General features: G+C 48.6%; 13 protein-coding genes, 2 long non-coding RNA genes, 19 other non-coding genes and 3 pseudogenes across 67 annotated transcripts; 19 read left to right on the plus strand and 18 right to left on the minus strand.

Moving 5' to 3' along the window:
• Window positions 1–1529: 1529 nt before the first annotated feature.
• Window positions 1530–18650, plus strand: CTC1 (CST telomere replication complex component 1). Of its 5 annotated transcripts, none has more exons than XM_074342234.1 (23): window positions 1530–1653; window positions 3972–4135; window positions 6576–6813; window positions 6974–7182; window positions 7527–7671; window positions 10645–10929; window positions 11029–11157; window positions 11734–11966; window positions 12092–12269; window positions 12371–12571; window positions 13164–13290; window positions 13903–14017; window positions 14174–14501; window positions 14579–14668; window positions 14904–15100; window positions 15916–15977; window positions 16070–16244; window positions 16549–16626; window positions 17059–17203; window positions 17277–17359; window positions 17599–17764; window positions 17879–18005; window positions 18156–18650. In XM_074342234.1, the coding sequence occupies exons 1-23, from the start codon at window positions 1621–1623 to the stop codon at window positions 18287–18289; spliced, it is 3642 nt and encodes a 1213-aa protein (XP_074198335.1). In that variant the 5' UTR covers window positions 1530–1620; the 3' UTR covers window positions 18290–18650. The 5 variants fall into 5 exon arrangements, with proteins under 5 accessions (XP_074198335.1, XP_074198337.1, XP_074198336.1 ...); XM_074342236.1 differs by having other exon boundaries at window positions 17295–17359; XM_074342235.1 differs by having other exon boundaries at window positions 14907–15100.
• A 559-nt stretch (window positions 18651–19209) lies between these two features.
• On the plus strand, window positions 19210–19283 carry TRNAI-AAU (transfer RNA isoleucine (anticodon AAU)). Its single transcript has one exon. It is a non-coding gene; the product is annotated as a tRNA-Ile (tRNA).
• Window positions 19284–19712: 429 nt separating this feature from the next.
• TRNAS-AGA (transfer RNA serine (anticodon AGA)) lies at window positions 19713–19794 on the plus strand. Its single transcript has one exon. It is a non-coding gene; the product is annotated as a tRNA-Ser (tRNA).
• Window positions 19795–20089: 295 nt separating this feature from the next.
• TRNAT-AGU (transfer RNA threonine (anticodon AGU)) lies at window positions 20090–20163 on the plus strand. Its single transcript has one exon. It is a non-coding gene; the product is annotated as a tRNA-Thr (tRNA).
• Window positions 20164–23130: 2967 nt separating this feature from the next.
• TRNAP-CGG (transfer RNA proline (anticodon CGG)) lies at window positions 23131–23202 on the plus strand. Its single transcript has one exon. It is a non-coding gene; the product is annotated as a tRNA-Pro (tRNA).
• A 618-nt stretch (window positions 23203–23820) lies between these two features.
• Window positions 23821–23892, plus strand: TRNAD-GUC (transfer RNA aspartic acid (anticodon GUC)). Its single transcript has one exon. It is a non-coding gene; the product is annotated as a tRNA-Asp (tRNA).
• A 592-nt stretch (window positions 23893–24484) lies between these two features.
• Window positions 24485–24556, minus strand: TRNAG-UCC (transfer RNA glycine (anticodon UCC)). The gene has a single exon. It is a non-coding gene; the product is annotated as a tRNA-Gly (tRNA).
• A 629-nt stretch (window positions 24557–25185) lies between these two features.
• On the plus strand, window positions 25186–25257 carry TRNAW-CCA (transfer RNA tryptophan (anticodon CCA)). Its single transcript has one exon. It is a non-coding gene; the product is annotated as a tRNA-Trp (tRNA).
• A 9055-nt stretch (window positions 25258–34312) lies between these two features.
• AURKB (aurora kinase B) lies at window positions 34313–38919 on the plus strand. 4 transcript variants are annotated; one of them, XM_010965951.3, is made up of 9 exons: window positions 34313–34395; window positions 34705–34776; window positions 36300–36402; window positions 36511–36565; window positions 36811–37002; window positions 37301–37439; window positions 37549–37697; window positions 38265–38439; window positions 38610–38919. In XM_010965951.3, exons 2-9 carry the CDS (start codon window positions 34729–34731, stop codon window positions 38781–38783), a joined length of 1035 nt encoding a protein of 344 aa, XP_010964253.1. In that variant the 5' UTR covers window positions 34313–34395; window positions 34705–34728; the 3' UTR covers window positions 38784–38919. The 4 variants fall into 4 exon arrangements, with proteins under 4 accessions (XP_010964253.1, XP_010964254.1, XP_045380801.1 ...); XM_045524845.2 differs by lacking the exon at window positions 34313–34395 and adding an exon at window positions 34408–34616; XM_010965952.3 differs by lacking the exon at window positions 34705–34776 and having other exon boundaries at window positions 34366–34395.
• A 7759-nt stretch (window positions 38920–46678) lies between these two features.
• Window positions 46679–48525, plus strand: BORCS6 (BLOC-1 related complex subunit 6). The gene has a single exon (XM_074342238.1). The coding sequence runs from the start codon at window positions 46762–46764 to the stop codon at window positions 47824–47826; it is 1065 nt and encodes a 354-aa protein (XP_074198339.1). The 5' UTR covers window positions 46679–46761; the 3' UTR covers window positions 47827–48525.
• Window positions 48526–49203: 678 nt separating this feature from the next.
• TRNAI-AAU (transfer RNA isoleucine (anticodon AAU)) lies at window positions 49204–49277 on the minus strand. The gene has a single exon. It is a non-coding gene; the product is annotated as a tRNA-Ile (tRNA).
• A 389-nt stretch (window positions 49278–49666) lies between these two features.
• Window positions 49667–49740, minus strand: TRNAT-AGU (transfer RNA threonine (anticodon AGU)). Its single transcript has one exon. It is a non-coding gene; the product is annotated as a tRNA-Thr (tRNA).
• A 250-nt stretch (window positions 49741–49990) lies between these two features.
• On the minus strand, window positions 49991–50072 carry TRNAS-GCU (transfer RNA serine (anticodon GCU)). Its single transcript has one exon. It is a non-coding gene; the product is annotated as a tRNA-Ser (tRNA).
• A 441-nt stretch (window positions 50073–50513) lies between these two features.
• On the minus strand, window positions 50514–50585 carry TRNAW-CCA (transfer RNA tryptophan (anticodon CCA)). The gene has a single exon. It is a non-coding gene; the product is annotated as a tRNA-Trp (tRNA).
• Window positions 50586–53868: 3283 nt separating this feature from the next.
• On the plus strand, window positions 53869–57866 carry TMEM107 (transmembrane protein 107). The gene is made up of 5 exons (XM_010965950.3): window positions 53869–54119; window positions 54278–54345; window positions 54448–54548; window positions 55289–55385; window positions 55610–57866. The coding sequence occupies exons 1-5, from the start codon at window positions 54033–54035 to the stop codon at window positions 55677–55679; spliced, it is 423 nt and encodes a 140-aa protein (XP_010964252.1). The 5' UTR covers window positions 53869–54032; the 3' UTR covers window positions 55680–57866.
• LOC123619938 (U8 small nucleolar RNA) lies at window positions 56288–56423 on the plus strand. The gene has a single exon (XR_006728643.1). It is a non-coding gene; the product is annotated as a U8 small nucleolar RNA (small nucleolar RNA).
• Window positions 57867–62334: 4468 nt separating the features above from the next.
• LOC123619933 (NADH dehydrogenase [ubiquinone] 1 beta subcomplex subunit 1-like) lies at window positions 62335–62535 on the minus strand (annotated as a pseudogene).
• Window positions 62536–67728: 5193 nt separating this feature from the next.
• Window positions 67729–71595, plus strand: VAMP2 (vesicle associated membrane protein 2). Its single transcript, XM_074342248.1, has 5 exons — window positions 67729–67885; window positions 68395–68515; window positions 68986–69144; window positions 69240–69291; window positions 69904–71595. Coding segments are annotated over exons 1-5 (351 nt in total). The 5' UTR covers window positions 67729–67883; the 3' UTR covers window positions 69921–71595.
• Window positions 71596–73437: 1842 nt separating this feature from the next.
• Window positions 73438–89180, plus strand: PER1 (period circadian regulator 1). Of its 7 annotated transcripts, none has more exons than XM_010965942.3 (23): window positions 73438–73567; window positions 78846–79265; window positions 79386–79484; window positions 79573–79727; window positions 79814–79935; window positions 80026–80227; window positions 80381–80432; window positions 80514–80656; window positions 81038–81116; window positions 81194–81300; window positions 81476–81629; window positions 81715–81823; window positions 81910–82041; window positions 82265–82370; window positions 82458–82629; window positions 82717–82847; window positions 83047–83223; window positions 83843–84076; window positions 84867–85477; window positions 85926–86112; window positions 86309–86498; window positions 86833–86983; window positions 87393–89180. In XM_010965942.3, exons 2-23 carry the CDS (start codon window positions 78991–78993, stop codon window positions 87654–87656), a joined length of 3852 nt encoding a protein of 1283 aa, XP_010964244.2. In that variant the 5' UTR covers window positions 73438–73567; window positions 78846–78990; the 3' UTR covers window positions 87657–89180. The 7 variants fall into 7 exon arrangements, with proteins under 7 accessions (XP_010964244.2, XP_010964249.2, XP_010964250.2 ...); XM_010965947.3 differs by having other exon boundaries at window positions 82464–82629; XM_010965944.3 differs by lacking the exon at window positions 73438–73567 and adding an exon at window positions 73619–73880.
• LOC123619930 (uncharacterized) lies at window positions 86866–92818 on the minus strand. The gene is made up of 3 exons (XR_006728636.2): window positions 92383–92818; window positions 89083–89389; window positions 86866–87003 (listed from the first exon to the last, which is right to left on the minus strand). It is a non-coding gene; the product is annotated as an uncharacterized LOC123619930 (long non-coding RNA).
• On the plus strand, window positions 88879–88952 carry TRNAT-AGU (transfer RNA threonine (anticodon AGU)). The gene has a single exon. It is a non-coding gene; the product is annotated as a tRNA-Thr (tRNA).
• Window positions 89389–89470, plus strand: TRNAS-CGA (transfer RNA serine (anticodon CGA)). The gene has a single exon. It is a non-coding gene; the product is annotated as a tRNA-Ser (tRNA).
• A 2293-nt stretch (window positions 92819–95111) lies between the features above and the next one.
• On the plus strand, window positions 95112–101569 carry HES7 (hes family bHLH transcription factor 7). 4 transcript variants are annotated; one of them, XM_074342244.1, is made up of 5 exons: window positions 95112–96134; window positions 97044–97110; window positions 99076–99171; window positions 99740–99827; window positions 100148–101569. In XM_074342244.1, the coding sequence occupies exons 1-5, from the start codon at window positions 95683–95685 to the stop codon at window positions 100588–100590; spliced, it is 1146 nt and encodes a 381-aa protein (XP_074198345.1). In that variant the 5' UTR covers window positions 95112–95682; the 3' UTR covers window positions 100591–101569. The 4 variants fall into 4 exon arrangements, with proteins under 4 accessions (XP_074198345.1, XP_074198346.1, XP_074198348.1 ...); XM_074342245.1 differs by having other exon boundaries at window positions 95992–96676; XM_074342247.1 differs by lacking the exons at window positions 95112–96134; window positions 97044–97110 and adding an exon at window positions 97118–98182.
• On the minus strand, window positions 96366–96436 carry TRNAG-GCC (transfer RNA glycine (anticodon GCC)). The gene has a single exon. It is a non-coding gene; the product is annotated as a tRNA-Gly (tRNA).
• Window positions 101148–101234, minus strand: TRNAR-UCU (transfer RNA arginine (anticodon UCU)). The gene is given in 2 exon segments: window positions 101148–101183; window positions 101198–101234. It is a non-coding gene; the product is annotated as a tRNA-Arg (tRNA).
• A 169-nt stretch (window positions 101570–101738) lies between the features above and the next one.
• TRNAL-UAG (transfer RNA leucine (anticodon UAG)) lies at window positions 101739–101820 on the plus strand. Its single transcript has one exon. It is a non-coding gene; the product is annotated as a tRNA-Leu (tRNA).
• A 416-nt stretch (window positions 101821–102236) lies between these two features.
• TRNAQ-CUG (transfer RNA glutamine (anticodon CUG)) lies at window positions 102237–102308 on the minus strand. The gene has a single exon. It is a non-coding gene; the product is annotated as a tRNA-Gln (tRNA).
• A 573-nt stretch (window positions 102309–102881) lies between these two features.
• On the minus strand, window positions 102882–102954 carry TRNAK-UUU (transfer RNA lysine (anticodon UUU)). The gene has a single exon. It is a non-coding gene; the product is annotated as a tRNA-Lys (tRNA).
• Window positions 102955–103915: 961 nt separating this feature from the next.
• ALOXE3 (arachidonate epidermal lipoxygenase 3) lies at window positions 103916–123958 on the plus strand. 4 transcript variants are annotated; one of them, XM_074342240.1, is made up of 15 exons: window positions 103916–104296; window positions 104929–105133; window positions 106233–106314; window positions 106855–106974; window positions 107266–107391; window positions 109872–109975; window positions 110516–110688; window positions 111395–111538; window positions 111643–111846; window positions 111939–112025; window positions 112481–112650; window positions 113205–113326; window positions 117270–117370; window positions 117945–118115; window positions 123045–123958. In XM_074342240.1, the coding sequence occupies exons 1-15, from the start codon at window positions 104150–104152 to the stop codon at window positions 123222–123224; spliced, it is 2136 nt and encodes a 711-aa protein (XP_074198341.1). In that variant the 5' UTR covers window positions 103916–104149; the 3' UTR covers window positions 123225–123958. The 4 variants fall into 4 exon arrangements, with proteins under 4 accessions (XP_074198341.1, XP_074198342.1, XP_074198343.1 ...); XM_074342241.1 differs by having other exon boundaries at window positions 107269–107391; XM_074342242.1 differs by lacking the exon at window positions 111939–112025.
• A 5831-nt stretch (window positions 123959–129789) lies between these two features.
• On the plus strand, window positions 129790–142256 carry ALOX12B (arachidonate 12-lipoxygenase, 12R type). The gene is made up of 15 exons (XM_010965939.3): window positions 129790–130331; window positions 131390–131594; window positions 134970–135051; window positions 135166–135252; window positions 135366–135488; window positions 135815–135918; window positions 136237–136409; window positions 136644–136787; window positions 137963–138166; window positions 138415–138501; window positions 138823–138992; window positions 139437–139558; window positions 141356–141456; window positions 141660–141830; window positions 142010–142256. The coding sequence occupies exons 1-15, from the start codon at window positions 130185–130187 to the stop codon at window positions 142187–142189; spliced, it is 2100 nt and encodes a 699-aa protein (XP_010964241.2). The 5' UTR covers window positions 129790–130184; the 3' UTR covers window positions 142190–142256.
• LOC105077587 (polyunsaturated fatty acid lipoxygenase ALOX15B-like) lies at window positions 141759–153529 on the minus strand. Of its 12 annotated transcripts, none has more exons than XR_012499376.1 (7): window positions 153391–153529; window positions 150300–150940; window positions 149842–150037; window positions 148688–148793; window positions 145293–145379; window positions 145008–145177; window positions 141759–141892 (listed from the first exon to the last, which is right to left on the minus strand). XR_012499376.1 is itself a non-coding variant. In XM_074342249.1 (6 exons), exons 2-6 carry the CDS (start codon window positions 150312–150314, stop codon window positions 145126–145128), a joined length of 456 nt encoding a protein of 151 aa, XP_074198350.1. In that variant the 5' UTR covers window positions 150315–150940; window positions 153391–153529; the 3' UTR covers window positions 142264–145125. The 12 variants fall into 12 exon arrangements, 4 of the variants coding, with proteins under 4 accessions (XP_074198350.1, XP_074198352.1, XP_074198351.1 ...); XR_012499375.1 differs by lacking the exon at window positions 141759–141892 and adding an exon at window positions 142264–142609; XR_012499374.1 differs by lacking the exon at window positions 141759–141892 and adding an exon at window positions 142264–143162.
• Window positions 153193–165255, minus strand: ALOX15B (arachidonate 15-lipoxygenase type B). Its single transcript, XM_010965938.3, has 15 exons — window positions 163381–165255; window positions 163105–163294; window positions 162722–162803; window positions 160095–160217; window positions 159725–159828; window positions 158298–158470; window positions 157929–158075; window positions 157625–157828; window positions 156490–156576; window positions 156177–156346; window positions 155866–155987; window positions 155669–155769; window positions 155421–155591; window positions 154837–155040; window positions 153193–154078 (listed from the first exon to the last, which is right to left on the minus strand). The coding sequence occupies exons 1-14, from the start codon at window positions 163531–163533 to the stop codon at window positions 154861–154863; spliced, it is 2007 nt and encodes a 668-aa protein (XP_010964240.2). The 5' UTR covers window positions 163534–165255; the 3' UTR covers window positions 153193–154078; window positions 154837–154860.
• Window positions 165256–175884: 10629 nt separating this feature from the next.
• GUCY2D (guanylate cyclase 2D, retinal) lies at window positions 175885–192613 on the minus strand. Of its 4 annotated transcripts, none has more exons than XM_074342253.1 (20): window positions 192479–192613; window positions 190895–191639; window positions 190506–190810; window positions 188010–188361; window positions 187562–187646; window positions 187181–187283; window positions 186699–186800; window positions 185091–185171; window positions 183566–183772; window positions 183311–183467; window positions 182649–182798; window positions 181881–182029; window positions 181167–181330; window positions 180881–181073; window positions 180447–180621; window positions 180081–180179; window positions 179898–179992; window positions 179680–179765; window positions 179389–179499; window positions 175885–178842 (listed from the first exon to the last, which is right to left on the minus strand). In XM_074342253.1, the coding sequence occupies exons 1-19, from the start codon at window positions 192527–192529 to the stop codon at window positions 179406–179408; spliced, it is 3393 nt and encodes a 1130-aa protein (XP_074198354.1). In that variant the 5' UTR covers window positions 192530–192613; the 3' UTR covers window positions 175885–178842; window positions 179389–179405. The 4 variants fall into 4 exon arrangements, 2 of the variants coding, with proteins under 2 accessions (XP_074198354.1, XP_074198355.1); XM_074342254.1 differs by having other exon boundaries at window positions 191978–192537; XR_012499381.1 differs by having other exon boundaries at window positions 178826–178842; window positions 179625–179765.
• A 17827-nt stretch (window positions 192614–210440) lies between these two features.
• Window positions 210441–251457, minus strand: LOC105077527 (uncharacterized). The gene is given in 14 exon segments (XM_074341887.1): window positions 210441–216247; window positions 217173–217220; window positions 219550–220341; window positions 220887–221200; window positions 222479–222604; window positions 225285–225403; window positions 232510–232561; window positions 232564–232580; window positions 233079–233150; window positions 236885–236965; window positions 239324–239395; window positions 245595–245666; window positions 247984–248510; window positions 248752–251457. Coding segments are annotated over 12 exon segments (4371 nt in total). The 3' UTR covers window positions 210441–216247; window positions 217173–217220; window positions 219550–220128.
• A 235-nt stretch (window positions 251458–251692) lies between these two features.
• On the minus strand, window positions 251693–260933 carry LOC123619916 (RAD52 motif-containing protein 1-like; annotated as a pseudogene).
• A 7664-nt stretch (window positions 260934–268597) lies between these two features.
• On the minus strand, window positions 268598–270815 carry LOC141573561 (uncharacterized). Its single transcript, XR_012499382.1, has 2 exons — window positions 269298–270815; window positions 268598–268951 (listed from the first exon to the last, which is right to left on the minus strand). It is a non-coding gene; the product is annotated as an uncharacterized LOC141573561 (long non-coding RNA).
• Window positions 270816–270909: 94 nt separating this feature from the next.
• LOC105077583 (endoplasmic reticulum protein SC65-like) lies at window positions 270910–274725 on the minus strand (annotated as a pseudogene).
• Between the last annotated feature and the right edge of the window lie 1165 nt (window positions 274726–275890).

Raw genomic sequence — 275890 nt, forward strand, 5'->3', positions numbered from 1 at the left:
GATTCATCAGTTTGGCCCTGATCTTTCTCCTGACTTTCGTCACTTACTCCAGCTGCCCCCTGAACAAGCACAGCCTATTCAAAATCACTGGATCTGAGACAGCTCCCAATCGTCCGTACTTCCCTCCCTCTGTGACAGAACTTGTGGCCCTCTCATTTGGCCCTACACGCTGCCACCAGATTAAGCTGTGAATCTGACATTTAGTCACACCAGGTGGTGGTGGGTCCAGTTCAACTTTCTCTGATCACTGGAGCCTAAACTCAACTCTCCCTCCTACAAACTATCAAAAGTAAATCCCAGGACACAGGGCACATCTTCATGGACTTGGTAAATGGAGGGGGGGGTCTTCTAGAGTTGAGAAATATTGAATGTAAAAGGAATCATTAGGTTTGGGAGTTTGACTAGGCTCAGACTGGTGTTCTAATAAGGGAGCCAGTGTGACTGGAGTGGAATGAGAGAGGTTTCAGCTTCTCTGGGGGATCTCTTGTTTGCTGTTGCTTTGGTGAAAAGGGAAGGAACACATCTCTGATGTAATAATGGGAAATGATTGCAAACAAAGATTTGCCTTATAAATAAATTGGCACCACAGTACTTAACTAGCTCCTGTAAGGAACAGAGACCTTGCATCAAGTGAAGTTGAATTAGGGATATCATAACTTGTAGAATTAGTCTTGATTTTCCTATTATGACTCGAGCATTCTTATTATCTAAAATGTTTATCCTTATTATATTATAATCCATATTTATTCTATCTTGCTCCAAAAATGATTTGAGGCTGCTATAAATGTACTAAATGTACAATGGCCTTAAATGCTCCTCTTTCACTTTATCTCTTTAATTTCCACTCCTTCCCTCAAGCCTCATCAACTTCTTGCATTTGTTCCCACCACCGGGCCTCTGTATTTGTTGTTTCACCTGTCCATTCTTTCTCTTTGATTCCCATCATATGTGTCCTTCATCTCTTTCAATTCTAGCCTAGCCTAGAACAGTGCCTGACACATAGTTGCATGAATTCTGTGCACTCACTGCCTATTAAGCCATGGATTGATTGGCTGCTTGACTAAATTAGGAAGAGCAAAGGCTTTCATTAGTAGATCCATAAATATATATCAGGTTCTTATTTAACGACAAGCACTGTTCTAGGCATCAAAGTACAAAGAAAAATAGGATAGGACAAAGCGTCTAGGTATTCACAGTCAAGTAGGGGACACAGATAATTACAGCGTTGAGTTAAGGCCATAACCCAAGTATGAAGGATGTGCTTTGGCTGCATTCAGGAGGAAAAGCTTCTCTCTGCTTGGCAGGATCAGGAAGATGGAAAGATGGTTAGGAGTTACCAGCCAGGCCGGCTGTGTTTGAGCTCCTGAGGCCCCCGCCCCCCGCCCCCCGCCCCCCCCCCCCCCCCCCCCGGTCTCAGAGATGCCAGACAGGATGTACTAGATAAGGGGTTTGGAGTGCCAGTCGCGGGGACAGAGGTGGGAGTGGAGGAAGGAGGTCTAAACATACTGAATGGGGTGGGGGGAGTTGGAGGTGGAGCCAGGGCGGCCCGCCGGTGACGTCAGCGACCCGCGCTCCCCCGAGCTCTCGGCGCGCTTTCCAGGGGCGGAGTCTCCGTGCGTCATGGCTGCCTCCCGTGCTGAGGCTCTTGCCACAGTGAGTGCTGTTCTCCGTCCCTCCTCCTTTTTTTCTTGTCTGTCTCAGATTTTCTTCTCCTGTAACGTCCACCTTGCCTCTTTGCCTCCCTGACTTTGCAGGCCGCGCCCGGGCGAGAGGGGAGCTGTGAGGCTGTCTGTCCCACCCTTCTCACTGGTTCTGCTAATATATTTTTTCCATCATGCCTGTGGCGCCGGCTGTAAGCCTTAAACACGTCTTCATCCGCTTTGTAGGCTTCAAGCCCATTGGGAAGCCAGGAGCAAACTAATGGCGAACTGTGGGGCTGTGGGTTCCTGGGGGAGATCGGTGACGCAGGTGTAACATATAATCGGGAAAAGCTTCTGAGACCCGAAGTGCGTGCAGGAGTTAGCAAGGGGTGGGGGGAGGGGGGAGAAAGCGCTAAAAGAAGCTTCAAGGTGGAGGCAAAAACATGTTCAAAGGCAAGAGATAGAGCAAGTGTCTTTGAAAAACTCAAAAAGTTCAGTTGGTCGATGGTGGAGGGGTCAGAGCTGACAGTCTGGCAAATGTTGCTACGCAGTGGCTTCAACCTGAGGATTATTGGGAATTAGTGAAGAGTTTTAAGCGGAAGAGTAATTCAATGAGATTTGTTGTCATTTCCAGAAGTAACATTACAGAGAGGAGACAGAGGGTATGAGTTTGAAAGCTGTGGTTGAAACGTAGTGAGAGATGATTGTGACCCCGACCATGGCAGCAATGTTGACGTTCAGCAATGAGGACAGGACAGAGTAGAAACATTAAGGAGATAGAATCTAAACTAAGTAAGCTCCCCAGGTTAATACTGATACAGGCTGAAGTTTGAGGACACTATACACTTTCTCCTCAGCCTTGTCCACTGGATGGCTTTAATAGCCAGCAATAAATGCTGATTTTTCCTAAATCTCTACTTAAGCTGAGATCTCTCTCCTGAGCTCTAGTTGTATCCATCTGCTTTGCAGAGTCTCCACCTGGCCAACCTACAGGCACCACACATGCCAAACACTGAGCTTTTCACAGAAACCCTCTTGCAGTGTTCACCAACTTAGCAAATAGCACCCTCAACCAAGTAGTTCTACCCTGAAATGTGAATGACTTTTTAAACCTCTTCCTATCTGTACACAAGACCCAAGTTCAATACACACTCTGGCACCAACTTCCACCCCAGCTCCCTTTACCCTGGGATTGCATTGGAGGAACAGGGATAGAGCTGTAATGGTTTAAAATTATTACTGGGTATCAAGAAGGATAAAGGTCCTACCCCTAAGTATTGTTGAACTGTTGGAATTTTAAAATAAAGCTACATAGCACAGGGAGTAGGCCAAACTGGTCCTCTTCCCTAGAATTATCTATATAGAGAAGCAACTATGTGCTTAGAATCTGCACATATACAAAGATGGTTCATGTCCTCCTTAGGAAGCCCACGTCCTAGCTACAGAGACAGAACAGGAAACAATTCCAGTGGGACTGTATCTTATATATATTTAGCTTACAGGAACTCAGATGTATACCCTTCACTAAAAAAAGAGGGAGGATGATTAAAAATTATACTCTGCCTATGTCATTTTTATGTAATGTCTATTATTAGGCACATTTACTTTACACTTCCAAATACATATTACTATATTGTATTATGTACTGTTCTTTATGAGCAATGTAAAGGATTCTTTTTAAAGAGTGATTTTGGCCAGTCTTGTTTTTCAAATTGCTGGTTTTGGACTCAGACCCCATATAAGATGGTATACCATTGTATCTGGTGATCATTGCTCTTTTTTTTTTTTTCCCCCAATTTGGTTGGAGTTTGCCATTTAAATTTATTTCACACAGTATAAGCATTATGTCCTTCATAATGAGTTTTAAATTGTCTCTTAGCTATTCCAGATTGAACCACTTTCTAAAACTACTTTATGTTTACTGAATGGGAAAACATTGATGGTTGCTGTTTACATTTCCCTGTTTCTTTCCCAGTAACAAAATTTTAATTCTTCAACACTGCTCTTAATAGAGGTGTGTGCAAGGTACTGTGGGAGCGCCAGTAAGGGAGCAGCATTCTGCCTGAGATGGTCAGAGAAGGGTTCACAAGATATATTTATTCTGAGTGCTTTAAGGGTTGGTACAGATTTGTTAAAGAAAGAGACAAGGCCAAAGCTGGATGGCCAGTTGTCTAAGTTGATTGGCTGGCTGGACTAAGACTTCTGAGGTTTCTTCAAGCTCTAAACTTTATTTAAGTTACCTCTTTAAAAAATATTCCTTTATTCTTCCCCAAATCTCCGTGGTGGGCAGGATGATCAGGAAGGTGTTTGAACTGGCTTCACTTTCCTCAGGAACAAGCCTGGCTTGAGGCTGCCCAGGCTTTCATCCAAGAGACCCTGTGTGCGCCTGCCAAGGAGCGTGATGTCCAGTTGACTGAGTTGGTAATCGACTGTGTGAAGACTGTCTGCTTGTCTCAGGGAAGGAACCAGGGTTTTACACTACCTCTCAGCTACAGGTAAGGAGAGGTGGGGCTCAGGGGAAAGTTAAATTTGGGATTGAAAAGAAAGGGCCTATAGTTTAAAAGGGGGGAAGTGAGATGAGTGAGGGGAAACTTGCTAAGAGGAGAAAGAGGTGGTCTAAACAAAACCCACTTCTGCCCGTCTTTCCTGTTCTCCATCGAGCTGCTTTCTTTTTCCTATAGATCTCCTTAATTGGCTCAAGTCAAGTTTAGAGACAAGGAGGGAGAAGGTGAGAAGACAGAAAGAAAATCTGGAAAAATAACTCAAAGTGGAGGGGAGAGGCTGATATTATTTCATTTTGTGAATTAGGAAACTAAGATACAGACAGTGACTTCTCCAAGTGCATCTGAGTTTGAGGTCTTCTGAAAGTGTTTTTGTTTATTTTTCACACGACACTACCATTTCCTAAACTGTTCTAGGCAATGTTAATAAAGTACTACAAGTAAAGGTTTTCATGACCAAGTAAGTTTGAGAGACTTTGGATATGATAACCTTCTCTAGCAGAGTCATGGGGCTTGTTAACATGTTAAATAAAGTCTGTGAAGAGTCCTGCAGAAAGAAACCTGTTTACCTTCTCGTAGAAGTAACCACTATATGGAATATGTGGTGTATCATTCTTGTGAATAGCTTTATGTTTTTTTCTATACACACATCTATCCCTAAGCAATATATAGTAGTTTTGCAGATCCTTAGACTTTGTATAAATGGTACCATACCTCATATAGTGTCTGCAGTTTGCTTTTCGTGCTTCTGAGATTTATTCACATTGATAATTCTAGCTCATTTATTTGAACTACTCTATGGTATTCTATTATATGAGTATACATATCACTTTATCCTTTAAAGAATAAAAAAGGTAGAAATCTGTTCAGCTTTGTTTAATTTGTTATTTCCCAATAATAATGGAAAATTGAAAAGAATAATTGAAAAGTGAAAAGTTAGTAACTTTTAGGAAACTTGGAACCTTTTTGTTTCTTGTTATTCTTCAAGATAAATATAAAATTGATAACACAATGTTTTAGAAGTGAAGTGTCCATAAAGATGGTGGTGAGGATAAAGTAGAAATTATTTGACAGATATAAATATTTTATTCATTCATTCTTCCATTTCCCTTCATTGAATGCCTGCTGTGTGCCAGGCACCATGGTGGGCCTTGACAGCTGGAGGGCAATGACCAATGCAAAAGATTTGAGGTTATCACTTTCAGGTTCTGAACCCAGACCCTGAAGAGTCTGAGAAAAGTGACCCCTGTCCTTACTGTTTTCTGTTTTGTTGGTGCCTGGGGTAAATGAACAGTTTTCTCCAGTTGCTTTTTCCTGGGCTTTTGGGGAAGTAGGGAAAGACAGAAAGAACATGGACTTTTGTGTGAGACACACCTGGCTTTGCCAGCTACACCACCATGTACCTGAACCTCTCTGAATTTCCTCATTGGTGGTGTTTACATGTTTCTTTTTTAGTGATGATTCCATGCAGTATTGAGCATGAATGGACCCAATATAGTATGTGCATGGCAGGCACTCAATGCAGGTTAGTTTCAGTCTTTGCTTTCTATCTGCTCTGAAACCATCGTGAAAGAATGAAGCAGATGCAGAAGGGGAGTGGGCCATCAGAATGGCATTCCTGATTTTAATACTCATACGTGGATTATGTTCATGAGTACAACAAGGGGGATAAATTGTGATGGTTCATAACCTTATCTTGCTTCTTTTCCACTGAAAAAATCATGGGAATGTAAGTAAGTGGAATAATGGCATTACAAAAATGCAAATATATCACAGCTTTGATTAGTTAACTGTCACATCACAGTGTCTGTGATATACCCCACAATTGTTAGTGACTCAGCAGTGTTATAGCACTTTGCTTAAGAGTGGCTGATCTCAAGCATCTCTTGAGATTTGGGAACTCTTGAGCCAACTCCCACCTCAGTCTCGGATTCCCAGCCCGTCTCTAGTAATGTAATGTTCTAGCCTAGGGAGGAAGCCTGGCTGGGGCCAGTGAGGTGGAGGCATTAGCAGATGCCTTAGTGCCCCCATGGGAATTCTCTGTGGAGCTAAAAGCTGAGATGCTGTCAGAGGAGCACTTTGTTATCTCTGAAAGCTTCTCCCCACAAGCTCATCTCCTCAGGCCCCTCTGACACTCCTACTTCATTTCTCTGGGTCCTCTCTGTGGCACTGTCTTTTGTTCAAGATACCATTCAGCACAGACCTTCTTCCTGCCTTCCCTAGGTACTACCCTGACTTTGGACCCAGACCTTGTCCCTATTTTCTTGGACCCTCATTCCCAACTTTTTCCTTGTTAATCAATCAGATTTCTCTCTTAGTCCATGTCCCCATTGACCTTTCCTTGGGATCTTGGGGGATTTGTTGGGGTTGAGGATAAACTTCTAGGCCTTACAGAACCTGGCTTTACAGAACCTCTGTTCCCTTCACTCTGCAGCTTTGTCTCAGTAAAGGACCTCAGGACCCAACAGCATCTCCCGTGCTGCAGTCACTTGTCCTGGAGCAGCACTGCATACCAGGATTGGGCCCAGGAAGCTGGACCACGTGGAGTCCTCCTACCCCAGGAGCAGCTGTTACTTGCAGGGACACTGACAGACCGATCAGGGGACTTGGAACATGAGTGCAGGAATGGAAGCCTCTACATAAGAGATAACACTGGTACCCTGGGCTGTGAGGTGAGTAGGAAGAGGGCCTATTCCCTGAGTAAGATGCCTCGGATCCTAATAAGAATGGTGTCTGGGGAGCAAGGCAGTTAAGTCCCTGAGGGAGCAAAGATGGAATGGGGCGGATTGGATCTGAGGGTCCTGATTAACCCTTGCCCTTGGTCTTTTCTAGCTCATAGATCTGGACCTTTCTTGGTTGGGCCACCTCTTCCTGTTCCCCAGTTGGAGTTACCTCCCTCCTACAATAAAGTCCTCCGGAGAAGGGCACTTGGAGCTCTGGGGTGCTCCGGTGCCAGTGTTTCCCTTGACCATCAGTCCTGGCCCTCTCACTCCCATTCCTGTTCTCTACCCAGAGACTGCTTCTCGCCTGCTCAGGCACAGGTAATTCTTCCATCTAGGGGAGGACAGAGCACCGTGATACTGGGAGGATGGTGGTGGGTCAGTGGAAGGAGGGAAAGAAAGGTATTGAGAGTAATAGAGATGGAATATTTCCAAACGAGGGGAACGAGGGGGCCTCTCAGAAAGTTAAGAGCAGGATTCTTTGAGAGAAATGTGCCTTATCTGAGGGCAAGTAGAGTTTGAAGGAGGTTTTTAGAATAACAGCTTTGGGTTGGGAAATTTTACATCAGTGTCGCTGCTAGATTATAGTGGAAGAGAAGGCATTTGTAGAGAAAAAGAAGAGAAATAAAAATGACTTATTTCTCTCTTCCCTCTACCTTTTTTAGAAGCAAGTGCAGAGATGTGCAGCCAAACCTTGCTGGGACGCTGGTTCGATTGAGCGCTCTGGTGAAAAGTCAAAAGAGAGCCTACTTCGTCCTGTCTCTCGGTGGCTCGTCCCCAGCTGGCAGCCATGTGTCTGTCATTGTGCAGGTGAGGATTAGGGTCAACTCAGGGGTGTGGAGATGTGGAAGGGGTGTACGCACTCTTAATAGGAAAGATAACACCATAGGAGGACCCGTGTAGGAAAGGAGGGCAATTGGGGAGACCTGTTTCTGGCACAGTGCTGTTGAGGGAAGAGGCCAGGTGGCAGCCTCCCTGTGTGCAGGAGGAAGGAAGTAGACGTCCCTACTGTGCAGTTCATTCGAGTAGACAACTTTCGTATTGTGTGTCCCATTTTGAAAAACTGCCAGCGTCATTTGTTTTTCCCCTGCATTAGAAGAATGACCAAGGAAAGTGTTTATCTTAACACCATTAAAACATAGAATACATGTACTTAAAAAAAAAACAAACCTGGTACTCGTTGAGTCTTTTTACATCAACTGGTAGGATTTTAAAGTCATTCGTTTTTACACTGATTATTGTTCGGTGACTTATACAAAATTATCTGCATAGTGTTTTAGAAGCATTTAAAACAAAAGATGAAAAGGCTCTCAGATGTGCATAGCAAAAAAGGAAACTATGAAATTTATTAGCACTATAACAATTCTTACCTGTGTCTATGTGTGTCATGAGCTGGAATAACAGTGATTAGAATGTAAAGAAACTAAAAATGCTTAGAAATCACCCAAATGTCCCATCTTGTTTTTTCTTCCTGGGTTAAATTGGAGCTTATGTATATTGTTTACATTAGAATGTTTTAAGTCATCTGGAGCATTTAAAAATTATGTGCATGGTAGGGTTGACTCATTCATGTTCTATGTCAAGGGAGAAGTCTCTGAAATGCACTTGAATTCCTACAGGGCAGCTAAAGTAGTGAAAGCCTTTTGGGTAGTTTATAATCTTATCGTAATTTCTATATCGTTTTGATTCATAAAATAAGTAGAATAATACAAAGCAGTGTGTAAGTTCCAAGATGGTACAGTTGTAACTGCTATAGCAGGTTAGCTAGAATTTATTATGTGGACAGAAGCCTTATGAGGGAGTTCAGACTTGATCTGGTTCTTGAAGGATGGATAGGATTTGAATGACTGGAAGAGAAGGAAAGGTATCTGGGACTAGAGATTCACCTGTCCCAGGATTCAGCCTTTACTGAGTATGTGCTATATGCCAGGCACTTTGGTCAGTTCAGAGGCACAAAACTGAATAAGATAATGGCTCTTGTCCTGCAGAAGCTCTCAACCAGTTGAGTGAGTCAGTAATTACTGTTCAGGATCATAGTGCTGTGGTAGATAAAAGTATGTGCTCAAGGCACTGTGAGGGTGCAGAGGTGGGCTTTGGAATAAGCTTGGTCAGGGGAGGAGAGATCTTGCTATGTTTATAGGCTGTGGAAGAGACACATTGGAGACGTACTGTCACCTTAGATGACCCCAGTGAATCTCTTCTGTGATAGAGGAGTGTGGTCATCTCTTGAAAGACTGGACTCTGAAAAGAGGAGTAAAGGTTCAGGGTAACTGCTGTGCTAGGCGTTGAGGATGAGAGGTCACTAAGCAGTGCCAGAGGCCCAGTTGAAGTTTAGCATCAATGTTTGGCCCTGGGGCGTCACAGAGTGTCTTCTAAGGCAAGAATCCTTCCTCAGTAGGGTTTTTGCATTAGGAGAAGAGTTGAGAAAACAGGGCTGTGATGCAGTAGACTCGAGGTGAAGGGTGGGTAAAAAATGGCAGGATTTAGGGGATAGGTGTTTAGAGACTAGCATTTGGATGGAGGAAGGGAAGGACCTCAATGTCTGAATAAAGGAGAAGCAACTGCAATATTGGGAGGTCCTAGTGAGAGGTTAGAGAAAGTCTAGTGAGCGTAGGGGGAGCAGGGGGGAACAGAAGCACCAGTGTTCATTCATTCATGTGTTCGGTCAGACCATTATTAACTGGTTTTAGAATAGAAATGGGAATCTGTGAAGCTGAGCCCAGGGACTATGAAGTTCAAGCATCCTGAATCTCGGTGTGTTTTGAAGCCCCTAAGAAGGGCAGCAGCGCTCTGTTACCCGTTAGAGGAGCATGCGGTAGGAGATTGTTACATTTACTAACAGTGCCATCCATGTAGCTTTTTCCCTTCTGCTTAAATTTCTTCAACAACCACCCTTCTCCAGTCCATATGATATCCTCTGCTGTTAGTTATTTATTTTTATTTTCCCACTTGGATGTTTCTTATTTTCTGACACATTAAAAGTCTTCGGCATGTTATTTCTGGGTTTTTCCCCCCGACATCTTGGCTTTTCCATCTGGTCTCCTGCAACTCCCAAGAACATTCCCCCTCCATCCTGGCCAAGGTTTTCACTCCCTTGCTTATTCTGAGTTCTGAATAGTTCTGTGTGGTTGCCTCCTGCTTAAATCACCCTTCTGTCTCCTCTCCACTTCAGCAAACCAGAGATGGCTTTCAGGACCCTGGCAAGTTCCACTTCTTTCACTCGGCGTTCCTGATCATTCTAACCCATCCCAACCATCTCTTTCTTTCTCTAAAACCTTCCCAAATGTGTATTGTTTTTGCCACTTGTTTATATGTGTCTCCATGTTATTACTTGGGTTTGTGTCTGTGTTTCCCAGTGGTTTGAAATAAGTTGGAGTAGAGAGAACTGTCTATTATATTTCCCTTAACTGGATACGTACCTAATGGTGTACTTATTGATTAAATAAGTGAAAGTTGTTTGTATGTTATGGAGTAGGATGGGGAAATGCAAAAAGGGCAAAATTTTCTGAATGTAGTATTTATATATTTTGGAGGAAGTTTTAGGGATGCTTTGTATCTTGGGGGAGGGATTAGGAAACATTTGCCATCTCCTATGAGAGGGGAGAGATCCTGAAAATTCTATGGCTTAAGACTTAATTGGCAAACAAGGAAGATGAAGAGTCAAGGAAAGGCTCTTGAGGAGCAGGTCCCTGAGGTCACATCATGATGGGCAGGGGCTCTGGCAGAGGGGCAGCATCATGGGGGCATCTCACGTGTCATGTTTCCCGCCTCCGCACAAGCCAGGTCCCTGCCCAGCTGGTGTGGCATCGAGCCCTTTGGCCTGGTAGGGCCTATGTGCTGACAGAGCTGCGAGTGTCCAAGCTCCGTGGTCACCGTTACTGGATTTGGATGACCGGTCCCTCCTCCCAGCTGTTGCCGTTGAAACCAGAATGTGTTCAAGAGCTGGAACTGGAGCTGGATGGGCCCCTCTTAGAGGCTGACCCCTCACCACCACCCATACCATGCAACCCCCAAGACAAGAAGGGTCCAGAAGGTCTTGTTCGGGACTCCAGACTCTTATCATACACGGTGAGCATAAGGGAGAGATCCTTGAGCTGAAGGAGCAAGAAATGTGGGTTCTTCAAAGAGGAGGAATAGGGATCAACTGGCCCTTTGATTTCTTTGCAGGGAACAATCACTGACGTGCTGAATCGTCCTGCGGGCCTCTATGAGCTGGACGGGCAGCTGGGGCTCTGCCTTGCCTACCAGCATCTCCATGGCCTCAGGCGAGTAGTGCGACCAGGTGTCCGTCTGGAGGTATGTGAGGGGTCACATCTGGTGACAAAAAGAGACCCTTTTAGTAGCTTCACTTAACCTTTGTGGTCTGGCCTTTTTTTGCAGCAGGTTGATACCTCTACAGCAGAATTATAAAAATAATAAATGTGTGTTGGAGTAGGGTGGTGCTTTTGTTAGGAATGATTTGGATGAGAGTTCAGATCAGAAAGGAGTAGAGACTGGTGCTCTGGGAGGAGCAGTTGGGTCCAGAGCATCTCCTTTCCAGAGGACCTTAACCGGAGGAGGAGCTGCAGGAACTGAAGCACAGGTTTAGAGCCAGGACCGTTTCAGGCAGCCTGATGAACAGCCAAGGCCACACTGGCCAGGAGTCCCCTGGCCTCCACAAAGACTGAGTGGAGCTCCTGGGAGATGAAGCCTTTACTGCAGGGTAGTGGGTTGTGATGGAAGGTGAAACATAGAGGCTGGAGGGAAATAACCTGTAAAGGAGAAATTATATTTCTCCTGGAACCCAGGCAGTGGAAAACTGCATTTAACTCTGCCTGGGGTCATTGAGCTGGGGGCTTCACCTTTGCTTTTTCACTTTTTCTGCCTCCCCAGCTCCAGGATGTTCACCTCCTGCAGTCAGTGGGCGGAGGGACAGGAAGGCCTGTGCTGGCCTCCTGCCTCCGTGGCGCCGTTCTGCTTCGGGGCTTCTCTCGTCAGATGCCTGAGACTCAGTCTTCCCACCGAGCCCAGGGGGCCTCCCTGTATGAGCAGCTGGTGTGGGAACATCAGTTAGGACTTCCCCTCTACCTGTGGGCCACCAGGGCCCTGGAGGAGCTGGCCAGCAAGTGAGGAGGACGAGGGTCTGTGCTGTGGGGGTGGTGGGAGTGGGACACTTCCTCAGTAAGGGAAGCCGGATTCTGGAAGAGACAGGGTCTTTGGGGAAGTGACTCAGCTGTTTTCCCTGGCCAAGGCTGTGTCCCCACATGCTGAGACACCACCAGTTCCTGCAGCATTCCTCTCCCGGGAGCCCCAGCCTGGGACTACAGATCCTTGCCCCTACCTTGGAGGTTCTCATTCCACCCTGCTGCCCTAGTCGGAATCCACAAAACGAGATCCTTGAAGAGCCACATCACTGTCCACTCCAGAAGGTAGGAGGATGTGGCAGAAAGAGGGCAGCAGAGGTAATGCCCTGGGGGGACACCCAGGGCACAGGGGAAGTGTAACCTGATCTCTCTTCTCTCTCTGACAGTATGCTCGGCTGCAGACCCCCTGCTCTTTCCCTACTCTGGCCGCCCTGAAAAAGGAAGGGGAGTGCAGGGCCTGGGACTCCTTTGACCCTAAGACCCTTCTGCCCCTCCCAGAGGCTTCTCATCTGCCCAGCTGCGAACTCAATCAGCGCCTGGCCTGGTCCTGGCTCTGTCTGCTGCCCTCTGCCTTCCACCCAGCCCCGGTAAGTGGGGTTCCAACAGGGCTCAGGGGGCTTTTTTTGTTCCATTTTCACTGTCACTACCATAGTCCTTTCTTGTCATTTTGACAGCACTAACCTTCTAACTAGACCACTCCATCTATTCTTGGCCCCTTCCAATCCATTATCCCTGCAGCAACTAGAAAGGGATCAAGTGAAATGTTCAGTTGGATTACAAAATTCTTAATTTCAATCCTTCTCTTGCACCAAGTAGAAAATAAACTCCAAGCAGCCATCAAAAATAAATTAAATCAATCAATCAATTAATCATTCCATCCTTCTCTTATTTCTCCCAGTGCATATAAAACCAGAACTCCTTATTGTGTCCTATGAGGGCTTACATGGTTTCCTGCCTCTAACCTCCATTTGTATACTTTCTCTCCAGCTAGTAAATGTGTGGATGCACGTGTGTTTTTTTTCACATCTGTCTTTCTCACTTGAATATAAATTCTTTGAGGTCAGAGACCATGTTTTTTTGGTTCAATTTGTAACTAACAGTTAACACAGTGCCTGGCATGTAGATGATCAGTATATTTGTTTAATAAAACTTGACGCCTCTGCCTTCATCTCCTTGCAGGTTCTACTTGGTGTTCTGGCACCTTCTTCTCGTAAAGGTTGTCTGAAACTTCAGGACCAAAGTGGTTCCCTCTTATGCCTCCTCCTGGCCGACCCCTCGCAACCCCTCACTGACCCCAGGCTCATAGGTTTGGAGTTCAGAGGTTGAGGGAAGGTGGTGGTGGGGTAGAGGTTCCCAGGATGGAGGGGCTTGGGAGATAGCGCCTGCTGGGATTTCCTAGAGATGCTGGAGTGAGTCAGCAAGTTTGGGGAGAGGTTTAGGAGGCCAGTATTGGTAGGCAGTGAAAAGGAGCAAGGGGTTCCCTAGCCAGAACTACAATTCCCAACATTAAGTTCTCCCTCTGTAGCTCCTAAAATGCACCAGGGTGACAACTTCCATTTCTTACATTCTTAGTTTGGAAGAGTCATGGTCGTATTTGGGCTCATTGAGGTTTGGAGGCAGGGAAACCCTGGAGAGGAAAGTTTCTCAGATCTAGGAACAGGCATTTTAGGGATTTATGAGAAAGTAGAATCAAGGCCTCTCAGCACAGGAAGCCAGAGGCAGGACTAGACATGCAGATAGAATGGTTTCTCCCTTGGAGTATTGCTCCTTCAAGGTGGGAGTCAGGCCTGGGCCTTCACATTGTGTTAGGGGAGCAGCTCTGGCCTGTGTTGGACAGTAAGACCTGCAGGGTGGTCTGCTTCACTGCCCTTCCCACAATCCTCTCCTCTTGCCAAAATAGAAAACTTTCTTCCTCCAGGCTGCCTGGTGCGGGCAGAGAGGTTCCAGTTGGTCATAGAAAGGACTGTCAGAAGCAACTTCCCTTCCTGGAAGGAGCTGAGCATGACAGGCTTCATCCAGAAACAGCAGGCCAGGTTGGTCCTCAGGGAGGTGGCTGTGCTTTTAGTCTCTGAGGGCGAGGGCAAGGGCAAGGGCAAGGGCAAGGGCCCGGTGCAGGTGGTGGAACACTGGTGCCCATGGCACCCAATGCGTGCGTCACTAAGAAACCTATTCCTTGTCTCTCCCAACAGAGTCTATGTCCAGTTCTTTCTGGCCGATGCCCTGATCCTGTCTGTGCCCAGACCTTTCTTTCACTCAGCCAGCTCCTCAACACCTCCTCAGACAGAGCCCTCCCTCCCAGAGGGTCCCCACGGAGGACATAGCCGGCTGTTCTTGCTATCCCACAAGGAGGCACTGATGAAGAGGAACTTTTGTGTCCCCCCAAGAGCCAGTTCGGAGGTGCCCAAGCCTACCCTCAGTTTCCATGTTTCAGGGAACTGGCTTAGGGGCACTCAGAGGAAGGAGGGAACTGGGTGGGGCCCACCAGAGCCCATGGAAGATGAAAACGTGGATCAGAAGGTAAACTGGGACCTGGGACCAAGAACCTGAGCTCCTGTGCCCTGGCTCCTGTCTAAGGACCTTGCTCTCCCCATCAGGTTCTCCTTATCTTCCTTGGCTCCTCAGTCCGCTGGTTTGAGTTCTTGCATCCAGGGCAAGTATACCGACTCGTGGCTCCTGGCCCTCTCGTGAGTGTCCTGTTTCACTATGCCCCTCCCCAGAAAGCTTTTTGTGGCTTGGGGTCTGGGGAGGAAGTTCTAGGCCTCCTAGAAGAAGGGTGGATCTAGGTCAAATAGAAGGTCTATCTGTGTGTACATCACTTCCTTCAGGCTCTAGAGAGAAAACAAAACTGGGTCATAGTATATTATGAACCTCTCTCTGGACCAGGACAGACTCAGAGACAATCGTCTTCCCATTTCCCAGCAGACACCAATGTTGTTGGAGGAGGGTGGCTCATCCTGCATATCGCAGCGTCCTCTGGAGCTGGCTGGCTGTGCGTCCTGCCTCACTGTCCAGGATGAGTGGCGCCTGGAACTGGAGAGCCCCCAGGACATCCCAGAGGTGCTGGGTATTAACAGGGCACTGCCTGAAACCTCGTTGACTGACCTGCTCAGTGGCAAGTAAATGTCCACCAGCGTCTCCAGCTAGTTTCACTGCTCTCTCTCCCTCTGGCGTGGTTGGGTTGGATGAAGAGTCCATGCTCTGCTACAGTGGGTGTTCCTTAAATGTGATTTAGCTCCTAGAGGAATGATGTCAGTGTCAGATGGAAATTGTGTTTCATACCTGATTTTTCCCAGCATGTTACTGTTTTGAAATGATTGTAATCAGGCTTTCTCACAATTCAGGAAAAGCCTTAGCAATAAAAGGAATTGAAACCTAAAAAAACCCATAAGGACAAAAGCTGAAAATCTATAGAGAAGGGCCTTCCTTTATTGCAAGAAATGGCTGACTTATGGCTTCAGGAACAACTATATTTTCCTCATATAAACTTTTCCAGGGAGGCTGCAGTGCAGATGAAGACACTGCAGAGATACTTCCCCCCGTGTAAGCAAACAAACACCGTACTAGGTTATATGTGTAATTTTTAAGAAACTGGTTTCTTTTAGAAGTGGAAGTTTTCAAGGACCTATGATTTGAAGGGGAGGGCATGGGCCCCAGCATATAACGCTGTGAATGATGGACTGACTGGGATTCTAGGTATAAATGTAAGTGGAGATTTACCTTTCCTGAGGTACTTCTTGGGATACAAAGTCATGTAGATTTTGAGTGATCCGCTACAATCCTGTTTTTCCCATAAGACCTGTTACTTTTAGTGTGTGTTTTGACACAATGCAAGGCTTTCCAGGACCTTACAGACAATTTTCCAGCAGATACTTTAACTCCTTACTGCCCTTGGATCTGACTTCATTTTCACTGTATTTCTCTGACCTTCTAGCTCCACAGATTCCTTAGTGTCTTTCTCAGCTGAGATTTTGTCACATCTCCGGATGATGCCTGGTAATGACACCTTTGGGGGAAGGTGTGAAGGAGAGTGGTGGGACCTTGTGGTCCTGAAAGATACCACTGACCCCTCCCCTTCCCTTCTGTAGGGAGCACTGGGGCCATCAAGCGGTGTGTGAAGCTCACCGTAGCTCTGGAGACTGCTGACTGTGAATTCCCTCTGCACTTGGACATATATATTGAGGACCCACACTTGCCTCCCCCACTAGGACTTCTTCCAGGAGCCCGAGTCTACTTTAGCCAGCTAGAGAAAAGGGTTTCCAGGTAAAGATCTGTGTGGCTGGCCTCGCCTCCTCTCTGTACTGATGTGGTTCTCTTGAAGGCTCGCCCCTACATGTGCTGCAGTGACACCTCTTTGGTTTTACATTTGATGTGTTTCTCTGGTGTTTATGCCCTCTATCCTCACGAGATGTTCCAGACCAACCCTTCCCTTACTCTTCTCTCTGCTCTGGTAGAGCCACGGTCAGGGTGTGTCCCTTAGGGGGAGTAGCCTGGCCTGTGAGATGGTCCCAGCTCCTCCCTCAGGTGAACTTCTTTCTCCTCATCACTCTTCCTCTTCTGCTTGCAGATCCCACAATGTTTACTGTTGCTTCCGGTCGTCTACTTATGTGCAGGTCCTGAGTTTTCCCCCAGATACCACAATCAGGTCAGTGACCCAGGCCCTAATCCCCAAATGTCATGGCCTCACCTCTGCATCCCACACATATTCGTGGCTCTGCAATTTTTGCCATAACTGCAGTCTTCTCCAATCCTAGCAAAACGTGTTGAGTCAGAAGGGTTTCCTCTGCTTTAAATAAAAAATGTCCAGTACCTATCATTTTACCCAGAAAGATTTATGTTCTGGGGTCTTCAAGGGTTTTCAGTGCAAAGTACAGATATCTTTCTTGGCTAACATCTTAGTCATTCAAGCCTGAGAAATAATTAATGATGATTGAGATCAGGAATCAAAATGTGGGACCACGGGGCTTCCAGGAGAGCACACAAGCCACTACTGTCCCCATCCCTACACCTGCTGAGGCCTTCCAGACACGCCCTGCTTCCAGAACCCTGTTGGCTGTTTCTTGACCTCTTTCTTTAGTGCTCCCCTGCCCCACATCTACCTGGCTGAACTTCTGCAAGGTCGCCGGGCCCCGTTCCGGGCCACTGCTTCTTGCCATGTGGTTTCTGTCTTCAGCCTTCAGCTCTCCTGGGTGTGCGCTCATTGTACCAGCCTCTGCCCCCAGGTATGAGAGGGGTCAGGCTGAGCTGGGTGCAGGGTGCCAGAGGATTGTGATGTGATCAAGAGGATTTTCCCAGTTGCTTTCTCTATTTCAGGGAAGGTGTACTTGTCAGAGCCCCTCTTGCCCCACTCAGACGTCTATAAGCCAGGCCAGCATCAGGTGAGAGCAGAGCACAAGCCCATCGCGCCATTTACTTCCCTATCACCTGACTTTGTGTGTCTGCCATCTCTATGTTAGCATAATTCCTGGCTTGTGGCAGTTGCTTAATAAACATTTTTGAATGAATGAGGGTGAAGTGAGCTAACCACTGGAAAAGGTGGGGGGGAGTCATGTTGGGTCTGGGTGACTGGACACCTGGGTTTGCTGTGGGGGTTTCTAATTCCTACCCCCGCCCCCAGGCTCCTGGTGGAGGATGGGACTGCTGAAGCTGTGGTGACCTGTAGGAATCATCAAGTGGCAGCAGCACTAGGGCTGCGTCCTAGTGAGTGGACCTCCCTCCTAGAGTTTGTCCGAGGGCCAGGGAGAGTGGCCTTGCAATTTATAGGACCTGGAGCCCAACTTGAGGTGAGATGTGGCTGGGAGGGGTGAGGGGGCTCAGTTACCCAAATTCCTTGGGGGGGGTTGGTAGAGGGGGTTTAGAAGTTTGAGTTCTGATTAATCTTGAGTTTCCCTTTCTAGTCCTCAGCCAAGATGGATGAGCCCTTGACCCGTTTCCTCCAGACACTCTGTATCAGTTTCTCTGTCCTCCGCCCTATTGTGCTTTCTTTTGAGCTTAAGAGGAAACCCTCCAAGATAATCTCGTTAGGTAAGGGTGGAAGGGTGGGGGTGTAGAGGAGTCCCAGGAGGAAGAGGGATGAGGGATTGATAGGGGATTTCTGGAGCTGGGGAGGGGAATGGTGGTTGGGGACTAAAAACTACATGCATAGAACATGTGTTTCCTTTCTTCCCATCTCAGAACCTCCTCGGTTACAGCGATTCCAGTGTGGGGAGTTCCCTTTCCTAACTCGTGTGAATCCCAGGATCCAACTGTCGTGCCTCTCTATCCAGGAGCACCCCAGTGCCCTGAGGGCCTTAGATCCCTACTGCTAACCTGAGCTGCAGTGGCCTGAAAGTTCTTCCTACCCTGCTGGAAACCTTGAGGCCTGGGATCCAGCTCATCCCCCTTGTTGAGGCCCTTACCTTCTCTGTGATTGAACCAGGACCCGAGGTCCCTGGATTCACAGACTGCCACCCTGTTATTTCCCCAGTATTCTGATGCCCACCTTTCTTGAGGAAACTGTGGAAACAGGCAAATCATGGCACTGTTGCTATTTCCTCTAGTTGGTGTCAAGGCACCTGTACTCATAGGCGGCCCTGAGCACCTAGGTTCTGTCTTTGTGTCAGGGGCTTGCCCCTTGTGCTGGTTCTCCAGACAGACCCCTTGGTCTGTAATAAAGCTCTGTTGATGTTCCTTACTTGTGTTCATCTGGGTCCCAGGCCTCATGACCTCCTGGCAGCTGGCCCGTCGTTTACCATCATTTCCACCCTTGTTTGCCACAAGTACCAAAACTGGTTTGGAGAAGAGCTGGTCCAGCAAATTCAGGCCCTAAAGGGAGCAAATTGGGGAGTGGGGTGCAAAGTGGACAACATCACCATGATGGTCTCAGTCAGCAAGGTTGGGCCCAGGAAGAAGTCAGGCCTGGAGTTGTTGGAAAGTACAAGGTGGTTATGGGGAGAGGGGAGCACCAAGCACCAGGAGGGATTTGTGAGGAACCTTTGCTGTGAAACCCCAGTCAAGCAGTCAGTGCTGTAGGTTTCCCCTGGGTCAAACCTAAGGCAGATCCTTAATCAACAGTATGAGACTGGCAGGAGTTCCTAGCCAGAAGCTACAGAATTAGAGGTTGCAGGGTCAATGACTTGGGGATGCTTGTGCATTTGGTGGTGGTTTGCCATTACTTCTTGGGAAGTCTTGGCTTTAGTATAGTGATACATACACATGTGAAGACTCGAAGGATTAGCATTTGACAGCTGGCCGGTTAGCTCAGTTGGTTAGAGCGTGGTGCTAATAACGCCAAGGTCGCGGGTTCGATCCCCGTACGGGCCAAGAAGTTTTGTTCTGTTTTTCCCTTACCCCACCTCCATACCCGCTGTACATGGAAGTTTTCTGCCACAGCCAGTTAACTTTCCAATCGCAAACGTTGACGGATTCACTTTTTAAAACTTCACTCCTTCACACCAAGGTTTGGAAGGGCATTCCAGGGGCTTGGGCTGCGGGAGAGTTCCCCGGCGGCTGCCGCGTCAACCCTTCCGTGGGAGCGCGTTGTTGGAGGTGGGTGGGAGAATGGGGGGAAGAGGATCCCAGTAAAGTGGAGCGTGTGTAGGGCGGCGCCACAAGCGGGACGTGGGTTACAAGTCTGTCCTTTGCTGTCCTTGCCTAGCCCAAAGCCCCAAAATACGGAATCTTAAGAGGGAAGTGTTTTCGGGGCATGGAGAACTATGAAAGGCTCGGGACAAAATGTCTTACCGCGGTTGTGTAGTCGTGGCCGAGTGGTTAAGGCGATGGACTAGAAATCCATTGGGGTCTCCCCGCGCAGGTTCGAATCCTGCCGACTACGAAAGCTTTTTCTTCTCCATCTTGCATTCACATCCCTTCCCTCCAAGATCAGAGAGTGAGGCTGATTGATCCGGTTGGCCCCCCCCCGGCTCGGAATCAGAGTCCCAAGCGTGCTCATCTGGGTAGGATTAAGGTGTTTGATTTACTTATTTCAATACTGGGGAGAGCTCACAGGTGGATGTTTGACGCCAAACTCAGAGATTTGTCAAAATTACTTTCAGAAAAATTGAAGTTGTGACCAGGTTCCTGGAGGTGTAGTCGTGTACCACCCCTCCAGAAAGACGTGTCACGGCTTTGGCGCCGTGGCTTAGTTGGTTAAAGCGCCTGTCTAGTAAACAGGAGATCCTGGGTTCGAATCCCAGCGGTGCCTTAGTTCAACCTCGGGAGAGAATGTCTTTTCGTTTTGTTGTTGAATCTCTATATACTAAAGAACTCATCAATACCTTTTATACTGGAGGATGCAAGGGTTCCAGTTCTGTGCTCAGAGCACCGAGGTTTCCTGCTGAGATGAGCTCCCAGTTCCATGAGACTGCTCCAAAGCTTGTGCCGCGACCTGGGTGGGAACCCTGAGCAGGCCTGCACCTTGCTTTACTCAGCTGATGCCACACTCTACTGGTGCTGGTGGGCTAGCCCTGGCAGTCCCAACGACTTGGCATCTTCCCCCACTCCAGGACGTCCCTTAGAACCTGAGTCAATTTGTTTTGTTTGGTTTTTCATTATAGTTCTTTTGGTTTGGGGCCTCAGAATTATATATGTATATATATATTAAATAATTATTCCTATTTTTAAAAAATTGAGGGGACGGGGTGTGTATTCTATGTGCAGTTTCCGTGCCAGGCCCTTCACATATAGTTATCTTCATTTGTCTTCACAAGCTGGCAGTCAGGGTTAAGAATTAGCAGGAGATATGCCTGGCATGGCGACATCTGGTTTCCTGCAAGAGGGTGCAGAAGAGCTGGGACCCTGTGGACAGGATGAGAGTAGAAGTGAGCACAATGTGGGTGGGGTCTACTGAAAGCCTGGTGTGGCAGGGCAGGGTACATTTCTGAATCCAGGCTGGTGAGAGTAGAAGTAAATGCTGCAGAGAAGCAGGCAAGAAGCAGGATCCATGGGCCGTTGGCGGGGCCTAAACTTCCTTGGAAGATAGGCAGAAAGGTCTAGACACCATCCTTTGGCCCAGGAACCACTGCAAGATGTCTGAGCACAAGTGTTTGCTTAAAGGAACTGCTAAATCAAAGTGACAGGTCAGTAAGTGACGCAGCACCACCTAGACCAGATTTGTGCCAAGCACTGGCCTGCACGCTGTACATAACCAAATGAATAAGGCACAAACCCTTTTCTCAAAGGACTCATAGAAAGGCAGACACAGTCACAACACAGTGCACCAAGGGCAGGGACAGGGTGCTGTGAGAACATGGAGAAGTGGTATCTCATTGGGCCTGAGAGTGGAGAATGATCAGGGGAGGCTTTCTGGAGGAGGTGAGCTAAACTTTAAAGATCATGTGGAAATTTGCTGTATGTTCTGTTAAACAACTACGTACTCTATAACAACTGTTGTTCTAGGCCCTGGGAACACGGGAGCGAACAATAAACACAACAAAAATGTTTTAAAATTAAATTATGTAATATGCTAGATACATAAATGCTATATAGAGAGTATGGGGTGGGGGTGAGTGGGAACTTCAGAAAAAGATGTTGGTTATAGAAATGTCAAAGGCTTGCACCAGGGCGGCTGTAGGAGAGATGGAAAGGAATGGATGAATTACAGACACGTTTAGTATAAAAAACACAATAGGACTCAGTATGTGACAGGTTATGAAGTCCAAAGAAGAGGGAGAAGAAATTCAGGATGTTGCCAGGGTTCCATTTTAGGGAAATGCTGAGGGGGAGGAGTTACTACCTTCTCAAATTCACCAAGAATATCTTTTCACCCTTTCCCACACAATCCCTTTCAAACAACTGTGACTGCCCAAAGTTATACCTTAGAACTCAATTTTCCCTCTAAAGCTTTGACTCCTGTTAAAATGTAAAATACTAGCACCAAAGTTGAAACAACATTAGTTGTTTACACCTTAGTTCTTGGATTCTAAAAGTGGGGTCCATAGATATTGCATGGATTTTCCTAGAAAAAGGGACCACAGCTTTCATCATGTTTTATAAGGGATTTAGGCTTCCACCTCTGTGCAGATGAAGTGCATGAGACCAGATAAGAGAGAGGTAGCTAGAAACTTAAGGGAAAGCTGGCTGGAGACAGGAAATGGAAAAGGGTAGAGGGACGGAGATGTCAGAAAACCGACCTGAGCACTTTTCACCTACCTGAAAGTCTAGAGGCTCTGACAGGAAAGGATAGGGTGTTCTCTGCTGCCCTCCCCTGCTGTCTGACTAGGGACACCTGGGAAAGAAAAAGCAAAGCGCCGGACCCTTCATTGAAGCCCCCTTCACCAAAGTATCTGCGGGTAGGGAATTAAGAAGGGACTGGCCCCACAAATCACAGGACTGGGCTGTGGAACAAGATGGTTCAGCCCAGAAATGCTACCAGGAGGTGGAGTGCAGGGGCAGAACAGAACCCCACAGGGAAGATTCCAGAGCAGGAACCGAGCTGAGGGAAGACAGAACACGGTGGCTGGCAGCTGACCCCACTAGGTCCTGCCAGCACTCTTGGCAGCTTCCAGGTGGGAGCATGGCGAATGTATTAAAAGCTTAGAAGCTCACGCAGTTTGGAAAGCCGACCCCCCGCCCCACCTCGCCAGCCACTCATTTCAATGACACGTCCTCCATGGGTCTTCTTGGCCCCAGGAATTATTCCCTCGCCGGGGCACTACCACGCGGTCTGGGGAGACCGTGGACTATCGAAGTGCCGGTCTCTCCAAAAGGATGAACAGGTGCAAGGACAGGAAGAGGGGCTGGTGTTCACAGATTTCAGGACTCGTTAATTGTCCCCAACCAGGCAACTGCATCGCGTGTCTTCAAAGCTCTGCGCCAGGGACCGGGTTTGAGGGCCGCTGGCTGAGCCAGGAAGAGTCCAGACCCCAGATTACGGAATGGCCCCAAGACAGTGACCTTAGGGAGAGGGAACACGGGTGCTTCAGGCAGTCCTGGAGGGCTGCTTGTGGGGAGAGGCCGAAACCACTCCTTTCCACTTCCCAGACGTTACTTCCTGGGAGGAGTCGAAGCTCGCGACTCGCGAGCGGATATAGATTCTTGCTCTGGAGTAGTTCGCGTCGGGGCAGGTGGTCCCTGAGTGCACGCCAAGACCAGGCCATCATGAATCATGGCCCTAGGACTTCACAAAGCCTGTAACGACCTCTAAAGGCGTCCATGGTCGCTTCAACACGTCGGCTCGTTGGTCTAGGGGTATGATTCTCGCTTCGGGTGCGAGAGGTCCCGGGTTCAAATCCCGGACGAGCCCGGCCTTTCTGTTTTGCGGAAATCAGAGAGGCCCCAAGCCGCTGGTTACGCGGAAAGGCACTGAGGAGGCTGCGCTGGAAGTTGATCAGAGTGAACTGCGCCCTTTCAAGAGCGCTTGCTAGGAGCTCTTTTGTTCGGAGTGGACACCTGGTGGCAGGAAGAGGCTCACAGCGTGTTTTCCTTCTCGTCGTGCCAAGAAGAGCGCAGGCATCTCCGGAGTTGGGCGAGACACCGGCTTTCTTCTCCCCTCCTTCCAGTTTGGTACCGCTCTTCGACAGCCAGAGCCTGGTTTTGGTTTGATTGATAGCCGTCAGTCGACAGCACTGGATAACAGATAGTGAAATGGGTTGGGACCTATTCAGGGGTGTCTCTGGGAGAGCCCAGGGACTGTCAGAACTCAGGTCTTTGCAGCCTTGGAGGTCGCCTGTCTTTCGGTCACTCCTGCTGGTTTTTGCCTTTCTGGGGACTCGCGCTCGGTTGTGATCTAGAAGGTGCATGGGTTTCGGTCAGCATTTCGTAGTGGACAGAAGGACCGAATACCCAGCAACCTCGCCATTAGCAAGCTGAGCTTGGTAAAGATATCAGATCAGGGATTTGGAGAAACATTTCATCAGCTCGTTCCTCGTTAGTATAGTGGTAAGTATCCCCGCCTGTCACGCGGGAGACCGGGGTTCGATTCCCCGACGGGGAGAGATGCAGTGTTTTGTTTCTTTTCTCCCCACATTTTACATCCATTAAAACCTACCTACTTAGGAAGTACCTGTCCTGAGCCCTAGGATGCAGATAAAAAGAAGAGTGGAAGAAAAAGGTGGAAGGAGAGGAATAGTGTATCCTGACTCTCAAACTCACATTCTAAATTTCAAATTTATGTTTTATTTCAGATAACTTGAATTTTAAATGTGGCTAAATTAGCCATTTTTCTCTCTACTCAAAAGGATGTTTAGCCGTTATTCTCAACTTTCTGTATGCTTATTAGATGATTTCATTGATGATCATTTAAAAAACACAGGTGGGCAAACATAAAACTGTCACCCGCGTAATCCCTCCTCCAGACAACCTCCTGCACGGTGCTCTTTCCCTGACATAAATGCGCGTTTCCAATGCCAGCTTGAGATTGAGCAAATCCAGTCCGTGTGTGTATATTCGTCTGTGTGTGTATTGGCATGGCGATACCCGAGCGCTGAGAGGAGCGTGAGTGAGGGTCCCAGAAAAGCGGTCCCTTACTCGTGTTTAAAGGATAATGCGGCTAGGGTAGGTAAACGCCTGAGAAAAAGGTTAAAGCTTGCGTTGGCCGGGAATCGAACCCGGGTCAACTGCTTGGAAGGCAGCTATGCTCACCACTATACCACCAACGCCTCGTGAAAAACTGCTTTCCGTAGTTATCTAAGAAGTAGGACAACAAGACCGTGGCTTGAGTGACGTGACTCTGGAACTGCACCAGAGCCCAGGCGAAGGACAGATACAAGCGACGCCAAAATAAAGACTTCGGTTTTCGAGGCACGCACATGTGAACGGCGCTTGGCTCCCGGCACCGCCAGTGCGCTCCAGTCACCCTGCGAGAGGCTGTGATTATACACTGTCTACAGATAAAGAAACCAAGGTCAGAGAAGCTAAATAAAGGGGTTTTCTGAGTCACTGGAAGACCGAAATTAAATCTAAAGATTTATCTACGGCTGCAGATGTGCATCGACACTGTGATAGCTTTATTAACTCCACAAATAAATCCCCCAAATGTGAAATCATTTCTGTTGAGTGGGCTCAAAGTGTCCCGAGGTCCAAGAATTGGGCTCCAAACCAAGTGAGCCTAAACACAGTTTGTCCAGAGGAGGATGGTTAATTCCTCAGTGAGCGCGGGTCTTGCCCCTGGCGACTCAAAGAATCTCTGTGACAAAAACCCTAGGGGCGGGGCCTGAGAACAAAACTCCACCCCTTATTGCTGATGATGTATCTGTTCACGGGATCCGTCAAACCGCGGCTTCGGGAAGGCCTCGTGGCGCAACGGTAGCGCGTCTGACTCCAGATCAGAAGGTTGCGTGTTCAAATCACGTCGGGGTCAAGTGCAGTTACTCCTTTTGGACAGTTGTGCAGAGCGATTTTTTGGGGAAACAGAAAAAAGAACTTCGTATTATTAAAAAAAATACAAACCTGAGTGTTTCTGTGATTTTTTTCCCTAAAGTATCTTACTTTTCTCCCAAAATAAAAATTTTGAAACTTTTATTTTCACCTTAACTGTTTCCGTCAAACCAATCAATTAAAATTGTAATATCTTTAATCTCACAGATATTTTAGGTATCCTGACACAGAAATTGTTCGTAAACAATCACCAGCTCTTGTTCAGAAAATGTATTTTGGAGCAATAAATGTTCTTTATTGGAAAAATTGCAGCAATAATGAGTAATTTTAAAGTAATACTGGTAAATTATAATCCTTCTCCACTGTTTTAATTTTTGGCTATTTAACTTCTACTTGCCAGTGGTGTCCATAATCTTGTACTCCATTATTTTCACTTATAATTGTAATAGGAAATATGATTCTACAGTCTTTATAATTATAATTTTAATGACCATCTGAATTTGAGAATAACGCTGTTACAGTTCTTCTACAGTTAGACATATTGGTTGTCTGGTTATCTGTACATTTTTTCTTATTATTTAAAATGTCACCATAAGTAAGATTGCATGTGTGTATTTATTTATTTATTTTTGCCTCCACTGAGTATGGTCTATGACATAGATTCTAAAAAGTCCAGTTCTGGGGTTCAAGGCTCTGCTTAGCTGTACAGTTAACTGTACTGCTGTCCAAAAGGCTGTTGCTTTTCCAACTTGATCTTTTTTTTATTATTTTGTTTTCTCTCTCTTTTAAAAAACCAATTATGTTTCCATTATTGTATTTTTATATTCAGAATTTCAGTCCAAAAAAGTTTTTATGGTTTTAATCATCTCTCTTGACTGAACAAAAAATGCACAACCTAGAAGTTGAGAATTATGTTTTATTCAGCATATGTTCTGAGGACTTAAGCCGGGGAGGCAGCCTCTTGGATAGTTCTTTTTTTGTTTGTTTTTGGGTTTTATATATATATAGTATATATATATTTAATTGAAGTATAGTCAGTTTACAAGGTTGTGTCAATTTCTGGTGTACAGCACAATGCTTCAGTCATATGAGAACTACATATATTTGTTTTCATATTCTTTTTCACCGTAAGTTCCTACAAGATATTGAATATAGTTCCCTATGCTATACAGTATGAACTTGTTTATCTATTTTATACATATTAGTTCTTATCTGCAAATCTCGAACTTCCAATTTATCCCTTCCCAGCCACTTCCCCCCCTGTAACTGTAAGTTTGTTTTCCATGTCTATGAGTCTGTTTCTGTTTTGTAAATAAGTTCGTTTGTCTTTTTTTTTTTTTTTTTATGATTCCCCGTGTATGTGATATCATATGGCATTTTTCTTTCTATTTCTGGCTTACTTCACTTAGAATGAACTTGTATCTTTTTGAATTAAGTTTCCCTCTGGATATATGCCCAGGAGTGGGATTGCTGGAACATATGGTAAGTCTATTTTTAGTTTTTTGAGGACTCTCCGTACTGTTTTCCATAACAGCTGCACCAAACTACATTCTCACCAGCGGTGTAGGAGGGTTCCCTTTTCTCCACACCCTCTCCAGCGTTTATCGTTCGTGGACTTTTTAATGATGGCCATTCTGACAGGTGTGAGGTGGTACTTCATTGTAGTTTTAATGTGCATTTCTCTGATAATTAGCGATATTGAGCATTTTTTCACGTGTCTATTGGCGACTTGTACGTCTTCATTGGAGAATTGCTTGTTTAGATCTTCTGCCCATTTTTGGATTGGGTCTTTTTTTTAATTATTATTAAGTTGTATAAGCTGTTTATATATTCTGGAAATTAAGCCTTTGTTAGTCTTATCTTTTGCAAATATATTCTCTAATTCGGTACTCTCAGCTCTGAAGAGGTAAGGGAAGAGCCAGGATGAACAGGAGTTTTGCAACAAAAATCAGGTAGCTGGAACATCAAAAGATTACTGCTTATTAAAAAAAGAGAGAGATATCTAAAGTTAATGAATTTTTCTATGTATAGGAAGATGTAAGAGTCTGGGCTCAGTGAAATCATTCCTTTGACATGCGTGTTAACCCTCTAGGGCCAGTATCCTGGCCTTTTCCATCCTGGTTCCCCTCAGGGTGAATAGTGGGGGCAGCTGCAGTGGCCGATAGCTTGATGGCCTCAACATCCTTTGTTTACTGATATGGCAGGCGATGTTCTTCATCCACATCTCCATGAAGTAGAACACAATGGTATCAAATACAAATTTTTGTATTTAATCTTTGTTAAATACAAATATTCTCCAAACTTCCCTGCAGTCACTAGAAGCCCAGAGCCATGTGCATTTTTGCTGCTTCTAGTATACTGAAAAAGAAAGAAAGAGAGAGAGAAAGAAAGGAAGGAAGGAAGGAAGAAAAAGAAATCCAAGCCTTCCACTCCACAAGCCTTGTCTCTCCCAGTGGGGAATTTCTTCCTTGACATCTCTTTCTGTAACTAACAGTGCCTTTGTTAGTGTGGTAGGCTTAGGTGGCAGGAGAGGAATTTGGGCCGTCTTGCCACCATGCACAAAGCAGACACACACCCAGGCTGAAATTTATTCCTTGCGCTCACCTGTACTCACTCCAGCCTGTCTGCCTTCTGCCAAAGTGGTCACTGTGTCACGTATGCCAAGATGGAGGCAGACAATCAACCAGCCTTTGCTGCAGAAGCCAAGTGTTTTTGATTCAAGAACTGCTGAGGACTTGGCAAAGTGACAGTCCAAGAGCTCTGGCAGCCTAAGGGGAAAGGCGGGTGAGGTTGGCAGTGGGCCCTCCTGGTGCCCATCCGAACCAGGGCACCTTAAGGAGATACAAAACGGTCGTTTTTAAAATTCTTTCCTCTAGGTTTATTAGCGGACATTAGTTCACAAAGGAAATCTTACTCTCATGCACTGAGGCTAGGTGACTTATTAATCATAATAATAGTTAACATTAAGAGGTCACTGTGAGCCAGGCACCGCGCTGAGGGCTTTAGCGACCTTATTTCATTTATTCCGACAGCACCCCCACAAAGCAGTGTAAGGATGCCCGTCTGTCTTCGAGCTGACATGCGGAAGGGTATTTCCAAGCAACACAGATGGCAAGTGGCAGGCCCAGAGGCAAACCTGTAACCCCCAAGCCCATGGCCTTTTTCCTACATCCCGCTACATGGAGCTTCCTAAAAGGCCACCCAATGATTGACTAGGCAAGGTTGGTGGCCCTGTAGAGGAAAGAATGGCTCTAAAGTATGGTTTCTGGTCCAGAGAGCTCTGGGCATGTTAAGGATGGAATATTGCTAGTCCACAGACCAAATCCAGCACACACACTTGTTTGGTGATTTATTTGACAACATTCACAACTCAGCAAATTTCACACGTGTATCTAGATTTTCTCGCTGCTGTTTAAAAATGGGAAGTTTGTCCCTATTTAGGTTTCACTTTTACAGAGTAAAAATCAAGTAGAACTGAGTGTTGCCTGGCACATTCAGCCATGTCCTCGCCCTTTGCCGCACTCCCCACCCACCACTCCCTAATACTGAAGCATGCTTAGTAGAAAAGGTCTGGATTTGCGATAGAGACAGCATAGTAAGTTCCCGCTCTGGCCCTTTTTGCTTCAAATACATAGCACTGACATATAAAGTTTAAAAATAGTGAATGAAAGGGCCATCAACCAGGCTTAGAAACAAATCATTCAGTACCACAAATGCAAAGCCAGGAACGGGTCTGTACAGGGTTCAGGGCTGCAAGCGGGCAACAATAGTGGGGTGTTAAGGTCCTACTGGGAAACAGGGACTGATTAGGCACAGGGAGCTGGAGCCAGAGCTGCAGTGACATCCCTGTATCAAAAAAAAAAAAAAGGAACTGTAAAATCTGCCAGCTCCCTGCCTGGAGCTCCAGACCCAAAAAGGCAGAAGGACTCAGATGTAGCCTCAAGGCCAGAAACAGAACCCACTTGCCCTCAGTGACTTCCTTTGAGATACTCCCAATATTGTAGCGGGGCGGGAACTCCGAAAGACCGTGGTGAGACCTGATTCTTAACTGGGTGCAAGGAGGCAAGGTAACAGCTATGGTCTAACTGTAGGTCAGGGAGGGGTGAACACAAAGCAAGAGAGAGAAAACAAAATAAGAACAAAAAGATCTCTCACCCAAGCTGACGTTACAAACCCAAATCCCAAAACATATGAAGAAATGTCATGATTAGAGCACAATCATGGGGACAAGGGCTCACTCTAGATGAAAGGAAGTTTATGGAGCCGTCTGACAAAGAACTTAAAGTAGGTGTGATTAGGATATGTAAAAAGATGAGTGAAGGAGTACTTTCACTTAAAAAAAATCAAATCATGAAACAAAAGTGGAAATTAAATAAAATCGTATGGATTGACAAATGACCAATTGGAAATCTTACATATGAGTGATAGATGTAATAATATAAGTCTATCTTACATTAGCTGGGCACACTCTGAGAGCAGACTCGCTATTTCAAAAATAGAATTCAAGACTTCACTCAAAACAGAGAACAGAGAAATTTGAAAAATATGAAAATGCAAGCCAAAAGCTGTGGAGGATTAAATTAGAAGCCCTGCTATACATCTAAAAGGAGCGTCAGAAAAAAGGCAATAGGGGAAATGATAGAGAAAGTGTATATATAGACTAATTCTTAAATTGTTATACTGAGGCTTCACCTGTGTGTCTTTTATTTCATTAAAAAAATCAGAAGCAAGTATAGCAAAACATGTTAACATTTGAATAACTGAATAATAGTTACACAAGTGCTGAAATGGTACATGAGAACCAGCCAGTGGTCGCTTCTGGTGATGGGAGTAGAAGACGAGGCAATTTGGGTTGGTAGAGAGACTTACTTTAAAAAAAAAAAAAGTTGTATTTCCCCACTCCACCTTGACAGACTGACTTTTAACTAACCCATGTAAATGTTATCATGTTCATGTATGTTTAAAAATCCATACAGCCACAGAATGGGTAAGTCTCACAAACATAATGTTAAATAAGAAAAGTCAGACATCAAAGAATATATATCATAAGGTGCCATTTGCATAAAGTTCAAAACAGGCAGAACTGCTGTATAAGTTAGAAGTTGGGATAGTGGGGACACTAGGGAAAGGGGTGACTTGAAAAGAAGGTTGGGGGGTCCTCCTGGGGTGCCAGAAGTGGTCTGTTTCTTGATCTCAGTGCTGGTTACCCAGGGGATTCAGTTTGTGAATATTTATCCAGCTGTACATTTTCTGTACGTATACTTCAGTAAAATATTTTACCATGTGTCAGAAGTGCAGTGTAGGAGCTTGTTGTCCAGTCACGTGTGGGGGGCCCTGTTTCTGCTGATCCAATTTGTGAGGATGCATACAGGGACCTGGACAGGGCCTCAGGCCTCAGTCACAGTGGCAGGGACTGTTGTGTATACCAAAGACAAACACTTGGGCTCTAATAGCCAAGAGCAAACCCCAGTGATGATGTTTGACCTGGGGATGCTCAAGGGGCATCTGGATGGAGGTAGGCAGCCAGGTCTTGACGCACCTACTTAGCTCAGCAGCACTGCCTCAGATTTACCTTAAGGAGGACAAGTGAGTGGGGAGACATGGGGTGTACTGGCTAGGCTCCTCTAACAAGTCCCTTCTGAGCCTGCTACTCCTCATTCCTGGAAGGGGTTTATTGGCTGATGATGAGAATCCATGCCTTGACATTTCTTTTGGGGGATATTCCATTATCAGAAGTAAAAGGACTGACATATGTGCCTCACAACCATCACAGCATCCCAGCCACCCTGCCTGACCTTGGAACATGATACATCCCGACCCTTCCCAGTCACATGAAAATTCAGCTCTGGGAATAGAATAGTGACCATTGCCCCTCAAAGAGCCCTCTCAAAGTTCCTTGGCCAGTAGCCAGAATCACAACATGAACTAGGAGGCAAAAAGCAAAGCAAGTGGAAAGAAGAAAAGAGTCACCCTCAGAGGAAACTGTTCCCCTGCCTCACTATAAACCTGGGAAATCCCTGCAGGTCAGTGGACGTTGAGAGAACAGAACACAGTTTTGGGTGGGACTGTTTTTGTTGCTGTGGGGGTGGATTGCTGGTACTCAGTGTGGTCCACAGAACTGGTGCCACTTCATGAATGGTTTCTTTCAGGTCTGGGATATGTGTAGAAGTTGAGAGTGAAGTATTTAAAAACTCTTACAGCATTTGTCAAATTACTTTTATAAATATTGATTGTAACAAAAAAAAGTCAGCTTGTAATTTTTATATTTTTTAGATTTCATTTTTCAAGGAATTAATTTCTACTGCATTTTTATAAATTATCAATCTGGGATAGATGGAAAATAACTGAGATGGGTTGTTCCCTACAGATCGTTTGAGAAGCATTGGGGTAAATAACAGAGATTTTGTTCACTAACTTTAGCAGGCAGCTGATAGTTGCCTAGTTGCTAGAACAGATAGGTTTTGTTTAGCTTTGTTTTATGAATAATGCAAATCTTGGTTTTATGCTGGCCCATCAAATATTCCTGAAAGGACAACTGTCTTCTGACATAATGTGCAAGTAAGAATTTAAAGACTCCAGGAGACAGAAATACCGTATGTGAGCTATCAGGCATAGCCCTCCTGTGCACTACATCCCCTAAGAGTTTCCAGAATTTTCTGTCTTCCTTCACTAGGTTATGAGGAATAAAATATACTGCAAGTGATAGGATTTTTATAAAGCTCTTCATTGGCTAGTCACTCTATGCTAAATATTTTGATAAAGGCACTGACATTGAAATGGGCTCCCTGATCTTGGGAGGTGGGGCTGGGCTGACCCTAAGTGAAAACAGTGTAAGGGGGGTGGGGGTACAGCTCAGTGGCAGAGTGTGAGCACAGCATGCATGAGGTCCTGTGTTCAATCCCCAGTACCTCTACTTAAAAAATAAATAACCCTAATTACCTCCCCCTACCCCCAACCCCAAAACAGCCAGTGCAGGTCATGCCAAAAAAAAAAAAAAAAAAGTGTACCTCCAAAAGCAAAATGTTTTTTCGTAGATGGCAGCAGGGTGGCCATGATTATCAAATCTCTGAAGATACTTCATGATGCACAGATCTCTGACTTTTTAAACTAATCATGGGCTCCCCAGCATGAAATTGTAAGCAACTGTAGCACACACCTATTTCTACCACCACAACCCCTTGCTGCTATAACTGTAGCGGCTGGAACTGATACTCACTTGGCCAGACTCTTTTGCAGTATGCATGTGACACACACAGTTCTAGCCAAGGAAAAATTGGGAACTTTTTGAAAGGCTTCTACTTTTCCTGATAAAAGAGACAGAGACAATTGGCAGCCGTCTTGCAGTCATAAGAGAAATGTTAAGAGAATCACAGAGAGGCTAAGCCAGACCTCTGAAATTGTTCAGGTCCTGAGCCAACTACTACTTTCTGATTTCTTGTTATGTAAGAGGAAACAGGTGTCAATTTTTTATGCCATTGTTAAATGAGTTTTCTGTTACTTAGAGGCAAAAGCATTGTAAACTGATCTAGAAATCCATTAAGACTTATTTCATTTACATTTGGTTGAATCATATGAAGTTGATATTTTTGGTAGGTTAAAATGATTGACTATCAGTAGTTTTGCATCATTTAAGGTAAATAACTAAGAACCTTGTAGGGCTGTGGATGTGTGTCAGTTAGTATGCTTTTGACAGCAATTAACATAACTCTTGACTATGCATTAGGGAAGGAGACCTATTGGCTCATGTAAGGAATTGGCTGAAATAGGCATCTGGAGGCTCAACATTGTCATCAAGTTCCTGGGTTCTTTCCAGACCTCTCTTTCGCCATCTGCAGTATCAGCTTCATTCTCAGGGTGTCCCCTTCAGAAGCACCACCACCAACAACAATGCAGGCTGTTTGCTTCTTTGTCCAGTTCTAGAAGAGAAAAGCAGTTTCTGTCCAGCATTCTGAGCAAGAATCCTAAAATTCCTAGTAACTGGCCCACTTAGGTTACATGCTTATCCCTGAACCAGTGACCATGATCCCAGAATAAAAGGTGTTGACTGGTGTCAATCAGTCAGGGTCCACTCCTGAGCCTGGGATGGGGTCAGCTTCCCTGTCAGACCCACAAAACTCTAGTTGCTTTCAGGAAGTGGGAATCGCTGGGAGTATGGATGCTGCCTAGATAACCACAATGTCCAATACAACAGGTCTCCATCCAATTAGGGATTTGGGGTTGGCAGCAACAGATACCAACAACACAGAATGGGGAGACTGGTGGTTCCCTAAAGCCAAGTTAGGGTGTTATTATTAGAAGAAAGAGGAAGGGTGCTGGCCAGGCTGCACTAGTTATTTCATAGAAGGTCCCCAAATGTATTTATTTAACCCAACAATGAAATTTGGCTTCGGAAAGAGCAAAAAAGTGTGGCAAGGAAAAAAGTGAAAGTAGGTCCAAACAATTCGATCTTGGTCAGCGAGCCCGCAGAGAAAGGTCCTCTGGTGGAAAATTCCTACTCTGATTGTGAGTGAAACACTTTATAGAACAAAATAGTAATGACACAAGAATACACATGCAAACGGACGAACAATGTAACAGAATAGAGAACTCAAAAATAGATTCAAGTAAAAAATAAAAATAAATAAGTAAGTAATTAAATAAATAATAAAATTAAAAAAACAAACAAACGAAAGAAAAACCAAAAATAGATCCAAGTATCTATGGTGACTAATACATCAAGGGGAGCATTTAAATTCCGTTGGGAACGGTGTAGTTTAACAAATGATGCTGGCATAAATGGCTCTCCATCTGGTAGAAAACAAAGTTAGACCTTAGTTCACATACAAGGATAAATTCCAGACATACTGAGTATTTTAAAAAAAATTTTAAGGCGAATTTTGGGGGAATGAGGGTAACTTTCCTAAGCCGGAACCCAAGCGCACCGCGGCTCGCATTCCGCCTCTTCCATTGGGCCCCGCGGGCTACGTCATGGGACACCTAGCCAATGAGGATTGGGCATGGGCGGTGCTCTCAGCCAATGGGGCCAGGGCGGGAGATTTGAAAGGGCCCCGGCGGAGGTGCGGCCGGGCAGGTTCAGTTGTTTCCCAGCGGCCAGGGAGGGTGACCGTGCCACGGGTTCCAGGTGAGCTGTTCTCCTTTCGCGGGCCTTACGCCGGGAGAAGGCAGGTGATCAGGCAGGTTGGGGGTCCGTTGGACGGGCCTTAGCGCACTCCGCGCTCCTGCTGGGCGCTCAAGGATGAAAAGGGGTCCTAGAAAGGGGTGGGGCCGGTAGCAGCGAGGCGAGCGCCAGGATGCGCCTAGAGGCGGCCAGCGTTTGGACCTGCTCCGTTTCACCAGCCCCAGGCAAGCGCTTCCGGCTAGATCGGTCTGACCCCTCCCTCTCTCGCTCCCTTTTTTCTGCTTCTCACAGCTGTTTCTTTTCTCTGCCCAGTTCCCTCCCCTTTTCCCTCTAAGGATGGCCCAGAAGGAGAACACCTACCCCTGGCCCTACGGCCGGCAGACGGTAAGGGCTAGCCCACTTCCCCTCCCCCCACCAACATGGCGAGTTCCTGCTTGCAAATTTGAGGTCCTGCAGAGGGCGATCCTCCTAGCATTTTCTTCACAGTTATGCGCCAACGTATGGGTCCCAAGAGTTTTCTGGTGGAACCCAGTTTGGTCATTTGCAGCCACATTGTTGTCAAGTGCTGCCAACTTGAATTTGACCAGCTTGTGAAGACCTCTGCAGAGTTCAGGCTACTTGTCACAAACAAGTGAAATCTGGGGCTCAGCAAGCAGGATCTGGCCTTCAAGCCATGATTCCCAACACTTGTCCTGAAAAAATAGGCTAGGCAAGAAATAGAAATAGACTCTGGAAGGATTTAGGTAAGTTTAAGTTTAAAAGGTCCAACACAAGTCTAATTTAAGAATTTGGAATTTATTTTAATGACTGGTGTGAAGTAAGCATCTAAATGGCTTTATTTTCCTGGTGTCCCAATACCATTCATTGAAGAGTCTACCCTCTGATTTGAAATGCTACCTTTAATATATATATTAAATTCCCACATACATATGGATATATTTCTGGACTCTATTTTGTTCAACTTAGTTATTTGTAAATTTTGTACTGATATCACTGTTTGGGAACAGATCTGTAGGGGCACTGAGGTTCCTTCCTTGGCTAAAGGAAAAAGGAGGAGCCCTGCATGGGCTTTGCTCCCTGTTGGTGGGGCTTGGGTATCCTGGAGGGTCCGTCTGTCCCCTTGTCCACCAGCTCCCCACTGGTGAAGCTCTGAATGAGGCTGTCAATAGTGGAGGCTAGAAGAGAAACCGTTGTCATGTCTGCATTGGTCACTCCCAAAAGAATGTCATGTATATTACTCAGAAGCTGAAAGTCAGACGTGGTCCAGGGCCATCAGGGTAGCCCTCAGTGTCCCTAAAGCCAGTTGTTGCAAAGGGGTAAATACTGAGATCTACTGAACATTCAAGGCCCCAAGACTGAACTTTTTAGGGGACCATGAGAACACCTCTGTGCTAAGACTCTTATTCTTCTTTTTTTTTGGAGAGGGAAGTAATTAGGTTTATGTATTTATTTAGTGAAGGTACTGGGGATTGAACCCAGGATCTCATGCATGCTAGGCATGCACTCTACCACTGAGCTCTACCCTCCCCCAAGACTCTTTGAATTGTGGGTTTTCATTACCCCAGCCTCTACTGCTCCCTGGGGTGGGGGAACTGGCTGAATGACTGGTGTTATGGGCAGGACTATGGGCCAGGGCCAAAGAGATGAGATATTAGATGTTGGTGTAAGTCCTTTGCTCCTTATCTTGGCCGACTTAGGTTGTTTATTAATAACTCACTTTATTATGGGGCTCTGAGCAGAGTCTTGGGGCTGAGTAGCAAAATTGTGGTCTCAGTGTTCCTCTTTGTGCTAGGGGTGGGTGGGTGGGCGGGAAGCTTTACAGCAAGTCCTGAAATGCTGCTTGCAGCGCATTCCAACCCGGTCACTGGGATAAAGGCACCTCAGAGTTCCCCCCTGCTCCTTCTCAGGCTCAGTCTGGCCTGAACACCCTGCCACAGAGAGTCCTCCGGAAGGAACCTGTCACCCCATCTGCACTTGTCCTCATGAGCCGCTCCAATGCCCAGCCCATAGGTAACTGGGAAAAGGGGGAGGGGATCGACCTGAAGGATCTAGGGTTTGGGGAGTGTGCAGGGATGAAAATGTCTAAGGATAGCCTCAACTTCCCTGTTCTTTCCTTAGGTGCCCCTGGCCAGAAGGTGATGGAGAACAGCAGTGGGACCCCCAACATCTCAATGTAAGCACCCCAAGTCTTGGGATGGCAAGAGATGGAATGGGACAATGAACAGGTAGGAAATGGGGGAGGTAGAAGCTAAGGGTAGGAGGAGCAGGGATGCAGGCAGGAAAGCCTGATCCATCCATCCTCAACTCCCCTGGAAGAGAAACGGGGCTGAGGGCAGGATGGACTGAGGTGCAGGGAGAAGGCAAACACCTCAGGACCAAGGAACCTGTGCTCAGCTGCCCTCTCCTCACTCTAACCAGGCGTTCCTTCACAATTGATGACTTTGAGATTGGGCGTCCTCTGGGCAAAGGCAAGTTTGGAAATGTGTACTTGGCTCGGGAGAAGAAAAGCCGTTTCATCGTGGCGCTCAAGGTCCTCTTCAAGTCTCAGATAGAGAAGGAGGGCGTGGAGCACCAGCTTCGCAGGGAGATCGAAATCCAGGCCCATCTACAGTACGGATCAACGCCCTCTGAGCCAGAGTCCCCCTGCTGCCTTATCCCCAGCTCCTCTTCCAACCCCACCACATCCAGACTGTCTTCTCGGCAGCTGTGGCCACTTAGTCCCAATAAGCCCTCAATCCCCACCAGTGCCTTGACTGCAGAGATCCGCCTCTAATTCCCGCTTAGCACTGCCAGCCTCTTGTCCCCTGCCTGGCCCAAGCCTGACTCAGTTTGCCCCGTGGGACCTATCATCTTTCTCATGTCTTTATGCCAGTATGCAGCCTGATGCCCTCTCTGTCTCTTCTCCCAGGCATCCCAACATCTTGCGTCTCTACAACTATTTCTATGACCGGCGAAGGATTTACTTGATTCTGGAGTATGCACCTCGGGGGGAGCTCTACAAGGAACTGCAGAAAAGCCGCACTTTTGATGAGCAGCGAACAGCCACGGTCGGGGCGGGTGGGCACCTGGGGTACCGGCGGGGGCTGGAGGCTGGGGGTATGGCTGCTTGCCCTGGAGGTCGGTCCTTGTCTAATTACTTGTCGTTGGCCCTCCCAGATCATGGAGGAGCTGGCAGATGCTCTGATATACTGCCACGGGAAGAAGGTGATTCACAGAGACATAAAGCCAGAGAATCTGCTCTTGGGGCTTCAGGGAGAGCTGAAGATTGCTGACTTTGGCTGGTCTGTGCACGCGCCCTCCTTGAGGTACGGTGGGCTAGGAGGCCAGCCCTGGGTGCGAGGCTGGGGCATTCAAAATAAAACCACTCTAGATCTTGTTACCCAGAGACATTTGGGTTTGTCCTCATGCAAATACATAGATACAGCAATATCGTTACAAAAACAGGAGACTCAGTTTTGTTACCCAGATTTCTTAATTGACACATTGGAACCTTCTTGTCTTATATGTGATAAACCTTCCACATTATTTGTAATGGCTTCATAACATCGCGTAGTAGAGATGTAACCTGATTTATATAAGTAGGACGTGCTTGATGGACATTCGAGACTTTTCCTTTAATTCTAAGGTTGAGCACTGCTCTCATAGCTGGTTATTTTAGGATACGGCTCATGGTGTGGAAATGAAGAGGCAGTGTGTAAGCCCACCCCTGGGGCTTTAGAGTCTTCGCCTGGCTCCTACACCAGAGGCCCTGTTGGAGCCTGGTTGGAACACGCCCCTGGTGCAGCCTGGGGTCTCTGGGCTCCCTGTCAGGCTGCAGGGAAAGGAGAGACAGTCTGGATCTGGGATCCCTGCTCATTCACCTCCCCCACCAGGAGGAAGACTATGTGTGGGACCCTGGACTACCTGCCCCCAGAGATGATTGAGGGGCGCACACACAATGAGAAGGTGGATCTGTGGTGCATCGGAGTACTCTGCTATGAGCTGCTCGTGGGAAACCCACCCTTCGAGAGTGCTTCACACAACGAGACATATCGGCGCATCGTCAAGGTGGGAGGCTGGCCCGGGGGGGTCTGGCGGGGGTTATGCTGCCTCAGAAGCCAGGCATGGGGAGTGAGAAGAATAGTTGTGGGGCTCACATGACTCCAAGTAAAATGGGCAGTGAAGGAAAAATCAGCCAGGATGAGAGTAGTGGGATCCTTCCTTCTTTTCTTCTGCAGGTGGACCTGAAGTTCCCCAGTTCCATGCCCGCGGGAGCCCAGGACCTCATCTCCAAGCTTCTCAAGCATAACCCCTCAGAACGGCTGCCGCTGGCCCAGGTCTCGGCCCACCCTTGGGTCCGGGCCCACTCTCGGAGGGTGCTGCCTCCCTCAGCCCCTCAGTCTGCCCCCTGAGTTGTCCTTGTCATGTCCTCAGGTGTGTCTGTGTTTGTATGTCTGTGTACATGTAGTTAGAAGGAGGGGTCACCGGCCTGTTCCCGTATCTGTCTCCTACCTCTTCTTTATTTAATAAAAGCTGAAGCTTTTTGTACTGAGTGGAGATGTTTACAGGTAGAGACTGCCTTGGAGGAAGCCGTCACCTGTGAGGAGGAGGCTGGGGAGATGCCTGTGCTCGGTGCCGGGATGAGCACTGCATCACTGCCCCAGGAGCACCACCCCCCTCAGCTCCGACACCCCCCTCCCCGGTCAGCTCCGAGCCACCACAACCCCACATCCTTTCTTTCCCAGGCCTGGGGATGCTGGGGACCCCGACTTCACTCTGCCACGCCTGCACGCCAGCCATCTCTGCCTGCCTTTTCTTGCTTCTTACTCTCAATTTTCTGACCTCTGGTCTCTCCTGGTTCAGTCCTGCTGTCCCAGGAGCAACTGAACATTGCTGTACCCCGAAGCTGTCTTTTTTTGTTTGCTTTTCTGCTCTGGTGAGGATCTAGCACAAGAGGGAATAGAAGCAGTACTAATGGTGTCTTGTTCATGACCTATGGTTTCACTGCTAAGTATGATGCCGTAGGTTTTTGTTAAATGTCCTTTATCAGGTTAAGGAAGGCCTCATCTCTTCCTAGTTGGCTAAGAGTTTGGGTTTTTTGGTATCATGAATAGTGTTGACTTTCATCTACTGCATTTTCAGCCTCTGTTGGTTGTTTGCTCTTTTAAGCAATGGGTGAAGAACATCAGTAACTTTTCTTATTTTTATTTTATCTCAGTTACACATGCAGTATTCAGTTCCTAGGGCTGCCATAACAAATCACCACAAACTGGGTGGTTTAAAACAACAGAAATTTATTCTCTGATAGTTCTAGATGCCAGAGGTCCAAAATCAAAGTGTCCACAGTGCCGTGCTCCCATGGAAGGCTCTAGAGAAAAATCCTCCCTTGCCTCTTCTCATTTCTGGTGATTCTGGACACTTCTTGGCCTGTGGCTGTGGCTGCCTCACTCCAATCTCTGCTTCTGTCTTCACACACCCCCTCTTCTCTCCTCTGTGTCTTACAAGAACACTAGTCATTTGATTTAAGGCTCACCTGGATAATCCAGGATAACCTTGTCTCACGATCCTTAATTACATCTGCAAAGACACTTTTTCTAAAAAAAGTCACATTCATGGTTTCAGGAGTTAAGACATAGACATACCTTTTTTGTGCCTACTATGCAACCCCCACTACACATGCCCATAAAACAACTGAACAGTGTTAGAAGGTTTTTTTTTAAAGTATAGTTGATTTATAATGCTGCATTAGTCTCTGCTGTACAGAACGGTGATTCAGTTATACACATACACACATTTCTATTCTTTTTCCTATTCTTTTTCATTATAGGTTACTACAAGATATTGGATATAGTTCCCTGTGATATACAGTAGGGTCTTGTTTATCTATTTTATATGCAGTAGTTTGTATCTGCAAAAGCCAAACTCCCAATTTGTCCCTCCCCACCCTTTCTCCCTCTAGTAACCATAAGATTGTTTTCTATGTCTGTGAGTCTGTTTCTGTTTTGTAAATAAGTTCATTTGTGTCATTTTTTAGATTCCACATGTAAGTGATATTATATGGTATTTGTCTTTCTCTTTCTGGTTTATTTTACTTAGTATGATAATCTCTAAGTCCATCCATGTTGCTACAAATGGCATCTCATTCTTTTTTATGGCTGAGTAGTATTCCACTGTATAAATATACCACGACTTCTTTATCCAACCATCTGTCAATGAACATTTAGGTTGCTTCCATGTCTTGGCTATTGTAAATAGTGCTGTTACGAACATTGGGGTGCATGTCTTTTCAAATTAGAGTTTTCTCTGGATATATGTGTGTGTGTATATGTGTGTGTATATATGTATATCTCCAGAGTTTTCTCTGGATATGTGTGTGTGTGTGTGTGTGTGTGTGTGTATACACAGCCTATCCATTTCTCTCTTCCAAGAGACAGCGTGTTCCAAATCTTTTCACTATTGTTTTGTTTTTGGTATCTTCCATGTATTTCCAAATCACGTGCTTCTGTTGCTCTCTTTACATGTCAACTGCCCCCCACTCCCAAATGCCAAGTGGAAGAAGGTCCTGGTCCCATCAGAGCTGGCCCCTTCAGGTATGCCCTGGACTCAGTCCTCCAGCCATTCAACAAGTTCATTCTAACAATTGTTCCTTTTCTCTTATCAATTATTAATATGTCCTTTTTTTGCTGGACCAATCTCATCACCATACAAAAATCTAGTATCTTGAACCCCTCACCCATCTCCTACTATCTCTCCTGTTAACTTCTTTGCTCCCCTCACAGCAAAATTTCTCAAGCATATTGTCTACACCTACTGTCTACACTGACTTCCTCTCCTCTCATTTACTGTGGCCTGTGTCCCCCCACCACCCTTGCCCGCAGCAGCCAAACCTCCTCTAGCCAAATCCAATGAGCCCTTCTCTGACCCCGCCTCCCAAACACACTTAACACAAGTGACTTTTCTCTTCTAGAAACACCCATCTCCCTGCCTGCCACCTCGGTACTACACTGTCTTCATTTTTCTACTGGACCAGCTATGTTTCTTAAGCTGGGCCCCTCTTTGAGACCTGATGGCGGACCCCAAGGGGTTCTGTGCTGGATTCTCTCTTGCCTCTACACTCTTTGGTCTCTTTCCATCCCATGGCTTTAAACACAACTTCCACATTCATATCTCTCACCTCAACATCGCCACCAAGCCCGAGACTCATATTCTTGCAATCCCTACTTAATGTGTCTAGAAGGCTTCTCAAAGCTAAAACAGTATTCTCCATTCACAACCTCTGCCCCCCCAAAAACATATTCTTCATCTCAGTCAATAGTACCATCAATCACCCAGCTGCTGAAGCCAAAAACCTGGGAATCATTGCTGGTTTCTCCCATTTCTCCTCGGCCAACCCCATCCTTCCTACTGCCTGTCAGACCCACTGAGTCTCAGTCCCCTCCTACCTTAACACACAGCACCTTCGCTCTCATGCTAGTTCAGGGCACCATCCTTTCTGGCCTGGACAATGGCAATAGCCTCCTAATTGCTCTCCCCACATCTTCATGGCCCCTACAGTCCCTCCTGCACATAGCAGAAGATAGAGCATGTCATTCCCCTGTTCAAAACCCTCCTTTGGTTCTCAAGCACACTTAGAATAAAACCCAAACTCCTGACCATGGCAAGGTCCGCTGCTGGTGTCAACCCTGGCTACGCATCAGAATCACCAGGAGGGCTTAAAGAGATCAAGGGAGACAGTATAGCTCAGTGGCAGAGTGTGTGCTTAGTGTGCACGTGGTCCTGGGTTCACTCCCTAGTACCTCCATTTAAAACAATAAGTAAAAAGAAATCAGGACTCCCAGACCTCACCCGAAGAAATTCAGATTTAATTGGCCTGGCTGAAACCTCGGCTCTTCCCCTTCCATCACTCAAGCCCTCTCCTCTCTGTTTCTTGAATGTGCCAACTTTGTTTCCACCTCAGGGACTTTGCACTTGCTCTTCCTGTCTAGAATGCCACTGCCCAGCCTATTTTGAGTAATGGGAAGCCAGCGATCTGTGATCAGACCTTTGTTAGTGACCTGTGCTGGTCCCCTCAGAGACTTTTCTAAGAGGCATTATCTCACAAAAAATTCCAAGTATCCACATGAAGAGCCACCCCCTTAATGTAATGTTAAGATAGCTGACTGCGACATTCATTCACTTTGGGTACTTGATCACCTCACCTTCCTACTGAAAAGATAATGACAGAAAAGAGGATAAATGAAAAGCTACCTCTCTTCTTCCCAGGGGGATCTGGTTGTGTCCTGACAGGCTGGCAGATAATCCTCTCTCGAAAGGCCATCTGCATTTCCATGGAGTGATGTGGGCACTGATGAGACTGGGGCCGGTGACCTGCCCCTCTCCCCATCATGGCATTGCAGGGTGGGGAGGGCTCTATGGAGGAATGGAGCGTACACTGTCGGTCAGCACACCTAAGTTCTAGTTCATTCTCCACAGTTTACTAGCCACGTGACCTTGGCCAAATTGTTTTAATTTTTAATGAGCCTTTAAGATGGAAATAAAAATCCTTCCTGACCTATGACATGGTCTATTCCCACATGCAGTAAGGTACATGGGTATAAATAGCATTTTAAAATATAGTCTCATTCTAGGAAGGATTTAAAGTAGTTTACAAGATATGTAAAATAGAAAGTGACATATAAGTGGGCGTACATCCCCCAAAGAACATATATAGATAGCAAGTAAACATGAAAAGACGTTCAACATCATTATTTTATTACGGAATGCAAATGGAAACCATAATGAGATATTACCACACACTTATTAGAATGGCTTAAAAAAAAAAAAAAGACATACAGGACCTAAAAGGGTTTTCCAAAGGAATGGAAAATGAAATTTTTAACAAGAAGACCAATTCTCACACATCACCTGTCCTCAAGCAAGCAGCTTTTGAAATTTGGGATAGGTTGAAAGGAGAGAGGGTGGGGCAGCCCTTTGGAGAAAGCCACATTCTCCCAAGGCCTCTATATCTATTGAGCTCTGCAGTGTTACAAACCCTTTCTGGTGTGTCTGTGGCATGATTCTTTTATAATAGAAGTTTTATATTTTGTGTACCTCACTGATGTTGTGAATGAATGAGTTTCATAGTTGGAAGAGCTATTCTAGTTTCACAGATTGTCTCCTAATGATGTGGTTTGAAACAGAACTGGGTGATTATGATCTGCTGACCTCTAATACCACAGTGAAATCAGTTCAACTCTTCCTGAGATAACTGGATGTGGGCAGCCATTTTGTGCTCATGAGGAGAGCAGAGGTGAAGACAAATCTGCAGACTGAGGGTAAAAGAGCATAAAGATAGAAAGAGCCTAGGTCCTTGATGATTTTGTTGAGCTGCTGAATTAACTAACCCTGGAGTCCTTGGCCATTTTTCTATTAATTGTGTCTTTTGCTAACTTACTTGTAAGATCAAGTGATATTAACAATTTGCCATTACACTATGCCAATATATTTATTTTTTCTGTAATTTGTCTTTTAACATGGTTTAGGGTGGTTTTTCTATGTTGAAGTGCTGAAGTTTTATGTTGCAAGTCTACCTTTTATTTACTTATGGTATCTGATTTTGGTCTTTAAAAAACCTCCATCGCCCCAAGCTTTTTTTTTTTTTTAATTCACTGCTGTGTTCTTTCAGTATTTTTCCTCTTTTTTATTTAAAATTTTGATCAAAATTTTTGTTGTTGTTGTTTGGCAAAAGGAATGAAGTAATTGATTTTTGTTTTTGTTTTTGTTTTAGTCCAAATAGTTCATCTCATACCATTTATAGAAATCAATTCAAAATGCTACCATTTTCTTTGCCATTTTCTTCATATACTAAATTCCCATGTATAGGAATTACACAATTTGCAACAAAAAATATGTGTATTCGTGGGGTAGCAGGGAAAACATGGGCCTTTGACAAGACACTTGTCCCTAGTTGCAGGAAGAGTGAGCCCTTCAACAGCACATAAATGAGTGAACATGGCTGTATCCCAGCAAAACTTTATGGACTTTGAAATTTGAATTTCTTATAAAATTACATGAATTTTCATATTCTGTAGGTTATTTTTCAACCACTAAAAAAATGTAAAAAAAAAGATCCTTAGCTCACAGGCCATAAAAAAACAGGGGGAGCTGGATTTGGCCCATGGGCCATGTTTTGCTGACCCCTAATGTAGTGGACACTGTGGTCACAGCCCCTCCTCCCTTTCCCATTTTGTTGCAGCTACTTGAGTTTGGAGGGAATTGCTCCAGGAGGAGCATAAGTTTTTAAACCTAATCAGTCCATTCTTATCACCTTGCCAGAGTGATTGCTTCCAGATACCCAGTCCTAAGTCAATCAGACATATCACCCCTGCCGAAGTGACTAGATTGGGCATGTGAACCAGTTTAACCCAATATGAAGGAGGATTAACTGGGGATCTTGGGAAAGATGCATCTTTGTTATTCTGTGAGGTCTAATGCAAGATACTCTTTCCTCCCCTTCTGGAAAGTGTGGGAGTATATCATCCAGGGTTTGTGGTTTCATAAGGGTGGGGTCCTCATGATGGGATTAGTGTCATTAGAAAAGGCCTGAGAGCTAGCTCTCTCCCCACTGTATGAGGAAACATCAAGAAGGTGGCTAGCCAGGAAGAGGGACCTCACTAGGAGCTGAATCAGCTGGCACCTTGGACTTCCAGCTCCCAGAACTGGGAGAAAAAAAATGTCTGGTGTATAAGACACTCAATTTATGGTATTTTGTTATAGCAGCCCAAGTAGACTACTATAATCCCCAAAGAATGACAAATGACAGCCATTTTGCCACCATGAGGAAGCCCACTTGGGAAACCACAGAAAGAAATCAGGCCCTTCATGATAGCCTTAGGGTACTAAATGCAGGCTTCTCTGATGTCTTAAGACCGTTATTGCATGACATAATAAATTCCACTTGGGTTTTCTGTTTGTTTTTGTTGATTCAACTTGTTTCTGTCACTTGCTGAATAAAGAGCTTCCATCTGCCGAGGGGTAAAAGGAAGGCAAGGGGCATCAGTCCCAGAGACTGGGGAGAAGTTTAGATTAGACCATTGGCCTCACGGTGTATTAGACAGGGTTCTGGGTGCAAGTGACAGAAACACAGCTTGAATGAGTTCAAGTCAAAAAGGGGAAATTAACAGCTTGGGGTCATTTACTTAATAAATATTTATTGAGCACCTACTGTATGCTAGGCAGTGTTCTAAGCGCTGGGGCTACAGATAAGAACAAAACAGACAAAAAGCATTACCTTCATGGAGCTGACTTGGGCAAGTAAGCAAAATACATGTATGTCAGATGGTGGTAAGTGTTATGGAGAAAAGGCAGGGAAGGAAAGTGGGGAATTGCTGGAGAAAGTGGTTGCAATTTTAAACAGATTGTAAGGGGAGGCCTCACTGAAAAGATAACAATTGAATAAGGACCTGAGTAGAGAAGGGAAGGAGGAATATCAAAGTTGAAATTTTTTCTTGGTAGACCCAGCCTCAAAGAAGAGAGGGGCAGGGAGGAGGGGGTGTTGCAAGAGCAAGTGTAAATCTGTGAGGCAAGAGCATGTCTGTCTTGTCAGAGGAACAGTAAGGAGGCCAGTGTGGCTCCAGCAGGACCAGTGAGGTGAAGAGAAAGAAGAGATGAGATCAGAATGGTACCACAGCTCTAACCTAAAGGGCCACTCATTTATTGACTATTTTACCTAGTGGCAAAATCACACACCATCCTCCAGGGGAGAGATTCAAACCTGGAGGGGTCAGGAGACAGAGAACAGAGTGGCAAACGGACAGGAAAGCCTGTAATTGCTCTCCACTGTGCGTCGCTCTGGGCAGTTCATCGGCTAGGTCTTTTAGCCGAGGACGATGGAATGACCATTCATGCTCTGCTGAGAATTCTGGTTTCATCTTTCCCGACCAACTAAATGCGATTCCATCCCAACTGTCCAGGGAGGATATACTACTTATATGCCAGGAATCTCTCTTAGGAACCCCGGATTTGGTCCCACTAGAAGCGTTTGCTAAGCAACAATTGTGGGCGTGACAATTGTGGGCGGAAAGAGCCTCAGCCCCGCCCCCAGAGGACTTAATCATTACAGGCTCTTCATCTTTAAGATCTACCCCCACAACTTTTTAAAAGGGCGGGGCGACGAGCGCCGCTGTCTCTCCTTCTCTCCACCCTGCTGGCGCTCACGTGTGTTTGGTTGTTCAATGACAGATCTTCTTCCGGGACTTCCTGGTCGCCACAACCAATCAAAGTGCTCTTCCCTTCCTGACCATTGTCAGCCCGCGGCCAATTGGCGCACCTCTACAACGCCCCTTAAAGGCGCAGCCAACGCTTCCCCAGCCAGGGCGAACCAATTCTTCGGTTCCTGCCCCCAACTGCAGTATGGAGTCGTCCCGGGGGGCGCCTGGGCCCGAGGCGGACTTTCTGGCTCCCGGGGAACCGCAAACCGTGATTTTCGACAGCGGGCCGGGCCGAACGCCCTCTGAAAAGCCCTCAGGCCTCGGGCTGTCCGGGGAGGAAGAGGCCGAGAACGTTGGGGGCTCAAGCCGCTACCCTAGGGCGTCCTCGAAGACTTCGAGCTGCAGCTTCGTCCACCAGCCGGAATGGGAGGCTCCAGAGGAAAAGCCGGGCCGCGGAGGGACGCCGTCCGGGGCGGGGAGCCGCCTGGGGGTGCTGGGTCCCGAGCACGACTCGCATGGGTCTTCCCGGCGCAAGGACCCTGAACTGCCGGAGGACAAGCCTGTATCCGAGAGGGTCTGCTGTCGAGGGAGCCCTGGAGGCGGCGGGATGGAAGTTGAGCAGAAGGAAGACGACGAGGAAACGGCAGCAGCCGGCAGAACTGGCCGCTCGTTCTCCAGCCGCCTTCAGGACAGCCGCAGCCTGGACGGGCTGAGCGGGGCGTGCGGCGGCGCCACGGGGTCCGCAGGGGTTGCCGAGTCTGGAGCAGGCGGCGGGCGGCGCGCCACCATCTCCAGCCCCTTGGAGCTCGAGGGCACGGTGAGCCGCCATGGCGACCTCACCCACTTCGTCGCCAACAACCTGCAACTCAAGATCCGTCTGAGCGGCGCCCCTCAACCCCCGCCGCCTGCCCCTGCTCGGCCTTGTTCAGCGCCCGCACCCACTCCGGCCATCCCTCCCATCGACCCCGACGTACTGCGGGACCTGGAGCGGCTGAGTCGGGAGCTGGGCTGCAGGGTAGACCGACTGCTTCGCGGGCTGGGTGGCGCGGTGCAGGAGCTGACAGCGCTAAGCGTGGGCTGCATCCAGACCTACCGCGACGCCGTGGACTCCCTAGGCGAAGCTGTGGACATGAGTATCAAGGGCATGTACACCCTGCTGGCTCGCTGCGAGGAGCTGGAGCGGGCTCTGCAGCCGGTTCAGGGGCTGGCGCGCCAAGTCCGGGATATCCGACGCACCCTGGAGGTGTTGGAAGCCCTGTGCAAGTGACCAGGAGGTCAGGAGAGGCCTGGCAAGGCCAGGGACCAGCAGGATCCTAAGGAGCCCTAGTGGGACCTGCCCACTGAGGGGAGACCTAGATATTGGAGGCTCTTCTGGATGCATTTAGCAGGCCTGCGACCACTCGCTGGGCCTTATGCAGGTGTATATGGGCAAGTTCTAAAGTCTCTCCTGGTGGGAGGGAATGATGATCTGCTTCTGTTCAGTTGGCCATCTGCAGCTACCTTGTTCTCCCAACTCTCTTCCCTAGTTAGAGCACCATCTCTGGGAACCCAGGGCTTTTGGTCTGGGCTTGGGAGACCTGACTGCTATATGTGATCAAGAAAGGAGAACAGAGGAGGCACCAGCCCCCACTGTGGCCACCCTGACCTCCAGTGGTCACATCTCAGGTGACAGGGGCTATGGGAGCTTGAGTGGTCCTTGACCACATACCATACAGACAAGGATGCATGCTTGTAGATGGTTAACCTCCTGCTTCTGCCCTCTGGCCCCCTACCATCCTACTTCCCCAGCCATAACCAGGGTGGAGCAAGGAATGTATTGCATGGTAGAGGGGATGAGTTGGGAGGGGTCTCACTGCTCTCAGGGTTCAGATAGAATTGTTGCTGGTTTTGAAGCCCACCTGTTGTGGAGTGTTCTAATCAGTTTTGACTTTGAGTTTTTGTGGAATTAAAGTGCTGCTGCTGCTAAGGCTGAGGCTGTGTCTGTGTGGGGTTACAGGGATTGATGAGCCAAAGGAATGGGAATAAGGGTCGGTCTTTTTCGTGGAGTTCTCTTGAGGCCAGTGCTGGGAGTAGGGTGGGATTTCCAGGCTACGTAGGGAAGGATATGGTTCCTGCCCCTAAGCGGCAGATCTGAGGGGAAATACAAGACACAGATATGGGCTCAGAGATCCAGTAAAAGCAGAGTAGGAAGCAAGGTGCTCCAGAAGAGAAAGGGGAAGGGGTTCTTCTCAGTTCCTGAAGTGGACAGGCAGGGTCTGGGAAAACTGGACATTTTGGCTCTAGAGGAAGACTGGAAACACTTGTTAGCTCCATTCCTGACCCCATTTCCCACACTCTGTTGATCAGTGCCATATGCATGGTCTGAGACAATCTTTGTTCCAATACCTGTCAGCCTTCTGTTTACAAGGCACATAGGAAATTCTAGGAGCCCTGTGTTGTAGTCAGGAGATATAGAAAACAGAGGTCACGGGAAGAGATCCAGTTTCCTTACACTTTCCTCCTCCCCCTCAACACACTAGCACTCTGGACTAAATTTAAACACGTTTCTCTTTAGGGTGGGAAAAGTTCTGGGATTGGTAATGTTGCTTCACGAGACTTACCGAGTAACAAGAAATAGTACAGAATCTTAGAAAACCTAAGTACCTGACCCGTACGGGGATCGAACCCGCGACCTTGGCGTTATTAGCACCACGCTCTAACCAACTGAGCTAACCGGCCGGCTGATATCCTTTTTTTTTTTTTAATATGAAACTATGTAAAAGATACACTATTGATCAATGGTGACTTAAGAAAAATTTAAAAATTGGTAAAGCTATTTTGGGACAGGAAAACAGAATACGAAGATTGAATGAGCATTTCGGGAAGTAATAGCCAAGCCAAAATGTTGACAAGCACTACGGTGCCTGGCGGCAGGTCTAGGCGCAAACAGAGCGCGGGACTAACAACCTACACGTAGCGCTGACTCATACAACCGGAAATGGAAAACGCCGCCTGATAGCACCTGGTAGATTGCCGAAGAGAGAGAAGGGATGGATCTGTAGAAAATCGTAGCCCAGAGATTCAACGTTACTTCCTCGCAGTGTGTTTGCAAAAGCAACCGATGACGGAGGCACCGCTGGGATTCGAACCCAGGATCTCCTGTTTACTAGACAGGCGCTTTAACCAACTAAGCCACGGCGCCTACCGCGTCGGTGTTCGCAAGTTATTTCCTTGGCCAGGTCAGATTCATGTCAGGAAAGCGAATGCCAGGATCTCCTTCTTAATTAACCTTTGGCTGTACTGGAAAATCGGGTAGAAGGGACGAAAACCGCAGCTGCTGTGAGCGAGAGTGAAGGGATAACACAGAAACTGAATCTGGCAGAGGGAAGGTAACAAGAGAAATTCATGTCTTTGGATTATAAAACTGAACAGAGGTCGTAGTACTCAGAAACCGACGAGGATGGGATTCGAACCCACGCGTGCAGAGCACAATGGATTAGCAGTCCATCGCCTTAACCACTCGGCCACCTCGTCCACAAAAAGTAGTTCTAAGATTTTCTCTCTGGGGTCTGAACTCTTCTCACAGTAAGCGTGAGCCCACCCACGTCGCGAAGGGAGCGCGTTTCGAGGGTTTCTGCCCAGCACCGCAAAGACGATTCGAAAGGCTCTGGCTGCCGAGCGACCTTTTAACCTGCGCCAGCGCCCAAACCTCTCCTCTGCGTTGAGCGATTCGGCGCGTGCCTCAGTCTTAAGGAGCCCAGCTTTCCGTCCATATTTACGGTAACCCAGATCTATCGCAAAAACTACCGCGAGATCCTTGGGCTCCCCCAACGGGGTGGCTCGGGACTTCGCGCCAAGATTCCTCCCGTTCTGGCTCCTACGAGGTGCTTCTTCTCTGACCTGGACGTTGGGGCTTCAAGAGTTGAAAATGAGGAGAATAAATAAAAATACTCAACCCGTTAGAAAAAAGGCAGTTGACCCCGACGTGATTTGAACACGCAACCTTCTGATCTGGAGTCAGACGCGCTACCGTTGCGCCACGAGGTCAGTCGGCCACAGTGCTGGCCAGGTCCTCTTATGACCACTGGACGGTCAGGCGGCGAAGCGCAAGAGCCGACGGCTTTCCTAAACCTCTAAAATCCCGCTTCGTGGCGCCTGTGCTGTCCCGCAGGCCTCGTGAGACCAGCAGGGCCCTCCGCACCCCGTCCCCTGTGTCCTGCCGACGACCAGGCCGCCCTGAACTACTTCCCTGGGGGACCGAGGGCTAACAACCCAGCCCGGATGGACTTGCGCAGAAACGGGAGGAAGAACTGACACCAGGCAAACGCAACAAGGTGGAGCCAAGCTAAAGCCCTCGTCACGTGGGGATGAGGGATTACCTCCTCCAGAGGTGCGTCTCCTCCCCGGCTGCACATTAAACTTGCCTGCCGAGTCTTACAGATAGCTACACAGAAACCCCAGATTTGGATATAATGATTTAAAAGTCCGGAGTAAACAGATACACAATACTATATATAACATACACAACAAAGACCTAATGTATAGCACAGGAAACTATATTCAATATCTTGTGATAAGTTACAATGGAAAAGAATATATATGTGTATCTGAATCATTATGCTGTACACCTGACGCTAACACAACATTGTAAATCAACTATACTTCAATAAACAAACAAACAAACAAATAAATAAATGGTCCAGGTCAGAACCCCAGCATTGGTAACTTCCTCACTTTTTACAATTCTAAGGAATAATTTACCTACAATGAAATGCACAGATCTTAAGTGTTTATTTTGGAGATTTCTGACAAATTCAACCCATAACCTTTCTTTGTAGAAGACATTTCCTTCACCCTAGAAGATTCTTTCATGTCCCTTCCTAAACCACTATTCTGATTTCTATCACCAAAAATATCAACATTTTGTAAAGCTCCCCAGGTGAGACAGCTGAGAACGTCTAAAGAGAGATACCAGAAGCTGGCAGAGACCCTATTTGCTTCTTGAAGGATGAGAGGGGTTCTACCAGTCAAGATGGCAAAAGAAGTCATGCTGTGTCTCACTCCTTCCCTTCCAAGCCAAATGCCTGCACTTTCCATATAATGGCTCTCTGGAAAGTTATCAGGGACCACCATCACGGCCAAGCTCGTTGGCGTTCCTTGAGGCTGGCCTTAATTGACTGGGCAACATCTTTTTTAAGAACCTTCTTCTTCCTTGGTTGTCATGACACTTTTCTGCTGGCCTTCCCCTAGCTTTCCGCCCCCTTTTTCTGTCTTTCCCCCTCAAACTGTATTCTCTCCTCATGATACACACCTTCCCTGGAGTCAGCCATTACCTGTGTGCTATGGGCTCCTAAATCCTGCCCCTACCTCTGGATTCAGACATCCAGTGCCTTTGGACATCTCTACTTGACCCTGTCATCGTTCCTTCCCAGTCCTTCTGCACTCCCAGTAAGTGGCCATGCTGAGGCAAGTGAGAAGTAGGATTAGTCCAGTGTCATTACCCTGAGTACTACCTAGAGTGCTCTCTGGGGTTTAAATCTGCTCCATTCACCCCACCAACTTCCAAATATTAGGAAGCCAATAAACTATTCTGTCCAGAGGTGCCTTGCTCCATATGGTAGACACTAGGATGGCTATTCATTAAGGGGCTATTCAAATTAAGTTAAAATTTTAAAATTCAGTTCATTAGTCCCAATAGCCACATTTCAAGTGTTCAGGAGTCACAAGGAGCTAGCTGGCTACCATACAGGACAGAGACAATATGAAATATTTCTATCATCATGGAAAGTCCTGTTGGACAGCACGAATCCAAAAGTGAGACAATATGAGAATCAAAAAGAATAACAGCTGCAATAGACTGAAACACACAAAATATGCTAAAACCTAACAACTAAAAAAACCTAATTAGTCACTTTGGGAGGATGCTAGGGAACCTTTATTCTGATAAATAATGGGGGTAAAAAATCGCACATTTATCCAGTCTTTCCTGTATGACCTGTAACTCATGGTAAACAATGAATTGATTAGAGCACATTCTTTGTTTTTAAACCTGGTCACCGGCAGTACTTCCTATGGCCACAGGGTGGCCCCAAAACTTGCTTTTGAGAGATGCCTCTGTAGAGCAGGCTTCTGTGAACCAAGGTCACGGAAAGTGACAGGACAGACCTAAATGCCTGCTGTTTCCTAATTCACAGTGTGGACGTTGACTACCAGTTTTTACTATCTATAGGTCCCCTAGGCAGGAAGACTATTATGAGCACAATGCCCCAAACTTCCAGCTATTGGAGCCCAAAATCAAAGCCAGCTTTGATCCCTCCCTTTTCCTCACCCACCCACAGTCCCGTGTTCAGATTTCCTTATTTTCTAACGATCTCTAGATTCTTTCCACTTCACTCCATCTCCTTGACTCCACCTTGTCCAATCTCATTCTTTCCTTCCTGGATAAATCTATGGCTTCTTCACAAACCTACTGCTTAAAATCTTCTTAAAAATCCATTCTCCATGTTGTAACCCAAGTCATCTTTTGGAATACAAATTTGAGCCTGTCCTCCTCCCCTCCCCACCTTGGCGGCAAGGCCTGTCTACTCATCCCACTTCACCCTAATGTCTTCTTCCTCTTCCACTACTAGGCTTCAGACACACTAGCTCCTTTTCTGTTCAACAAACACAAGGCGCTTGTTCCCACCTAAGGAACTTTGCCCTTGTTGTGCCTCTGCCTGGAATGCTCTTTCCCCACATCTTCACACAGCTGACTCCTTCTCTTCACTTTATTTGTTCCAGGGACCTTGGAGAATCTTGCAAAACAAACAAACAAACAAACAAACAAACAGATCCTGGGCTTTCATCACTTTCACTCTAGGAGAGTCAGACTTGATAAACTATCCGGGGGAGCTTGGCTCTGAAGGCTTGGGCTCTCTATTCCTAGGAGAAAGGGCATGTAAATTACAGGCCGAGAGAAAAGCATAAAAAGCTCTTTAGTCCTTGAATCTTGTCTATGTGCTAAGAATGTTTCCATGCTTGCAATTTCCATGTCGATTTGCAAGGGAAGCCCACCACTCATTGTACTTTAGATGTCAGCAGTATCACTCATTTTAAGGGTCATCTCATGGGAAAGAAGCAGTGAGGTCTACTGTACTTGACTAGGCGGTGCGGGGCGCCCCACCGCACACTCTCTGGTGCCGACAGCTCTGCTGCGCTTGAGGAGGCGGCTGGCAGAAAGCGATCGGCACCTGGACAGGACCCGGTACCTGCCCTCCGCAGGAGGCCCGCCGCGGCTCGAGAATTTACTGCTCTCGCGAGATTTTCAGAGATTCCCGTCGTAGCTCCCGCTTACGCGGTTACCAAGGCAACTGGGTGGCGCCTGCACTAGCGGGAAGGAGGCGTACATCGAATTTTCTCTGCTAAACTGAGAGATTTGAGGAGTGGCCTTCCCTGAGCTTCCAGCCCCGGAGACCACGGCCTCTGCTCCAGGCTGTACCCCTGCCCCTGGGGGCCATGGGCCGGATTTCGGGGCTCGTGCCCTCTCGTTTCTTGACGCTCCTGGCGCATCTGGTGGTCGTCATCACGTTATTCTGGTCCCGGGTAAGGCCTATGGCCCCTCTCATCTCGTCCCCATTCCCACCTTGGGGTGGTCCCAGCCCCACCCAACCCTTTCCCCCGGGCCCTTACCCGGTCGCTTCCTCCCATCCTTTGCCACCCGACCTCTTTGAACTTTTCTTCCTCTCTGCCCTACTCCCCAGGACAGCAACATCCAGGCCTGCCTGCCTCTCACGTTCACTCCCGAGGAGTATGAAAAGCAGGACATTCAGTGAGCACTCGGGGTGTGGTGGTCAGAATTAAGCAGCAGTGGGAGTGAAGGGATCTTAGAAAAAGATCAGAAGGCCTGAGCCATCCCCCTTCCTTTTTGCAGGTTGGTAGCAGCACTCTCTGTCACTTTGGGCCTCTTTGCAGTGGAGCTGGCCGGTTTCTTCTCGGGAGTGTCCATGTTCAACAGCACCCAGAGCCTCATCTGTATCCTTTCTACTTGCGCACCTTTCCTGCACGGCCCATTTCCATCACAGCTCCCTCCAGCCATCTAACTAGGCCTTTCTGGTACAGTGGTTTTTGCCCTAGTAGGCAAACAGAATTCCTCCAGTTGAGAGATCTTAGGCAATGTGGAAGATTTAATACAATCTTTGGTCATTCGTTAAGCTCCTGCTATGCACCAGGCAATGGTGATCTCAAAATGGGAGTAAAACACAGTTTTCTACCTTGAGGAAGAGGCAGACACATAGACATCTATAATTCAATGTTCATAGGATGTGTAAAAATATGAAGCACTATGGGAACTCAAAAGAAACGAAGGTGGATCAGGGAAGGCTCTCAATATCTGAATTTTGGATGAGGAGGACCAGGGTGCTGGAGAGTGATTCTGCAGAGTGTATAATGTCACTGTGAGCATTTCTCTGTGCCTGGAGTAGATGGGGGGCCTACTACCTCACCTGAAGGGTCCAGGCTAGATATGCAGTGGGGATAGCTTGGGGTCCGAGCTGTGCAGGCTCAACCCTGTCCTCTACTCACATGGTTGTCCTAAAATTCAGAAGTCAGGGCTGCTGGCTCTGGCCTTTGCAATGTGATAAAGGGAGCAAGAGGTGCTCTGCTCTCCAGGAGGTGAACCTGAATGCAGATGCCAGCCCACCCTAGCTTTTTGTGGGCCATCACTAACAACCTGTTGATCCAAAGGCTTTCCTTGACCCTGGTGCGTTCCCAAGCCATTGGGGCTCACTGTAGTGCATCTGTGTCCCTATCCTTTTTCATATTTGAGCGTTGGGAGTGCACCACATACTGGTACATTTTTGTCTTCTGCAGGTATGGTATCTCCCAATGTTTGGGGATAGGGAAGGAAGATTTACTCTTAATCTGAAGATTTCCCCTACCCAGCCCTTACTCCATTTATGAGATATCTGATCCACTCAACATCTTGTAGTCTTTTGAAGTGTTCCCCTCCTACACTTTTGGGGTGGGATCTCTAGTTTGGGAATTTGATTATTTTTATTGGAAGGGGCCCTAAACCGACCACCTACCTTCCGCAGTGCCCTCCCAGCTGTCACTGAAATAGCATTATTCATCAACGTCTTTGGGCTGAAAAAGAAACCTTTCTGATACTTTCATGGCCAGAAGTAGGAATAAAGGCTGGAGGAGCGAAGAACGACTCACCGTTTCTGGAAGAAGGAAACCACGGGCTTCAGCTCTCCCCCTAAATCTCCATTTGGTGGAGAATGTCATTGTTGGTGTTTGGGTAATTATCTCTCGAGTCTGAAATTATCTGCGTTTTGTTTGTAGTTCTTTTTAATGAAATATATTTTAGGATAAGATCAAGATTTAAAAAAATTTCAGGGGAGAATTGGGGTGACCAAAGTACTAGAGAAGCGGAAATCAGTTTTTCAGCCTTACAGACTGTAAGATAATAGGTATCGCTTTTATTTTAGTTATTACGGTAGCGGTCTGGCGGAAGAGCGTGGGCGGAGACATGTAAATAATTTGGTGCGTGTATGTTAGGGCACCCAGTTCGTGAGTGGAGCATTCTGGGAGGAGTTCACTTATCCTTTTTTGGCAGTCAAGTGGAAAAACAGACTTTAACAATCTGCAAATTAGTGTAACAACAGAAATGGAAGAACCTAAGTACCTTGTAGTTTGCTGCGTTATTACTCACCCTTACTAATAGTGGGGTCTTTTCCCCAGAGTATTGACTGCCGCAGATAAGCATGTTATCGTCAGGTAGGATAATCCTTACCTGTTCCTCCGTTTGGAGGGCAGAATAGAATATGATGATTGGAGCTCGCATGATTCGTGATTAACGGCTCTGCGTGATCAGGACTTGCAACACCCTGATTGCTCCCTTCTGATTCTAACTGGCGATCATTATTCTTATTTACGTTTTTGACAGACAGTGTTTTGTTATGACAGTTGTTCCGTGGTACGTAGGAGAGGTGGGCTTTGTGTGAGCATTTAGGAAAAATTGTTACTATTTTGTATATAGTAGCTAGCGATGCTTATGTTCTACTTTGTTACAGGAAGAATGTTTTCAGGATTGTTTTCTAGAGAAGGTTCTGTGAATAATTTTCACCCCCCTGGCTATTCTAACTAAGCAAAAGGCTTCCAAGGAGGTGCTTTCTGATTGTGCTCCTCAGGTCATTCCTCCACGCAGATAACGTTCTGTCTCTTCCGACAGCCTTTCGTTTTGAGTATTCATTCAGTGAGTGCTTACTGAGCATATACTATATGCAAAGCACTGTAGTAGGTACTTAGTGAATATGACCCATAACTCTGCCCCCACCATCACAGATATCATGGTTCATGGAGACAGACACGAAGCAATTTATGGTACTCCCAGAGTAATTTAATAGCAAATTGTGATACATGCTACAAAGAAGACTTACAGATGCTGTGGAGTAAGGATTCATTTGCTAAATGTGGCAGGAGTATTGCTCCTACAAGATCAGTTTGAGTGAGGTCCTGGAGTGTGGCTTCAGCAGAGAGGTAGGGGAGCAGATTGTTCCCGAGGCAAGAAAGGTGGACAATACGGGCTATGGTTACAGGCTTGATAAGGAAAGTCACATTCCACTGCAATCTGGCTTTCACCACACCCAGTGATGTGCTCTATTAACTTGTGAAAACTGATTGTTTTTCAAAAACATTGTGGACTGGTTGTTAAATACAATTATCAAAAATTAAACCATGTAATCTTGCAATTAAATACATTTTTAAACAGAGAGAATAAATACTCAAAACTCTTTACGTCCTGGTTATTTTCTAAATTTACTATTATATGTTTTTATGTCGTCTACATTTATTGTATCTGTATGGTGGAAATACTATAAAATTATGTACTACTGTGTATCTCTTCCCAATTTACTTAGTGACATCAAGTCAATAGTTTGAAATTGGCCTGAGTGGGAGTATCTACACCACAAAAATTGGCAAATTCTACATATCAGGTTTTGTTGATTGTCTCCACTTAAGAAAGTGATGGAGAAAATGTTAATAATGCAGGTTAAACTTTTAAGTGTCATGTCTGTGACTGTTACATTGTGAATAGCACAAAAAATTGAGGGAATACTCTCCCAAAATTTGAAAACTTACCAGATTCAGCAAAGAAGTCACCCAAGTAATTGAAAAATCTGTGAAGTTTCAACGTATCTTCAGTGTTTTATTTTTGTGTTACTTGAAAATGTAAATAAAAATATCAACCAACCTTCATATTGGAACTTAGGCTACAACTCCATTTATGAAATCATGGATATAAGAGTAGAATTTACAATAAAGAATACTGTTTATTTTATTTGTAAATTCTGTGTTACACATCCTTTTATCAGTAAAATATGTACAAACTTATTTTTTTAATTAAGCTTTTTTGGGGGTATTAGGTTTATTTATTTATTTTAAATTTATTTATTTATCTTTTTAGTGGAGGTACTGGGGATTGAACCGAGGACCTCTGCATGCTAAGCACATGCTCTACCACTGAGCTATACCCTCCCTTCCCCTTATAATAAATTTACGTATGTACATAAATGCATACTTTGTTGGGGGAAAGTTGGTTGTTAAATATTTACCAGAACTTTCCTGCTCCTACAGTCCCAAGAAACTGCTCATCACCGATGACTTTCTTGTTCCTAAATCTAGAAGTTACTTCTCAGACTTGAGCTTGACCTCTTCTCAGCATATAATATGGTGACCATATTTGAAATATGTTCTCCCTTGTCTTCCCCTGGCTTACCTCCCGCTGTTCTGGCTTCTCCGTCTTAAATTTCGTCTAATGAGTTTTGATTGAGAACCCACAGCCTGCCAGTCACTGAGGATGTATTACCAGGTTGTTGTGGGACGCAAGGCTGGCCGGTGTTGCACAGGCGGTAAAAGAATTTACCAAAGGATTAAAGAACAAAGAAAGTTTAATAGAGATGCTGTTACAGGCAACAGTGGGCCACACAGACCAGAAGTGCCTGTGTGAGTGCCAGGGTGAACGTGTAGGGTCTTTTATTGGGCGGAAGGGGCTGTGAACACAATGGGTAGGGGGCTGTGTGATTAATTCGTGCACAGGTGCCTGACTGAGATACCTGACTAGTTGTAAGATCTGTCAGGGCTACTCTGAATAATAGGATTAACTACTCTAGGGTATTGTGAGGTGGGCTCTTTCTTGGGGCAGTTTAGTTTTGTTAGGGTAAATACTCCTGAAGAGAAGATACTTTTTTAATGGAGGGGTAGGTAATTTTAGGGGTGTGTGTGTATATGTGTGTGTGTGTGTGTGTGTGTGTGTGTGTGTGTGTGTGTGTGTGTGTGTGTGTGTGTGTGTGTTTAAACATAGGTACTGGGAATTGAACCCAGGACCTTGCGCATGCTAGGCATGCACTCTGCCACTGAACCCTCCCCCAAGAGAAGATGTTTTTATCTTACAGAAATGCAGGTTTGTGAAGGGTCCTACAGTGGGGAGTGGGGATTAATTTGTCAGTACACTCCAGGCACAAGGAGAGCCCAGGAGTGGGGGCTTTTTAATGAACTTCACAGAGCGCCAGTCTGCTCCACAGTTGTCTCCTTGGCTTGTCCCTTAAACATTGATGGTCACTATTCCTTGGGTGACTTCCCCCACCTCCCATCTTCAAACACCACCGAGATGCTGTTAGTTTCCATGTCTGGACTCTCTTATATGAGCCCCAGCCCAGGGCAAAGACCACAGCAAGCTGTGGAAGCAGTCCTTGGTTTAAGGTGCAGCCTCTCCTTCTTGGCTGTGTGATTGGCAACAGGTCACTTAACCTCTCTGTGCCTCACGTCCTTCATCCACACTCCAGAAGTCTCTACTACAAGCACTTCGACTATCTATCTCTTAGTAAACACTAGAGGCTTTGCCAACTAGCATCAAAAATAGGTTTTCATTTTATTGTGAAATTAGTAGCTTGTTAATCAGCATAAGCCAGTCAGGAAAAGACAAATACTGCTTGATGCTACTTATATGAGTTCAGTTTTGGAAGATGAAAAGAATTCTGGAGACTGGTTGCACAACAAGATGAATGTACTTAGCACTACTGAATTGTACACTTTAATTAAAAACGGTTAAGATGGTAAATTTTATGTTATGTATTTTTTATAATTTAAAAAATAGATAATTTTAAAATAAAAAATCAGTGGGGAAAAGGGATTAGTCAGTAAAAGTTATTAGAACAACTGAGTAACCATTTGGGGAAAAATATGGATCAATACCTTATGCCAGTATTACTGATAAATCAAAGATTACAGTATTAAAAAAAAAACCCATAAAAGTACTTAAAGAAATCTTGACATTTCTAACTTTCTTATTTGGAATTATTTTATTTTATTTTATTTATATATGTATGTTTTATTGAAGTATAGTCAGTTTACAATGTTGTATTAATTTCTGGTGTACAGCATAATGCCTCAGTCATACACGAACATACATATATTTGTTTTCACATTCTTTTTCACCGTAAGTTACTACAAGATGTTGAATATAGTCCCCTGTACTATACAGTATGAACTTGTTTATCTATTTTATATAAATTAGTATCTGCAAATCTCAGACTCCCAGTTTATCCCTTCCCACCCCATTCCCCTCCCTGGTTTGTTTTCTATGTCTATAAGTCTGTTTCTGTTTTGTAAATTAGTTTGTCTTTTTCTTAGATGCCACATATAAGTTATACCATATGGTATTTTTCTTTCTCTTTCTGGCTTACTTTACTTAGAATGACGGTCTCTAGGCCCATCCATGTTGCTGCAAATGGCATTATTTTATTCTTTTTTATGGCTGAGTAGTATTTCATTGTATAAATATACCACACCTTCTTTATCCAGTCATCTGTCAATGGACATTTAGATTGTTTCCATGTCTCGACTATTGTAAATAATACTGTTATGAACATTGGGGTGTATGTATCTTTTTGAATTGAGATTCCCTCTGGGTATATGCCCAGGAGTGGGATTGCTGTATCATATGGTAAGTCTATTTTAAGTCTTTTGAGGAATCTCCATACTTTGGAATAATTTTAGATCACAGAAAATTTGCAAAAATAATGCATATTTCCTGTCTACCCTTCACCCCGCTTCTCCAAATGTTTTACACAGCCTTGGTATAATTATGGAAACCAGGAAGTTAGTGTTGATACAATACTGTTAACTAGTCTACAGGTCAATCTTATTTGAATTTTTCCAGTTTTCGCATTAATACCCTTTTTCTGATTCAGGACCTAATCCAGGATTTCACCTTGCATTTAGTTGTCACATCTCCTTAGCTTTTCCAATCTGAGACCATCCCTCGGTCTTTTTTTTCTTTTTTCCCTTTCATTATCTTGACGCATTTGTGGAGTACTGATAAGTTATTTTGCAGAATGTCCCTCAATTTGGTTTTGTCTAATGATTTCTCATGATTAGACTGAGGTTGTGCAATTTTATAAGAATATCACAGAAGTAAATAGTTTGGAGTGGGGAAGACATAAGTATGAAAACAAAACGTAGAAGTCACAAAAGACTGGTATTTAAATATACATTTACAATGTTAAAAGTATGCATGGTTAAAAAAATAAGCAAAGGTTAGAAAAATAAGCAAAAGTTAAAAGATAAATGATAATCTAGGGAAAATATTTATCACTCATATTGCAGAGAAAGAGCTAATTTTGATACATAAAAATGTCCTACAAATCTGTAAGAAAAATCAATAATCCAATAAAAATGTATGAAAAATTATAGACATTTGCCAAAAAAGGAAATATAACGGACTCTCAAATATATGAAGAGATGCCTAGTTCACTCACCATAAGAGAAATGCAAATCATATTTAACTTACATTTGTAATGACCACTTGCTTGTGGGTGGGAGTAAAAATTGGTAACACATCCACCTGAGAGCAACTTGGCAATATTCCATCAAAATCAAAATCAATCAAAATCACAAAGACCCATCCCCTTTTCATCTAGGACTTTCACGTCTAGGAATTAGCCCTACATATTTGCACACAGGTGGACGGGGAATGTGTAGATTATTCTTTGCAGCTTTGCTTGTATTTGCAAAAGACTGGAAACAACTTAAATGTCTCTCAACAGAGGGTTGGTTAAATTACATTACAGAGTAATACCAAGCAGCCAGGACAAAAGCAAACTTTATACACGGGTGTGGAACAGTCTCCAAGATACTTAATGACAAAAGCAAATTGCAGAAGAGTCCATATAGTTTTCTTCTATTTCTGTAAAAAAAAAATGTAGAAAGCTGTGTATGTGCACAGAACATCTCTGGAAGGAGACGAACCGTATTGGGAGGACTGGTGGTTGATGGGCAAAAGTTGGGTGGCTGGGAAATCAGGTGGGAGAGAATCTTTATCTATATGCTCTTTTGAAATTTTGCCACATTCATTAAAAACAAACAAACAAAACCCCCTATATTTTAAAAGAAAGTGAGCCTGCAGCTGCTTTTCATCCCTGTTTGGTAATGAAGCAAAGTCAAAGGCAAGCAGAGCTGGAATCAGAAACAGGTAACTGATGACATCATGTGAGTGCCTGGACCCTGCTGTTTCCAGCTACATTCCAGTCATGTGAGCCTCACAGTCTCCTTTCTGGCTGAAGTCTGAGCTGTGTCGGCAAGCGTCTTGACCTCCAGGTCCATCAAAGATCATGATGGGTGCTTTTTTTCCCCTCTAGCTTTCTTGGGGTATTATTGGCAAACACACTGTGTTTTTTGTTGTTTTTAAATAATGAGTATGTTTTTATTTCTCTGATAATTTAAAAAATGTGAACATCCTGTAATTCAGTCACAGCCTTTACTTCCAAGTGACTTCTTCATTGGGCCTCAGTTCCCTTTTAAATAAGAGACTTGTTCTGGAAGGCAGTTAGCTTTTCATCATTCTTTCTTCTAGCTAACATCCAAAGACAAATCCCACAGGGACAAGTATATATACCCAGTGGTCACACACAATTTGAAATAAGCTCATCATGAATGCTGTGGCCTCAGAGCCAACAATGACCCCACGACCAGGGGCAGTGGCAACCACCCCATGTTTTAATGATCTCTTTTCCTGTGTATGATCATAGCTCCTGGTGCCAGCATGGTGCCTGGTATTGGAGAGTGAAAGAGGCCTCATTTAACAAGTAAGGAAAATGAGGCCCAAGGAGAAAGCCATTTGCCTGAGGACATTGTGCAGACAGGGACAGCTGGGACCAGAACCCAAGACCTCTGGTTGTCAGGCCAGATCAGCTGACTCAATTCAGAAAGCATTTAATAGCGGGGCTTGTTTACCCCAGTGAATTTCTAATGAATGGAAGGCTGCAGAGTGAGGGCATGGGGCCAAGAGTCTCCCAGGCTCCCGGTCCCAGGAGACCCATCTGCCTACATTTGTCCTGCTCACACTGGGCCCCAGTGAGGTTCCCCTACCACCCATGCCCACACTTCTCTGCTTCCCAGGGGCCTGAGGCCTGGGCCTGCCCTGCTGCAGTGACAGGGGCTGGCTCCCTGGCCACACTGGTAGCAAGTGATCAGGGCTTCACCAGCCCAAACCCTTCCTCCCCAAACAGGTGCCTAGGAGTCCACCAGTAGCAATCCATTTGCCTGCTATGCTGGGTTCTCCTTTAAAACACTTCTTGCTGAGACAGTGGTTCACCATCATTCATTATTCATTTGCCTGCCTGGTTTCTGCACTGTGCTTGGTACTTGAGCAGGGAGAATGACATGGATTGAATGTTATCACTTTATGTATGTATACTATGTTTTATACAAAAAAAATTTTTTAATGAGACATCATTCTATATATGAAAAAGAAAAAAAGACTAACCAGTTAAAAAGAGAAAAACCCATCAGGGTATTTCTTTGAGCCTAGGTTTCCCCAATGTAAAATCAAGATGGTACCTACCTCATAGGATTGTCACGGGAGGTATTTATAACAACGTTATAACAGCAACAACATTGGAAACAGCTAAAAGCTAGTCCTTGAGGAACTAGTTAAATAAACTGGTGAGATTTCTGGTTAAACATGGAGCATTTGTCTTCTCTGCTGTGCAAAACTTAACTGAATAACAGAAGAGGAGTCACAGAAGCATATATCTACAAGGACGTAAAGACCAGGAGAGAAAACAGCCGTGGAGAAAAAGATTTCAACAAGGCTTTGGAGGCTGGACGATGGCCTAAGGGTGGTGACAGACCGAGCAGGATACCATGCCCGAAGATCCTAGAGGTCCCCAGACCCCAGGTCAGAGCCTGGCTGAACACAGGGTGGCCGAGAGCCTGTGTTCAAAGTGTTGAGACCCCCGGGGCTCCCTCCCCTCTCACACCTGAGTCACATACACCACCCCTCCGCACGCCCATTTTTGGGAGGCTTTGGACTTGGGGACCCAAGGTGCAGCAGAGGTGAGGCTTAAAGCTAGAAAAAGAAACCCCCACTCTGCTCTAGATCCCCCCCCCCAGCACACACACACGCAGGGCAGGGATATGGAATAGAGGATATTTTTTTCAAAAAACTGAAGGGCCTTGGAGAAAGCCTGCAACCTGTCAACATTTGGGAGTCTGCAGGAAAAGGCTTCCACTGTCCTACAGCAAAGCCAACAGTCAATGAATGCTCTCTCTCTCTCTCTCTCACACACACACACACACACACACACAGCTTTCACTTAATCTCTTGGTGGCTCCCTATTAACCTATTAAATATTAATAGAGAGTCAACAACCAGCATTCAAAGAAAGCCTCCAAAATGAAAGAGAGGCTCCTCCCATATATTAAAAAAGAAAGAAAGGCCATCATAGAAATCTGGAAGAAACAGATATTAAGCACAAGGAGGAAAAACAATCTTTAATTGGAAAGTTTAAAAAAATGGCAAGGGAAACTCAATGCATATAGTCTGTTAGCATTTGTAGTTTTAAAGAGAAAAAAAAGTTTCCATGTCTATATCGGTCTCTGCACCAGTCCAGTCGTTCAGGAAGATTTGCAAGACTGGAGACAGCAGCTGTGTGGAGCAGGGCTCCTGGGTGACTCAGAACAAGAGTTTGCTGTACATTCTCTTCTACCTTTTGAATTTTGGTGGTTCCCTAATACCTAGTTTAAAATGTAATACTGAATTTTAAAAATATATATAATTATTATCCTCAGGGAGATGAGAGAAGATACTGCATTTTGGAAATTAAAAAAAAAATCAACATCCATCTTTATTTAAGGATAAAGAATAGTAGAAAAAAATAGGTAAATATATATAACAAAAAATGTTTTTTTCCCAAAAAGGAGAATACAAGAAAACTTTCAGAAAGTAAAACAAAAAGATAAATGAATTGGAGAGTGTCCAAGGGAACCTCAGATTTATGTTGAAAGTTTTAATGTTTTTTGAGGAGAATACAGTCATATTATTTGTGTAATTAAGACACTGAGCTCAGGTAAAGCACCTTGTATACAGTAGGTACCTGGTAGTCTCTCTTCCCTCCAGGAGCCCAGGGCTTGGCAGGCAGCCCCTGGAGCCTTCCAGATTAGAAGGCAAAGCCAGACATCACAGGGTTTGAATAGCTGATGCGATGATGGTGGAGCTAGCCCCATGGTCCCCATTCCAGGCAGCATTCCCAGAGGCATGCTTCTGCTCCTAATTAGAAGGCCTCTTCTTTACATGCTGTGTTGAAGGACACACAAGCTCTCTGAAATTAATTACTAGTTTGGTCAGGTGTGACTCATGTGGATGGAGCAAGTTCATGTGTCAGTGTGGCAATGACCCAGCCCCTTTCCACAGCAACTTCTAAGTCAGTTGTTAAAAGAAGAAAAAACAGTAAGAGAAAACCTTTGGGTTTTCTCCACGTCCTTACATCAGAATCACTGGAGGTGCTTGTTAGAAGTGAACTTGAGTCCCCTCCCACATCTTTTGAATGAACCTTGGGGGTGGGGCCCAGAGATTCAGCTGTCAACCCCAGAAGCTGGTAAATATAGAAGCCAGGATCTCAGTTATGCAAATATATTACTTTTCTTTAGTTCAGTTTATCTCTATTTTCTACGATTACCTGCTTGCAGAAAACATTCTCTTAGTCATTTCCAGGTGAACTCTGTTTCCCCACCCACCCCTTCTCCTGCCTCCACTATTGATCCAAATTTGAGGAGTTCCTTAGCACCATAGCATAGGTGGGGCGGCTGGGGAGGACTGCTCCGTGAGAGTCCTCTATTGGTGATAAATCCTCCTGGGTTTCCCACCTCCATGGATCATATGTGCTCTCATTTCTTTTCTGCTCCTGCTGCCTCCAGAATCTGAGAGCAGTAGCAATGTGCCAGCTTTCCAAGCCACACTCCATGGCCTTGCCTCCCCTAATTTATTCTGGGTTCTGTCCCTTCCACATCCCCCAGACTTGGCCATGGAGGAATGAGGATCACTCCTAAATCCCTGCCTAACATCTTGTCTGGTCCTCCAATAGCTTCTTCCCTGGTAGTGTATAGGGTGGTGGGGCGGGGTGGGGGTGGGGAGCTCTGCCCATTTGTACCTCTTTCCAGCCTTACCTGTCTTAGACCCAGACACTGGGACTTTTGAACTTGAAAGCTTGGAATCTGGCATCTTTGTTCTCTGGCTAAAAAGCACAGTCGTCTCAGGGCCAAAAAGCAAGAGCTAGCCCCCCTACAGCATCATCTGAGACCATCAGGGAAGTTGTTCTTTTCTTCCTTTTCACAGAGGCTGAGCCACCCAGACATTCTGTGTCAATGCAAAAGGACCAGGGAAGTGGCTGCTCCTAGTTGGGGGAGGGAGCTTAGTGATCCTATCTTACATCTGCTGAGTCCCCACATCCAACACACACTCCCTGTTCACTCACCTCCCCCAGACAGCTGGGAAACAACACCTCTGGTGACAGAGCCATTCCCTGGCTTCTGCTGGGAGGGGGTGGGGTGCTGCATGGGGGAGGCTGTCACACCCGGAGGCCCTGGGAAGCCTGGGTGGGGGAAGGAAGAAGCCAGCTCCTGTTTGTCTAGGAGACCAAAGCCAACAGCCTCCTCTGCCCCTCTTTCAGGGATGCGGTGAGCACTCCTGCCCCAGAGCCACCAGGCCTTTCCTAAGATGCCTCCTTCTTCACTCTTGAGGCTTGTCTTGACCCACCCCACTGGACAGGTAGCTCACTTGTTCCTATCGTCTTCCTGTGAGGCCAGTCCTACTGGGAATTAGTGGGGTGGATGTGTCTGCTGCTGTGTCTGTTTAGAGGACCAGTCAGGGATGGAAGGGGCCGTGGATAATCTCCTACCATGTCACAGATCAAGCCACTTAACAAATACACATGTAGTACCTAAACATGTAATATATGTTGGGTCCAGAAACAGGACAGGAGCTGTCCAAGGTCACACCTATGAGGCCAATCCGCCCAATGTGCCTGGGTACTGCAGATGCCGCCCTTGCCTACCACCTGTCCTTCCCCCCAAAGAAAAACCGAAACAAAATAAGCAAAACTGCTGTCCATTTGCCCAGGCCCTGTGCCTCGGGTCAGAGGCTGAGTCCTCCTCCTGCTGTGAGCTTACCCAACTCCAGGGCAGAGCTAGGTAGGTTTTGACCTGTCTGGAGCCATGTGAATCAGCCCCACAGGGCAGTCCCCTGCGCTTCTCCTGGGGTCCTAAGCTCGCCCCACCTCAGTCAGACCTAGCCTGTCAAGGACCCCCTGGTCTGAACCCCAGCTGTGAGGAGGTGCAGTTTCCACACCGCCGTTACTTGACTGGGGGGAGGGGGCGGCTTCTACTCCTTTTCTTTCTAACCTCAGCAGCCAGGGGCCTCAGACCTCCCTTGAGACATCCACCTGAGGGGCGAGGGGTTGAGGACAAACTACCACCAACCCATGTCAGCAGCAGGGTCCCGGCTATACGCATAGCCCCGGGACCTGTACTTGTCCTTCTGATTTCCCACCCCCTGCCCATTCCCAATGCTGAAGGCGGGTCAACTGGGGCCTGGGGCAGGCTGAAACCTGGGGCTAGGTGGGTGCGGACCAGTTGATGGATTTTACTGAGGACATGTTTGGGGCTGAGGGATACCCTTAGGGGCAGAAGAGAAGGCGCGGGGGCGACGGAGAGGGCTGTGGTCAGACCCGGTTGGCGGGCGGTGGGTGTGGGGCAGCAGTGATCGTGAGGTTTGGGGCTCGCGGGCGGCGCGGCGCGGAACCCGCCGCTCGGTGGGCCGCTATCCCCGCCCTGCGCGCCCCGCCCCCGCGGCTCGGCTGCCGACTAGTCGGCCGCGGCGCCCCGCCCCCGCCCGCAGTGCCCGGATGTGGGTGACGTGCGGCCGCCATCTTCCCGTCCCGGGCATCCAGCGCCAGTCGGAGTCAGCGCGAGCCGCCGCTGCTGCCGCCATCACTGCCGCTGCCAAGTCCTCCGCCCGCAACCCCCGCCATGTGAGTCCGTCGCCCGCGCCGACTTGCCCGCTCTGGCCGCCGCCCTTGGGCCGGGGCAAGGCCCAGGGTTCGCCTTGCGCTCTGCGCCCCGCCGCGTGCGCCCCGCGGCCAGGCCGGCGCCCGTGACTGCGCGCGGGCGGCGGGAGAGCCGCGCGTCCAGGGCTGGCCGCGCGGGCGCTGGCCTCGGGAGGGAATGGACCTGGCTTCCACCCGCCCCGCCCCTGTCATCGCTGCTGTCGGTCATTTCGGGTCCAACCTGGACCTTGTCTGTGAGGTCGCCCTCATTTGACGGGCGGGGAAACTGAGTCCCGGAGTGGGAGGGGGCCTCACTCAAGGTCACGCAGCAACTCGCCTGCGGGCCGGGACGGAGGTCAGGGCTCCCATCAGGTGGCCTTCCTCGCGGGAAGGAGAAAGGGAGGGAGGGATGGATGGACAGGAGGATGGGCGGAGCCCTGGCTGCGGGGCCGAGGGTTCCAGGCCCTGAGTCTTAATCAGACCCTGCCCCTCAGGTCGGCTACCGCTGCCACCGCCCCCCCTGCCGCCCCGGCTGGGGAGGGAGGCCCCCCTGCGCCACCTCCAAACCTTACCAGTAACAGGAGACTGCAGCAGACCCAGGCCCAGGTGGATGAGGTGAGTGTAGGGGATGTGAAAGGCAGTGAGAAGGACCCTGAGGGTTGGTAGCCGGTGTCGGGGCCCATCTGGGGTTGAGGGTGACAGCAGTTTACGCTAATGAGTTTGGGGACAAAATCATATCATTCCCTGTCCCTTCAGCCTGCACTTGGAAAGGCCCTGGGGTGTTAGTCAGCCTTGCAAGCTTGGGGTGTTTCAGCCTGGGTGGGTGTGCTCTGGTGACGGGCAGGCTGCTTGAGGCTTGGTAAATAGAAGGTGCTGCTACGCTATCTGAGATGTTTGGCTACCAGCATGCCCCTGATGTGTGCTCCTTGCATGTCCCTACGCGTACTAGGTATGTTCTGTGTTTGTCCTTGGCGTGTTAGCCAGGCCACATCAGGGTGCATATTCCATATGTGGGGTCATGGTCGAGGAGTGTCCTTTAAGGTGGGCCTTGGCACACTCCCCTGCCTTGTGGGCTCCTCCCCCAGGTGGTGGACATCATGAGGGTGAACGTGGACAAGGTCCTGGAGCGGGACCAGAAGCTGTCGGAGCTGGACGACCGTGCGGATGCACTGCAGGCAGGGGCCTCCCAGTTTGAAACAAGTGCAGCCAAGCTCAAGCGTAAATACTGGTGGAAAAACCTCAAGGTAAGGGTGGAGACGGGCAGGAGGGCAGTAGGAGGACTGGTTGGTGAATGGGTATACCATGGTTTGTCTCACTGACCCTCTCCTCTCACCCCCAGATGATGATCATCTTGGGAGTGATTTGCGCCATCATCCTCATCATCATCATCGGTGAGTAGGGTGGGAGTGGTTAGAGCCCTTTTTTGGAGAGGTTTGCCCTTTGGATCTGGGTCTTAAAAAGGTCTTAATCTTGTTTTTGCTATTCAGCAGAAAGCGAATATGTCTGCCAGTGGCAGTTCTGAGTCACCTAGATCCCAAAACCTTGATGTTGTTTAGCTTGCAATTTGCCTGGTTCTGGGCAATTTCTGTTAAGATTTTTGGAAATAGGAAAGCTACTGGATCCCCACTGCTCCCTTGAGGACTCTTAGGGCCTAAAGCCCAGTCTGGGAATCCTGGAATGGGGAGTGGGAAAGCAGGACAGACCCAGGGGCTTGAAGAAATGGTTAGGAAGCCAACACCCTATTGTTTGAGAGCTGTCATCTCAAAGGCCCAGAGGATTATGGGTCTGTGGCCCCAAGGCCATACTGTGGAGTTGAAGAGATCTTGGAACCGACCTGTCCAGCTTCCTTGCTTTACAGATGGAGGACCTGAAGCCAAGAGGGGAAGGGACATCAGCCACCTGGGAGGTGGGGAAGGTGGGAGCAGGGCCGGGCCTGACACACTGCTTTCTCTCTTTCTCTTTCTCCCCTCTCCCTCTTCTTCCTTCTGTTTTCCTTTCTACAGTTTACTTCAGCTCTTAAACCCCTGAGGAGCCTGCCCTGCCCAGAGAAGGGCCTCTCCCCCTACCCCCAGCCGCTCCTTCACCTCTCAGCCATATCTTCCAGCCCCCTTCCCCTGGATCCGTGTGTGTGTGTCGTGTGTGTGCCCCCTTGTAAATAGCCAGCTGTTATTTATACATATATAATATTATATATATTTGGTCTGTTTGTAGTTTTATTACTAGAAGATTTTTCCGGTTGTCCTTAACACCCCTTCCTAAAGATCCCGTCACCTCATTTCTCTTTTCCTTCTTCCCATTCCCTCTCTTCCTGTCCAGCCCCAAATCCGTTCATTTGCATCTGCTATGCAATAGTCCCTCTTCCTCTCCTCCTTCCCTTGGATTTAGCTGATCATTCCTCCCACCCTGGCCTTCCCCATACCTCTACCCCCTACAAAAAAGACAAAAAACTGTCCAGGGCTCCCTAGGTGCATCTTCTTTGCATCATTGGGAGGCTCTGAGACTGGTTCCTCTTGGTCCTAAGAATCCCAAGGTCTTCTGGGAGCTTCCAGCATGTTAATTAGCATTTATTTGCATACTGACATCCCTTTTGGTTTCCCTTTTTTTTTTTTCTCTCATCACTCTTCTGTTCTTTCTTTCAGTCTGTTTCTTTTTTACTGAGTTAGTCCCCGTTGGTCCTTGTATCACACTTTCATTTGCATGACATTACTTGCAGATGGTGGGGAGCCTGGGGTTTTGGGGAGCCAGGCTATTCTGGCCCCCCAAATTTGCCCCCTCCTAGCCCCTCTAGTCCAGTTTGCTTCCCCTACTCCCATTTTCCAAACCTCTTGTCCTTCCTTTCCCTCCCCCCAGCTGGTGTGTAAGTGTCTTGGAGTTCAGTGTGTTATGATGGACCAATAATTCTGCCACTTGGAGCCTCTCCCCACATTCCTGCTCCCCAGTTTTCACGTGGGGCACACAGTTGACATTCCCATGGGGTCTCCCTCCCTCCCATCTGCCTGATCTGCTGCCTCCTCCTCCTCCCACCAGGAGAGTCGAGGGGTTGGCCACAATCTGATCTCTTTTGGGAGAGGTGGCTACCAGTGTGTGAGGGGTCATCACTGCCTTGGGGAGGAGTTGGGCAGGGCAGAGAAATCCCCCTAATTCTTGCCTGGAATCTCTGGCCCCACCCCTGCTGGAGGTTAGACTGAAAACCCTCCTCCCTAATTTGGGGGGTATTGCCCCATCACTGCCCAGCTCCTCTGACTGCCCCCTCTGAATTCAGGGCGGGGGTACTAGACACTGCCAATGTGTGTATGGGACTTGCTGGAAGATGTGGATTCTTGCCCCTCTCCAGGGCGGTCAAACCCAGAGAGAGCTGTCTCCTCCTTAGGTGAAGTGATAAAGGAAGGGTCTCATTTTTTGAAAATGGCACAATTTTAGGGGTCTGAGGGTGCAGTCCCTTAACTTGCCACTGGAGGGGACCCCTTGAACTCTTTCTCCCCCCCCCCCCAAGGTTTCTGTGTGGAGGGGGAACGGGGAGATCTAAGCTGTGGTATGAAAGGGTAGGGAGAGATGCTGGGGGTGGGGGTGCTGTGTTCTAGACCCCCCCATATTATCCCAGTGTCCCCTGCCCCCCCTTCCCTCACCCCATGCCCCCAATTCTGTGGCGCATCCAGATTGTGAAAATGTACAATAAATGTGTAATGAGTAACCAGGTGGCGTCTCTTCTAAGATCTTTCCTTAACCAGTGGGAAGGGTATTGGATCTGCAGGTTAAACAGGAAGGTTGAGAAGATACATCTGGAATGGACTAAGCTTTGCCAAGAGGCTTGACCTTGGGCAGGGCAAAGTGTGATACCCAAAGTGGCCACGATGGGGCACCAGTAGTAGATAATAGGAAGTGTTCATGATCCTAGAGTCTCAGCCTGGTGCACCCCGAGGTCTGGGCTTCACAGCTCTCCCCCCTTTCCCTGCGGGCATGCTCCTCCTGTTTATCGGACGCGTTTCTACCCCTTGATTTAACTCGCAGGTGCTCTGCAGTTGCTCCCGTGGTCATTACTCCTAGGCGAAGTAGGACAGCTGTAAAACATTTCTCCCCCTTTGTGTCTAGCATAGTACCAGCATCCAAAAGGGATTAATAAATACTGAACAAAATGGCTCAGAGAGACCCAGCTGAGTGTGATGTGGAGCTGGCTTATAGATGGCCTGCCACCCCCTGCACTGTGTTGTCCAACTGTTGATTCTAGATCCCACATTGAACTCCCTTAATCTTCAGCTCCATGATGCCCCCACTGCCCCTTACTTGGCACCCTAGCATCCCTGCTCGCAGGCGCTTCAACAGTTAGGTGGTGTGTTAACTGAGCTCGAGAGGGCCCACTTTTCTCGGCTGCAGCATGAGGATTCAGCACATCAGAAACTTAGTGTTTCCCAAACTTGTCAGCACTGAAGAATTACCATGAATTCTATTTAAAATGGATTTTCAGGCCCCTTCCCTGGAGATTGACTCAGCAATTGTAACAGACCCAGTTGATTTTTTTTTTAACCTTGGTGATTTAATAAGGTGTCTAATTTAGAAAAATTTTTTTGTACAATTTACAGTTTGGTCCTACTGATAATGTTTTTTATAATTAGGTACACAGTCATAATGCCCACCATCTGTTGAGGCCTTACAATTTTTCCAAACTGCTTAGGGCCTTTTCGAGCTTCATCTACTGAATCTTTTAGAGGTTTAGAGTTCCCGTAGGTCCTAGGACCCAACTTTATAGTATCAGGGACCTGGGTTCAAATCTTGACCCCATTACAAACTAGTGTGATAATCCGGATAGATTATGTAACCTGTCTGGATCGCGGTCTCATTTGTGAGGCGGTGGGAAGGAAGTGGGTGAGCCGCGGCCTCCGGGATTGTGAAAAGCGCATAGCCTGGCCCACAGAAAATAATCTGGGAGGTGGATATCGCCATCATCGTCATCGTCGTCATCGTTATGCGGCACTGAGATCTGAAGACCGCTTAACTTTACGGCTCGCTTGCACCTTCCAGCTTCAGGGAGCTTCAGAAACTGGGTTCCGGAGTCCCAGCGCGGAGGGTCTCTTGTCACTCCCGGAACACCTCACAAAGAGCCCCCCACCAAAGCCACCGCCGCTCACATCTGCGCCTGCGTGCAGGTCACACTCCCTGCGCCTGCGCAGACTCCAGAGTCGGGTAAACGTGTCGTCAAGGAAAATCCCCAGCCTCTAGGTAAACAAGTTGCCGCGTGAGACCGCCCGCACGTGTCCTCTACAGCTCCTAGCCCTATCAGCCTATGAGAAAATTTGAGGAGCTGGACTGGAGTTTGCGTCACCAATTCAGGCAGATCGGGGATGCTGCTACAGCCAATGGGAACTTCTGATGTGGATGGAGGCGTGACTTTCTACCAGACGTCCAATTGACGCGCTAGGGCGGCCCCACCCGCACGTGGATCTGTCACTGCTGGTTGGCAAGCTGACCAATGAGAAGATGACGGCAGTGGGCGGTGCCATTGGTGGCTGGGCGGGGGCTGGGCGCCCGCACGCGGCGCGGGCATGGGTTGGAGCCTTTAGGCCAATAAGCTTGAGGGGCGTGGTATCCGGCTGGTGGGCGGGCCTGGAGGAGCGAGTCCAAGTGTCCGGATGCTTGTTGAGAAGAAATTGGGCTGTGCGTGCACGCCGAGCGGTGAGTGCTCCGGCATTGGGGTAGAGGAGCGGCGGTCAGTATGGGTTTTTCTATCAGGAGGGGTTTTAATGCAGTGCGGTGACGGGGATCGTGCGAATGCGTGATTGCTGCTGTGGGAGCTGTGATGGTTGCGGTGAAGGTGAATAGGAACCGCGAACTCAACTCCAGAGGAGTACTGACATCAGATCTCTCACCGCTCTACAGTACCTGGACCCCTGATTGCTGGGGGAAGGGGCTTAGAAGCATCAGCGAACTGAGGGAGCTAAGACCTCTGCTCCCAAGGAGTACGGGGGGACAGGACCCCTGACAGCAGGTGGGGGTCGTTCCAATGGGTGGCTGCTGTTTGAGGAGGTGCCTTAAGCACTTGAAAGAGGCAGGGGTTCGGAGGCTGGAGAGAGGCCCTGGTAAGACAGATGGGAGGGTACCAAAGGGTTGACATGGTGATTTGAGAAAGGGTGGTGTGATGGTTTGTGTGGTCCTGAGCCAGTCATATCACGGCTCTGGATGTCTTTCTCATGTGTAAAGGGGAGGGGTTGGGCCTAGGAGCCATCCTTGAGAGTAAAGGTGAGGTAGCAACTGTTGGGTCTTGAGAGAGAGGATGCAGGTTGGCTGTGCATGTGTCTCCCTGAGCTCCTGGAGGTGAGGAGGCACCAACAGGATGCTCTGGTATCTGTACAAGCAATCCGGCCTGTGGTAAAGTGACCTGCGGTAAGGTGGAAGAGTGAGAAAGTGGGGTTCCTAGGAAATCTGGGGCTATTGGCTACTAGGGTGATCAAAAGGACTTTGTGAGCATGTAAAAACTGGGACTAGGATGATTTGAAGTGTGTGGAGAGTGCAAACAATGTCCCAAGGGAGAGGAGGAGTTGGATGGAGTCTATTTGAGGCACCAAAGTAGAATTAGCTGGATATTTGAGAGGCCCAGGTTCCCCAGAGCTGGTAACACCTCACAGGTTCCTGAAGGATAGAAGCTAAAATGACAAGCCATTATCAGAGCTCAGATTTGAACTCTGGGCACCATTTGTTAAAGAGCCTAAGAACATATTATGGACCGTTTAGGCAAGTTAAGTAACTTCTGAGCCTTAGCTGCTCTTGTGGAATAGGGATAATGATTCCCATGCTACAGGATTGCTCTGAAGATTATATATGAGATAATGTATGTAAAGTGCTCAGCACAATCCCTAGTTCATGTCTTTACCTTTTTTTAGCTAAAAAAATGGCTGTAGGGTGACAAAATAACTGACAGGGTGAAAGATTGTGGTTGGGAACTATTCTCAAGTTTTTCTGCAAGTTTTGGTAACTGCCTTCTCATTTCCTTCTTCCTGTGTTCTTTTGGTCTCAAGGCACCAGCCCCAAAGCCTCATTCCTCCCTTTTTTCCCTCTCCCAAGATCCAGGCACCACGCTGGGCCACTTGCTCTGTCCCAGTTCAATTTCCTCATCCTAGACTCATGCTCCTCCCTGCCCTTCCTCCCTCTCTCTGCTGTCATAATAACAAGAGATTCAAGCTCTGAAGGAGGCCTCTGGGAAGGAGCAAAGGTGCGTGTTCTCTTGCAGAACCTGGGCCTCCAACTCTGGGACCCGGCCAGCAGATGTGTACAGTCCAGGAGAAGGGGAAAGCGAATGCCAGGAGTTGTAGGAACCGGCTGAGGGGAGGGCGGATGCGAGTCTCCAGAAGAGAGCCGGGCCTGGGGTGGGGGAGAACCCCTTCCTCCTAATCCTCTCTCCAGGAATCCCTGGCTTTGGGACAGGACTGGTGTCGTTGGGTTGGGGGGGGGGCGCCCAGGCTGGGTGCATGGCCTGGGTCACCAGCCAAAAGAACACGATGTTCCCAAGTGCGCTGGCCGCCGCCCTCCCGGGCTGGCTGCCTCCCAAACCGCTGCCTCTCCAGCCTCCCTGCCCCACATTCCCCGGCTGCCTCGCCCCGCCCCCTTCCTCCGCTTTGACGTCACCGCTGTCTCCCGCCCCCTCTCCTCCATTGACGGCAGCAGGGCCTGGTTACTGTGGGGACCGTGAGGCAGGATCCCGGTCAGGGCCTTGAAAACCGGTGGGGGCTGCTGGGGCGCTAGACCCTTTTGTCTATGCGAAAGAAAAATATGGAGGTGGAGGTGGGAGAGCAAGGACTGCTTGTGTCAGGGGAGATCACATCTAAAGTCCTGGGATCGAAGAAAAACGATATTTCTAGAGAAGAGTTGTCTGAAAAGGAGACAAGGGACCGGACACAGCGTTTGAGTTGGGGGTACATTTCAAGGAGAGACAAAAATCCAGTCTCCTGAATCCTTTGTTTCCTGTGTTTATTTTGTTTTGTTTTGTTTGTTTGTTTGTTTTTTGGTTATTCTATAATCTTCCTGTGTCCAGCTTTTCCACAGAGCCCTTGCCCTGCCCACCCCCGCACCCTCCATGGGGAACACTTGTTAAGGAAAGCTTAGGCCACGTGACAGTGAGGGGCGTGCACTCACAGCTGACTATGTCAGCATCAGCTTGGGGGCCTCTTCACTTGCCACCCACGTTTCCAGGGAACCCAGAGAGGAACTACTCATCAGTCTTGGATGGAGGAGGGGGTCTGTGTAACCACAACTCTCCGGGCCCATGGTAGTACTTTATTCCCCAAAATTAGGATTCAGTGTTCTCTTCTTCGCCTCTTAAAAAAAGTTTTTTTGTTTTTTTTTTAATAATTTCCAGCCTCTTCTACATTGCTGAGGTTCCTCCTCCTCCCCCAGCTATCGTGTTTATTTTTGTTTTACAACAAAATCACATGTTTATTGGTCACCTACTGTGTGTCATGTTCTGTCCTGGGGGCTGGGGAATACAGTGAAGGAGACAGATGATGAAGTCCTTGGCTTTCTCTTCTAGCAGTGGGGATCTGAAGCCCTTGCTACCCCACCTTCCTCTGTCTAGTGTCTCTTCTCTCAGCCACCCCCTTTGTTCCCCTGCAGCCCTGGCTTCCTGGCCCCTACTTTTGGGCAGCCCTAACTGTGGGTGGCTGCATCCTCAGAAGAGAAGAGTCACTACGTAGGCTGCCCGGAGACCTTTTCTCTGATTGGCCACAGAAGCACCTGCCATTGTTTCCCTTCACAGCTCCTGCTGGCTCTGGCTGTCCCTTCCATTGTTTGCATCCTCCCCTCAACTCCACAACCCCCCTTATATGTGGACCCTCGATTGCCCGCCTGGCTGTCCGTAGAATTTGAAGTGTCAGAGAAAGGGGTTGGGTAAAATGGCTTTATTATGCTGACAAGGCTGGGGAGGGGGAACCCAGGAAAGGCCAAGCTGGATTTCTGTTTCCCCTTCTCCTCCCAGGGGTCAGCCATGTCATCCAGGTCCACTTCCTAAAATCTGCATTCTTTTTACCCACCCCTGGCAAGATCAAGGTGTCCTATTCTGCAAGACGGGTCAGTTCAGAAAGTGGACCACCCTTAAACACTTACTGTGGCACAGGTATTTTCCCGGAAGAGGGGCAGTTTACCTCCCCTCCCCTCCCTTACATTATTAACTGTGCAAGGCGTACTGCGCCCATTGGCTGGGCAGTGGTATCTGAGGCCCCTTAGCCCAGCGCCAGCACCCAGATCCACGTGCGCCCGTGTGTGTGACACAGCCCTGACCTCAGGGGGGCCAGTAGCCAATCGGGCGCCGGGACGAGATCCCCAGCCAATCGGGGGCGGGCCTGCGGCTCTGCCGGCAGGAGGCCAATGAGGGGCAGAGCTTGGCGTTACGCAACCCGCCTCCTGGCCCCGCGGAGCTTCTACGCGGCTGCGGGCTGCGACGGCAGCGGGCAGCCGTCTGGAGTGCGCTCGGGCGGCCAGGTAAGGATTTCCGCAGCTACCTGGGGCGGCTCTTCGGCCCGGAGCCGGACTGCTGCCACTTCTAGCCTGAGGGGCAGCTTTCGGCCCGGACGCTTAGACGGCACACCAATAATCCGCCTTTCTTGCCGTTGTCCACCCTCTGCCCCTGGAGACCTAGGTGTTCCTGGCAACCCTGCACCGGGCGTCCTCACTCCTGACCCGCCTACCTTACCTCCAGTTTTGCCCCCGGCTCCCATTTCTCCCAGCCCGACACCTGATCCTCAGCAGGCATCCCCCCTGCTGCCTTTGTCACTCGAGGGTGCCGGGTTTTGCCCCGGCTCCAGGACCCCTTCTGGCTTTCCGCGCTCCCCGCGCTCCCCCTACAATCCCTGGCCTCCCGCCGGCCGTGATGTCAGTCCGATTCGGGCTGGAACATCCCGTTCCCGGTGCTAGTTCCTGCTGTTGGCCACAGCCTTCCCTTTTCTCCTAAAGCTCAGAAAATGCTTTGGGGTTGGGGGTGTGGTTGGACGGGGAGTAGGGGAAGAACTATCCCCTGGCTGTTGTGCGTCTTTCGCTCAGAGCTGAATTTGCTCCGGTTGGGGGAGGTGTTTGGGGGTGGGGTGCACAGAAAAGGAGAGGACTGAGGAGAGAGGATTCCTGGGTTCCTGACAATGGCAGGTGCCGGCTTCGGTCTTGGGGGTCGGGAGAGGATGCAGGGTCGGGAAAAGGGAAGCTGTGTTGTCGTGACTATAATGGTTGGGATCTAGGCTAACGTCAGGCAGGTGGGCTTTTTCTCGGAGGGCGGTGGTGGTTGTTTTGCCCTGGGGAGCAAGGCCAGCTCCTGAAACCCCTATGGCCACCCCTCTTCTTAAGGCTCCCCGATCCTTTGGGGACTGGGGATGTAGTAGGGGTGGGCGACCACTGGTCGGGCTTGCCAGTGTGGGAGTGGGTCGTTCCCCGGCTTCCGCCGGGAAATGGGGGAGGGGTCGCCTCTCCCGCCCTCTTGTGGGCTCTCTGGCAACCGCTGAGCTCAGCTGCTGACGTCGGTTTCCCTGGCGACCGCGGCGGCGGCGGAAGCGCGTGGTGGGGCCGCGCATGTCCGCGCGCATGTGCAGCGGGGGTGTCGCCGCCCCAGATAAAATTAGCCCAAAGGCCTAAATATAGGCGGCTACAGGCTCACCGCCTGCTGTGAGGCCTTGAAGTCCCAGGCGGAGTAGGGGCTTGATGGGAATTTTGGGATGGGAAGTGTCTAGGCTTTGGCCCACAGTCGTAGTTCTAGTCGTCTGCTTAGGTTCTATTTACTCAGGCCTCCCTGGGAGACGATGTGGGGGCAGGACCAAGAGAGGCCCTTTCCCACCTGCGGTCCCCCTATGGGGACAGGAAGCAAATTAGCCTGGGTCCCAGGAGTGGGGGCCGGCAGGAGAGGGTCTGGGTGAAGCCTGCAGGTACTGTGAAGTTACTGCCCAGCTTTCTCTAAGTTCTCCTTCCTGGTCTCCCTCTTCAGGTTCTGGCTGTGATAGAACTTCTCAACCTTCTGAGGCTTGGGTCTGCCACCTCACTCCCCCAGCTAGGCCACCCGGTCCCTTTGTGCATCCGTGGTGGCCTCTCCACCTTACCTGTTCTCCTCCTGTCCTCCCCATGGTCCAGATATGAGCGGCCCCCTAGAAGGGGCTGATGGGGGAGGGGACCCCAGGTCGGAGGAACCCTTTTGTCCCGGAGGCTCCCCATCCCCTCGGCCTCCACAGCATCGACCTCGTCCTGGCCCCAGCCTGGCTGATGACACAGACGCCAACAGCAATGGCTCCAGCGGCAATGAGTCCAATGGGCCCGAGTCCAGAGGTGCATCTCAACGGAGCTCACATAGCTCCTCTTCCGGCAATGGCAAGGACTCGGCCCTGCTGGAGACCACTGAGAGCAGCAAGAGGTGTGTATGGATGTGTGTTGCAGGTTCTGGGAGTGGTCTTGTGTGCAAGCTAAGCTGGGAGACAAGCTCACGCTGATGGACATTTCCCCCTCACCTTGGGCCCTGTTGTTTCTCTCTTAGCACAAACTCTCAGAGCCCATCCCCACCCAGCAGTTCCATTGCCTACAGCCTCTTGAGTGCCAGCTCAGAGCAGGATAACCCGTCTACCAGTGGCTGCAGGTTTGTGGGGTGAGGGCTGGAGGAGAGGGCTGGGGGCCATGCTCTGGGGCTAATGCCTCTGTTCCCTCTCTCCCTGTGGGCCCTGCAGCAGTGAACAGTCAGCCAGGGCAAGGACCCAGAAGGAACTCATGACGGCACTGCGGGAGCTCAAGCTTCGGCTGCCACCAGAGCGCAGGGGCAAGGGCCGCTCTGGGACCCTGGCCACGCTACAGTACGCACTGGCCTGTGTCAAGCAGGTGCAGGGTGAGTGGTGCTTCCTGGGAGGCAGGTCCTGGGCTACTGTTGTGGGACAGTCTGCCACTAAGTGCTCCACTGCCCTCACTTTGCAGCCAACCAGGAATACTACCAGCAATGGAGCCTGGAGGAGGGTGAGCCTTGTGCCATGGACATGTCCACCTACACTCTGGAGGAGCTGGAGCACATCACATCTGAATACACGCTTCGCAACCAGGTTGGTGTGGCCCCCGCCTCTGCATCCCGACGCACCCCTGGCCCACTCCCACAGTTCCTGAACTTGCCCTGTCCTCACTCTCTTTCCTAGGATACCTTCTCCGTGGCTGTCTCCTTCCTGACAGGCCGCATCGTCTACATTTCTGAGCAGGCAGGGCTCCTGCTGCGTTGCAAGCGGGATGTGTTCCGAGGCACCCGCTTCTCAGAGCTCCTGGCTCCCCAGGACGTGGGCGTCTTCTATGGTTCCACTGCCCCATCTCGCCTGCCCACCTGGGGCACTGGGGCCTCGGCAGGTGAGGTCCCCAGATGCTTGAGGGAAGGGATGAACAGTTCCGGGAAGCTCCTGCCATGAGGGCCCAGGGACCCAAGCTTTTCCTTGCTGGGTTTTTCTCAGCCCAGGGAGGGGGTGAGGAGCTGTGGCTCACTGCCTTCTTGGTCTGTCACAGGTTCAGGCCTCAAGGACTTCACCCAGGAGAAGTCTGTCTTCTGCCGTATCAGGTATGTGGGCCATGGCCTTGAAATGGAGGGCTACTGACCCCTCATTGAGAGTCCCTAATGCCTCTTTCTCTTTTTTGCTAGAGGAGGTCCTGACCGGGATCCAGGGCCTCGATACCAACCATTCCGCCTAACCCCGTATGTGACCAAGATCCGGGTCTCGGACAGGGCCCCCGCACAGCCGTGCTGCCTGCTCATTGCAGAGCGCATCCACTCTGGTTACGAAGGTGGGCAGGACAGGGGCCTGGCCTGGCTTGGGTAGGAGGAAGGACGCCTCTCTAGGCTGAGGATAAAGCGGGACATGAGTCTGAGAGACATAACTCAGGCTCTTAGAATTCTGGAATAGGGAAGATACTGTAAGGATGAGATTTTGCATCCTTCTTTAGAGCTTCATCTCTGAGCTAGGAGAGGGCAAAGAAGAGTGCCTTGGTTTTCAGTTTTATTACTGGCATGGGGCACAAGGATGGTCCAGACTGACTTTATAGGTCAGAGAGCCCAGGCAGAGGTGTGGAAAGGACTGCCAGCCAGCCTGGGCCCCAGACAGTGTGGAGGGCTGAGGAGCTGGACCATTCTGGATGAAATCCAATGGCCACGCTTTTTGTCTTCAGCTCCTCGGATTCCCCCCGACAAGAGGATCTTCACCACACGGCACACGCCTAGCTGCCTCTTCCAGGATGTGGATGAAAGGTGAGGGCAGGACCTGGAGGAAAAGGGGATGGTCAAGGATGAGGCCTCGGCCACACTGATGCCTCCTCTCTTTTCAGGGCTGCCCCACTGCTGGGATACCTCCCCCAGGACCTCCTGGGGGCCCCAGTGCTCCTTTTCCTGCATCCTGAGGACCGACCCCTCATGCTGGCCATCCATAAGAAGAGTGAGTTCCTCTCATCCTGCTCTCCCTTCCCCCTGTCTCCAGGGCTTCCTAACAGCTGCCCTGGTGGTCTTGTCTCTTACTGCTTTGGTCTTCTACATCTCTGGGTCGGGGGTGGCCCTCCATCTTGCTCATCTCTCCATCCCACTGACCTTCACCTCATTCTCATTCCCTTCAGTCCTGCAGCTGGCTGGCCAGCCCTTTGACCACTCCCCTATCCGCTTCTGCGCCCGTAATGGGGAGTATGTCACCATGGATACCAGCTGGGCTGGCTTTGTGCATCCCTGGAGCCGTAAGGTGGCCTTTGTGTTGGGCCGTCACAAAGTACGCACGTAAGTGGGTCTTGCCTGGAGCCGGCATGAGGGGTGGGACATTGTGGAGGAGGCAGGGCTTGACTCACCCTTCCTTACCCCGCAGGGCACCCCTGAACGAGGATGTGTTCACCCCCCCAGCCCCCAGCCCCGCTCTGTCCCTGGACCCTGACATCCAGGAGCTCTCCGAGCAGATCCACCGGCTGCTATTACAGGTAAGGGTTGAGGGGGTGGCTTGGGAGATGAGGAAGGGTAGGGACCAGGGTGTTAGACAGCTAACCTGTTGCTCTCCCTGCCTCAGCCTGTGCACAGCCCCAGCCCCACAGGGCTCTGTGGAGTCGGCCCTGTGACTTCCCCAGGCCCTCTCCTCAGCCCTGGCTCCTCCAGTGACAGCAATGGAGATGATGCTGAGGGACCTGGGCCTCCTGCCCCGGTGAGTTTCCCTCTCCCACCTCACCCCTCTAACCTCCTGTTCCCTGGTCCTCAGAGTCAGCATTGCCAATCCTATAGGAGCACTGCCTTGTCCACCTCCTTTTCCTTCTTGTCCCGCTCACATCGTGACCTCCATGCGTCCCCACTGGGGCGTTTTCATTGCACTGTGCCCTGAGCCCGGCCAGGCACCCCTGTGCTGCCCACTGCCTTGCTCTGTCCCACAGGTGACTTTCCAGCAGATCTGTAAGGATGTGCATCTGGTGAAGCATCAGGGGCAGCAGGTTTTTATTGAGTCCCGGGCCAGGCCTCTGCCCCGGCCCCGCATCCCTGGTGAGTTGGTGACAGTGTGGGTGAGGAGACCTGGGGGTCCCCTGACCTTCACCCCAACCCAGAGGAGCTTTTCTCCCCTTGGCCCAGCTACAGGTACATTCAAGGCTAAGACCCTTCCTTGCCAAGCCTCAGACCCAGAGTTGGAGGTGGCCCCTGCTCCAGTCCAGGCCCCACTAGCCTTGGCCCCTGAGGAGGCTGAGAGGAAAGAAGCCTCCAGTTGCTCCTACCAGCAGATCAACTGCCTGGACAGCATCCTCAGGTACGGCCATCCTGGCTTCTCCTCCTACTTGGGCCCTGGCCCCACCCCACCCAGGCCTTGCCCTCACGTTCTCTGGTGCTTCTCCAGGTACCTGGAAAGCTGCAACATCCCCAGCACGACCAAGCGCAAATGCGCCTCCTCCTCCTCCTGCACCGCCTCTTCAGCCTCCGATGACGACAAGCAGAGACCAAGCCCTGTCTCTGTGGGGACCAAGAAAGGTAAAGGCACTCATTTGCGGTCCTCGCACTCTGGCCCTGTGTCTCTACACTCCTGCCTTTGGGCTCCACTCCACTCTGCCCTACCTCCTCCCAGCCTCAGATCTTCAGACTCCTCTCTACCATCAGTCCGACCCCACCCCTTCGCGGGTTTCCTCTCCCAGCCTCCCAGTGGGGTAACTGGCACTGTTTCTCTGCACAGATACGTCGGCAGTGCTGTCTGGGGAGGGGGCCGCCCCTCGGAAGGAGCCGGTGGTGGGAGGCACCTTGAGCCCGCTCGCCCTGGCCAATAAGGCGGAGAGTGTGGTGTCTGTCACCAGTCAGTGTAGCTTCAGCTCCACCATCGTCCATGTGGGAGACAAGAAGCCCCCGGAGTCGGGTATGGGTGTGGTTGAGGGGGCAGTGCCCGGGCTCCACTGGGTCCCGCAGCCAGAGCTCCCTCCCGCCTGCCTTCTCCCGCCCTCTGTCCCCTAACGGAGAGGAGGAGGCCTCTGTCTTAGCTCTGGGCTGCCACTTCTTGCTCTCCACCCCGCCCGCCAGCCTTTGCCACTTTGTCTGTCCCCATCCTGCTTCCTGTGTTCTGTCAGTTCACACAAAACCTGGGGTGCAGGTTTCAACCTTGAGGTGCTGACCACAGAGGGTCTGAAGGTGGCACTGTTGAAAATCACTGAAGGGTCTTTGGGCCTTGACCTGGAAAATGAGTGAGGGAAGGGCGAGGGGTGGGCTTCCCTTCCAGGGAGAGTCATGGGGGTGTCGTCCTAGAGCTGTGCCACAGGAGGGACCTGAGTACCATTTCTTATCCTGAAACAGCTTCACACGGAGAAGAGGGCTCAGAGCCAGTCCTTGGTGGGCAGGCCGCCAGGAGACGTACATGAGGCCTAGGCTTGGCTGTGGGGCAGAAGCCAGGGGTTTGGCTAAGCTGTTGGATGTGGAAGGTGTGGTGTAGCTGTGTTAACCCCGAGGTGATTCTGACCTGTTCCTCCTTTTATCTTTCTCAGACATCATCATGATGGAAGACCTGCCTGGCCTGCCTCCAGGCCCAGCTCCCAGCCCAGCCCCCAGCCCCATGGTAGCCCCAGACCCAGCCCCAGATGCCTACCGCCCGGTGGGCCTGACCAAGGCTGTGCTGTCCCTGCACACGCAGAAGGAGGAGCAGGCCTTCCTCAGCCGCTTCCGTGACCTCAGCAGGCTGCGTGGACTCAAGGGCTCCTCCACGACTCCCTCAGCCCCTGGTGAGTGAGGCAGCCATGTAGCACTCCCTGAGCCTGCCTAGGGACAGGTCCTCTCTCCACTGGGCTGGGGTCCAGGCTGCAGCCGGCGGAGCACAGCCTGGGGGCTGGCACTGAGCCAGGCAGGCGAGGGTGCTCTGCTCCAGGTCAGCCACTCCAGGTCCAGCCTGGGGCAGGGGCAGGAAGTGTGCTCACTCAGGACTCTTGTGTCATTGATTAAGAGATCTGTGTGGCAAGGAGGGCTGGGACAACTCCGGGTGGGGTCAGGGCTTCAAGGGCGGATGGCAGCCCTCCAGGTGCCTGAGGGAGGCCCCCTGCAGGCGGACACGGGACTCAGGATTGGTTTTTCCTGCCCGCCTCTTCGCTCCATCGTGAGCGAGGCAGAGCACGCCCCAACTAGCAGGAGGATCGCCCAGGCTGGCAGTGCCTGTGGGAGTTTGGCAGGTGGACAGGAGCCACCTGCCCTTTCATCCAAGGACCTACCCTGCCTCCTCCTGTCTGCCAGCATGCCTCTGTCTTCTGCACACCCCCAGCATGACTTCTCATGTAACCTTTCCTTTCCCCAGTTTCTTTGTCAATAAATCCCCTATCTCTGCCGCCTGTGATTCTTTCCTGAAGGTTTCCCCCACCTCCCCACAGTCTTCTCTGTTATGTGTGGGCCTGGAGCCAGACTCTCTGTAGGGCCTTCACCTGCCCTCTCCTTGGCTCCCTGATCAGAGTGGCAGAGCAGTGGGCCTGGCAGGGGCACTGACCCCAGGTTGAGGTCCTTGCTAACCCTAGTCTCTCCCCACAGGCTGCCACCATGGCCCTGCACCCCCTGGCCGCCGACACCACTGCCGATCCAAAGCCAAGCGCTCACGCCACCACCAGACCCCCAGGGCTGAAGCCCCCTGCTATGTTTCCCACCCCTCTCCTGTGCCCCCTTCTGCCCCTTGGCCCCCACCACCGACCACCACACCCTTCCCAGCTGTGGTCCAGCCCTACTCCCTCCCAGTGTTCTCCCCCAGAGGAGGCCCCCAGTCTCTTCCTCCTGCCCCCACCTCTGTGCCTCCTGCAGCTTTCCCTGCCCCTCTGGTGACCCCAATGGTGGCCTTGGTGCTCCCTAACTATCTGTTCCCTACCCCATCCAGCTATCCCTATGGGGTATCCCCGGCCCCCGCCGAGGGGCCTCTCACTCCTGCCTCCCACTCCCCTTCTCCACCCCTGCCTGCACTGCCGCCCAGCCCTCCCCACTGCCCGGACTCTCCACTCTTCAACTCGAGGTGTAGCTCCCCGCTCCAGCTAAATCTGCTGCAGCTTGAGGAGCCCCCCCGTGTTGAGGGGGGTGCTGTCACAGGGGGCCCTGGGAGCAGTGCTGGGCCTCCGCCTCCCAGTGAGGAGGCTGCTGAGCCAGATGCCAGACTGGTGAGCACTGACCCCTCCCCATGCTCTTCCCACCCCCACGTGGCCCTCCCTACCCTTGCTCCTGCCTTTGCACTTCTTCCCACGCCCACCTGTCTGGTGTCTCCAGAGGATGGTGTCATGGGGTGGGAGACCCCAGCTGAATTTCTGGAGGAGGCAGAAATCCGCTGCCTCATCTGTGAAGTGGGGACAGTCCTGTCTGTCTGACAGGTGGCGAGGACATCCCAATAACTTCTGAGAGCGCATCTGCCACTTGGAAAGGGTCCAGCGTCACATCCCTACTCTTCGCCAGCTCTCTTCTCACTCATCTTGGCCCCACTGTCATGGAGTGGGAAGAGACCACTTGGGTTGGGTGCCCCAACCAGTGGCAGCAGCTGAAGGGAAGCCTCAGTGTTGATCCCTTAATCCCTCCATGTCCCCCCTTCCTCCTCCCCTCCTTCCCCTCCTCCAGGTGGAGGTAACTGAGTCCTCCAACCAGGATGCGCTCTCGGGCTCCAGCGATCTGCTGGAGTTGCTGCTGCAGGAGGATTCTCGCTCTGGCACAGGCTCTGCTGCCTCGGGCTCTTTGGGCTCTGGCTTGGGCTCAGGATCTGGGGCAGGCTCCCATGAGGGGGGCAGCACCTCAGCTAGCATCACACGTGAGTACTCCCCACTCCACCCCTTCCCAGGGTAGGACAGGACTAGGGAGTTGGGAGGCCAGGCCCCACCTTAGCTGAGCAGCCTGGGCCCATGCCCTGCTTCCTAAGCCCAGTGGGCTGGACCTGTAACCTTAAGGGAGGCTTGGTGGGGAGCCTGTTGGCCTGACTCTGTTGGCTACCCACCCTCTACCTACAGGCAGCAGTCAGAGCAGCCACACAAGCAAATACTTCGGAAGCATCGATTCTTCCGAGGCGGAGGCTGGGGCTGCCCAGGCCAGGGCTGAGCCTGGGGACCAGGTCATTAAGTACGTGCTCCAAGATCCCATCTGGCTGCTCATGGCCAATGCTGACCAGCATGTCATGATGACCTACCAGGTGCCCTCCAGGTGAGGAGTTTGAGAGACATGCTCTGCCTCCCTTTCAGAAGAGTGGGGAGGCCGGCCCACCCTCAGTCCCCAGCTAACTTGAGGTTTTCTTTCTGGATGTGGCTCTGCCCTGGGGTTTTCTTGTTCTATCCCCCGCCCCTTGGAGGCCCATCATTAGTCCTTCTGAGGCTGAAGGCAGCTTTCCTGGTCTTGGAAGGCCTGAACTCCCAGAGCACCGGTTCAGGGGAGGAACATGAGACAGTGGGTAGGGAGTTGGAATGGGGGAAACATACCATCCTTGTGGGCTCTGGTCCCAGCTCCCATTCTCTGCCTTCCAAACCCCTTCCTGGAGCAGGGACGTAGCCTCTGTGCTGAAGCAGGATCGGGAGCGTCTCCGGGCCATGCAGAAGCAGCAGCCTCGGTTCTCGGAGGACCAGCGGAGGGAACTGGGTGCTGTGCACTCCTGGGTCCGGAAGGGCCAGCTGCCTCGGGCCCTTGATGTGATGGTGAGAGGACAAATCTTGGGCTAGAAGGGAGAAGAAAGAATTGAGCTCAGGTTGAAGGGACAGAGGCTAAGGGCTGATCCCCTCACTGTTCCCTGGGTCATTAATTCTGAAGGATGTTAATTCTAGGTTTCCTGCTAGGTTATACAATGTTAAACCACGTGAGCTTTTGTAGACCTTTTCTGGGCCAGTTCTGTGCTTATGTACATTGTGACTGTCCCATACAGCCTGGGGTCTGGATACCGGGTACAGTGCATTTTCCAGTCTTGTTGACCCCATGTACCTCCACGTGGACTCGTGTTTCTTGGGAGTACTTCAGAAGTATTCTTGGGCTGGGGAACAAGGGGAGTTGGGGTAGCAGGTCAGCAGTGAGAACCCTGCCTGACTTCCTCATCCTCTTTCTTCCTCCGAGGCCTGTGTGGACTGCGGTAGTAGCACCCAAGACCCTGGCCACCCTGATGACCCACTCTTCTCAGAAATGGATGGACTGGGGCTGGAGCCCATGGAGGAGGGTGGAGGCGAGGGTGGTAGCGGTGAGGGTGAGGGTGGAGATGAGACCCTGGCCCAAACTGGGGCCAGGGTCTCGAGCTCTCAGGACCTGGCCATGGAGGAAGAGGAACAAGGTGGGAGCTCATTCAGTCCAGCCTTACTTGCCACAGAAAATGGCACCAGCTAGACTATATTTTGGGGCCACCTCTGGGAGTGCATGAGAAGCTTCCTTCTTCCATGTCCCGATTCTCAGAACTCAGATGTGGCTGGACCAACCAATAGAAAACTGCCCCAGCTTCTCCTGCTGTAGGGGGCAGGACCCCCATCACCAGCCCGGGATCCAGAGGCTGCCTCCGGCCTCTTAGGGAACAGAGAGTGGAACTCTTCAGCCAAGCCCAGCCCAGTGAAGCCTCACTTCCCATCCCTGGTGAGGAGTCCTTCCTTCCCCTGGACGAGGTTGCTGATAAGCTGCTGAAGTGGTCTCTCCAAGTCCTAGCTGAGCCGGAGTCCCTGTCCCCAAGGGTTGGGGCTGCACTTATTTATTGGGGGAGACAGCCCTCTCTCCCACCTCTTCCCCAGACGGGAGGAGGAGGGATTGAGGCCCAAGCAGGACCCAGCGGTCCAAACCCCTAGCTGCTCCAGGGTGGGGGAGGTTGGTGGACCATGGAGTCCCTGGTGCTGCCCCTCAGGTGGGACCCAGGAGTTCTCAGCTGTACCCTCTACCGATGGCATTTGTGTTTTTGATATTGTGTCTGTTACTATTTTTAATACAAAAAGAAAAAAAATACCAGGACTTTGTGGAATGAAGTTTGGGGGTTGGCTGAGGGGCGCTTTTTGTGGGGAGGGGTGGTCCAGCCTCCTGGAAGGTTGTAGTGAGAGTGAGCCATTCCCTCCCCTGAGGACCCACATCCTTCTCCCCATACCCTTTTCAGCTCAGAGGCCTTGCTGAGCCTGCTAACTCTCCACCTAGTTCAAAGCCTACTCTGACCCCGAACATATCTCAGCTGATTCCGTCTGGCAAGGAGATGAGAGGCGACGTATGGCTGAGGGCTTAGGCAGGCTGCAGCATGGGTCACTGGCGCCTGCGGGAGGGGGAGGCCCACTCAGCCCCGTGATGCTCTGAAGCAGTTGAGGGTGTTCAGCTGCTTTGTCACCACACAGAAGAAAGCCCTTCAGCAGGCCGGTGTAGGTGGCTCGGGACGGGGAGTCACGCTCCCATTTGTAGTCGAGAGGTGTGGGAAAAGGGAGGCGTGGAAGTTAACCCCGTGACTCAGAACCTGGGAAGGGAAGGGGAAACCTTGGAAGGGATGGATCACTGAGGATCCGCGACCACCATTACATTGGTCAATTCTGAGTTACTGGCGCGCACGAACAGCTGATCCCTATCTAGTTGGTGTGGGGCATCCGCCGGCGCCGTGGCTTAGCTGGTTAAAGCGCCTGTCTAGTAAACAGGAGATCCTGGGTTCGAATCCCAGCGGTGCCTGAACCAGAATAGGTGTTGTATATTATTGCTGCGAAGAAGGTGCATTTCAACAAGGCCATTCTCTTACCCCCTTAGAAAGATTCTTCTTACCAAGCCCATTCCTAACCACTAGTATTTGAGTTTCCGTTACCGAGCACTTTTAATGTGCATTTGGAGGTTGGCTCCAGCTTTCATGAACGAAGATGAAGCGGCATTCCTTGTCTCCCTTCAAGGGTATGGGATCCTGGACTCAGATTTGGGTCCATTTTGTTGAGGCCGTACTGTGGGAGAACTGGAGTTGCCACTCCCAAAAGGCGGCTGACAGTTGACGAAGGGAGGTGCGGCCCGTACAGCAGAGGCGCCTGCGCACTGATGTCTCAAGGTGGTGGGGCGGTGCCGGCTAGTGGTGGGCGTGTTGATAGCCAGCTATAGTTGCGCAGGCCCGAGGCCGCACGCGGCTGTGATGGCCGAGTGGTTAAGGCGTTGGACTCGAAATCCAATGGGGTCTCCCCGCGCAGGTTCGAATCCTGCTCACAGCGTCAGTACTTTTGGTATCACCACCACTTCCGGTGAATGAAGCAATTTGTTTTTCTAGTGCTTTCCTCCCTTGGAACAGATCCCACATTTATTCCGAGAGTATCAGAGACTCAGCCACCCAGGATCTGTCCGCGAGCGCCCTCTTGCGGACATCCAACTCCTGCTTCACCTGTAGTCTTTACATCTCAGTAAACGGAAATTCTAGTTCTTGTTAGCCAGACCAAAAAAACCCTTAGAATTATCCCTGATTCCGCTCTCTCTCTCTCCCCCTTCTCCTTCCCTCTCTTTCTCTCTCCCTCTCTCCCCCGTCCCCTCCTTCCCCTCTCTCTCTCTCTCTCTCTCTCTCTCTCTCTCTCTCTCGCGCGCGCGCGCGCGCACACACACACACACACACAGCAGCAGAGGAACATCTTCCAGGCCAAGGCACAAGACAAAATCCCAGAAGAAGAAATGTGATGACGAGATAAGCAATTTTTCCGAGAAAGTTTAGAGTAATGATGATGTTCAGATAACTCAAAAGGAGTATAGATGTACAGAGTGAAGTTTTTCGCAAAGAATTGGAAATTGTAAAGGATACCCAGAGTTGAAGAATGAAATTACTGAAATGAACCAACAATAATCTAAATGAGGCAGAAGAATGGATCAATGAGCTAGAAGACAGATCAGTGGAAATCACTACTGCAAAACAGAAAAAAGAAAAAATGAAAAGAAATGAGGACAGTTTAAGACAATTCTGGGACAACATTAAGCACAATAATATTTGCATTATAGTGGTCCCAGAAAAAGAATAGAGAGAGAAAGGACCTGAGAAAATATTCAAAGAAATAATAGCTGAAAACTTCCCTAACTTGGGAAAGAAAACAGTCACCCAAGCCCAGGAAATGAAGAGAGTTCCACACCGGATCAACCCAAAGAGAAACACACCAAGGCATACAGTAAGCAAATTTACAAAAATTAAGGATAAGGAGAAAATATTAAAATCAGCAAGAGAAAAGCAACAAATAACATACAAGGGAACTCCCATAAAGATATTAGCTGATTTTTCAGCAGAAACTCTATCGGCCAGAAGGGAGTGGTATAATATATTTAAAGTGATGAAAGGGAAAAACAACCAAGAATACTCTATCTATCAAGACTGTCATTCAGATTTGATGGAGAGATCAAAAGTTTCACAGATAAACAAAAGCTAAAAGAATTCAGCACCACCAAACCAGCTTTACAACAAATGTTAAAGGAACTTCTCTAGGTTAAAAAAAAGAAAGGGCCACAACTAGAAACAAGAAAAGTAACAGTGAAGGGAGAAGAGTACAACTGCAGGGTATCTAAAATGCATTTGAAATTAAGAGATCAGCAACTTAAAACAATCTTGTTATATGTACGTGTGTGTGTGTGTGTGTGTATAATTTATATATCTATATCTATATTTATTTCTATACTAAAACCTCATGGTAACCACAAACCAATGTAACTCTACAGTCATCAAACCACAAGAAAAGAGAACAAAAAGAAGAAAGAGAAAAAATGCTAAAGGGGCCCACATTGACTAAATCTGGGACAATCTAAGCATTAAAACGTCGACAGTGAATGAATTTTAATGTACTGAATCAAGTAAGAATCCAAATTCATATCAGCATAAATAATTAAATGGGAGGAAAAGAGAAAACTCTTACTGCCAACTAAAAAATACAGGAGTGCGGGAGTTAGAAATCATCAATGGATTCTAAACTAGTGGGTGAACTTTTGATAAGGTACAAGTGGTGAAGAGTTATTGAAATATCTTCCCACAAATTACATATTAAATACTACGAAGGGGGAAATGATAACTTTATGGTGGAGAAAACTGGGGAACACCATTTGAACCTCGTGATCAAAGTCAATATCCCAGTATTGGGACAAAGTGACATGCGTCTTCTGACATGATTTGTGGTGATCTCCCCACCAAAAATACACAACATGAGTAACTTGAATCTAAATGTGGAGAAGCATCTGAAAAACCAAAATGAAGGACATTTACAAAGTAACCGTCCTGAACTCTGAAACTGTGAAGATCAAGAATCTTCCAGATTAAATGAAGCTGAAGAGACATAACAACTAAATGCAGTGTGGGATCCTGTACTGGATCCTGGACTGGGAAAAAAGAGCTATAAAGGACATCAGCGACACTTGAGCAAATTTAAATATGGACTGGCATTAAACGATAGTATTATATTAATTTTAGTATCTTAACATTGATAGTTGTACTATTATGTACTATTATGTTACAGATGTCTTTGTTCTCAGAAAACACATTGAGTAACAACAGGCAAAGGGCCTGGAGTTTTCAGTTCACCACCAAATGATTCAGAAAACAAACACTTTGTATCTATTATATTTGGACAGAAATGATAAAGCAAATGGAGCAATGTAAACAGTTAACAGACCTCGGAAAAGAGTATATAGGAGTTCCTTGTACTAGTCTTGTAACTTTTCTGAAAGTATGAAATTATACAAAAGTTAAAAGTTCTCAAAACAAAACAAAAAAGCTAGTGGGGAAAAGTCCTCTAAAGGCTTCACATTACACTCAGAAATGACAAAGTCCTTGCAATGGCCTAGAAAGTTCTACACAGTCAGCCTCTCCCTTTGTTACTTTGACCTCACCTCCTACAACTCCTGTACTTGCCACCTCCACTCCAGCCAAGCCTATTCCTCCCCTTGCTGCTCTCTGTCCCTCTGACAAGCCTGGCAGGTTGTCCTCCAAGGCCTTCCTGCCAGTCGGTCCCTCTCCTCTGTCTGGAGTGCTCGTCCCCCACCTCTTAAATTTCCCCTTCTCAGTGGGTCCCTCCCTGGTCACACCATCTGAAGTTACAACTCCCACTCTTCACCCTTCCTTGCTTCACTTTTCTCCACAGCACGTACACCAACTGACAAAGGATACATTTTGAATAGTAGTCATTTAACTGTTTCCCCGACAAGAACGCTGGCCCCAGAAGGGCAGCGATTATTGTCTTTGTTCCTGGCTCTATAGAGGTCTTCTATCCTGATTCTTCACTTGGCCTAGGGGCCTGGGCCTCCCACTTCCCAACCCCCAGCCCCCAGGTCCCAACCCTCCAGGAACTCCCCCTACCCAGGACCCAGGGGGTCCCAGGAAGCCAGCCTCCTCTTTGAAGAACAAAGAGGGAGGAGCTGAGCCTTGGAACCCAGGCCTGGGGAGACAGCACAGCGGGGGAGGGGAAGCAGGCCACCAGGCCAGCTGTGCTGTCCCAGGTCCTTGCCCGCCTCCCTAGGGCCCCAGCGTGTGGGGGACACGAACTCCCCTCCCCCAAGCCCAGAGGCAGCCGTGAAGAGGCTGGAGGCCCAGACACCCATACACGTACCACGTACACAGACACAACCACAAACGGATGCACACACAGGTCCACGCTGACAGAGGGTGCCATCCACACAGAGACCCCCCCATCCCATACCCTCAGAAACCCTGGCAGAGGACATGAGGGCCTCCCTCACAGACACATCTCCACAGGAGCGAGGGTTGGAGAAAATCATCCAATCAGGCCAACTGGTCTCAGGTTTTGGGAGACTGAATGAAGTGTATATAATTGGGATTTTTTTGGGGGGGGGGCGGGTGTTTAAAGAAAATAATATAAAATTAGGCACAAAAAGTGATGTTTAGAATGAAACGAGATCAAAACAACTTACAAATTGAAAAAGCTGACAGATGCCACAAAGGTCACAAAGTCCAGAAAAGTAACTTACTGGTATTAATTAATTGCCGGCATACCTCTGAAATACTCTCTACAGACTGGCTACTGGCTCTCTGTATTTCAAATCTCGTTTCTCCTCTACCATCCACACACTTAGAGTGACAAGAGCCACTGGATGCATTCATCTCACATGTGCCCTCTGGCTTTGCACCTTCATGGCACAAAGCCTAGTGACGGTCACAGGAGTTTTCTGGAAGCTATTGCCACACCAGGATGGCTGGGTAACTTAACTATATGTGGAAGTAACTGGAAACCACAGTAACCATATTACCATTAACATATCCCCAGATGCCCACAGGCACTCCAACATCAGGGGGAAAGAGGGGAAGTCAGAGTGAAAGGAGACAGTGGTCTTCACCATTTGCAGTTAAAAATATGTTATTTTTGCAAATTTTACAGAAGCGTATGGCCATGTGAGTACGTTGCTAGGATCCTCACAGAGGCCTGCGGAAGTGAGGGGTCCTGAAGTGTGAATTTCATTAGCTTCACGGTGAATTCACCTCCGAAATTGTAATTTATGATCCCACATCTCAAATGGACCCTCAACATGCCTAGAAATTCTATTCTGTCCTAGAAGGTTTGTTTTCCTTCTCTCCAAAATGAACATTTCACACCTTCTTTCTCCTCAGACCACCTGGAAACTCTCTCCCCTCCAGCAATGAGCTTGGTTCATTCTTCTTAAAGAAAATGGGAGCAACCAGAGGGAAACTGCCTCATTCTTCCCACACCCTAACTAACCCACAGTCTCTGTCTTCCCCATCTCCCAGTGGGTGAGGAGTCTTCCCTACCACCTGAGGCCAATTTCTGCACCTGGTACTGAGGTCTACCCTCCCCCACCTCTTGGTTATTCCCACCAGCATCAAGCTCGCTGTAGCAACCTTATCTCTTTCTTGTGCTCCTGGCTGCTCCCTCCTTGGCTTTTCTGTTACTTCTCTGATAACTTGACACGCCTTTGGTAAGTCTTCCTCCTCAACTTGACCTCTAAGTGTTGGGATGCTCCAGGCCTCTTCTTTTCTCTCTCCACACTCTTTCCCTAGGTGCTCCAGTCTCATTGCATTTAAGCCACCCATCTCCATGTTTACCCTCCAGCTCTGATCCCCCAACTCGTATATCCCTGGCCTACCTGTAGCCTCCACTTGGATGTCTGAGTGGGTTTCAACTAACCGGGCTTAATGTATAATGCTTGATTTCTCTCCCCAGATCTTTTCCTTCCCCCTCCCCTTGTGTTTCCCATCTCAGTAAAAGGCACCACCATCCACTCAGCTATTTAAGCCAAAAACCCAGAAGTAACCCATTTACTTTCTCTCTCCAAGGCCACCACTTCAGTACTAGCCACGATCTTGTCTTACCTCCCTGCTTCCATTCTCTACATAGCAGCCAAAGTGATCTTTTAAAACATAAATCAGTGAATATAATTTTCCTGATTAAAACCCACCACTTGCTTCCCATTGCACTTAGACTAAAATCCAAACTCCTTCCACAGCCTCTAAGGCTCTGTGATTGGGCTCTGCCTGCCTCTCCGTTCTGATCTCTGCCACACTCCAAATTGTTGGTCCTGGGTATCCTGGCGCTCTCTCTCTAAGCTCTCACCACCAAGACCTGTTCCTGCCTTAGAGCCTTTGCACTTGTTCTTCTTTTTGTCTGCACTCATGAGCTGTGCTTGGCTCAATATCATCTCCTCACAGAGTCTGTCTCTGACTACCCAGAGTAAAGTAGCCCTTCATTCTCAAGTCATTGCCATGTTTGGTTGCCCCTTGCCCCCACCCTTATAATCATCTTATATTACTTTCTGCTTTCTTAGTTATTTTCTGTCTCCCCTCCCCCCACTATAATGTAAGTGTCAGGAGAGCCCAGACCCAATGTACCCTCAATACCTAACAACGCTTGGTGCACAGGAGGCCTTCCATAAACAGCGGCTTAGTGATTCAGTATAGTGGCTGCGCACACAGACATACAGATGCCCAGATGGCTGTATAGAATCCTTCTAGGGGGCCACTGTCACGGCTTAGGTTTGAGAAGAGAGCATTCCCAGTCGCTGACACAATCCAGAGACGAGGAAAAAGGACCCCGAGCCTAGCCCAGATGAAGCAGACAGGCTGGAAGAGGCAGGAGGCAGGAACCAGAGACAGAGACACAGACCCAGGGCGGGTTCCAGACAGAGGCACGGAGACAGACAAGACCCAGACCCAGCTTTAGCGAACCAGAGACGCGGGCCCACAGCAGCCTGGGCAGCAGCTAGAGAGACTGTGCCGGGAGGAGGGGCGCCGAGGGAGGCCGAGCGCGCCGGAAGACCGCGGAAAACCAGCGGCGCGAGCCTGGGAGCCCGGGCTGCCCCGCCCCTGCTCACAAGTGGCCGCGGCAGCTGGCGGGAGCCCGGCCGCCCGCCGGCACGACGCGTGCGGGATCAAAGCAGCCTGGAAGGGGCGAGCGGAGAGGTGGCAGGAATCTGGAGGTGTGAGCGAGCTTCCCAGGGGATGGCCCGAGCGTGGGAGCGAAGAAGGCCGGGAGGCGACAGAGACCTGAAGAGACGATCCCAGAGGCCAATACGTAAACCTGGTGAGAGACGCAGAGGCTGGAGAGACCTGGAGCCTGAGATGCCGAGACCACCAAAGACCCAGAGACCCAGCGCTGAAGTTGCTGTACGTCCTGAAAAGAACGTGAAAGATAACAGAGATAGAGACGCCGAGAGGAAAGCGGAGACGCAGAAAGACGGCGAGACAAACAAGGCCAAGACTGTGGATATAGAATGCGCGCTTCAGAAAACAGGAAATAAGAGAGAGCGAGAGAGGAAGAGAAAGGAAAAAAGAGCAAGGGCCTCAGAGCTTGCGGGGCGGGAGGACCGCGCCCCTCCCCCGCGGAGGGCTGAGAGGACTCCCGGGGCAGGGATCCGAGCTCCTGGTCCTTTCTCAGGATCACGCCTGCGGAGGTGCGGGCAGGGGGGGGCGGAAGGAGGGGTGTGGACAGCGGAACCACAGGCTGGGAGGATGGGAGTGTGAGGACGTTCGGAATTCAGGTTTCGATCCGGAGACTAAAACTCTGCGATGGAGTTAAAAAAAAAAGTATTATTATTAATGTTTGGTAGAAATCATAAACAAAGATGCTTCTCAGATACATCAGAAAAGATATTTTTGGGTAAAGGAAAAACAGGTATTAGTACTGCATTGGCCGGGAATCGAACCCGGGCCTCCCGCGTGGCAGGCGAGAATTCTACCACTGAACCACCAATGCAACCGGTAGGGGCTTCTCCTTAGCTCTACCTCAGTATGGAAGGAATTGAGGCCCGTACCCAGGCACACGTTACAGACCAGAGACTCCGCAAAGGAATGGCTCCAATAGACGTGGGTGGAGCGCCAGGCCATCCTTCCTCCCGCCCGGATCCGGTCACCCGGCCATAAAGTCGCCCCATATGGCCAGGGGCGGCCCCACACCCGGGTGCGAACTGCCCAGGGCCCCAAGCCTCGCGTGCAGGTGAGAAAAACTCAGCCCGAGCCCAGGTTCCCAAGGACGGGGGCAGTGGGGGCTTCTGCGGCCACACATCTGTGCTCCCATTTGGCTCAGGTACGGGAGGTGGGATATGCTAGGCTCACTGATTCCAAATGGGAGTGCCCTCCCCAAAGTCTATGTTTCTCTGGCTCGGACTTTGTCAAGGCAGGCTCCGTGAAAAAAAAAAAAAAAAAAAAAGCAAGCTCTGGACAGGCACTGAGAGGGCTTGGTGGATCCCCATCCGTCTGTGACTTCGCAGCTATCTTCTTGCTCGGTCTGCAACCCTGTCTTTCTGTGTCCTTGTCCCTGGCATTCTTGCTGTCCCATTAAATCTCTGATTTTGTCTTCTCAGGCACTTTGTCCTGAAGTCTCCAAGTGTTCACGCATCATTCTTCAGAGTCTCAGGCTTTTGGTTTGAGGTGGGTGTTGATCCCTTTTTTGTTCCCTTTAAGAAAACTGCCTGTTTTTTGCTCCCCTATAGGCAGGAGGGGTCCCCAGCAGCAAGCTATGCGAATACACTTGTGTCAGGTGTCCTGGCAGCCATGTGCCTGACTCTCCAATAATTAGTTTTGAATTAGATACTTCTAGGTGGAAAAATCTCTCCACCTCCTACCCGTACTTCAAGGCCTTGCTTCCCCTTCCCTGAGGCTTCCTTCGCCTCAGTCCAGCCATCTCTCAGGATGACCCTTTCCCTCAGCACCTATTTCACTGTGCTTCTAAAATAGCTAGTTGATAACACATCTTTCCCACTAGATCCTGCAGGGACAAGTTAGGCCTCCAGTGCTTATCTGAGTATGAAAATCACAGCCTAGACCAGTGCCCAGTACACACAATTGGACATGTAGATGTTGGGGGAATCGAATGTGGCTGACTTAGATCGAAAAAAGCTTCTCTCCCACCTCCAGACAAAGTCCCAGTTGAATTAGGTGGATCCAGCTGGCACACTCAGGTGGCATGCTATCCCAAGTAGGAGGTGAATTTTGGGGAAAGGTGTATAGGATCCAGCGTGGTGGCTTAGGGGTGCTAACTTTTATTTCAGGATTAGTGGAGATACAATGACCTCCCAAGAAAACTGAGACAGTGAATGGGGGAAACTCTGAATTTCACTCCTGTGTTCTATCCCCAAACTACTCAAACTCCCTCTCCCACTAATAACCTCCTCCCCTCAGCTGGGTCCCGCCTCTTTATACAGCCTTATGGTCCTTAAACCAGCCGGTGCTGCACTGGCCCCTCATTTCCCACACTCCCAGGCCAGTTCCACTCCTTCCCCTCCTTCTTGTGCTCCTCCCCTTTCCGGGCGCCTCGTGCCCTGGGTCGAGCGGGCGGGATCGGATGCCGAAGGGGCGGGTCCGGGTTCTACCCCCTGCCCGCTACCACCACTCTGGGGTCTGCGAGATATAAGGCGCAAGGCAAGCAGGGACTCGGTCCACATCAGGGTCCGGAGGAGCGATGGTCACCCGGGATCGAGCAGAGAATAGGGATGGCCCCAAGGTGAGAGGCGGGAGGGGAGGGAGCAGAGGTCCCTGGGCCGGTCAGAGGACCGTGTCCCTGAGACCGAGGGTCAGGGAAGTGGCTGGAGATACTGGGCTGGAAAGGGGAAAGGATCATGGGGAACCCGAGGAGCCAGGAACTGGAGAGGAAGCTGCAAACTATGGAGAAGGGGTCAGTGTCAGAGCCGGAACTGGCTGAGCGGCCGACGCAGAGGTCTCGGGTATGGGTAATGGCAGTTGACACACTGCAGCCTGGAGGGCATGGGAGGGGGTCAGAGTTTGAGTAAAGTAAGCAAGAGGAGCACAGAGCTAAGGGAGGACAGCTGGGGGAAAAAAAAAAAAGCGGAGAGGATAGGCACTTGCTCCACGCCTGCTGTGAGCCGGAGCTGGCACAAGGCAAAATAAGAGAAGGTCCGAGAACTGGTGGAAGATTTTAGAACCAACGGAGAATGGTGACCGCACTGACGGGTTAGAGGTAGAAGAGGAGGCGCGGTCGCGGGGTATCTCCCTTCCTACACTCAGGGCCGCCAGCTCTGCCCGGCATCTTGCGGCCCACGTGTTTGGGCGCAAAGAGGGCCCCCAAAGTTCTCCACTGAGTCAGAGAAAGACTGCACGAGTAGGAGACGTAGAGAGAAAAGAGGAGGAGAAGGAGAGACATAGAGAGGGGAGACAGAAGGACCAGACAGAATACAGAAGACCCAGGAGAGAGAGGAGGCGAGCAACAGAAATTGACCCTAGAGGGGGAGTGGACAGAGTTCGAATGGGCCCGGCCCTAGACTCTCTGGGATCTTAGGGAAGGGGAGGAGGCCGGACTATCCCAGCGGCCGGATCCTGACGGCCCCCGTGCTGAGTTTCGGTGGGGTCGGCCCGCTCTTCCTTTCCTGCTGGTCGCAGATGCTGAAGCCGCTTGTGGAGAAGCGGCGCCGGGACCGCATCAACCGCAGCCTGGAAGAGCTGAGGCTGCTGCTGCTGGAGCGGACCCGGGACCAGGTCAGTTCTTCTGCCATCACTGGACCCCCAAGCATCCTGTCCTCGCGTCTCAGGGCTTCCCACTTGGGTGGGGACATATGCTGCTTTGGCGACCCTGGCCCCAAGGCATCCTGACCCTTGGAATCCCATCCCAGACCCCATCTCGTTCTCAGAACGCAATCTTCATCGCCACCCTTCGGGTCTGTAAGTTTCATACCCGGCTCTGTAAATTTCCCTCCCAGGGTCAGTCAATTTGGGGCCATAAATTCCCTCTCCTTCTCCCCCACAGTCCCCAAGACAGCCAGCAGGGTGGTTAATTTCATTTCCCAGGTTTGCTGTTCGAATCCCCTCCTCATACTGTGGGTTGGTTTCATTCCCTTGGGTTGGACAGTTTCGTCTCAGGCTGGGCCAGGACTATTCTTGGTCATCTCCACTCCGCATTCATTCGGTAGCGCACTCTGTGGTCCGCACACAAACGCGTTCCGGGGGCACCCCCAGCTCCTGCATCCCCCCTCCCTTCTTCCCCCTGCCACTTTCCCCCTCTCTCCCCACCCCTTTCTGTCTCTGCGCCCTCCCCTCCCGTCTGTAGAACCTCCGGAACCCGAAGCTGGAGAAAGCAGAGATACTGGAGTTCGCCGTGGGCTACTTGAGGGAGCGAAGCCGGGTGGAGCCCCCGGGTACAGCGCGGGGGTGGGGCAGCGGAGGGAGGGAGGGGGGATTCACCAGGGCCCGGGCAGGGGTAGATGGGGCAGACACTGCGGTGGACGGTGGGCTTGGGGAATGGCAGGCTGTGCTCCGAGGCGAGGTTAATAATAACACCCACGCGTGTCTGTCTGTCTCCCTCATTTTCTCCCTCTGTCTGTCCACCTGGCTTCCTGTCTCTGTGCGCCTGTCCGGCCTTGGTATCTCTGCGCCCTGCCCCTTCCCTCACCCTGGCTGGGACCCCTGCCCTGCCTGCGGGTCCTTCCGCCGGCCGCACCCGCTGCTGCGGCTCCAGGGGTTCCCCGGTCCCCAGCCCAGGACGCCGAGGCGCTCGCCAGCTGCTACCTGTCCGGCTTCCGCGAGTGCCTGCTTCGCCTGGCGGCCTTCGCGCACGACGCTAGCCCAGCGGCCCGCGCCCAGCTCTTCTCCGCGCTGCACGGCTACCTGCGCCCCAAGCTGCCCCGGCCGGAACCGGTAGATCCGAGGCCCCAAGCGCCGCGCCCACCGCTGGACCCCGCCGCCCCGGCGCCTGGCCCTGCGCTGCACCAGCGCCCCCCAGTGCACCAGGGCCCCCCTAGCCCGCGCTGCGCATGGTCCCCGTCCCCCTGCTCCCCCCGCGCCGGGGATTCCGGCGCACCGGCCCCTCTCACTGGACTACTGCCGCCGTCTCACAGACAAGACGGGGCGCCCAAGGCCCCGCCGCTCCCGCCGCCCGCTTTCTGGAGACCTTGGCCCTGAGCTTTGGGGGCGGATGGGGGTAGGGGCTGGGGGAGGGAGGTAGAGACTCCAGCCCGAGGGCAGCAGAGGGACCCGGGCGTCGGGGTGAGGAGGTGTTGGGGAGGGCGGCGGGGCGCGCGGGCGCAGCGCGCGGGTGAGATGTGGTCTATATTAGAGTATCTATATAAATATATATTTCCCTGGTTCCTGTCCCTTCTCCCTGCCCACCTTGTGTCTAGGATTGTACCCTCTGCTCCCGGCCCAGCCCCAGTCCCTTCCCGAGTCCCTAGTGCATGGAATAAAGTGGTTATTAAATCCCGGTGTGTCCCCGAGCCAGGGGCCTGCCTTTATCTCGGCGTCCACGCCCACTTTCCCTCACCTTCTGTCTTCCGCCCCCCAGTCCTGCTCTCCTTCGCCCAAGCTCCGGGGCAGACAGGTAAGTAAAGAAGAGAGCAGAGCGGAGGCTGAGGTCGGGACTGCAACTAGATGGAAAACAGATAGGGTAGGGGGAGAATGGATGGGAACCTTTGAGAAAAAGCCAGATAAAGAGGAAAGGATAAAAGAAAAGGAAATAAAACCGACTCTGGTGGGATTCGAACCCACAACCTTTGAATCGCTCTTTCGTCACTAGAAGTCCAATGCGCTATCCATTGCGCCACAGAGCCACCTGGTGGGCAGTGGCGTCTGACGGCTTACGGGTACTAGAATGGGAAAGGGGCGGGGGGAGGGGAGGGATGAAAGGGAATTGGGCGGGGCGTGACAGGCGCGCGTGGTTTGGACTTCAGAGGCCTGCCTGGGAGAGGTAGCGTGTGCAAAGCTCGAGAACCAGGTGGGAGTGCGGGCATGCAAGGGTGGAAGAAACAGGGAGAGAGCAACTGAATATGAATGAGCGAGCGAGTACAGAGCTCCGGCTGCCCGCTTGGGGGATGCTTCCAGTCCAGGCTCACCCCACTCCCAGATGTGGCCCCACCCATCAAAATAAACTTGTTTTGTTTGCAAATTTCTGAGTGTCTGTTTCCTCTGGTCTATATGTTTTACCATCCGCTGCTCCGCGGTCGGAGGAATTTCAATGGCTCCCAAAGACCAACCAATTTAATACAACCATCTATAGCACCACTTCTGTCTTCTAGTCTCTTAGGAGGACTGCCTGGAGAAGACTGTTCCACGCAGGTAGCGTGGCCGAGCGGTCTAAGGCGCTGGATTTAGGCTCCAGTCTCTTCGGAGGCGTGGGTTCGAATCCCACCGCTGCCAGACCACAGTTTTTCTTGTTGTCAATGAACCCTCATCAAAGCCCGTTTGGGGACATCGCTCCATTTTATGAGAACTACTGGTAGCAGTCTCACCGTCTTCTCTCTCTGGTATTCTAGACAAAGCCTAGATCTGCATCTCAGCCCCAAACCAAGACCTGATGGAAACTGGCAAAGTAACCTCGTATCTTCATAACTGATCTTGACTTTAACATGTCCTCAAATAACATTCTTATCTGTCAAAATGAGTGCCACTTGCTATGTATTTAGTACTGTATGTTCTCTTGACAGTGTGCTAGAGGCTCGAATTATCTAGTATGAAAAATTCAAAAGATTCCTCGGAACATGGGAATATTATATACAAAACTAACGAATAATACAATAGAACACATTGGTATTGAATAAAGGGAAAAAAGCGTAAGGTTCCACCGAGATTTGAACTCGGATCGCTGGATTCAGAGTCCAGAGTGCTAACCATTACACCATGGAACCCACCTCCTAGTAACATCTTCTGAGAGTGTATATATTACTGAATTTCTTCTGCGCGTTTTTCTCTACTTTTCCACCCAGAAGACGAAACAAAATAAAAGTAGTTGCCAGATAGGGTGTATACCGCTATTGACCACCTGAAATATTAATTTAAATGTGCTGTAAGTATAAAATATACATCTTAATAGATGATTTAGTAGAAAAAGATTGTTAAAATTTCATTAATTAAAAATATTGATTGATAAAATAAGATTTAGGATATATTGGGTTAAATAAAATATTACTAAAATTAATTTCACTTGTTGCTTTGTACTCTCTTTAACGTGGCTACTAGAAAATTAAAATTCGCATGTATGGCTTGCGTATGTTTAAATCATCTCTGCTTTCCCTATGCTGTCATTCATTCTACCTGTGAATAAAACCCTGACGCCCGTAATATTACTGCCTTTTAAAGCCAAGTAACAATATTTGTCTTACTCTTCCTCTGTTTTGTTCAAAAGAATACAAATATTAATGTATTCAAAAGCACAGACTTGTAATGTACCGGTGGAGGGGAAGAAAAAAAAGAACACGATTCGCCCGAACAGGGACTTGAACCCTGGACCCTCAGATTAAAAGTCTGATGCTCTACCGACTGAGCTATCCGGGCTCCTGTTTAAAGGGCCTTCTACTGTCCATAAGAGTTTCACAGTTCCTCTTGATCCAGACTTACAGAACAAAGTAAGTATTGTATTCATGGGCTCAGAGAACCCCAAAAGGCACCTGGAGGAAGCCGGTAAAACCAGTGGCCGGTGACTACGCCTTCTCGGACTCCCCCGGGGTATAGCACAGGTTAGGACTCTGCGGCTTGAGCTTGGCAGAGGCTGGGAGGGTGCAGTGTTGGGACTGGCCTCTAGGGGCCGCTGCGGCCGCGAGCTTTCCTTGAGGAGAGGTTTCTTTCCAGTCTGGATGACCCAGATCCCAGGCACCCGAGGCACCCAGGCTCCTGCCCATCGCCCCAAGGCCAAGGGCAGGCTCGGATCGGCAAGAATGCCTCATGGGGCCTTCATACGCTGTGCGCCTGGAGTCCATCTCGGTCTCCTGACTGGTCCTAGTCCAAGGTGGAGATTGAGACCAGGCGTGCTAAGCCCGGGGACACACAGGGCAATTTGGGGGGGGGGGGTGTGCTGAGTTTGGGAGGTAACAGGAGGGTTGTTTCTGACCAGTATGGAGTGTGCAGGAATGCGTGTGCCACTCACCTGAATGTGGCTTTAGTGATTTATGGACGAGTATGGCTCACTTGTGTATAGTGATTCACATGGGTGTTTCACAAGTAAGAATGTGGGTACCCTGTGCCCAGTTCTGGCTGAGAGACAGGAGGAAAGGGTCTTGGGGGGAAGTTGGGGAGTGGGCAGTCAAGGGTCCCAGGGCATTAATTGGCTGCTGATCAGGAGGAGGGCAGTGTCCCAATCATACAGGCATCACCTAATCCCCGTCTCCCTTTCGGCATCTGGTCCCTCCTTTCCCAACGGACCTGGGCTCCTGATATCCATCTGGGTGAACCCGGTCCTGCCAGTCAGAGGAACCGGCTGTGCCAGAGGCAAACACACACCTATTATGGGGCAAGGCCATGGGCGGGGAAAGGGAGCCCTCAGCAAGCTCCCACAGAGGCCTGGAACTTCGGATGAGAGAGCCCCAGAGCATTCCAGAGAAAGCTGGGCTTTTCCTCAGAGGCCTAACCTGCCCCCCAGACCCTCACATAGAGGCTCAGCAGCTCAACAGCCCAGCAGCCCAGCCCTGCTTGGCCTGCCGCTCATATTCTCCAAGTTGGCTGCCAGGGTAGGCACCCCTCCTCCCTTCCCATCATGGCCGTGTACTGTGTGCGTGTGACCACTGGTTCCTACCTGATGGCTGGCACACTGGACAACATTTTTGTCACACTGGTGGGCACATGTGGTGAGAGCCCCAAGCAGCGGCTGGATCGCCTGGGCAGGGACTTCGCCCCTGGATCGGTGAGTAAAGAGGAGCAAGGGAGGAGTGACCCCGAAAGGCAGGGCCAGCTGGGGACCCTCACGGAGAGGAGGGTTTTTCCTCCAAGATTCATCAAATCCTGCAGAACTCAGGATGCTGGCCCTGCCCTGGTCACCACCCCTATTGTGGTACCTGTCTTTCCTGGGGATGATAAACTGTACCCAGACAGGGCTGTGAAAAAGAAGCCCTGGGCCAGGGCTCAGAAGAATTCTGCTGGCTTCCTAGCTCCTCCTCCAGTAATTGAAAGTGTGCTTTGGGAAAGCCGCTTGCCTTCTCTTAACCTGGGTTTCCTCTTCCCTGGAAGGGGTCTGCCTGCCTCTGTCAGGCCCCAGGATTGTTTGCTGGTGGCCTACACACAGTGGGGGCTCCAAGCAGGCCAGGCAAGTAGAAGTCCAGAATCCACTCTGGTCACACAGGGCTCCTTGCAGCCACATGGCTGCTTCTGCCCAGTTGAAGGCTGTCTTTTTCTAATTCATGCAAAGGCACCACATGGGTTAAAGGCAGCTCAGCTTTATATGCCAAAATAGGTGTAAGTGTAGACACACTTTCCAAGGTGCAAGGATGACCCTGGCAGTTCCTTGCCTCTCATCTGCTCACTCTCATGGCCCCCCAGGTGCAGAAGTACAAGGTGCGCTGCTCAGCGGAGCTGGGTGAGCTCTTGCTGCTGCGTCTACACAAGGAACGCTACGCTTTCCTTTCGACGGACTCCTGGTACTGCAGCCGCATCCGTGTCACTGCCCCGGATGGTACCCTTTCCCACTTTCCCTGCTATCAATGGATTGAGGGTTACTGTACCATAGAACTTCGACCAGGAACAGGTGGGCCAGAGACAGGGGCTGGCCTGGGCTGCAGGAGGCCTCTGCTGGGATCAGGGGTGGGCTCTCAGAGCCCAGGGTGAGGGAATAGGGCTGGGGTTAGGGTAACTGGAACTCAGGGTGTTCTGAAAAAATAAATTCCTAACACTCTGAAATGCAGGGGCTTTCTGGGCAGTATTTCCCCCTCTGGAAATACAGAGGCTAGATGCCCATGCTCTCTCTCTTTCTTTCTCTCTCTCTCTCTCTCCCTCTCTCTCTCTCTCTCTCTCTCTCTCTCTCTCTCTCTCTCACACACACACACCGCTCAGGGACACACACACGAACACACACAGACTGTGGTTTGCTCACCATGCCTTCTGCCCTCCCCTATAGTCCACTCCTCTGAGAGGAATTCACCTGCAAGCTGAGGTATTGGGTTTCAACAGAGAGAGAGGCCCTGAATGTTTAGAAAATTTAGCTGGAGAGGCCCTGGCCACTACTACTGGCTTTTCTGGTTTGGATGAAGTCCCTGTGAGGTGCTGGTCAGATTCTTTCTTGAATCTAGGGGGTCTTTCAAGGATGCTTGAGCATCTTTAGCCTCTGGACTTCCATGTCTTCTGAGCTGTCTCATCTCGAGAGGCAAGACTAGAGCTAGTCCGAGTGCTGAAAAGAGACTTAGGGATGAGAGATGATGTTCTAGGTCAAGGTGAGGCAAGTGAATGTTACCCTTGGTAACAAAGTGAGTCCTTCACAGACTCCACTCCAAACCCCCATATCATCACTTCACAAAGTATATTCGTTCATTTGTCAAGTATATGTTAAGTGCACGGTGCCAGGCACCAGGCTAGATGCTGGGAACACAAAAAACGAATATGATATGACTTCCTCCCCCAAGGAGTTTTACAGGCTTAGAAAGGAGACAGAAATGAAAACAATCAGAAAGAGTGTTGCAATTTGGGGGAGAGGTTGTCCTGAATACCCTCTACTGATTAATGCACAAAGAACGTGGGACACCCGCATCGCTTAGGGATGGGTTTAAGGGGTGGGGGTTCAGGCAAAGTATGCTAGAGGAGGTGTTGTCTGAAAAAAGACTTATTCGATGAGTGATTTTCATTCCCCACAGCAAGAACTATTTGTCAGGACTCCCTCCCTCTCCTTCTGGACCACAGGAAACGTGAACTCCAGGACCGACAGGAGTGCTACCGGTGAGGGTGGCCTAATTTCACTTCTTCTTACTCTGACCCAATCCTTAATCAGACTGTTACTAACTCTGACCTCAGTTTCAACTTTGGGGGCCCAGTCCTGAGCAGGACCCTCATTTAAACCTAAGCTCAATCTACCCAAGTCCAGATCCAGAATGCCAGTACCAACAACTGGCCCAATATCATCAGTGAATCCACACTCAGTCCTCAGCTATCCTGGATTCGATCCCAGTGTCAGACATGACCCTAGTATTGACCAATCTCAGCCCATCCTCAGCCTCACCCCTAAACCAGCCATGCTCCTGATCTCAATACAAACCCAAGTCTACATCAGCCTGAACATTCATGTCACCCTCAAGTGTGACCCTGATCTGAAGCCCAGTACCTTCAGGTAAAAAAAAAAAAAAAAAAAAACCCTTTAATTCTGTCACCTATCCAGAAAGTGGGTGGTTTGGGGGAGCTTTAATTTAAAGTCATGTCTTTAAAAGCGAAGGCTCCTGTTTACCCCAAGCTTCACTCGCCACCTCTGACCTCTTTTGGAAGCTGGAAAGTCTATGCCCCTGGCTTCCCGGGCATCATAGACGTCAGCAGCTTTGAGGAGATGGAATCAGATAAGAAATTTGCCTTGACCAAGACGACACCCTATGCAGACCAGGGCAACAGGTGAGGGTGGACTGAGGTTTAGGGAAGAAGCTGGCAGGGTGTGATGTGAAGGGTTTGTTTTAAGGACAGGGCCTGGGCAGCCTAGAGGTCGGATCACTGGCAAGTGCAGTTTGATTCAAGTGTCCGGAGCAGAATTGGGCAGGGATAGCCCCAGGGGTCCGGCTGAAAGAAGGGGAGTGAGGGGAGGCCTGGGGACTCTGGGGAAGGAGAGAGGGAAGGAATTAAGGGGAGGGGGCTGTGGGTCCCTCTGACTGATTTCTGAACTGCCCCACAACCCTCTCCGGTCCCCAGCAGCAGGAATCGGTACCTGCCCGGCTTCCCCATGAAAATTGACATCCCGTCCCTGCTGTACATGGAGCCCAATATTCGCTACTCGGCCACCAAGACGACGTCGCTGCTCTTCAATGCCATCCCCACGTGAGGCCACTGCCCTCTCTGCCCTCCACTCACTCTCCCTTCTCCTCTGATGCACATCCACATCTCTGCCCCACTCTCCCCCTCTTTGCCCCCAGCCTCCCCTCTCCCTGTCCCCAGTCTCCTCAAAGCAACTCCATTCTCTAGTTCCCCATCACCTTCTCTTTGCTCCTTAGTCATCCCTTCTCTTTCCATTTTTCAAACCAATAGGATTCACTGAGCACCTACTCTATGCAGAGCATGGTCCCAGGCACTGTTGGTGGGACCACGCTGAGTAGGACCAGAGAGGCCCAGCCCTTAAGCTTTAAGGAGATGGTCAGGCCACCTCAGGTTCAATTCCCAGACCAATACTTTCTAACTGTATGACCTTGATTTTCACTTAACCTTTAAACACTCTTCTCATTTGTAAAATGACAATAATATTCATACCTACACATAGGGATGGGGGAGAATTTAATGAGTTAACACACAGCACAAATAATCTTTCAATAGATGTTACGGAGTAGCAGCATGAGGATATAGTCTTGGCCCTGACAAACTCACAGTCTCTGCAGGAGACACAGAGTACGGTTAATTAGCAATTGGAGGGGTCATGAGCAGCTCAAGTCTGAGGCTCTGAGTGTAATGTGGCTGGAGGGGGTACAGTTGACACCTGGTGCCTAGAGGAGGCGGCGGTCAGAGGGGGCCAGAAGGTGGCTGCTGTGGAGATAGGTGGGATTGAAGCTTTGCGCTGGGGAGAGGAGAGAGGTGGGGAGAGAAGGTGGGTCCTGGGCAGACCCAGGTTGTAGTGAGGTGGGAGGAGTGGGGGGCTCAGCCATCTGTGCAGTGGTTGTGCTAGGAGGCTGGAGCAAGGAGCTGGATCCTCATGTTCTGGGCTTTGATGCCAGAATTGTTCTTCTGGAGAAAGACTAGTGGGAGAGGGTGCAGAGGTGATGTGGGGCAGGTAGTTTGGGGACGTCTGCAGTGGGTTGGGGCACACAGGCAGACCCAGGGCTCTGACTTCAGGACAAGGACCTGCTGGGAGGCCCTCGCAGGGCTGAGGGACCAGAGGAGCGTCTCGGAAGGTAGAGTCATCTGAGTTGGTCCCCAGATGGATATATTGGTCTATGCAAGGGAGCGCCTAGGAGACCAGGACAGCTGGTGTGGGGCTCAGAGAAGGGCCGATGGGCAATTGGTAGCTGTCTGGTCATTTATGGGGAGGTATCACCAGGCTTTAGTGTGGGGCGACTACAGGGTGTCCTGAAGGACGTGTGCGGCAGGCCTTGGAAAAGGAAGGCCTTTTGTTTCCCCTCTCTTGCCTCCTCAGCCTCTGCTTTAATGACCGAGCTCCCACCCAGTTTCCCCATCTCCTGGAGCCCAAGTGGGCAGGTGCTCAGCAAAGGCTCATGGAAGGAGGACTGAGCAGCTTAGTGAGCATGTAGGAACCTGTCCCTTTGGCTTGTCAGGTCACTAATGCCCCCCTGCCTTCTCCAGGTGCCCACACTCTACCCAGCACATCAGCATCCTTCCACAGCCTACCTTACTGACCAACTGCCACAAACCCATCTGCTTTATGTTCCGTTCCTTTTTTTGACTTGGCTAGCTGTTGAATGATTATTATGAACTGAGCATGTCAAGGCATACAGAGCCCAGTCCTGGCCCTAAGGAGCCCATAGTATAAAAGAAGTTGATATGAATACACTGATATAATGAAGGGAGTGATGTAATGAACAGTTTACAATCTAACGAAAGAAAGTGATGAGTATTTTGTGAAAGGTACACACAAGCCGTGTGTTTGGGGCTGGAGTCGGGTGCAGCAATCAGGCCATCCATGCTCCACGAGGGACTCTGCATCTAAAACATACATGGGACAGATGGGTTTCATACTAGGTGGAGATGTTGGAGATGGTTTTCTAGGTGAGGCACAGCTTGAACAAAGCCCTGAACAGGGGAGAAAGCACACTTCATTTCAAGCATTTTTTCCTGATTATAACATAACAGAAGCTCATTGCAAAAAAATGCAAATAGTAAAGACAGCCACGAAGTGAAGAGTGCGCAGCCCAAGCCCGCTTTTACCAGTCCACAGTGCAAAGTACATCACTGGCTATGTTTATTGAGAAGGCTGTGGGTTGGTCTTGGTTACTGCACAGGGCGGGAGAAAAATGCCAAAGGTCGGTAGAAATTGTCTGGTGGGGAGTTTCCTAGGCACCCTTAGCAGCCAGGACAGAGCGGAGCCAGTGAAGGTCTGTGACAAGATGGGAGCTTGGAGAAAGCAGGCCGAAACGCCAGTGAGGACTTGTCTGTGCTGCCCGCACCATCTTTACACAACACACTTGCGTGGTCACCCCTACAAAGCCCCAGGTGGCCTCCAGACTTTACTCCCATGTGGACTGTTAGGTACCCCAGCTCTAAGCATTGACCTCGTTGGATCTCTCTAGGCTGTGGGCACAGAGCCCTAGGCAGCCCTCACCCCCGAGGCCCCACGCTCTCTTCCCCACCCACAGGTCCTTGGGCATGAAGCTTCGAGGGCTGCTGGACCGCAAGGGCTCCTGGAAGAGGCTGGGTGATATCCGGAATATCTTGCGGTGCCACAAGACCGTCACTTCAGGTGTGCAGAAGCAGGCAGGAGATGTCCAGCCTCCATGCTCAGACCCCTCTGCCCCATCCTGGGAAAGGGCCCTCTTCCAGCCCTCTCAGGGGGACTACTGGATTCCAGTGGTAGGGGGTCCTGATTTCACTGATGGCAATCTCCCAAATTCCCCTCAGGAATCCATCTCTCCTTCCTCTGAGAGGGGACAAGAATAGGGGAGTGGGGACAGAGAGATACTCTGCTTCCCTGGGAGAGGGTCAAGGATCATTTAGGGAGTCCTAATTTGACGCACTGCCTCTCTTCCTCTACCCCTGCCACCAAGAGTTCTGGGTTTTGGGGCCAGACTTGGGTGCAGATCCCTGCTCTGCCACTCAACTGAGCAAGTCACGCCATCTCTTCGGCTTACAGTGTCCAGTGTTAAAATGAAGATGTAATTATACCTACTCATAGGATCACTGGGAGGAGAGGCCAAACGACAGTGATGAGCAAAGGGTCGGGCAGAGCATGATCTAGGGAGGCAGCTTCCAGCCCAGCTGGCTCCCCTCTCTTGTCCCCTAGAGTATGTCACAGAGCATTGGCGTGAAGACCACTTTTTTGGGTACCAATACCTGAACGGTGTCAATCCTGTCATGCTCCATTGCCTCTCCAGCTTGCCCAGCAAGCTGCCTGTCACCCATGACATGGTGGCCCCTGTGCTGGGACCAGGGACCTGCTTGCAGACAGAGCTAGAGGTGGGTGTGTTGCCAGTAGGGAAAAGGGGTGGGTGTGGAGGGTAAGGGTTGGGTGCTGGGACTGCATCCAGCCTGCAGGCCTCATCCCCTAGCCTTGCACCTTTTAAGTAGAGCAGATGCGAGACATGAGTGAGGGCCAGAGGGGGCTCAGGCCTGAGGCCTCAGATGGGGCCTGCTGACCTTGTATGATTGGGCGTGACAGCCTGGAGGAGGAGGCCCTGCCCCTGTTCCTAGGCCTCCAAGATCCCAGGTGCTGAAGAACACTTTCAGAACAGGCCAAAGGCAGTGCCAGTTGACACAGCAGGCACAGTCCTGGAGAACTGGGAACTCTGAAGGTGAGGGAAAATATGATCCCTCAGGCATCCTCCAGAAGACTGGAGATGTGGTTGGTGAATTCTTATTGTGTGTTGATTTTGCTGTTATTGAACACACTGAAGTCTTCAGAGTTGAGAGTAGGAAAGACCAGGTATGGGGGGAGGATGCTGGCTTGTCCAAGCCGGGAAGCCAGGTGAGAGGTTGCACAACGAGGGATTCAGCTGGACCTCATTCTGGACATTCTGGGAAGGCTGGGGTACTCGGCGCTGGCCATTAGTGCAGGCACCAAGCATTATTGAGGCCCAGGAGGGGATGGGAATGGGCAGAGAACCCAGAGGGAAGCAGAGCACAGGTGGGAAGGAAATTCTAAGCCTAGGTGCGCCTTCCCCAGAAGGGGAACATCTTCCTAGCAGACTACTGGATCCTGGCCGAGGTCCCGGTCCACTGCCTAAATGGTCGCACACAGTATGTGGCCGCCCCGCTCTGCCTGTTGTGGCTCAACCCCCAAGGGGCGCTGGTGCCCCTGGCCATCCAGGTGAGCCTATAGGGGGACTAGAGTGGGGGCCAGGCTTCGAGGGCAGGGTCTCGGGGGCACACTAGCAGTCCTGAGCCTCACCCCTTTGTTATACCTGGACGCAGCTCAGCCAGACCCCTGGGCCCAATAGCCCCATCTTTCTGCCCACTGACTCTGACTGGGACTGGCTGCTGGCCAAGACGTGGGTGCGCAACTCTGAGTTCCTGGTGCACGAGAACAACACGCACTTTTTGTGCACACATTTGCTGTGTGAGGCCTTCGCCATGGCTACACTGCGTCAGCTGCCACTCTGCCATCCTATCTACAAGGTCTGGGTGACCCTGGGTGGGGGCCAGAGGGAGCGGACCATTGCCACCTTCTCCCCTGACCTTCGGCTCCTGTGACCTCATCCCGTTCACAGCTCCTGCTTCCCCACACTCGCTACACGCTGCAAGTGAACACCATTGCACGGGCCACGCTGCTCAACCCTGAGGGCCTTGTGGACAAAGTGCGGCCTCTTTGCTGGGCCTCCACCCCAACCCCGGCCCTGGGGCCCCTCTTTGCCCGCCCACAAACCCTGTCCATCTCCCAGTCCTGCCAGCCCCTTTCCCACAAGCCCCGCCCACAAACTCACCCTCCGGGCCCACCTCCTCAGCCTCTGGTTCCAAAGGCTCCTTGAGGTGCACAGGGCATCCCCAGCCTGAGCAAAGCTCCCACTGACCCTATGCTGGCTCTCCCCTCCAGGCCTACCATTCTTCTAGTTACCAAATACCTAAGGATTACCTCCTAGGTACATAGCAGAACTGAGACCCTGCGTGGCCCTCGTCATGCCCCTATGGGTGTTTGATCTGCGGTCTGGGACTCTGAAAAATCCCCTCTGCTAAGTCTCTAGCCCCATCTCATCCCCAGGCACGGGGGTGGGGGTTGGGCTGGCCTGGGAGCCGAGCTGTGTTGTGTCCTCAGGTAACATCCATCGGGAGGCAAGGCCTCCTCTACCTCATGAGCACCGGTCTGGCCCACTTCACCTACACCAATTTCTGCCTTCCGGACAGCCTGCGGGCCCGCGGAGTCCTGGCCATCCCCAACTACCATTACCGAGATGATGGGCTGAAGATCTGGGTGGCCATTGAGAGGTGTGGACCTGGGGACCTGCGGTCAATCTGGCCCCACTAGGGCCTCCGGGCCTAGGGGCAGTGTGGACCCACGGGCTCATGTGGGCTGGGTGCTGGAGGCACCCCCAGGGTGAGAGTTGGGGTTGGGGTTCCCTGTGAATGGCAGGTGGCTGTGGGCTGGAGAGGGGCTGGGCGGTGGGTAAATGCATGGAAGGCAGGGAAGGACGGGGTGTCCGGGGGAGGCAGGGCAGGGGCAGCAGCTGGGTGCGGGCTGGGCCTCCAGGAGAGCAGGCCTTCCCTTGTCCTGGGTGCTGAGGGGGAGGCGATGCAGCCAGTCAGGCTCTCCTCGGTGCCCTCTCCCCTAGCACCCATGAGTCCAGAGAGGGGGTGAGACTTGAGGGAAGCCGGAACACTGGGGTTTCAACTGGATCTGGGGATCCCTGCTGAATTCCCATGGACTCCCAGTGGACTCTGGGCGTCTGGCTCTCCCCAGCCTGGGCGGCACTGGGCCTTGGTTTTTGGGTTAGGCCTGAGCCCAGGGTCACCAGTGCAGCACAGATGCCTCTTTCCTGCAGCTTTGTCTCAGAAGTTGTGGGCTACTATTACCCCGGTGACACGTCTGTGCAGCAGGATTCGGAGCTGCAGGCCTGGGTTGGCGAGATCTTTGCTCAGGCGTTTCTGGGCCGGGAAAGCTCAGGTATTCCCCCTCATCGTCCAACCACAAACTCCCAATGACCCTGTGCCCCTGCCAGCTCCACCATGATTCAGTTCTTATTCACTGACCAGCCTCTGAACTAGCCCCAGCAAACAGCTAAGGAACAGGCACAGAGAAGGCTGCACAGGCAGTAAGTGCCAGAGGCAAGAACCAGAGCCGGCTCTCAATGTCTTCAAAACCCTTGCTTTCAGCCACTACACGGTGCCCCTCTGTCCCTGCTTGACCTGTACCGCCTATTCACTTCTGCTTGCTGAGGTCTGTGGATGTGTTGCATCATGTGGTAGGAGCCATCTCTAGCCTCAAGCAGAGAATTCTGGAACCCTCTCTCATACCCTCTGATGCCCCTCCAGCCACCAAGCTCTCTCTCACTTCTTTTGGTTTCATGGAGTAACTCGGTTCTGCCGTTGCCTGATTCCACCTTATTTATGCCTGTCACCCGCCCCTAACTCTCTCTTCTCTTCCGACGCTGCCTGAGAGGCCCACCGACACCAGTGGCCTCTTAGGCCTCCTTGGCTTAACCTCAGTGCAAGCAGATGCCTCAGACCGTCCTTCCTTCCTTAAAGTCTTCCCTTCGCTCCAGGGAGGAGGTGACTTTTAGCTGACTTAGCACTTCTGGTGGCCACCCAGGGGAATTCATGTTTGGGGAGACCCAGGGGAGGAGGTGTCAGGAGGACCCAGGTCACCCCAAAGTAGAATGAATAGCTGTTGACAGCCCTACGAAGCCTTTTTTTTTTAAACAAAATTTGCGAACATACAGAAAAGTAGAGGGTATAACATAATGAACACCCATTTACCACCACCTAGATACAATTCCTAACATCTTGCCATATTTGGTTAAGCTGTTGCTTTTGTGTGTTGCTGAACTGTTTTATGGTGAAGTACACATATTCATATTTCACCTCTAATGAGTATGCATCTCAAAAAAAAACTAGCTTCTCTACAGAACCACAGTGCAGTCGTCACACTTAACAGAACTGACACTAATCGTCAGTACCATCCTCTTACCACTCCATATTCAAATTTCCTCACTCGTCGGATTCTCCCCAGTTGATCTGGTTGATTCTGGAGCCAATCAAGGGCCACACAACACATTTGTTTGTTTTGACTCTAAGGTCCCTCTTACTTTAGGACAGCCCCCTCTACCCTTTTTTAAATCACATGATGTCTGACAAGGGCTACTGGAAACCTATGACTAGTCTCACCTTCCGAATTTATCAGACTGCTTCCTCATGATGTCCTTCATCTTGTTCCTCGACCTGCTGTAGTTTTTGTCAACCAGAAGTAATATCTAGAGGTTAAATATTTTTGGCAGGAGTATTTCCCAGGCGATGCTGTGTTCTCTGCATTACATCATACTGGGAGGCACATGATATCAGGTTTTCTCACAACTGATGCCAAGCGTGATTTCTGGGTTAAGGTGGTGGCAGCCACATCTCTTTTGGGTCTTTTAAAGGGCGGCCCCTCCCTGTGCTTTGCAAACCTACTGTTAATCAGGCGTGTCCCGATCCTGACTGCTTCTCCTCCACGGCCAGCCATTTTTCTTTTTGGGGTTGTTTGTTTTCTATTTAAGACCCAGAGGGAAATCAACTCTATCTTTCTTTATTCAACTTGCCTCTGATTTAATACATCAGACCATTCTTCAGACTGACAAACATCTCTTCCAACCAGTACAACACATTCATTCATTAACCTTAGTCGGCATGCCTTTTGCTTCCATATTTCAAAGGGAAAAAAACCACACGAGCTACAGCAAAAATCCCATAGATGTTCTGATTTCTTTGCTTTTTTTTTTTTCCAGTCCTCAAGGTTAGACTATCAACCAGGAACAGAACATTCTGAAAATTCCCACATACTCCCAGGCAGATACCCAGTCCTTCCTCCAAACCTCACTCCCTGCTCTGTTACATCAGCCTCTTGCCCGTCATCCTGACTCCAAGCCTTGGCGCCACCTTGACTCATGTTCCCCAACGTCTTCCTCCTCAAATCCAGTTGGGTGGCTAATCCTATTGTCCCCGTCATTTACCACTGTCACCACCCTAGTCCCAGTCCTCTCACTACTTCTGCAGTGTGGCAGCCACCTCTTAACCCGTCCCACCTCTCCCAGCCTCTCGCTGCTTACCTGCCAATTCCGTGGGGCCACCGCCCCTGTAATCCTCTGAAATATGCCCAGAAATCACCTGGCCTGGCACATGGCAGCAGTCTCACCTCCGACTAAGTCCCTTTCCTATCCCCTCATCTTGCTTATGCCCTGTGCCTTCCCACTCTGGTTTCCTACCCTCTTGTGCATTCACTTCATTCAACCAGTAATTACTGGCCTCTTAATACTTATTAAGTATTGTTCCAAGTGCTGGGTTTCAGCAGCGAACATGACAGACAAAAATCTTGGCCTTCATGAAGTTTAACATTCTTGTGAGGAGATGCAGAATATAAACATGCAAATACGTCAGGTGGTTATGAATGCTAAGAAGAACAGAAGAGCATCGAGGATATAGCATGTTGAGGTAGGGGGATTATTTCAGTTAGGTGTTCAGGGAAGGCCTCTCTGAGGAGGTGACGTCTGACAGAGCTGTGAAGGAAGGGAGGGTAGTTCTGTGGGTAACTGGGTAAGAGTGTGCAGGCAGAGGTGGGGTCAGTGCAAAGGCCCTGAGGTGGGAGTGTGCCGGTGGGTTGGAGGGCACAAGAACTGTGTGGCTGAGAAGAGTTAAGTGAGAAGGAGAAAAGCAGGGAAGGAAAAGAAGTTAGAGAAGGAATGAGAGCCAGATCAAGTGCGGCCCTGGTGAGGCAAGCGAGAGGGGACGCCCTTAGTGGACTTTAGCTCAGGGTGACACAGTTGATTTATGATTCTGAAGAATCACTCGCTCTGGCTGTCGTGTAAAGAACGGGCTGTTACGAGCATAGGTGGAAGCAGTCAGGTTCACCCAGGAGTGACGTGTTGGAGACAGGGGTGATGAGATGAGACCAGCTTCTCGAAGTATTTGCTGATTTGTGTGGTATGGGACAAAAAGGGGCACGAGTGTGCAGATTTTGGCCCAGGCAACTGGACAAAGAGCACTGAAATGGGGCCACTGTCAGAGAGATGGGCTTGGGGAGTGTCAGGGTAGGGAGTCAAGCATTAGGTTCTAGGTATTAAATCTGAGATGCCTTGTAGACACTCAGGCAGAGGTGGCAGCGCAGGTTGGGGCCCCCTGCTGAGTCTAGAGTTCAGGGGTCAGAGATGAGAATTTGGGAGTCATCAGCCAGTGGGAGGTGGTGAAAGCCACAGTCTTGGATGGGACCAGCGAGGTACAGAGAAAAGAAGACCAAGGGCCGTGCCTAAAAATGTCTTCCTCTGTCTTCCTTCTATTCAAAGCTCACCCATTCTTCAACTCAGGAGGGCCCCTTCTCTTCCTCCAGGGAAGTCTCCTGAACCACACTAGCCCCACTGCCCTGCCTGCCCTCTCCTCAAAGAGCTCAGCCCTAGCCTTAAAGCTCCTTCTGCTTTCATCACTGTGAGTTTTAAAGCGGCCCCCTCTCTGGCTGTCTGTCTCTGCCACTAAAGCCCGCAGCGAGTGATCTGCTCCTAAGCGCATGGACACATCTCGGTGAATTGGGTAGAGTTAAATCTTTAAGCACTAATATGGGCTGCAGACAGAAGTGCCGTGGCAGTCAGGGAGAGGCAGCTTGGCTGTCACCTCGGACCTGGCTCTCCTGCTGTGAGCTCTGCCGGCTGGGCGTTTTCTGGTCTGATCCCAGCACCCACTTCAGAGGCCACACATTAGTGATGACCATCCCTAACCTCAGTCCAACCCTAATCCTAGTCTAAAGATGGTGGCGGCCAAATGTTCAGTCTGCACTTCTTCACTCTCCCCCTGCAGTGAGCCCCAGCCCTGAGCTGCCCTTAAGAATCTGGTCCCCTCCATCCACACCCTCCTCCCCCCACACTCAGGCTTCCCACGCCGGCTGTGCAGCCCAGGAGAGCTCGTGAAGTTCCTCACTGCAATCATCTTCAACTGCTCCGCCCAGCACGCCGCTGTCAACAGTGGGCAGGTGAGACTGCAGAGGGCAGACCTGGGGGACCCTGGGCCACGCGGCGTTAGGCTCAGCAATGGACAGAGCTGGTCAGGGTGATGGGGGTTTATAATCAGGGCTGGGGTTGGAATGGCGATTGGGTGGAGTGAAGGGCTGGTGTCGGATGATGACTGCAGTGGAGCCGGGTCCAAATTTGTAATGGTGACTCAAGTGGGGCTGAGGTGGGAGTAGAACTGATGGGCTCCTGCCATGGATGAGACACAACCAGGTGGACGAGCAGGTTGCTCTGCATAGCTTGTCAGTCCATGGCCCATTTCTAGAGTTACCTCTACTCTGGGTCCTCCTCCTTCCTAGATGACTTGCTCCATCCAGTCCTAGAGCATTGGGCAGGGAGTGACTAGGGGTAAGCCAGGCTCCTGCCACCCTTTTGGAACCTTTCTACCTTATACCTCTCCATTTCTTCCCTTTCCATGACCCCCTTATTTCCCAACTGCAAGACCTGGGATGGTGGGGACAGGAACAGGGATGTTGAAGAGGGAGATGGCTCTCCCCATCTGGCCAGCTGACTCAACTGGGGTGGGGGTTTCCACAGCATGACTTTGGGGTCTGGATGCCCAATGCCCCATCATCCATGAGGCAGCCCCCGCCCCAGACCAAGGGGACCACCACCCTGAAGAGTTACTTAGACACTCTCCCGGAAGTGAACACCACCTGTAACAACATTCTCCTCTTCTGGTTGGTCAGCCAAGAGCCCAAGGATCAGGTGTGTATGTTGGAGGGCTCTGCAGGTGGAGGGTAGTTTGCAGGGCCTGGTTAGTGGAGGTGGAGCTGTTCCAGGGAGTTTGGGGGCTGACTGCTGGCATTTATGCCCACTACTGAGCTGCCTGGGGTTCTTCAGTTTCTTCAGGAAATGATAGGTGATCCCCAAAGACATACATTGAAGCAAATACCAGTTCAGTGGTGGGGGCACAACTTCCATCTAACTCACCAGCTTATGAATCCATCCACCTATCTGTCCATCCATCAGCCTATCCAACCATTTACTCATCCATCACCATTCATCCATCAATCCCTCATTCTTTCACCCAAATATTCAACACATGTTTGCTGGATCCCTCTCATGTGTCAGCACAGTGATAGGCACCAGGCACATAAAGTTGAGAACTTCCTGCCTTCAAGGAGCCTATGGTCACAAACAAGGTCCTACTGAATAGCACAAGGAACTATATTCAATAGCTTGTAATGGCATATAATGAAAAAGAATATGAAAAGGAATATATATTATATATATATGTGTGTGTGTGTGTGTATATATATATATGCATATATATATATATAAATGAATCACCATGCTGTTCACGAGAAATTAACACAACATTGTAAATTGACTATACTTCAATTAAAAAAAAAAAGAATCTTATGGTCTAGTTGATGAGACACACAAAGAAGTGGAAAAGGGCAGCACAGTGAGGTAGGAATTATTCAGTAATTCCTCCATTCAATGTGTACTTCTCAAGCACCTGCAATGTGCTAACTGGTGGACAGTTAGGAACCTTGATGTTGTGAGCTTACTGTCTAGTGACAGAGGTAAGGATGGGGCCCTGTAGAACCTGACCAAGTCTGGGCAAACCTGGGAAGGCTTCCTGGAGGGAGTGACATCTAAGATGAAATCTTGAGGACAAGTAGGAGTTTAGCAGACAAAGGAGGGGCAGGGTTAGTTTCTAGGCAGAAGGAAGGACTCTATCAACTGAAGTGAAGTGAAGGTGAGAGTCTATTGGTGTGTTTGTAGGAGCACAAACAGTTCATTGTGGGCACAGTATTTATTCAAAGGACAAAGGGGAACTGCTGAAGAGTTTGAGCCAGGGGTGACATGGCTAAATTCGTGCTTTAGCAAGGGCGCTTCTGTGGCTGTGCAGACGGGTGGGAGGGGCAACTTTGGAGGCAGGAATGTCAGCGAGGAGGCTGCTAGTTAGGCTAGGCCAGGGGAGCAGCCCTTTAATCACCAATTACCATCATCTCCACTTACACACTAGGTTATCAGTCATGCCTCTGCCTTCCTCGTCAGTCCCCAAGTCCTCTGCAATTATGGAATATCCTCATTTCTCACGCTTGATTCCATTTGGCACAGATGTTTTACCTCCTTAACAAGTTTTAACTTACTGTCTCATCGCCGGGGAATGCAGGAACTCGTCCTTGGATGTTGCTCCCCTCTGGTCCCATTTCCCAAGGCTTTGGAGACCATTTCTGTCATTATAAAGGAAAAAAATCTATTTTTTGTCTACTCACAGAATACTCTGTTACTACTCTCACCACTCTCACTCAATATTTCCAGACACCAAATGTGTGGAGGTGGTTTCCACACCAAGCAATTCTCTGAAACCAGCTGGGGGACCCATAATATAACTTAATTCTAACACTCTCTACCTGGAGACAGCAACAGATGCCACAGGTTAAGGGCTTAGACCCACAAGGCTGCTCCTCCACTCCCCCCCACCCCCTTCAGATGCCAATCACAAGTCCAGCTTGTCCTCTGAGCTTTTGACCAACCAGCTGTAAGAGGTTTCTAAGAGCCTCTCCTCAGTTTTGATTATTTGCTGGAACAGCTCACAGGACTCAGGAAAATAGTTTACTTACTAGATTACTGGTTTATTTTAAAAAGATACAGGGGGGAGGGTATAGCTCAGTGGTAGAGTACATGCTTAGCATACACGAGGTCCTGGGTTAAATCCCCAGTACCTCCTCTAAAAATAAACAAACATAATTACCTCCCCCAACCAAAAAAAAAAAAAAAAAAGGAAAAAAACCCCAAATTTTAAAAAGAGCTTTAACTTATAAGAAAAGAAACATATAAATAAAAAATAAAAAGATACAACTCAGGAACAGCCAGATGGAAGAGATACATAGAGCCAGGTGTGTGGGAAGGGGCTCGGAGCTTCCGTGCTTTCTCCGGGCACATCGCCTCCCCAGCACCCCCACTGTTCATCAACCTGGAAGCTCTCCAAACTTATACTTAGGGAATTTTATGGAGGTTCATTACGTAGGCGCAATTGATTGATCAAATTATTGGCCTCTGGCGGTGAATTCAACTTTCTGACCCCTTTCCCTCCCCAGAGGTTGGGGGGTGGGACTGAAAGTTCTAACTCTCTAGTCACAAGGTAGACTCCCCTGACAACCAGTCTCCAACCTTAGGGGCTTTCCAGGAGCACCTCATTAACAGAAACTCAGGTGTGGTTGAAAAGGGCTTATTATGAATAACGAAAGATACCTTCAATACTCTTATCACTTACAAAATTGTAAGCGTTTCAGGAACTCTGTGCCGGAAATGGGAGAAAGACCAAATATATATTTCTTATTATAAATCACAGTATCACAGTGGAGAGGGCTGAGCACTCAAGAGTGTGAGAGTGGAGAGTTCCCTCCTCCTAAGTCAGTGGGAAGTTTCACCTGGAAAGTTCTAACAACAACAATACTCATATTTGTCATTTCTTGAGGGTCCATCACATCGCAGTCGTTAATCAGACACCTTATGTGCACTATTTGAAAATACAAAATAAATAAGGAGCTATATTTAAAATGCTTAACACAGTGTTCAATAAATGGTAGCTCCAATTTACAGGAGAGAAAAGTGAGGTTCAGAGACACTAGGTGGTTTGCCCAAGGTCACAGCTAGTAAGTAGGCTTTGAACCCAGTCTGTCATATTTCTGTGTTTTGCGTCATTGATAGTGACACTATAGTTTCAGAAATTAGACGTTAATCTGGTAAATAAGACATAAAACTGATTCTCTGAAAAGATCAATAAAATAAAGGAATTAGAGACTATTCTAATCAAGAAAAAAAAACATTAACGTACAACGTTAGGAATGGAAAAGGCACAGGGCCACACATACAGAGAAGACCAAGAAAATTAGAAGAAAATACTACTTAACAGTTTTATGCAAACAAATTTGGGAAACCCACATGAAATAAATGACTTTTTAGGAAAACCTAACAAAAACACCAGAAGCGATGAAAACCATACATAAATAGAAAAGGTTGTGAGAGATCCGATCTCTCTCCTTGTAAAGGGAGATTCTGATAAACCAGTCAGTCCTAAATCATTCAAACTCTTGAAAGTATAGAAAAAAAAACTGTAAGCTTCCCAAATCATTTTGCTGGGAACCCTGATACCAGCACCTGGCAAAGACAGTGCTCTTAAGAAGAGAGGTGGGTCTCTGGGAGAGGGTTCGAGTCCCAGATCCACACTTCCCACCTATGTGACCTTGGATATGTAATTGAGCCTCTCTAAGCCTCAGTTTGTTTCTTTATCTGTAAAGTGCATATGAAGAGAGTACCTGTTTTATAGGATTGTCATGCCATTGTGATGGTTCACTAAAGCGCTTGCAACTTGTTAGCTGTAACTAAGAAAATAAAATCACAAACTTGGTTCCACTTAGCTACAATGATCTCAAAAACGTATCATCAGCCAATGAAGGCCAACAGTAAATAGTAAAAGAATAACACACCATGATGAAGTCTAGTTTATTCTAGCAATGAAAGGAATGAAAGGTTGGTTCAACCTTATGAAATCTAACAATATAATTCGTTACATCAATAAAGAAACACAGCATATAATCATCTCACTATAGGCTGAGAGAGCATTTGATAAGTGAACAGCCATTACTAATAAAAACTCCCTGTAAAATGAAACACCATTACGGAGTTTTGATAAAATATATTTCGGAAAACAAAAGAAAACACTGTAGTTATGGTCAATAGGGGTCTTATTAAATTCAGGGAGAAGAAAACAAGGCTGTGATTTAACACTGTTCTGGAAGGCTTTGCTGGTGCAATAATATAAGACAAAGAATTTCTAAAAACATCAAGATTGTTGGCAACAGTTACATTGTATGAAGGTTATTTTAAACGAGCAGTGTGTGCTGGTTAGGAAGCTGGCCCCATGAACTGTGAACTGGGTGTGTGGTGTGGTCAGGCAGAGGCCAGTCCCGTACTGCCACACCATGGCACTGACTGAAGTCCATTGCCGTGTTTCTTGGCTGTGGTTGGCTACGCTGTCAAGTATGAGAGTGTAGCGCTGGTGACTGTGCTGGGAAAAGTTTCACTATGTCTGTTGACTGGGGAGATGCCGCCCACTTGGTTGTTTTCAGGTGTTGACTTTTGTGAAATTGTGAGGTAATTGGTGTTTTCTTGGGTGTATTCGCTGGAGTGTGTTCATGTTAATTTCAGCTGTGTTATGAATGTGGTTGTGTTCTTTCAGTTTATAAAACAGTGGCCCAGGTACTGGAAGGGACCTTTAAAGATTTTCTAGGCAAAAAGAAAAAAAAGAAAGAAAGAAAGAAAGAAAAAGATTTCTCTGCCAATTCATCCACTTTCAGATGCAGAAACTGAATCTCAGAGTCAAGAGTCACAGTCAGAAGGTTCCCAGCAGAGGAAGCAGGAACCTTAGGTCCCACTCTGGGCCCCACTCTGTGGGCTGCGGGTGTCCGGGCTGCTCTGTGCAGGCTGCTGGAGTGGTGGTTTGGGGGTTTGGAAGAGTTTGTGTTTACGGGAGCCGTGGCTGGGTCACGCCTTTAGACGCCACCTTAACTATATTTGTTGGCAAACGTGATCCTTTATTATTCTCCACCCTGTCCTGAACTTTGTCTTGACACCCCCCCCACCCCCCTCGCCTTCCCGCACCCGATTTTCTCCCAGCGGCCCCTAGGCACCTACCCGGATGAGCACTTCACCGAGGACGCCCCGCGCAGGAGCATCGCCGCCTTCCAGAACCGCCTGGCCCAGATCTCGCGAGACATCCGGGAGCGGAACCGGGGGCTGGAGCTGCCCTATGCCTACCTGGACCCTCCCCTCATTGAGAACAGCGTCTCCATTTAACCCCTTCCTCCTACCACGCGGAAAGCCCAAGCATGAGGAGGGCCGGCTTCTTAGGGTCCTCCAGGCTCTTCCATCCTCCCTGTTCTCCGTCAACTTGAACATTCTTTGCACATGCGGACCTTTTCCACCCTACATGGCTCTAGCATCATATGACCTGGACCCTGAGCTGGGGACCAATACAGTAGTACCCAAGATAAGACGCTAGTTAAAGTCAAATGCAGAACATGCGCCCTGAAAGGAAGGAACCCCATCACCCTTTACCTTACTTTGGGCAGCCTCCTGTGAAAACCTAGCTTACTCCTTTTTCTGAAAATCTACCTCCTCCCATTGGGACCCCCAGCTTGGGACTCTGAGCCTTCCTTCCCAGTCCTCCCCGATTCCAAAACTCTTTCTCTCACCTTTCCCCTTTGTTTAGACTTTCCTCCCAGCCTAGCACCAACTCAATCCAACTTCCTTCTCTGGAAAAACCTGTAAACTGGGCAAGGAAGGATGTGTGCCCTGAATCTGCCATGTGGTCCACTTTGACCCCAGCATCTTTAAGGGGAGGGTTAGAATTAGAGCCCAGGTAGCCTGGATCTCTAGCTGGAGTTCTCAGGGCCAGGCTCCCCGCCTTGGGTATGTGTAGGGGGAGTCTCTTCCCAGCTCTTACCTATCCTCACTATCATTCCCCCCAACACACACTTTTTGTCTTTGAGTCTGATAAGTTCAATAAAAATCAACGTACTTGGCTCCCACTTCATTTTTATTCTGGTATGTGTGTATATGTAGGTGGATGGGGTACTAGGGAATTAGAGAAGGAAGGAGAAGCAATGAATGCCTGGATCAGCTGCTCTGGAGACAGGAAACCTCCCAGCTCAACCCACCACCTAGCCAGGCCCTACATTCCTTTACCTCCCAGAGTGTGTCATTCATCAGGAGATGAAGGGATATTCAGACTCAAGGAGCCAATACTAAAATTTAGGTATTTTGAAAAGCCTGAGAATCCAGCCTCTGGGTGTGGGAGTTATTAGCTTTGCTACTGAGATCTGGTTCCTCTTCTGGACACATGGAAGACTCAACCTCTGGCTCTCTTGTGGATGGGTGGCGTCATGGATGAGTTTTGGGCAACAAGCTATGAGCAGAAGTGATGCAAGTCATCTCCAGTCTGGAGCATTTAATTGGTGGCACACACTCTCCAGAGTTCTCTCTGCTTCTCTGTTCAAGACGCATGTGTTGAGATGGCACTTCCATCAGCTTCTGTCTTTGAGGGACTAGAGCAGAGGCCCTGCTGACCTGAGCTGGGCACCAAGCTGAGAAATAAACTTTCGTTAGGTTTAGCCATTGAGATTGTGGGATTGTTTTTTGTTGCAGCATAATCTAGCCCACTCTGACTAAAACAGATGGTAAGCTGGGGAGTCTGATGTCCTCCCTTCCAGCCCTGTAGCCCTTAAAAACAGAGATCTGTGCAGACCTCAAGTCAGTCATCCATATCTTTCACCACAGTCACCCAACCTTTCCAATTTCCTGCTTCCCCAGACCTCAGAGCCAGCTCCCCTTACCTCCTCTGCCTCCTGAGTCAAATTCTGTACCTGACCAAACCCTGGTCACAGTCTTTCTCTGGCCAGTCCAGTGTACTTGGAGGGTGAGGGTGGGGCAGCCCTTGGCTCTGCCAAAGGTCAGATTTTCACCTCCTGCACCTGTGATACTGGGAGAAGAGGATTCTCATGACATTGTGCATGAAGAGGCATGTTTGGGGATGTATCACCTGTAGATTTCAACCTGAGACTGTAGCCAAAATCACCAGACTTTTCTCATCTTGGAACAAAATCCACGATGAAGAAATACCCAATGGCGCCCCCTTGTGGCCAGGAGGACTGTGGCAGAGACTGGATGTGAGGTGGCCCCTTAAACTGGGCTTTGACTTGGAACAGGCTGACCAGGATACGCTGCTGTGACGTTAAGGCACATTCAGGCAGCCTGGCTTTCCAAGAAAACACACTTCTTGGCCTTCACCACAGTTGGCATTAGAAGACATGCTTATCCTAAAAATGCGCCCAAGCCGGAGATGGCAGGACCAGTGAGGATCATTGGAATCAGGTTTCCCAGAAAGCCAGCTGGGAGGAAGATTTACTAGGGAGACATACCTGGCCGCATGCACGTAGGATTCTATGGGGGCTCTGGCCACTTCAGGGAACAGGATGTGGGGAGGGGCTCATGTAAATAAAGCTCCTGTCAGAAAGGGGGCTTCCCCCAGCTTGCCCTCTGACGCCTCTGTGCTTTTCCATCAGTCTTCAAGGCAACCAGTATGATGTAGAGGGAAGCATGCCAGCCCTCTTTCCGCAGCTGGCTTTGAGCAAGTCCCTTAGCCTCAGTGGCCCTGATTTGTCAAATAAACGGAAAATCCCTTCCAGCATCGATGGTCTCCATGTGCTTGCCTCATGGCTCCTGTCTCCCTAGACGCTATGTGAGGGGTACTGCAGGAACCAGCTGTGAATTGCCCTGGCATGATCCTTACTTCCACTGGCTTACAGGGGCAGACCCAAAACACATACACAAACACATAAACAAATCCTTTCAGCTGGTTGCGAGTGCAGTCAGCGGATAAACCAAGCAGTGTGTTAGCATGACTCGGGGGAGAAGGAAGCATTAGGTCAGGTGATCAGAAAAGGCCACTCTAAGGAGGTGACAGTTGAGCTGAGACTTGGTTGACAAGAACAAAACACTCAAAACAGCTTGTGAGAAATGTGTTACAAAGCAGGACAGGGCAAGTGCAAGGGACTTGAAGGGCATGTGTTTGAGGCCAGAGTGGCTGGAATAGGTGACCTGGGGTGGACAGAAGCTGAGTCATGCACAATCTTATAGTCCACAGTTAAGTCCTTGGATTTGATTCCAAGTGCAACACTGTGTTAAGCTCTGGCTTACAGCAGGGGAGTGACCCGATTTGATTTTTCCCCTCTGTTTTAGTGGGAGTGGAGCTCCAGGGGTTGCTCTGAGCCTTGCAGGGTGGTGGTGGTAGGGGTGCCCCAGCAGTGAGGACTCAGTTTCCTGTGTGGGTGGCCCATTGTGAGCCACCCAGTGAGCCTGCATCTTTCCCAGGGGCCTCTCCTGCTCTCCAGGTCCACCCCTGGTCAAGGAGAACCAGTTCTTCAGCCCAGCAAGCACCTACCCAGAATCGTGCATCCACATTTTGGCTGTAACTGGGCAGTGCCCCATCTACATCCTAGTGCCTAATCTCTTCCATGTCCCCGGCCATGTTCACGTCCTCATAATCCCCATCTCTGTTTCTGTTTCCCTTGGGACCCCAATTCTCACTCCCACCTTGAGCTCTGATCAAACCCAGAGCCACCACTCCTGTTTTTTTTGAGACAGAGGGACTGGCTGGAGGGAGACCTATTGATGGTGGGTTATGATTTGAGGAGGCAGATTTTGGGGAATGGAGAGAGATTCCCCATTGTTTGTGGTGACACCCAAACTCCTCTACACCATCAGCTCCCTCCATTTCCCCAAGGTCCCCTCCCATGCTACCTTCCAGGCTGCCTGTATACCCCTACCTCCTTTCCACCCCAGACAGAGTGATCTTACCACTGGATTAGAAGGATAAGGCTGGGCCTCTCACCTCTGATGCTCCAGGACCCTACATCCCAGAGGGGCCTGGAGGTGCAGTTTCCCAATGCCCTGAGCCTCAATTCCCCCTCCACTGGCCCTGGTCTTCACTGAGCCTTAGCAGCCCCCTGGGGTCATAACCTCAAGGGATGGGGAGTGGGTAGAAGGCAGGAGACTGGAGAGATTTACATATAATTTACATCTTAAGAAGGAAATTTGCATCTTCAGGTTCTTAGCATCACCCAAGAGTCATCAGGGTGGCTGAACAGAGCCCAGGCATTGTGCCCAGGCAAATAAGACAGCCCTGCCAGTCACCCATAGCATCAGCATGACCTTCATCCCCAGCCTCTCCCCAGTCTTGCCTCCATCCCCTTAACCCATTCCCCTTTTGCACATCATTTCCTGCCCCTCACCTCATCTTTACCCCTATCTAGCTCTCATTTCTGAATTTTCACCCTAATTCCAACCCAGTCATTTTTTCAGCTTCCAACCCTGATCTCCTCATCACTAATCCATGGAACCATTAAGAACCATGTTTTAAGAGTCTCCCAGTTACCAGGTACTGTGCCAGGAGGTGGGGAGAAAACCAATCCAAGTTATGGGCAGTCTAATCTAGTGGGGAAGACAGATATCAATCAAAGATGATAGCTACAGTGCTGTGAGAGCCATTAAGAGTTAAATCTGGCCTTTCTTGATGATGCAATTATCAAGCTAAGATCTGAAGGAAGAGGAAACATTATTCAGGTCCAAGAGGTTGAGCGGGAATAGTATGTGCAAAGGCCCTGTGGTTGGAAGGAGTTGACCTCACTTCCTTCATGTCTTTATTCCAAATTTCCCTTCTCAAAGAGCCCTTCCCTGGTTACTCTATTTCTAAAGTTTGCTCCCCTAGACTTTATATTATCCTTCCCTGTTTTTTAGTTTCTCTTCAGCATTTATCACTCTTTATCATGGCATTTCATTCACTTGGTAATTAGTTAATATGGTCTGTTTCTCTCACTAGAATATAAGCTCCATGAGGGAGAGCAGGGATTTACTTTGGTTACATTGTATTCTTAGGGCCTCACACAGTGCTGGGAACATAGGCAGGGCTCCACAGTCTGCTGATGAATGAATGAGAGGCACCTAGTCCCAGACAGAAGAGATCAAAGGGGAACGTGGTGGGGGATGAGACCCTTGAGTTAGGTGTGGGCGCCATGTGAAAGGATGATGTCATTGTCCCAAAGGTGAGTTGTCTGCCGGGCTTGATCAGGGGTGGGGTGGGGGGTTGGGCATGACATGAGATTTGGGTTCTCACTCCCAAACTTAAACCACATCCCTACCCCTGAGCTCAACCTGAACTGCAATCTCTTCCCCATTTCTTACCACATCCCAAATCTACTGGAACCATCTCTTCATCTCAGAATCCCTGCCCTCCTCCACCCTTATGTGACCCAGACACTGTGAGACCTTCCCTTGATGGTGATGGAAGGGTGCCACCAGGGAGGAATGCTGGGCTGGCGCTTCCTGTTGGCAGGGGCTGCCCTTGGGAGGCAGAAGGAAAGAGGGCAGGTCCAGAAAAGGGGCTGAGAGCATAATTCTCTCCTCACATCACTCTCCTTGGGTCCCAAACGCTAGCTGCTGAGTGTAGAATTTCATCCTTTTTCATCATCTCATGCTAATCCCAGCGCCTCCCTAAACTCAGCCCTAACCCAGGGCCTGATCCCACCTCAGTCCTCATGGCTCTGGCTTCTGTGATTCTATCAGAAACTCACCCCCAATCCCAGTCCCCCTCCCATTCCGGGTATATTTTCTTCGGAGCACTTACTATCCAAAACAACACCGCACAAACGACTGTTTACTGTTGCTTGCCCTTGTGTGCACTGTGTGCCTCCTTCGTAGCTGCAGTGCCTAGAACAGCGTCTGAAACACTGTGCCTGCGCCAAAAACATCTCCTAAATGAATGAAGGTGTGAAGGAATGAATTACCTGATTCCCAACAAACCCAGTTCCACTGGAGCTCAGCCCTGACTCCCGCCCTCTTCCTAGCTTCATTCTTTTTGTTTCTTTTTGTTTTGGGTAATGGTGTGTACTTTACAAAATTGAGGGATAACATGGATACAGTGAAATACAAACAGTGCCTTATACTCTACCCAGGTCAAGGTATGGAACATTTCTATCTCCCTGTGTGGCCCCCCTCGTAGGTGCTCAGTCAGTATTCTATCCCAGGACGCCTCACAGGTCTGTCTTTTATAAGAATTACTTAGTTTTCCCTGTTCTTGAACTTTCTATCAGTGGAATGACAGAGGGTATACTCATATCTGGCTTCTGTCACTCAATATAATCTTTGTGAGTTTCATTCCTGTTGCAGGTTTTTGGGTTTTGTTTTTTTTTTAATGTTTTAGGGTTTTTCTCTTATTGCTGGATAGAATTCTATGTTTTGATTACACCACAAACTATATATCCATTCTTTAGCTTAATTCTTATGCCTCAAATTCCACTCCAACTGTCTTCTACTTTTGTATTCAATCCCAGTCCCTCCTCAGTTGATCCTGGCCCCACAGGAAGCAGTAGCTACCCACCCCCTCCCATCCCTGACTCTCTCTTCCTGGAGGCTCTCTGTGCCCTAGGGTCCCCAAGCTCTAACTCCAACACCCACCCCCCCACCCCCACCCCCGCTTCCTATCATGGGCTCTGGGCCCTGGGGCAGAAGGATGGGCCAGCTTTCCTGCTACAGCCGCTACCTTCCCCATTTCCCAGAGAGGAATGGCAAGGCAGCAGGCCAGCTGGACATCGAGTTTATGCTGCATCCCCTCCTCCGGCCCCCACCCACTGAGGGGCCCCTGAACCAGTGCAGGTAATCTCCTGCCCATGGCCCGGCCTCGCAGGGTTGCCCAGGGCTGCAGGAGATTGGGGCGGCCAGAAGGAAGGAGCTAATTAGGCTGAGAAAGATGTGAGGGCCCCACCCTGCCCTCTCCCTCAACTTCTCTGGAGCCCTGGCTCAGGCTGGACTGGCTCCTCAGCCCTGAAGCCTCTTTCAACCAAGTCATCTTCCACCCGCCCTCTTGGAGGTAGGCCCAGTGCCTTGCCTGTTGTTCCTCTCTATCAGCTCCCAGAGGGCTCACAGCCCAGACACCACCAGCTCACGGGCCAGGAGCACGGCCCTACCCCAGCCTGCTGGGCTCCCGTCCTGTGCCCCCATCCTGGTCCTGTGCATCAAGGGCAGTGGCTTCTCCAGGCTCTGGGTCCCTGCTTAGCCTCCACCTCGGGAGGCTGGACTTTCCATTCCTCCCTCGGTCTGATTTCCCTTGCCTGGCTTGGGCCCTGTGCGGCATCCCGCCGGCCCCTCCCACCCTCACAGTGTCTGCGATTGAGCCCCCTTCCTGCCTACTGAAGAGCAGCCATGGCCACATACAAAGTCAAGGTGGCCACAGGTACCGAAGCCTTGTCGGGAACCACGGACTCCATCTCTCTGACCATCGTGGGGACCCAAGGAGAAAGCCATAAGAAGCTACTGAACCACTTTGGGAGAGACTTTGCAACTGGTGCGGTGAGTGTGTGTGGGAGTGTGTGCGTGTGATGTGCGTACATGGATGTGTATGTATCTGAGTCTTTGGAGCATGGGGTGGGATGGAGGCATGCAGGGAGGGAGCCAGGGGAGCTCTGAGAGAGGTCTGAAATCAGCGGGGCTCCAAGGGTGGCTGGGATGTCCCTGGCCCCAGACATGATTCCCAGTCTCCTACTCCCCTGGTCTGTCACCTCTCAGCCCTTTTGGGTCTTTCCTCATCCCTGTCCCTTCCTCTTTCTCGCCTCTTCCTTCTTTCTTGACCCCTTATCCCTGTTCCTCTCTGTCATCATTCATCCCACAACCCTCATCCTCAACCCTCTCCAACCCCCTTTATCTCGCCATCCATCATTCCCAGCCATTTCCCACTCTTTCTTCCCTCATCCCTTTCCCATTTTCTCTCTCCCCCTCTCTCTCATCCCTCTCTCTCCCATTCTTACTCACCCTTCCTAAATCAAGCTGCAGTGTAACTGGCTTCAATACACACTGGATTCTCTGTGACTTACATGGCATCAGACCAGCCCGTCCAGTGGTGACCTGCCTGCTCTATGATGGGAAGCTCCCTTTGCTAGGCCCTCAGCTGACTTTGAGTCAGCTCCACATAGATAAAGTGACTTTAATAGGTCACTTTATCTATGTGGCCATTTCTGAATTTTCACATCTTCATTGATAAGTGGGAGATAAAGGGGTTGGCTGGACCAGTGCTGCCCACTCTAAGGCTATAGGGGTTTTGAGGGGCCCTGGATCCCACTTGGACCCCTTTGTATACTAGCCCCTGGGGGCCCACATAGCTCCTGCAGCCTCGGGAGGTTGAGGAGAAGAGGGTGGAAGGAGGGGATCTCAGGAGCTGGGGGTGGAGAGAGGGAGGGGCTGGGTAGATGGCCCCAGCAGGAGTCAGGCAGATTGGAGGGGTTGGGGGAGAGCCCAACGATCAGGTCACCCCAATTCAGGGAGATGAGCTTCTCCAAGCATGAGTGGGGCCCGGGGGAAGGGCCAGACTGGTAGGAGGCCTGGCCGCTGAGCTGGCTCTGTGCCCTTCCCAGGTGGACGAGTACACAGTCCGGTGCCAGCAGGACCTGGGGGAGCTCATTATCATCCGCCTGTACAAGGAACGCTACATCTTCTTCCCCAAGAAGTCCTGGTTCTGCAACTACGTGCAGATCTGTGCGCCCGGTGGCCGCATCTACCACTTCCCTGCCTACCAGTGGTTGGATGGCTACGAGACCCTGGTGCTCCGGGAGGCTACAGGCAGGTACCCCATCCCGTACTATTAAGCCCCTTGCTCCGGCCTGGTCACCCCAGCATGGCCACCCCCGCCTCCCAACCAGCCAGCCAGCCAATTGCCAGGCAGCCCCCCACGGACTCTCAGGAACACCTGCCGCTCTCACACACCACCCTCTGGGCCCGGCTGGGGGCTGCAGCCTGGAGGAGTGGAGGTGAATGAGGCTTGGGGCCACTCTCAATACCCCAGGGTTTGGTCACAGAATGCGTTCCCAGAGTGGGCTCTCCATTACCTCTAGAGTTCCCTCAACGCCCACAGGATGCCTGGCTCCTCTCAAAAGACCGCAGGACTCTGCTAGGATGCCCTATTTCTGCCAAACAGCATGTCCTGCTCCTCAAAAAAAATCTCCTGGTGACTCCAGCAGGGTTCTGTTACTACAGCATGATGCCTTGTTCTTCTAATAGGATGGCCCATTACTCCATCTGCTGCCTTGTTACTTCATTAAGAAGCCCTGTTGGTTCAACAGTTCTCTGCGGCTTTATAACAGGAGGACTTGTACCGAATCATGACTCCCTGATTTACTAACTGAGCAGTTTTTAGACCGATGGGATGTTCTATTGCTCCAAAGGACTTCCAATCACCCCAAAAGGACACCTTATTTCTCTAACAGGACTCACTGTCACTCCAAAATGCCCCCCTTAATCCAGTAAGGCCCCATCACCATCCAGGCTGAGGCCCTGTTACCTGTCCAGGCTGTTGGGGTTTTCCGAGGTGGCCGATCAGGGCTGCCCAGCTGTTTTCCCCACCATTCGGATGCTGCTATGGAAGAGGGACGGGACTTGAGGGCCCAGCTCTGCCCCTGCCAGGGCCCTTGTCTGGTGGGCTTGGATCAGCTTGCTAATGTGTGGCTGCTCCAAGGGGACTGCAGGCTTGTTGTCTTTTTGCCCCTGGCTCTACCAGCCACGCTTCTTCTGGCCTCCCTTGAGTGGATGGGAGGGGAGGCAGGGCTGAGGGAGCCGAGGGAGCCACGAGCTCCTCCTCCCAGAGGCTGACCACCCCTCGTCCATCTCTCATATCCCTGTGGCAAGAGCCTTTCTCTGGGAGATGGGGATGGGGCCTGAGCTGGGGAAAGGAGAGGCAGGCAAGAGGGAGGCAGGCTTGGTGGAGGTTAGGGAGGCCAAGGAGGGGGTTTCACGGGGCTTCACAGCTTCTTCCCACAGTGATAGATCTGAGTGGCATGGACACAGGGGACAGGCAGGGTGACGCTGGGAAGCCAGGCAGGAATAGGGTTGGGTGGGGCAGCTGCCATGCAATACCCGGTCAGGGAGACTTGAATCACCTGCTGGGCCCATCAAGGAGTGAGGCTCCCAACCTGGGATGAGGCCCAGCTGGGTCTGTGGGTCGCATGATTCCACGGGACCGTGTTCATCCCAGGCACAACATGAGCTGAGTCAGATGAAGGAGGAAAGTGGCAGACGGGGCCGTGAAGGAGAGTGATGGGGCTGCAGTGACAGGGACATGCCAGACTGCAACGACCTGCCAGGATGCTGGAGAAAGACAGGCCTGGATCTGAACGTCAGCTTCACCACTTCCTAGATATCTGGGCACATTTCCAAATTCTTCTAAGCCTCAGTGTCCCTGTCTGTAAAACTGGGCTAACAGCAGAACCTACTTCATAGGGCTGATGTGAAAAGCCAGTAAGAGAACCTCTGTAAGGAGGGTTAAAAAGGCGGAAAATGTTGGTGGTTGTTAGTGGGTGGTAGGTGAGTGATTGGAAGCAGACTGCCTGGGTTCAAGTCCCAGCGCACCGTTTTCTATTTAATACTGTTTCCTCTTTGGAAAATGAGCACAACCATATAGTCCCTTTGCTGAAACTGCTGGGGCCAGAGGTGTTTCGGAATTCACATTTCATTTAGAAGACAGACACACCCACACATATAATGTAAATATATGAAATTGATGGTTCCTAGACTGGCTCCTCTACACAGATGGCAAGGAGAGAATGAAGAAAGAGGCAGACTATCCCAGATTGGTTAATGACAGGTTAAGTAAGCAAGGGAAGTTACTTACAAGGTTGCCTTGAGTGTAAGGCCACAGATGAGTAGATCTCTGCACTTGCCCACCAGAATCTTAAAAATTTATACAGCCACCTTAACTGGCTTCAGTCCATATACTGTCCAAAAGGTCTCAACAACACAGTGCTCTCTCAAGGCTGCATCCTTGAAAACGGGCCCCACTGTGGGGACAGTGGTCAGAATGTACATTCCAAGGACAGGGGAGGGGTGAGGAGCCTCTGATTGCCTGTGTCCAGCTATAGGGTCAGCCAGGGGTCATGTACTCTCAATGACCTCCTCCAACAGAAATATATACAGTAGTTCCCCCCATCTTTGGGAGATACGTTCCAAGACCCTCAGTGGATGTCTGAAGTCGCAGGTAGTACCGAACCCCATACGTACTATGTTTTTTCCCTATGCTAATAGGTGGGCAGCTGATAACAGTGTGCATACGATGGACAAAGGGATAATTAACATCCCAGACTGGATGGAGAGGGAGGACATGAGATTTCATCACTATTCAGAACGGCACGCAGTTCAACACTTATGAATTATTTATTTCTGGAATTTTCTATTTAATATTTTTGGACCAAGGTTGACTGCAGGGAACTGAAACTGGAGAAAATGAAACCGTGGATGGGAGGGGAGCCTCCTGTATGGATATATAGACATGCACCTCCATATATGAATATATTCTATATACACACACACCATATATTCCAAATATTATGTAGTACATCCATCAGGTCACTCCCTAATCAAATATACTAATATTTTTGCAGCAAAAATTCTAAATAGTTTTATCAAGTGAGTTGAATAAAGACTGTACATAGCTCAGGCAAATTTAGAGCAGGTTTTCTCAGCCAAGCAATTTGTGCCTACCTTGTGAAAAAAACAGACTTGATTCTGGATTATTTTGGATTTCGGAATTGTGGAGATGGGATTGCCAGCCTACAGTAATAGCCACCTGCCTCATCATGTTGTTCTTGTGTAGATTGGATTATTGACATAAGGAAAGTGTTTAGAACGTGCCTGGTACTTAGTAAGGGCTAAAAAAAACTGTTAGGTATTCATGTTTCAGTGGGTCTAGAAGAGAGACTTCCCTGCAGCAGCAGAGCACCCCTTAAAGGGTAAAGCGATGGGGAGAAGGGTGGCCCATGACCGTTTCACCTGAGTTTTGGGGAGGAGACACACCCTCTCTCTCCCAGGATAAGCCTTCCCCATCCTTGGACTTGGGCCCCCAAGAGCTGACCTTGGGGGCAGAACCTGAATTCTGATCCTGGAAGTAGGCAGGGGCAGGAAGGGGCTGGGGTCAGACCTTGAGCTTCCTTGTTGGTTTCCCTACAGGAAAGACAACAGCAGATGACACGCTTCCAACCCTTCTGGAGCACCGAAAGGAGGAGCTCAGAGCCAAACAGGACTTCTACCAGTGAGGGCAGGGCGGCAGGGGCTGTGGGAAGTCAGGTGGCCAGTGATGGCTGTGCCCGCTGTGCCCAGGGATGCTGTGTGTGGTAGGGCCCACCATCTCAGCTTCTCTTTGCAGCTGGAGGGTCTTCTTTCCTGGCCTGCCCAACTATGTGGACATCCCCAGTTATCGCCCTCCTGTCCGGCAAAACCCCAACCGACCTGAGTAAGACCCGTGGCTGCCCAAGGGTCCCTCCCAGGGCTGACACGTAGGCCCTGGCCTCTCGCCGCTCCCTGGACCCCAGATGCCTGGCCCCAGTCCAGCACTCCTCCCCACAGGTGGAATGGCTACATCCCAGGATTCCCGATTCTCATCAACTTTAAGGCCATCAGGTTCCTGAACTTAAATCTCCGCTACTCCTTCATCAAGACGGCCTCCTTCTTTTTCCGCCTGGGACCCATGTGAGTGTGTGTGTGAGGGGTGGGGATGAGGCCTCCTGTAAAGACTGCCCCATCCACCATGCCTGCCTCCACCACAGCCCTGGAGGTCAGAATAGCCAGAAGGGCAGAGGGAGCTGAAAAGACAGGCATAGGGAACCTGAGAGTTGACATTCAGAGACCTAGGCGTAGAAAAGCTTTGGGCTGTGCAACCGGGAGACCCTGAGACTCCCCAGACTCAGAGACCCAGAGGCTCTGGGGGGTGGTGTGGAGTGGGGCAGCCCTGTCTCCGTTCCAGAGGGCACCTGACAGCCTCTCTGATGGCCTCCCCCTGGAATCCCATATTCTAGGGCAGTGGCATTCAAATTCCGCGGCCTGTTGGACTGCAAACAGTCGTGGAAGAGACTGAAGGACATTAAGAAAATTTTCCCTGCCCAGAAGTCTATCATCTCCGGTATGGGGTGGGACATCCTGAATCAAACACGGGGGAGCAGAGCGATCTCTGGCAGAGGTACTCGAGACGCGTGCAGGAGGCAGGACTCCACCGCGGGCAGTGGAATGGGAGCTGCGTAGCGAACCTGGAGCAGGAATTCGCTCAGGCGGCGCGCCCTCTGGCGGTTCCTTGGGAAATGTCGCCTTAGGCCCCTCCGGCTGCCCAACTGGAGGCTGGGGACGTCGTTTTCCTCCCCGAGTCTTTTCGGATTGTCCATTGCCTTCCTCTGTCCTAAGGGGGACCGGGTCGCGTCTTGACTCCCCTACCCTGTCCCCCCAGAGTACGTGGCCGAGCACTGGGCAGAGGACAGTTTCTTTGGGTATCAGTACCTCAATGGCATCAACCCAGGCCTGCTCTGCCGCTGCACGAGGATCCCAGACAAGTTTCCCGTTACAGACGACATGGTGGCCCTGTTTCTGGGCGAGGGAACGTGCCTACAAACGGAGCTGGAGGTGGGGCCTGCTCCTGCGTTGACCCCCACTGTCTGCCTCCCCCCTCCAACCCCGCATCGCCGGCTCTCCCCACCTAGGCGCCCTGCAGAGTCCCCCCTCCCCACCTCCAGCATCCCCAGCTTGGGTCCTGGGCAACCTCGGCACCAGGGGGCCAGGGCACCCTGCATCCAAGGTGTGGGTCATGGGTACCGCGTGCTGGTGCCTATCTGCCCACCCATCATGGCTTCCCTCCAGAAGGGAAACATTTACCTGGCAGACTATCGCATCTTGGAGGGCATCCCCACCATTGAGCTCAACGGCCGGAAGCAGCACCACTGCGCCCCTCTGTGCCTGCTGCACTTTGGCCCGGAAGGGAAACTGATGCCCATCGCCATCCAGGTGCCTGGGGTGCAGGCCTAGGGTGGCTGTGTGAGTGTTGCCAGTGGGTGAGCCTCAGTGTGTGCATGAATATGTGTGTGTACTTGTGTGACTCTGGGGGCCTGGTCTGTACTTGTATACCCCTATCTGTGTGAGTGTATAGTCAGTGGGTCAGCCTGTGTGTGTATGTGCACGTAAACCTGTGTGTGCACCTACCTGTTTGTGAAGGACTGTGCTTCTGTGAGTTGCACATCTGTGTGTAAGTATGTGTGCCCATGTGAGTGTGTATCCCTGTGTGTGCATCTGAGAATACACCTATGTTTACATATGTCTGTTTCTGGGTGTGTAGCTAGTGGTGGGCCTGGTGTATGGTCCTGGCTGTAAGTACTGGGCTGAGACCCTGCGTGTCCCTACATATCTGTGTGCTGCTGCTGTGTGCTTTATGCCCATGCATGAAGTTGGGTCCCTGTGAGTGCACTCATGTGTAAGCCCCAGTGGGTAGAGTGTGTGTGCTGTGTCTATATGCGTACAAATAACCAGATGGGAATGCGCTTGCTGGCTCAAGCTTGTTTCTTTGACTCCATTCATCCAACCACTTGATAAAACAATGCCCCTTGTGGGCCAGGCCTCTGCTAGAAAAGCTGTACTAATCAGTCTTAGCCACTGCCTTGACAGTCTGGTCTGGCAGGAAAGGAATCCAAGGTGCTTACTTCCCAAAGGTCTCCATCAGGATCACGCATAAATTAGACAAAGGCACCCCTCTAGGGGGGATCAGCCAAGCTGTAATGCTCCTAGCTCATTAGGAACAGTGTAGACTAGATTTCAGTGACCCCCTAACCCCAGGGGGCTAGGTACCCTTGTGCAGTGCACAACCTGCACAGCTGAATATGGCAGCCATGGAGTTGAGATAAGGAAGTCTTCTCAGAGGAGGCAGCTTTTGAGCTGATTCTTGAGAATGAGTGGGAGCTATCAGGTAGAGAAAGAGGGAGAAGGTACTACAGGCAGAGGGAAGAGCAAGAGCAAATCTAAGGAGGGAGGAAAGGCCCTGGTGTGCTCAGAGGACCAGAGGGACTGGAGTGTAGGGGGTGGAGTTTTTACCTCCTGGACTCCCCTCTGCTTCCCTCTTGTAGTGAGGGCCCTTGTTGTGGATGTGGGTCTCTGCTCTAACATAAACCTTTCTCTTTCCCCACCCGCAGCTCAGCCAGACCCCTGGGCCCAATTGCCCCATCTTCCTGCCCAGCGACTCCGAATGGGACTGGCTGCTGGCCAAGACGTGGGTGCGCTATGCCGAGTTCTACAGCCACGAGGCCATTTCCCATCTGCTGGAGACCCACCTCATCGCTGAGGCCTTCAGCCTGGCCGTGCTGAGGCAGCTCCCCATGTGCCATCCCCTCTACAAGGTAAGGGCTTGGGTGAAGGGGCCTCTGTGAAACATCACTCTCACCCCACCTCAGAAAGTCACCTGGCTCGCTCAGCAGTCAGAAGGACTTCAGTTAGACTTGGAGAGGCACCTGGGGACCCACAAGAGAGAGCTTGGGGTGGGGACTTCCCAAAGTCAGGGGGTCTGATGTTGCAGAAATGGGGGTGCTGACGTTCTTGGGGGGATGACTTCAGTCCTCTCTCCTAACCCTCCTTGCTCTCCTCACAGCTCCTCATCCCCCACACCCGGTTCACCATCCAGATCAACAGCATCGGGCGGGCTGTCCTCATTAATGAGGGGGGGATCTCCGCCAGGGTAAGACTTCTGCCTCCCACCCCGGCAAGACACGTGCTTTCCTTCTGGCCTTTGCAGTTAGACTAAAAGCAGGATTTCCCACTTGTCTTTAGATCATGACTGGGCACGGAGGGAGGGGACCAGTTAAGGCGGAGGCTGTATCTACAAGGGTGCAGAGGCGGGGGCTGGGTGTGTTGGCCTGGATTGTGAGAAGTCCTGGGGTGGGGGAAGCTGGATGGGGATCCGAGAAGCACTTACTAGACTGTGTGAAAGGGGAGTGATGCTCAGAGGGGAGGACTTTCAGGGACCCCATTGCTCTAGTGTCTGCCTCGTCCCTAACAGAGCATGTCCCTGGGGCTGCCTGGCTTTGCGGAGGTGATGGTGCGGGCCCTGTCAGAGATCACCTACGACAACCTCTACCTCCCCAACGACTTTGTGAAACGTGGGGTTCAGGACCTGCCAGGATATTATTACCGTGATGACAGCTTGGCAGTGTGGGATGCGCTGGAGAGGTGAGGTCAGGGCAGCAGAGGGTGGTACTCAGAGTGGACACCCTGGGATGTTGGATGGGGGCCTGGGGAGCTTTTAAGGACCAGGGGTGCCATCCAGGGGCTTGGTCTTGGGGATAAGTTCTGGAGTCTGTGTTGGTCACATGTGTGCTCATACTCTGGGTGGGGCCTAGGGAGCCCTGGTGAACCCCTTTATTGCTTTGGCCCCAGTCCTCGGCCGGCCAGACCCTGTGTGGGCTCTGTGCTGCCTGTGGACCTCACTTGACCCTCATTAGGAGTGCTCTGAGTATCTTCTGATCTTACCAAGCCACCCTCCCCACCTCTGCCTACTCACAGGCCTGGGGCTGCTCTGGGTCAGCCAAGGTTGGGGCATCCTGCGGGAGGTGGGAGAAGCATGATGGGGGAGGACGGGGAAGGGTTCAAACTGAGGCCCTGTCCCCTGGTCAGGTATGTGACAGAGATCATCACCTACTATTACCCATGTGATGCAGCCGTGGAGGGTGACCCAGAATTGCAGTCCTGGGTGCAGGAGATATTTAAGGAGTGCCTACTAGGACGTGAGAGCTCAGGTATGGACCTGGGCGCCTGGGCACCCAGCAGGGACCTGGGGCTTGTGAGGTAGGCCCTCCCAAGCTGGACTGGAGCAAGTCTCACTGTGGGCTGAAGGAGGCCAAATTACGGCTGTAGGATTTGGACAGGGTTCTTCCCTGGACCCTTGAGCAGGGATATCTCGGAGAGGTTGGGGAAGAAAGCATGCCTGGCCATTGGTCTGAGCTCAAGGGCTGTGGGTCATCCCAGTCCCCCATCTCGGAAACAAACCTTTGTGGGCTAAGAAGTGGGGCATGAGCTCAAACAGGAAAGGGCCACGTGTACTGGAGGCAGGGGAGCTGTGGGGAGCTGGTGGGCTCCAGGAGAGGGGCAGAGAGAGCATCTTGAGGACATGCCACTTGGGTACTCACTCAACAAATATTCAGTGAGCAACTGTGATGTGACAAACACTGTACTGGTTATGGGGGAGACTAAAGGGAAGGAGCTGGTGAAGGCACTGCCTTCAGGTTGATCAGTCTGTGCGGGAGGTCCGCTCACCATCAACAGGCAGTCACACTATAGCAGGATTGGTGCAGTTTGTGGGGAAGCCGGGGAGGGGGCACAGGGAGGGCTGGCGGGTAGGGAGTGGGAGTGAGTAGCAGCAGGCTAAGATCTAGCTGAGGTCTGACACCACGGCTAACATCTAGCTAAGATCTGCAGGATGGGAGGTCAGCTGGGAGATGGGGTTGGAAAGTTCTAGGTGGGAGCAGCAGGTGGAAACGCCCGAAAGCCCAAGTGAGTGTAGTGAGTTCTGGGACTGCTTACAGGTCCCTGAAGCTGGGCTTTAGGCTAGGAGTCGGCAGGCTCCGGTGGGATAAAGCTGGAGCCAGGAGCAGAGGCTGGGTGCACAGCCTGGTGGAGGAGTTTGGAATTACTCCGAGTCCAGAGGAAGCTAGCGAGGAGTGTTGGAGATGAGATCTGTAAGTTAGAATATCAGGCTGCAATGGCAGTTGGAAGACAGTTTGGGAAGCTGCTGTGGTGCCCCGGAGGGAGGTGATAGGGAGCTGATCTGGGTGAGGGTGGTGGGAAGAAGGGAATTCCTGGGCTAATTGAGAGACAGAAATGACAGGACTTGGGGACTGGTGGGGGCTAAGTGAGGGGAGGAGGGCCAAGGGTGACTCCTAGGTTTCAGGTTTTTGCAGCTGGGTGGATGGTGTGTGTCATTTCTTGAACTGAGGGCCTAGACGGAGGAGCAGTTTTGGGAGGAAGATGATGGGTCTGGTTTGAATGTGTTGGCTTTTGGAACCTGGGGTTACCATGGCAACCAGGGCTAGCTGCTCAGGTGGGACACAGCAAAGAGAAGCAAGTAGCTTAGTTAGGTGTGAGACCAAGTATCAGCTGCTGAGAAATCCACCTGACATGAGTGCAGTCTCAAAAGAAAGGAGGGCAGTGGGTGGGGGGGGGGGGCTGTACTGAGTCAGGATGGGGAAAGCCAGGATTTTTAAAGCCTTTCCCCAGCTGAGGCCTGGGACCAGAGAGGCCCCCTTAAGGGAGCTGGAGGAGAGACCTGAGGGCCCTACCTCAGGCAGGTGCCTGGAGCAGCCCCCAAGGACATCTGGCCAAGGCCAGTTGAACCCCCTCCCCAAGTCTCGTGGTCTGGATTGAGGACGGGGTGTGAGGTTGTGGCCCCAGGAAGGCCAAGCAGGCAGGATGAGGGCACAGATGTGGCAGGTTAGAGTGATGGAGGGACAGGGTGAGCTGGGCTTGGTCACGCCTTCTGCTGGCCAGCCAGGACCAGGGCAAGACTGACACTGCCGGGGCTTTCCCCTGCCCCTCAGGCTTCCCCACGTGCTTGCGAACTGTGCCTGAGCTGATCCGATATGTCACCATTGTCATCTACACCTGCTCTGCCAAGCACGCAGCTGTCAACACGGGGCAGGTACCTGTGCTCACTAGCCCCCTCCCCAGCCCCAGACCTAACCTTAGTCCCAGCCCCAAACTCAAACCCAACCTCAAGCATAATCCCCAGGCCAGCCCCGATCTGTCTCAACGAGAGTCTCAGCTTCAGTCCCAATCTCAGTCGAAACCCAAGAGTCTTGGGGTGCTCTCTGACGGGGAATCCCTCCTCTCCCCGACCTCCAGTTGGAGTACACCTCCTGGATGCCCAACTTCCCATCATCCATGCGGAACCCACCAGTACAGGCCAAGGGGCTGACCACTCTGGAGACCTTCATGGACACGTTGCCGGATGTGAAGACCACATGCATCGTCCTATTGGTGCTTTGGACCCTCAGCAGGGAGCCGGATGACAAGGTGCCATGGGGCCTCGGGGAGCGGGGAACTCTGAGCAGAGACAGGAGGCTGGGAGCTGAGGGCTGACAGTGGGAGAGGAGGTGTCAAAGGCAGGAGGCAAGGAGAGAGAGGCTGCTGAAAGGGAAGGGCGGAGGGGCAGGGGCCCGCTCGGTCCCAACTTCCTGGTTCGGTGCCCACAGCGGCCCCTGGGCCACTTCCCCGACATCCACTTCGTGGAGGAGGTCCCACGGAGGAGCATAGAGACCCTCCGCCAACGTCTGGCTCAGATCTCGCACGACATCCGCCAGCGCAACAAGTCCCTCCCCATCCCCTACTACTACCTGGACCCCGTGCTGATTGAGAACAGCATTTCTATCTAGTGCTGCCATTCCCACCTCGTCCCTGCTGCGCCCGCCTGTTTTCCAATAAAATCACTTCAAACACAAACCCTGGGTCTGTCAGTGCACGTGGACGTTTAGTCGGGGCATAGGCGGCAGGGCTGGCGCCGCGGGCTGCGCGCTGGGGCTGGGGCGCGCCATGCGCTCATGTGGCGATGCTGTTCCCCACCGTGGGGTCCAGGACCACGCGTAGGGCAGCGCCAGGCCCCGGTTCCGCTCCCGGATGTCGCGTGAGATCTTGGCCAGGCGGCTCTAGAAGGAGGCGATGCTCCTGCGCGGGGAGTCCTCTGTGAAGTGCTCAGTAGGTGCCCAGGTGCAGTTGGGGATCAAAGGAGACAAGGCTGGGACCCCCGCCCCGCGATGTCCCGGTCCGCGGTTCTGATCCATTTTAAGTCCTCCTACCTAGGGATCCAGACCACTGAGGACCTCCGACCACCAGAAAATTCACCAGAGAACATAGACCACCACCCAAGCCCCGTCCACCTAGGAACTCAGACCATCCAAGACTCATCCAACTTGAGACATAAATCACCCATCCTCGTAGCCAAAAGAGCACCCTAAACCTAGACCACCCAAGTCATGATCCCTTTGAAACCCCAACCACTCTAAGCTCCACCTACTAGGAACCCATGCTATCCTAAACCACACCCCCAGCAACATGTCACTCCAGGCCCTGCCCACGGAGGAGCCCAACCTGCTAAGTGCACCTTCCAAGTGATCCACTTCATCACCCCACCCACTCTCCTGGAATCTGAGAAGCCGACTCCCATCCCCACCCTAGGCCTTGTTTACAGTGTCCTTGGTGTTGTCGCTGATACCCCAGAGGTGCACAAGGGTGTGGCACGTGGCATCCACCTCAGGAAGTGAGGCCACCAGGTTTGTCTGGCCTTTGGCGGTAGGCAGGTGGAGCTGCGTGGTGGTGGGGAATATTGGGCATCCAGGCACTGAAATCAAACTGACCCCCCAAACTCAGTAAGCACAGGAATGCCAGTATTCCTGCTATGTCCACTTATCCCCACCGAGTCTGGCACACCCTCATCTGGCCACTGTTGGTGGTAGCATGTTGGGCTGAGCAGTTGAAGACGATCATAGTGAGATACTCAATGAGGCCAGTGCAGCTGTCCAGGGCGGAAGGGACCTCTGGATGGAGGCAGATGGAAGGAACAGAGCTGAAACCCAAGACCTGCTGCCCCAGAGAAGTGGGGTCTCGAGGCCGGCAGACAGGGATGCTCATCTGAGCTCACATGGCTTAGCAATCCCTCCTGGAAGATCTCCCTGACTGAGGCCTGCAGCTCCAAGTCCTTGCTCACTGCACTGTCGTCCGGGTAGTAGATGTCAACAATGTTGGACACCAAGCTGGGGATCGATCAGGAGTACATGGTGACTAACAGTTGGGAGCCTGTGCTGCCCAGGGATGTGGGTTGGAAGAGACCACTGAGACCAGCTGCCCCAAAAGGAGGAAACTGAGGCCAGAGAAAGAAAATGGCCAAATACACATCATATGAACCGCCCAGCTAAGCTTCAAACCTAGAGGCCTCAGTCTCCACCAGGGGGTGCAAACCAGGGGCCTGAGAACCATAGTTGGTTTGTAGGTATGTTTTGATTGGCTGCCGAGGTTTTCTGTGTTTCTTTTTCAAGCTGAATCAATAGCCAATATTTAAATATTAGAAAATGTCCAGTCTCTCTAGAAAAATCTAAAGCTCTGGCTATTGTCATAGCTGGGTCGCCATTCTCCCCATCAGACAAACGTAAGTTCTCCACCGGCCACAGTCTCTGCCCACCCTCCTTCCTGCTTGCTGGCCCTGCAGGCATTTGCAACCCAGTTTTCTGAGCCACATCAAGCCACGGAGAAGGATCAGATGCCAGACTTCTCTGTGTTGCAGCTCCAGGTCCCCCATGGCTCCTGGGCTAGTTGGGTCCTTTCCTAGACCGGTTCCCAAAGGGCAGACTGGGGTTTGCCTAGCTCTCCATGGCATCCACCCCCAGTCACAGCAGGGCTTATGATCCATGGCTAAGAAGGGTTTTGACACAGGCAGCTCCAGCTAGGGATGTTCACTGGGGGGGAGTCCCGGAGAACTTCAAAGGGAGGTGGGCATGAGCTGGGTTTGAAGAAGGGGCAGTGTTTGGATACAGAGACAAAAAGAATCGGGGTGCCTGGCCTCCTTAGGCTCCATGTGTGCTGAGGAGGAAGAGTGGAAAGGGAAGGCAAACTCCAGAGTGGATGAGATGCCGCCTGAATGCTGCGTTCCTCGTGGCCAAAAACAGAGCCCCATGAGGTGCATGAGCAGAACTCTCACAGACTCCAGTACCTGGGGAGGGTTGTTATGCTGGGTAATGGCAGGAATGGGGACCCACAAGGAGGCCAGATATCAAGAACGTTTGGCCATGGGGGTGGAGGCCAGAGGTACATTCCAAGGAGGTCTCCAGTGAGGGAAATTTAGAAGGAAAGTCTAGAGATGTGGAGACTGTCTTTGGGGTTAATAATAATAATAGCTAATGCTCAAAGAGCCTGTCCTATTCACCTGAGATTTGTGCTTAGGTCCTAACATTTAATCCTAATATTAACCTACGAGGTAGGTCTCTTATTAGCCCCATTTTCAGATGAAGAAACAGACAGAGTGGTTAAGTGACTTGCCCAAGGTCACACAGTTGGGAAAGAAGAGGAGGCAGGAAAGTGCTGTGAGACAGCAGTGTGTTTTGGCAGAAGGTGGGGGGAAGTTGAAGAACAAATTGACAGAGAAGTAGCTGAGGGCGAGGCTCAGAGCCAGGCCTCCCTGGCTCAGACCCCAGGGAGATTCACCTCTCTATGGCCACCCAGATCCAGAGTGTATCATCTCGGTCGTAGTAGTGGACAAGGTCCTGAACCTCTCAATCAGCCAGGTGGTGGGGCAGGCAGAGGGAGCGGTAGGTGACAGCCTTCAGCCCTTTGGCCAGCAGCTCCACGCAGCCCACCTGTCCCAGTGATGTTGCCTGTAACGAGCAGAGAGCCAACTGTGCCAGGAGCAGGGGGCTCAGGACCAAACCTCAGCCCCTTCCTGGCCCCCTTTGCTGACCACCAGGATCCCAGGCCTCCCAGGGCCCTGACCTGGTGGACGAGCTTTCCTGCTGCAAAGAGCCCAGTGCGGGCTTGGATGTTGATGTGGAAGGTGTAGCAGAAATGAGGAATGAGCAGCTGGGGAGAACCAGAGTCCCACGTTAGATGAGGCAGCTCCAGGTCCCCCATGGCTCCTGGCACTGAGAGGACTGGTCCTCCCTAGCTTGAAGATGGGGTGGCACATGGGCAGCTGCCGCAGCATGGACAGAGAAAAGGCTTCCATCACAAAGTGGGCTCGGAGCAGATGCATGACAATCTCGTGCACCAGGAATCCTGAATATTGCACCAAGGTCTTGGCCAGGAGCCAGTCCTCAGCCGCATCACAGGGCAGCAAGATGGGGCTGCCAGGGCCAGGGGTCTGAGTGAGCTGGAGTCGGGGGCACAGGGGAGGGGGTGTCAGTCAGAAACTGGCTGCAAAAAAGTGTGGCCCATCACCATGTCCATGGGGCTGATCACATGGTCAATTCCCATACTAGCTGTGTGGCCTCAGGAAAGTTAATTAACCTCTCTGTGACTCAGGTTTCTTATCTCTAAAATAAGGTTGGTGATCATAATCCTCTTCTCTTTGGGTTGCTGAGGATTTAATGAATTAATGCCAGTCAAGTACTTAGAACAGTGCTGGGTACACACTCAGCACCATATGAGAGTTTCTTGTGATCACTTCTAGTACAGCAAGAGAGGAAGTGGAGTCGCTGAGAGGCGAAGCGATCCAAGGCCACCTTGTTGGCACTTGTGCAGAGCCCAGCTGAGGGCTCCTTGTACCAGCACAAAGTCAGGCAGAGCCCCAGTTGTGTGGGGCAGAGGCTGGGAGGGGCTGGGTAGGATAGGATGGTATGTGATGGTTAGCACTTGAAACAGTTGCATAGGGAGGGGAAACCTTTCAGTCATCCTCAGCATATGATATGCTCCCCACATATCCCCGCACCTCCCCAAGGCTCTGCCTTGCTGACCTGGATGGCGAGGGGCAGCAAGGGTCCACCGGGGCGCTGGTGCAGCAGGGTCAGGGGGCACTCATAAACTGGGGTTGCCCGTTAACGACATTGAGGGGGAGGCCTGAGAGGATGGCATGGTTTACCAGGTACAGAGAGCCCTTTGGGGGAGAAGAGGATGGAGAGGAGGGCTAGAGAGGGGGCAGCTCTGTGCAGTCCTGGGAAGCTGAGGGAGGGAGGGGGAGTTACTCTGCACCCACAGAGATTTCACTTAAAGGAAGCTCATCCCTGGAGCCAGTGGGGATCCCAGCCCAGAGCCACCTTCTGGTTCCAAAGAAAGAGACTGTCACCCAAATATTGGAGGTGCTTCTGCTGTAGCCAGGCCCAAGCTTCAAGGACAGACAGTAAGAGAGAGCCTTCCTGGAGGACAGCACCTTTGGATGCAGAAGGCACTCTCTTGGGGTTGGGGCACCTCTCATCCCAGTAGTCCAGGGATGGGGGTTGGGGCGGATGGCAGCTCTGGGAAGCATTTAGCTGACCAGCTGAACGGTCTCCTCAGTAACCATGAGAGTCGCGTTTCTGAGCTGTGGGGTCCTGCCAAATGCCCGGAGCCTTGCAAAGCACCAGGAGAGAGCATTCCCCACTCAGCCCTGCCCCCTCAGTCTTTGCCCTCGAAGAACAACCCCCTCGCTGCCGTGAGGAGCACTCAGAGGAGTGGCTGAGCTAGTGGGAAAGGGGTAGGAGAGGATGACGGCTGGGTGGAAGAGAAGGGATCTGGGGGACTGGGAGCCAGGGCATCTGGGCTCCTGAAGGCACTGGGAGGTGGTGGAAGGTTGGCTGGACCCCTGCACCCCTCACCTCCAGCTCAGCCTGCAGACTGGTCCAGGGGCCCAGCACAGGTGCCACCATGGCATCAATGACAGGGAAGTTCTTTGGGAGGCAGTGACAGCACTGGATCAGAACTGGGTTGAGGCCGTTCAGAAACTGGTAGGCAAAGAAGGTATTCTCTTGCCAAAGTTCAAACATGTACTCTGCAGGGGGTGGGTGTGGAGAGGGTCACCCTGGTGCCCAAGGACACAAGTCCCCAGCCTCCAGCACTGCCACCGCACAGTCACTCTCGGATGCTCCCCTTTTCCTACCCCAACTGGGTGGATGACTTAACTAGTGAGTGGTTTCTCAGAAAACAAGGGATCAGAATCTGGGTTCTTCCTGAGGAGTCACCGATTCCCTTAGCCACACCCACTTTGAGGGAAGCCTCAGGTGCTCTGTGATGTGCACTGACTGTATTTGGGATTCGGGCAGAATTTGAGAGAATCAGAAGACTGAGGAATGCCAGATACCAGCAGAGCCCATCCTTCTTGGCCTCTTGGGGTCCTTCTAATTCTCTGTTAAAATTAAAACTCACCAGGCCCATGTCCTGTTCTCCTGCATTTTAGCCACAGGACAGTCTGGATACTTAGTTAAACCAGAACAACCACTCAGAGTTTTCATCACCTCGGGTGTGTGGCTAGTGTTTTTGGAACCGAGGTACAACATGTATGGTTTGGACCCACAGTGCAGCCCTGGGGGACAAGGATATTGGAGAGTGGAAGTGCCTGAATCCTTCAACTTAGTTTGATTTTCAAGCCTGCATGCAAGACACAAGGCCCCAGCCAAGTAGGCAGCACTGCTGGGAGGAAAAAATCTATCTGATTTCTGAGGATATACATAGGACAGGTGTTTCCAGTTGTCAGAACAACTCAGTGTTGGGAACAGTTTGAAGATGTAGTTATGAAGTCAGGGGAGGAGGATGACCAGCAAACAGACCGCAATTCAGCCACAGGAGAGAGGCTGTAGACTTTCGGAGACGGCAAAGATAGAGCGCTTTGCTGGGAGGTGTTTGAACTTGCCTTGACAAAGAAGCGGAGTTCCTAGAACTTACTTCCTGGCCATTCTTGCTGAAGCCCTGATGGGTGAGGATGACTCCTTGAAGAGTGGGCCTTAGTCTATCCTGAGAGGGGACATTTGGGACAAGCATCCTCTCTGGGTCCCTCAGCCCCTACCACCTGTTCCTCCTACACAGAGACCAACCTCCCCCCAGGTGACAAAAAGCATGCCTTCTCAGGGCACAAATGAGGCTCTGTGAAGGACAGGGGAGGGAATGGGCAGCAGTGCAGGATGAGCTCTGTGATTTCCAGAACGTTCTCAGTCTAGCTCTCGGGTTCTCAGTCCTCTAAGGTGACCCCTGCAGACCCTCTGGCCCTGCCGCAGCCACCTGGTCTCCCTCATACCCAGACCTGACACGGGTGATTTGGAGAAGATGAAGGTGCGGTGGATCTCATCCAGGCTCCTCCAGGGCCGCTGGCTGTCCAGCAGTCCCTTCAGCTTCAAGGCGATGTTCCTATGATGAGTGGGAGAGCCTGGGAGGGAAACGGGGGTGCAGCGAGGGAGGTGTCGGGCGGGGGCAGGTGGGCTCACGTTCTAGTTGATTTCTTTGGTGATTGAGTAACGCAGGTTGGGATCAAGCTCCTTGAGGTTTTCAGCATCCAGGCAGTGGGGTATCCCCAGGAGAAACTCACTCCACCTGTAAAGGGCAGAGATGGGAGTGGGGTGGCTGGACCACACCCTTCAGGATGGGAAAGGGTAACAGGGGCTGGGCCCCCAGGCCTGGTTGTGCAGGGAGGGCTTTAGGACTAGAGGCTCTGGAAGAAGATTATCCCAGGACAGGGGCTCCTCACAGGTGTGTTGTTCTTGGTCAGATCTGAGGCTCAGCTGACCTCAGCAAGCAGAAGCAAGCAAGCCTCTTTGTTGCCAGAAAGCTAGGAAGTGGGGGTTCTAGGGACTGCCAGCCCCAAGTTCTCCTGAGCTGCTCACCGGTATTTCTGCTGCCTCTCCTTAATCTCTGCCTGGTGCTGGGCATAGAGCAGACAGTGGCTGTCTTGCCAGACAACTTTGGCTGGGGGAGGGAAGGAGTGAGGGGGACCTGGACCAACCCTCAGCACCCCAGCCTCTCTCCCTCCTCTTCTCTGGGGTGGGACATCTGGACTGGAATGTTGGTCAGCCATTGGCCTCTTGCTCTTCCCCGAGGGATAGAGAAACCCCTTCCCACTCCTGCTCCCATCCCAGGCAGACTCTGCCTCAGCAAGCGGCAGCCTGCTCCCTGCCCCTCCCACTCAATGACCCAGCTCCACAGCTGAGGCCAACAGGGGGCCAAAGAGCAGAGCTGGAGGGAAGAGAAGGGAGGGTGCTAGTCATTATCAACCTGTGCGGCGGTGGAGGGGGAGTTGCCTGCCTCCCCTACCCTGGCTTCATAGTCCTGTTCCTTTCCCATTAGCCCCTCCCTCCTCCACTCATTACCCGCCTCCCCCCACCGCGTCCCTACCTGATCCTCTGGTCCAAACCACTCCCTCCTCCCCACCATTGGTCCCTCTACCAGGTCCCCTTCTCCCACCAATAAGTGTAATTTCTCCCAGCTGCTCCTCCCCCTCCTGCACCTTCTATCACCACGAGGTGGTCTCCCCTCCTCCACCTTCCCCTCCTCCCGCTCTGTGGCCACATCAGCGCACCGGTGCCCTCCCCTGGCCCACAACCACACTAGCCTCCCTGGGCCCCAGCCCGTGGTGCCCCCTCACCTGTCCCCTCCCGCAGCACCAGGCTCCCCTCGCCCTCAAGCCACTGGTAGCAGGGGAAGCAGAGCGGGGAGCCCCGGGGCGGCATGAGCTGTAACCAGTGACAGAACCAGGCGTCCGGGGCCAAGGATCCCAGCGGGCTGGGCAGAGCCAGGGACGTCTTGTGCACGCGCAGCAGCAGCAGCACCGGGCCCACGTCCTGGGTAGGGGAGGGGGCGTCATCTCGAAGTCCTCCTCCTCGGGGGGGGGGGAGAGGGAGGAGGGTCGTGGCGAGGTGGGGGTTGGGGGATGGAGTGTCCCGGGGGCCAGGCCGGCGGCACCGCACTCAACGACCCACGGTTGAAGTCTTTCCCGAAGTTATCCAGCTGCAGGGCAGGGCTCTCGCCTTTGGGTCCCACCAGGCTCACCTACACGTTGTCCCAGGTCCCCGAGCCCAGGAAGGAGCCGGTGGCCACACGCACCCAATACTCGCCCATGGCCTGCCGTCGAGGGGTCTGAGGTGCTGCAGGAGACGAGGCGGGGGCAGGCTGGCTGCGCGACTGAGAGCCGTCGGGTTGGCGGGGATGCGTATGCACCAGGTTGGGGCCCGGGTGGCCTGCGCCCTGGCGGCGTCTCTCCCGGTGCGGTGCGATCCCGGGACCCGCCTAGCACCTCCCCGCCGCCCAGGCCCTCGCCCCGAGCCCGCCGTGGGACCTCACCTCTCGCTGTAGCCTCTGCTGGCCTCCGCCTCTCGGCACCCGGGTCTGCTTTTGGCTGCTCCCGATGACTCCGCCCCGCTGCGGGTGTCTCGGGAGTAGGCTCTGGGCGTCTCCTCCTCTGCGCTTCCGCCCAGTCCTAGCCCAGCCCTGGAGGGGGATGTCCCCGTAAACCACTCCAGGTAGCGGACACTGAGTCAGCCCGTGTCCTCCCACTGCCAGCCCGTCCCTCTTTCCATTTCTGCGCCTGTAGCCTCCGTTCCTATCCTCAGCGCTTTCTCAGTAGGGGTGAGATCCGTTGCCCCTCCTCCCTAGATAGTGATCCAAGGCATTCGAGAAGTCCAGCATGGATCAGGGAGAGAGCAGGCGCGCGCAAAGTTCGGGACAGGACGAGGCTGGAAGGCGACCTGGCAAGGAGGGAAGAAGAGACGCAGGCTCTAGGCACGGCAAGGCTGGGACCCACCCCCACCCCCCCAGCCTGTCAGTGTAGCTTTCAAAATAAACACTTGATCATACAATTTAGAATGAACCCAAGTCAAAGTCAAATGACACACAGTCATTCAACTCAGCAAGGTGGTAATGCTCGTTTCGGGAATAGCTGAGGAGCTCATATTTGTAGGCACATTTCATAAAAAAAAAATTAGGATAAGATTGCTGGGTAAGATACCAAATTAGCTAATGTCCTACAGAGCAATAAACTGCCACTTTTGGAGTTATCTTTTTTGTTGTTGTTGTTTTCAATAATCTTTAATAAAAATATATGCATATAAATTTTCATCTCTAATGAAGTAATCTATTTTCTTTTTTTGTGTTATAACAATCAAGTCATTTATGTGATAGTTAAATGTTTAAACTAGCCATAAGTTTTCATTGACTGTTTTTGTTCAGTGCTTTGATTTTCTTCAATTCGTTAAGACAAAGATACCTTCTCTTAAAAAAAGGTTGAGGATTATGCAATCTATTTATCCCTAGATAATGCCCTCACTCAATTCTCCCCTCTTTTTTTTTTTAACTGAGCAGAAATCATTTCCATCTCTACCAGATGCAAGTTACATGAACTTCACATAGACTGAGGCCTTTATTAATAATAAATGGCAAAATCAAGCAATAGTACATTCTTCTAGAAAACTAAATATCCTTGAAAGGTTAGGCAGTGTTCCTCTTGATCAGTTTTGGATATTTTTTTCTTAACATGGCTGTTTCTGTGAGTGTATCAGGAAACAAACTGATCTCTTTATCCAGGGTTCTTCTCTCAGTTTAAAGTCCCCACTCCCTTACTTCTCATGGTGGCCCTGCTATACAATCCCACACCCTTAGTTTTTTGTTTTTTTTTTTTAACGATAAAAGGAATCATACCATGCTAATCATTGTGTGACTAGTTTCCACCTACATAACAATACATCATCAATGTTTTCCCTATGTCAGCATTTAAGGATTGACTTTATTACTAACTACATTATTTTTCTCAGTAGAATTGTTTCCTAATTTAACATTCTCTTTCTGACAGACATTTACATTTCTAAAAGTTTTTTTCCCCCTACTATAAATAACATTGCATAGAATATCACTGTAAACATTTCTTTATGCAAATATGGGAGTTTTCAATAAGACATTTTCTTGTAAGTGCTTTGCTGGATTAAACCCCCCTTTTTTTTATTCTAAAGTTTGATTGAGCCTTCCAAAGAGTTCTCCTCCAAAGCTACACTGTCACACTGTTTAACCAGGGCCCTGTGGATTCACACCCTTGACAACTCTGAGTACACTTCACTAATGACCAGTGAGGTTAAATATCTTTTCGCATGTTTATTAGACATTTAGGTTTATTTTATGAGCCACCTTTTGTGAATTTTGTGTTATGTTCTTTGCCCTTTTTTTCTGCTGGGTTATTTATTTGTAGAAGCTCTTTATATATTTCAGATATTTACTATTTGTTGCAAATAGTTGCTTCCTTTGGTTACTTGCCTTTAATTTTTATGTCTGACAACCCCTGTGTCTGAATTGTCTCATCAACCTTGTTCCGTGCTAATGTCTTAGAGTTGCATCTCGCTTTCTACTCCTTTGCTGCTACCTACACACACCTTTGTCCTCCTCCTTCCCTGGTGACTCACTCTACCCAGTTGTGGAACTCTTGACAGGGGGTAAGCTGGGCTCTTCTGGGACCTTCCACCCTACACTCCCGCCTCTTTCCTCTTTCCATGACTCCTGAATTTCCGAAGTGAAACACCTGGGATAGTGGAGGCAGGAGTCCTGGTGGTGAAGAGGGGCCCAGTCCTTCCCCTGTGGCTAGAAAGCACAGTTGGGGTGGGGGTCCTCACAGCATGACATTGGGGTCTGGATGTTCAATGTCTCATTGTCCATAAGGAAGTCCTCACCTAAGCCAAGGGGACCACCATTCTGAAGAGTGAACAGTATATCCCCTAGAGGTGAATGTTACCTGTAACAACCTTCTACTCTACTACTTCATCCATCCATCCATCTATCCATTCATCCATTTTTCCTTTCATCCATCATTAAACAGACTTTTGTTGGGTATCTCTCATGTGTCAGCACAAAGCAGGGCACCAGGCATACAAAGCTGAATGAGACCCAGTTCCTGCCTTCCAGAAACTCACCATCTAGGAGAGGAGCACACAGGTAAGTGAAAAAGGACACAGAAGGATTTTAGGAATCATTTGTGTATTAATTCCTCCATTCAGCCCCTACCTAGCACCTGCAGTGTGGAGGGCAGTTATGAACTCTGTCCTCATGAGCTTACAGCCTAGTGACGGAGGGAAGGACGGGCTCATATGTTGTGGAACATGCCTCTGAGATAGCCTCAAGGGGGAGAGAAGCATGGAGGCAGCACACCAGCTCTTACCTGCCTCATCTTGGAAGTGACATACGTCACTCCTCTCACAAGCCATTGGCCAGAATTGGTCATGTGGCCGCAACCAAACCGCAAAGTAGCCTGGGAAATGTTGGGAAGTGCCTGCGATATCTGATGAGCCCAAACGCCTCCTCCCCACAGCCACCGGTGGTTTCTGCCACTCCAAGTTAAGTCAAACAGACTCTCCTTCATGGAATGTGAATATCGAGGCAAATAATTCAAGGACGAAACGTGGTAGGAACTTCATCATTCTGACAGCAGTGCCTGAGGGAGCTTGCCCACTGGTCCCTGTGTCCAGAACGTCCAGGTTTCCAGGCCTTCTTGAGGACTGTGTTGAGCTCTTACTCTGTTCATCCCTTTCTTTAAGTGGTTTATCCCTTTCAGTAGTCCCTCAAGGCACTCAGTTTCTTTTCCATAAACTCTTTGATTGCTTGAGTTAGCAGGAATTGTTTTAAACCAAAGAAGTTTAACAGCTTTATATCTCCGAATCACTTGGGGTTACCCTGACTCTCAGTAAAGAAGGACAGTTCACATTCTGCCTGCCGGGCAGCACTGCTCTTTCTGAAGCATTGTTCTGCTTATTTCATGGCCATGCTGATGCAGTTATTCAAATATATATTGCATCTGTCCACATTGTTTTATAACAACTAGTGAAACGGAAAAACCCAAGCTCTGATACCTGCAATATGAGACAGAGAAGGAAATCATTACATGAATTCAAGGGGACACATTTTTGGCTTTAATGAAAGCTCACTGAGTTGGAACAAGAACAAAGAAAAGCAAGATTAAAGAATGTATGTGAAATGTTGGAATTCCATCACTTAAGACTAAATCTAGAAAGCAACATATGACTGAATCTAGAATGATATAATATTGCCTAAGTCTCTGGAAATGGAAACTGTTTTATAGTACGCAAGGCTTTTGTTCAACTTTGGGGCACATCTTTTACAAAGCACATGTGGGCACTGCCTGCATGTCCCAGCAGTACATCCTCCTCATCTTGCTGGCTTCCCATGGCCCTTTCTCAGTGAGTGGTTTATTTTAAAGCTGGGACCACAGGTCACCACCAATCTCTTGGGCAGTTTTTGAACAGGCCACTCCTTGCGCTGCTGGACAGTCTGGAGGAGGACTGCCCTTGAGTCAGGTGACCATCAGATCCAGTGGGATCAGGGGCAGGGTTAAAGTCCCCACAGCACACTTCCAGGGGGCTGTGAGTGTGCAGGCACTTTGAGGCCTGGAGCCTTCAAAAGGCATAGTGGTACCATCCCATGAGGCTCTGTTCTCTGGATTATTGCTGTTTCTGTTTCATTATGGGTGGGGGGTAAGTGACGTTAGGCCTGATTGTCCCAGGAGAGGCATATGGGGGCCTGGTTTTCTGGGGAGTCCTTTACTCTGGGTGAAATGTAGCCAAGAGTGATGGGGTCAAAGGGGTGCTACCTCGGGCCCTATTCTCCAGGGAATTTAGATGGAGATACTGTTCTCAATGAGGGGAGGGTCCAGGTAGGTATAGGGCAGCTCCAGGCCCTGGTTCCGCTCCCGGATGTCCCGTGAGATCTGGGCCAGGTGGTTCTGGAAGGCGGCGATGCTCCGACGCGGGGCCTCCTCAGTGAAGTGCTTATCTGGGTAGGTGCCCAGGGGCCGCTGGGAACCAAACACAAGGTTGGATGAAGGGGCTGGGATCCACCTTAGCTGTCCACGCTGGGGGACCTGAAGCTTCATCCACGCCCCTGCCCCCCGGACAGTGAAGATTACTGCAGGCGGCTGTCAGGGATGAAAGCTCAAGGTGGAGTTTTAAAGGGGGCAGCCACCCTGGAGCACATCACACATCCTTGCAGCTAAGGGTGACTCTGCATCATCTCATTTGGCCATTTGATCCTCCTTGTGAGATGTCCAACACCCGTGTGATCCCCTGGAAGGTTCAGTGGGGTCTGATGGCAGAGTGGGTTCTGGGTCAGGGAGGGTAAGCAACACTCCCTCCCTTCCCAGAGCTGGCCTGGCCTGGCCCTCAGCCCCACACTCACTTGATCTCCAGGCTCCTTGCTTAGCATCCAGAAGATAATGATCATATCACACGTGGCATTGACTGGTGGGAGGGTAGCTAGGAACCCCTCCAGCTTTGCCTGGCCTTTGGAGGTGGGCGGTGGCAGCTGCATGGAGGGCGGCAGGTTGGGCATCCAGGCACCAAAGTCAAACTGAAGGCCAAGAGGGCAGAGTGAGGCTGGGAGCCGGGCTCACTTCATCCTGCCGCCCTGGCACTGACCCTTCTCACCTGCCCCGCACTGACAGCAGAATGCTTGGCCGAGCAGTTGAATATCACCATGGTAACATACTGTATCAGGGCTTCCCGTGTCCGCAGGGAGGAGGGTAGACCTGCAGAGAGAGCTGGGCTGGGAATGGGGCTACCGGGGTCCTGAGGACAGGATGCAGAAGCCTGAGGGCAGGATGGAAGAACTGAGGTCCCCCTACCTGAGCTCTCCCGGCCTAGGAAGCCCTCGGAGAAGATCTCCCATACCCAGGCCTGGAGTTCACTGTCATCGCGGACAGACTCATCACTTGGGTAGTAGTTGTTGATGATTTCGGAGACAAAGCTGCAAGATGCACCGGGTTCCGTCCCAGCTGTCAACCCTGACCCTCTCTGAGGAGTGCCCCTGCCCAGTGCCCAGCGCCATTAATGTCCAGCCCTCCTCCTGGTGGGGAGCCTCCCTGAGCCTTCCCTCTCCTTCCTGTCTTCCTGCCTGACCCCCCAAACCCCAGCTCTCTGGGGTTGACCCCCTCACCGCTCCACTGCATCCCAGATCTTCATCCCGTCATCTCGGTAGTAGTAGCCCGGGATGTCTTCAACTCCTCGGGCCCGGATATCCTCGGGCAGACACAGGGCGGAGTAGTTCAGCTCTTCCATGTGCCTCTGTATCAGCTCAGACAAACCTTCAAGGCCAAGGCCTGTGGACTGGGAGATGGGACTCCTGGGTGCCGCAGCCCTTGCCTCAGAGGCAGGACTGATAGGGAGACAGGGCCACTCCCACCCTAGGACCCCAGATTCTTCCTATTGAAGGAATATCCCGCCCCCACCCTCCCTCAAGCAGTCCTTACCCTGTCCACCACCTTCCTGGAGGCGATGAGCAGCTCGCGGCCCAGTGTGCTGATGTACAGGGTGTACCGTGTATGTGGGATCAGCAGCTGTAAGGGCCAGAGAAGGCACAGCCGGGTGAAGCCTGTGTCTCTCTGGCCTCAGACCTCCTCACGCAGACATATCCAGTCCTGTAAATCACCGTGGAAAGAGATGACAGGGACAAGAGGGGCAGCCTGGGACAGGGATGACGGCTCCAGGCCCAGGGACGGGGGCTCGGGTCCACCAGCATCTTGTTCTGTGACCTCAGGCATGCGCCTTCCTCTCTCTAGGCATCAGATCACCAGGCAAAAGAAAGGGCTGAGCTGGATAAGCGCTGAGTCCCCCCAGCTCTGGCATCCTGGGATTTCCTAACCCCTAGGCAGGCAAAGCACCATGAAAACTAGGATCTGAGGGCTTAGCAACATGGAACCATCCCCCAGAGCCCACCTCTGAGTGCCAAGCCCTGGGAGCTGCAGACTGTCAGGAAGAATCAACTTGGATAGAAGAGGACAGAGTGGGGCCTGCATCCAGGACCCAGGAGACTGTCCAAGCAAGAATCAGAAACTCTGAGCAGCCGTGGGCCCTGCGTGGGGGGAAATCCCACCCTTCATAGAGGAGATGCTCCAGGTTCCTGAAGGAAATGAATCTGGGCCATCTGAAGGCTTAGCAGAGCCCACCTTAGAGCCATGTCTCTGCCCCTCTGCCCCCCACAGCTATCTGCAGAAAAGCTATTGGTCAAAGCCACGTTCACACTTTGGCATCTGTCATCCTCAGGTCTCTCCTTTCCTTGGAGCTGGGCTTCTGTGATGGCTGTTGGCCTGAGCACCCCTAAGAAGGGAACCTCTCCGGGGGCACAGTCTGCTCTCACACGTGGTCCCTTGCCTTGCCCAAGTCCCCATCATCTCACCCCAGCTCAGGGCCTGCAGGAAAGCAGGGACTCAGGGGCACTGTGCAGGGAGGTGCTGCTGAAGCAGGGTGGGAGCTCAGCACTCCCGCCTGGAAGGACAGGACCACCTGGGGACAGGCTGCTTGGAAGAGGCAGTCCGAGGGGCCGGCTGAGGGACAGGGAACTGCAGGTGTGGGGCACAGTCTGGGCCATCTTGCTGAGTCACTGACCTTGAAGAGTGGGTGGCAATGGGGCAGCTGGCGCAGCAGAGCCAGGGTGAAGACCTCGGCTATCAGGTGCCCCATTAACAGGTGTGCGAGGGCCTCGTGGAAGGTGAACTCGGCATTGCGCACCCACGTCTTGGCCAGCAGCCAGTCCCACTTGTCGTCGGTGGGCAGAAAGATAGGGCTGTCAGGCCCAGGGGTCTGGCTGAGCTAGAGGAGGGGCCAGTGGGAAGAGGCAGTCTTGAGTGTCTGTCAACCACTCAGTCAGACCTCTCTCCACCCTTGCCCTGCCCCCCACCCAGCTGCTGACCTGGATGGCGAGGGGCAGCAGAGGCCCACATCCTGGCCACTGGTAGAGCAGGGTCATTGGGGCGGCAGAGAACTGAGGCCTCCCATTAATGACATTGGTGCGGACGCCAGAGAGGATGCCATGATCCACCAGGAACACGGAGCCCTTCTGTGGGAGAGAGAGGGGATCCAGGGCTGCCACCTAGCTTTTCTTAAGGTGGGGAGTATGGGAGTTGGGGGGGCAGGAGAAGAGTTTGCACAGGAGAGGGTATTCCTGGCATGTGGCACACAGTAGGTCCTCAACAAAAGTGAGTGCTGTTCCTCTCCAGTAGGGATGGGCCTGAAGGACTGAGATGGGGGTGTGCAGAGCCTGGGCCCTTGTGCCCCTCACCTCCAGCTCAGCCTGCAGGCTGGTCCCTGGGCCCAACATGGGGGCCACCATGGCATCGGTGACAGGGAAGTTCTTTGGGAGGCAGCGACAGCGTTGGATCAGAACCGGGCTGAGGCCATTCAGGAACTGGTAGGCAAAGAAGGCGTCCTCCTGCCAGTGCTCAAACACGTACCCTGCAGGGGGAAGGGGAGATGGGACGGGTCACCCCAACCCCTAGAGGGCTCCCCCTGACTGGCGCGGTGGCCTCCCCCTCGTCCATCCTGTGCTACCTTCTCCTCTCTGGCTCTACCTTTCTCAGGGTGACCTCCTCTGACCCCTCGGCTTCAGTCACTGCTCATTTGCCAAACAGCAAATCTTAGTCCCCAGCCCACCTGTCCCACCGCCTACGTGCTGTCCCCAACCCCATGACTCTAACCCAGCTTATCCAAGGCGGAACATGGTTTCCTGCTTCAGTCCACTCCCTTCCCCATTGCCTGGCATCCCGGGAATGGCACCTCAGTCCACCAGATGGCCTGTGGCAGAGCCTGGGGACCTCCTGGCAGCCCCCAACCTCCCATCAAGTCCCCATGATCCTCCATCCTCAGTAGCTCTTGGTTTGCATGTCCACTCCATCTGTGCTGTCACGGTCCTGCTGAGGCTCCCATCCTCTGCTCACCACAGCCAGAGCCTTATAACTGTTTCTCCTGCTTCCACTCTCGTCCCCTAACAGCCCACCCTGCACAGAGCACATCTGGCCACATTACTCCCCAGCCGGCTGCCAGTTGAAGCCTCCCATGGCGTGGCCGGAGTTCCTGCCATGGCCTCCACAGTCCGCACAGCCCGGGCACGTGCACCTCCCCTGCTTCACCTCCTGTCTTCCTGCCCTGGCTCAATGCCCTTTGGCCACAGCAGCCTTCTCTCCCCCAAAGGTCCTTCTGTCTTCAGGGCCTTTCCAGCACCGCCCCCTGACCCTGAACACACCATGCTCAGTGCTGTGAACACCTGCCCAACTCTGAGGTCTCAGCATAAAGGTCACCTCCCTGGAGAGCTTTCCAGGACCCCCCCCCCCCCTGGATTGGGGCAGGCCTCCCCTTTTACACACTCTCATCAGAGCCAAAGAGCAGGTTTCCCAACTGAAACTCATTATTTGATTTTGAGCCTAATGTCCCCTTGCATGTTCAGTTACGAGCCCTGTGGGGACAAGGACTCTACCCACAGCCCCTAACCCAGTGACCGGCATGTAGCAGCCCAACGCGTGTCTGGTGGATTAAAAGGCATTAAGGAGTCAGGGCTGCCCCCAGTACATATCCACTTTTGTGTCTGGGGAGAAAGTCAGGGGCCTGCCCAGGGCCACGCAGTGAATTGGGGCTTGGTTTTCTGAGGCTCTTGACAGCCACGAGAGCTGATGCCCAGGGAAGAGGTTCAGAACCCCAGCCCGAGCTGCTCACCAACGGCTGGCGTCTTCCAGAAGCTGAACACCTTTGTCATCTCCTTCAGACTCTTCCAGAGCCCCTTGCGGTGCCACAGCCCCTTGAGTTTCAGCTCGGCCAGCCTGCCAGAAGTTGTGAAGGGTGGGGAGGGGGAGGCAAGAGGCCCTGGGAGACCCTCCCCTGTTGGCCAGCCTCATCCCCCCTGGGATCAGTCACCGCCCCTGAGGTCCCCATCACCCTGTGGGGATAGGTGCTGAGCAGAGGCCATGCCCAGGTGGGGGCTGTTGACCCATATCCCTGATGATGGGGGAGCTGAGTAGGGGAGGGCAGAAGGCAGGGGTCCAAGGGCATCTGAGGCCCAGGGGCAGAGGAGGGTGGGTGTCCTCACAAAGAGCCGCCTTGCAGGTAGAAATTGGCTTTCTTGGTCACAGAGTATTTGATGTTGAGGTTCAGGTTTTTTACGGTCTCCTCATCCAGGCAGTGAGGCCAGCCTGGGTTGTAAGTTTTCCAGCTGGAGGGAGGAGAAGGAAGGCGGTCAGCAAGAAGCCACGGGGAACCCACTGACTAAGGAGAGGGAGTGGCAGACCCCTTGGTGGCCCTGGTAAGAGCCAGTCCCCTTCAAAAAGCAGGGGCCTTCCCAGCCTCTGTCCTTCCCCTCCACCCATAAGGCTGCAGGGGGAGCTGCCACATTCCCACAGTGAGACTCTCCCCTGGTCAGGTGATTGGTCCAGAGCTGGGCACCTGGCCAGAGCTGGGTCAGAGTCCTTCCCGGGGAACTGGAGATTGGGGCTGGGCCAGAGGGGCCATTTCTCTCTGGATATCTGGATTATAACATGTAAACATAGGGACTGCTAGCTATGGCTATTTTCCACTGTGTGGACTGGGAACCAAAGAAAGCTGTTCTGCAGAGAGAGAGAGAAAAGTGAAGCAGGAGAGAGAAACATACAGGGGGCTCCAGAGACAGGGAGAGAATCACCTTGGTTTCTGGCCTAAGAGATCTGACTACGTTTCCAGCCCTCACTTCTGTGAGTACCTCTGTGACTTGTTGATATATATCCTTTTTTTTCTATCTGCTGGTTGGAGTCTGTTTTTGTTCTTGCAAGCACATAATTCCTGACTAACACAGATGCATCTCGCAGAGGGGAGGCTGTCCTGAAGGTGGGAAGGCATGAAAGCTTGAGTTGTCTTTGGCAGGGATGCCACAGAGAGGCCCTTCAGCCTCCATAGCCTGAGGGAACCCATAAATTAACTCTGGCCTGGCCTAAAGCATCTCTAAATCTCTTTATCTAGCAAGCAACACAGCCTGAAGACCTTTGGGTAAAATGGTAAAATCATGTCCCTGCAATGCTGAGAAGCCCCCAGCTAGTGGTCCTCTCATTCACTTGCTCATTCATTCTTTGGTTCATTCAATTTTTGCCTCTGGGTTTGAACAGTCAACTTCAGAGAACAGTTTGCAATTAAAGTACACTGCCACCAGGTGGTGGCCAAACCCTGCTTCTCAAACTTTTTTTTTTTCAATTTAATTTTTATTGTTTTTTTTTCTTTTGCTTCTCAAATTTTACAGTACAAAAAATTGATTCCCCCCAGCAATGGGAGAAAGGCATTTCATGGTGTTCCCTTTTGTATTTACTGAATTTTAAATCATGTGAGAGTATCATCTAATCAATAAATAATTAAACATTAAAAAAAAGTCTAATTCCCCCAAGGGATCTTGGTAAAATGCAGATTATAATTTCGTAGGCCTAAAGTGGGTGAGCCCAAGAGCCTGCATTTCTAACAAGCTCCCAGGTGGATGTGAGATTTCACTTTAAGTACTGAGGGTCTAGCCAGTTGGAGCAGCTGAGAGACGTTTTGAAAAACAGGAAACGTTTTTGTGCAGGGCGTGGCACCTGACAAGCTGCATTCTTAACCATTTTTCTCATCTGTTCTTGCCAATAACACAAATCAGACTGGTATCTTTGTTTCTTTTGCAGAAGAAAGTAAGGATCAAAAGGGTTAAATAATTTGCCTAAGATTTCACAGCTCCTTTCGGCAGGGCCATGAGTGGCCCTGCGTCTTCTGACTCCTGAATCTTTGTTTTGATAAGAAGGGAAGAGAGGCCACCCCACCGACACAGTTCCCTCCACCTGTTCCCTCACCTGGAGCGGCTGCTGGCAGACCCAGCGCAGCGGTTTTCCGGGGGATGTAATTCACAACACACGTGGACTCACCAGGAGTCAAGTGAGCCTGCAGCTGCTGCGCCCCAGGGACCCGGAGTGAAAGCCTGCAGCCCGGCTGGCCAGACCCTGGCCTTTTGCAAATCTACTCCTGAGTGTGATCCCTGGCTTTTCTGCCTCAGGAGTCCTGGCCAGCGACCCCAGCTCCTCTGCAGCCTCCGCCTTCTTCTAGGGGCACCTCTGGGACCCAGCTCTCCCAGCTGACTTCCAACAACACTGAGCCCAGGGCAGAGAAAGAGCCCCCCCCCCCTTTCTCATCCCTTGCCCATGCTGGAGGATCAGTTTCCTGGGGGTTGAGGTGGCGTATTTCCCATTCTGCGTATTTCCAAGAGGGCACAAGTTGATGTTCCAAAAAGCCCCAGGGCAAGAAAGATGCCAGCAAGAGTGAGGCATTTAGAGCAGTGGGTTTCAAATTTGAGTGGGCAAGAGCCATCTGGAAGGCTTGTTAGAACAATGTTGCTAGCAATGAGGATTTACCATATACCCCAGGGAATTATATCCAATATCTAGTAATAACCTATAATGGAATATAATCTGCAAACACACACAAAACTGAATCAATACGCTGTACACCTGAAACACAATATTGTAAATCAACTATATTCAAAAAACCACCAATATTGCTGCCCTCCCCACTCCGATATCTGATTCAGTAGGTCTGAGAATTTGCCTTGCTAAGGAGTTCAGGGTGGTGCTGTGATGGGAAGGGACAGAGGACCAGGCAGGGGCTCCAGGTAGCACCACCACCAGTGGCACCAGTGTGTGGACCCCTCTACACACACAGTAGCCCCCTCCTCACCGATACATCTCCCGCCTGGCCTGCAGCTCCTCCTCACGCTGTTGCTGGAGCCTAGGGTGGTGGTCTTCACAGGAGATCTTCGCTGCGGAAGGAGCGGAGCGGGCGAGAAGGGCAGAGAAACCCCTCTGACCTCTGACTTCAGCCACTGTCCCCTTCACTCGAGCCACCTCCTACCAGGTCCCCTCCACCCATAAGGACAGTTTCTCCCACACCAGACTGCCATCTCCACCTCCCCACGGCCTCCCCAGCTCCCCTCCCCTGTGTGTCCCCGTGGCCACCAGCTCACCTCTCCACTCCCGTTGGCCTTCCCCCAACACACCAGCCCCCTCCTCCCTCTCAGCCCCCCTCACCGGTCCCCTCCCGCATCACCAGGCTCTCCTCACCCTCCAGCCACTGGTAGCAGGGGAAACAGAGTGGGGAGCCCTGGGGCAGCATGAGCTGGAACCAGCGGCAGAACCAGGCGTCCTGGGCCAAGGATCCCAGAGGGCAGGGCAGCGCCAGGGGCGTCTTGTGCACGCGCAGCAGCAGCACCGAGCCCACGTCCTGGGGAAGTGTCACCTCAAAGTCCTCCTCCTGGAGTGGCGGGGAATGTTAGTACCCAAGAGGATCGTCCCTCATGCTCCCTCCTGCTCCCTTCTCGGTCCCCACCAAGCACTCACAGCGCCCGCAGTGAACTCTTTGCCTAGATGATCCAGGGGCAATGGGGGAGTCTCTCCCTGGGTCCCTACGATGCTGACAGATATTTTGTTCCACGTGCCAGCCCCGAAGGCCTCCCCCATGGACACTCTCACTCTCACTCTCAACCCAGCCATGGTGCCAGCCAGAGTCTGGCTCCCTTACTGCTGGTCTGACCCCACAATGGGGAAAGCAGGAACACACACCGCCCCACAGTGGTGGGGTGAGGCTGGTTATTGCCACTGACTCAGTTCCCCTGGGGCCCCATCGCCACCTCCAAAAACAAGCCCTGGCTCAGGGCTGGGAGGGCGGGGCTGAGAGGCAGAAAGTGAGGGATGCAGGTGGGGGCTGGGCTGGGCCACACTGGAATTAGGTGTCCTGAGGTTCTGGAAAGGGGATCTTTAGTGATGGGCACAGCCAGAGAGTTGGGATCCAGGGGGTTCAGAGGTTCGTTTGCCCCCGCTTTGTTTCTTTGCCTTCTTAGCCTTTCATAGTCTGTGCAGGACCAAATCCCCACTTTTTACAAACTCTTCTCGGACTACCTTCATTATTTGAGTTCCTTCAGTAAATAATTTTCAGAACCAGCTACATGCCAAGTGTTATGTTAGGTGCCGTGGAATACTGGCTCAGGCAAGGCCCAGCCTTTGCCCTTTGGCAGGTTAAAAAGTCAAGTGTGAGAGGAAATAAGTAACTAAACAAGGCAGGAGTGCAGTGAAGGAGAGAGAGAGATCAGGGGGCAAGGTGTGGGGGGAAGGTAACTGACTTGGGGTTCTGGTCTGGAAATACGGTTTGAGATGCCCCCCGCACATCCAAGTGGGGAAACCACAGCCAGGCATAGAGCACAGGGCTGGAGGATGTGCTCCTGGGAGTCATCGGCACACAGGTGCATCTAAGCCATGGGCTGGCTGAGACCACTAAGCAGAGACTGTAGACAGAGGACAGGGAACAAGCCATGCCCCACAGTTCTCTGATGTTCGGAAGTCATGCAAAGGAGGCACATCCAGCAAGGAGGGGTCAGTGGGATGGGAGAACCCAGAGAGGGTGTTCCATGGAAGTCAAGAAGAGACTGGTCAAATGTGTCATATGCTAAGAGGCTGCATAGGAGAAAGTCAGAGAACTGATCACTGGGTCTGTCAGTCAAGGAGATCTTTGAGTTTGATTGAGGGAATCAACTCAGTTCTGTGCAGCCAAGCCCTGACACTCGACAGAATCCCACCATTGCATCTGGGACCTTACCCAGAGCAATTTCAAGGGTGTGATGGCGGTGGGAGCCAGACTGGGGTGAGCTGAAGTGTGACTAAGAATAGAATTCCAGCTAAACACACACATGCCTTTACCCTGACGCTCCTGAAACCCCACTAAAAACCAGACTTAAGTCGTAAACCTGCAAGAACAAGAAAATGAGTGTGCAGGTATCAGTGACTGACTTAACAGACAGGAGAACGGTAAAGGCCCAGAAGTTGGTCAATTCCTGCCTCAAAATCCCCCCGAATTTTAGAAACTTGGGGACAGATGCTCTGAGCGTGGTGCACAGCTGACCCTGAAAACAGAATTTATCCGATGCAGTTAGGACTCCTCTTCCCCTGCACCTCACACAGCCAGCAGGAGAAGACCTCTCCCCAGCCTAACACATTCGCTTTCTGGACAGACTGACCTACAGGGAGTTTGGATGGGGACACCCGCTAGAGCTGAGAGTGGGACACCAAATTTAAAATTGGAGGAGGTGAAAGTTTACACACTGAACAGTGTGGGGTTCTACCCCCCTTCCCTGAACTGTCCCAAGTATGTTGGCGGCCAAGTACCCCCACAACCCCCCTCCCAGGTAAGACTGGAGGGCTCCTCGCTAGATGAACTGACCAGCCCAAGTGTCATATGTGGCCCCCCAATGAAACGGCTTTGCCAATTAGCCCACCAGTTGATAAGCCTTGTTCACACAGTTTCCAATCAGCTTTTCTTGCCTCACTTGTAATAATGAATGAATGGCCAAGGATCACCAGATCTTCAAGGAAGGCTTCTATCAAAAAGATAAGTATAAAAATAGAATTGAAAGGACAGATAATGCGGGGAGCAGAAGATGACTTCAAAGAAATCATAATTTGTATCCTCAGAGAGAAGGATGCACATGGCTGTAGAAAATATTTTTTTCTGGGTAAAAAGTTTGGATTTTATAAACCACCCATTCTTTTTTTTTAATTATGGTAAAATACACATAACATAAAACATACCACTTAGATAATTTTCAGATGTACAGTTCACTCACAGGACAGTCAAGTACATTCACTTTGGCACGCAACCATCACCAGCATCCATCTCTGGAACTTTTTCATCATCCCAAGCTGAAACTCTGTACCTGTTAAAGAGAAACCCACAAGATGGGGGAGTAGGAAGACCCTGAGCTCACCTCCTCCCATGAACACACCAAAATTACAGTGCAGCCACTATGGAAAACAGTATGGAGGTTCCTCAAAAAAAAAAAAAACTAAAAATAGAACTATCATACAATCCAGCAATTCCACTTCTGGGTATTTTTCTGAAAAAAACAAAAGCACTAATTTGAAAAGATATACGCACCCCTACGTTCATTGCAGCACTATTTATGATGGCCAGAGATAGAAGTGACCTCCTGACCTAAGTGTCCATCATTAGATGAATGGATAAAGATGTGGTGTGTGTATATATATGCATGTATGTGTACACACACACACACACACACACACACACACACACGCACAATGGAATATTGCTCAGCCATAAAAAAGAATGAAATCTTTAATTAGGCTTATTTATTTTTTTAAGACGAGGTACTGGGGATTGAACCCGGGACCTCATGCATGCCAAACATGCGCTCTGCCACTTGAGCTATACCCTCCCCTATTTGCCTAGTTTTCTATACACTTTTATTAATTTCTCCACCTCTATCTATACTCAGGCACATCAAATACTCCCGGGCTGTCTCCAGTCTGCACTGTGCGCTCTCTAGCCTGCTATTTAGCTGTCATCCTGGGCTCTTGCCTTCGCACAACCCTTGTCATTCCTTTCCATGCAGTGTACCCTTCAAAGCTACTTCAGAAAGGGTATATGGGAGGGAGGAGCAGTTTTTAAGACCCTGCACGTCTAGAAATGCCTAGAATCCATCTACACCTTTGAATGATAGAGTGAAAATAATTTTTGTTCAGAACTTTGCGAGCACTGTTTCCCGGGAAACGATGTTGCTATAAAACAGGCTAAGGCTGTTTGGATCCCTGGTTCTTCTCAAATGACCTGATGTTCCCTCCAAAAGCATTTAGGATCTTGTCTCTGCCCAGGTGTTCTGTAACTTCACCATCATGCAACGCGACGTCAATTGTACAGTGCAATTCAGCTATAAACACAAAGAATCATTTATGTTCTGACACCTGGCAATTTGCGTGGGGCTCTGTGTAGTGCCAGCTGGGGTCCCCACATACGGCTACAATCGCTTGGGAGATAGGCTGGGGCTGAAGTTTCCAAACCGGCTCAGCCAATCATGTGTTGATGGCTGCAGGCTGGCGGGGCATTGCTCTCCACATGGTCTCTCATCATTCAGTAATTCTGCCTCCGTGGTACCTGCATTCCAAGAAGCCCGAAGTACAATTGCCAGGTCTCTCAAGGCCAAGGCCAGGACCGGGCACAGCACCAATTCAGATGTATTCGTTTGGTTAGAGCAAGTCACAGGTCAGCTCAGAGTCAATGTGGGCGGGGAAATGGACTCTTGATGGAAGAGGAAAGCATTTGTGGGCATGTTTCATTGACCACAGCACCATAAAAAACAAAATCCCTTTATTGCCACTTACATGGAACTGGGGGCAGGAGGGGGCAAATTCACTGTATTAAAATCTAGTTTTATCCAGAATGACTTAGAAAATCAACCTGCTGCATTTCTCCATCTCTAATTCCCCTCCTTCCACTGCCTTTTGCTGTTTTCTGTCTTTTTCTGCTGACGCAGAATGTACCTTGAAGGAGGCAACAATTCTGTCCTCTTAGCTGTGAGGGGTCATGAGAAGATCGAACGATAACAAAAAGCTGTAGGTTCCTGTGAAATGTTTGCATTCGTTTTAATTTTACCTTTATATTCATCAATGATGGTTTTTTAAACTTGCAAAAATGACAAAAAGATGGTAGGAAAGTAGAAACAGTGAGGAGGAAATATTCTTTTAAGAAGTTTTGCTGTGAAGGGGGCAGAGGAATGGGGTGACAACAGAGCATATGACATCCAAGGAGAGTTGTTTTCAAGATGAGCAATTCTTCTTAAAATGTTTCTTAATCTTGGCTTCACACTGGAACTATCAGGGGTATAAAAAACAATACTCAGGCCTCGCCCCAGCGTCTGGGTACTGGGCGCAGGCAGTAGTAGTTATCACAGTTTCCCGGGTGATTCTGATTTGCAGCCGTGGTTGAAACCGCTGCCCTCAAGGCAGTGCTTATGTTGTTGGAAATGAAGGAGGGAAATTGATGCAGGAGGGAGAAGGGCTAATCTCCAAATTAAAATCCTGCGCAAGTGAAACGTGCAGGACCCAGAGCCCAAGCGGAGACACTGGCCTCTCACAGGTGCAACAAGCAGGACCTTCACCCCTTCAACCACAGAAAATTCGCCCAGGAACTGACTTGAGCGACACACTTGGCTATTGTTACTGAAGTAGCCAGAGGAGGGTGCGCGGTAATGAACCGCCCATCGACATCCCTCCTCCCTCCTCCCTCCTCCCTCCTCGCTCCTCCCTTCCTTGTAGAACCTAAATTTGGTTTAGGGCAGGGAAGCGGCCACCACACCCATCAGGAGAGGAGCAGGGAGTTGCTTGGCAGCCCCTGTAGAAGAGGGGATGCTTCTCTTTTTCAAAACTCCACCAAATGTCTTCTCACCGCCTCCTTTCTCATTGCTCCAAATGGGCTACACTGCGATCCCTGAACCAACCAACATGGCCTGGAAGATGGAACCCACTGGGTGACTCAAGCCAACTGCTGGGCTGAATCCGGCAGGCCTGCAGGCCTTGTTCTTGCCCACCCTTGAGACTGAAGAAAGAGCCCAGAGACAGCGACAGAGACATCAATGGCTTAACAGACAGGGGGTCCTACAGGTCCTGGAGCAACTCCTTACAGTGCATGGCAGACAGCACGCAGGCCGCGGCAACAGTCTTCTCTACTTGGGGGAGGAGGAGGCCACCATTTATAGGCGGAATTGACATCAGGTTGGCTCATGAGTTGCCAGGGAAACCAGGGCAGGGGCAGGGGGCACGCACGCACGCAGGCAGTTATCGATTAAAGCCTATAATTAAGAGGATTGGACAGTCATGTGTGTGAAGCAGGGCCTGGTGGAGCAGGGGATCGACAGGGAGCAAGAGGACAGGCATCATAAACGGCCTGGCCACACACCAACCAAGGTGTGTCCCTGGAACTGCTGATGGGGTCTGTCCCGCTCAAACTGCATGGCTGAGAATGGGAAAGGGTGGTCTCATGAGGGACCTGAGAGGGGCTGGCACCAGGAGGAGAAACCAAGGCCAGGCAACAGAGCACACTCACTACAGAGCAGAGACACACCGTCCACGGGGGTTAGGGCCCCTGGGTGCAGTCACGGAAGGGCTGTCGTCTGGGTGGAGGAGGATGTGGACAAAGTCATCAGCTGAGAGGGGCCTGGGGACTTTCCTGTGTCAGGTCCTGTGCTGGGTGCTGGGGGAGAACGGATTAAACGGGACAAAGTCCTTGTTCTCCAGCAGCTCCTGATTTGACGTGAAAACCCCAGGGCCCGCGGAACATAAAGGACAGTGTGTGGATGGCAGTACCCATGGCCCTTACTCTGGTGACAGCTTCCTCGTTTTCCTGTAGAGAATAATCCTTTCCCTGTTCTCAGGCGGTATGGACACCGTGGAGCTGGCTCACCCTCTGGCTCCAGGCGTGAGCATGAGCTCCACATGCCCAGATTTGAGTTGGGGACTGATTCAGGGATGAATAAGTGACTTCGTCCAGGGCAGTCAGAATCAGCCCTGGGATTTTTGTTGTTGTTGCTGCTGCTGGAATTTTTTTTTTAAGTACTTTCATTTCCTAAGAGTTGCTTAAATGATAGAATATAAATAAGCCTTGAAGCCACAGCTGGCCATCTCTGGAGCCATTTTGGGACAGCCCACGTGAGACTGAAGGTAACACAGAGGCCAGCATAGCTGAGGGACTTATAGGCCCCCTCCTCATGTGAGTACCTGGATACAGCCATGCCTGAAGGGAGATGTAATACTCATGGTCTTTTTGGTTCCATGAATCAAAAGTTTCCTTTAAAACAAAATTGAGGTCCCTGGCTCAATCCTAGGTTTCAGCACGAAAAAAAAAAAAATGAATTCTTTTAATCAGAAGAATCCTGATTGGTACAGAGGTCTATCTCAGACATGGGAGTGGGGCATGTCAGAGAAGGCTTCCTTCAGGTAAGAATACTCACACTGTTTTGTAGTATGAGCAAGACTTAGTCAGATGGAGGTGAGAAAAGTGCTCTGTCGACCCCACCTGCCACCACACCTGCGTATGGGGCCCTAAACTGAGAGCATCTGATGCCTCTGTCTGTTCTGTGCAGTGCAACCTCTCCTCTTCCACTTCCTGCCCCTCATCCTGCTGAACGGGTCAGTGGGTCAGGGACGATCATCCTTGTCATGTATTCATTCAGCAGGTGTACCTTCTGAGCCCGTTCAAGGTGAGACGCTGAGCTGGAGGCTGTGCGGGAGAGAAGGGTGTGTAACGAGGTCAGGGAACAGACTCGGTGAGCTTCCTATGATATTCTAGCCTCGGAAGTCCCAGAATGTCACTTCTGACACATTCCATTGGTTAAGTGAGTCACGCAGGCCAGCGTAGATTCCAGGTCGGCGGAGAATTAGACCTCATCTTTCAGTGGGAGGAGCAGCAAACAACGTCATTTTAATCTAGCAAAGTCCTTATGAATAGTCTGTCACAAAATCATGACATCATGACAGGATGTTGGAGAACAGGAGTTAAATAGTAAGAACCTATCTGTGTTTCTTTGTTCTGCCCAAGGGAAAGTGGCTAAGTCAGCCAGGTTCTTTGGGATGTGAATAAAGAGACCTACAGATATCAGGGTTTATTTCAGATATCAGGGTTTAGTTTAAGGACATATGGTATAGGGACTGTTGACTTTAAAAATAAAACAGCCCGTTATTTTACCAGCAGAATGGGTTCATTTGGGGACAGCAAAGAATTGCAGTTCAGGACATGCAATCTATGGAGGACCACAGGTATGTCCAAAGAACAAGAAGGGAAGCCACAAAACGGGGCTGTGGACGAAGTTTTGCTTTGGGTGTGGCCACGGGTGGGAGCCTCAGGGGCACCGTGACTGACGTGTCTAGTACAGAGTTGCTGACAGAGAACCTGGAGGAAATGCTGGCTTCCCCGTGGGCGCACCTATTGACATCCCTGCCCCGCACTGACGTCCAAGGAGGCTGACCCCATCAGTGCTGGTGTGTAGCAGGTGACACAGAGGTGGTGAGTGAGAGAAGGCAAAGGGGAACCTGGCAAGGACAGCCTCACTGGACACAGCGCATCTTCTCCGGGACCAGCTCCTTGTCGTCCTGGGGCCTGGGCACTTCACTACCCTTTCCCCAGCGCCCTGAATCCTCCCGCCAGCCTGCCTTGGACCAGATGCCCTGGTTGCGCCCCCTTCCGCTTCCTGGCCCCTGAGCTGGGGCTGCGGAGCCACACTAGGGCAAATGACAACTGGGTGTCATCGTGGGGCCTCAGCCAATCCATGGACTCCGATTCTGGGTGACGGACTGACTCCTGCAAGCAGTCTGGTGATTCCTTTATACGTCTCCCTGACTGATGAACCCAAGTTGTTCATACACTTGAAACCCCAGCCGCTTATGACCTTTGAGACGAATATGCTTAGTTAATAGATTTTCCATTCCCCTTGCTGGCACCGTATGTGCCTGCCACGTTCTAGTCTCCTTGTCGTGAAAAGCAGAGACGATGCTTTGCTTGCATAGTTGACGTTTAGCTTGAGGCTGCTTTTACAAAACCCCTGCGTCCTTTTGCTATAAACGCTTTGCTTATCTAAGGCATAGGTTGCTAGTGTGGGGAAGCAAAGCTGCCACCTACGCCCTTAGCTGTAAACACTGGGGCTTGCTTTTCTCGCTCCTTAGACACTCTGTAACCTTTAGACAGGAGGAACTGGCCTTCTGGTGTTGTGATTTTGTAATCAACTCCTTACACCTGATTCCTGAGGAATGTACTTTGTTCCCTCTCCCCTTGGCCGCTTTGAAGATAGGTTAAGACTTCGTACTCACTGTATAATTTATGATCTCCTCCTGTTCCTGTTTTTCTGAAATCTTTGCATTCCATGACGCGTGTGTTTGTGATTCTTTCTTGTGAGTGTGTACAATAAATTTGGGAGTTTAGAGAGGGTCGGTGGACTTGTCTGCCCGACTCCCTCGCACTCTCTTGACTTTCCACAAAGTCTCGAGTAGATTTCATTCTGTCGCAGTGGGACTTGTACCGGCCAGAACCTACGAGTTATCCGAAATCCCTGTCAGCTTTGCCTAGTGTTGGGGGTCTTCCCTGTTGGGGACAAAGTGGCCTTTGCCCACAGTAAGGGCTGAACTGGCCTGAGGGCTGCCTTTAGGCCCTAGACCTCTGGCCCACCCCCTGCCTTTCCTGAGCCTCCCCTCCCCCATCCCCGTGACATCTCCTCGTGTACATGTGCTATTTGATTTCTTAGTACCACCTGGCGCTGCATGCTGGGTCCTTGAGGCCTGGCACACCTAACACCAGAGAGTGGCTCTTTCCTCAGGGTCTCCCCCCAACTTCCCCAAAGTCACCTCAAATCCTCCCCTGACTCCCCAGCCCACTCATCTTGCTATTGGCAGACATGTGGCCATCCTTGTCTGCGACAACACCAAGGACACAGGACAGGAAGCTCTTTGGCAGCCTTTTCTTCCCCTCCTGCTCCAGCCTCTTGCCTCAGAGGACAAGGCTTGCGTACTGCTGTCTAAAGCTACTTCCATCTCCTCAGGGACTTGCTCCCATCACTTTTTGCCTCTTTGCTAATAGTTGTAGAGTTTAAGACCTTGGGAAAATTAAAATCTTGACTAGCACTTAGTAACTGGGTGGCCTTAGACATGTCATACCACCTTTCTGAGCCTCAAGGTTGTCATCTGTAAAATGGAGCTATAAAAGTATCTGACTCATAAGGCTGTTGAGGGTATTCAACTGCTGGGTGCAGCTTCTGGCCCATAGGAAGCACCCAACAAAACGGTGCTCCCCCTCCTCCCACACACTCGGAAGGTGACCTCCAAAATAGACACTTGGAGTGGAAATCTCTGGAACCTGAAGCGACTTAACTCACGAATGTGCACACTCCCAGGCCTATCCTGTCCTGCTCTAGTCCTCTAGCCAGGGCTTTCCCTCCTCCCATCCTAGGGAATCCCACCTCCTGTACCGCGATCCACCCCCACGGGACAGAGGAACCCAGTTCCCTAGGAACCCCCTCCAGGGCCTCTCACCCCACTCACTCCTCCCAATCAGTTGTTGACAGGCAAAAATCTCTCCCTTCTTCAAAGAAAGAAACACAAAACTCCACCTACCCTGCTTCCTTTCTGGCTCCTGGAGGAACATTTTGTACAGCTGCGTCATCACGCGGTGTGTCCTCTGGCCTTCTCTGGAAGGCTCCGACTGCTGGAAGGACCAGTTTCAGGGGTCAGCTCTGGTCTTGGGCTCATCCATGATCATCCAGTTCAACCACCTCAGTGTACGTGGCCGTTGCCCTGAGCCTGGTCCCAGGGCCCCAGGAGCCCACCAGGGTGGAGACCAGATAGGGGCCTATTTTCCAAGGGCCAGGAAGACCTCTGTTCCTTGGGGGCAGTGCTGAGGGTGAAGTCCTCAGTACTGGCCCCTCCTCTTCCCCTTTCAGTGTCTGCTGAAGCTGATCCCGAGTCTTCCACGCAGGCCCCATGCCACTACTGGCTTGAAGGCCTTATTTCAACTGGGGCACCACCCACCCTGGCAAAGAGTGTGGCAAGAGCTCTGGGTGCCCATTCCTTCTGGGATAAAGGCTAAACCATGGGGGTGGAGGGGTGACTTCAGGGACAAAAGCGGAGGACCTGCCAACGTCATGCATGAGAACCCACATGGCCCTAAATCAGACAGGACATTGACGGTAGTAACAGGGAACTTCTGCAGGAGGCACAGGGCTCAGGAGGGCTGGTCAGAACAGAGAGAGCAGCCTGAGGAGATGATGTGCTGCTGGGCGGGCTGATGACAGAGAACGGTGGTGCAGTCAGACCATCAGCTGGATGACTCTGAACGTTTATTAGCTTAGCTTGATGGTTTGGGTGATGAGGTAGAGCAGAAAGGAAAGCCCTTTGTTGAACTTGCCATCATGAGCACATTTTAATCAAAGAGACCAACATTTCATCATGATGAAAAAATTGTGAGAGTTTGGTGGTATATAACAGAAGGTAATTTTGTTTGGCATTAAAAAATGCTGATTGTGTAACCCATTCATAAAGTGCATGTTAACTCTGCTGTAGCCAGGTGTTGAGTGAAACTTTTCCTGTTGCCAGGGAATTAGAACTGGGCCCTCGGCTGAAAGCATGAATTAAGTCCTAGTACCCCACGTCCTAAAGAGAGAAACCAACAAACAGCTCCGCTAACCCCGTCTGCACCCCCATCCCAAGGACTTTGAGAGTCTGTGGAACTTGGCCCAGCCATAATCTATACTCCCACTGCCCATGGCCCAGGCCACCCAGCGAGCACAGGGATTAGAGACAGTGTATGGGGATCTTTTTAGATGGCAGGGTCAATATTCCCTGTGACAGGATGAGTAAATGCCTGAATGGCTTGTCCCTCTCTCAGTCCAGGACCAATGACCCAGGCTCAGGGGTGGGTGGTAAAGTGGAATGTCTCTGTTGGAGGTGACAACATGTCCTTCTCCCCAGTTTCTCTACTCCCTTCCCCCTCCGGGAGCGAGGAGGGCCATCTGTCCCATTCTCATCTCCTTGTCAAGGTCGAGTCACTAACTGGTAAAGATGTCGCCGGGCAGTGCCGCCCTGAGCTTAGTTCGGTCCCCCTCGCATTATCTCCTCTGGGGCAGGACCTGAAAGATTCCACTACCTTCTAAATGCTGAGTCAGCACCAGAGTCCTGACAAGGCTCCAAGACTGCGCATCTTCTCGTCCCAGGTCCTAACCTCTTCCCCAGTGAGGTTCTCTGTAAACGGAATTTTCAGGAACACTCATACCGCAGGGAAGGGCCCTGGCTGACTCTCGGTGGAGTCAGGGCTTGGAGAGAGACTGTTTTCCTCCCACACTCATCCTTTAGTCCCTCCTCTCTCCCAAGCCAGCATCCCCCGCCTTTTGTTCCTGTTAAACCAGTCTAACCCCCACCGCTTTCCATAATCCTCTTGAGAAGTGTCTATCAGGATACTTTTGACTGCAAAGAAGAGAAAACCCAATTCAATCTGGCTTAAGCAAGGAAAACGACTTGCCAACCCGTGGCACTCAAACAGCTGGCTCTGTTTCGGCCCAGCAAGGTGTAGCAGCTAAAATAAGTGGCCACAAGATTAGTCTCTGCCCATCTGTCAGTTCTGCTCCTTGTCTTTCTGGCGATGAGACCACCCAGCGACCCATCCTCTCAGCAACCCCAGAGAAAAGACACACCTTCTTCCCTCGGCTTCTAGCTTCTCAACACTAAGACTTGTTTGCCTGGCCTGGGTCACCTGCCTGTCCTTGAGGCAATCCCTGTGGCCAGAGGTATGGAGTGACTGGGCAGGCCTGGAGGGGGAGGTCTGGGGGTCAGTTCCACTCAGTTTCCTGGGGACTGAGAGTGGGGCAGGGATGGTTGCCCAGCACTGAGCAGGAGGGATGCTAGTAAGGCAGAGTCTCCAACATGCACGAGTCATCACGTCAGAAACACTGAGCCTGGGGCAGGATACCTGGGCTCGCAGACAATGGATAACCAACGAGCTGGTCACCCATGGGTGGCTTTGGGATGGTCTTTCCTGTTCTGCTGGCCCAGTGGCAGACTCTTGAAGGGTTAGAGTTGGATTGAGGGTTGTTGGTGAGGTCTTGCTCAGAGACTAGTGGACCTTACCTTCTCCATTTGGGGGCCCCATTCCTTCAGTCTTCCATGGGTCCTGGGTCATGGCCAGGCCCAAAGAGGAGCTCTGCCTTTCTACCTTCCTCTCTCCTGCCTACGACCAAGGGATGAGGCCACACCACGCATTTCTGGAGCCTCAGAGACCCTGGTCTTTTCTAAAAGCCTAAAAAGTCTGTGGCCTCCCTGCTTGGTTCTCTCAGAGCAGACCCCCTGAGCAGAGGGCTTCCTTGGGGGTTGTTGACCCCAGCTCACCTCCCCCTGCTTAGGTCATCTCTAGGTTCACCCCTATCTGAAGCCCTCCCTGGCAATGCCAGGTTCAAACATTCCAGGGATGGGGGTGTTCAGACCCCCTGGGGCCAAAAAAAAAACCAACAAAACACACATATCACGAAATGGAAGAAAGCAGACCTTTATTTCAGCCCCCACCCCACCAGGACCCAACACCATGGCACACGGCCTGGTGTCCACAGGGCACAGTCCAGAAGAGCCCGGTGGACACAGCCCCACAACACAGCATCACAGATTCCCCAGTCGGGGTGCCTGGGGTCCCCTGCAGATGGGGATGGGGAGTAGGGCCCAGACCCTGAGGAGCAGCACAGACAAAAGGCTCCAGAGGAGCCCCGGGACCTGCTGTGGCGTCCCTGCTTTGGGATGAAAGCAGCAGCAGCAGCTGCGAGAGGTTCCTGCTTTGGCCGTCCCTGGGCCCTGCTAGAGGGCCATCCCGAAGGCAGGGACAGCCCCAAGCGTGGGCTCCTGGCACTGGCCAGCAGGCAGAGGCAGTGTAAACACATCCGAGGGTGGGGAGTGCCTAGTGGCCAAGTCAGGTGCTCTCTGAGCTGGGAGTTGCCTGGGTCCGAGGAACAGCAGGGTGACGAGGTGGAGAGGACTTGGGCAGCAGGGCTCTAGGAGATTGGGGCCTAGGAAAACAGGTTCCATGGAAAAGGAGGAGAAAGGCAGGGAGAAACTGCCGGGCAGGGAGAGACCAGGGGCAGAGAGGAGACTGAGGCTGAATGACTTCCCTTCTCTTCTCCTGCCAGCTCTGTAAGCTCCGGGGTGGGCGGCCCTGAGTTCTCCCAGCGGGGGAGGAGGACAGCCTCCTTTACCAGCTTCTCCCCCAGTCACATCACATGCTTATCTGAGATGGAGTCCTGGGAACAAGGCGGAGCTGAGGGTGAGAAGAGACCCCCTCAGCCCTGCCTGCCCCACCTCTGCCCCAGACTGAGTTTGGGCCCCAGCTCCTCCTCCTGCCCTCTGGGGGGTGCCCTGCCCCAGCCAGTTCACACTAATCCTCCAGCACAACTCTTTCCTGAAGCGCCCCTCAATCAAGGCCATTAACTACCAGAGGCCCCTCGCAGGCAGGGAGGGAAGGAGAGGAAAGGGCGGGGCCAGGGAGGAGAAGGAAGGAGGGAAAAGGCTGTCAGGTCCAGTGCCCACAGTGCAGCCTGCCCTCAATCCCTAGGACCTAAGTACAGAGAAAAATCTGAAGAGAGATGGTTAAGAATGTACATACTTTAAAAAATAAATTGTGTGTCTGTGTGTGCGCGCACATCAGGGTTTTAAAAAAAATCTTTAATTCATCATCTCCAAACTCGGTGAAAAATGTTTTTTTTATAAATTGTACTATATTACTCACTATAGCAGCACCACCTTAAGTAACCAGAACCTACAAGTGCTGGATTTTAGGTTTTCTTATGTTCTTTCTCTGCCTTTATGAAGGAGGGGAAGACCACTATAAGCTTGCAGAATTCATGAGTCAGGCAAAGCAACCTCCAGGAGCGCCTGTAATCCTAACATCAGCCAGTCCAGAGTCCTGAGCTCCAATGCCTACAGATGCCAGACTGTTACATAAGGGATATTAAGAAGATCTTGGTGTCTTGGAGTCCAAGGGAAGTGGTGGGCACTGTGAGAATGGAAGAGTGAAACCCTGGAGAGAGGGGATGAGGGGATGGTCCATCTTTAGCTCCAGCGCGAAGTCAGCAGTTGCCCCTGTGTGGGGTTTTTGATTTCAGAGAAGACGGGAACTTGGTAGACATTTTTAAAATGTGTTATTTCTTGATTTTTAACTGCTAGCTCAACCCCAAACCCAAACCACCCTGTTGACCATAGAAAACAAGTCTCAGGGCTAGTTTCTCGCCTGGTTTGTATGAAATCTTAGTGATTCTGAGATTTAGGGATCCTGGGATCATTTAGTTCCGTGATCTGGAAGCTGTAATGTGCATATAAGTACTCTGAGGGAACTTGTTAAAATGCAGATTCTGACATAATACATCTAGGCCTGAGATTCTGCATTTCTAACAAGCTCCCATCTGACGTTGCTGCTGCTGGCCCACGAACACATTTGGCAAGATGAGGATTTAGTTCATCCTTCCACCTAGAATTCCCTCTGATGGTTCTATCCCTGCTCAAAGATGTCTCCAGTCCTGCCTGCACACCTCCAGGGACTGGAGGCTCACTATCTCGAGTGGCAGCCTGGGTGGCTGCAGCTGCTGCTAAGTTCTGCCAGGGTATGCAGCAATGGTGAAGGACACCCGGAGTTCAACATGCCAAGGTCCAGGCTCTGGAACATCAGAGGTCCACAAAAGAAACTTCAGCTGGGGACTTACCAGGTTGGGAGGGGCTGACGCTTGTGGCAAAGATCTAAGCAGGGAGGATTTTCTGTCCAACTGCCTGCTCAGCAGCGCCCAGTTCAACAGAGAACACTACCACTCCTGGGTGTTCTGGTTAGTAGAGGTTTGGTGCGATTTGTTTCCCTTTCTTTCCCCAAAGCCTTGAAGCAAGTTTTCTCTGCACTTGGGCCAGTTATGTGGTTATACCCCAGGCGAAGGAGCCAGTTTCTAACTGGTGGGGGATGGAGAAGGGAAGGATGCTTGTGGCTAAACAGAAACCCTCAAATCCACAGGCCACATGACAACAGCTGCTCTGGTGGAACACGAGATCTCCACCTTCTCTGGGGTTGGGGCATCCAATCCCAGATCCTCCCTCCTGGGGCCTTGAGAGGCCTTGCAAAGTGGAGAATCCCCCACCCCAACATCCCCTGATGGGCTCAGGGTCACTGGGGCTGAAGGCCACATGCCCAGTGCCCCATATCCCAAGGCCAACCATTCTGAAGCTCAGCTGTCAGAGTCAAGGGGGTGTGGAAACCACCTAGGCCACTCTTCACTGCAGCATGGATGGGAACCCAAGCCGAGAGAGTGCGTGAGGCTTTCCCAAGGTCATACAGCTGACTCGCAACCAACTCTTGTAAAGGCCCAGAATCCTTTGAGGCCGAGCTGGACAGAAGTCACTGGTATTAGCCAGACTCTTGGTCACCTATAGCAGCAACTTTCAGGAAAAGGATCTTCCAGAATAATCCTGAGGGAAAGAGGAGTGTCTCAGAGGGAAATTGTGGAAAGGGGTCATGGGGGTTCACTTCTGTAGGGGAGAATCATGGATCAGAGTTTCTTGAAGGAGGGCAGAGGGCAGGGTTTCTGCTGTAACAGAACTCTAAGGGCAGCATTCAACTCGTCCTCTGGTGCAAGTTGCTCCCTAGAGTTCAGTCTCTCATGCAGGGCCCGGCCCACAGGGCGTGGGGTGGGTGGGGGACTGGTTAATGCAGTGGGGGGAGGGGGTCAGAGACGTCCCAGAAGGTCATGTTTACCGGCATCTCAGGTCTGGTTTCCTGGACCACCCCAGACCTGCTGAGCCAGAATCCCTGCAGTTGGTGCTTCCCTCCCAGGGGAAATCCCTGGGTTTAGGAACCAGCCTGGGCTCACTAACTCAGACAGGGATAGGGACACCTGTTTTAAATCAGAAGCTCCACAGGCAGGGTTAGGTCCTCAGGCTGGGGAAGGGGCGCCTGTCTTCCAGGAAGCGTAAGGGGAGATGGGCAGCTGGGTGTGGGAGCAGAGTGGGTAGTACCTGTCCCAGGCCGGGCTTCACTTTCCGGAAAACTGGCCCGGCCTCGCCTTCTCCAGCTTCTGGCGCCGCTCAGCAGGGATCTCCTGCAGGCTGATGCCGTGGTTGCTGGCCCTGTGACAAAAGGACAGCGGCCTCAGGGAGGGAGAACACACAGCAGGAGGGCAGGGCCCAGGTTATCCCGCTTTGGCGGGGTCAGGTGCGGCAGGGAGGAGGAAAGAGGGGATGGAGGGACCAACTCGGATGGATCCATCATCGCTTGTAACTCGGCGGCCTGGGATGCCGGATCCTCACCCGGGTTGCAGGTCGGGAGGTTTGGGGATGGGCTTGTTGAAGCCGCGTCTGCCCACCAGCCAGTACGTGTCCTCGGCGCCCTTGCCCTGGGGAGACACGGGGGAGCAGAGGGCTTAGGCGGGCCGGGGCGAGGGCGGGTGGGTCTCGAGGTCTAAGTGGAAGCAAGCGGGAGACCCCGGGTGGCGCGGGGCGAGCTGTGTCTTCCAGCCGGGCCTCACCTTCAGCTCCGTGCGGCCCCGCACCTCAGTCTGGAAGCCCTCATTTAGTGCGCACAGAATCCTCACGGTGCTTATGTTCACGTGGATGCGGTAAGCTGGGACGGCAGGGGGACCGTGTGAGCTGGGGACGCCACTCCCGCGCCCGGCTCGGCCCGCGACGTCGCCCCGCCCGGCCCTACTCACGCAGTCCGGTGGACTCCATGCGCGAGGCGGTGTTGACCGTGTCCCCAAACAGGCAGTACCGCGGCATGGTGAGGCCCACCACGCCCGCCACGCACGGGCCTGCGGAGACGCGCGGGGTTGGCGGGCGCGGCCCGCGCTGCAGCCGGCCGTGCCGGCGGCTAGGCTGGCACCTGGGGCTCAGGGGGGCTCTAGCACCCCATAAGCCCCACCAACTCCCCAAAGAAACATTCTCAAGCACACCTTCCTAGTTACACAGGAGTGCCTGGTGGGCAAAGGCGGCTTCAAGACCAGCCCCCGCCCCATCACTCCACGAGTTTGCCCTAAAGAGGGAGATGGGCTGGGGAACCTGGGAGGGCGGGGAGTTACCCGAGTGCAGGCCGATGCGGATGCGCACAGGCACCTCCGGCATGTGGCGCATTCGGAAGGAGCCCACGGCACTGAGGATGTCCAGAGCCATGTTGGCGATCTCTGCTGCATGTCGCTGCCCGTTCCGCTGGGGCAGCCCGGAGGCCACCATATAGGCGTCCCCAATTGTCTCCACCTGAGGAGCGAAGTCAGTACTCAGCACCCCCCACAGATGTGACTGTCCCTTGTCAGGGGGCCTAAACTGGGGTTAGTGCAGAGATCTTGGGGAGCCTTCCAGCTGTGGGGCTGAGCTGGGCACCAGCAGAAGACATAAGGGACAGGAGGGCTGAGAAAGAGGATTGTGCTGGTGGCCTGGGGCAAGGGCTCTGGGGGCTGAGTAGGAAGTGCTGGAAGACAGTGAAGCTAAAAGAGGGCTTGCCCCCTACACACCGCACCTTGTAGACATCGTGGGAGCCAATGATGGCATCAAAGAGCGTGTAGAGGTCGTTGAGCAGGTCCACCACTTCAATGGGCTCACTCATGGCTGAGATGGTGGTGAAACCCACGATGTCACTGAAGTAAAGTGTCACCTCCTCAAAATACTCGGGCTCCACAGGTGTCCCCATCTTCAGAGCCTCAGCCACAGACCTGGGGATGGCAGGTGGGAAGGTTACCTGGAGGCCACCAGTCTGCCTGGACTCCAGCTGTCCTCCCCACCCACCTCTCCACATTGGCACCCACGGAGGCAGCATCTGTGTGAGCAGCCGGTCTGTCTTCTGCTTTTCCAGCTCCAGCTCCTCTGTGCGCTCTCGAATCAGGTCCTCCAGGTTACTGGAGTACTGTTCCAGCATCCGCAGCATTGAGTCAATGATGTTCATCTTCCGGCCCTTGTTGATGCTCTTGAACTAGTAGGAGGAGGAAGCTGGTGGGGCAGCTGAGGCTGTGGGCTGCCATGTCCCTCTCGTGAGGCCATATTATGCCTGATCCTCTGCCCCTACCCCCATTCATCTTGTGCTCACCAAGCCTCTGCCACCCAGTGCCAGGCACAGTGTTTCCCCACATTATTAGAAAGCCCATGGGAAATGGGGGTTCCAAGAGGTCAGCTGTTCTGTTAGTAGTTGACAAGGTACCGGAACTGGCCCAGTCTTTGCATTCCCAGGCCAAGGGTCTTTCTGCTACACTAGGCCAAACACAAACTCAATAAATGCTATTTGAATTGAATTAAATATTTCTCCCAACCAGATCTCCAACTCCCACTCCAAAAGCCTCCATATCCCGCATTCTATCTCTGCCCTGACCAAACCCCTCATCCTCAGGCTACCGCCTTAGGAAGTAGCCTGGAAGTTCAGAGATTCCACCAGCCTGCCTTCCTGCAGCACCCACCCTACCCCCCTGGCCCAGGTTGCTGGCAAGTGGCCAGCCCAGCCCAGCCCTTGCCCAATCCCAGCTCCTAACCAGGTCGAAGGTGCGGTCCATGGAGGGCCGAAGTTCCGGCTGCTCTGCCCAGCACTGTTTCATCAGCTGGATGCACTCCATGGGCGCCTGGTCCATGGATACTGAGGGCCGACACAATGGAGGGGGGCTCTGCACCCTCTTCACCACTTCTGGAGGCATGAAGGGACCAAGAGAGGGGATGTGACAGAACAGAAGCCACCTCTGACTCTGGCCTGACTGCTGAAGCTCAAGATGAGTGGACTGGAAGGGGGTCCTTTAAATAAGAGTTTCAGTAGGTGTAGGAAGTGTAATGTGGGAGGTGGTTGCTGAGGACCCTGAACCCTGAGGGGCAGGGGCAGTAAGAGGTGACAGGCAAAAATACTGACATTTATTGCACATAAGAAAAGTGATGGTTAGAGTGATCGGGTAGCTTGCTGAGGTCTATAGATGATAAGTAATATAGATCTGAACTAGATCAAGCTCTCTTTCCCACTTCCTCCCATCCTGCCGCCTCCCTGGGGCCCATAAGAACCAGAGAGGAGTTTCCTCTGATGGTTGGGGAAACAGGTTGGGTCCAGGGTCAGGACAGAGGAAACCACCAATGTCTGGGTGCTGAAAAGCAACCCCCACCCGTCCTGATGCTTGGCTCCCCACCGCCCTGACCCTTCAGACCCCAGCTTTAAGGGAGGTCCACAGAAGCCTCAGCAGGGAGTGAGGCTGGGTCTGGCCCGGTGCTGCCTAACAGCAGGGTGTCTTTCCAGCCCAGACGCCAGCGAGGGGCGACCGTACCCTCGGGGGTCAGCTCCAGCATGGCGTAGGGGGCGCTGCGGCACACCACCTCCTGCATGATGATGCCCAGGCTGAAGACGTCGCCGGCCAGCGTTCCCCGGCGCTCCAGGGCTGGGTCCCGAAGCAGCTCCGGGGCTGTCCATAGCTGGTCTGGGGTTGGGAAAGGGGGCATGGGCACGCGGATGGCCATGGGGGTGCTGGGGACAGACTCCCACTCTCACCAGAAAACCCAGGCTCACACGGCTCAACCCCTAACCTGAGTCTGGACCTCCCTCCCGCAGTTATCCTCAGGAGAATCTGCCAGAAATCCAAAACAGATCTCACAAAGCAGGACCCTTACAAATAGGCCCCACCTTCTAGACAAAGCAGAGCCCAGAGAAGACTCAGCCTCTTGGGCACAAGACCTAGCAAGAGCAGACCCCCTTCAAGGGCAGGAACTCCACCCCTCAGGCACAACTCCCGCCCCCTAACAAGTCCCCGCCCCCCAGTCAAAGACCCCACCCTCCTCATCTCAGAGGTCACAAGACCTTTTCCGCGGCAGGAGTCGAGTTCAGTGGATGTGGGATGGAGAGAGTGCGAGGGAAGGAGGAAAGGAGAGGCCCTTGAAATAATGGGGATGCGGGGGACGCTCGTCTGCGCAGGAGGCAGCCGGGGAATCCTACCCTCCGCGCTGGGAGGCTCCGGTAGCACCCTCTGCGCTTCCAGCAGTCGCCCATGACCATGGTCCGTGATCTTAAGCACGAACCTCCCGTCCACCACGCAGTTCCGTGACTTCAGCCGCCCGTGAGCCACGCCTCGATGGTGCAGATATCTTATTCCCTGGAAAGGGTGGCGTAAGAGGCAGCCCCAGCCCACGTGGTTCCCCTGCCGGCTCCTCCCCCCTGTATCCCACCCCAGTCCCACCCCCACACGCACACCTTGATGAGGTCTAGCAGGAGGGAGGACTTGAACATCCAGTCCAGCTTTATGTCTCTCTGGGCGAGAAGGTCTTGGAGGGAGCCGCGGGCACAGTGCTCTGAGACCACAGCCAGCGTGCCTTCTCCGGGGGCCGCAGGGCCGCCTGCTCCACCAGCCAGGAAGAGCCCCAGGTAGAGGGCCAAGTTCTCATGCCGAAGCTCCCGGATCTGAGGGGGTAAGTTAACAGGCATTTTCTGTCCTGGGAGCAACGCAGGGAGGAGGCTGTTATTCAGGTCTGTTTTTGATTGGAAGATGGATAAAAATGGTGAGTGGAAAGGTCTATAGGGCATGTGGGGGCGGGGGGGGGGCTTCCTTCTACATATAACTTCTCTCTCTGGAAAAGACAACATAGTCAAAGGCCACCGTTCAGACACTTGAAGTTATGAATGAGAAGACAACCTCGTGCTGGTAATCAGGATCCAGGCAGGTTCTGATTTATTAACCATAAGACATTGAACTTCCTGGCTCTTAAGAGAAAACACCTCATGAAGGAGATGCTCCTGGTACCCCTCCCCCCCACTTCTGATGTAACAGCCTCTTGGAAGAGAACCAGGCAGACACTTCACTGCTTTCAAAAATAATCAGAAATGGCCTGTGCGGGTGACTTTGCCCAGGGCTGCTTTTCTCGGTTACATGGTTGTCTGAGACCCCCACCCTCCCCAAGTCAGGCAAGAAGGACTGAGAAGTCAAGCTGTGGTCCCAGAGGAGCCACGAACAAGGCCACGCTCGCTCAGAAGGACAGAAGCCCTTGCAGTCTGGCTGGGAAAACAGGGACTAGTGAGTGACTGGTGCCCTTTCTGACTTTTCTTTGGTCCAATAAGGGGCTTCTTTTTGTCTTAAATGCCTGTTATTAAATAGTGATTTAGTCCAATGACCCATACTGGTAGTCCACTAAAGTCATTCTGCAGCTGTGACCAAGAGCTTCTATGTAGGCGTTAGGGAAGGAGGCCAGGACAGGGCTGTATGGTGTTCAGGGTAACAGGGGCATTAAGGTTGGAAGGACCAGAATAAGCCAGTTTATAGCCTCCTTGCCAATTTTCCACTTCTCTCAGTATGCATTAACCAGGACATTCTGCACAAGTAGCCTGACAGAACTGGAAACCCATTTATTTTCTATCATTCACTCAACAAACATTCATTGGATGTGTCTAATGTTCCAGACACTGTGCTGGGTGCTGGAAATACAATGGAAGGGGTAGGGGGAAACCTTCACTCCACTTACAGTCCAGGGAGGGAGGCAGATAGGAAATAAGCAAGCACACACAGGTGAACAGACAATTACAAATTATGATAAAAACATCAAAGGAAAGAACTAGTGTTATAAGAGATCATGGTGGGAAACTTGGCTTTAGAGAGGAAGAGACACTTCACTGAGAACTCTTGGTCTCCCCTGCAACAGGGCCTACCTGTAGACTCAGCTGCAAAAAGAAGGCAAGGTGGAAAGGGCAATGGCCGTCCCACCCCCCATCGTAGACCCACTCTCACCTTGGAAAATACAGTCTTGGTTGCTGGGCGGATAGCTATGTGCTGATCCCCTGGGAATTTCTTCAGCCAAACCCAGTCTCCCTGGAGCAGAGATGGGAGCAGCGAACTCAGTTTCTTAAAACCTCATGATGTGGGGAGCCCTAGAACCCCCACGTTTCCATTGGCCCATTGCCCCAGAACCTATCCTCGGTGTAACAAAGAGCACCAGGAGCAAGAGGTTTGATGCCTGCTGGTCCACAGCCAGAGGGGTGAGAGCCCATCCGTGGATAAGAGAGATGCAGAAGGCCTGGATGGCTTTCCTCACCATCCCAGATGCACTCGTCAACAGCCCAATCAAGTGAGCCATCACCACCTCAAGTGTCACTGAAATCCCAGCCCTCATCACCATCTGCTGAGAGTCCACTGTGTTGGGAGCATCATCTGTGAAGTACAGGCAGCTCCCCTCCAGGCTCTGAGCCTCGCTCTCCTCAGCTGTTGGCAGGGCCAGTTCATGAGCGTGGGTCATACAGGGCCGGTGCTCAGAAGGGCCTGAGCTTGCTTCAATGATCTGCTGTTATCATTTTGAATGAACAAGGGGCCCTTCATTTTTATTTCACCCTAGACCTTGCCAATTATGTAGCTGGCCTTGCCCATTGTGAGGGATTTGGACTAGAAGGGAATTCTGGGGATTTGATACAGACCCCTAAAGAGGATTTGGAAATAAGTGTGGAGACATTTTTAATTGTCACAAAAACTGGGGTCTGTGATTAGTGGACAGAGCTAGAGACAAGAGGCACTAAACATTCTTTAAGGCACAGGGAGGGTCCTGCCCAAAATGAGAATAGCGCTCTACTGGGAAACTTCCAGGCAACATACTAGGACTTTCTGCATTCTGTCCATGACCTGACACACAGGAGCTCTCAATCTCCACTCCTTCTTGATTAGCTGAGCTCTCTGTCAGCTCTCTTTGGATTTCTTCTCATTATCTCCCACACATCCCACCACATTCAGATTTGCTTACCCCATAGTTAATGTCCTAATGCCCTTTTGTGACCTCCTTTGTCCCCTCTAAGACTTGCTCTTCTGGATTCTGATCTAATTTGGGTAGAAATGCAGGTGGGGGTGCAGGGGGTGCAAGATGTGGGTCTGGCTTGAATCAGAGACAGCCGTGTCTGGAAACTCCCCATCCTGAACAATCCGATCCTGGAAATGCCCTTTTTGTGACCATGGGATTACATCTCAGATGACCCTCTGCCACAACCTTTCAAGTGAGGCCTGTGCCTTTCTGTAACCTGAGGGATTGGATCCCTGAGGGGGAGGGCCAGGGGCTCCCAGCAGGGCGGGGGATGGCCTCAGTGGCCCCTCCAGGCTACATGCTGGTCCCATCACACTCCCCACCATCAGGCCTCCAGTCTTTAGGCCACTGCGATTGGCCTTTGAAGAGCCCTCACCTGGGTAATGGCTAAGGGAAAATCCCCCAGCAGGAAGGATTCCCAGATGCTCCTCTTTGAGGAATCCATGAACTTTCCCTAGATCCCACTCTGAGCTCCCAGCCCCATTTCTGGGTGTCTGCAGTGTAGGACTCGATTCCAGGAATACACCTTGGCCTGGCTGGGGGGTCAGGCTCACCTCATAGAGGCCAATGTTGGTGCTGTCCGGGGCCTGGCTGTGGACACTGCGAATGTCTGACACGCTGCGGGTGGCCAGACTCAGTCGACTTCCCTGGGCCACCTGGAGGGTAGAGGTCAATGCATGGGGTCAAAATATACTGTAGGGGTCAAAGTCCTGAGTCAGGCTGAGTTCTAGGGATTAAACGGGGGAGGGGGAGACATCTTAATGAGGGAAGGTGGTAATAACATTACTTCCCAAATGCACAACACCTTACAGCTTACAAAGCAAACTTACTTGTTGGAGCTTCACAAGGCCCCAGGAAATCAGTCAGGACAGGGGCTGTTACCCTCACTGCACACACGAGGGTGCTCCCCAGTGCTCAGACCTGGGACAGAGCTAGGGCAGAAACCAGGCCTTCCCAGGTGGGGCCTACGGTGAGGGCTGGCCCAGGCAGGGGACCAAATATACAGGGGACGACAGCCGGATCCTGGCTCCCCCACCTTTCGAGAGCTTCCCCCTTGTGGGTGGATGAAAGTGATATCGTCCAGAGTCAGGATGATCTTGTTGGGGCCAGAGACCATCTGGATGTGAAGTAGCCGGTGCCTGGTAGGGGAAGGAGGTCATCTTCGCAAAGGGGACCAAAGTCCATGAGAGGAAGCCAAGGAGGGATAATGTTGGCTCAGAGGAGGGCAGCCATCCCTAAAGCATCCCCTGAGACTCTGCTAACCCTCCAGAACCCCTCCTGCCTCCTCCCCTCTAAAAAAATACCCTCCCTTTTTCTACTCTTGAGTGGGCCCAGCCTGTTGTCTTTGCTGCACGGTGGTGTTTCTGGCAGGTGGGAAGCCAAGTTCATCTCCTACTTACCAAACCCCCCTACTCACCTAAAGTAATGGGCCAGGAAGGCCCCTGTCAGCCCCATCCCAACCACCAAGAGAAAGCCGATAAAGACGAGGCCGGGCTCCACACCTAGAGGGGCAGTGAGAGCAGGGATGCTGAGAGCTGTGGTGGAGGGAAGGCACCCTCTCTGCGGAGGTATATAGTCATGGCAAATCCTGGAGGCTCCAGGAAAAGGGGCTGGGATCCCAGAACAGGATCTAGGGAAAGGTCATGGGTCCTGGCAAGGGGGGAGAGGATCTGGGACTGCTAGAAAGGTTCCAAGAGGGCTCCGGGGGCTTGGCAAGAGAGGGGTCCTGCACAAGCCAGGGGTCTCTGAGGAGGACTTGAAAGGGCCTCAAACAGGGGTTTCAGGATGAGAATTCACTCTCTTTCACCACTCTGTGGAGGATCCATGGTGACTGCCCCGGTGGGGGCTGGGGTGCTCGCCCTCACCTCCGTTGCAGATGACGTCTGGGTCAAACCAACACGAAGGGTCAGGCCCAGGCCCCCTTCCCCCTCTAGGGAAATGCACTGGGGTCCCAGCGGAGTAGAAGGAGCCCCGAGTGGGGTCCAGCACGTATGTGGCGAACAGCCGGTCTCCAGCCGCATCTGTGTCCAGTAGTACAAACGGGGGTTCCTCAGCTCCTCCCAGAGCCCCACAGAAGCCAGGGACCTGGGCATCCTGGACGTGGTGGGCCACGGCTGCTCCCGACACCCAGCTGCCACCTGCGGCCGCCCGCGCTCGGGCCACGCCCCCAGCCAACAAGAAGACGGCGTCATAGATGGTGCCGAAGAGTGGGGATACCTGGAGAAGAAGGGTAGGGGGCTCAGGGTCACTGCCCATAAACAGACGGGGACTTACTGTCCCCGCTTGTCCTTTCACTGGGCCCTTCAAGCCCTTCAAGCCCATTGACTGTTTGCACCTCCTAGTTAGTGGTTCCGTATCCCTCCCCATCGGTTCTCCCTTCCTCTCTCCCCAGTTGGCTAACCCACCCATTTTCCCCACTGCCCTTCCCTCTTTTCAGGATTCTTAGACTCTTTTCATCATTGGTTACTTCTAACTCTATTACCTACAGGTCCTCTTGTCCCTCTCCTTTTGGTTGCCCTGCATATATTTTTAATATTATTACATATCACTCACTGAAAGCCTTCTTTCCCTCCTTTTGGTTGGCTGCTATTTTTTATTATTCCTTCTTTTCTTTTCCCAAGACTACCATCTGATCTCATCAGGCCTCTTTATTATTCCCAGTTCCCATCTCTCACAGGGCCAGGCACTGTGTAGAGCACTAGGGATATATCAGGGTACAAGACAGAGTCTCTATCTCGAGGAATGTTTCAATTGGTGGGAGAGACAGGGATGTTAACGCAGTGCCGTGAGTGAGGGTAGGGGTAACTGAAGGAAATGAGGAGACAGAAAAGAGAGCCCCTACACAGGCTGGGGGAGGAGGAGGCTTCCAGAAGTGACCATCCTCAAGGATGAATCAGAAATTACTGGGGGAGGGGAAGGGCAGGAGAGAGGGAACAGTACACCAGCAGCACAGAGGCAAACGAGAAGGATATATTGGGGAACCCAAAGTAGCTCAGTCTGGCTGAAGTTCAAGAAAGAATATAAACCTGATAAACCAGTGAAGGGGCCTGCATCTATCCAGGGTGAGAGGACACTGGGAGGCTTTGAACAGGTGACACAGTCACATTTGTTAGGTTCCCAAAGTTCGGTCTGATTGTTGGGTGGAGAAAGGTCTGGGGTAAGTAAATGTTGAAGCAGAGACCATTTGGGAGATTTTGTTTCGGAATTTGGACTAGAGGTGTTGTGGCCTGAACCAGGGCAGTGATTGTGAGAATGGAAAAGTAGATGGATTCAAATGACCTTTAGGAAGCAAAAGTGACAGGACTTGATGCCTGCGTGTTAGGGGAAGAGTTAGAGGAATCAAGGGTGACTCCCAGGGCCTCACTTGGGCAGCTAGGTGGAGGGTGGTGCTACTTACTAGTAACTGAAGAGGGTCCACTCCCCTCCCAACATTTCCCCCACCTCTCTTTCTCTACCTGCCCTCCAGCCCATCTTACCACTATTCCTAATTCTTGTTCTCCACTTCTTACTGGCTATTCCCATCCTTTCTCCCCATTGTCTTCCACGAATCCTCTTGGTGGCGACTAGGGGCCTTGGTGGGGAAGATTTCAACCCCTCTTGGCTCACAGCACTCTCTCATGTACAATCCTTTGAGTAGAGTCTTTGTGGTGCTTGGTTTACTGCCCACTGACATCTAACTTCCCTTCTCTCTTAGTTGTTTCTAGCCCCCACTTTTATGAACGGGGTGGAACTATGTGGTCTGAACAGGGATTCTAGGTTCTCAGGGAATCCTGGGTATTATCAGCTGGTTGCTGGGGATAAGCTGTGAATCTAAATGATTATAGAAGCCCTTGGCTCCACCTAGGGACCTTTCTGCTTCTTGTAAGATGCAAGGCTCTCAAAAAGTTAAGACCACCAGATGACGCCCCAGAGGAAACACCTCTGAACTGGGCATGGAGGCTGGATCTGCATCCTCCCTCCTTCTTGCTCTCTTAAGAACACCAGTTGTTTATTATAGTCTGTATGTCATGGTGATGTTGGAAGTGGGTATACTTTTAAGGAGACTGCAAAAGACGTTGCAGTGTAGGGTTTGTTAGAGTTTGCTCCTTGGAGTTGGCCTTGAGAGGTCTCGTTGCCTACTCTCTAGAAGCACTTCCAATACACTAAGATGCCCAAAGCAGGATGAGAGCCTCTACGTTATACAGGAAACTCCAGGACAGGTAGAGCTGCTGGTTATTCTCTCCCTACTGGCATCCTCCTCTCCTTCCATCAACTTGAATCACTTCTCTTCCCATTGCCTCCAGCCTCCTCTGCCCTTTTGGTGATTCCGTGCTCTCTTCCCCAGCTCTCTTCCTTTCTTCTCTCCTCCCTGGTCCCTCTACCTGTTGCAGATTGAGGTCAGGGGGCAGCTCCCGATGCTCTTGGGCCCTGCGCAGGCTGTCCAGTACGCTGCTTCCCGTGGGACAGTGACGCGTGAGAGTGAGCACCGCATCGTGGGCCCTGCGAAGCTGTGAGCTGTTGACGAGCGCGGCCAAGGCGTCTGGCCCTGGAGACAAGGCGTAGTGGAGCGTGTCGAAGGGCAAGAAGACCAGGGAGCCATCGGCCAGGCCCAGCTCCTCTGCAGCCTCCAGTAGACGGCGCTGCTCCTCGCCGCCCAGCAGCACCGAGTGCATCACCATGATCACTGCTGCGGACACAGAGACTCCGCTCGGTGCTCTGCCCGCTGCCCCTCAGGACGGCCGACCGCCCCGCATCCTGCAGGGGAGCCTACCTCGGACTCTGGGCCCATCCCGGACCCTCCTCAGGGCTTCCCGGGCCCCAGATAGGTCCGAGGGCTCCATGGAGGTCACCAAGGCAACGGGCAGCCCCCGGGCCCTGAGCGCGGTGGACAGTGCGCGTCCCGCCTCCACCCACAAGTCCTGGGGGGCGGTGACCAGGGCCACGTGCGCCCAGCGGAACGCGCGCAGGAGGGCGTAGAGGGCATCCGCCGCGGGCGTCACCGCGGGAGCCGTGGTGCCCGTTGCCCGCGTCCCGGGGCAGCCCCAGGGCACCAGCGCGACCCCAGCCTCTTGGGCCAGTAGCTCGGCGGGCCGGCAGGCTGCGGGGTTTACCGGCCCCACGAGGCCCGAGACACGGGTGAGCGCGGAGGACACCGCCCCCAGTGAGCCTGGCGTCCGGCACGGCTCGGGCAGCAGCGCGACCTCGAAGCGGGGGCCGCCCTTCAGGGCAGCGTCGTGGTTCAGGCGGGCAGCGGCCAGGCGGGCGGCCAAGTCCGGGCGGGCACGGGCGAAGATGGGGTCGCAGGCCCAGGGTCCCAGCACCCCAACTGTGAACGCGGCGGAGAGGGCGGAGCGCGGCAGGAGCAGCAGCAGCAGCAGCAGGAGCCGCAGCGGAGGCCGGGGCCCCGGCGGGGTCCGGGGAAGGCGGGGCGGAGACGGAGCCCAGTGAGCGGGGGCGCGGAGCCCACGGTCCCGAAACCCACCCGCGAGGAGGGCGCAGGCGGTCATTGCCGACTTCTGGGAGCATTGAAAAAAAAAAATCAGGATGAGCGGTTGCGATCCGCAGACCTCTCTTAGAGTTTTCTGCAACCTCCAGTTTCTCAAAGCCCAATTAACCCGCGGCGTGTCTCTGCTTTCACACTCCACTCCGCCTGCCGGGACGACTACATGGGGTCAGGGGTATAACCTGGAAGGACCCCCTTATCTCCGCCTGCTCTGCTCCCCGCTCCCCCTTGTCCGCCCATCCCCCCCCCTCAGAGCCGTAGAAGGCCGGTGGGGACACTCCTACGCCCTTCCATCGTCTCTCCCCAGCAGAAGGGACGTGGAGTCCGTGTGGAGGGGGCTTTGCCACTCACCGGAAAGTCCGGGGCTCGGGCCCAGGGCCAGGGTGAGGGGGTTACAAGGCCGATCCTTCTGACGCCCTCCCACAGGTCTCCTTTGCCGGGGCCCAGGGCGGGGGGTGTGGGAACAGCAGGCCAGAGCCCTTAATCTCTACAAGCTGATTAGGGTCTCTTAATCAGGCAGGGAGGGGCTGATGGAAGATGGGGCTCACTGGGGTGGGATCTGTCCTAGCTTCCAGGCAGCCAGCCAGATTCTTTCCCCTCCATGTCTCCCAACCCTCCCACCACAACCCCCAGTGTAAAAGCAGCTTGAGGCCTCCCTTTCAGGCTGCAGCCACACTACCCTGCTCAGCCTGGAAGACGACAAGATGTGCCCATGGACACCTGTGGGTGATCAATCTTAGGGTCTCAGTGCCTCCAATCTTGTTTCCAGTTCTGTCAGCCAAGGCCAAGCCCCATCCCTTGGCTGGCAAAGTCTACACCCAGAGACCAAACCCAAACCAGCCTGATCCCTACCTTTTTTGTCTCATCTGCCCACACTTGATTCTCAGATCTCCACTTCTCCATGTCTAGGTAACCATCCCTTTGGCCTTGGGAAGACAGAACCCCAGGAAGTAATGGAAAGAGCTCTGACTTTGGGCAGACCTGAGTTCAAATTCCTCCTTATTGGCTTTGTGATCTTGGGAAAGTTAATCTCTCTGAAGGTTGTGAAAATCACCTGTGACAAAGAGTATAATTGCCAGGATGACAAAACTGAAAATGGATAAGGCAACTTCAAAGAAGAATATAATGGGATACTTACCTTATTACATAGCAAAATTTATTACAAAGCTGTAATAATTAAAACACTGTAGTATTGGTGCAGGGATAGACAAATAGACCAATTGGACAGAACAGAGAGCAACTGAAACAAACCCAGCAAAAATGGAAATTTGATGTATGAAGAACTGGACATTTCTTATCAGTGGGGTAAGAATGAGCTATTCTACAAATGGAGCTGATTTATTAGCCATTTGGAGGTGGGGAGGAGATAGAATTTGATCACTGCCTCACACTATATAAAATCAATTCCAGGTTAAAGACATACATAAAAACAAAACTAAAAAACTAGTGAATCTTTGTTCAACCATCAAAGGCTGGATCAGGCAAGAACGATCAGTGGATGGTAAAACTAGGAAGAAATTTTGATGAGGATATTTGCATATCTTAAGGTGCCTTCTTAGAGATTTTTTTGAGTTTCAAAGGGAGCAAAAAAATAAAAAGCAGTAATTACACAGTGGAGAAATCGGACAACACTCTGACCAGTGTTGGTCAACCAATGAGGGGCAGATGGACATTGTGTACTTCCAGACAATGTAACCCGAGAAAGACACAATACTACACCTATGTAATACTGCGCAGATGCAACACCACACAATATTCATCTATGCAGTGTTCTAGCTGAGAGTGCATTTCATCAATCTAATCACAAGGAAATAGCAGATAAACACAAAATGAGGAACATTCTACTAAAAAAAAAAAACAGGAGAGGAATGTATTCTTCAAAAATGTCAATATCATAAAATTCAAAGGTTTAAGAAATGTTCCAGATTAAAGGGAGCTAAAAAGATATGACAATTAAATGCAATACTTGCCTCTAGTTTGGACCCTGTATAAAGGGTTAAAGCTGCTATAAGGTTATAGGGTTCCTAGGGTTAACAAATGCTATGAAGTGTATCAACATCAAATCTGTCAACTGACAAAACTGGGACATGAATGGGAGATTTGATAAAAGTATTTCATCAATGTAAATTTTGAACTGTACTGCAGTTATGTTACAGACTATCCCTATTTGTAGGAAAAATACACTGAAGTATTTAGCTGTAAAGCACCATAATGTATGTAACTTGCCCTCAAATAGTTCAGAAAAATATATGTATCTATTTTATATTATATATTATATACTATATGTTATATATATTATACACACCAAATGATAAACACATTCGATAAAATGTTAACACTATCTGGGTAAAGGGTATATAAATCTTCTTTGTACTATTTTTATTTTTGCAATATTTTGTAAATTTGAAATTATTTCCAAATAAGAATTCATAAAAAAACTTTCAGATTAAAAAAGAGAATGCCTTTATCAATTCTGAGTAGGAAAGAATTTCTTAAACAAAACATGTAAAGCGCAAACATAAAGGAAAAGATTAATAACTTTGAAAATATTAAAAATAAAATTTCTGGTCAAAAAGCATATCTCTGAGAGAAAACATGAGCCATCGACCAGAAGATATTTGCAAAATATTAAAAAAGGGTTAGTATCCAAAATATGTAAGATATGAAAAAGTTAACCCAGTAGACAAATGGACATAGGAATGAAAAGGCAAGTCATAAGAAAAGCCTAAGGAAAAATGCTCAACTTCACTAATAATCAAGGAAATGCAAAATTAAAAATGAGATACCATTAACATCTATCAGATTGGCAAAGATAAAATGTGACAATATCAGATATTGGTATGGATCTGAGAAAACACAAACACTACATATTTGTGACGACGATGTAAATTGGTGGGCTGTTTGGCAATTAACCCAGTAGAGTTGAAGCAATTCCATTTATAGGAATTACCTTAGAGAAACTAACATCTATTTGCATATGGAGAGACTTGTAAAAGAAGTCATTTATTCATTCAAAAAACACCCACTGAATTTCTACCGTGCGTGAGGCACTGTTCTAGGCTCTGGGGATACAGCAATGAACAAAGAGTTATGACCTCATGGAGGTGGACACAATCACTATATTTAGGGATTCTTTTTGTATGTTTGCTAAATATTTGATAATTAAAATTTTTTAATGTTAATAAAAATGCTTATGTCTGATGTGTAGTAGAGTCTCAAAATTTAGTAGGTATAGTAGGTATCAATGTTCACTTATATAGTCCTAGGTGTCTTACTTTCCATAAAGATTATTTCCTTCAAATGTCTCCTCTTCTGACACAATGTCTCTAGTTGGAATCATGGATTCTCCACCCAACCCTCCCACTTCACAGATGATAAGACTGAGGCCCAGGGAGTGATTTGGCTTACTCCATGATCTCCTGATTTTCTTCTAGGGTCTGCAAACTGGCAAGTACTGTAGATAGGGATGAGGAGCAGAATTTTAAAAAAAAATTTTTAATTGTGGTAAAATGCGCATAACATAAAATTCACCATTTAAGCCAGGTTTAAATGTATAATTCAGTGTCATTACATATATTCACATTGTTGTACTGCCATCACCACTATCCATCTCTGAAACTTTTTCATCATTCCAAACTGAAAATCCAGTAACCAATAATTCCCATTTTCCCTCCCTTCAAACCCTGTTAACCACCCTTCTACTTTCTGTCTCTATGAATTTCACTACTCTAGGTATCAAATACAGGTGGAATCATGTAGTACTTGTGCTTCTGTGACTGGCTTATTTCACTTAGCATAATGTACTCACATTTTGTCCATGTTGTAGCATGTGTCCAAATTTCCTTTATTTTTAAGGCTGAATAATATCCCATTATATGTATAGACCAGATTTTGTTTATCCATTCATCCCTCCCTGGACATGTAGGTTACTTCCACCTTTTGGCTATTGTGAATAATGCTGCTATGAATATGGGTCTATGAATATCTGTTCAAGCCTCTGCTTTCAATTCTTTTGAGTATATATCTAGAAGTGGAATTGCTGGATCAGATGATAATTTTATATTTAATTTTTTTGAGGAATTGCCATACTGATTTCCTCAGAGGCTGTACCATTTATATTGGGACGAGGCAGAATATTTTAAATCCGTCCTGGTCCTCACGCCAAGATTACACAGCCATACTTTAGCCACCACACTGCCCTCCCTTCCAGTGACCCATAGCTGAGCTTATTTAAGTTTCTCTGCTGTTGCCAGCTAAATTTCTTTTCAATCTGTAAAGCACTGAAGCAAAACAGCCCTCTTACATAAGGGGGGGGGGGCTGTTCTTAAAGAAGCAGTTCTGCTGGAGTTACCAAGGGGCTGAATTACATTTAAATCCAACTCCTATAAATAACCTCAGCGGCAGGTGGAGCGCCCCCTCTGGCAGGTCTTGGTTCTTCTCCTTCTTTAGAGGGAAAGGGAAAACGTCTGCTGGGATTTTTAGTCCCTTTCCAGCCTCCCATAAAGTCATTAAATTTGGAGCTGACAGAAGGAATTAGAAGTCTCTGTGGAGTCACTGCAGCAGTAGACAAAGAAAAAAAAGTGATCCTCTAAATTTAAATGAGACAAAAAGACTTTTGAAACCAATCTGGCTTGAGTCTCAGAGTAGCAGACAAGTCCTAGCGGAGCCTAAGCCTTAAAAAATAATTCCAGTTGAGTTAGCAAAGAACACTGAATCTAAAAAAAATACAAGGTGAAATCCAGGATTCCATTAAACTGCAGTTGTAATGGTTAAAGAATAGTGAGGAGGGAACATAGAAATAGATCGTTTTTCCCTATTAAATTAGAAAATAAATTTAAAATCACCATTTTTGCTCTTTCTGATTACAGAAATAATGCACGCTTCATGTACAAATGAAAGCATACAAAAATGTGTAAGTGAAAAATGATAGTAAAAAAGTTTCGCAGTCACCTCTGTTACTAGCTTTTAGAAATGCATGTATGAGAAAATAAATCATTCCATGTACTGCTTTACAAGTTGCTTCCCTCCTTCAAAATATTTTATATTTGCTTTATAAAAAATATGTTTACATGTTTAAAAATAAAATAAATAAAGAATACAGTGGGAAAAAGTTAAAAATTGGGGGGTAAAAAAAGACTATAGTGAAAGTCTCCTGGTCACGCTTGTCCCCTGTCACCCCACCTGCCACAAAGAGGCAACCATTGTTAAACTCTTGTGTCTCCTCTGGAGGTCCTTCTACATACACAAGCAAATAAAAACATATTTTCTTATGGTTCCCTTTTTTATGTAAAACGTAACACTGTTCTGTACCTTGCTATTTTATTTTAACAACAGATCTTGGAAGCCTTTCCGTTTCTTGTTTCATAGAGAGCTGATTACAGCTGCATAATATTCCATTGATGAAGGCACCATAACCTGGTTAACCAGTTAATCTTGCTATTACTAGCACTACTCCAACAAATAACCCTCTACAGACCTCATTTTGCATGTGTGCAAGCACTCCTGTAGGGAAAACTGCAAAATCAAAGGGTATAAAAAAAATCAGAGGATATATGCACTGTAAATTGGATGGATGTTGCCAAATTGTCCCCTACAGGGATGATACCAATTTACCAGCAATAACTAGAGTGTCTTTTTGCCCACAGCCTGGATACAGAGTGCATTTAAAATTTTTCCAATGTGATAATTTGAAAAAAATGCACAAAAATATCTCAGTATAGTTTAAATTTGCATTTCTCTTATGAGTGAGGCTGAATATATTTTCACATTTCTAAGCCATTTGAATATCATCTTCTGTGAATTGATAGTTTATATCCTTTGCTCATTTTTCTATTGGATTATTGGTCTTTTTCTCATAATTTTTAAAGCTCTTTAAATGTTAGGATAATTACACATTTGCAATACAATTTGCAAAAAAAAATTTTCCCAGTTTATATGTTTAGTGCTTGTTTCTAATGTGGCTGCGTTTTGCCAAGCACATTTAAAAAAATTTTTTAATGCTGTTTGAATATTAAGTTATTATCTTAAAAGCCTTTGCCTTGTCAAGGTTATAAACAAATTCTCCAATGTTTTCTTTAAGGACTTATAGTTTCACCTTTGATGATCCATTTGGAAGTTATCCTGATGTGAGGCATCAGTAATGGATCCAACTTTATTTTTTTCTTGCTGGCTCCCATTGTCCTATTATTATTCATGGACTAATTCAGCTTTCCTTTATAGTCATCATAAAAAACACTCTATTTTCGGGTTTTCCCTTTTCTTCCATTGATCAGTCTGTCTCATATGAACGAGCACCATATTTCCTTCATTACTGAAATATTGCAGTATTTTTAAATATGGAAGAGAGTGACTTCCACTCCCTTTCTCATTGCTCTTCTTTTTCAGAATTTTCCTGGCTATTCTTACACATTAATTTTTTATACAGACTTTATAATCTCTTTGTTTAAGTTTTTTCCCCAAAGAATTAGTACTTCCATTGTTACTGTGTTAAATTTATAATTTATGGAAAATTAATGTTCTATGATGTTGAATCTCTCTATGCAAGAATGTGACATATATGTTGATTTGCTCCAGTGTACTTTTGTGTCCTGGAGTGTTCTAAACTTTTCTTTCATGTAGGTTTGATATGTTTCCTGTTAAGTTTATCAGAAGGTATTTTGTCTTTTAATTGCTCGTGTAGGGTCTTCTTTTAAATCTTCTAACTGGTTGCTGCTTGTTAATTTCCATTTTTCTCTTTATAATATACCTTGGGCATTTTCTCATGTTCTTAGATATAGATTTTCTTCTAATTTCCTTAAATAGTGTCCTTCTGTTTGAATGTATATAAAGGTAAGGATCTTATGATAGGGAGATAATTCTGGATTTTCTGATTGGGCCCCACATGCCGTCACCAACGACCTTATAAAAGGGAAGCAGAGAGAGATTTGAGACAGAAGAAGGCAACGGAGGACAGAGGCAAGACACCACGCTGCTGACTTTGAAGATGGATGAAGACGCCATGAGTTAGGGAACTCAAGGAGTGCAGCTCTAGAAGCTGGGGGGAAAAAAGGAAAAGAGGTAGAATTCGCAACCAATAAATGCACCCGTATTAAACGTACAACTTTGATGGGGTGATGACAGACATATATACCCCTGTGACCACCACCCCAGTCGAGATATAGACCATTCTCATCCCCTCAGAAGGTTCTTTTGCGGTCGTTTGCAGTCAGTTCTCTCCCACCCCCTGCCCGGCAACCACTGGTTTCTCTCCTTATAGATTGGTTTGGCTTTTTTTTAAAAAATTGAGATACAACTGATATTGTATTAGTTTTAGGTGTACAACATAATGATTTGATATATGTGCACTTGCAAAATGGTTACTATAAGTTTAGTTAACATCCATCATCACACATAATAAATTTTTTTTCTTGTGAGGAGAATTTTTTAAACATTTACTCTCTTAGAAACTTTCAAACACACAATATAGTGTTGTTAACTATAGTCACCATGCTGTATATGACACCTCCAGGACTCATTTATCTTATCACTGGAAGTTTGTACCTTTTGACCACCTTTACCCATTTTGCCCACTCCCCACCTGCCCCCACCTCTGGCAGCAACCAGTCTGTTCTCTGTATCTATAAGTTCAGATTTTTAAAACATTTCACATATAAGTGAGATTATACAAGTATTTATCTTTCTCTGATTTGTTTCATTTAGCATAATGCCCTCAAGATTCATCCATATTGTTCCAAATGGCAGGATTTCCTTCTTTTTTATGGCTGAATAATATTCCATTGAAGAATATTCCAATAATTATGCCACATTTTCTCTTTCTTTTCTAGAGGGGAGGTTATTAGGTTTGTTTGTTTGTTTGTTTATTTATTTATTTATTTAATGGAGGTATGAGGATTGAACCCAGGACCTCCATGCATGCTAAGCATGTGCTTTACCACTGAGCTATACCTTCCCTAGACCACATTTTCTTTATCCATTCATCTGTTGATGGACAGTTAGGTTTTCTCCATGTCGTGGCTATTGTAAATATCGTGGCTATGAACATCGGAGTGCCAATATTGCTTCGAGATAGTGATTTCATTTCCATCAGCTGGATACTTACAAGTGGAATTACTGGATATTCTGGTAGCTGTATTTTTAATTTTTTGAGGAACCTCCGTACTGTTTTTCCATAGTGGCTGCACCAATTTACATTCCTACTAACAGTGCACAAGGGCTCCCTTTTCTCCACATCCTTACCAATACTTGTTATTTCCGGTCTTTTTTATAAATAGTCCTTCTAACAAGTGTGAGGTGATATTGTATTTTGGTTTTTCCTTTGGCTTGCTTTTGAAATTTCTCTTCCTCTCCACTCACCATTATCCCCCCATCTCAATCAGAAAGTTGAAAAGAATCTAGATTCTAGAATTCTAGTTCCAGATTTTTAAAAATACTGTCTTTTATTTTTTAATATTATGTCTTTCCTGTTTTTATGATTCTTTCTAATCAGCTGCATTAGGTTTCTCAAATATTTGGAAAAGCAATTAAGACTTAACCACATGTTTTGCTGGCTTCCGTTCTCACCATTGTTCCTTGTTTATCATGTTTTACCGTTTATTGTGTTCTCAGTTCTGATTCATGTTTAGGTAGCAGGGTTGTAAGTTTACACACACACTCAGATGTGCATGCGATGAGAATGCTCTATATCCGTCACTGATCTTCCTTCCTTTCTCATGCCAGCAGCAGGAGAAAATACGTTAACCTGATGGTTAACGGAATCTGCCTCCTTCAGATTAGATGCTCTCTTTGAAGTAAATATACAGTCACTTCCAAGTTCATCTCCTTGACAGGGCTGGCCTTCCGCTTTTCATCGCCTTTCCCAAAGCGGCATCTGGGCACAGTGGAAGAGGGGAGCTATGCCTGTGCTGCCCTTAGTGGTTCCTACCCAGGCTGGGTTGGGCTGGCCTCTGGACTGGTGTATGCTGGGGGCAGCAGGTTCCACCTGGCCTGAGGCTTGTCATGGCATCCACTGCATCTGACTCTCCATGTCCATCAGTGACTCCCTTCTTCGACCCAAGACCTCAGCTGGCTCAGGGGCCTCGCAGCAGATTAGCAACCTCTCACTGTCAGGCTGGGAGCCCTGGATGCCTTGCATCACACCCAGTCAGGAGGCTCTTCTCTCCCCCCACATCCCTCTGTGTCTTCTGCACTCTTGCCCAAACCCCTGTTGGGTGCACCCATTAAACAACAACTTTCCCTCCTCCCTCCCTCTGTCAACCTCCATTCTACTTCCTGTCCCTGTAAATTTGCTTATTTCTTATTCTAGTACCTCATGTAGATGGAATCGTAAGGTGTCCTGTATCTAGCTGATTTCACTTAGCATGATGTTTTCAGGGCTGGTCCACAGCATAGCACATATCAAAATTTCCTTCCTTCTTATGGCTGAATAATATGCCATATATATTGTGGACCAGGTTGTTATTTTTTATGAACGCCATAGATACATATTTTTGAGGATGTTAATTTGAATATTTTAAATACTGTTGTATTTCCTCCGTTCCCCTGGGGACCGTTCTTTTCCAGATTGCCCTTCCTGATCTACATTTTTCAGGACGCTCATGGTCCTTACTTGTGCGATTATTCTCTGTTGGCTGTTAAAACACTTAGGCGTGGATGGAAGTAGTCAGGAATAGAGACTCTCTGGGTGTCTGCACAGATCATCTTTTGCTTTCTCCGTGGAACCCTCTCCCCTCCGCAGCGGAGGGCTGTCGGCCCGCTGGATGCTCTGTAAGTGGAGAGGAGGCAAAGGGCCTATTTCCCTGCAGGGACTGGACCAGCCACCAGGCGTCCCAGGGATAAGGCGAGGGGCTGCAGGGGCTGGAGCAGCCCAGACCCCAGGGCATCCAGGGCTATTCTGCCCACCGCTCTGTGGAGCCAAGTTGGGGCAGGGTCACTCTCTCCTCAGCCTCCCCTTCTCTGGCCTCAGCGGTGTACCTCAGAGTTGTCAGTGTGCGGCAGGGCTCGGAAACGGCGGGAATTTGCTGGGGCGCTGCCGCGTCCACCCACTCCTGCACCGGCCAAGCGAGTCCTCTGCTGGCTTAGTGAGAGAGGAAGGGTCACGCAGTTGGCCGCTGGGCACCAGCTCGGAGGCTCCGGGACCGTGTGCTCAGAGCTGGGGGTTCTCTGCGCTTCTTCCGAGGAGTCCTCCTTTGTGGGGAGCGCTCAGCCCAGGACCTCTTGGCCTCTCTCCCAGTGGAAACAACACATTTCCTCAAATCCCTCAAATATTCAGTTCTGTTGATGGTATTCTCTCCAGCTTTTTCTTTGATGGAACAGGTTGTTTTTTCCTTGTACTTCTCTTTTTGATCATTTCCAGGGGATTTGGAGAGAAAAGACAGGTGGGTGTTTGGGACAGTCCATGAAATCAGAAGCCAATAAAGTTATATTTGTCTGGTTATTAAAATTCTACCGCATTGTAGTTTTCTGTTTCTCTTCTGTCTTCCTTCTTATTTTTCTCTTTTTTGCTAGTTATACAATTTGATTCCTAATGGTCTAGCACATTCTAAACTCACTGCATGATTTGGGGACATGTTTTGTTCAGGATTATAGTTCTGAACTACAAAGTTTTATGGGAAAGGGCTGCGATCAGGATTATAAATAGCAGCAATTATATGTAATTTTGAACTAGGAAAGATGTCCTAAATTAACCTAGATATATTCAGACTATTGGGACACGTGGTGGACTGAAATTAAACAACAACAACAACAACAACAATGTTTTCCACTAGGGGGAGCTGTAGGCTATGTCTGAAGTTTGTTTTTTTTTTAAGAGAAATGTTTCATTGTGTCTTTCACCTGCCACTTTAAAATACGATTCTCTTGCTAGATTCTGTGACGGCCCTTGAGGCCAAAGAGACTAAGTTAGAAAGCCTTAACAGAGTGTTGTAAGTGGTAACTTGAGGGATAGGGCTTCAGGTATGGCTGGATTCAGGTATAAACAACCCCAAGTCACAGGCTTTGCTCTCCCACCCTTGTGATTGGCTTTATTGTCCAAAAGGCCCTCCTCTTATAGCAGCAAAGTGGCTGCAGCAGTTCTGACCTCCTATTGTACCAGGCTTAATTCCAACCACAAAGACCTCACCCACCCAATGACTTCAATAAAAGTCTGAGAATTGAGTCTCTCAACTTGGATTGGCCTGACTTTGGTCGAGTGTCCACTCCTGAGCTCATCTCGGTCACCTGGCAATGTGGTGGAGTGGCAAGGCCTGGGTCACCTGGGGCTGAAGGTGGAGCCAGCCTAACCCAGATGAAAAGGACAGAGGGTGGAGGTGGAGGGGTCTACAGACAAAAGCAGGCTCTGCTACTGGAAGCTGGGTGCTGGGCAGTCCTTAGAAAGCATGGTGAGGCCACAAGGGGGATGGAGTGAGATCATGCGGAGGTGGGGGCAGGGGGAAAAGAGGGATCCCTTGAAGGATCAGCTTGAAGGATCAGCTTCAGACCAGAGAGATTCCTCGGCCAGACGTTGCGATGAGCAGGCAGCGCCCATATGGGCATCTCTTTAATAGTCCAGTTTTCCACTGCCCTTCTGCACAATCCAATGGCTAGGCCATTAACCACCATCCATGGATTGGTAGAAACTCAAACACAGGGTCCAACATCATGCAATTCAGGCTACTGAGCTGAACTGATTTTACCTTCCTCAATCAGTGTGATGGTCTTTCAAACAGGATGCTGTCTGTTCATCTTGGAGCTGCCATCCATAAACCAAGAAGCTCTTTTTCAGTCAACAGAGAACTGTTCATGGGGTTGCCCAAGTGGCCCAAGTGGCCCAAGTGCCCACAGGATCCAGCAGCTCTTCAGGTGCTTCCAACGTTGGCCCTAAGGGAAGAGACTACCTACTTTTGAGTACCGCCTTGCATGCCCCTGGTAGCATGTTCCTCTAGAAGCCATTTCCATTTTGTTATGGAACTTTTCTGGGCTCTGCCCTCCCCATTGGAGTGTTTCTTCAACATCATCCAAGACATAGGTATTTCAGGTTCAGTACTATTTTATATCCCTTAGTCATAGGGGCAGTTTCAATTATGTCCAATAGCAAGCTAGTAACTGTCTCTCAAGTAGAAAATTTTGGGTCCAAAATCCCCGTGGTCATTGTTGGATGGTGTTTTTACCATAGTCTAAGTCTGCACTGCATACAGGGCTGCTGTACAGGCAGTCTGTCCAACCAGGACTGTAGCTTCTAACAGGGCATTAATTAAAGTGGTAAATCTCCTTTTGTCCACCAGATGTCCCATACTGTGTGGGCTCAGGCAAATCTATTGGTTCCCATCTTGAATGACCAATCATATTGGCAGAAGGACAGAATTCCATGTCTTCTGCTTTACAATACTAGCTAAGTCAGATACAATATCCATCCCCAAAATACATTCAGGTAAAGGGGACAAAACCACTTCACATAAAGTCTGTTCAAATATTATAGTTTTTATGCAAACTTTCACCTTAATTCCATCAACTGTTGTATTCCCATATCCTCCCAATCTAACTCACCAACAGGCTTTGGAACCAAAGTGTATGGGGCTCTGATGTCAAGGAGTCCCAGAAAGTTCTCTGATCTATCTCCTGACCATTTTACCCACTCACATGGCCTTGAGTCTCCAGCCAGGGGTGAGGCCAAGGGACTCAGGCCTTTTCAAAAGTCCTTATTTGATTAGACTGTGGGACCAGGGTCTCAGGCAATTTGAAGTAAGGTTTCTTATTGCCATCTTTGCCTTCTGGCTTTTTAAATTTCTCCAAACTATAGTGAATAAAGCAGATTTGTTTAGGGTCCTTCAATATTGGTGGACCATTAAGGGCTGATCCACCCAAATTGCAAGAGTGCTGCATTAACCTTTGTTTTTCCATCAGCAGATGAATTGAGAAAGAAGATGTGGTATATATATACAACAGACTACTATTCAATCATAAAGAAGAATGAAATTTTGCAACACTTCAACTTGGAGGGTATTATGCTAGGTGAAATAGATCAGACAGAGATAGACAAGTACTGTATATCACTTATATGTGGAATCTGAAAAATGCAACAAACTAGCGAATATAACAACAAAAAAAAGAAGCAGACTCACAGATACAGAGAACAAATCAGTGGTTACCAGTGGGGAGGGGCAATATAGGAGTAGGGAAGTAAGAGGTACAAACTCTTAGGTATAAAATAAGCTACAAGGATATATTTTACAACACGGGGAATAGAGCCCATCTTTTATAATAATAATAAATGAAGTATAACCTTTACAAATTGTAAACCACTATATTGTACACCTGTAACTTATATAATATTGTACATCAACTATACTTCAATTTTTAAAAAAGACCTTTGTTTTGACCTCACTATGGTCCACTTTATTCATCCCATTTCTTGATCACCATTTAAAGATTTCCACCTTGCTGGGATGAATCCTTTACCTCTCCTCCTTATCTTTCCCCATTTTCTTATAAATCAGTTTAACTTTCTTTGCTCTCTGTTGTTTCAGCATAATTTGGACCATGGGCAGAGGCCCTGAGGCTAGCAGCTATAACTCAGGCTGGCTGTAATTCAAACTCGGCCTAGAAGGATCCACCCCAACACTCTCCCTTGCTTTCATTTTAGCTATTATGGAAAACAATAACCAAGAGATTGTTTCTTGTTACTTTGCATCTCCTCATGCATCCAGTGAGCCAACTGCTCAGGAGTTAGATCCGTCATTTCTAAATTCCATCAGTAAGTTTTGCCTCCAGTGACTGATCACAGTGTAGCTGCACTTTCATACCAGGGGTGCCTAGGTAGTCATCCAGGAATCAAAAGTTCATCAACCCCGACCCTTTCATCCCTCCTCTTTCCAAAGCACAAGTTTCAGTGAGTCAGGGTTATTCTAGAGAATCCCTTGTAATCACTTCTGATGCTACTGTTCCCTGCAGTCCACACACAGGACTGCCCTCAGTGCTGACATTAACTGCAAGCTTGGTGGATTCCCCAAGCCACCCTCAGTTTCAGCAATTCACTAGGAGGACCCACAGAACTCACTGAAAGCAACTGTACTTATGGCCACCGTTTATTAGAGAAAGGCTACAGATTAAAATCAGCCAAGGTAAGAGATACGCAGGGCAGAGACTAGAGGGATCCCAACGTGGAGGTTCCATTGTTCTCTCCCTGTAGAGTCACGGACAGTGCCAGCTCCTTCCACCCATGATATGTGACAGTACACATAGAGTACTGCCAATCTGAGAAGCTCACCCAAGCCCTGGTGCCAAGTTTGTATTGATATTCAGTCACATGTTGCCCACATGGCTAACCTTTAGTTTTTAGCCGATATCTTTAAGTCTCCAGTCCCTCCAGAGGCTGAACTGAGACCACTACCTCTAACCAAAAGGCCCCAATAATAAATACATTGCAAAACTATAGTGAAATATATTTCTGACTTTTTGCCAAAAATTTGTTTGTTTGTTTAAGGGGGTGGAATTTACCAATCTTTTTATTTATACCTTCTGGATTTTGACTCATCCACAAAGCCCCTCTTGCAATGCTTGTGTCACCACTAGAGGGAGAAGTTACTTCTATGAATCTTTTCTGCTTCCTTTCGCAGGGAAGGGGGATTTCTAGACAGATGCTCTTTTCCTCAGGAGTGGTTTCTTGTCACACATCCTGACTTTTGCTTTCCCCACAGAGCCCACTTCTGGCGGCCTCTAACGTTGACCCGGGTAGTACAGGTTCTGGCCACAGCAGCTGCTCTCAGCTGGACACGCTAGTGCTGGAGGCTCCTAACCCAGCCTGATGGTCCCACCCACGCGCCTCTCTGCCCCAGGCGTCTCCACACCAGGTCAGGAACTGCGTGGTCACGCATGCGCGGCAGCACCGTGTCTACTGTCTCAGGGCAAACTTCTCAACAGTTGGGTCTTCAGCTCCGGGAGCCTCTTCCTCCCTCCAAGTCTCTTGCCTTTTCTTCCCACTAGAGGTTCTGGGGCTTTGAAGTCAAACTCATCCCCAGGCTGCTATTGATCTCCTGTCATTTCTGCTACTTAAGCCACAATTACTGGGCTTCCTACACTTGACCTGTAATTGAATTTCCTTGGGAACTCAATGACAAGATTGATTCAGCCTAATTGAGTCAAAGATCAACTCTCCCCGCCATTCGTCTGGTCCCTGTCTCTGCCCGGGGCGCTCTGAGCTGAGGCTGTACGACTTTTCAGTTTTGTTTTACACGTCAAGAGACAACCTCAAGTACCACTTCTTCACGTGATCCTGAGGAAAACTGCCTTTCTTTGCCTCCCCCACCCCCTACTTCGTGGCCAGCTGAGAGCAGAGGAAACTTCTGTTTTTAAACTTGCTTGTGTTCTCGTCATGTGAATGCTAAAATGCAATTCTAAGGAAAAAAAGTCTGATCTGGTTCAAAAGCAGGTTTGGAAATGAGTTAGAAGTCCATGTCTGGGTGGTTCAGGAAATTAGAAATTTGTTCTTTTAAAGTTTTCGTGACATGACTCAATAATAAAAAGACAAATAACTCGATTTTAAAGTGAGTAAAGGATCTGCAGACATTTCCTCTAAAGAAGACGTACAAATGGCCAATAAGCACGTGAAAAGATGCTCAACATCATTAGCCATCAGGGAAATGCAACTCAGAATCACAATAAGATACCACTTCACATCCACTAGGGTGGCTAGACTCAAAAAGATAGATAAAAAATGTTGGGGAGATCGTTGAGAAGTTGGAACTCTCATATGCTGCAGGTGGAAATGTAAAATGGGGCAGCTGCTTTGGAAACAGTCTGGCAAATCCTCAAAAGGTTAAACAGAGTTAGTATATGACCCAGCAATTTCGATCCTAGGTGTATACCCAAGAGAAATGAAAACATATGTCCACACAAAAACATTTACACAAATATCCATAGTGTTATTACTGTAATAGCCAAAAAGTAGAAACAACCCAAGTGACCATGACAAATGAGTGGCTAAACAAAATGTGCTACAGTTGGCCCTCTGTACCGGCTGGTTCCACATCCGTGGAGTCAACCAACTGCGGATCAAAACTATTTGGAAAAAAATTCCAGAAGATTCCAAAAAGCAAAACTTGAATTTGCTGCACACTGGCAACTATTTATGTAGTATTTACTATTATGTAGTAGTATTCTATTTACATAGAATTTAAATGTATTTGGGATCTAAAGATGATTTAAAGTATACACAAGGATGTGTGTAGTTTATATGAAAATAACCTACATTTATATCAGAAACTTGAGCATCAGCAGATTTTGGTATCTGAGGCAGCAGGAGTGGGTGTGTGTGTGCTGGACCCAATTCCCTATGAATACCAAGGGAAAACAATGGAATACCATTCAGCTGTAAAAATAAATGAAGTACTAACACATGTTACAACATGGATGAACCCTGAAAGCATTATGTTAAGTAAAGAAAGCCAGAGACAAAAGATCACGTATTGTGTAATTCTATTTATATGAAGTGTCTAGAATAGGCAAATAGAGACAGAAAGTAAATTAGTGACTTTTTTTCTTTTTAAGCTGGAAGGGATGGGAAGGTTGAGGGTGATGGCTAAAGGGTACAAGGTTTCTTTATGGGGTGATAAAAATATCCTAAAATTGATCGTGGTAGTGGTTGCACAACTCTGTGAAGAAACTAAAAACCATTGAATTATACACTTTAAGTAGATAAATTGCATGGAATATGAATTATATCTCCATAATGCTGTTATTAAAAAGAAGTTACCACTGAGAGACTTCCCCATCTCTCTCTTTATATATATATATATGTATGTATATATAAATATATAAAGATGGAGTGTATCTTACTAATTTGGAAACAAAAACCTGGTTGAGGCTGGGAAACACACTGGGAGGCAGTAAGTATCTTTCCTTTTTCTAACTTGAACGCTCATGAAAAAGAAAGGGGAGAGGGGGACAGAATCAGTAGAAGAGAAATCTGGAACTGCTCAAGCATTTACCTAGTGTCTTCTGACTGCTAAGATGCAAATGGGTAAAAGATGTCTGGAGAAGCAAAAGAAAATATTAATAATAGCACTTACTACCAAACTGCTCTGAAATCGTTTCTTAACCTGCTAGTGTCCACCAGGAAATCAGAAGGTAACATTCTGATTTAAAAATTAACATTATACAATGAGAAGTAGTTCTATTAAAGTCAGGAGTAGTAATTATCACCACTTTTATTTCATATTATCTTGAAAGTTCTAGCCATCAAAGTAAGATGAGAAAAGTAGGTAAGTTATAATATTGAATGGAAGAAGCAATGGTAAAATTCTCTACTGGAGCAGGGGGCAGGGTATAGCTCAGTGGTTGTGTGTGTGCTTAGCATGCATGAGGTCCTGGGTTCAATCCCCAGTACCTCTGTTGAAATAAAAGAAATTAGAAATGTGCATAATCTTTAACCTACTTTAATTCTACTTCTGGGAAATCATCCTAAAGAAATAATCTGGGATCCTAGCACAAAGATTTCTGTATGGAGATGTTCAATGCAATAATAATGTATCATATCAGAACCTTTAGAGGAAAACTCACTGTCCAAACCCAGGGGATTGATTACAGATAATTATGATACATCCATGCAATGTAATATTCTGCAGCCATCAGAATTTAAGATGTATGAGAATGCTTAATGGCCTGAAAAAAGATTATATTTACAATATAAACTAATATTTAAGTAGTGAGTTATATGTCACATAGATGGAAAACAGTATGCACAAGTGGGAGTCCAACTATTAGAAAACAAAAGTGAACAAGCAAAGAAGAATGCAAGAAAGGCAGACAAAATATTGCATTGGCTCTGGCCCTAGAAATGCAGGGTACATGTGCAAACATTTCCCTCTAGTGTCCTCTTTTTCTAGAATTAGAATTGAGACAAGAGCAGAGCTGGCCTCAGCACTCCCCAAAACCTCAGGTCTCCTTTGTCACTCTTCCTCAGCTTTAAGCAAACAAACTATACTGTGAAAAATCATTGGGAGATTCGATCAAAACTGCCCTACAGCAATGGGCTGTCTAAGACTAGAATTCCTCTGTAGGAGCTGGAGTCCCTAAATTCTACCTAGAATTTTAAGGAAATGCTAAAAATTATTGCTTGTATTGGGGAGGAAAAACTTTTCCTCTACTCTCTTAAGTTTCGTCATGGGGGCCTGCAAATTAAATTGACAATGATGGATTAGAAAAGACAAAGAAAATAACTTGGTTCAGCCATAAAGACAGGAGTTTATAGACCTAAGAGGAGAGGGAGTGGGGAGAAAAGGTTCCTATGGGAAAAACAAATGGGTTTCTTTAGGAAAGCCAAATAGGCTTTTATGGGAGGTAAGATCGCTTGTGATAATGTTTGTTTACGTAAGTGCGCTGGTCTTCTTCAAGGCCATGAAACTCCCTGGAGGGGGATATATGGTAGTTTCCATCGCAGAAGTTTCTGATTTTAGATAGATAAGGGAGGGTTCACACAAAGCCTCTTTCTATTTCTGTTGATTCTCAAATGTCTTCAGCTCAAAATAATTTGTATGCCACTGTAGTATAATTTGGATCCCTTCACCAGCATAGAAAGATAATAATTTGAAATACTATCCACCTTTCCCCCGCTTTTCGTATTAAAACTTCATCCTTTTCTCATTTACTCTTCCAAGTGTTCTGTATTCACTGCCTTGGGGAAAGGGTGGTACTATTTGAAGGCACAGAAAAAAGAAAGTCTTATGCTGGTTTTAAATATCCCAAGTCTAGGTAGGCCCTGCGGGAAATGGAAAGGGTTCTGGTAAATGGGATGTAGCCAGACTCTTCACTCTTAAGACAGGAAAAGGCTGAAGGGAGAAATGGAGAAGTGTTTGGGGTTTTTTTTATTAAAAAAATTTTTTTAATTGAGTTATAGTCATTTTACAATGTTGTGCCAAATTCCAGTGTAGAGCACAATTTTTCAGTTACACATGAACATACATACATTCATTGTCACATTCTCTTTCACTGTGAGCCAGTACAAGATCCTGTATATATTTCCCTGTGCTACACAGTACAATCTTGTTTATCTATTCTACATTTTGAAATCCCAGTCTGTCCCTTCCCACACCCCCATCCCCCTGGTAACCACAAGTTTGTATTCTATGAGTCTGTTTCTGTTTTGTATTTATTTATTTTTTAGATTCCCCATATGCGCGATCTCATATGGTATTTTTCTTTCTCTTTCTGGCTTACTTCACTTAGAATGACATTCTCCAGGGACATCCATGTTGCTGCAAATGGCATTATGTTGTCAGTTTTTATGGCTGGATAGTATTCCAGTGTATAAATATACCCCAACTTCTTTATCCAGTCATCTGTCGATGGACATTTAGGCTGTTTCCATGTCTTGGCTATTGTAAATAGTGCTGCTATGAACATTGGGGTGCAGGTGTCATCCTGAAGTAAGGTTCCTTCTGGATATATGCCCAGGAGTGGGATTCCTGGGTCATATGGTAAGTCTATTTCTAGTCTTTTGAGGAATCTCCATACTGTTTTCCACAGTGGCTGCACTAAGCTGCATTCCCACCAGCAGTGTACGAGGGTTCCCTTTTCTCCACAGCCTCTCCAGCATTTGTCATTTGTGGACTTTTGAATGATGGCCATTCTCCATTCTGAACTGGTGTGAGGTGATACCTCATTGTAATTTTAATTTGCATTTCTCTGATAGTGATACTGAGCATTTTTTCATGTGCCTATTGATCATTTGTATTTCTTCCTTGGAGAATTGCTTGTTTAGGTCTTCTGCCCATTTTTGGATTGGGTTATTTGTTTTTTTCTTATTAAGTCGTATGAGCTGTTTATATATTCTGGAGATCAAGCCTTTGTTGGTTTCACTTGCAAAAATTTTCTCCCATTCCGTAGGTTGTCATTTTGTTTTACTTATGGTTTCCTTTGCTGTGCAGAAGCTTGTTAAGTTTAATTAGGTAGGAAGTGAGTGTTTGTTGACTGCACTCCACCCTCCCCACACCAGGCTAAACCACGAGGTAGGGAGACAGAATCAGAAATCCCAGATAAGTTGAGGATGCTTGGGGTGGACCCCAAGGTGGAGAAAGACCCCAGAGCAGAAATGCTGGGGTGGTGGCCCAGCTTCAGGGCCATGGGAGCAGCTGACTGGATTCCTAGGCCCCAGAGGACATGGAGGTTCCATGGAGAACCAGCAGCTCCAGAGAGGCCTCTGGGATGTGCATTGAAAAGTGGACGAAAATGTGATTCTCTAGGTGATAGAATTTCAGGCAAGTTCTATTTTCTTATTTATAATTGTGTTTGTTTTCTAAACATGCTACAATGAGCAAGCTTTAGAAGAGAAAATCAAGTTTTAAAAACTCCAGTCAACAAATATCAATTGAGCAAATATTCTCTGCCAGGTGGCAGGCTTGAATCTTGGAATACAAAGCAAAACTCAGGCACTGTTCTCAAGCTGATTAAGATCTAGCGGGAGCAACCGACAAAAATACAAGCAGTTGAATCCTCAGCATAAGTAATAAACACACAGTCTTAAGCTTAAGCCCAATGGAAGCCCATTCAAGAGATAGGTTTGCTCCTTTGCACCCATCTGTTGTTTTCCATGCTTGTCTCAATTGTTTTCTTGATAAAATTGGCAGGTGTGCTTTTCTTTCTACTCTTTTAAAACATAAATCTATGTACATATATGTATAACTGAATTGCTTTGCTGTACACCTGCAACTAACATTGTAAATCAACTACACTTCAGTAACAAATAAAATTCAAAAAATTAAGTTGATACATTATTCGAATGTACATGTACACAAATCAACATCTTGAGAATCTGGTTAAGTAAGTCCAGGGCTAGTCTGGTGGCTCATGTGTCAGGGAGCCAGGTTCCACCATTCTGCGGTGTGACCCTCTCCCACTCAAAGCCTTCATATGGTTCACAGATTGAAGCCTTAATTTCCTGCCACCCTGCAACCCAAAACACTCCACAGGGCGGCGCCAAACTCTCTTTCCAACATTACCCTCCAATACCTAAAGCCTCATCTTGACCTACTATTCCCACTTCTGCTTCAGGCCTCAGGGCTTGTCTTCTTCTTGAACGGGTGTGCTCCCCCAATTCCTGCAAGCTGGTGCCCCACTGCCGTCCCCCAGTTCTCAACATCCCACTCCCACCAGAGCCTCAGCAGCCAGAGCTGGTTGGACCTGGTGCTCCCCAGGAGTGAGAGGCCCTGACCTCCATGGGTGGGGGGCTGCCGTCCAGTGTCCAAGAGAATCCAGCCTGCCTCCAGTCATCCTCGCACCCCTCTGCCTAGCCTCTCCCCTCCTCAAATCCCTGCTGACTTCCAGCCCTGAAGAAGCCAGGGAACCTCCACACCCCCACCTCCCTCCTTCCTTCTAGACCTCAGTAGTCTAGTGAGCATAACAGGTTTCTCATCAGCTCCCTGTCTTCATGTCCACCTCTCTTGTTGACATCAACTCCCCACTCATTACAGTCTGAGCGGGCATGGGGACTTCCTGTTCTTATGACCTAATGGTGTGACCCAAGTGCCTAGTACTACACCTGGCCCGGAGCAGGTGCTCAGTAAACAGCTGCTATCATCCTCCTCACTGTAGTTGTCATTGTTATTGACTCATTCAATTTTACTCACTAATGCATTTTAATCATCCCTGGCTTACTAAATGTGACTGATTAGACATTCTTTGCAGGAGTCGCAGAACCTCGCAGCTGACGGAGGTGGCACTGTCATTACATACTCGCTTGAATACATACTTACACAGCCGCGGGCCTGTGCTGGGTGAGGCAGGAAATGTGTAGGTTTCGTGCTGGGCTGAGCTGGAGGGAGCTGAGCAGCACGTGGCTGACCCTCAGTGGGGTCAGGAGAGGCCTGGGGATGGCCATCTTGGGCAATGGCTGCGCTCACACATTTTTCTTTATCCTGTCCCTCCAGCTAGCTCTCCAAGGGTTGGGGTTTTTTTTTAAAGAAAAAAACTCAATGTGAATTTTCCACCAGCTGGAAAGGGTGAAGAGCCCTGTACCAAGACAGGGCACACATCTGTACACAAGTTTGAGAGCTTCAGAGAAAAGCCAGGCCTTGGCCTCAGGGTGGAGGCAGGCCCAGTGATCCAAATCTTCCGGCAGCCCCAAAGCCCGTGAGTGGGGCCTCCGCCGGCAGGGGCCAGCTGCACTGTAACTGCTGCTGGACGAAGCAGGGCAGAGAACCTCAGCACCGGCTGTTCTGACTGCACATTCCTGCCCCTTGAGCACAACTCGCTTTCCAGTTTCCAGGGGCTGATTATACTGGGGAAACGAGCGAGGGAAGCCCTTCATCCTTCTAGTCATCCTCCTGTGCCCATGTCACCTCTGGCTACCATGAGGGATTCTACCTTCAGCCCTGCTTTCTTGCCTGTGGCCCTTGTTATTTGCTTATAAATATTCAACTATTTACATTTTAAGTCCTTACCACCTGGCTAGAACTGGTTATGAATTTGTACACGTTAATAGGAGAAAAACAAGTATTTTATAAGCAACGCTGAGAAGGCAGTATTATAAAATAAAACTTGCAGGCGGCCTGAGGCGGGACGGGGCTCACACTGTGTCGCCCCCCTGTGCTGTCTCACTTCCGTCACGCGGCTCTCCAGGCTCTGTGGTCAGAACCACCTCCACTGCACCATCTCCGGGTGCCCCGGGATAAGGAAAAAGTCTAGGCTTTTACTCTTGAAAAGAACAATGAAATTTTTCATTATTTCCTCATTTTAGATGAGAACTTTAAGTTGTCCTTGATCATTTACCTCGCATCCTTACTGAAAATCTCTTCCTCATTAGAAGACTCCCTGTCATGTAGCTTCTGTGCCATATTTTTCTTGCACATGGCACTGAGAGGTCTGTACACATCCCTGAGCCAAAGTGGCCACCTTCTCCAGAAAAAGCCCTTCTAGAACACAAAAAGGGGAATATTAATTCTGCATCTCCCTTGCTTTCTCCGGCAACAGTACTTTATCTCAAATTTACCTGACTCTCACTTTCCCGAGCATTTCCTACGCAGAAGAAACTGAAAGCCCCTTGGAAGAAAACACATACAAATAGTGATGCTTGCCACGTTCCACATCTCACAGTGCGTCTGTCTGGTCTTAGTAGGACTAAATGGGAACCTCAGTCAATATGAGCAAAAGCACCACAGCCCCCGACCCTGATAATTCCTTGCACACTGGGCTTCCCGAAACTCTCCACGTCCGTCCGACATGGCCCCCCAGTGTCTCTGGAGAGGCCTTTGCACGTGGCTTGGCATGGAGATCAGTTTTTAGCCCCACTAGCCTTCTTGGCCCTGCCAAGTGCCCTTGTGCAGAGAAGACACTGCATAGCCGTGCTGGGCGGAAGCACGTGACTCTCTGGAAGTCTTTTACACCAGTCCTCTTAAGACTTAGTCTCACATGCAACACTTGCTGGGGGCTGGGGGGGGGGGGTGCTCCTATTTTCCTGGCTGCTTTACCCTATAAGTTGAATCACACCAAGTAAACCCCTGAGTCCAACCAGCAAAGTTATCTAACTCCCTGACTTTCACACTGCAGGCCATCACCGATGCATAAGTGAATTGTGAAATCAGTTTAAAGGCCATGACCAGAACTGAAACACAAAATATTTTTTTTACATTTTTTTGTTATAGTAATTTTACGTGTCAATTTCCAGTGTAGAGCACAATTTTTCAGTTATACATGAACATACATATATTCACTGTCACATTGTTTTTGCTGTGAGCCAGCACAAGATCCTGTATATATTTCCCTGTGCTATACGGTATAATCTTATCTATTCTACATATGCCTGTCAGTATCTACAGATTTCAAACTCCCAGTCTGTCCTTTCCAACCCCTCTTCCCCATGGCAACCACAAGTCTGTATTCTATGTCTATGAGTCCATTTCTGTTTTTGTTTTTTTTGTTTTAAGATTCCACATATGAGCGATCTCATATGGTATTTTTCTTTCTCTTTCTGGCTTACTTCACTTAGAATGACATTCTCCAGGGACATCCATGTTGCTGCAAATGGCATTACGTTGCCATTTTATGGCTGAATAGTATTCCACTGTATAAAAATACAACACCTTCTTTATCCAGTCATCTGTTGATGGACATTTAGGCTGTCTCCATGTCTTGGCTATTGTAAATAGTGCTGCTATGAACATTGGGGTGCAGGTGTCTTTTTGAGGAATGGTTCCTTCTGGATATATGCCCAGGAATGGGATTCCTGGGTCATATGGTAAGACTATTCCTAGTCTTCTGCGGAATCTCCATACTGTTTTCCACAGTGACTTCACCAAACCGCATTCCCACCAGCAGTGTAAGAGGGTTCCCCTTTCTCCACAGCCTCTCCAACATTTGTCATTTGTGGACTTTTGAATGATGGCCATTCTGAACTGGTGTGAGGTGATACCTCATCGTAGTTTTGATTTGCATTTCTCTGATAATTAGTGATATTGAGCATTTTTTCATGTGCCTATTGATCATTTGTATTTCTTCCTTGGAGAATTGCTTGTTTAGGTCTTCTGCCCATTTTTGGATTGGGTTGTTTTTTTCTTATTAAGTCGTATGAGCTGCTTATATATTCTGGAGATCAAGCCTTTGTCGATTTCATCTTTTGCAAAAATTTTCTCCCATTCCATAGGTTGTCATTTTGTTTTGCTAAAATATTTTTTTGAATATACATAGAATAGGAAAAAAAAATCAGAGTGCATAATAAGTTTGTTTTAGAAACTCCTTGTGTCTATATAGTATGCGGTACTAATTTGTGATGTAAACTGTAGCTCACAGCCCAAGCACAGTGTGATCAATGAAGGCCTCAGTGGAAAGGAAGCATCTTCCTTTTGATACTCACTAGCAGTATGGCCATGGGGCAGGACCTTTTCCCTTTCTCTTTCTCCATTTCCTTAATATAAAAGAAACAAACTACTGTCTAAAGTTTCTCCCAGTAAAAATTCTATGCAGTTTGGATAATGAGAATAGTGTGGGGACCTGAAAACCAGTAGGATGACAAGTGAAGTTTTCCTGTCACTTTCTAGGAAGGATTCATATATTCTACCTTCCAACAACTTTGAGTGAGGCTGGTCAAGTTCTAGAACCATGTGGCCTTCCCTACCCCAGAACCTCCAAGAAGGCCACTGGCCCAGCCCACCACCAGCAGGAACAGGTAACAACCAAAACCTCTCCCTCTCCCCCTCCCCTTTCCTTCCTTAAAGGACTAGGAAAAGCAGCGGCATCTGTGCCTGTCCCATTCCAACTCAGCTTTGGCTGGGGAGCTAGTTTTGCTGGTAAATTAGGGTAAAGCATTACGATAAATAAATATTCTTCCTGCCTTTTGTGGTTTCTTCACTGTAAACTGAAGAGATTGAAATAGATGAGCTCTAAGTTCTCCTCTAGTTCTACTTTAAAAATTACCAGACTAAGGGGAGGGTACAGCTCAGTGGTAGAGTGAGCAGCTTAGCATACATGAGGTCCTGGGTTCAATCCTCAGTACCTCTGTTAAAAATAAATAAACCTAATTACCTCCCCAACAAAAGTAAAACAAAAAAATAAAAATTAAAAAAAAAACTACCAGAGTAGTACTTACCTTAAGCTTTTTTTAATCACCCTTTGCTGCTGTTCTGTGAGAATAAATCTGTTTTGGAAGAAACATGATCAGAATTATTCATCACAATGACTATCTCCAAATCTTTATTCATTCCTTTTTATTTTAAGTCTTACCTACTCATTGAGACGATGACTTTTTTGTGGAAGGAATGCTCTCTTGTTTAATAATCCTTTGCCTCTTTCACAGTGCCTAACTTAGGATCTTGCACGCAGCTGGCAATACATTTTATTGTTTTAGGTAACATTCGACAGATAATTCCCAATAAAAATTCTTAGAAGTAGGAAAACAAAATAAAAGTGTCTACCAGAAACCTAAGCATTGTTTTAAAGCCAAGAACAAGAGTCGGATGCCTATCATATGACCACTACTGGTCACTGTTGAGGAGGTCCTCATCACTGCGGTAAGAAAAATACTGGAAAGGAAGAGACAAGCATATTTACATATGAAATGATGGACAACCTTTAGGTTGGAAGCAATATGAGAATTTAGGAAGATGGCTACATACAAAATCAAGAGATCAACACATAAACCTCAGAAACTTTCCTATATAACACAGAAGACTAAGAAATAGAAGAAATATTCCATTTACAGTATCAACAAAACTGCATAAAGTTCCTAGGGATAAACTAAATCAAGAATGTATAAGACCTATGTGATGAAAGCATTAAAACTCTGCTGAAGGATGTTAAAATGAAAAATGAGCATATGGCATGAGACACCATCCTCCCAGAATGTTGTAAAGATACCAATTCTCAAATTAACCTACAAATTCAATGCAATCCTATTTAAACCCAAGATAAATTTTCAACAAAGCCTGGCTAGTTGACATTTGGTAGAGAAAACATGCAAGAATAGTTATTAAATGTGTGAAAAAGATGATCAAAGAGCAGGAGTTTACCCTACCATTTACAAAATATGTTCCAGAGCAACTGGAATTAGGCAGTGTGGTACTGGTACTGGTATAGGAAAAGATAATTGGATCAATAGAACAGAGTCCAGATAAAGACAATATTTTTAGATTAGTGAAGGACGAACCATTCATAGAAAAATTTGAAACGATTCAATTTTCACGGAGGAGGAAAAAGTTAGATCCCCTAACTCAACTACACTAACAAACAAAACAAATTCTAGGCAGATTGTAAAAGTACTACAAGAAAGCATCAGAGACTATTTTTACGCCATGACGTGACAAAAGGCCTGTCTGACAAAACCCGCTCGCCACGAGGACGGGCAGATATGGGGACAGACTGTCAACAGACAGCTGCTCTTCCTAGCCCTTGCCCTCTCCTCCCCTGGATTGTCTGTCTTCTTCCTGTTCATTTATAAAACTCTTTACTTTCATTGATTTTCAGTGTTTCAAACACTTCCCAATTTCTCTAAGGGGACGAGACAGAAGAGTGGAGTAAGGAGCTCAGGCTTTACAGTCAGGTGAAACTGGCTTCTGCTTTTGGTTTTGTCACTGGGTCCTTAAGCCGATGTCCTCCATCTATGAAACAAGGATGGTACTGCCATCCTCACAGGATTGTGGGGAACAAATCAGACAATAGATGGAAAACTCTTTGTCCAGTGCTTGGCATAGGTCAATGCTAAGTTGGTGTCACAGGCAAGGTGGTCAAGTTTGCCAAAGGTTTCTGCCTGTGGCATCCGCTCTGAAAGCTCTTTTCCACCACAAGATTATAAACATATTGCTTCTATTTTCTTCTAATACTTTTATGAGTTCTTTTCTTTCATGTTTACAGAGATACGTTTAAGGTGAGAAATGGGGACCTGCTGTTCCCTTTCCCCTAAGTAGTTAGGCAGCTGTTCTATTACCATTTATTCATTTTCTCCCATTGATTAGAATATTAAACATGACGTTTCCAAAGTCTAAAGAACACATGGGTCTGTCTATTGCTGGGCTCTCTATGCTACTTCAAATATTATGTTGCATTATTCCTCATTGTGGAATTGACATAATGCCTCATCTCTCTTCCACTGAACATCATTATTGTCAACTTTAGGAAAAACACTGCATGGTCCCTATCCTGAAAAAACTTGTCATCTAAGTGGGGAGAGTAAATAACGAAATGATATAAATAAATACAAATGTAAGGTTAAACTACAGAGCAACTAAAGCAATGAGAGGAGTTTATAGAAATTCTACAAAAGCACAAGGCCATATGCCACCTGGAGATCAGGGGATACAGTCTGGGCAATGAAAATGACTAGAAAGCTGACCCCACTCTTGTCCCCAGGTTCCTAGGCTCAGAAACCAGACTCTGTCTTCACTGAGAGGGATCTCTCATCTTCCTATCAAGGCAGCCTCACTTTATCAGTATCACAGGATTGATCAGAAATCAGAATGCCAAATTATTACCTGTCAGTGAGAAATACATCTGTTCTACAGACGGGGCTTCTGTGTCTACACAAGCAGAGAACTTCCTTCTGCAGAGACAGGCCTCCACGGCACACTGAGGCACAACCGGAAGGCTATGTGGTGAGAACAGAATTAGAACAAAAGGACGCACTTTAGAGTAGCCTGATGCAGGATTTTACTTGCAGTGTTTTGATGGCAACTATCTACACAATGTCTTACACACCAGAGAAGAAAGATGGTAAGTAAACCTAAATGAATCGACAAGATCACACTTCTCTTAGCCATGTCCTTCCAGCCCTCCCAGGGTGACTGATGGCTCCAGGAGGGTGGAGATGATGTATCTCATCATTTCACCCAACAAGGAAAGACAGCAGTGATGGAATGAGAGTGACTGATGAGGTGCAGTTTTTTGAGTTGAAGAAATTTTACTACCATGTCAACTCAGACCTTTTATAAACTCAACTTTTCAAAATAGTCTAATGGCTTGTTATCTTGGGTTCAATTCCAGAGATCCCCTGGGACTGGAGTTCCTTTAAGAATCCCGGGTGTATACTTTTCCATAAATGAGCAAAGCCCATCTCAGCCCTTGTGACTGAAGAGGACTACTGAGTAGTGGTAGGTGGAAAAGTAGCTGTGATTTTTAGTTTGTGGGTTCTGAATCTGAATTGTTGTCCTTAGTGGCTCAATAAGGCAGAAAATTATAATCAATACCGCCACTACTGCAGTCGCAGATACTGATATTGCCAAGATGAGTTTGTTCTTATAGCCATATTCTGGAACTTCTTCTGTGAGCTAAAAAAAATGAAGAATAATTTTTTAAAAAAACAAAGAGAAAAGATGAAATTTAACTATTCTTAAACCTATTCAGACACTAGCTAGCTCTTCTTTTTTGGGGGGTGGGTGGGAGGTAATTAGGTTTATTTATTTATTTTTAGAGGAAGTGATGGGGATTGAACCCAGGACCTCGTGCATGCTAAGCATGTGCTCTACTACTTGAGGTATACCCTCCCCCTTAGCAAACTATTCTTAAACTACCCTAAACCCCATCCCTTCAGGTTAGTAGCTTGTAGGTTCTTAAAGAACATTATCAGATCTAATGTGTTACTAATGTTATAATTAGCATTTTCTTCTACAATTCATCTTGTGTATTAAAGCCCCCCTAGGAATAGTGGCACCATTCTCTAAATGAGCAAAGTGGGAGATCACTGTCTTAGCCAGGGTCATGGGTAAGATAAGAAATAGGCCAGGAGCCCCTGGTCTTCCTGCTTTGGCACTTTAATGGCATGTCCTACACTGAGTAAAAGTCCAGGTCCCTGTATTTCGGGCACTGTCCTCACCTCATGTGACTCCTGCCCTGTCTGTTCACTCTGGGCTTCTGTGCTCTCACTGATGTAGTTCTCGGTTTTCCATAGGTCGGTATCCCCCTCTGCCTGGGACACCTTTACTTTTGGGTGCTCACTGAGAAGCTTTATCAGGAGGCCTGTTCTGGAGAAGAACTTGGCACAGGCCAGCTTCATGTAGGTCTCAGAGCAGTCCATTCTCAAAGTTCAGATCACATAAGAAATGAGCCTTCTCATGTCATTGTTGGGGATGAGGGACCATAGCTGCTGGTTTACCTGCATTTCAAACTGATCACCCAAGGATGAAAGCCCTGGGAAAGTGAAGCCAGTGCGTTTAGAGGGTAATTCAGTGCCCACGTTGTGGTATTTCCATTGTGTTTCGTGGATGTATTGAACAGTTGGCATAAAGTTGTCTGCAGCAACAGAATACGTGCTGGAAACATCCATAAGGGCAGTGACTTCAGAGATAGTGCCTTCCGGCACAGTTGCCTTCCCTGCAGTGGGGTCTGAAGGGGAAAATAAATTCTGGAGAAGGATTTTCCTGAGAAGTCAGTTCTAATGAAGATAAAAAAGCTTCTTGTGAAGAAGGATTTATGAGGCTCCTCCCTGCAGAGGAGGAAGGCCTGCTTGCAGATATTCTCCTGAGTAGCTCTTTCCTTCTCAAATTGTGGTTCCTTTTGGCCTGGAATAATCTGTGCATGAGAGCGAGTACCAAGGAAAAAGTGCTTTTTTCTGGGATGTGATGGTGGTTCAGAAACCTCCATATTTCTAACTCTAGTATCTGCATCTTCTAAAATAGTGTAGGCCAAGTCTTTTGATTCGTGTTTAACCTCAGATTTAGGAGGGGTGGAGCCAGAAGGCAGGGAAGAAGAGACTGATGCCTTATGTCCATTTAGAAACGAAGGTTTTGTGTTGAAGGAGCTTCCCACTGACTTCCTGGGCCTCTGCATCATGTGGAGCTGCTCTAGCTTTCTTGGGGACAGCCTCCTGAGCTCCACTTCCTTGGCAGTGTTCTCCACAGGTGGATGGGCATTCTGTTTCCTCTGACACATCAATTCTTTGATGAGTTTTTTCATTGTGCCCTTTGGGCCCTTGAGGACCCTGTCCACTCCCTGCAGCCTATCCCCTACACTCTCAGTCTTTACCGGGCTGTTTTCCTGTGGTTGGGCAGTTTCCAACTTTCCAAAGATCTGCCATTTAAATCCGGGACCTAACGGGTCAGCATGTACAAGCATGGCAGTTTTTTTCCTTTGTTTTTAACCTCATCAGTTTTTTCTTTTGCATTTCTGAATCAAGCCATTTTTTCAGACGATAGAATCTCTGCAGTTTACTTTTATAAAGTGAATTGTTGGATTCAGGTTTAACAGAACAGTTCCTTGTGGTTTTTCTTTTTCTTTTTTTTTTCTTCAAATAACCCAGGGGCTTATCTCCATCGTGTACATTTGAAAAAAGTTTAATGACTGGTAAAAATGCTGTTTCTAAATCTTCTAGATGTCCCTCCAAGAAATAAGGCAGTACGTAACTTAGTGCACTGATAACATCAATTCTGTCATTAAAGTCTAGCTGCTCACTGATGAAGGCTGGCAGGCTGACACCACGTCTGTCCGAGGACACCTTCTCTGGCTCAATAATCAGCTCGGTGCTGGTGCTCTTATTCTGGGCTTGTAACACCTTCAAGAACGATCCTTCTGCATTCCCTACAGATGCCTCTTCATCTGTCAAAAAGGAAGAGACTGTTTTTGATAACTGAAGGCTGATGGACAGCTTTTTGTCAGTCCACAGCCACATATCCCAGTCAAATAAATTAGAAATCAGCAAATGAGTGCCACTTAGAGAGGAGAAAAAGAAACCTCATAACAAAAGGTGAAAAAGATACCTTTTGATAAAGTGGCTTCTCAGAAAATTCCATGGTGTGAAATAGTGTGACAGTGTTTAGGATTATTCCACTGGTTCCCAGGGGCCAACTGCCCAGCACTCAGGAGAAGTCAAGGCTGGGAGGACAGCTGTTCCCCACTCAGCAGGACGCTCTGCAGACCCACTGTGACCCCTCACGTTCATACACCCCGCCCCGTCCTGCCTCAGATGCAGAGGTGTGCGAGGCTTCCTCTCTCCGCCTCCTCAGTGTGCTCATGTCCTGCTCCCCTCACAGATGATCACAACACCCGCTGCTAACAGGTCCTCACCTGGATGTGACCTTTTCCACCTATCACCAGTTCCTCTCCTTGGTCCCTGCTCCCATATATCCCAGCCCCCACAACAGAAGGCTCTGTACACAGAGAAACACTATGTCCACCCTGGCTCCCTGCTAACACTTGGGCAGGGATCTGGGGTGCAGGTTAAGAGATTTGCCAGGCTGTATGCTAATGTGGAATGTTTAACAAATCAATGGAATAATACTTGAAGTCCTAAAATGCAGATGGGAAAAAGCAACTTTTGTCAGATGCCTACTTTACTTTCATTTCATTTCACTCCTAGTTATTTCCAGCTTTACCTGAGGACCCATCAAAAGCTTCTGACTGTGTGTACCACTGTGCAGCTGGGTCTCTCTTCCAGAAGGATTAAAAGTATTTTTGGTAGTGGTGGTTAGGGTCAGAGGAGGAGGTGAGGGTCAGAGGAAGAGGTGAAGGTTCATGAGAAAGGAGGAACAAGAGGTCACAGACAGCCCGAAGCCAGGGACAGAAGATCTAGGCACTAGGCCACAGCACCTAACACCTCTGATCTTGCTTTTGCTCACCTATAAAAGGAGATTAAAAATGACTGTCCTGCAAATGCTGGAGAGGCTGTGGAGAAAGGGGAACCCTCCTACACTGCTGGTGGGAATGCAGTTTGGTGCAGCCACTATGGAAAACAGTGTGGAGATTCCTCAAAAGACTAGGAATAGACTTACCATATGACCCAGGAATCCCACTCCTGGGCTTGTATCCAGAAGGAACCCTACTTCAGGATGACACCTGCACCCCAATGTTCATAGCAGCACTATTTACAATAGCCAAAAATTGGAAACAGCCTAAATGTCCATCAACAGGTGACTGGATAAAGAAGATGTGGTATATTTATACAATGGAATACTACTCAGCCATAAAAACCGACAACATAATGCCATTTGCAGCAACATGGATGCTCCTGGAGAATGTCATTCTAAGCGAAGTAAGCCAGAAAGAGAAAGAAAAATACCATATGAGATCACTCATACGTGGAATCTAAATTACAAACGAACAAACAAAAACAAAGTGTAAATACAGGACAGAAATAGACTCATAGACAGAGAATACAGTCTTGTGGTTGCCAGGGGGGCGAAGGGTGGGAAGGGATAGACTGGGATTTCAAAATTGTAGAATAGATAAACAAGATTATACTGTATAGCACAGGGAAATATACACAAAATGTTATGGTAGCTCACAGACAAAAAAATAAATGACAATGAATGTGTATATGTACATGTATGACTGAAAAATTGTGCTGAACACTGGAATTTGACACAACATTGTAAAATGATTACAAATCAATAAAAAATGTTAAAAAAAAAAAAAAAAAAAAAAAAGCCTGTCCTGCCCACTTCTGGAGAAGGGAGTAATATAATTGGTTAAAAAAAAAAAAAAGCTTGGAAAATAAGCAACATTTTTATGTCAGTAGTAAAATGTTATTATTTATGATGTGCTCCAGCTCATTGATATAGACCAGTATTTAAGCTGTCTGGGCATGAAAGCACATTTGGGAAGTCATCAAGTTAATTGCCAATAAATCTAATGTACAGAAAAATCCTTGAAAGCATCTGAGTGTTTTCTGAATAGAAATGCTTGAGATTCAGAGCAACTTCAGAGCTGGACAGTCTAAGAATAAAAGAGCCATCCCATCCACTGGAAGGGCTAGGTAGCAGCTTCTCGTTATGGAACCAGAAACTCTCAGGCTCCAAATAAAACATAAAACACCACCACTTGTATTCTCTTATAAAACTGCAAAAATAAAATAAACAAAAAGGTATTTACACTTGCCCCAAAGACAAAGCGTACTTGAGACCTAATGGATATAAAATCAGTTTACAAACTGTGATGCACTGTATGAAAAAGTTCTCATTTGGGGGTAAGGCATCAAGCAGAGAGCACAGTATACAATGTGTGGTCATGAATGTTAATTCCCTTCCCGCTTCCATGTCTTCCTCTTGTTCCTCTATGTATGTGGATCACTTACATTATTAAGCTAACAATGTAACTGAGAATCTGACTTTTAGCAAGTAGTAGGAGTAGTTCTTAGAAATTTAGGGAGTTGAAATTCTGAACGAACGAATAAAAATAATTCAATTACATCATTAGTTTAAAATTTTTATCATCACTGATTAAAAATAAAAATTAAATAAACAAAAATTTAAAAATTTCTTATCAGGCAATGCAGACTCACCACAACGTGTGGTGCTTGCCAGGCAGTCACTGTCACAGTGCAGCTTGACTGTCTTGCAGACAACTTCAATAGTAGTTTTAAATTGGCAGAGGCAGCAGGTCCCATGGCTAGGTAAGATCCTATAAATGGAAACAGAATTAAATTAGTGGTAAAGGAGTGACTTGAGTAGGGAGGCAGGCCAAGGCCACCACAGGGCAGTGAAGAAAAGAGTTCTTAGGGCACATGGCCTGGAGAATTGGACAGGGGCCAGTTGGCCAATTGCTGCTCTTAACTGTTGTAAATAAATACAGAGGAGCACAGAAGTGCCCAACAGAAGGGTAAGGATGGCAGTGGGTGTCGGTGTGCCTAGAAAAAAGGTGATAGGGATTAGAATTGGGTGACACTGATCTGTAGTTTAATTCAGAAGTATCTCCTCCCAACCCTAAAGTCTCACTTTGGGTTGAGAGTGCACAGGAAGAGGGCAGACTTCTAAGAAGAGTTAAGTCCCCAACTTCTGGAGTCCCTTTGTCAATTCCTAGTTGTGAGTAGGAAATGTACTAGAAATTACTCTGGGAATTAAAAAACACTCTGTGGTTAAACAATAACAGATCACATTCGCCAACTCTGGATAACCTAAACATTCAAGAGAAAAACAATGAGGTAAGACAATTAATTTAAAGAAGAGCATATGAGTTCATAATAATACTCAAAGTCAGGGAGCACTTCTTTATAGAGTAATGCTAGCTAATAATGCAGGAGGAAAGAGAGGATTAGGAAAGTGCCATTTTGCAACTACCAGTGTAACACTCAATTCAGACCAGGATTATCATTGATGCACACTTGGGTGAAGACTGTTTCAAAGTAGAATCTGTACTGATTCCAAAGTATCACCCCATAAATTATTTACTAATTACCGAGGGAAAAGATAACTTTACAATGGAGAGATATGGACGATACCACTTTAATCAAGTGGTCAAACTTAGCATCAGGCAACCTGGAGTGATGAAGAAGGAAGGATGTATCACCAGGATATCTATTCTTCCCCAGAATGCTTACTTTGAATCTAATTAAGAAATAGACAAATCCAGATTGTGAGGCAATTTATAAGACAACTGGCTTAGGCTCTTCAAAAATGCCAATGTCATAGAAAAAAAAAAAGTACAGAAATATTCTAGATTAAAGGAAACAAAGACATGACATGCAATACCTAATCTTCGATTGGCTCCTGCACCAAAACAAAACAGACTTAAGAATGTTATTGACTTCTGGCCCAGATGAATTAATAGGGAACAATTTAGCCTATCTGAAACAATGTGGGGGAGGGAACCCCAGATTAAATATATGAAACAGCAGTTCTCAAGAAATTGGGCCTCTGGCAATAAAGATCAGTCATCCCCAAGAGATGGGAAATAAAAATGAAGTGATCCCTATGACTCCCCTAGTTTACTTCTTTGAGAGTTTCCAGGTCATGGTACAGGGAGGAGAAACTCAGGCAGAAACTGGAGGACTCCCTGAATGAGGAACTGGAATTAAGAGTCCAGGAAAATCAAGGTGACTAGAGTTCACAAAGCGCAGCACTAGGGAGAAAAGAGGTGCACAGGCAAAGAACTCTGGAGATACGCAGAGGGATCTCTTGAGTATTCAACAAAGTACTGGTCAGTGCATGTGTATGAGGAGTTACTTGAGGCCAGGAAAAGAACCACATGGAAGGATTAATGATAAGGATAACTGTATGTGACACAGGGTTGGGAATAGTACCCATCCCAACAAGCCAGATGCTCAGAAAAGCTTTATCTCAGCAGTTGTGTGTGAATAATGAGCTCTAGACTAAAGGCTACTTGTGGTCGTACCTAACCCAAAAGGATAGAGTAGACTTCACCCAAAACAAAGCTCAAGCGTATTTATAGGAATATAAAAATACGTAGCACACAATAAACTAAAATTCACAATGTCTGGAATCAAATGAAAAATTACCAAGCATGCAGAGGGGGAAAATATATGTGATATTGAGGAGAAAAAGCCGTCAATCAGCACTAACCCCAAATCTATATATATGTTAGAATTAGCAAAAAATGACATTTTAATAATTGTAACTACTGTCATACGTTAAAAACCCAGACTAAAGACTGAAAATGTTAAGTATAGGCATGGAAGATATAAAATAGACCCAAATTGAGCTTCTAGAGATTAAAAACAATGTCCAAATGAAAAGGACACTGGATGGGATTAATTTTAGATTAGATACTGCACAAGAAAGGATCAGTGAACATGAAGGAGCTATCCAAAATGAAACACAAAGAGAAACAAAACAAATCAACAAAAATGAACAGAGCATCATTTGATGAGCTATGCAACAACTTCAACTGGCCTAATATACGTCTTAGAGTCCACGAAGGAGACATACAAAGATTTCAAGAAATAATAGCCCCAAATTTTCCAAATTGGTAAACACAATAAATCCACAAAGCCAAGAAGGTTAATGAACATTAAGCATAAGAAACATGGATAAAATGAAGCCAAGGCACAAATCATAGTCAAATTGCTCAAAGCCAGCAGTAAGTAGAAACTCTTAAAAGAAGCCAGAGGAAAAAATTTTACACTACATAGAGAGGAACAGAGATAACACTGACAGCAGACTTCTTGTTGGAAACAATGTAAGCCAGAACTCAGTGGAATAACACCTTTAAAGTAGTCAACTGGGGAGAGGGGTACCCAACAATTACCAAGCTAGAATTCTATACCCAGATCTTTCAAAAACAGAAGTAAAATAAAGACTATCTGAGACATACAAAAGCTGAAAGAATTAATCACCAGTAGACTTTCACTGTAAGAGATGATAAAGGAAGTATTTTTAAGCAGATGGAAAGATGGAGCTACACAAAAGAATAAAAACACTGGAACTGGTAACTACACAGGTAAATAAATAAGATTTTTCTTATTATTTAAGTATCTTTAAAAGATATAACTGATCATTAAATTAAAAAGACTAAATATAGTGTGCTGTTTATAACGTAAGTAAAAATAAATACATGAAAACAACAGCACAAAGGCCAGGAGGGGAGAAATGGAAGTACACTACCATGAAGTCCCTACACTATTCATGAAATCATGTACTGTCACTTGAAGGTGAACTGTGGTAAGTTAAACATGTACACTATGAACTATAAAGCAACCACTAAAGTGACAAAACCTGAACTGTAACTAGTTAGCCAACAAACGAAATAAAATAAAATAATAAAATGTACTCAATCCAAAAGCAGGAAGGAAAAAAGGAAGAAAGAAACAAAGCACAGACGGGACAAATAGAAAACAAATAGCACGATAGTAGATTTAAATGTAATCGTACCAATAATCACATTAAATATAGTCTAATCATCCTAATTAAAACAGTTGTCACACTAGATAAAAAAGCAAAAGCCAACTATATACTGTCTATAAGAATGATTTTCAACAGAAAAATAACAGGTTTAAAGGATGGAAAAATCTGTTCCAATCTAACATTAATCAAAAGAAAGCTGGAGTGGTTATATTACTTTAAGACAAAGTCAGTGTCAAAACAAAAGTATTGCTAGGGATAAAGAAGGTTATTTCATTATGAGAGGTCAATCAATGAAGAAGGAAGGCATAACCTAAAAATTTATGCACCTGATTACAGAACTTCAAAATATATGAAGGAAGAATGAGAATGTCAAGGAGAAATAAACAAACAAATAAACCTACTATTATAGTTAGGAATATCAATATTCCTCTCTCAATAATTGATAGAACAGGTAGGTAGAAAATCAGTAAGGATACAGAAGACTTGAACAGCACTATCAACCTACTTGACCAAATTGACATTTACAGAACACTCCACCCAAATAAGCAGAATACACATTTTCCTCCAAGTGGACACACAACATTTACCAAAACAGACCATATTCTGGTCTATTCCCACTATTTATTGGCTATAAAACAAGTCTCAACAAATTTAAAATGATTTCAGTCATTGACCACAATGGAATTAAATTAGAAATGAACAAATCTGAAAAATCTCCAAATATTTGGAAACTAAACAATACACTTCGAAGTAACCTTACAAAGAATAAATCAAATGGGAAATTAGAAACAATTTTGAACTGACTGAAACTGAAAACGTCAACATGTGGGATATTGCTAACACCATACTCAGCTTCCTTAGCTTCCATCTTAAACTAGAAAACAGAGAACAAATTAATCATAGAGTAAGAAGAAAGAACATAATAAAGATCAAAGTAGAAATAAATAAAATGGAAAACAGAAAAATACTACAGATAATGAAAGGTTAATAGAGAATGTTATAAAATACTTTACACCAATAAATTCAAGATGGAATGGACAAATTCTTTGAAATATGCACACTACTAAAGTTTACTCAAGAATGAATATGTAACTTAAATAGCACCATTAAAGAAATTGGATGTGCACTTTAAAATCTTCCCACAAAGAAAGCTTCAAGCCCACATGGATTCACTGGTAAATTCTACCAAACATTTAAGGAACAAATGATACCAAATCTACACAAACTGTCAGAACGCTGAAGAGGAGGCAACAGTTACCAAATCATTTATAAGGCCAACATTCAACATATCAAAACTGGACAATGACATTACAAGAAAAAAAGACTACAGGCTAGTATTTCTCATAAACACAGATGTAAAAATTCTTAACAAAATTTTAGCATATCAAATCCAATAGTATATAAAAAGATGACACATTATGACTAAGTAGGGTTTATCTCAGCAATACAAAGTATGTTCAATATTTGAAAATCAATGTAATTTATTCAAGTTAATACACTAAAAATGAAAAATCATATGATCATCTCAATAGATACAGAAAAAATATGACAAGATCTAACATCCATTCCTGAGTAAAAAGCAGCCCGCAGGAAACTAGGAATGGAAGGAGACTTCCTCAACTTGATACATGACTTCTACAAAAAACCTAACATCATATTTAATGAAGAAAGACAAAGTGCTTTCTCTCTACAGTCGGGACAAAGGCAAGATGTCCACCCTCATTACTTCTATTAGATATTGCACTGAAGGGTATAGCCAGTGCAACACGGCAAGAAAAAGAAAGGATGTTCACAATGGAAAGGAGGAAGTAAAACTTTATTTGCAAATAACATGATTATGTAGAAAACCTGATGGAATCTACAAAAAGACTACTGGAACTAATAAATGAGTTTATCAAATTTGCAGAGTGCAAGACCAATATACAAAAAACTAATTTATCTCAACAAATTATCAGAAATTAAAGTTTTAAAAGACCATTTACAGTAGCATCAAAAGCATAAAATAATTAGGAAAAAATCTGATAGAAGATGTAGGAGATCTGCATACTGAAAATTGCAAAATATTGCTGAGAAAAATTAAGGAAGACCTAAGTAAATGGAGAGGTATAATATGTTCGTGGATCAGATGATTCAGTATTGTTAAGATGTCAATTCTTCCCAAATTGATTTATAGATCTAAATCCCAAGAGGCTTTTCTATAGAAATTGACAGGCTAATTCTAAGCTTCACGTGGAAATGTGATGTTCCTAGAATAACTGAAACAGCTTAGAAAAAAGAACAAAGTTGGAGAACTAACACCACTTGATTTCAAGACTTATGAAGCTACATTTTCAAGAAATTGTGATATTACTGTAAAGATAGACAAAAAGATCAAAGGAACAGAATATAAAGTCCAAAAGTAGAGAGATATAGACAACTGACTTTTAGGTTCAAAGGCAGTTGAATAGAGAAGGAATAGTGTTTTCAACAAATTTTGCTGGAACAATTGAATATCCACATGTGGGGGGAAAAAATGAACTTCAATCCAAACCATATACAGAAATAAACTCAAGTTGGTTCAAAGATCTAAACGTAAAATCTAAAAGTATAAAACTTCTAGAAGAAAACGGGAAATTTTTTATGATCTTGACTTAGGCAAGATTTCTTAGACACAACACCAAAAGCATTGTCCATTAAAAAAAAACAGACAAATAAGACAGGATCAAATTTAAGAATTTCTGCCCTGTGAAAGACACTCTTGAGAGAATGAAAGATAAATCACAACAGAATACTTAGCAAATTCATATTGAAAAAGGACTTATTCTCAGAATATATAAAGAACTCTCAAAACTCAATAAAAATGTAGACAAAAAATTCAAAGCTATATAGATGGAAAAGAAGCATACAAAAAGATGTTTGACATGATTAATCATTAGGGATGCTACACTGAGATGCCACTATATAACTATTAAACTATCTAAAGTTAAAAATAATGATCATAGCCAAGTGTTGGCAAAAATGTGAAGAAAATGGAACTCTCATACACTGCTAGTAGAGATGTAAAATGGCCGAACAACTATGGAAAATATTTTTAAATTTAAACATACACCTACCAATGATCCAGCCATCCTACTGGCAGGTGTTTACCCAAGAGAAATGGAAGTATACATACAAACCTACTAGAGAGGTTAAAACTTTTCTTAAAAACAGAAATATAAGGATCAGGTAAAGCTATGGAGCAACTGCAACTCTCATACACTGCTAATGGGAATGCAAAATGGTACAGTCACTTTAGAAAACTGTTTTAACAGTTTCTTAACAAGTTAAACATGCACTTAGCATAGGATACCCATCCTTAGGTATTTTGTTCCAAAGAAATGAAAACATATATTCACACAGAATGTATGTTTACACATACAAGAGTGTTTTTTAGCAGTTTTATTCATAATAGCCCAAAAACTAGAAACAATTCAAATGTTCATCAACTGATGAATGCATAAACAAACTGTATATCCATAAAAAGAAATGAACTACTGACAGGTGCAACAACATGGATGAATCTCCAAAGAGACTGGCTAAGTGAAAGAAGCCAAAAACAAAAGGCCACATACCATATGATTTAACTTAAAAGACATTCTGGAAAAGGCAAAATTACAGGGACAGAAAATCAAGACTGCTGGTTGCCAGCACTGGTGGTGGGAGGAGGGGACTGACCTCCGAGGGACATGAGGTGACTTTTGGGGCTGCAGAAGTTTTCTGTTATCTCAAATGTGGGGGTGGCTGTATAACAACAGGTTTGTCAAAATGCAGCAAACTGTGTATTTTAAGAGTGAATTTTATTAGATGAAAATTAGGAAACTTATACATCAATAAACCTGACAAGAAAATAATAAAACTAACCTATAAAAAACAATTAAGTGAAAATAAATGTCATAAAAAGCAACTTACAGTTATTCCAGTTCAAGGGTCATCATGAGGATTCTTTCAATTGTTGTGAGACGTGTGTTTTTCCCAGGTCTCTGAAGGAAAAGCCCAAACAGGCATGATATAAACCCAAAGGCAAAAATTCTACACTTAAAAAGATAATTAATTAGTGACTATTTCAATTCTGGCTTCTTAGTTGCCATAGACAATAATTCCAGGGAGCTCTTATTGAAGAAATTTAAATTTATTTGCATCATTAAATTACTGACCTTGGTGCTGAACAAGACAATCTTTTTTTTTTTTTTTTAACCATTATCCTACCTCTCATTCTCAATTGCATCCACCTCTCTTGATTCTTTTTTTTTTTTTTTTTTTTTATGTTTCATCTCTATACATGTTCTTCAACACTTTTCTTCCTCTGCTGGCTGTCTCACCCGTATACATTCTTTCTTAATCTTTTTGCCAATAACTCTTACCTCAATAACCCAGTTAAAATTTAAATTATGACTTTTTAGCCAAAATCCTCAATCTCTGATGAAAGTAAAAAAGAGCAGAAATCAACTCAAGAGCCATAACATTGTTGCAATACTTACAAATATCTTAATGCTGGCAATTTTAAAAGACAAGGATCTTCAACTGTTGTCAAAGGATCATGACTGAGAATTCTGAAAAATGGAATGGCATTAAAATTATCTGCATTTTCAATAATGTCCATGAAAGTTTATATTCATTTTTTTGGTATGGAACTTAAAGGTAAAAAAAAAAAAGATCATTTTCTGAATTTACCTATAAATCACCCTTAGAATTCTTAAAGCACTCTTCATTTGGGAACTACCCAGGTGTCTAGATGATAAAGTGGAAAACAGAAAGAGAAAAAAACAGGGGAAAAAAAGTGGATAGCAAAGAAAAAATATACCAAAGAACTTTTTAGGTCAAAACCCTAGAAGGGACTATGTTGGTAGGAAGCCCTTCCTCTGTAAGAAATACTATTTCTAGTGTCCTCTATAATTCAAGGCATTTTTTTCATCTCTAGAAATTTCTTAAATTTCATGTTTTAAACTACCCAGTTAAAGACAAAAGTAGGACCAATCCCTACACAGTGCCTTATATTTATTAGGTACTTAATAAATGTTTGTTGAATAAATAACATTTTGTTTATATATCAACAAAGTGACAAATTCATTTTCTGGAACAAATTTTTATTCCAAAATGCTGGAATAGATTTTCTTCTCAATTCTTTAAAACAAACAAGGAAAAAAAAAATTAAAACCCAAAAGAAACAGGAAGAAAGGAAAGAAAATCTGCCTTTAGGTTAATTAACTCTACTCAAGAATCAAGTGTACTTTTGCAGAATATTACAAAGATAATCACAACTACCTTTTGGATTGCCAGGTATCTATGATCAACATTTAATATTTAATCCTTACAGTAACCTTATGTGATAGATATTATTATCCCATTTTACAGATGAGGAAACCAAGGCACAGAGAAGTTATATAACTTGTCCTAAGTCATCAAGCTAGTAAGAAGCAGAGCTAGAATTTGAACTCAGTTCTGACTCCAAAGCCTGTGTTTAACCTGTATTTTTTTTTAAAAGAGGAGCGTGTTTAAAATAACTATTACTTTAATCTTAATTTTGAGGGCACTTAATATAGAAATATTTTTTCAAATTTCATCTCTTCACATGGGAGAGCCTCTATGTGAATTAAATTTTCTCTTTTACTTCTTTTCTTCAATTATCTCCCACAATTAAATATTTAATTAGCCTATGGTCATTGAGGCTTTAGAGATTTTAAACCATGTTGCAACCTAATCAGTAAAAACAGTAGAGTAAGGACACCTGAAAATTCATCCCTCCATAAAAACAACAAAAACTGGCAAAAATGGCCAGAATCAACTTTCTCAGAACTCTGGAAATTTAACCAATGGGCTTGTAACAATCTGGGGAGCAATTTATTTAAGAAAAACAAATTAAGTTCTGTAAGAACAGCGAGACCTGTATTGCTTTAGCTTGTCCTAGACCTTTGCTCTCCATGCCCATGGGAACCTTTAAAAATAGTCCACATCCTAATAACCAAAAACTTCCCCAACTTGGGAAAGGAAACAGTCACCCATGTCCAGGAAGCGCAGAGTTCCACACAGGATCAACCCAAAGAGGAACACACCAAGTCACATAGTAATCAAAGTGACAAAAATTAAGGATAAGGAAAAAATATTAAAATTAGCTGTACCAGTACCTCCTCTGAGAATAAATAAATAAATAAATAAATAACCTCCCACCACCAAAACAAAACAAAACAAAATTAAAAAACAGTGCTTGGCTCATCTTTGAGGTGGACTTCGGATTCAAAATAGACTCTAGCACACCTCTAACTTGTTCACCTGGTGTTTGTCAATAACAGAGGTTTCATTCAAGAAACCTACTGAGCTATAATTACCTGAAACCCAGTGATGAATCAAAGTTTTGTGGGACTTGAACGTCATCTACTTTGGAAAAATCCTGTCTAATAAAAACATGTGAAGTTACGAACACAAAAATTGCTAGGACCCCTCCCACGATATTGGAAGGGACCTAGGCAAGTGGGGAGCCCTACAGCTTCAGCTTCATTTAATTCATGATAAATCCACCTCAGCTGGGGCCCTTCTACAGACTTATTTAATGCAGGGGATAATATCATTTCAACTTATAAACACCCTAGTAATATGTCATTATAGGCAACAAAATGACAACTTGAGGGGTGGCACCTTCTGGACTTTCTAGATTTGGCACAAAACAGAGGAGGAGCCCAGCCTCCAGCACACACTTACTGTATTCTGACAACCTTTTGAAAGTAACTGTGAATGAATTTTAGGAATACAGTATTAATTTGTTTCCAACACCAGCTCTGATTCTTTAATTTTTTCTGCCATTTAAGATGAACACAGAAATTCAGGAACAGGCTGGTGCCTCTTCCACGACCATCTTTTCTAACCTACCACCCATTTTCTACTTGGTTGCCCCCCTACCTTGTTACCCTGCTGCAGAGATGCTAGCATGGCTCTCATAAGTTTTCCCATCAACTTTCTTCCAGTATGAAAGTTTCTTGGGGACAAAGTCTTTGGCCTATTCTTCTTTGTAACCCCAGTACTCAGTGCGGTGCAGACACACAATGTGCATGGCACTCAGTGAATGTTTTTGGATAAATTCATTAATTTTTATCAACTATGATTCCACAATTTTTTCCCCCTGGGTCACCTACATAACCATGAAACTTAGATTCTTCTAAGAGACTCTCGGTGTTATAAAATGTTTAGAAAAGGTCATGAGCTTAAGATATGGTACTGATGCTACTAAAACCTCTTGGTGGAGGGACCTAATGAGTCCAACCTCTGGTGCACTGCCAAGAGAAAAACTGACCCTCTGTTCTCTTTCCACAAGTTGGGCACCAGCAAGCTAATGAAGGGGAAGGGAATCTGCCACTGATGGGCATCTGCAGAACTGTTAGTCCAGCTCGACACACACCCTCGACACCTCCGTTAACCCAGTGAACCGTGTGAAACTGGATTTCTGAACCACAAGACAAACAGGAGAGTCTTTTCCAAAGCCTGATTTAGAGGAGGCTCTTCACCTTGAGTCTAAAATCCCCTTCAGGCCACTGAACCTACCTGCTGTGATCTGATTGTGACATGGAGAAATCAGAGAATTTTCAAGATTCTGAAAAACCCACACTTCTTATTAGTGGTAGTCAGCAAAGAAAGTATAGAGAATTAGGCTATAGCAATGTGTTTTCTTTGTATGTTTCACACTACAGCTTAACACAAATATCCATACCTCAAAGGTTCCTATTGGCCACAGATAATTCACTTCAGACATGTATACTTTTTGAAAAACAATGTTTTGGGTGGTTGGGGAGAAAGGTGGCCAGTGGTGGGTGTTCAAGAATTCTTTCTGCTTTACTATTTAAAAGAAGCTAATAGTTGAGGAAGCACCCATACCTTTTGCTCCCTGAAAAATTTTGGGCTAAACTTAGTTCTTTGCAGCTCTGTGCTGCATACATTTTAAGCAGTTAGGAATTTTGCACATGAGTAGGAATTAAATTCAAAAGTGGAATTTCAAGTACCATTCGCATTTTGGACCAACAACAATGGGATTCCATGACAATGCTAATTTGAGTGTTTCTGCTGGGTGCTTTTTACTTTATTGCTCATGCCAAAGATTAGTACGAGCGAAAGCAAAGTGCTCCATATGAGTTAGACAAGTCTCTTGGCCTCTTTGTACCTTAGTTTTCCCATTAAAAAAAAAAAAAAAAAAAAACGATCTCAAGACATAATTTCTGGAATTCATAGTGAGCTTATACCCAGCTAACCAATTACGAATAACAAAAACACATAGTTTGTAGTCATCTTCTATTTCACTTACAGCTTGTGTAAAAGCTCCATTCTATGCCAGGACCGGAACGTTCCAAAGCTCAGGTCTATGATTAAATTGCAACCAAGATTTCTACAAAAAAGAAAAAAAAAAAAAAAGACACAAGCAAAAGAAGAAAAACAATTCTTTCAGAACATTATCCTTTGGCAGTAATTCTAATTTATATACGATGAAACATAACCTTATTATCCCTTCCATACTCTAAAGAAACCTCACTGTGGAAAATGGTTGCTTATGATTTACATTTACATGGTTATATATATGGTGCATTAGATACAAGACAGTAAATCCTCAAAAAATATTTGTGTTAAGCGATCCTTATTTCTCTAGAAAAGGGCAGTACTACTGACATTTTGGGCCGGATAATTCTTTGTTGAGGGGGGCTCTCTAGTACACTGAAGGGTGTTTAGCAGCATCTCTGCCCTCTGTCCACTAGATGGTGGTAGTGTATCTATCTATACTGCTGATAACCAAAAATGTCTCCAAACATTGCCAAATGATATCTGAGTGCGAATCTTTGCTAGAGACAAAAAGGATTAGCTACATAATTCTAATAGCTTTCTACAATAAAATTTTAAAATTTTTAAATGAGCAGCAAATTAATTTTATAAAAAATTAACTTCTATAAAAATTCCAAACATAATGAAGGTATATTTGTAACTTACACAAATTCCAAAAACAGCAGTGATTCAAATGTACCTCTTTCTTAAATAGCTACTTTTGCAGCCCATTTCCTCTGAGCATAAACTTCTTGAATGTATCAACTAGACCTGCTCATGTACATTATCTATCACGTTTAAAGCCAATGCATGTATAAAGCAGTCAGATAGTTTTAAAAATAAACAATTAGCTGGGGAGTGAACAGAAGGAGGAAAATAACTGTTTTAGAAGAAACATAGGTCTATTACTTCACAGCTCCCTTTTCTACGCCTCTACAGCACTTTACCAGCCAGTCAGTGCTTGTGCATTATGGTCTGAGCTTACGTTTATTTTCCCTGTGAGATCAGGAGTTGCTAGAAGGAACTCTGTCTTACCCACCTTTATGTTTGTAACACTAGGCACAGTGCTTGGCATATTCTTTTTCACTGATTGGCATTTTTTAAAATGAGTGAGAATAACTTGTGCTAACATGAAATAATCAGTTAAGAAAGTATTTCAAAATACAAGTAACTAAAGGCCTAACCCACTGAACAGTTATTTCATTTATTTTTCTCCAAACTGTGTTTCTAAGGTTTGGAGCCTAGATGCCAGAGGGATCCAAGAAGACTAATAATACAAAAGTGGTTGCCCCTTAAGGCTTGGATGGTTTGATAGTTAAAAGGACTATTCTTAGGGTCATGTGAGGCCCTTTATACCCACTTCCCTTAGCCTTTTATATTTGCAAGAAGAATCTCGTTGCTAAAGAGCATCATTAATTAGCTTAGTAAGGATTAATGACATACACAGCTCTGGATGCCACGGACAAAGGATAAAAACTGATCTTTTATAGCAAAGGACACAGTATCTCCTTACCTCTAAATAAACAAGAATACTATGCAAGCATTTCTTTCCTTGTATAACGAGGCTGGAGAGTTTTTTACTTTGTAATTAGTGAAGTTAGGGACGTTTCTAATATGCTTATTTGGTGTAAACATTTACAACTATACCACTTTAACTATCATCTTAAACATTTTTAATATTGGTTTAACAATTCCTGCATTAAATCCTTAATACTAGTCTGTTCTATTGGTAACTTGATATGTTCTGGACAATATTGTTTACATAATTCATCTGCTTAAATATGTAATATTTAAATGTTAATTAATTTAGATTAAAATTATGAGTTAGTGGCATTCATATTAATGTAGGTGTTCTATATTTTCTTGTCCTGTAGGTGATAATTTGAGCTTAACTTTTAATTCCTCTCATTTTACTAAACCACCTTTTCCAAACCTTTTCTGTGAAGGCCACATAGTAAATATGTTAGGCTGTGCAGGCCACACACAGTCTCTGTCGCATGTTTTCCCTTGTTTTTTTCCTCCATTTTCCCACTTACAGCCCTTTAAAAATCATTCTTAACTTGTGTACTGTGTAAATATGAATCATGAGCTGGATTTGATCCATGGGCCATAAACTAAACATAAGTGGATGGTATATGAACATTTACATAATAAGGTTCACATGGGTGTCTAATTGCTCAGGCTTCATTACCACTTTTCCTCTACAACTAAAAGGTGTTTTTCTATCTGTATCTTGTCTATATAAATTTGAAAATTAAAAATGAATAGGAGGTATTTGATGCTAGAGATGGGCTGGGGCCCTGACTTAGAGAGTTATAGGATTTTATTGCTGGAAAAAATTGTAGAGATTATCTAATTTGAACCCCTTAATTACTTTATAGATAATACAACTAAGAACTCATAAATAAATATGATTAAGTAATTAACTTACAAATACTGGAGGGACAGCAAGCCTTTAAGTGAATCCTTATGTAACTCAGTCAAAGAATTTTCTCTGAGAATTCTGAAAAATGAAAAGGTTATTTTTGGATCAAGATGCTAAACAACTACAATTATTTACTACACAGGACTAACTCCTATGTGTAGGGGAAACGTGGGTAATGGTGCCATCTAAATGTCCTAATTCTTATTTAACTTAGAGATGGTGATCTCTGCTCCATTTTCACTTAATCATTTTTTCTCACGTCTTCCTCTGTATCTCTCTTCATCTCACACACACACACACAGACACACACACCCCTATCCACTCCTCCTCACCAAATCATGTATTTAATGCCTACTCTTTAGATCACAAATTCTTGGTTAGAACCCAACTCTGGGCAGCACTAATGTTGCAGAGCTGCCATTCCTTTCTCTCTTTTCCCAAACCTTATCTGGAAGTCCCAGACAGAACTATATTAGGGCTGCAAATGAAGCCATTTGATTTTTTCCTCCATTAGAAATATTTTTGAAAATTAAAATGTGCATAAAATATACATAATTATTCACTTTAATAATTAGAAAAGAAATTCTCATGTAACACCATTCACGTCAAGAAAGAAAACAGCCAGCACCCCTGGAGCCCCCTGTGCTCCTTTTAAATTACAACCCGCTCCCTAGAGGGAACCACTATCCTGACTTTAATACTAATTTTCTTGCTTTTTAAATGTGATTTTGCCTCTTATACATCAGCCATAAACAACACAATTTAGTCTTGCTTCTTGAACTTTATGTAAGTGGAATCATAGATGTATTATTCTCTACATTCTTTCATTCAACAATATTTTGTAAGTTTATCTTATTTTAGCATGTAGCATGTAGTGTTGCATGCCTAGCTACATGGGGCTACTGAGTACTTGACAGTGGCTAATGTGACTAAGGAGTTGAATTCTAATTTAATTAATTAAAATTATTTTTAAAATTAAAATTTAAAAACTGATATTGTAATTATAGGAAGATGTTAAATATGTTTGCAATAATTTGGGTATGGATACTACTTTTCAACTGTAACTTATATGAAATCTAAATACAGATAAAATTTAGGAACCAAGTTGAGATTTCAAACAGTTAGTATGGACAAAAACAATGCAGACAGTCATTAATTTTTATAATAATTACATGTAGATATGACAATACTTTGGATGTTTTTGAAGACAATACAAAAAATGTAGAATATCTTATCAATAATGTATATAATGATTACATGTTGAAATGATAATTTTTGGAATATAAGGGTTAAATAAAGTACATTAACATTTATTTCATCTGTTTCTTTTTACTTTTAAGTGGCTACCAGAAGTTTTAATGTTACTTCTGTGGCCTGCATTACGTTTCTGATGGAGTGCATGACTTCTAAGTGTGGGACTAACCACACTTCATTAATTCAACTACTGGTGGATACTGAGACTTTCCTAGTTTTTAGTTACTAAAAACAATACTGCTTTGAACAGTCTTGTATTTGTATCCTGATACATATTTGCCTGAGTTTCTCTAGGATGTAACAGGGATACAAAATTGTATTCCTAAGAAGCTGTGCTATTTCAAGTTGGCCAACTGAAACATGTCAAACCTCTCTACCTCCTTCAACTTCCACCAAAATCCCTAAGAATGATAGAAAAGATGTAATTTAAAAACTACAACCTTAGCTCAAAGCAAGCAGCTGTACAAATGCTCCCCGACCAGAAATGTCCTGTAGCTACCTGCAGGGTGATTATTTGGGATAGTGTGGTAGGAGCAACCTGCAGCACATCAATCCCGCATTTTGTTCCTTGATCCAGGCAGCGGGGAAAAAAAGGGGGGGGTTCCTTCCTCCAGGTCGGAGCAACTGGTGTTAGAAAAAGGGCAAAGTCCCAGAACCCTGGAGGAAGGGTATGCACTCCCTGACCAGCCAGCAGTAGGCATCTTCCACTTCTTGCTTATGCTCAGGATTACCCACTGGGAGTAACAAGCCTCAGCAGCTCACTTCACCTCTCCCATAAAGCTGGAACAGAAGCAGCAGAATCTCAACTATAAAGATGAACTGTACTCAGAAATGACCAAAGGGAAAAAGCCAAGTCTACTAAGGACAGGAAACAAAAACAAATAGAAGAGATTATAGTTCTGCATTGAAAATGTTGTTTTTCTCTCACAGTGTATTTTGGTCACATATTAATTCCACCTCATAGCTTAATTCCATCTCATAGATTATTTACTCACAGCTTATGAGAATTAACATATTACTATCTGGAAACTGCAGCTGAAATCAAGGGCAGTTCTCAGTAATAAGGTGGCTCATATTATACAGGAAATAGTTCCACACACTTTCTAAAGATCATTGAAACAACACAAAAAACTTAAATTCCCACAAAGAACTCTTGGAGCCCTGAGAATGCTTCAAAGACCCTGACCTCCATTTGAAATTGACCACGTTAGAAGGAACAGCACTGATGATCAGAATATATGTGAAGGGGGAATGGTCAACAGGTGGTGCCATGAATGATTGTTTTCTCCCCTCTGTTAAGTAGTTAAGTTTCATATTTCCATGGAAATGATCCAAAAAGAAAAAAGAAAAAATCACTCCATCCAATGACACTTATAGTAACCCTTTTCATAACTTAAAGAGTAGGGAAAAAAACTCTACTTCCCTACATCACATAACAAAACTGTATGTGAACACCACAGATGACATACAAAGGTCATAGGAAACAAAGATAAATGAAAAAAATCAAGACAAAAACGAAATTTGTATATACTAACTATAACTTTAAACATTGACAAGGATTCAGTAAGACAGCAGAGACAGGGCTGACCCTCAACTGTTGGTGGCAGTGTCTTCTCTGATTGGTTGATGCCCATGTCAGACTGGCTAGAGTCTGAATATCATAGAAGGAGGGGGAGTAACCAAAGAGTATGTCTTTTAAATTAATGGGGTTTCTTTATGTCAAGTTGTTTGGATGACAGTCTAGTAAAATTTTTTAAAAATAACAATACATTCAATCTAGAAGTAAAGTCTATAGAATAAGCCAGTCACCAAAAACTTACCCCAAAAAGGTGCTTCAAATACGTAACTAAATGAAATAAAATATATTGATCTGTAGAACTCCAAATATTCATTTTCACTGAAGCAAAAATTTTAAAATTATAGGGAATCAGAGTTAAAGCCAGATCTAAAACTTTCTCTCACCAGGAAAATACCAAAACCAGGCATGAACTAACATTTAAGAAACATCCATGTTTAACTTCTGGCCAGGGTTAAGGTCTAAGGCAACCTTCTGAATTTCACATTCATTCTTGATGTTTTATTTTTGACAATCATCGTTATCTCCACCTCTGTAATTTCTAGGAAACTGAGAGGGCTCAGGGTTGGTTGGTTGGTTGGTTTCTTTGACTTAACGTATAATGCAAACAGCAGGCCATTCTGAAAGTGATTTACTCTCCTTACTCTGCTTTCTTTCTCTCCAAAGCACTTATCAATACTTGATATTACATCTACCTATTATATTTATATATTTATTTTTAATGTATTTTTAACCCCCTGAGAACTGGGCTATTTGGTCTCTTTCGTTCTTGGGCCTGTATCCCTGGCATGTAAAACAGTCCCTGGCACACCATGGATACTCCATAAACATTAGTTGGATGAATTCAGAAAGTGACAGGTTATCAACTATCAGATACTGTTGTTTAAAACAAATTTTCCATTTATTATCTACTTATCAGTATAGCTTTACAGAAATGTCTTTCTTCACCCTTACATTTGTGACTCAATCTTTTGAGACAAAAATCCTTTGAGAACTTCATAAAAGCAATGGCCCTTTTCCCTAGAAAACTGCACTTTCTTGAATACATGCAAAAATGTGCATGCAATTTCCATTTGTGGATCATCCTTTTAGGGCAGAGGTCTGTGAACAGAGTGGACCGAATTCAGAGGCACAAACTTAGAAGGGAAATAAAATTACATCTCCATTTTCACAAACCTATAACTAAAATTAGCAATTCCTTCCATTATGAATGTAGGCAACAAACCACAGATTAGCAGTACAGTTAATTTAGTTCCCAACGGAAGTCACAAGTCACTTCATATCACATTTTTTTTGATTTTTTAAATTAATATTTTTAATTGAAGTATAGTTGACTTACAACGTTATATTAGTTTCAGGTATACAGCATCGTGATTCAACATTTTTACAGCTTATACTCCATTAAAATTATTACAAAAGAATGGTTATAATTCCCTGTGCTATACAATATATCCTAGTTGCTCATCTGTTTTATATGTATCACATATTTGTTACAGATATCTCAAAATATCATTTATTCTCATCACTATCTTGGAGTTATAACAGCTATTAGACTTACCATTATTCTTGTTATTTAATGTTAAGAGAAGCATATTTATTACTATATCACTAATTTTAAAAATATTCTGAAAATGATTTCAATGTAATTGGTTTCCTTTGTTTTTCTATATATATAAATTTATTTTACGTTTAATAACATTATCCTAAGAACATAAGCTTCTGCAGATCGCCAAAGAGATACATGTGGTAGGGGTGGGAGATTAAGAAATCCTGCCCTCGGGAACCACTGACCCTAAATTAGGAGGAACCTCTGCTTATAAAGTATAAAACTCAAGCTGACTTAGAAATCTTCAAACCTTACCAGACTCATATTACAGTGTATCAACTTGGAAACACATGCTTTATAAAAATTATTTTTAATTTCAATTTATTTTTTAATATGTAATATATAGCCACATAGCTCAAAATTCCAAAGGTATACAGTACACAATCCAGTTTCCCCCTTATCTCTGTCCCTCAGTCTACCACTCCCTTTCCCTCCCCAGAGAAAACTAATATTATCTATTTCTTGTGCCAAATGACTTTCATTTTTCTTACAAGCTTGGGAAATAAAATCTCCAAGTCAGATACTATCATGAGAAATATAAACCACATATAGTATTTAAGAAATCTGTAAATTAAAAAAAATAAAAAATAAAAAGCCTGGTTCTAGCATTTTTTCCTTATCAGTAACATATCAGATTAAGGGGGCATCTCTTTAAGGGTAGTCATAATCCCTATTGTTAGATTACTATGACTGTTATGTCTTTTATTATTAATTTAAAAGTAATATTTATGATTTGTCTATTCAAGTTGAACAAATAATACAAATTGCCATGAAAAATGCCAGTTAATTGCTTTGAATGTAATTTTTCCCCTAAAATCATTTGTTATCTAACCTGAATTATCTACAAATCAATTTAAAAAAAAGAAAAAACAGAAAAATGGGTAAAGGACAGACAAGTCAGAGATGAAACACAAATGTTCAGCAAACATATAAAGACATTTAAACTCACAAGTTCTCAGAAAAATTCAAATTCACATGGGACCCCTTTTATTCACCCTTCAGATCAGCCAAAAACATGGAGAATATCCAGCAGTGGAAGGGTGTGGGGAAACAAAGGCTGTCAGGGAGGGCTGACTGGAGTGTAAACTGGCACAACTTGTTTGAGGGCAATTAGAAGTTTGTATCTACATAGTCTTCACCCCAACAATTCCATTTCTACGTATCTATTCTACAGAAATACCTGACAGGTTCACAAAAATGCATGTACAAGGATGTTCACTGCAGCAATGTTTCTAACAAGAAAACTGGACGTAATCTAAACACCTTTCAATAGTGGCATTATTAAACTGATGCGTCCATACTATGGAATATTATGCAGGAGTTTAAATGAATGGGGCAACCTTCTATGTACTGGGAAGGAAAGAAATCTAAGACATATCGTGAAGTTAAAGAGTCAAGTTGCAGGATATTATCATTTATGCAAAAAAGGGTAAGAAAGTCACACAACAAACTTATTTTGTTATCTGTAAATATGTATGCAGTCAAATACATGGAAGAATCAGGAAGGACTGTTTTACTAAACTCAAAATTGTGTCGGTGGGGGATTAAGGCACAAGGAGGGTTTTCACTACACCTGTTATTTCATTTTTATATTTTGAGAATATAATCATGTATTACTGGTATAATGAAAAGTAAGTTTAAATTGGTTCTTGCTTATTTGAATGAGGGCCTGCCAAGTTTAATTTTTTTAAATAAACATAGAATTTCAATCAATTGGTTGGTTTGGAATATGAAGTGGGAAATACCTTTTAACACAGCTGTTGACCCCGAAATTCTGGACCAAGAAGAATCTGACAAGGCAGTTAGTGTTTTGTATGCATATTTGGAGAGAATATACTCACAGTTTCTCAGTCAGGTGGTATGGCTTCCATGTATTTTCATCAATGTAAGAAACAGAGTTTCCTTGGAAATCTCTGTGAAGAAACACAGTTCATATTCTTAAATAGGTAGGAAGAGAATGAGCAGAATAAGTGAGAGAATCATGGCAACCTTGTGGGGAATACTCAAATGCAGAAAAGATCAGCTTTCTAATTCCCACAGCTTATCAGCTTACCAGGTGGGCACAATTAATAAAGATATAATGTGAGGCCACTGGCACAAACAGTGAGGCATCTCCTCAGAACCTGAACTTCGTATCTGTCCAGTTTCTTGGATATGTAATGCCAATTATTTTGAATGTAAGTTTTTTTCTCCCCAAATCACTTATGTGTCTAAAATGACTCCAACAAATCAATGATAAAAATGGCAAAAATGTATCATTATCAGCAAATAAAGAAATCTTATGCCAGGTAACACCAAAGCTTTGGCTCAGTGCCCTCTAAATCTCTCCAGGTATTGGAAGGATAAAGGCAGTTAGAAATTAGAGACTAATATGGAAATATCTCTCAGACATACTGCAAAAGGAAAAGCACAGACCACTGACCAAGGAGTAAAGTTATTACCTCATTAGGAGAAAAAATGCAAAGGAAAGAGACTGGAAGGAAGGACACACATCCAAATAGTAACATAGTTATCTTATGGGTGGGAGGGAGGGTGGGGAGAGAATTTCACATTTTATTCTGTATACTTCTATGACATTTTCTTTTAAACAGTGAGAATGTATCCATGAATTAACATGTTAGAAGAAGCTGTTAAATGCTGGAGGTTCAGTTTCAACCACTAACTGTGGATGGCTTTGAATCTTTAGCTTTGTCCTCTTCCCTCAGCAACAACTATTTAGTTCATATGCACATTTTTCAGGGGGATCAGAAATAAGTCAAAACAGATACCTGTCTGCCCACCTGCCTAGGGGACATTTCCACTCAAACAGAAGCCTTCCGGTTGCTTTATGTTCATCAGTAAAACTGAACTCATCTCCCTCAAACTGATTCTCCTTCCCAACTGTATTACCACTTGTTGTACCACCATCATTCTATTCTCATCAACATATTTGACTTTTCTTTCCTGTACACCTCATCCCCCAACTCTAGGCAGTTACCAAATCTTGTCGGTTTTCCCTTTGTCATGCTGTCAGGATTTCCCTTCTACTCCTGTCACAACCACGCTAATTTGCTAATTCAGCCCATTCTCTTTCCTCCTAGATTTTGCTACAGCATTCTATTTGGTCTCTCTGAATCAAACTTCCCTCTCTAGATCACAGTACATATGGAATCTAAAATAAGCTTCTTGCTTTAATCATTTCTCTTTTCCTTGAAAACTTTCAATGGCTCCCCACATCTTATAGCATATTTTTCAAAGCCCCATTTGTGATAGTCAAGGTTTTTTGTAAGTGTATCTTTCATTGCTGCCTAACTCAGTTCTTCACAGCTAGACTGATCTATTAAACCCTGATGATTCCTGCAGCCACATCTTTCCCTAGACTGTACTTCCTATTTTTACTCTAACAAATCACAGCCAGTCTTTTAAGTTCCAGTGGATGTTTTAGCTTATCCATGCAGTTTCCCCTGACCTCCACACCCTAGTGATTCCAGGTTCTGGTTAATTATAGCACCTCTCTGTATCTCTTTTAATACTCAATTACACATCACTTCCCTTTTAAGCCATATTCCCTTTCTTCCCACTGTCATGTTCTGGAAACAATGCCATACCTCTGTGGCTCCCACAGTACTTACCTTTTGGTTGGGCATAAAATGGGAGCTATATACAGAAAACCAGGGGGCAAAGATGAATTCTCAATATAACTGAGGGATCAAATAAAAATAATGGCTAACACTCAGATATATTCTAGACACTGATATAAGAGCTTTAAATGTGTTAACTTATCTAAATCTCACAATAATCCTATGAGATGGTGACTGTGATAATCCCCAATTTCCAGATGAGGAAACTGAGTCACAAAGCTAATAAACGGCAGACCTGGATTCACACCCAGGTAGTCTGACTCCAGAATCTCTACTCTTAACCACTTTGTTGTATTATCACCAATGAGATGGGGAGAGGGACATGTTGCTGTAATGAGGATGGAGCAAAAATGGGAGATGTTAAAAAATTAAATAATGGAGTAAAAAATAGAGAAGGAAAAATAAGGGCAATTATAAGTAGAAGACTGGAGAAGGAATGATAGTAAGAAGGCAATTGAAGATAAGAAATCGCTTCTAAGACAAACAAAAGGTAAAAACAGAAAGTCAGTCAACGTGAGCTGGGGAGACGAGGAAGACCCAGGAAGATCTCGAAGAAAGGCTGCCACGTCAGGCAAGATGCAGAGAACAAAAGAGGAAAAGCAATTCTTACAGGACGGTGAAGATGCCGTTGTAGCTGTTGGGCTCTGGCACAGGCACTCCGTGGAGTCTCTCCTTTGGGCTGAGACCAATGCAGGACAAGGTCTCATTGTTACAGGTACAGAGCTCACATACATTTATGCTTGTGGGAGCACTCTGTTCTGGTTGCTCCTTTTCTGAGGTATATGTTATAGAAGGCACCACTGAAGACTCAGTTGAAGAAGGTGTCTTAGGTGACCCCGGGTGCTGAGTTATGGTAACTTCCTGGTCTACAGTTGGAACTGTGACTTGAGTCAGGTCTGGATGTGCAAGTGCCACCTCAGGAGAAGGAGCTGTAGTCTGCTGCAGGACTGCAGACTGCTGCAGGACTGCTCCAGCCTCTGTAGTGGGTTCTGAAGTTTTGGCTAGTTTCAGGCTTACGTGATGAGGTGTGACGCTGGACGGTGTTGGGTGCTGACCTTGATCCTTACTTGGAATTGTAACTGTCACCTTCTGATGGGGTGGATATTGAACAACAACCTCCTTAGGTGGCTCTGGAGGCTAAGTTGGAGTCTCTTGCTTTGTTGAAGGTTCAACCTCCACACTGGATGCTCCAGTTACAGTAAGTTCCAGGTCCACAGTGTGAACTGTGACTGGAGTCCAATGCTTGAATGGACAAGTGTCACCTCAGGGTGTTTTGGAAGGGGAGATATAGTGTTCAGCCTCCATAATAGGTTCTGAAGTCACGGTAAGCTCCAGATCCAATGGTTTCTCTGTGACACTAGATGACATTAGATGCTCAGTGTGATCCTGATCTGGTGCTGGAACTGTCACCTCCTGATACAGTGAAGGCTGAGGGGGCTCTGGAGGCCAAGGTTAGGGTCCCCTGCATGGTTGGATGAGGCTTAACATCTATATTAGATTCTGGACTTAATGTAAGTTCCAGGTCCAAAGGCTGAACTGTGACCTCAGTCATGGCTGGATGCTGAGCCGGCACCTGCTCTGCCTGTGGAGGTGTCACCTCCATGTACGTTGGATGAGATGTCGTCTGCTGCAGGGCTGCAGAGTGTCCAGCCTCTGTAAGAGGCCCTGGAGTCACGGTAAGCCCCAGGTCCAAAGCTTTATCAGTGACACTGGGCGAGCTGGAATGCTGAGCTTGATTCTGTCCTGGTGTTCCAACTGTCATCTCAACCTCCTTAGGTGGCTCTGGAGGTTGAGCCGGGGCTTCCTCCTGGACCGAAGAAAGCCCCACCCCCTCAGGGGGACCTGTAGTCTGAGCTGTGGCCTCTTGTTGTCCTGGGAAAGATTCAACCTTCCCAGGGTGCTCCGGAGATGGAGAAAGAGGCTTAGACTGGACTGGAGAAAATTCAGCCTGCTCGGGGGAAACGGGAAAATGAGCAGAGCCCTCCTGCTGCTCTGGAGAACTTTCAGCCTCCTTAGCAGGCTCTGGAGTGATGACAACTGTGAGATCCAGGGGTTTGCCTATGGTACTAGGCATCACTGGATGCTGAGCTTCACCTGGCCCTGCAGGTGAGAACGTCACCTCATTATGTACTGGATGTTGAGCTGTGGCAGCTGTAGAGGTCTCTGGAGGCTGAGTTGGGGGCTCAAGCTGGACTGGAGAAGGTTCACCATTTCCTGAGGGGGCTGGAGGCTGTTCCGGAACCTCCTGCTCGACCAGTAACGGTTCCAACTGCTCAGGGGACCCTGCAGACTGAGATGAGGCCTCCTGTTGGGGCGGAGAAGGTCCAGCTTCACTTGTGGGCCCTGAAGTTATGGTGAGTGCAAGGTCCACAGGTTTAACAGTGACACTGGGCCACTGCAGAGACTGAGCTTGATCCTGGCCTGGAGGAGAAGCTGTTGTCACATGATCTTGAGAATGAGCTGGAGAGGGTTCGGCCTCAGCGGGAGACTGTGGACGCTGAGCTGTGCTTTCCTGCTGGGTTGCGGAAGGCTCTATCTCTGCTGGAGACTGAGCTGGGCTCTCCTGCTGGGTGGCTGGTTTCACCACCTCAGGACGCTCTGTGGGCTGAGCTGGGCTCTCCTGCTGGGTTGAAAAGGGTACAACTTCCCCATTAGGCTCATAAGGCTGAGCCGGTCGTCCCTGTTCACCTGGAGAAGGCTCAGCTTCCTCAGGAGGCTCTGGAGGCTGACCTGTGGCATCCTGCGGGGTTGGAGAAGGTTCTGCCTCCACAGAATATTCAGGAGGCTGAGGCCGGGGCTCCTGCTGGGTTGCGGTAAACTCGCCTTCCTTAGCAGGCTCTGGAGTGACCATAAGTTCCAAATCCACAGGTTTAAGTGTAACACTGGACAGCTTGGAGTGAGCTGGATACTTACTTCCATGTCGAGCTACTGCCTCGTCACTTGCTGGAAACTGAGGTACATTCTCGCCAGGGAACCCTGGAACTTGCATTGGGGCCTCTTGCTGGAGTGGGGCAGAGTCATACTCAGGGCACTCTGCAGGCTGAGCCTGGGCCTCCTGAGGGAATGGAGGAGGTTCCGCCTCCTCAGGATGCTCTGCAGGCTGAGCCTGGGCCTCCTGCTCAAGTGAAGGTTGCACTTCCTCGGGGCTCTCTGGAGGCTGAGACGCAGCTTCCTCCTGGACTGGAGAAGGTTCCACCTCCTCAGGGCTCTCTGGAGGCTGCGAGGGGGCCTCCTGCAGAACTGGAGAAGTTTCAACCACATTAGTGACCTCTGGATTTATAGTAAGTGCCAGATCCACAGGGTTAACACTGACACTGTGCAGGTCTGACTGCTGAGCTTCATTCTCATTGGGACCATGAGGCCTTAATTGTTCAGCTAAAAGCTCCTGAAGCCCTCCCTCCCCCCAAGGGACTGCAGCGCCTACTTCCTCAGGGCCCTCTGAAGGCTGAGACAGAGCCCCCTGCTGAAGTGGAGCTGGTTCTGTCTCTTCAGTGGCCTCTGGACGCTGAGCCTGGGCCTCTGCCTGGGGCGGAAAAGATTCAACCTTCCCAGGGGTCTGTGGATTTTGAGCAGGACCCTCTTGCTGGGGTGGAGACTCAACCTCCTGAGTGGGCTCTGGACGCTGAGCCTGGGCCTCCTGCAGGGATGAGGACATTTCAGCCTCCTCAGGGGGCTCTGGAGGCTGATCTGGGCTTCCCAGAAGATCCAAAGGTAGATCTATATCTACAGCTTTGATCTTATTACCTTTAGGTCGAGACAGAGCTGGGGCCTGATTCTGATCCCAGCCTAGCACTGGAACCTCCTCTGGGAGCCTTTGATGCTGGGTTATCTTGTCATTCTCACCTTGACGTGGAACAGCAACATCTTCGTATGGCCCTGCAGGCAGCTCTCCATTTGACTCCACGTCCGGGTACAGAAGTAAAGTCTCAGCTGACTCCTGTGTGAAAGAATTAAACTCCCCTGATTGTGAGTTGGGGGTCTGCTGGACAGAGCCCAGGGACCACCTCAGGGGCCATCCCTGGACCAGCAGCCAGAGTGGTTGCCAAGCAAAGAGCTGCAGCAACCAAAAATACTGGGGAAACATAACACAAAGACGATTTGGGCACAGTGACACAGGCTAGTAGGAAACTGGCCAGGCACACTGAACAGACACCGAAGCGAAATGGCAGCTTGGCTACACGTGCGCCCCTCCCCTGCCTCATGCCCCACCCTGTAGTGACACCTCCTTTATTAGGTCAGAGTGGAGATGCAACCACAGTCAGGCTTTTTCCCAGGGTCCAAGCCATCTTTCCCCCAGCAAAGGTGACACTTACCTCCTGCCGGGCCCTCTCTCCAACCCCTGCCTGGCCCCCAGCACAATGAAGCAGTATTTGGGCTGCAGACCAGAGTGGGCCCAGACTCCAGCAGCACAGGGGCAGAGGCGAGGGTGATGCAGAGCTTCCCAAGGAAGTCACAGGAACCAGACTTAGGGAAATTCAAAAGTGCTAGTCCAGTTCTGGCCATCTGAACTCCTCCTCCTCAAAGCTGAAATCTCAGAAACATTCTTCCTCCACTTGACCATAATGCTTCCAAGAAAAGTAGCTGACCTACAAAACGAGCACCAGTTAGGGCGGCAGGAGGTGAATACACCTTACAGTTAGTTATTCTAAAATATTGCCATGTCCTCTAAACTCTCAGCATCCATGTCTGATTATGAAATTCACCACTCTATTATTAGGGGTTACCACTGAATCAGTGACGACTCCAAAGTTTCTGCAGGAAGGGTTTTGGAGTAGGTGAGCAATTCACTCTGAGAAAGAGTGTTGGAAACCAAGTGAACAGCCCTTTACAGCAGCATGAGGAAGGAAGTAAAGTGGGTGCTAGTTGCAGTATTTCAAGAAAATTATTTAACATGCTGTTTTTTGAGAGGGAAGAGGTAATGAGGTTTTTATTTATTTACATATATTGTTTTTTTTTAATTTTTTTTATTGAAGTATAGTATAGTCAGTTTATAATGTGTCAACTTCTGGTGTACAGCATGATACTTCAGTCATATAGGAACATAGATATATTCATTTTTATATTCTTTTTAACCATAAGTTACTAGAAGATACTGAATATAGTTCCCTGTGCTATACAGTATAAACTTGTTTATCTATTTTATATATAGTATTTAGTATCTTCAAATCTTCAACTCCCAATTTATCCCATCTCACCTTGTCTCAGCACAGCCATTAGTCTAGAAAAATTACACTGCCACTTTTCAGAGGTCTACCCTGTGTGGACACATGGAGAAGACACCAAGGACATTAAAGTTGGCGTGTTGGGGGGAGGTATGGCTCCATGGTTAGAGTGTGTACCTAGCACGCACAAGGTCCTGGATTCAATCCCCAGTACCTCCACTGAAAATAAATAAACAGTGGGGAAAGGGGTGGGAAGGGATAAATTGGGAGTTGAAGATACTAAATACTATATATAAAATAGATAAACAAGTTTATACTGTATAGCACAGGGAACTATATTCAGTATCTTCTAGTAACTTATAGTTAAAAAGAATATAAAAATGAATATATGTATGTTCCTATATGACTGAAGTATTATGCTGTACACCAGAAGTTGACACATTATAAACTGACTATACTTCAATAAAAAAATTAAAAAAAAACAGAATATATGTAAGTAAATAAAAACCTCATTACCTCTTCCCTCTCAAAAAACAGCATGTTAAATAATTTTCTTGAAATACTGCAACTAGCACCCACTTTACTTCCTTCACAGCCCTTATAATCATCTCTTTAACTTTAGTCCTTTTTAATTGTCTGGCACACCCTCTGGCCACTAAACTGCATGGAGAAGGCGCTTCATCTTATTCCAGAATGAAGCACATAATGGTTTTTAAATGGAATTGATTCCAACATTGGCCAATGAGGAATGGGTCTGTTGTTATAATCAGCTTTCTGAAAACTTTAGCATCAATACTGAATCCCTTCCTCTTGCATTTCACAAGAAGCTATCCAAACTTGGATATGATTGAAGTGTCCCTGATTTAAACTGAATTAAAAATAATTTGATATAAATTGAATTAAAATAAGTATCTTGTGCAGAAAAAACTTCAAATACTTTTTCAGAATACAACCATCTTTTCTTTCTCAATTTTCTTCCCTTCATAACAAACTTGGCAACGCTGGGTGAGTTACATAATTAGAAATCTAGCTGCAAATTAAGTTCTCAATTACGTGAAACACATTTTTACTCCTTAAAAAAGTCTTACATGCAGTACATTAATATTTTCTTTTAGAAATTACTTTGACAACTTAATCCCTAATTCAGGGTATCCATGTAATTGACTTATAGAAAGGTTTCTCAGCAAAATATTTCACATAAAATACATATGAGATGCTGAGATCTGGGTAACAACATACCTTATTTGAAAGGCATTCACAGTTTTCAAATGCTGCATCATAATCCCACTTAAGGCCATAGTTAACTTGGTTCCTAAATGCCTGGGATTCTGCTTAAGGGGAGTTTTAAAAGACCTGTGTCTTCTCCTGTGTCCACAACTGTAGAAGCACACCAATGGCCCTCAGTCCTGCTCTCCAAATTTCAAGTAAGGGGTCAGAGCCAAGGGTCAGGACTTCAGGAAAAGCCCCAGAAATTCTCTGCCTCAAAAGCAGTTTCAGAGTTTCACATTTCCCTAAGGATGACAGAGCTGAGTGGACAAGTCAAAGTCTTCCAAATCCTGCTGGTTGTTTTGAATTATGGTGACCCTGGCTGTGTGCCCCTCGAGTTTTTATCTCCACATACTTGGATTAAATCCTGTAGTTCCTCTTCAGTTCTAGCATCTGTGACCTCTTCACAGGGTCTGTGCACTGCAGCCATTTTACTGCTTTCTGAAATAAAGTTAATGAGGATCAAGTCAGAATTTTTCTTGTTCTAAAACTTCCTGTATACAATGGTAGCACCCAAAAATTAGACATTGTTGATTTCTAAAAGCAGAAAATAAGAGCATTTTCCTAGTAGTTCCCTCATCTGACACTTCAGTTTTTATCACAACTATTTGTGAAAACGTATAAGAAGTACCAACTTTACTTGGTTCAAAAAAACTTTATGTTCTTGGAAATAAGAACTGAGAAATGATGACATAGAAAGTAAAAGCTGTCAGAAACAAAAATGTTCAATCATAGTATGATTAAATAGTAAGGCATTAGGTGGGAGTCAAAGTGAGTTCAAACCTGGGATAGACACCATTGGACTGTAATAGATACTTCATAATAGAAAGCAAGGCCAAGCGTCTACTCCTTGGACCCCAAATTCCACCAGAAACAACGAACAAAGCTTTGAGGGGGGGGAGGGAGGGAGGGGGAGAGAGAGAGAGAGAGAGAGAGAGAGAGAGAGAGAGAGAGGGAGGGAGGGAGGGAGAGGGAGAGGGAGAGAGAGGGAGAGAGAGAAAGCATTTGAACACTACTGGCAGAAACTGGCCCATGTACCTTCTGGACAATATAACTTCCTCAAAGCAAACCAGTCACGAGGCTTTCTGGTCGAAGGACTTGTGAGTATGGCATATAAGGAATACTTTCAGCATATTAGGATCAGGCAAACAACCCAGACATTTAGGTTGTTAATCAAAAGTTGACAGCTGATGGAGATTCTGCCTAATTACCAGGGAAGTCGACCTTCACAGGAAGGCTGAGCTGGGTTGGGAGGCTGAGACCAATCCATGGTCAACTCTTAACAAGCAAATAAGGTCTCTGACATCTTTAGAATTTCTCAGTGTCTCAGTCTGCAGGGCTGTGAAGCAGGGGAACGACTCGGCTCCCGGAATGTACAAACATAAAGTTTCCTTTGGGTGGAAACTGTGACATTCTCACCACTGTATAACTCAATGGAGAACACGATCAACGCCATTTAATAGCATGACCACTTTCAAGGCTCACAAAAACATAGCTAATTATTACAAGAATCATTTTCATACAACACATAAGAAATGAAAACTAAAACTGAACTGATTCCAAAAACACAATCTAGTAAACTCTTCAATAGGGAAACAACAATGGTAATAATAAAAGTCAATATATTTTGTCTGCTTACCATATTCCAGGCACAGTTCTAAGCTTTTTACATTCACCATCTCATTTACTCTTACATGATCCGCCATGAGGTAAGCTGAATTACTAACCATATTTTGTAGATAAAGACAATGCAGCTTAGAGGTAATAAATACCTTCAAACCTCTCTGGCTAGAAAACCTAAAACTGCTGTTAAAAAAAAATCTAAGAGACAGAGTTAGGACTCGAACACATGTGTTCAAGGCTTATAACAGCTGTACTAACCTGTATAAGCAAGCAATCAAGAAAGAAGAACTGGATCGAACACTTTCCATATGAACTGAGACAAGGCATTCTACATTTGTACCCTGGAGACAATTCTTGCTGTCATTCTTCTCAGAAATGCCACAGAGAACAAATTTAAGACTGCTGCTGTGAAGGAATTTGGTGAATGAAAGAGTGTATCGTGTTTTAGGTGACCATTATTTTTATTCAATTAACTTTTCAAGTATGTTTATTTGCTCCTTAAAACTGAAGCACTTCAAGGACAACCAAGAAAGTCTTAGAGTGGGGAGGGTATAGTTCAAGTGGCAGAGCACATGCTTAGCAAGCACGAGGTCCTGGGTTCAACCCCCAGCACCTCCTCTATGAACAAGTAAATAAATGAATAAACCTAATTATCTCCCCCCTTTAAAAAAAAAAAAGTCTTACCTAAAACCACAATCAGCAGTTTCTGGAATGCATCTGTCATAGACTTTTGAATAGCAAGCTTCTGGGTTATCTTCCTTTTCACAAGAAATGATAATGGCCCTAATCCAAGAAAAACAAATGGATTTAAAATGCCTATCTGAATAACTGATTTTTATGTTATACATTTAAAAAGAAAAATGCATCTGTAATTTTTATATCATTATCATAGCAACTAAGGGCAGGTACAACACAAGTGTGTGGTTCAGTGGCTCTGTTGTAGGTATATCCTGGCAGGGCACCTTTTTACTGCCCAGATCGATGCTGGAAGTTCCTGAAGTACTAGACAGGAGATGCAAGCCAAGAATGTGGCACAAATCTCACATCACTCAGATTTCAAATGGACAAGCTGAAACTACACTCCTGCTCTCCCATGCATAAACAGCTGGAATCACACAATGAGACAGGTTTGGTGGTAATGCAGATGATCTGGCCTCTCCCAGAGCATCAGCCACTCAGGTGGATGGTGGAGCCTCCTCCATTCCATTAATTAACAGATCTGCCTCTGACTTAAAACCCTAACCCCAACTGCCATGGTTTCTAAGAGAAAACTCGGTACCAGCTGGAAAAACCCTTCTAGGGATCAATATTTGACTTCATCCACTCAAGTCCTAATACAGAAGGCATAGGACTGAACATTTACACAAGAGTTTAAATCTTTAGATGATGATTTTGTTGGGATAACTGAAGGATACAAGAGATCTGTATTGGGAAGGACTATTTTAGCACAAAACAAATTATTAACCAAAAATGGAAAAAAAAATTTTTCCCTCTTCCTAAGCTTCTTGGCAGGCAGTCAGCTCTAAAATTTTAAAGTTAAAGGTTCTGTCAGGCATTGCCTAAGATAAGAACCTATAATGGCAAGGCAGAAAAACTCTGCCCAGGGCTTTAGTTACTTAGCGAAGGTGATGATGTATCTGAAAAAATGAGTTTCGGAAAGAAAGGAAAAAGGAGAAATCCCACCCCCTCACCACCCACCACACACTGGAAAACAGACCTTCCTCCAGCTTATCCAAGGGTTCCTCGGCCATGCCAGCTCCAGGACTCCTGCACTCATAGGACAGCAACACCACCTCTAATGCACAGAACTTCAGGCTTTGCTTCTAATGTGGTGCCACAGTATCTTCATTTTCCCTTTCTTCAAGGTCAGAAAGATCCTGAAGCTGGTAGAATTTTGGTGATGAGTTTTTTTGTTTTTTTTTCTTTTAACAGAGGTACTGGGGATTGATCCCAGGACCTCATGCATGCTAAGCACATGCTCTACCACTGAGTTACACCCCTACCCAGGACTTTGAATTAAAGGCAAGATTTCAAAATATTTTGTTATTAGAAGAAAAAACTAAACTCCAGCAAGCCCACTTAATAGTAGGTGTCCTGTTGCTTCAAAATCAAGCAAGACTTGCAAATGAATTACTAGATACGGACAACTATTTTCTATTATATACCATACAGATACTGGAGAAAATTAGGAACACCACCACCAAATCATTGAGGTTATCATTAATTCTACGTGGCAGGTCAGTGCTTAGATACTTCCAGCTGGAGGTCTCTCACATCTCCCCACAACCCAGTTCTAGTCTACTCTCTAAAGTCTAGGATTTCAATGTTGAAAGGAGTCTGGTTAGTCAAAGAAAATCTACAGTTTACCTTTATGATTCTTTTTGACCATCCATTGAATCCAAAGTAGTAACTGGCCATTCCTTGGCATCTGGAGATGCTTAGGGGAAGGGCATTAGGTTGAACCCCTTATGTCTGGTCCCCAGATGAACCTAAAGAGGCAAGAGACCTAAAAATAACACAACTTGACAGAGAATTATTTTGGATACACCTGAGATTTATCAATACCAATTTCATAGAGTGGTTGTGAAGATTAAATAGAACCACATTTTAAGCAATGAGTTCATAGTAAGCCCTAAATAAATGTTATTACTTTTAAATCAATACTTTTCTGTATCACTTCCAGGGCCCCTGATTAATCGGAAGGTTTCCCTGACCTCTGCTGGTGAAGGTGATGATGAAAGCAACCAAGGAAGTCCTGCAGAAGCCTCTTACAGGCTTGTGGGTAAGCAAAGGAAGTTAACGGTTTTAGTCATGTCATCCCGTAGCTCCTGCTTGAGAATATGACCTGAAGAGGAGATAAGATGGACCTGCCACTGAAGTAGGACCTGAACCTGTAGCAGCCCCACTCCCCAAGTTACTAAACGCTGTGAGAAGAAGGAACACACATACCTCTATACATTTTATAAACAACTAAAAGAATTAGCATTCTTCTAGCATCATCTGCATTAGCAAGCTTCTTTGAGAGTGCAAATATCTCATGTTAACTCTCTAAATAACTTACACATTACTGTGGATTTCTTACATTGCTAGTTCTTTCTTAAATCTCTATTTCAACTTTAGATAGGATGTAGTATACAAATACATTCATAAAAATTTAAATAATACAAATAAATTCAAAGTGTTATTCTTTTTTTTTTTTTCTTTTTCTCATCCAGCCCGCTTGCCCAAAAGATGGGAGGATGTGGTCAACTCCTCCAAAGAAAAGGCACAGACGAAGAGGCAGACAAGAAAATCATTACAAGTCTCTGCCCAGGGAAGGCAACAGTGCCAGGTGTCTCCTTGAGGATATGCACAGGACGGTTCTTCCCTCACCAGGGGACCAGTCCGAGGGGTCCAATCTCCTGCTCCAGGAGCTAGGTGGTAGCACAGCCAGCCTTAGGCTGGGTCCCACCCCTGGCTGGGCTCCTGGGGCTGGCCTAGGCTGCGAGTGGGCTCCCTGGGGGAAGTGGAACCAGCAGAGGAGGCCCCTGCTAGGGGAAGACCATGAAGAGAGAACGGAGCCGCCCTAGCCCTGGTCCCCATCATTCCATGCTTCCCCCTGGTCTAGATCAATCTGACCTGGGCTGACCCTCCCTGCCCCACCCCGGCCCACGGCTTCAGAAGGCTGGCCTAGGGGGGCCCCTGTGTGAGGCACTGGCCTCAAGACCCGATTCTGTAAGGTGTTGACAAAAGAAAAAGTAGACATTGAGGCAACAGGAGAGGAACAAAACAGCCAACACTGGAAGGGACTCAAGACACTAGGACAACCCCATCCCCTACCACTGGGGCACTGGAGCCCCAAAAGCCTGCTGGGCCCTCCAAAACCCTAATAGCTTCTAGAGACCTGGGCCCGTCCCTCTCTTCACAAAGACCTTTCTCACCAGGAACTCCACGTCTTCTGCTGGGTGGGAAAGGGGCCCAGCAAACAATGCGGGAACAATCCTTCCGTCCTGTCCCTTCCTGAACGCCTCCCCAGTGCACTCCCCTCAGGTTTCTGGGTCTCTCCCTCTCTCTCCATAAAGCACACCATAAACATATCACTCTGTTCTGAGCAAACAGCGCCTCGCTCACTTCTCAAGACCTGTCCTTAGTCCCACTACTCAATCACAGCTCCTGTCCCCTTCTCCCTCTCTGTTCCACACCAGCAGGTCTCACCTGCTCCTATTCTAATTCATGCTACGAAGCCAGGTACTCTGCACGCCTCACCTCCAATGGCAACAGACCTTTTCCACCCCACACCTAAACACCACAGCTGTCCCCAGTCACTCCCCACTCTGCACGCCCATCACTCCGCTACACTCCCACCTGCCATCACTAACCAGTTGGCCAAGCGGAGCTCTGTAACTTCCCCCTTTACTCTGCCTCCACCATTCTCTTACTTACACCCCATTACCGTTACTCCGCACTCGGTACCCCAACCCCTTTGACCCCTGCAGTCCCAGGGCCCAGGCGCTACTGACCCAACACGCCGAGGCCACAGGAGGCCGCGCCGCGAGCGGGCAACAGGGGTCCGTGGGTTGAGTACATGGTCCAGCACGGAGTGGGGAGGCCTGACCGGGGCTCGCGCCTCCTCAGCGGCCGCCGCCATTCCGCCCGCCGCCGGCCCGTTGGCAGTCGCCGCTCAGGCCTGGGGGGAGCTGGAGGCCGTTGCCGCATGCCCCACCCCACGCGGGGAGGGTCTCTGCCGGGCGCGCCTGCGCACAGCACCTCCTGCCTCCCGCCGCCGGAGGGGCGCGGGGAGGTCAGAGCGCGCCGGCCCCGCCCCGCCCCCCGGCGCGCGCGGGGGCCGTTACCGGGCGCGCTGCACCCGGGCTAACGGCACCGCCCCCTCCCTCTCCCTCCTCTCGCGCGAAGCCAGGCAGACAGGGCAGGCGTGGCGCGGTGCGCGTGCGGCCCCCTCCCTTCCCCGATTGCTGGCTCGCTCCATCCCCCCCTTGCAGCTCCAGCGGGTAATGGCTCTGGCCCCTGGCGCCCCTGCTGCTGGCGCCGCGCACCGCCTTTCTGGACCTGGCCACGGCTCAGCGCCAAGTCGACCTCTGGCCCGGAGAGGGCATGCAGACCAGCGTGCGTGCGTCCGTGAGGTCCCAGAGAGCTCTGCGCAGAAAGACCGGCGCCTCCCTTCCCTCCGCCAAAGCACTATTCTTTATTGATTTGTTTGTGCATCTTTCCTCATCAGTAGTTTACAAGCTCCTTAAGGGCGAGGGATCACCTGGCAGCACAAGGCTTGGTGGGGGTCACATGGCGGCAGGGGCTCAGGCAGGGGTCACCTTGCGGCGCGAGGCTCGGGCGAGGAGGTGGTCACCTGGCCTGGGACTCCCAGTTATTGGGGCTGGGGCAGCTTTCTCCATCCTTCCCTCCACTCTGGCTAGCTCACCTGCAAGGCCTTGGTTCCGGGTCCGGAGCTCAGCTCCCACACCAGCAAGGTTTTGTTACTTCGGGTGGGAACCACGAAAGGCACCAACTCCGCCATCCCACTAGTAGTCACCACGCAAGCGCCGCTCAGGCACAAGCAGTACTGCGCCTGCGCAAGGAGCGCCCGCGCTTTTTTTTTTTTTTTTTTTTTTTTTTTTTTTTTTTAAAGGGAGCGTGAGAGGGGCTGGGCCAGCTTGGCGGGGGTGGGGCGAGGGCGGTGCTCTGACCCCTCCTTCGCCCCTCCCACTCTGGGCCGGTCTCCCGCCGCCGGGCAACCTTGAGGTCTTCGGAGTTTAGTGCTTCTATTCAAGTGTATTTTTAGGGTAGAGTCCAAAGGGTGAGTTTACAGAATCAAGTGGTGCGGATGTCTTTAGAGCAGCTGGCTTCATTTTCAAACCCACAGAAGACTGGTGTACTAGATAGTTACCGTTAACTACCCACGGAACTTTAAAAGTTTAAACTTCCCAACTCTGTGGAATGTGACCACTGAAGATGAAATCCTTTGACCTAAGAGTGTTTGCATGAGTTTTAAATATATCAAGGTATAGCTCATTAAAGCTATCAGCTGTTTAACATGAAATCCTTAAAAAGAATTCCCTGACTTTCCTTCGTGATTTGGTAAATTATGTATGTGAGCTGGTGGAGGTCAGATGATGTGAGAAGTTGGGCGGCAAGGTGAGGAGAGAGAAATTTGGAGAAAGTTAGTCCAATTAGGGCACCAACAGCGGAGCTCCTGGTGCCTGAGAAGGGTTGTTCTCAGCATCCTAAAAGTTGGCTATGTTACTGGGGAAACAGAACAGATCCCTTGAGGTTTCCAAAGAATGGTCTTCAGACCCATGATGGGCTGTGATGAAGTTTTTACTAGTTCTCAGCAAAATGGGAAAAGGACAATATAATCAAGGTTTAAATTTTTTCCCACAGAACGAAATCTATTCCTTTGTATTATCCTACAAGTATGACTTACCTTCAATTTGATGCTAAAAATTGTCTTATGAAGAGATACTGATAAAGGATAGTTGTTTTGATTAATACTTAGGCATTAAAATAAAAAGTTGGAAACTTTCACAGTCTTAATTTTTTTTCTTTGGCATTTTACTGGTCTGTGAAATCAAAAAGTCTGGGAATCACTGAATAGTCAAATCACTCATTTTATAGCTGAAGGAGTTAAAGCTCAGAGTAGGGTTATGAATGGCTCAAGATAAAACCCTGTTTAGTCAGATAGGATTGATGGTGGCTCCGTGCAGGGCATTCCTCCAACTGTCCCTTTTCTGTCTCTGCAGTGTCCTTAAGCAGGTTTTACTTCACATCAGCACCTTCCAAGCAAAGCAGATCCTGAAGCTTTTTTAATCATCTAGATTCTAGCCTATTCTCCCGAAGTACCCCCAAATCACTGGAACCTGGCACCTGACACCATTTCTCCCCTCCCCTCCCTCCTCCACCTCAATATACCAGACCGTTAGCCCCACCCATGACCTATTTCTGAGCTTTCTTATTTCAAAAATAGTTGGATTTGGATTTGTGCTATTTGTCTGCCATATTATATTTATCATTCTTCTTTTGGGGGAGGTGGGGGGAGGTAATTTGGTTTATTTATTTAATTATTTTTTTAAATGGAGGTACTGAGGATTGAACCCAGGACCTCCTGCATGCTAAGCACATGCTCTACCACGTGAGCTATACCCTCCCCAAAAATAGTTGGCTTTGGAGGAATAACTTAAATCCTAATACTGTTTCAAACCAATAATTATTGATTTTATTACCATTGTATTCATTGTATGTATCTATTCATTGTCTCCATTATGCATGTGTGTGTCTGCTTCCCCAGCTAGATTATGAACGTGTCATGAATAGTTATGCTTTATCGTCTAATCCCTAGCACACTCCTACTCTGTTAGGTACTCAAATACATGTGGAATTAATAATAAATAAATTAACACAGTCTTTGCACAAGGAATGCTTTAATAATCCCCAAAATATAGATACTTCTTCATTAGGGTCTTCTTGGTTTGCAAATGACAGTCAGGGAACCAGGGGCCTGGGCCTGGATAGGAACAAGGAGGAAGTCCTAGAACATCATCTACTTCTGGGGCTCTGGCCAGTTTTATTTGTAAATGGAAGGGAAGAAAATAACAGGAAGTGAAGGCAAGAGGAAGAAGAATTGAAGAATTCCGAAGTGAGGAGAGGAATTCTGGAGTGACTCCACCACAGGCCTGTCCCCTGCCTCATCCCAGGTGGCATCCTGTCATCCAGCAGGAGAGTGGCCGGCCTGCACAGTGCAGCCTGCATTTTACCCTGTGGAGAGAAAGAAGACTGGTTCTTGCTTCCAACTTACCAGCTGCTTCCCCACCCACATGACCCAGGACTTAGTGAGGCTTCCATGCAGAGCGACGCCCAGCATCCCCTTCATTCCCAGCAGTCTAATCTGTCCTCCCTTGGCCCCTCTGGTTCTTCCCTTAAATTCCCTTATCCGTGCTGTTTGCCCTCTTCCCCCATTTAGTTTGCTTCCACTTTTTTTTTTTAATAGATGTACTGAGGATTGAATCCAGGACCTCCTGCATGCTGAGCATGCACTCTACCACTGAGCTCTACACCCCCCACCACAGGCTTTTAAAAATTTATTATTATTATTATTATTTGCTTCCACATTTTCAAATCCTTATCTCCCTCTGAAGGAGAGCCCTTTGTTACAGGGCTGAGAGTTACTTAAAAAAAAATTCCAGAGGCAGCAGATCTAAAGGAAATCAACACTGGCATAAAAGAAATGGGGCAGCGGGCCCCTCAGAAGTGGAAGAGTCTGGGTGAGTAATCAGAAAGAGCTTCCCAATAGACAAGGGTCTTTCTTTTCTGTGGTTGATGAAATGAATGCCTGCTGGTGGCTATACGGCGTGCTAAGGGTCTTACAGATATTCATCCATCAACACATAAGTATTGAGCACCAGCTGTATGCTAGGTACTGGACTAGACACTGGTGAAACAGAAAATCAAAATGACTCCAACCCTCAAAGGGCTTCCAGAGAACCAAGTGTAAACATGTCATCTTAGTCACTCTGTGTGCATCAGTGTTGGAGGGGTGGCTGTTCCGGAAAGGGTCCCTCCTTAAAAAAGATTTATATTCCCAAAGCTAGCATGTAAGATGGACTGGGGGATGGTCCATCAGCAGCATTCTTGACTGTCTCCACCAGAGAAAGGGATGATGGCGAACGTCTCACTTCCGAGGCTTGTGCCATCCACGAAGTCTTCCTGGAAGGGGCCAGGGAGACGTCAATATCCGTGATCAGCTACCATCCTCACGGCAGGGCCACTGCCCTTTGTTTTGTTTCCCTTACTCCCCCTCTTCCAGTTTATCTCAGCATCTTTCTCCCCACCTTATCCCTGCCCCACCCACACTCTTACCACCCTGCCACGCAGTCCCCAGCTTGGGAGGAAAAGAGCTCCCAGTCCTAGGCTCCTGCCCCTACCAGGGCTTCACTTCCTTCCTCTCCCACCTCCCATCTTCCCCTGCCCACTTCACACACCCCACACAAACACAACACACAGACACACACCCACTTCCCAGACCTAAGCCTGGCTTAACCCCTTCCTTTCTCCTGACACTGGTAAATTCCTTATGGGGTCTAGCTTCAGTTCGCATCCCTGTGATTTAAACTCATTTCTCTTGCCAGGAGCTCTGTGGAAACAGAGTCCTTGGGCCCCCAAGAACACATATGGCTAATTCAACCTTGCAGCTTTCTGGGGCCTCAGAGTAAAGAAGGAAAGGGCACCAGGAGGCCCCTCCCAAGTCATCCCAGAGACAGGAGTTATTGGCAAAGCGAGGTCCAATGAGGGGAGCTGGTGGAGAATGGGGAGGTGCTTCCTGGGGAAGGTGAACCGGCAGCCGGGCTGCCCTCCTTTGCTCACCTCTGCTCACCTCCCTTCCTCTCATCCTCCACGAGGCCTCTGGGCCATATAAGGAGGCGTAAGAGTTTCTGTTGTGTGTTCACAATCAGCCCTGTCTCTGTGGGGTCCCCTTTCCCAGACAGTGGCAGGCAGACATATAGATCTGCACACACTATACACACACACACACACACACACACACACACACTTCCATGCTCACACCTTAGAGATACACATTCAGGGACACAGATCCAGATACACAAATGCTGGCCGTGTCAGTGCTGTCTCCCCAGCACACTCAGATACACACACACACACACCCTTCTTCCCTCCTCTGCAGCCTAAGAGGGGATGGCCACCTTCATATGGGGAGATCTGGGGAACAGACGCGATGCTAAACTTCTGGCTGATGCTGGTCCCTTTTCAGCACACAGCCGCTCTCCCCTGGCATCACAGCAGTGGGGAAAGAGTGCAAACAGAAGTTGTTCCCTGTGGCAGATGGGGCAGAGCCAGGCTTACATTGGGGCAGTGGGGGTGGGGGAGCTCTGTCCCTGGTCCTGCCCTCGCGAAGGCCCCTGCTCTAGTCCTCCAGGAGGTTGTGCCCCTCCACAAAGGGCCAAAGGGACGAGCCTACAGAGAGTTCATACCTCTCCCCCTGGAGTCCACGCTCTGGGGACCTGCCCAGCAGTGACCCTGCTTCCGGAGCCTGGGGGTCTCTTACTTGGGCTCTTCCTCCTGTTCTGACAGCAGCACCACTTGGCGTGTGCACACTCAGGCAAAGAGGTGACGAGGGGCAGTTGTGGGAAAGGGACGCACACACCAGGGACACGCGAGCTGGGGTGCCTACAAGCATGCTGGAGGCCCTTTGTGATGTGGGGGGAGCCAGGGGTGTGAAGGGGATGGCCCAGGGGCTGGAGGCCAAGGAGTAGTTTTTCCCAGAGGCTGCCAGAGGCTGCCATGTTCTGAGAAGGAGTCAGAATTCTCAATTCCATCCCGGCCTTTCGGGTCCCTGTGGAGGAATACTGGTCCAGGTGTCTTATTTAACAGTTAGCTTGACTCGTAACTTGTTTAGATCTCTGTTCGTGGGACTCCGTTTGCACCACTGCCCCTGCCCACTGGTGCTTGGGGAGGGGGACTTGCTCAGGGTGTCCCTTTCAGGCCTGGGAAAAGGATATTGGTGGCAGAAGTGCCTCCCAAATGCTTCTGGCTGGAGTGACCCCTGGCACCAGCGGGAGCAGGAGCAGAGCAGGACGGTGCAAGGCCCCTGAGGTGAGGGTGGGGGTGCTCTTGCCATTTTTTGCTGCCCTTTGTCCGGGGGAGGAGCCTCGACACCAGAGGCTGCCCACGGCCTGGTCCTGTAGATGTGTGCCCGGCTGGTCTGGGAGGGCTCTTAATTACAGAGGTAGCTCCAGCCACACTTCACTGCAAGGTGTGTGTGTGTGGGGGATGGAATGTCAAAGGGAAAACAGGGAGACAAGAAATCAGATATAGAATGGGCCAGAAATAGCATGGGCCAGGGCGAGATACCAGAGGCCCCGTGATGGTGGAGGGGGAGGCTGGAGGAGGGTCAGGACCGCTCCAGAGAATGTCTATTCCCGGGTCGCCCCCACCACCTCAAACCCTGCAGGGTTCCATCTCAGAGTTTCAGGAGCCCATCAGGGTGGGCCCCAAGCATTAGGCTTGTTGTATTCTGGAGCAGGGTCTCCCTGGGTCTCTGAGCAACCCCCGCCCTGCCCTGAGTGGGCTGGGGGGGATGGTGAGGCCTTGTCAATTGAGTCACTTCGCTTTCTGCTCCTGACCTGGGCGACTCCATTCACAGGCTGACACAGCAGTCAGCCACCCTCCAGCCTGCCTGCTCCTCCTTTCCCAAAAGGCCAGGAGAGATGTCTGTCCTGACAGGTGCCCTTCCCACTGAGAAGCCACCCCTCACATAGTTTATTGCCTGTCTCCTCGTTGGAATACAAGCTCCGTGAAGGCAGGGTGCTTGGGTAGGCACTCAAATAGATAACGTGCTGAGAGAGTGAAGGAACCTTTGGAATCACAGTCAGGAGTGTGCGCACCCTCCGGGATGCATGCGCAAACACACTCAGTCGCCCAGGACGCTGCCATGGACATTCTTAGACGTGTGCACGCAGGCTCAAGCTCACATCCAGACCCGCACATCGCCACAAGACACAAGCCCACAGCCCTCTTCACTCCTGCACATAGGCGCTTTCAGACTCACACCCAGCCATCCAGATTCCAAAGCGCCTACTCACGCAGGCACGCTCTAGCACGTCCCCGCTCCCCACCCCACTAAGGGCCAGCGCCTCCCAGAAACAGGGGGCGGAGCTTGGGGGAAGCTGACAACGCAGCCGCGTGAGAGTGCTGGGCTAGGGCAGGGCCAGCCTGGCACCTGAGAGCTCTCTGGAGACGCCACCACTGCAGACCCACCTATGGGAGGAAGGGAAGAGTGAGATCACCAACGCCCCCATCCTTGACCCACTCATGCTCCAGACTCAGACTCTGGCTTTCCTTCACCAGAGGCCCAGGGAAGGGCATGGGGTGGGGCAGGGAGTCCTCCTGGGCACAGAGATGGGCAGGACCCAGATCAGGTTACCAAGCATATCTGGGTAGGGGTGTGGATGGTGAGAACTGGGCTTACCAGCTTCAGCTCCATCCGCTGGTAGGAGAAGCCTCCTCTACCACCCTGCCCCTGGGAGACCAGAAACGTGGACAGTGGGGCAGAACTGTCACCTAGCTGGCCTTGGCCAAGGGTCCCTCCCTAGAGAGACTCCTTTTGCCCCCACCTGCCCACTCTGGAACATGGTTGGGGGACTGGGCGGTAGCCACCTGGCATCACCCTCACCCCACCTCCAGACTCTCTGCCCTCAAGAAGCAGTGCAAGATTGAGCAAGACAGTCTCGCAGTCCCACTGCCACTACGAAGTCTCCTGTTATCAAGCCATATCCCTAGGGCTCTTCTGGGTCCTGAGAGGGCCCGGTTCCCTACTGTGGTATGAATAGGAGAACGGGCAGAGAGGGCAGGACAGGGCAGGGCATGCTCGCTCTAACTGGAAGGAACCTGGGTCAGTAAATGCTTGGAAAGTGAAAACCGAAAGTAAATGTTCTCGGCCCCCACCCCACAGTCCCTGAGGGAGGCGATGCTGAACTAGGAAAATATAGGACATCTCATCTCAGAAATCTGAAACCACCATCTTCCCAGGACTCGGGTAGAACTGCATCCTCACGCCCCCTGGCGGGGGGCTGCAATTTCAGGCTGCTGCTCCACAGTTCACAAACACCCAGTCAAACTGTGGCCCCTCGCCTGCCTCCGCATTTATTGATGAGAGGAGACGGATGTAGAGGGAGGGAAGAACCTGCATCCTCACCATTCCACCCAGGGGAGACCAGACCCCAGTGCTGCGATTCTCCAAACAAGAAATGTTTATTGAGCACCCACTGCCAGTGTGCCAGGAACCGCTGGACTCCTGGTTGAGTGCTCTTCTGATGCCAGCTGCCCCTCTTCTGTCTCTCCAATTCAGGCTGAGACCCCAACTAGGAAGAGCTGGACTCTTCTCCTTCAGGAGACTGTCTGGGTTGGGGGACATGGGGAGGAGGGCAGGCTGTCAGCAGCTGCAGCACCATCATCCTGTGGTCCAGACACCCAGAAATAGGCAGGAGGGGTCTGGGTGTTACTGAGCCCAAACTCGTTCTGCTTGCCGCACGACAGGCCAATAAGTTGGGAGACGAGGTGTTGGGGCAAGGAGTAGTGACATTATTCGGAAAGCCAGCCAACACACACAACACACACACACACACACATTTTGCAACTTGCCATCTGTACATAAGTGCAGAAGTGCTAACATTCTTTAAGGTCAGAGCCCTGAGAATAGGCTCTCCTGTATATTTCAGACTAAAGGCAACATTGTTTTTACAAAAGGTGCAGAGCTAGCAAGACTAAACCTAGAAATCAGGGCACAGTGATTAAAACTAAAGAACAGATCCAATATAGAGTCAGATTTGTTCTCCTCCATTACATGCGGAGCAGTGCTCCCAGGTGGGACAGGATGCAGCCTGGTCAGCTATGTCCATTTTACATGTTTAATAAATAGTTCTTGTTGCTGCCCAGGCTGGTGAAGGTGGTGCCACTGCGCCAGGCTTCCCAAGCTCTTGAGGGGTGCAGGGGGGCCCTCTTCTCATGCTAGTTCAGGCTCTGGCTCTGACAATGAAAGGAGAGAGCATTGGGATTAGCCCCCCACCCCATTCCCAACAGGTGTCTGGGTGCTGTCCTCAGGGGAGATGGGGCAGGGAGCAGTGAGGCTCCCCAAGAACAGGTCTCAGTTGGCCCCTGCTCCAGGAAAGATGTCATCCCCTCCACCAAGAGGGACAGGGGTTGCTGACAGGCCAGAAGTCCCCAGAGGAGACATGCCAACACCGGTTACACCTACTCCACAGCTTCTGCATCCTGGGGCATGGATCCCTCTGTCTCCAAACTCCATCCCAGGCTGCATTCCCACCTCTCCACCAGGATCAACTCACTGACCAGCCTCAGCCCCATCAATCACCCTTGGCATCCGGCTCCTGCCACCAGTCAGCATAGATGCTCTCCTCGTAGTCGCCCTCCCCTCAAACTTGGCATCAAGTGGAAGCTCCTCAGGCTCCATGGGCACTTCTGACTCCTCCAGCTCCATCTAGGAGAAACCAGGTCACAGCAGGTACAAACCCAGGTGGGCCCCCTTCCTGGCTAAGGGGCCCTCCCATCCCATCACAGGCCCCAAAGCCCCTCCTTCCCAGCCTCAAGATCTCACACAGGAATGATTTGAGGATTTCTCCCAAAGTCATGTTCCCAAACTGCCCCCTCCTTGAACTGATGTGTGAATTGCTCCACTGGCAGAGATTCAGTGTTATTGTAAGCATTGCCCTCTCTACAGCCCACCTTTTCAGCATAAATACGCAGGGAATACTGCTAGACCTTGAATATTGTCTGCTCATGCTGTTTCCCAGCCAGGAACACTTTGGATAGCTCTTGTTTATCCCTCCAATTACAGGCATCAGCTCCAGGATGCAGTCCTTGTTGATGACCCTGGCTGGGTCTGGAGGCCTCCTCCATTGCCCTGTGATGGCCTCTCCCATTTCACAGTGATTCATGCATCAGTGAGCTGCTTGGGCAAGGCACTGTGCCTTTCATGAATTTACCCTTGGCCCAAGCACGGTGTCTGGCAAACAGCAGGCAACAAGTAACAGTTATGTGAGCACCTACTGTATGCCAGCTCTATACTAAGTGCTTTATGTAATCGATCTCATTTGAGTCTCAGCACAACAGTGTGAGATGGACATTATTCTCCCCATTCAATGGGTGAAGAAACGGAAGTTCGAGGGTTACCTAAGACTTGCCTGGAGGTTGCCTAGCTGGGAGGTGGTAGAGCCAAGACTGGCTAGCACCAAAGCCTGGCTGCTCCCAGCGCAGACGCAGCCCCTGTGTTTGATGAGGGGGCATGGGTGCATGAACAAAGGAGGGAATGGATAAATAGCACGCTGAGCAGCAACACCTCAGAGAATTCGGGTTCTCAATCAATGTAATGACACACTGTGGTCCTTCCTTCCTGCGTTCATTCATTCATTCACCCACTCACTGGTTCATTCAGACTCAGTTTCTGAGCCCCAGCTCTGTGCCAGGTGCTGTGGGAGAGCTGGGAGTACCCTGGTTCCCTGTCCGGAAGCACAGTCATCTAGGAGGCTGGGTGGAGAAAGGGGTGGGTGAGATGGATGAGGACTGCAAATAACTCCAGTGCAGGGAGGTACTGCAAGCCCAGAAGACAGAGTCAGGACAGGCAGCAAGGGCTTCCTGGAGGAGGTGCCAACCTGAGCTGAGTCCAGGAGAAGCAAGATTTAGACATGGACAGAAGGGGGGACAAGAGAACACGAAGCGGGGAGAGAAGGGCAGGTGTAAGTAAGGGACAGGTGAAAGCTCTCTGCTTCACAGCAGCTGGCTGCCAGGGACTGGGGCTGCGCTTTAGCACAGGAGCCCCAGGAAGAGGACCAACAGGTCTCTATCACCATCCAGCCCCATAGGGCAGGGGGCCACTTACCTCATCATCTGCCTGCAGGTACATGTGTGCAAAGTCCAGCAGCTCCAGCAGCTCCAGCAGCTCAGCTGTCTGGTCGTGGTAAAGCATGGCCTCCTGGGTGGAGTGAAGGCAAGTGAGGCGAGCTGGGCCTTGCTGCCAGATGGTGGAGGAGCCAGAGCTCCTAGGATCTGGGTCCTGTGGCCCTTTTCCAGCTCAAGGACCCGGGAACAGGTATCAGTTTCCATGCTGATCGAAAAACCATACCTGCTGAAGGTTAAGAAGGATTCTGAGGGCTCAATGAAAAAGAACGCCTTAATCAATTAGCACTGTCTGCCACTGACAAGGAAATCGGGAGTGGCATCATGTATACCATATTTGCCAGCCTTGCCCTGGACTCCCAAGGAGCTTCCTCAGTTGGTCCAGGTTAGGGGGTCCCTGGGGAAGAGGGCAAAGGCCAGCAGTGAGGATGATGAGGGTGGGAAGGGGAGGAGGCAGGAATAGACAGGTATTTTTTACCTCCCACCTCCCAGGCACTGTGCTGGTCAGGTAGGCAATACCACTCCCATTTTGCAGGTGAGGCAACAGACTCAGAAAGGTCCGCAGTGTTTCCAGGACCACACAGCTAGTGGGGCTGGGTTTGAACCCAGGATTCCAACCACAAACCATATTAATTCTTTTCTTCTCCCATCCTGCTTTTGGAGGAAGCCAGGATATTTTATCAAATCATATGTCCCGATGCCCACCTCCCTGGGGTGGAAGTCCTCCCCCTCCAGGCCCCAGCGAGCCCTGTAGAAGCAGTAATACCAGCTTCTGCTGCATGACACTGTCTCCCGGGTCAAAGAGCATGTATCTGGCGGCACTGCGGGGCAGCCTGGCGCACGTCCTTCACTGTAGGCAGGACAGGAGGGAGGAGTGGCCCTGGCACTTCCCCACCTTCAGGGATAACCCTCACCTAACCCACCCCTACCTCCCAATTTAGTCCAGTGCCCCTGGCTCCCCAGCCGCCTCCCAGAATATCTGTTGAGCCCCTCACCCCACCCAATAATAATGCAAGCCAGACTGTATTGGGCACTTCTCCTATGCCCCGTGTAGCTCATTTAAGCTTCACTGTTATTGTTATCCCCATTTTACAGACAAGAAATCTGAGGCACAGAGAGGTTAGATCAACTGCTCCAGCTCACACAGCTGGAGGATGAGGGTACTGGGAAATCAGAGGCCAGTGGCCCAGCCCTCAACCTCTTAGCCAACTGGACCCGCAAAGGGTCTGCTGGCCTCTTGGTCTTCAGCTCCTCCACTCCAGCTCCAGCCTCTGTCTGAATCTGGGCATCTCTGCATTGCAGAGACCCTGGAGATTGGCCATCTTAGCCCCAGCTGATGCCAGACTCTCCCTCAAGTGAGGAGAACCTTGAGTCCTGGTGTTACTTTTTATTGGCCATGTGACTAATGGCCCCTTGCCCTCTATGAGCCTCAGTTTCTTCATCTGAAAAATGGGCCCAGTAATGTCAGCTATTGGCAGTTTGTGAGAGGATCAAGTGAGGTAAACAGATGTAGCAGGGCTCTGTAAACTGTCAAGTGCTATGCAATTGTTGCTATCTAGTCATTTACCCAAGAGGCCCTGGAATTCTCCCCTGAGGCTGCTCTCTGTTCCCTCCCACAAGCCTCTCACCTGCCCCACAACCTCTAGCCTTGCCTCCCATCACCAGGGTCCTCAATTCTGAGGGACAGTGCCCCATGACTCTGCATGACTCCCCATGCAGCGCTCTCCCCTGCCCCAAGCCCGCCAGGAGGCTCACGTCTGTAGTAGGCAAACTGCAGGTAGTGATACATGGTGGCCACAAACTTTTCCACAAAGTAGCCGCCCACGTTGGGGGTCAAGTTGGCCTCACAGTCCAGTCCACCTTGCACTGCAGGGATTCTGCATAGAGATCTGGTGGGGGTGGGTGGCAGCAGCGAGGAGCTGGTGTGCTGACCAGCTCCATCCACATCCAATGATGTGAATGACAGAGATGACTTCCAATCCCAGCTCTGCTTCCTGATCGCATGAGATAATGTGTGTAAAGTGACAAGTGACGCTAAGGAAGACTGCTGTGGGCTGGGCTGACTCACCACCCCCACAGCTCACCTGCCACCCCCAAGCCAGAGGAAGCCAGGGCATTCTGGGAGAATGACAGGTGAGGTTTGGAAGCAGGACTGAAGCCCAGTGAGAGAACCTCAGGACAGTTCTTTCTGCCCTTGCTGAGGGACTCTGCCTTTTGGAATCCCCAGGTGTGATTTCTGGCCGCAAACTTCTTTCTGCACACACCTGCTGGACTGTTTCCCACCTCAGCACCTTGACACCTGCACAGCCCTCTGCCTGGAAGGCCTAGGATCCCAACCTCCCCCAGACCCTTTTGGGATATCACATCCTCTCTACACCGATGCCCAGCACTTTGGACACTCCCCACTGTAGCCCTCTGCGCCCAATGGTAGGTGATCTGTTAGCCTCTAAAGGCTCTGCTGGCCGGCATAACACCTTATTCCGGTCTGCCTCCCAAGCACTTAGGGGCTCCATAAATGTGTATGGAATGAGTATCTGTGTTAAGGGAACTTAGGAATTCTGGGAAGCAGGGCCTGTGGGTGAGAGGGATGCCCACAGGAGTTTGGGTGAGGGGATACCTGCTACGGCTGGATAGAAGTCCCTGAAGTCCACCTGCTCATGGGCCCCCTCACAGCCAGCCAGACATGGCCAGGTACTCAGCCAGGGCCTGCTCCATGTCCTCTGTGCTGCTGCGGAAACCCCGCTGTTGTAGAGCCTCACAGCCCAGAGGAAGACGGCCTCGTAGGGCTGGGCCTCCAAGTCCTTGAGGGGCTCCTCTGCGGCGTCCAGCAGTCCCCGGTAGTAGTTGAGATACTTGGTGGTGAGCTCATGCTTCGGGTTCCTCTGAAGGTGTAGGTCGTGGCCACCGCCTTCTCTAGCCGGTTAGCCTGCGGAGTAGGGACAGAGCCGGTCAGCGGGGACAGAGCCCGCAGCCCAGAGCGCGCGGGAGGACTCGGCGGTCGGGGTGCTGGGTGGGAGCTGCGCTCCTCCCAATCCAACGGGGTGGCCGGCGCTGGCAGGGCGCTCACCTTGAACTGTGCGTAGTGCAGGTACTGGTAGGGCAGGCGGCTCTGGAAGTCGTGCAGCAGCTGGCCTGGAGGGCAGGGCAACCGGAAGGCGGGCAGAGAAACTTGCAGCGCTGCAGGCAGGCGGCGCGCTCCAGGACGTGGCCGAAGAGCCACAACCCCCGGGCCCACTCGCCGCCGCCGCTGTCGGGGCTGGGGGGCGCGGGCCCTGGGCGCGCGGCGGCGGCGGACGCGCGGGGCCGCCGCGGTTGGCGTGGCAGAAGGCCTCGCTGTCCCGCAGCAGTCGGTGCAGCCGGAGCGCCGCCTCGAGGCAGCGCGCGCTCTCGCGCCAGCCCTGGCCCCCATCCTGCTCCAGCGCGTGCCCGTAGGCCGCTGCCAGGGGCATCAGGTCCTCGGGTGGGAAGCCCCGGAACCCCACGAGCCATGCCCCCTCCGCTGCCCACTCCGCGCAAGCTGGCTCTCCCCGCCCAGCTGGCGTCCCCGCCGGGCAGGCCGATTCAGGGACCCGGGCCTGGCCGGCGCGCCCGCTGGGTCTTAGCGCCGGGCATTGCGGTCAGCAAAACGGAGTGGTGGCTTGGGTCTGGGTCCCCGAGGGGCTGAGAGCGGCGTCTCCTTTCTTTTCAGAAAGCCCAAGAGTGTCCTGAGTCCCTGACCTCCTGTCCTTGGGGGTCTTTCCCTTGGCAGATGGTGAGTGGGTGCGGGAAGGCTTGCCGCAGGGATGGGGAGCCCAGAAGGCCCCTCCCACACAAAGACCAAACCCCCACTTAAGACCAAGAAATTGAGGGAATTCCCACCTCCCTCTACTTTGCCCAAGCTCTGGAACCTCGTCTTCCTTCCATCACAGCGGTCTTTCTGCTCACGCTCCACCCTCAGCCCTGAAGAGGTCACTCCAAGTGCCCCCAGCCGGGGCCAGGGGGAGCACACCCCTGGTTTTACCCTGCACACCCTCCACTCCCGCCACCTCCCACTCGGTCTCCCTCCCCACGTCAGAAAATCATCTGGCAGTCCAGCTTTTGCAGGACAAAGCAGCTTGTCCCTGGAGAGGCCATTCCTGAGACAGAAGGGGTGGGAGGGAGCACTGAGATACCCCTTCGATTCTGGAGCCTCACCAGCCACCTGGAGAGGCCTAGACTTGGGGTGGCCAGCCAAAGAAGAGATACCTTGGCTGGCTTTAGGAGTTCGGTGTGGTTCTTTCCTCCAACTCCAACACTATCAGCCTGGCCTCGTCCCGCTATTCCACTCCCCCTCCCCAACCCCACCAGCCCAGTCTCCCCAGCCCCCAATTCTACATGGACCAGTCAGGGCCGGGGTGGGGATGGAGGACAGGAAGAGGGAGAGCCAGCTCTGGGAGGAGGAGGGGGAAAAGGAGTCTGGCAGCGGCGACTCTCTTCGCCCTCGCTGCCGGCCTTCCCAGCTCCAGGCACCACGGTCCGGGAGGGGGCCCCCAGCCACACCCTCCTCCGGCTCCCCCTTACTGCCCTTGCTGCTGCTGCTGGTGGTGCAGGCCGTGGGGAGGGGGCTGGGCTGCGCCAGCCCGGCCAGCTCCCCTCTGGAAGAAGTGGTTATCGAGAGCTACCACATCCCCAGGGCCTGTCGCCTGGAGGTGCAGATGTGGGATTTTGTCTGCCACCACTACAACAGCACTTTAGAGGACGGCAAGAAGTTTGACTCGAGGTAACGGTTTGGGTGCCCCCAGATTCACCATTTCCCTTCCCTCAGCCCCAAACAGTGCAGGCTGTGTGTGTGTGGGGGGGGATTCCTAGACAGCCATCTCCCCAAAGACATTCCTGCCCTCAATCGCAAACCTTTGGCTATCAAAGGACCCCAATTTCTTTCGCACAAGCTTCCTATGTCCCCCAAAGTGCTTGATAACCAAGGTGAACTGCTCTACTTACCAGTGCTTTACTTAAAGACATGAAGGGGGGGTGGTTTCTGGTTCATAGTTGGGGGAAGGGCTGCTGTGTGTCAATTTGACAATGGTCTCAAGA

This window comes from Camelus bactrianus, chromosome 16 (assembly GCF_048773025.1).
Source record: "Camelus bactrianus isolate YW-2024 breed Bactrian camel chromosome 16, ASM4877302v1, whole genome shotgun sequence".
NCBI classification, from domain to species: Eukaryota; Metazoa; Chordata; class Mammalia; order Artiodactyla; family Camelidae; genus Camelus; species Camelus bactrianus.

What these genes read in the sequence shown, in the direction of transcription:
- ALOXE3 (XM_074342240.1), top strand. Translation starts at nt 104,150, where the DNA reads ATGGCCGTGTACTGTGTGCGTGTGACCACTGGTTCCTACCTGATGGCT. An exon ending in TATGCAGACCAGGGCAACAG is followed by an intron (nt 106,975 to 107,265) that starts GTGAGGGTGGAC and finishes TCCGGTCCCCAG; the next exon opens with CAGCAGGAATCGGTACCTGC. An exon ending in GCCAAGAGCCCAAGGATCAG is followed by an intron (nt 118,116 to 123,044) that starts GTGTGTATGTTG and finishes ATTTTCTCCCAG; the next exon opens with CGGCCCCTAGGCACCTACCC.
- GUCY2D (XM_074342253.1), bottom strand. Translation starts at nt 192,529, where the DNA reads ATGGAGAAGTGGAGATCTGAGAATCAAGTGTGGGCAGATGAGACAAAA. An exon ending in CTGACCTCAATCTGCAACAG is followed by an intron (nt 188,362 to 190,505) that starts GTAGAGGGACCA and finishes CTTCTTCTCCAG; the next exon opens with GTATCCCCACTCTTCGGCAC. An exon ending in GGGGCCGCACGGAGCTGAAG is followed by an intron (nt 179,766 to 179,897) that starts GTGAGGCCCGGC and finishes GTGTCTCCCCAG; the next exon opens with GGCAAGGGCGCCGAGGACAC.
- ALOX12B (XM_010965939.3), top strand. Translation starts at nt 130,185, where the DNA reads ATGGCCACATACAAAGTCAAGGTGGCCACAGGTACCGAAGCCTTGTCG. An exon ending in TGTGCCATCCCCTCTACAAG is followed by an intron (nt 138,167 to 138,414) that starts GTAAGGGCTTGG and finishes CTCTCCTCACAG; the next exon opens with CTCCTCATCCCCCACACCCG. An exon ending in AGGGGGGGATCTCCGCCAGG is followed by an intron (nt 138,502 to 138,822) that starts GTAAGACTTCTG and finishes CGTCCCTAACAG; the next exon opens with AGCATGTCCCTGGGGCTGCC.
- VAMP2 (XM_074342248.1), top strand. An exon ending in CCCAGGCCCAGGTGGATGAG is followed by an intron (nt 68,516 to 68,985) that starts GTGAGTGTAGGG and finishes CTCCTCCCCCAG; the next exon opens with GTGGTGGACATCATGAGGGT. An exon ending in ACTGGTGGAAAAACCTCAAG is followed by an intron (nt 69,145 to 69,239) that starts GTAAGGGTGGAG and finishes TCTCACCCCCAG; the next exon opens with ATGATGATCATCTTGGGAGT.
- ALOX15B (XM_010965938.3), bottom strand. Translation starts at nt 163,533, where the DNA reads ATGGCTGGGTTGAGAGTGAGAGTGAGAGTGTCCATGGGGGAGGCCTTC. An exon ending in TACCTGCAAGGCGGCTCTTT is followed by an intron (nt 159,829 to 160,094) that starts GTGAGGACACCC and finishes AACTTCTGGCAG; the next exon opens with GCTGGCCGAGCTGAAACTCA. An exon ending in CTGGAAGACGCCAGCCGTTG is followed by an intron (nt 158,471 to 159,724) that starts GTGAGCAGCTCG and finishes TTCCCCCTGCAG; the next exon opens with GGTACGTGTTTGAGCACTGG.
- LOC105077587 (XM_074342249.1), bottom strand. An exon ending in GGTGCTGCGGGAGGGGACAG is followed by an intron (nt 148,794 to 149,841) that starts GTGAGGGGGCAC and finishes TGCCCTTTACAG; the next exon opens with GTGGAGTGAGTTTCTCCTGG. An exon ending in CCAAAGAAATCAACTAGAAC is followed by an intron (nt 145,380 to 148,687) that starts GTGAGCCCACCT and finishes GGTTCTCCCCAG; the next exon opens with CTGCTCATTCCTCATTTCTG.
- AURKB (XM_010965951.3), top strand. Translation starts at nt 34,729, where the DNA reads ATGGCCCAGAAGGAGAACACCTACCCCTGGCCCTACGGCCGGCAGACG. An exon ending in CTCCAATGCCCAGCCCATAG is followed by an intron (nt 36,403 to 36,510) that starts GTAACTGGGAAA and finishes TTCTTTCCTTAG; the next exon opens with GTGCCCCTGGCCAGAAGGTG. An exon ending in GAAATCCAGGCCCATCTACA is followed by an intron (nt 37,003 to 37,300) that starts GTACGGATCAAC and finishes CTCTTCTCCCAG; the next exon opens with GCATCCCAACATCTTGCGTC.
- HES7 (XM_074342244.1), top strand. Translation starts at nt 95,683, where the DNA reads ATGGCCCGAGCGTGGGAGCGAAGAAGGCCGGGAGGCGACAGAGACCTG. An exon ending in TGGAGCGGACCCGGGACCAG is followed by an intron (nt 99,172 to 99,739) that starts GTCAGTTCTTCT and finishes TCCCGTCTGTAG; the next exon opens with AACCTCCGGAACCCGAAGCT. An exon ending in AAGCCGGGTGGAGCCCCCGG is followed by an intron (nt 99,828 to 100,147) that starts GTACAGCGCGGG and finishes CTGCGGCTCCAG; the next exon opens with GGGTTCCCCGGTCCCCAGCC.
- CTC1 (XM_074342234.1), top strand. Translation starts at nt 1,621, where the DNA reads ATGGCTGCCTCCCGTGCTGAGGCTCTTGCCACA. An exon ending in ATGTGTCTGTCATTGTGCAG is followed by an intron (nt 7,672 to 10,644) that starts GTGAGGATTAGG and finishes CGCACAAGCCAG; the next exon opens with GTCCCTGCCCAGCTGGTGTG. An exon ending in CACTGACCCCAGGCTCATAG is followed by an intron (nt 13,291 to 13,902) that starts GTTTGGAGTTCA and finishes TTCTTCCTCCAG; the next exon opens with GCTGCCTGGTGCGGGCAGAG.
- TMEM107 (XM_010965950.3), top strand. Translation starts at nt 54,033, where the DNA reads ATGGGCCGGATTTCGGGGCTCGTGCCCTCTCGTTTCTTGACGCTCCTG. An exon ending in TATGAAAAGCAGGACATTCA is followed by an intron (nt 54,346 to 54,447) that starts GTGAGCACTCGG and finishes TCCTTTTTGCAG; the next exon opens with GTTGGTAGCAGCACTCTCTG. An exon ending in TACATTTTTGTCTTCTGCAG is followed by an intron (nt 55,386 to 55,609) that starts GTATGGTATCTC and finishes TACCTTCCGCAG; the next exon opens with TGCCCTCCCAGCTGTCACTG.
- BORCS6 (XM_074342238.1), top strand. Translation starts at nt 46,762, where the DNA reads ATGGAGTCGTCCCGGGGGGCGCCTGGGCCCGAGGCGGACTTTCTGGCT.
- PER1 (XM_010965942.3), top strand. Translation starts at nt 78,991, where the DNA reads ATGAGCGGCCCCCTAGAAGGGGCTGATGGGGGAGGGGACCCCAGGTCG. An exon ending in TCTGTCTTCTGCCGTATCAG is followed by an intron (nt 80,433 to 80,513) that starts GTATGTGGGCCA and finishes CTTTTTTGCTAG; the next exon opens with AGGAGGTCCTGACCGGGATC. An exon ending in CATCCACTCTGGTTACGAAG is followed by an intron (nt 80,657 to 81,037) that starts GTGGGCAGGACA and finishes TTTTGTCTTCAG; the next exon opens with CTCCTCGGATTCCCCCCGAC.